This window comes from Thalassophryne amazonica, chromosome 17, assembly GCF_902500255.1.
Source record: "Thalassophryne amazonica chromosome 17, fThaAma1.1, whole genome shotgun sequence".
Taxonomy (NCBI): domain Eukaryota; kingdom Metazoa; phylum Chordata; class Actinopteri; order Batrachoidiformes; family Batrachoididae; genus Thalassophryne; species Thalassophryne amazonica.
Window position 1 is genome coordinate 8,527,663 of NC_047119.1, and position 288,358 is coordinate 8,816,020.

At 41.2% G+C, this 288,358-nt stretch overlaps 4 protein-coding genes and 1 long non-coding RNA gene across 11 annotated transcripts; 1 reads left to right on the forward strand and 4 right to left on the reverse strand.

Moving 5' to 3' along the window:
• Nucleotides 1-26,364: 26,364 nt before the first annotated feature.
• On the forward strand, nt 26,365-34,861 carry arid6 (AT-rich interaction domain 6). 2 transcript variants are annotated; one of them, XM_034192851.1, is made up of 6 exons: nt 26,365-26,509; nt 27,086-27,242; nt 27,781-27,833; nt 28,006-28,103; nt 32,532-32,685; nt 32,776-34,861. In XM_034192851.1, exons 2-6 carry the CDS (start codon nt 27,098-27,100, stop codon nt 34,255-34,257), a joined length of 1,932 nt encoding a protein of 643 aa, XP_034048742.1. In that variant the 5' UTR covers nt 26,365-26,509; nt 27,086-27,097; the 3' UTR covers nt 34,258-34,861. The 2 variants fall into 2 exon arrangements, with proteins under 2 accessions (XP_034048742.1, XP_034048743.1); XM_034192852.1 differs by having other exon boundaries at nt 32,779-34,861.
• A 43,754-nt stretch (nt 34,862-78,615) lies between these two features.
• Nucleotides 78,616-79,096, reverse strand: LOC117529274. Its single transcript, XR_004565968.1, has 2 exons — nt 79,029-79,096; nt 78,616-78,944 (listed from the first exon to the last, which is right to left on the reverse strand). It is a non-coding gene; the product is annotated as an uncharacterized LOC117529274 (long non-coding RNA).
• A 156-nt stretch (nt 79,097-79,252) lies between these two features.
• zgc:162472 (uncharacterized protein LOC553495 homolog) lies at nt 79,253-145,458 on the reverse strand. Its single transcript, XM_034192977.1, is given in 42 exon segments — nt 79,253-79,346; nt 83,954-84,263; nt 84,350-84,448; nt 84,536-84,569; nt 84,653-84,779; nt 84,865-84,979; nt 84,982-85,017; nt 85,121-85,184; nt 85,293-85,477; nt 85,568-85,692; nt 87,776-88,402; nt 88,441-89,430; nt 101,799-102,206; nt 104,102-104,169; nt 104,258-104,579; nt 109,213-109,522; nt 109,608-109,706; nt 109,794-109,827; nt 109,911-110,037; nt 110,124-110,277; nt 110,381-110,444; nt 110,553-110,737; nt 110,828-110,952; nt 113,042-114,785; nt 114,881-114,991; nt 115,077-115,113; nt 117,953-118,063; nt 118,281-118,632; nt 118,714-118,826; nt 124,131-124,320; nt 124,402-124,465; nt 124,621-124,854; nt 127,138-127,272; nt 127,410-127,464; nt 129,992-130,086; nt 137,046-137,179; nt 137,261-137,404; nt 140,548-140,613; nt 141,376-141,479; nt 141,608-142,232; nt 143,209-143,420; nt 145,293-145,458. Coding segments are annotated over 41 exon segments (9,222 nt in total). The 5' UTR covers nt 143,415-143,420; nt 145,293-145,458.
• A 2,567-nt stretch (nt 145,459-148,025) lies between these two features.
• Nucleotides 148,026-230,912, reverse strand: akna (AT-hook transcription factor). 2 transcript variants are annotated; one of them, XM_034192400.1, is made up of 24 exons: nt 230,850-230,912; nt 209,319-209,741; nt 206,318-206,921; nt 202,875-203,136; nt 202,625-202,699; nt 199,079-199,226; nt 194,443-194,549; nt 192,699-192,758; nt 192,500-192,618; nt 188,154-188,325; nt 173,843-174,018; nt 172,148-172,282; nt 170,722-170,935; nt 167,412-167,518; nt 163,682-163,908; nt 163,128-163,260; nt 161,694-161,816; nt 160,812-160,942; nt 160,413-160,532; nt 157,981-158,121; nt 155,372-155,485; nt 153,618-153,695; nt 151,685-151,760; nt 148,026-148,684 (listed from the first exon to the last, which is right to left on the reverse strand). In XM_034192400.1, exons 2-24 carry the CDS (start codon nt 209,515-209,517, stop codon nt 148,444-148,446), a joined length of 3,762 nt encoding a protein of 1,253 aa, XP_034048291.1. In that variant the 5' UTR covers nt 209,518-209,741; nt 230,850-230,912; the 3' UTR covers nt 148,026-148,443. The 2 variants fall into 2 exon arrangements, with proteins under 2 accessions (XP_034048291.1, XP_034048290.1); XM_034192399.1 differs by having other exon boundaries at nt 155,381-155,485; nt 188,145-188,325.
• Nucleotides 230,913-241,678: 10,766 nt separating this feature from the next.
• dab2 (DAB adaptor protein 2) lies at nt 241,679-257,459 on the reverse strand. 5 transcript variants are annotated; one of them, XM_034191978.1, is made up of 15 exons: nt 257,232-257,459; nt 247,638-247,888; nt 247,316-247,455; nt 246,540-246,638; nt 246,131-246,262; nt 245,777-245,860; nt 245,484-245,510; nt 245,373-245,408; nt 245,214-245,276; nt 244,012-244,602; nt 243,480-243,609; nt 242,749-243,393; nt 242,466-242,644; nt 242,043-242,132; nt 241,679-241,965 (listed from the first exon to the last, which is right to left on the reverse strand). In XM_034191978.1, the coding sequence occupies exons 2-14, from the start codon at nt 247,780-247,782 to the stop codon at nt 242,061-242,063; spliced, it is 2,343 nt and encodes a 780-aa protein (XP_034047869.1). In that variant the 5' UTR covers nt 247,783-247,888; nt 257,232-257,459; the 3' UTR covers nt 241,679-241,965; nt 242,043-242,060. The 5 variants fall into 5 exon arrangements, with proteins under 5 accessions (XP_034047869.1, XP_034047868.1, XP_034047867.1 ...); XM_034191977.1 differs by having other exon boundaries at nt 241,679-241,960; nt 257,190-257,459; XM_034191976.1 differs by having other exon boundaries at nt 257,190-257,459.
• Nucleotides 257,460-288,358: the final 30,899 nt, after the last annotated feature.

Sequence of the window (288,358 nt, forward strand, 5' to 3'; positions counted from 1 at the left end):
ATTTGCTGTGGCAACCCCGAGTGCAAACAAGGGAGCAGCCGAACGGTCTTACTTTTTTTGGTGTGTGTGTGTGTGTGTGTGTGTGTGTGTGTGTGTGTGTGTGTGTGTGTGTGTGTGTGTGTGTGTGTGTGTGTGTGTGTGTGTGTGTGTGTGAGATTTTCATGTAAAAAAGTTTTACATTTTTCACTGTTTTTCACTGTCATTTTTCAAACTTTCACTGTTCCATTAATTTGCAGTAACTATGTCAGGAGGGATGCTTACAGTGTAGGCTTCCTGACACCTCCTCCTTATCTGAGTTTAAATTCCTGTTAAAATGTCAGTGTTATGTGGCGGATCTGTACACATTTGCTAAGGCTAGAGAAAAGAACATGCAGTATGTGTACTTTTCATATAACTGTGTCTCACTCCAAATGAAAATATATGTAAATGATGAAGCTTATTTTACATCATAATGTAACTGGAGTCAAGCGAACCACCTCGCAACTTTACCTGGATGAGTCTGGCTTCAACCTGGCCAAAGGCAGAAAGTGTGGTCACAACGTAATCAGTCTGGTAGCATGCAGCGACAAGATGTGTCGCTGCATCCACCATATCACAGAACCACCGTGGGTCCTGGATGGCAACCACCCAAGCAGGCAGCTGATCCATCCCACTTCTCAAAAGTAATCATATATCTGCTGCAGCTTGGTGACCCGTGTGCATCTCCTTGGTGTTCTCCAGCCACTGGATCCTCAACACAAAGGTATCTACCTCCTGGATCATGCACAGAGAAACATGCCACATCACGGTGTGTGCTTCTTTTTCACAGCAAAGTGTGAAAACTCGTATTTCCATTTTATTTCCATTGTTGGGCTGTACAGCACATAGCATCTCCTCCTTTATTTAGACACCTTCTACAGGATTCTCATGTCTGATGATGACAGGAGTCTGACTCAAGATGACTGAGTAATGGATGGGGTAATTTGTGATAATGAGTTTCCTCCACTCAGTCCCCATTAGGCAAGAGTTTGCAGCCCACTATCTGATGCTGATGGACTTGCTCCCACCCTGCACATTCACCCAGCTGAGAGGTTCTACTCAACATGGAGATCAAAGGTTTATAAGAAATCAGCCACATGCTCACATCATCCTGTTGACTGCCATGGATACATCATGTGAGGATGCAGCTGCAGATTCTGGGTAAAACTTTCCATAGGGTTTTTTGTTGTTGTTTTTGTTTTTTTCCTGCACTGGTACGGTGCATCCAGAAAGTATTCACAGCGCTTCACTTTTTCCATTATTCCAAAATGGAGTAAATTCGTTTTTCCCCTCAAAATTCTACTCACAACACCCCATAATGACAATATGAAAAGAGTGTTTTGTTTTCAAATTAAAAATAAAAAACTAAGAAATTAAATGTTCATAAGTATTCACACCCTTTGCTCAATACTTTGTTGATGCACCTTTGGTAGCAATTACAACCTCAAGTCTTCTTGAATATGATGCCACAAGCTTGGTGCACCTGTCTTTGGGCAGTTTTGCTCATTCCTCTTTGCAGCACCTCTCAAACTCCATCAGGTTGGATGGGGAGCGTCGGTGCGCAGACATTTTCAGATCTCTCCAGAGCTGTTCAATCGGATTCAGGTCTGGGCTCTGACTGGGCCACTCAAGGACATTCACAGAGCTGTCCTGAAGCCACTCCTTTGATATCTTGGCTGTGTGCGTAGGCTCATTGTCTTGCTGAAAGATGAACCGTCGCCCCAGTCTGAGGTCAGAGCGCTCTGGAGCAGGTCTTCATCCAGGATGTCTCTGTACATTGCTGCATTCATCTTTCCCTCAATCCTGACTAGTCTCCCAGTTCCTGCTGCTGAAAACATCCCCACAGCATGATGCTGCCACCACCATGCTTCACTGTAGGGATGGCATTAGTTAAGTGATGATTGCTGCCTGGTTTCCTCCAAACATGATGCCTGGCACACTCTAAAAAATGAACTGCTGTCTCAACAAGAAAAATTGATGTAACAATTTGCATAGATTTTTTTAAAGTTATTTCAACTTAACTACAGAAGTCTTGTAGCATTAACTCAGTTGAAATATGTTTAAAAAAATCTGTGCAAATTGTTACATCTTTTTTCTTGTTGAGTCAGCAGTTCCTTTTTTACAGTGCATTCACACCAAAGAGTTCAATCTTCTTCTCATCAGTCCAGAGAATTTTGTTTCTCATGGTCTGAGAGTCTTTCAGGTGTCTTTTGTCAAACTCCAGGTGGGCTGCCATGTGCCTTTTACTAAGGAGTGGCTTCCTTCTGGCCACTCTACCATACAGGCCTGATTGGTGGATTGTTGCAGAGATGGTTGTCCTTCTGGAAGGTTCTCCTCTCTCCACAGAGGAATGCTGGAGCTCTGACAGAGTGACCATCAGGTTCTTGGTCACCTCCCTGACTAAAGCCCAGGTTACACATAGATGGTTTTGTCGGCGGGTAGTACGTAGACCGAAGTTTGCGGTAGTTCCGGCTGTTTTCGCGGTGGAAAGGGGCGGAGCATTTCGCCGGCATTTTGAGCGCCATACTAGCCGCAAAGACGTGGATAAAACGTCACTAAATCTGCCGAATAAAGCGGCGTTTTGACGCCGTAGCATCCGGCACACGTCAAGCAACGGGGGTTAATACCCAGTTCTATCCTTTACAATCACAGGTTAAGACGTGCGTGAGAACGGCGGTGTTCTGCTGCCACCGATAATGCCCTGTGTACCGCTGGATTTATCCAGGCAAATCCTGCGTTACTCCAGGAACGTTTGCATATAGGCACCGCCCCCAGAGTATAATAGGCTGAAGCAGCTATCACTGCAGGGGGAGGGAGCTCATCTCTCAGCCTTTTCTTTTCCTCTCCTTTTCCCCTCCTCAACGTGTTGCTTGTCTCCACCACAGGCCTCTCCTCTGCTTCTGAACCAGACCTCTTGGTAAGTCCTTGCCGCTGCCAGTTTTCTTTTAGGAGGCATACTGGAGCTTCTCTGCAAAAATATCTGGAGCTGGCCGCGAGTGAGAGGCCTGCATGCAGCGTGCTAGCGTTTTTATACAGACCTCCGCCTATCGGCCGTTTGGAACGCCGTTAACCGGGAGGTGGCGTTTAGAATGGCGTACTGTCCGCTAGCACTGCCGTTTTGTCTTCCTCTGTCGCCGGTTAAAATGCCTTTGAGGACGCCGATGTGGGCTCTATCGCCGTTTTACATGCCATTGGTTAGGGATACAACGCTGGCTGCCAATTACGGCGGTGTAAACTGCGGCACTATAGGAAGGGGCAGGATGAAACGGCAATTAAAAAGTATCAAACGCCGTTGTTCGCGTTGTCTCCATCGTCACGCGAATTCTCCGGGAGCGCTCCTGGAATTATTCGACATGTTGAATAATTTTTTCGACAATTCCCGGTAAAGCTGGAACTAAGCCACGCCCCTAGTGCCGGCGTTAACGGCGTGTGATCCTTAAGACGGCCAAAAACTCTTCTGGGACGCTTCCGGGAGCTCTTACCGTCTATGTGTAACGGGGCTTTACTCTTCCCAGATCCCTCAATTTAGACAGGCGGCCAGCTCTAGGAAGAGTCCTGGTGGAGCCGAACATCTTCCATTTACACATGATAGAGGTCACTCTGCTCATTAGAACCTTCAAAGCAGCAGAAATGTTTCTGTACCCTCCCCAGATTTGTGCCTTGAGACAATCCTGTCTCAGAGGTCTACAGACAATTCCTTTGACTTCATTCTTGGTTTGTGCTCTGACATGCACTGTCAACTGTGGGACCTTATATGGAGACATGTATATGGACATATCATGTCCAATCATGTCCAGTCAACTGAATCTCAAGGATGATCAGTGGAAACAGGATGCACCTGAGCTCAATTCTGACCTTCATGCCAACGGCTGTGAATACTTATGTACACATGATTTCTTTTTTTATTATTTAAATACATTTGCAAAAATCTAAAAAAAACAAACCTTTTTTATCATGGTCATTATGGGGTATTGTGTGCAGACGTTTGAGGGAAAATACATTTCATCCATTTTGATATAAGGATGTAACATAACAAAATGTGAAAAAAGTGAAGTGTTGTGAATACTTTCTGGATGCACCCTAAATAGGAGGCCCAAGCCTTGATTTTATCTATTTTCTTGAATAAAACATTTTACTGTCCGTTGTTGCAAAAGTCACAGGCAAGGTTCTGATTTCCTTGTATATACATACTTCTCTGTTTATTACATACATTGATACTTTGACTTGAGGTTTTTATTTGATAGTTAGTTGTACTTCTCTTTGAATATGGGAACTGTGTCCACAGGGTCAGTCAAAAGAATGAATGAGTGAATCCACACTGAGAAATTTGCACTGATACTCTTGTCCAATGCACTTACTAGTCAGCTTTGGAGTTGATTTGGGAATAGTAGCGTAAAACAAACATTTAAACATTAAGTGGTCTGCAAAGGTGACGTGTTGGTGTGTGACCAATCTGATTGTGGTCTGTCACCTAGGCCAAAAATGCCAGGCCCGATTTTTTTTGTTTTGTTTTGATTTTTGTCCCAGTTCAGCCCTGATTATGAGTTTTTAACCCACAACAAGGGATCAGACCAGAAGGGGAATATGCAACCTGGTCTCACAGCAAGTCGTGATTCAGCAGCACGAAATATACATTAATCTATTGGTTCATGATATTGTGATGAAAAGCGCCTCATTTTCATCACGGCAGCACAAATTCATTCTAATTCATTCCGTGATGGCTGCACGAAATTAAAAGTGAAGGGGGCGGGGGGTGGTTATGGTTAGGGTGGGGGGATATGAGAATTCACTCCATCTCTGCGTCAGTTCCTAACTTGAACAAAATTGACCTGATTTTAACCAAATTTGAACTGCACATCTTAAACAAATGTGTCTTGGATGAATTCATCAAGATCCTCGGAGGATCCCCAACTTTACGGGACAGCGTGTTGATTCTTGGTATTTATTGTCTTCTGGAAAATGAGACATAACAATAAATAATCCTTGATTAAACAAAATTGTGACCCAGTGCACCAGCCATGGACAGAATAGGCCAAATCTTTGTTATATTCTCTGAATTTGAAAAAAAGAAGTATTTTCTGTATTCTGTAATATCTAAATTTGACAATTTGGGAGATTCTTTAGCTTTATTTCTGTTGTATGAGTCATGTATCTCATGACAGTGTTCACTGATAACAGAGGTGTCTGTGTATCACATTACAAATGGTCATCCTCTCAGTCTTGTCTGAATTTCGAAGTGAGAAATAAAAGAACATCCAGTTTGTCAGTGTAGCAAAAAATACTTATGAATACTTATAAATATGAGTGACATTATTTGCATTAATGGGGATGTTAAGATGAATACCGTCAGCATAACAGCGAAAAGTAATTCAGTAACTTCACAGTATCTGTCCATGAGATGCAATATCAAGTGATTATAGCAAATAACCTGAAACAGACCCCTGAGGTACCCCAAGGATTTGGGAGCAAGATGCATTGTGATTGGTTGTATGATGTCTGTCATGAGAGAATAAGTAAGTTCTGTGTTGGTCTCAAGGCCCGTTGGTGCCTTTTATTTGTTTATTTGGATCCCCATTAGTTGTAGCAATGTACAAACACAATAAATCAAAAGTATACTCAAAAGTATCTAAGAAAAAAATGAAAAAAAAAATCAAGTCAAATAAAATTCATCATCACACATAGGCATAAAAAATTGTGTGTGTGTGTGTGTATATATATATATATATATATATATATATATATATATATATATATATATATATATATATGTTTAAAGGTTTGACCCAGATTGCTCATTATACCAACAGATGCAGTTTCAGAAGTTTTTTGAAAAGACATTCATTAGAAGTGAGTTTAATGTAATCTGGTAAGAAATTCCGTTCCTACATACCCCTGAATATGATAGTGTTCTTAATGGCATTAGTTCTAGCAACAGGCAGTGTAAAATTTCCCACCACATCATGTCTGGTTCTGTATCTATGATTTTCTGAACTGAAAGAAAAATTCCTAAACAAAATATAAAGGTAACTTAGTGACAATAATCTTTCTGGTAAAAATGATAAGTGAATACAAAAGTCTGTCTTTGACTAAAATCCAGTTGAAATTTTTGTGCATTGTGATGATATTTGTCCTATAAGTAAGGATTAAACAATGAGAAGCCGTGCATTATATGGTTTGAATGCATGACGCGGAGTCTAAAACACCACGACGTTTATACCATGGTCCCACACAGTGAGCTAACACACAAATATTTATTTACGTTAACTTTTTTCGTGTTATCTTCTTTCCTGTCTTCAGTCTTGTCCAGTTCGTCCGATGTTAAATCTTTATGCCGTTGCATTTGCTCTCCTCCTCTTTCCATTCCTCAAATGTTTTATTTTTGCCAAAAATATTAAAATGCACTTGGAAATCCATGTTTTATCGCGTTTCTGTCATTCACCTGTCAAAACACAGCTGATCTGCGCCAACTGATTTGCGCGTTGCTGTGGTGACGACCAGAGCGGAGTGATATTACATTGACTTAACTCGCCGAACTACGTGTGTGTATACACGAAAATAATGCACGCCAGTTAGACATGGAATTCTCACTGACCATATAACTGCACTTAAGTGCTATACGAGCAGCCCTATTTTGAATAATCTGTAATTTATTTATCATTTCTCCAGTGGCCGTAGCATGAAGCACATGAGAGTCTACAACTCCCAGTGGATAGGACACAAGTCCAACTCAGATTACTTCCCCAACCAAGGCTGAGATACCCATGTACAGCTGGGTGGACTGACACAATATAGAATAAGGGTCTTGCCCAAGGACACAAACAGGTAGTGGGAGCAGGATTCCAATCCAGGTCTATATAATGGCAGCTCAACTTCTTATCCACTCATCTATCATGACAGAACCTAATCAGAAATACCAAGACGTTTTTTTTTGTTTTTTTCAAGTTTATAGTAACAATATGCAACGATTTATAGTATCACCAGTCCTAACCAAATTTAAAATCACCTCATCTCATCCAAAGGCGCAATGTACCCGTCATCCTTGTTCAAAATTACTTTTTCTTGAGGTAATTTTCTAACATAGATACATATAGTATGTATAAAGAAGCATATAGATCTTCACAAGACTGTATGCCTCAGCATCACGTATGAAAACACAGCTAAAAGTTTCTACATAACTTAAAAAAATGACCATAACTATAGAACCACAAGTTAAAATTAAGAATTTTAATAGCCCCATTTGGCGCCTGGTGACTTAGTGGTTAGCACTGTTGCCTCACAGCAAGAAGGTTGTAGGATCACTTCCCCCCTGGTCCTTTCTGTGTGGAGTTTTCATGTTCTCCACGTGTTCGTGTCAGTTCACTCTGACCTCCTCCCACTTCCAAAGACATGCAGGTTTGGTGAACTGGTGACTCTGACCGTAGGTGTGTGAGTGAATATGTTTGTTTGTCTGTGGCCCTGAAATAGAATGGATCATTTTTAGTGTCTTTTCCCAAAGTACTTCTTTCTATCCTCACCTGTTTATTTTTTATTTATTTTATATATAGAGATTATTATTATTAATATTATTATGATTACTAATTTTTGTGTGTACTTTAAAGTACCATTTATATTTCCAAGAATGTTGCAGAAAAGCAAAAACAACTAAATAAATAAAGTGATCTTGCACAGTGAACACTTTGCTCTTTAACTTAGTGCATGTGAGGATTTAACTTTCCGGGAACAAAATCTGAAGGTTAAAAAACAAAAAAAAAAACCTCTTGATTTAACACATCTAATAAGGCAGTGGATATAAATTCTTTATTTATATTTAATCTGGCTTCTTGCGACTTTTGATTAAACTAACCCCAAGGCCTGAGAAATGAAAATGCAAGTTATACAGTGACGTTATGTAAGAAAGGTGAGGGTGTCACATGTGGGCTGTGGGTCATTTGATGATCTCTGGAATAAACTTTTATATAATCTTAGCCAATGGACATGATCTGCTTGCACATGAATGACCAGCAACATGTTTTCTTAAATATGATGTATGAGATATGAAATCTATAAAACTGTAGAATCTCAAACATATTTACTTGGTGTTGAAACTTACTGTCTCAAGTGTGTTTAAAGATGTAATACCCTCTGATTTTAAAGAAAGCTGACAAAATGTTCTTCACGTTAACATTTGTCTATTATACAATACCTTTATTTCTGTGTTCTATCACAAAATGACATCTTATTTTATTGGTGGTATATGGCAAATTTAGTGATTTCACTCTGTGGGATCTTACAAACAATATCAAGGAGGAAGAGCATGTCTGCATGTACAAATATGAAGTTTACATTCCATACTAAGTCATTTTAGAAGAAGAAGGGAAAAATGAGAAGGACCTTTATTGTCATTGTACATAGATGGATACATACATTGAAAACTGTCCTCTGCCTTTAACCCGTCCCAATTACAGTTAGACACACTGTCCAGCCACTAGGACTAGTGGGCAGCCACAGTCCAGCACCCTGGGACCAGCTCCAGACGTACAGACGCTACCTTGGTCAAGGGCAGGAAAAGCAGCAGACCCTAATGTGCATGATTTTATGATGGGCGGAAAGCAGAGTGCACAGAGGAAACCTATGCAGACACGAGGAGAACATGCAAACTTCACACAGAAAGGAAATGTGGGCATGAGTGAAATCAAACCTCACACCTTCTTGCTGTGAGGCAAGATAAGATCAAGAGTGCACACCAGTGAGAACAAACCGTGCGACAAAACAAGTGAAAATATTGTCCAGCAGATATTCAGCAAAAATCTTCACCTGAAATATTTTATCCTTCCCAACTGGCTCTCTACTAACTATCTCTGTCCATCACTTCTTCAGTTTTGCTTCAGTTTTCCCTTGTTTTTAGCACTTTAAGTCACATTAAGTCTATTGTGTTTCTCAGGCTCCTCGATGCTGACCCCAACCAACTCTGCCATCCTGGTTCAGCAAAGCCTTTGTCATGATGATTGCAAAGGTTGTTGAATGTTGGCATTGTTTTATTTGAATATGAAAGACTAAAATTACATCTTTAACAGAAAACTGGTTTCAACCATGAACGAGACTGTCATGTCACTTCCTCCAATGGACTGCTGGCTTATCCAGGGTGTAGAATAGAATAGAATCAGTGGCGGCGCCAAGGGGGCGCTTGGGGGACTTAAGCTCCCCCCAATAATGAGCCAGCGATTGACATTTGTGGATCTCAACTGCAGTTTTGTGCTGAGAATGTCTCAATATTGTGTAACTGAGCAAAGTGATGAATGCAGTCATTCTAAGTGATGTGTGTGTGCATTGATACCACATTTTATAGGAGCACGGGTGACTAAAACATATACCTTGGTATTTATAAAGCAATTTACTATATATTGTTCATTTCTACGACATTTTGTGGAGCACCTCCAACTTTTACTCCAGCTCCCCCTCAGCTCCCTCAACAAAAACTTCCTGGTGCTGCCACTGAATAGAATAGAGCCTTTATTGTCATTGTACGTACATACATACAGTGAAATTTGTCCTCTGCATTTCACCATCCTAATTACAGTTAAACACAATCCAACCACTAGGAGGGTGATTCTTAGACTACGGGCACTTTTATGTCCCTTGATCATATTTTATGAAAAACAGAAAAAAGGGGAAATTTCACACTTTTATAGTCATCTTTACAATGAAAGTGTTTGAAGAAATTTGTTCTAGTAGTCTATGATGACTTTTTCACCTTTTTTCAGCATCATTATATGCAAATATTGCCGTTTTGTGCTTGTCCCACACCCAGACTTATGATCTTCAATGATAAAAATGAATAGTGAACAAACGTTTTTTCTAATGTTTTAAAATATCTCTGAATAAAATATCAGTAAAATAATCAAAACATAACTGGGGTATTCAATGTCATACAACTGTTGTGATTTTTTTAAACAAAATGTAGCTGTCCCACACTATTGCCGTAATTTCCACCACAACAATAATGTCCCTTTAAAAAGTTTGTATAAAAGATTGTGTGGGTAGTTTCTATGGAGATAAACAGTAACATCAGAGCACATGTATATAGCGCCAAATCACAACAAACAGTTGCCCCAAGGCACTTTATATTGTAAGGCAATGGTGTGGTGGAAATTACATTTACAAGGCCAATAGTGCCCGTAGTTAAAGAATCACCCAGGAGCAGTGTGCAGCCACAGTCTGGCACCTGGGGACCAACTTCAGATGTAATGACTCTGCCTTGGTTGGGACAGAGAAAAGAGCAGACCCTAAACAAGCATATTTTTGATTTGGGGAGGAAACCGGAGTGCCCAGAGGAAAACGACACAGACGCGGGCAGAACATGCAAAGTCCAGACAAAAAGGGCAGGAAACGATCCCACAACCTTCTTGCTGTGAGGCTTCAGTGCTAACCACTAAGCCACTGACCACTGAGATAGGCACCAGGTCTCCCGTGACCCTTAACTGGAATTAGCAGGTACGTCACAGCAGGACCACTGAACATGGTAAGGGATGTGACAGACTCTTGGAATTGCCCCAAACCCTGACATTTACAATGTTATAAATGCTTCAAACTGATAATGTGGCCCTTCAGTGTGTGGAATCCAAGGGGGTTATCAGTGTTTGAAATTTTGTCTTGGATTAAAAGGACTCTAGGGCATTACACACAAAAGTACACAGCATGTGCACATCAGACGTCCATGCTGCTAAATCAGTGTCTACAACACACATCTAAATGTTCAATTAGCATTTTCTAACAAGCATCAAAATATCAGTAATGATGTTTTTGGGAGTGTGGAAGTGAATATCAATCAACCAGATCTGACACCGGTTTAAACTTCAGAGACGAGCGCTTGACATTTGCAGCTCCTCTTTGGCGTGACCTTTGCCACAGTTCACCAAACATATCAAGTGTCAATCTGACTGCTCACTTCTGAAATCACCCGCTTACCTTTGTGTTGACTCGCCGAAAAAAAAAGAAGCATGCGTTCCATTTCACTGGCTGCACCGCACAACAAAACGTTTAAGTAATCACAAAATAATCCGCTGCTCTACATGTACAATGTCTAAAAAACAAATATGCACTTCATTTCCTCTGTACTGGAATGAGTTTTCCAGAAACCAGTGGCAGAAATGAAAAATCTTATCTATGAGCAGAAATGAGTCAACAACAGGAACTGTAAGCGGAATAACAGCCCTGTTTATGGTTGACGTGTTTGTTTGTCGGCTCTGTCAGATCACCGGCAGCATAGAGGCGACAATATTTAACATCAGAATATGCACACACATGGATTACTGGTTTTCATTTAAGAATAAAGCTTGGAAAAATATATGTGGCAGTGCAGGCCAAGTGCATGCTGAAGCCACAGCTCCACCATGTGGCGAAATGCAATCAGGTATACCTGCATATAAGTGGTTTAAAATGAACATCATGTCAAGTAATTCTCGAGTATTTTTATTGCATATTGAGTTAAAACAACACAACTGTTTAATGATGTATTAAACATGTTTTTGCCTGTGTATTTGATATTGCTTTCCCTGTGTCTTAAAATGGCAAGGCCATCAAAAACTGGAAAGGTAGCAAGATTAGGCTCAGATTAAAGTCCATCTATCCATTTTTTATACCCGCTGGCTACAATTAAGGGTCACAGGGGGGCTGGATCCTATCCCAGCAGTCATGGACAGGATGCCAGTCTCTCGCTGGGCCACATATAGACAGACAAACCCATACACACACCTAAAGTTTCCAATTCAGCTTAATCATGTGTGGGATCACCCAGAGGGAACCCACACGCACACACACACAGGGAGAACATGCAAACTCCACACAGAAAGGCCACAGGTGGAAATCGACCCCATGGCCTTCTCGCTGTGAGGCAACAGTGCTAACTGCTAAGCCACACTTTTAAAAAATGAACTGCTGTCTCAACGAGAAAAAGTTACATAAGAATTTGCATAGATTTTTAAATTATTTCAACTTAATGAGAGAAGTCTTGTGGCATTAACTCAGTTGAGAATTGAAATAACTAAGTTGAAATAACTTGCAAATTGTTACATCAGTTTTTCTCATCAAGACAGCAGGTCTTTTTTTTTTTTAGAGTGCACCGTGCTGCCCAGTTTAAAGTCATAAACAGGTATAGTTGATCCATGATCACAGATGTTATCATGACTTTTATCACATTAGATTTTTGGGGATGATTTTTTTCTCCAAAAAGGTACAACACCAGTAACACACCATTAGGACCCTCACACACAGAAACAGGGATAACATTTCTGTACCCAAAGGTATATTTGACAGAAAAGTATGCAAGAAGGATACAAATGTACCTTACATTGATAACTGTGTTTTTTGTTTACTTTTAAAAGTGTAAAATCATTGCTGATTATGTTCAAAGGTACATTGTTCAGACCCTGCTAGAGTACCGTTAGAATGACAAATAATTACAGCCCTTTAGATCCATTCCTGTACCTTAATTTCTAAGTGTGTAAGGACTATTTCTCAATTCTGTAGTGGGACACCAGTCCATCACAGGTTAATCCCCCATCCAAGGTCAGCATCCCAGGTCTAATTTACAGCTGGGATGATGCATTGCAGATAAGGTGTCTTGTTCGAGTATATAGCTAGATATCGTGACAGGGAATCGAACCTAGGTCTACATATTGGTAACCCAACCCCTATCACATTAATATATCTAATATGCCGTACAGAGTAATAGAATCCAAATCTAAGAATCCAGAAGCATTTTAATTGAAATGGCTACAGGGAAAAGTTGTAAAAAAATGAAAATAATAATAACAAATCTAAAGGTGCGTAGCATAGGCTGATGCCTATTTATATATAAAATAATAAATCAAATTTCAAAATCAAATTTATTAATTCCTATAGTGCCAGTTCACAACAGGGTCACCTCAATGCACCTCACACACCACAATTCGAAACCAGAACAAAATGAATTCAAAGATCAAAAGGCACAATAAAAGAATAAATACATAACAGAGTAAAAAGAATTTTAAGAACACATAAAAACATAATACGAGGTCTGTCAATAAAGTAACGGCCCTTTTTATTTTTTTCAAAAACTATATGGATTTCATTCATATGTTTTTACGTCAGACAAGCTTGAACCCTCGTGCGCATGCGTGAGTTTTTCCATGCCTGTCGGTGACGTCATTCCCCTGTGAGCACGCCTTGGGAAGGAGTGGTCCCGCCCCCTCGTCAGATTTTCATTGTCTGGAAATGGCAGAATGAAAAGGACTTTTTTTCCATCAGAATTTTTTCAGAAGCTGTTAGAAACTGGCACCTGGAAACCATTTGAAAAATTTATCTGGCTTTCGGTGAAAATTTTACGGGCTTCACAGAGAATAAGGTCTGTTACTACAGCTTTAAGGATCCCTTTAAGGACGCTCGGCGCGGCGCGCCGCGCTCGGCACGCCGCGCTCCGAGCTGCGACGACGCGGCACAAGCCACCGGACCATTTCTAAACGGATGGCTCTGTGGATACGAGACCGTCGTGTACAATTTCTCTGGTTATCACAAGAGCTGGACATCAGCCATTTTCCAGCAGATTTCACTTTTAACAAGAGATTTTGTCATGGAAAGACGCGCGGAGGCTTCGCGCGTAAAGACCGATTCGCTTTGAAAGCGAGACAAAGGAACACCTACGTTTCGGCATGTCAGAGGACAAGTTTGGACATGTCTATCTCGGCTTTCAATGCTTACCCGTCCAGTAAGTATCAGTGAAATTGTGGAGAGCTGGACATGTCCAAACTTATGTTTTCATAACTCGAAAATGTGATGTGATTGGCAAAAACTAACACCAGATTCAGATTCAGCACCCCCAAATTACCCAAAATCTGTTAATAAAAACTCCATGCAAGAAAAATTGTGTTGACCAGTGTAATCCTTGTGTGCAACTGGATTAACTTTGTGTCAAGCAAAAGGTCACTTGGGGAGACTAAGATGAAGCAGTTATAGAGCTAATTTCATTTATTTTGGATTTGGAATGTTTAATGTGACTTTAGGTGAATGCAATTTTTTTATTGTAGAGTGCCCATTTAAAATATGACACATTCCATTTTGGTGTGACACTGGTACTACAGCACCGGTATTATGCACGTTAGCTCACATGAGCTGAGCTGCTCACTGATTCACTTAAGGAAAGTGGAGCCATTTTTTTTTTAAAGAAAAGAAACAAAAGTAAAAGCCTCTGTGAAGTATTCACCTAGTTTAAGATAAACACTGACAAAAATCAACTGAAACAGAACCTTTATATTCATGGTAAGAGTTAAATGCAGTCGAATATTAAAACCTGAATTTCCTGCTCAGTCAGTAAACACAAGCACTGTCAAATCTCATGAGAAGCAATATACGTACTTTGTGTCACTACAGTATGATCTGCAGTGTTAACAATGACTCAAAGGAAACTGTTTTTAAAATTGAAAATATTTGTAATAATAATAGAATTCCTCTGTGAGAATCTTTCAACAAATCTCACAGTGATGTAGTCCAAAAATGAATCCAAAATTTATTTCAAACAATTACTTCTGACACTGAGATTCATATAAACACAATGTTCACACTTGCGGAAAACAAATAATACAAAATTACACTGAAATGTTAAAGACGTTGTCAGTATGGACATTTCTTTGTTTTTTGTTGTTTTTTTTAATAAAACCATCAAAGACAAAGATGGCGTACAGACTGTTCTTTGTGCCCAATTAAAGCACAGTATGCACTGTGAAGTTTTTATGTGGTGTCACAAAGGTATCTTCATTCCATTATTGTTATGTTTATTCATGATGATTGACAACGAAAATGTTTCGTTCTGTTCCACTCAGGTTGTCCTCTCTAATAGGCCTCTGTTGTATCACATTAAAGCCGGTTTTCTCCTCTACAATCATGTGCATCATCTTGACCGTTGAGCATAGGCAGTTCCACATTAGCTCATAAACTTTCATCATTGTGGACCAAAACACTTGTGAAAATACTGAAAATAAATAGTTAGTATTATAGCACACCCTAAGTATTTCACGAATAACAATCAGACAGGTTCTACAATTCCTGTACTTGCTCTGCGAGAAAATCCTCAAATGGCTCCTTCAGTATTTTTTCTGGTTCAAGGCCATTACATTGGAGGAAGCTTCATTCCCGGAGCAGCACCAACATCTCAATGGTTTGGATGGCTGCATGTATGTCATCCATTAAAAATCCTCTGTGCCATTTGATTACCCAGAATTCTTTTTGCTGTATCGGCCAAAAGAGAGAATGTAGCATGCCAGGTAAACCCCCCAGCAAAGTACATAATATATAGTCTGGCCTAAATGAAAGAATGAAAGTCTAAGTCTTTTCGGTCAGTGCTTTGTGTCTTACAACATGGACTTAGTGACTTGATTACCTGACCAGCAATCTAGAGTGACGACCGGATGTCTGTAGTCTCTTTGGAGTACTGTTGGTATGACTTTGTGTCAAACGAGGGGTTACGTAGGGAGACTTGGATGAGGAGCATCGTGAGAAGGCGTTAGCTATGACAGTTTGGAACATGGACATTTTGTGATGCACTTCTTTAGGCATGATCAGGCACATTGATGTTTAGGTGTTAAGGGCCTAAGTCGATGAAGAACGCCAAGGGGACTCCAAGTTTCACCTGGCTGAGCCAGATAGATGGTTACTTTGAAGAGGTAGGGATGGAATGGTTGTCTGCCTGGGTGGTCACCATTCAAGATCTAGGTTGCTGTCATGAATGTGGTGACATGTGGCACCAGCACATGCTCCCAGAATTTGCTTGACCTGCTGCTATACATGAGTGTAAAATTCACCGTTGTGGTGAAATACTTTGATTTGGGAGTGCTGTTTAGCACGTCAACAAGTATCAATTGGAAGCAAGAATTAATAAAATTTATACTTATCATTAGCTTTGACTCAGCTCTCAAACGTAACAAAGTTTTCCTAATAATATGGACATTCCCCAAAACGTAGCAAAAAAAAATCACATTTTTATATCATTATTTGTGTACAAATAGCAAATTTTTAACATTTAAGCAAAATAAGTCATTTTCAGATGTGAAAAATTATCAAGTGCTCAAATATCTAATATAATAATAATAACTAATATAATATAAGTGATCATTCTCAGTAAAATAACATTAACAAACATGTCAGAGTTTTTCATCATGATTAACAACATGCATATTAGTCCACACAAATGTTAAAATGTGTCAGGTTTATGTGTTATAAATTCCACTGGAATGGAGATGTAAATTCTGCAAACCTGATAAATTGGTTGTTAGATGAAACTTGAATTTGAGAACAAATGGGAGTTTCTCACATCGTGCATCAACCTGTGGCACATGCAGTCAAATAATTTTTCAAATGCAATTCATCTTTATGGATACAGTCACATGTATTACAGTTTTTCTTGTTTGCTGGAGCATGTTTATCCATTCACAGGTCACATTTACTAAATAGTTCACACCCAGGATGGAACTGTCACTGGCCAAATTAAAGTTTTCTTTTCAAAATGCTCTAACCCTCACAAAGTAATTAAAACATGCAATAAAAGCAATTATTTCCATCAAACAATGTCACTTATGATGAATTAATTTGTGGTCAGATCCATTAATTATTGGACAGTGAATGTAATTTTGCATTTTTGAACAATCACAATGGAGTTGAATTGAAACAAGGTGTGCTTGTGGAGTAGACTTCCAGCTTTCATTCAAGGGGTTGACAGTTGTGCATGGTGCTATTCTGCATCTGGAAACTGTTGGTGGTCCACCAACCAACAGAAAAACCCATTTTAGTCATTGGTCGCAGCGCTGGTACTTGAGCCACCACAAAACATTTCACAAAGCTCAACAGTGAAAAGGAGGAACTCTTGATTTCATGAAATTATATTTAAGGTCATGCATACTTGTATTGACATATGCTGCATTGTGTTTCTACTTTGGGGCATGTCATTTTTCTGGTCAATATAATTTCATTTGTTCAGACACATCCGTATCTGCATTTCAGGCCTGTAACACATTCCAAAAAAAGTTTTGACACTCAAGTATTTGCCACTTTGTAATGTTGCCATTCCTTCTTCCAACACTTAAAAGATGTTTTGCACTCAGGATACCAGTGATGAAGCATTTCAGGTAAGACATGCAGGTTAGGTGAATTGGAAACTTTATAATTGTCCTGCAGGTCTTCATTGCAAAAGAGGTTTTGATCTCAGTGGGACTAACCAGGTTAAACAAAGGTTAAATAAATAAATAAATAAATAAATAAGTAAATAAAGGTGTTATTCTCTACCATTCTTTGTGCAAAAATGTCTTAGGATGTGCAGCAGTACAGGGTCATTGTTGCTGTTGCATTTTTCTTTTCAAAATTCTCCACATGTTGTCTGTTGGGGACAGATCAGGACTGTGGGCAGGCTAGTCTGGTACCCGTACCCTCACCTCTGCAGCCTTGCCTTTGTAATGTGTGCAGAATGTACTTTTGCAGTGTCTTGTTGAAAAATGCATGAATGTCGGTGGAAAACATGGCCTCTTAAAGGCACCATATGTTATTCTAAAATATCAGTGTACTTTTCTGCATAAACGCTGCCATCACAGTTGTGTAAACCTTTGCCAAGGGTACGCACACAACCCATAACATGACAGACCCTGGCGTTACGACTTGTTGTTGTTTACAGATGGGATGGTCCTTGTTGACTTTGGTCGAGCACACACCATCCATCCATTTCTCCCATCCCAACTCCAAAAAAGTACTGATTCCACAGTACATGTCTCCACTGTGCAATGCCCAGAGAAGTCGACGCCACTTCTGAATAAGGTTAATATGATGCTTCTTTTTATAGAGTAAAGATTTAAGTGTCATTTGTGAATGTAACTCTGTATTGTAGTGCTTGACAATGATTTCCCAAAGTAAACATTTGACCATGTAGTTATGTGAGCTATTGATGAATGACGGTTCTTTACGCAGTGCTGTCTGAGGAAATGGAGATCATGGATGTTCACCTTAGGCTTGTGCCCCTGCCCTTTATGCAATTCCCCCAGATCCCTTGAATGAGAAATATACAAATCTCTTCCAAACCTTCTGTAAGGAACATTCTTTTTAATCATTTTAATAAATTTTTCATGCATTTGTTGATGAACTGGAGGTCCTCTGCCCATATTTGCTCCTCAAATACTCTCCCTTTTGTGGATACTGTGTTTGTTCCAAATCATAATTTCACTCACGTATTGACATCACCTGTGTGAAATAACATCATATATTTTATTTTATTTCATTACATTATTAGCCCTGGGCAGTATGGTGGTTTAGTGGTTAGCACTGGTGCCTCACAGCAAGAAGGCTGTGGGATTGCTTCCCACCCACAACATGCTTATTTTTGGGTCTGCTCCTTTCTCTGCCCCTGACCAAGGCAGCGTCTTTACATCTGGAGTTGGTCCCCGGGTGCCAGACTGTGGCTGCCCACTGCCCCTAGTGGTTGGATTGTGTCTAACTGTAATTAGGATGCAGAGGACAAATCTCATTGTATGTATGTGTATATGTACAATGACAATCAAGGCTCTTCTTCTTCTTCTAAATTGCCCCATCCCAACTTGTTTTTGGATTGTGTTGCAGACTAGAAATGCAGGAATGTCTGTATATTAACAAATAAATTGAGGTTTTACACTGAAAACCTGAAATACGTTGGGTTCATACAGTCTGCAATTAAATCAAAATCAATGTAAGAATCATTGTTTTCGGTTGTTTTTTATGTGCGTTACCATACCAACTTTTTTTATGGGGTGGTGTTAAACACTAATATGAGCTCAAATATCTTCCTAAGAACCAAGGAAAAAACATCTTCCAATTTTAATTTTTTTGTGTCCACTACACTGAAAAAATTGGATATTTACTTGAAAAAACCTAGGAAAGTTTTTTTCACTCAGAAATTCCAAGTAAATTTTACAAGGAGAATTCTTCAATAAATTTTAATTGCATGTATTAATTTTTAGTTAATTGAATGCCCTTCCTGATGGACCTCCACATTACATGGAGAAATGCGGCAGGCATGGGGTTTGAACTGGGAACCACTTGGCCACACCTCTGGCCAAGTGGTTAGTGCACTTGGTTTCAGTGCAGACGGTTCCCAGTTCAAACCCCACCCCTGCTACATTTCTCCATATAATGTGGAGGTGCATCAGGAAGGGCATCCAGTGTAGAATTTGTGCCAAATCAACATGCAGATCCAAATTGCATCTGCTGTAGCAACCTTGAGTAAAAACAAGGGGAACAGCTGAAAAGTTTTACTTTTTATGAATAAAGAAAGAGTGAAATTCAATGAAAATATTCAATTGATAAATGCTAGTAAATGTTACTTGAGTTATTGTTTTAGAAAAACTAATATATGCAAGTAAAATTGTAAAATTTTATTGCCCTTGTAAAATTTACTTGAAATTTCTGAGTGAAAAAACCTTTCTAGGTTTTTCTTCAAGTAAATACCACTCCAAATTTTTTTCAGTGTACAGAGGTCATAATGAATGGGCTGGGTCTCAGGAGGATATGATATATTACTCATATAAGGTTGGGTGACGTTGAAATGTCAATCTAGAATGGCTATTTTAAAGAACTCGCATGCCTTTGGGTGGAGCATGTGGAACATATGCTGGCCTATTAACAAGGTCTGAAAAGTCAAGACCACACAGAACCGTATGATACAGTATTACTGACTCACAATTAATTTGCATGAATCCGTGTTGAAGGTGCGGTGTTGCCTCTTCTGGTACTTTATTCACGACAGTTTCCATGTTGTTATGATTAGATGATTTGAAGGTAAACAGAACTGGCAGCATTCTGTCATCACTGTAGAGCATTTCTTAACAGACATTTCAAACATCACTCCCATGGAGCTATGTGGAATTACGATTTAACAAATCGCCTTTTGTTCTAATATCCATGTCATTTATACATTTATGTATGTAGTACGATCTGAACTGAGTTTCACACATTGAATACATATACAGTGAGGAAAATAGGTATTTGAACACGCTGTGGTTTTGCAAGTTCTCCCACTTAGAAATCACAGAGGGGTCTGAAATTTTCATCTTAGGTGCACGTCCACTGTGAGAGACATAATCTAAAAAAAAAAATCCAGAAATCACAATGTATGATTTTTTAATAATTTATTTGTATGTTACTGCTGCAAATAAGTATTTGAACACTGACCAATCAGCAAGAATTCTGGCTCACACAGACCTGTTACTTTTTCTTTAAGTAGCCCTCTTATTCTGCACTCTTTACCTGTATTAATTGCACCTGTTTGAAGTTGTTAACTGTATAAAAGACACCTGTTCATACACTCAATCAATCACACTCCAACCTGTCCACCATAGCCAAGACCAAAGAGCTGTCTAAGGACACCAAGGACAAAACTGTAGACCTGCACAAGGCTGGGATGGACTACAGGACAACAGGCAAGCAGCTTGGTAGAAAACAACAACTGTTATGATTATTTATTAGAAAGTGGAAGAAACACAAGATGACTGTCAGTCTCCCTCAGTCCATGAAAGATCTCACTTTGTGGGGTAAGGATGATTCTGTGAAAGCTCAGAACTACACAGGAGGACCTGGTCAATGACCTGAAGAGAGCTGGGACCACAGTCACAAAGATTACATTAGTAACACATGATGCTGTCATGGTTTAAAATCCTGCAGGGCAGCAAGGTCCCCCTGCTCAAGCCATCACATGTCCAGGCCCATTTGAAGTTCACCAGTGACTATCTGGATGATCCAGAGGAAGCATGGGAGAAGGTCATGTGGTCGGATGAGACCAAATAGAGCTTTTTGGAATCAACTCCACTTACCATGTTTAGAGGATGAGAGCAACCTCAAGAAAACAATCCCAACTGTGAAGCATGGAGGTGGAAACATCATACTGTGGGGGTGCTCTTCTGCAAAGGTGACAGGACGACTGCACCGTACTGAAGGGAGGATGGATGGGGTCATGTATTGTGAGATTTTGGCAAACAACCTCCTTCCCTCAGTAAGAGCATTGAAGATGTGTCATGGCTGGGTCTTCCAGCATGACAATGACCCCAAACACACAGCCAGGGCAACTAAGGAGGGGCTCTGTAAGAAGCATTTCAAGGTCCTGGAGTGGCCTGGCCAGTCTCCAGACCTGAACTCAATAGGAAATCTTTGGAGGGAGCTGAAACTCCAAAAAGATATGGAGAAGATCTGTATGGAGGAGTGGACCAAAATCCCTGCTGCAGTGTGTGCAAACCTGGTGAAAAACTACAGGAAACGTTTGACCTCTATAATTGCAAACAAAGGCTACTGTACCAAATATTAACATTGATTTTCACAGGTGGTCAAATACTTATTTGCAGCAGTAACATACAAATAAATTATTTAAAAAAATCATACAGTGTGATTTCTGGATTTTTTTTTTTTTTTTTTTTTTTTTAGATTATGTCTCTCACAGTGGACATGCACCTAAGATGACAATTTCAGACCCCTCCATGATTTCTAAGTGGCAGAACTTGCAAAATCACAGGGTGTTCATATACTTATTTTCCTCACTGTACATATATTTACATTGGAGATTCTTCTAGGAATTCAGTCCTGCCACTTGCACAGACTGTGACCTCAAAGCATTTTTTTTAAGTGGTAATTCTCTGTGTACAGCACAATGGCTGCAACACAGGCAATACTATCCAGTGCTGATTATCAGTGTGGAAAGTGTAATCATCAGGCAGTTATAATTATCACAGAGCAGTTTGTGTTTCATTGTATTCTTTTCAGGCACCACCCTGAAAGGATTTTACAATATCAGTTACATGGAAACACCATCAGCAGTGAAGCCTCGGAGCGCTCACCTCACATTTGATGATTCCTTAATTTGTGAAAAATCCTTTTAGTAAGAAATTAGTTTAGGAAGTAAAACACAACAGTCAATGGTGTGACTTAAAAACTCACTGCACACTCAACTAAGCAATGACATAATGCCAGTGATGTAACTTTCTGGCAGGTTTTCATCTAGGATGTCTCTGTACATTGCTGCATTCATCGTTCCCTCAATCCTGACTAGTCTCCCAGTTCCTGCTGCTGAAAAACATCTCCACAGCATGATGCTGCCACCACCATGCTTCACTGTAGGGATGGTGTCTGGTTTCCTCCAAACATGATGCCTGGCATTCACACCAAAGAGTTCAATCTTTGTCTCATCAGACCAGAGAATTTTGTTTCTCATGGTCTGAGAGTCCTTCAGGTGCCTTCTGGCAAACTCCAGGTGGAATGGCTTCCATCTGGCTACTGTACCATAGATGCCCGGTTGTTAGATTTAATGCAGAGATGGTTGTCCTTCTGGAAGGTTCTCCTCTGTCCACAGAGACATGCTGGAGCTCTGACGGAGTGACCATTGAATTCTTGGTCACCACCTTGATGAAGGCCCTTCTCTCCCTATCGCTCAGTTGTAGGAGACGTCCTGGTGGATCCAAACTTCTTCCACTTATGAATGATGGAGGACACTGTGCTCACTGGGACCATCAAAGCAGCAGAAATGTTTCTGTATGCTTCCCAAGATTTTTTTCCTCCAGACAATCCTGTCTCAGAGGTCTACAGACAATTCCTTTGACTTAATGCTTGGTTTGTGCTCTGACATGCACTGTCAACTGAAGGTGTGTGCCTTTCCAAATTATGTTGTCAACTGAATTTCCCCCAGCTGGACTCCAGTTAAGCTGTAGAAACCTCTCAAGGATGATCAGTAGAAACAGGATGCACCTGAGCTCAATTTTGAGCTTCATGGCAAAGGGCGTGACTACTTATGAGATGAGATATACTTTATTGATCTCACAGTGGAGAAATTATGTTTACACTCCCGTTACCTCAGACAGCAGTTAGTCTACAATTATATATATTATTATTATAAGACAGCACATACACAATTGACATTGTTTATGTGCACTAAGTTTGAAGAAGTCCGTTATCCGAATTGAGGCAAGTGGGTGAAGGCCACGCAGCAACCCTGAGATGCACCGCCATAGGCTTGGGGGGAGTAATGGGGGCTGCAGCTAAAACTGCACCGCCCCCGCAGAAGGGGAAAGGAGTGACGTGAGCAGGCGCTGGTGTGGGGGATGTTTGATGGGGGATAGGAGGGGTGTGGGGGGAGGGAATGGAGCATGCTTCAGTCTTATGAAAACAGTTTATTGTCTTTATGAGTTGAGATAAGAAACAGCCAAATGTTCCCCAGGCCGAAGAAATTCCTCTGGAGGGAAAACAGTCGGGCAATTTGACCTTCAGGCTTGATAAGCCTGTAATGTTGTGGTTTGAGCAGTGAAAAACACTTTTAACAGTTCCACTTGAACAACCAAATCCAAATTATGAATTAAGAATATTCACTGGCCTCTGAAATCTTCACTTCAACTGCAAGGCATGCATCTGCTCCAAGATGTCATCCGATTTGCGTCTGAGTTCAAGAGTCATCGCAGTCTGAGAATGCATTGCCTTGCCAACCTCATTAATCATGATGGACAAGCGAGGGGCCGTGGTTCTTGATGCCGCCATCTTGACAATTTTCTGGTAGATCAGGGCAGCACATAAGCCAAAAAGTACCAGCCCTGCTACCATAAGACCAAAAATGAATAAATCCTCAACGTCCTCAACAGAGAAAGGTGCAAAGCATGCCACACGCCAAGAACTCCAGGAGTCCAGAACATAGCCTGCAGGATGTGCTCCATCTGGGCAGGTAGGATCCCCCGGTCCTGACCTTCTTGTAGAAAAAATGGTGTCAATAGCGTTCAGAGATCAGCTGATCAATTCCATGGTTAATCCAATAGTAGTCCAATAGATCCAGAACCCAATATAATTTAAGGAATTCACAGTCTGGTGAAGTCGGGACTTGAAGGTTAAAGCAGAAAACAGAAATAAGGGAGAGTGGAGGAGATGCAACCACCCTCGTCGGAGTCCCGAGCTGTATGTACTAGGGATTTCTTAATTTTTTATTTTTAATAAATTTGGGTTAGATCTCAAAAAAAACTGTTTTTTACATTTTCATTAAGGGGTATTATGTGGAGAATTTTGAGGGGAAAAATTTAATCCATTTTGGAATAAGGCTGCAACAATACTTTCTGGATGCACTATATATATATATATATATATATATATATATATATATATATATATATATATATATATATATAAAGACATGTTCAAAATGTCAAATGTTACAAAATCTTTTGGGCCACATGTTGTTCTTGTTCCACTAATAAAATAAAAGATTTGTGCCAAATGTTATTGTACTTGTAATCAGACATTGTTTAGGGGTCCCCCACAAAGCAACAATTTTCCCCAAACAAGCAATGTAGTAATCCAGTAATTCCAGTAATGTTCTCCTTTGGGTGACCAATCAACCACCACTTTTTGCGATTAGAAGCCCTCACATGTACATATAAAAGAAAAAATAATGGCATCAGAGTCTACTCCCATTAGGGTGATGTTGCCTTGCCAGCAGATGGAGAGGAAAATGTATCACTCTGGGGGACCTCTAAATCTTATCTGATTGAGTTCAAATTTGGTCTGCACCTATAAAACCCCACGTAGAACAAAAACATGTGGCCTGAAGCTTCTCCTAACTTTTATTTTTTCACTATATAACATGAACAGCCCTAATATTATATATATATATATATATATATATATATATATATATATATATATATATATATATATATATATATACTCAACAAAAATATAAACGCAACACTTTTGGTTTTGCTCCCATTTTGTATGAGATGAACTCAAAGATCTAAAACTTTTTCCACATACACAATATCACCATTTCCCTCAAATATCCCCTCAAATATCTGAAAGGTGCAGTTTTATCACACAGCACATTGCATAGATGTTGCAAGATTTGAGGGAGTGTGCAATTGGCATGCTGACAGCAGGAATGTCAACCAGAGCTGTTGCTCGTGTATTGAATGTTCATGTCTCTACCATAAGCCGTCTCCAAAGGCGTTTCAGAGAATTTGGCAGTACATCCAACCAGCCTCACAACCGCAGACCACGTGTAACCACACCAGCCCAGGACCTCCACATCCAGCATGTTCACCTCCAAGATCGTCTGAGACCAGCCACTCGGACAGCTGCTGAAACAATCGGTTTGCATAACCAAAGAATGTCTGCACAAACTGTCAGAAACCGTCTCAGGAAAGCTCATCTGCATGCTCGTCGTCCTCATCGGGGTCTCGACCTGACTCCAGTTTGTCGTCGTAACCGACTTGAGTGGGCAAATGCTCACATTCGCTGGCATTTGGCACGTTGGAGAGGTGTTCTGTTCAACTCTATGCGAAGGAGATGTGTTGCACTGCATGAGGCAAATGGTGGTCACACCAGATACTGACTGGTATCCCCCCCAATAAAAACAAAACTGCACCTTTCAGAGTGGCCTTTTATTGTGGGCAGTCTAAGGCACACCTGTGCACTAATCATGGTGTCTAATCAGCATCTTGATATAGCACACCTGTGAGGTGGGATGGATTATCTCAGCAAAGGAGAAGTGCTCACTATCACAGATTTAAACTGGTTTGTGAACAATATTTGAGGGAAATGGTGAATGTGGAAAAGGTTTTAGATCTTTGAGTTCATCTCATACAAAATGGAAGCAAAACCAAAAGTGTTGCGTTTATATTTTTGTTGAGTGTATAGATAGATAGATAGATAGATAGATAGATAGATAGATAGATAGATAGATAGATAGATAGATAGATAGATAGATAGATAGATAGATAGATAGACAGATAGATAGACAGATAGATAGATAGATAGATAGATAGATAGATAGATAGATAGATAGATAGATAGATAGATAGATAGATAGATAGATAGATAGATAGATAGATAGATAGATAGATAGATAGATAGATAGATAGATAGATAGATAGATAGATAGATAGATAGATAGATAGATAGATAGATAGATGTGCATGCATTTTCCTGTCAAATGGTAAGATAATATGTTTAAAAAAAATCATTAAACAGTTTTAAAATTGAGATGTGATTTAACAATGGATTTTATGGGTTTTTTTTTTACAAATTTGAACACAAAATTGACATCCTCGTGATCTTTGCAGAATGTGACTCAGTTGACAGCCATGCTGAAAAGTCATCTGAGTAAAGAGGAGGGGAAGAAAAAGAAAACAGTACCTGTAAGTCAGTTACGACTGATACATTCTTCATTACCTTGCCAAATTATGCAGGATATTTACCACCCACACATACTTTTTTGGGCACAAGTCCAAGAGCCGGTCGAACCTGTTTGATGATAAAAATCTCAGCAAGGAGACATTAGACACACCCACTGTCACATGAAGCGTCACACAGACACGGAGGACAGCTGTGTGACTACATATTGGCACTGACAGCTTGCAAACTTTTTCATCCACCTCACAACGCTGCAGAAATCAAGACTCATGTCTGCAAAGCGATGAGATAAATGAAGTCAAGATTTTACTTGTGAAGGAAACAGGTGAGATTTTTAAATGAATTAAATGAAGAGTGCCAGATGTTCATCCCTCTCTGGTGGATATTCATTTATTTATTTGTTGTAATGGTGAGCAGGTTGATTGTTTCCTTTCAGTTAATCTTTGCAAAAAGCTATTTTAAAAAATGGTCACGACTTAGATGGAATGGCACTGTTCAATCTGTGTCAATTAAAATATAAAGTCTGATCTAATGCCTGCTCATAATCTGTTTCTGGCTTTAACACCGACGTCTTGGAAGGAATTAGGCCACAAAGTGGTGCCTTCATAAAGTACATGTTAGTGGTACACTTTCTGAGTTTATTTCAGGTTTATTCCACAGACATTAGTGCAAACATTTAAATCTTATTCATGGTGAAAAAGCTGCAGTTGTTTGACAACCATCAATCCACACCATGAATGTTAAAATGCGAGTCACTCTGTCCCTTTGTGTCTGAACTGCATTTACTATAGATTTCTCAGTCTTTTTTTTTTCAGCCTTCAGCACTGATGATTCCAACATTGCATTATTTGTTATAATTTTGAAAACACTGCTGACGCTCGTCTGTCATTTGTGTTCTCAGCTCTGCACGACGATGGCACACATACAGACCCAACAGGACAAGTCAAAAACGCTGTTGGAGGACCTCACAGAGGAAACATTCCTGAAAGAACTCCACACTTATATGAAGAAAAGAAACACGCCAATTGAGAAAGTTCCACATCTGGGCTTCAAACAAAGTACTTCATACAACATTTATTTTGCCCTGTGTTTGGACGTCTGAGAGCAATCATTTTGTTTTGTTTTTGTTTGGGTTTTTTTTTTACACTTTTTATTCAGTGCAGTAATCAGACTTCTGTGGTTCATATATTTGTTTAGTTTCTTTACTATAAATCTTGGTATTCTACTTAAAGTTGTTGCCTTAGATCTAGAAAAGTTCAAATCTAGTATGCGCACAACATGTAGCACATGTAGAACTACAACCTCCACAATGTATATTCAGAATTTATCTCTTTTTTGTTGTTGTTGTTGTTGTTGTTGTTAAAAAAAAGATCAATTCTACAATAATTCTAAGATAAGTTCTACATGTAGAACATGTGGAACTACAACCTCCACAATGTGTATTCAGAATGTATCTTGTTAAAAAAAAGATAAATTCTATGATAATTCTAAGATAAGTTCTACATGTAGAACTACAACCTCCACAATGTATATTCAGAATTTATCTTAAAAAAAATAGGGTATGTGATTTCATGATATTTTAACTTTCTTTTTCAGTTGATTTATATCTGATGTTCAGGGCTGTCAGAAAGCTGGGTGGCTACAAACAGGTAATGACATATTTTATTACTATTATTGTTATTAGTAGTAGTATTAGTATTGTGCTTGGTAGTAGTAACAACAACATGATTATTATATTTACTACTTTGTTGCTGATGCTGTTCATAATGCATTAAAGTACAATATACAATAACTACAACTATTTATTATACTCGGTTATAGGTGACTGGTCAGCAGTTATGGAAGCAAGTGTACAACACACTTGGAGGAAACCCTCGAAGCACAAGTGCTGCAACCTGCACTCGCAGACATTACGAAAAGTGAGTCTAAATATTACAAATGAGAGATGATATTTCAAATGCAAAGAATCAGAATCAAATTTATTGGCAAGTTCTCACATACAAGAAATTTGATCTGGTGTTATTGGTGCATAAACAACAATAAAAAGAAAAGGAAAAAAAATCTGTAAGGAGTAAAGGAGTCAAATAGGCAAAACTGTGTTCACTGTTAAATAAATAAAAATAACGTAGTGGGGTGGGACTGTGCAAAAGCATATGATGGATATGCAGATGTACAGTACCTTTCAGTGCAGGGATGACCAGTTTGTACTTTGTGGAAGTGGGTGGGGTGAAATGGGGTGTCTGGCATTATTTATTAGTCGAATCAGCAGGAAATTGTGAATGAATGGCCAAAGCACATGTAATAAATATAAGAACTAAACAGGGCCAGTCTGCAGAGAGCTTTTCAATTGGTGATTGTCAACGAGGGCATTGTTCTTCTCTTTACAACTACGAGACCCTCATCACCAATCAACTTCTATGGACCAAGTGGAGAACTGCTTTGAAAAATCTAATGTAAATTGTTGTCTGTATAATCAGTCATTTTTAAAAAAAATTCTTGTCATTCGTTGAGATAAACATGCACAAGTGTACCTCCATAATGTCATATAACATAACATATACACACAAATACACATGCACAATGCAATATTGTTAAATAGTTATAATAACGCTATTGCCTTAATACAGAAGAGGACATTTTATATATATTTGCTTTTTATTAATTGTTTTATTACTCTTTGGTCACATTAATCTGTGATTACCTGACACATAATTTATAATTCTCCCGTGTCTTTGAGACTCCTGAGCTCAGTGTCACGAGATTCAGTATTAGCAATAATGTAAAACCTTTGTGGAATAGTTTAGTGGCATATGTTAATTTCTCACCAGAAAATTAATTATGGCAATTACTGTAGCACCATAAGTTATTTGTCAGTGCTTTTATTTGATCACATTCATGTGTTGTACCTGATGCGTGCTTTTCTATGCACACTGCATGCTTTTTTGTATAAATAAATGAATTATGAATTATAACAGTTTGCATCATTTTCAAATATTTGTTAAAAATTTGAAGACATTACAAAAAACACTCAGGATTTTAATAGGTTACCTGGTTTGTTCAGGGCTTGCTAGATTAAGATCATAACAACACTGTAATATAAAGGCAAATACACCTGTTGTTTGCTATCTTTAATATTTGTCCAGATCCAGTTCTGCCTGTGGAACTGTTTTATTGTTTGGCAATAACCAGGCACTTTAACTCTTTGGTTGTTACAGTGTTGTTCTGTCTGTAGAAATCTTTCATTGATTGATAATAACCTAAGAACCAGGCATTTAACTGTTTGGCTGTTACAGTGTCATTCTGTCTGTGGAAGTCTTTTATTGATGATAATAACCTAATATCAAGTAGGCAATTTAACTCTTTGGTTGTTACAGTGTTGTTCTGTCTGTAGAAATCTTTTATTGATTGATAATAACCTAATAACCAGGCATTTAACTCTTTGGTTGTTACAGTGTTGTTCTGTCTGTGGAACTCTTTTATTGATTGATAATAACCTAACAACCAGGCATTTAACTCTTTGGTTGTTACAGTGTTGTTCTGTCTGTGGAACTCTTTTATTGATTGATAATAAGCAGGCAGTTTAACTCTTTGCTTATCACAGTGTAGTTCTGCATGTGGACTTCTTGTATTGATTTATCATAACCAGGGAATTTAACTCTGTGATTATTACAGTGTTGTTCCCTCTGTGGAACTGTTTTATTGATTGATAATAATCAGGCAGTGTAACTCTTTGGTTATTACAGTGTCATTCCCTCTGTGCAGCTCTTTTATTCATTGATAATATCCAGGCAATTTAACTCTTTGTTTATCACAGTGTAGTTCTGCCTGTGGAACTCTATTATTAAATTTATCATAACCAGACAGTTTCACTCTTTGGTTATTATAGAGTTGTTCTGCACGTGGAACTGTTTTATTGATTGATAATAACCAGGCAGTTTAACACTCTCTTTATTACAGTGTAGTTCTGCCTATGGAATGTGCTGCTCTGTGCTGTTATCAAAGAAGCACCAAAATATTACTTCTGGGCTATTTATAAAGCTAATTTCTTATCAGGGACTGACACTCAAAATGCTGTTGCATGACGTTATAATGATATTGTGATTAGCGATTTTTCTGAAGTTCGTGTTGCAAACCAAATATATATTCTGTTGAATCTGCATGATACTAAAATGGTCCAATGTATTTCACAATATTTTGCAGTGTTATTTGCAATAGTTACTGACTTTACTTTTAGGAGCTTACTTTTCTGTGCGGGTAGCCATCTTCGTTCTGAAACCGATTCTGTTCACAATGCATTCTTGTTTTTTCTGTTTTCCCCTTTGTTTTGAGTTTGCATCGAAAAACATTCATTTTCAAGGGAGAGCTGACCATTATGCCTCAGTCCCTCAAAGAAGTAGGGCACACTGCCCTTGTAAAGTGTAAAATGAAGGAAAAAAATATTCATCATATTCTACTCGATAGGCTGGAGAATCATTTTGGGATTACTGGGAGTGCCCTTGCATGGATGATGTCATACCTAACCAGTCGTTCTCACTGTGTTTTGTACAGTACCACTACCTCTAACCTTAGTGACAGAAAATTTGGGGTTCCACAGGGGTCCGTCTTAGGCCCCCTGCTCTTCTGCCTTTATATAGCACCCCTTTGGCACACATTGCAGCGTTTTGGGGTTACCTTGCACTGCTACGCTGATGATACTCAGTTATACATGCTGATAACTGCTGGTAATCTCATCCACACAAAATCCTTAGAAGATTGCCTTGTATCAGTGAGAAGCTGGATGTCTAGCAACTTTCTACTTTTAAACTCTGATAAGTCTGAAATGATGGTTCTTGGTCCAGTGAGACATCGGCATCAGTTTGACCAGCTAACGCTTAGCCTAGGCTTGTGTGTCATACATCACACTGACAAAGTGAGGAACCTTGGGGTAATTTTTGATCCTACGTTGTCCTTTGACCTCCACATTAGAGATACATACTACGAGGACTGCTTTCTTCCATCTGCGAAATATAGGGAACATTCGTCCCATCCTGTCTATGGCTGATGCTGAGACCCTGATTCATGCATTTGTCTCTTCTAGATTGAACTACTGCAATGTTCTATTTTCTGGTTTACTGCAGTCCAGCATTAGGGGTCTCCAACTGGTTCAAAATGATGCTGCCAGACTTTTGACACAAAGCAGAAAGTTTGACCACATTACACCTGTTTTGGCATCCCTTCACTGGCTTCCTGTCCCTGTGAGATCAGATTTTAAGGTTCTGCTACTGGCCTATAAAATTGTTCACGGACTGGCACCTCCCTACTTAGCTGACCTAATTAAACCCTACGTACCGGCCCGGGCTTTGCGTTCTCAAGGTGCAGGACTACTTAGTTTCCCCTAGGATGAATAAAAAATCTGCAGGCCACAGAGCTTTCTCTTATCGTGCCACTGTTCTGTGGAATGATCTCCCTGCATCAATAAAACAGTCAGATTCTGTAGAGACTTTCAAGTCCAGACTTAAGACGCACTTATTTTCCCTTTCATATGTCTAGCATACTGGCATAGTATGTTACTATGCTTTTTACAGTTTTAATTCATTTTATGAGGAAATAGAGCGGGCCGCGACCTCAACTTTATCTAAATTCAGGGTCTTATAAATGGACTGCATTTATATAGCACTTTTCCATCCTCATAAGACCACGATGTGAGGCTGCTGCCATACAGCATTCTGTCATCACTGCATTTCTTAACAGACATTTCAAACATTACTCCCATGGGCCTGATATATGAAATATATGTAAAAATGCATCACATCATAGTTGAATGTTTAGACACTCTGCAGTGTTTCATTTTCTGTAGAACATTTCCCAATATAAAATATATCTTAAACTCAAAACAATACCATTTAAGACTTTTACAACAAACCATAGTTTGTCATTTTCCATCAGGTTTGAGATTTAAAATATAAGTATTTACATTTGCAAAGAAACTAAATTTTAAACAAAGGATTTCGGAAAAAAAAAGATGGATGTGAGTGTCCCTGCATGCACATGGTCATTGCTAGACTTATGAATTAGTGACCAGTATGTGCGTTACCGCTGTTGATTTTGATTTACCATTCTCTTGTGTTAAAACGTTGGATAATATTTTGGCATGACTTACTCCTTAATTAATTACTGACGTGACCATTAAGTAAAAGAGATACTAGGATTTATGTTGAATGAGAGACAAAAAGCAAGGGGTACAGTGTGACTCCATAGTCTGGCTCCACCCGTGCAAGGTGGAGTTGTTGAAGGTGCTGACAGACATGTATTTTCCATCTCTTGTAACAGCAGTAACACCCTGTGGTTTTGTCTGATCCTTTCTGCAGGCTTCTTCTGCCACTTGAGTGCCACCTAACAGGACAAGTACTGAAACTCCCGCCACAAACTCACCTACACCACTTCCACTACACGGACTTCATCAAAGATGGTGACAAGCATAGATCAGCAAGACACCAGCTAATGCCAATGCTGCTGCACCATGTTGGTATCATTTTGTACTTCAGTCTCATTCAAGTTTTTTTGTTGTAGAGTGTTTTAAACATCATTGATGGCTGGCTTATTTCTTTTCAGCAGAACCCTCACAGCTTCTCATCAGAGTCACACAGTAGCTTCCATCTACCATACCAGTACAGCCCCTACTACAACCCTGGCCAAGCGGCTCTGCCCACCTACGTCCACACGCCTTCTTCAGAGCTGAACCCACATCATCCCCTTGCGCTTCAGCAACAATCCCATTACAGTTCATGCTATTCAAACCTGGACGAGAGGATTAGGGAGCCACTGGAGCACTTACGCTACCTGGCAGAACAGTACAAGTCCTCATCAGGACTGGCTGAACCTTTGAACCTGAGCTGTAAATCAACAAACAGAGATGTCACACCTGCATCATCGTTTGCCCTGCCTTCAACTAGCAAGAACCCAAAGTTTCTGAATAAACCCTCACCTCTGTATCCCAGCAAAAGAGTGTCGAGAAATGAAGGACACAAAACACAAGATAGTGACAGAAGTCTGGGAGTCACACCGTGTTCAAGTTCCCCGAAGATGATGGAGGAATTCAACAGCAATCACAATCCTACAACCTCTTCAAGTAACCTCACATACGACTCCATTCCAGCAACAGGACCAGACACTTTTGGGGCTGCCAAACGCATGAAAATGAATGAGGACATCACCACAGTGGCTCATGAATCCAGCCCTCCAAAAACAGATTCGACAATCCAGCCCATAGCTGAGAAAGATTGGAGTCCCATAATCACACAGAAGGAATGTGATCTCAGCCATTTACAGACTAAGTGTGCTCAAGAGAATGAAGACATCATGGAAATCGAGGTACCCTTAGGTGTCCTGCAAAAGTGGATCAGGATGTTTAAACCCCCGGTTACTTTGCATGAAGTTAAACAACAACAACCTGCTCCTACTCAGGAAGAACCAAAGAATTATTGCACCACAGAGATGCTCCCCACCAACCCATCATTTAACATTCATTCTCTGGCCCAGAAGAGTATAGCAACCAGTGAGGATCCAAGGCTGAGGCAGATGAATGAACCTAGCCCCCCATCAACCATCCAGCCAAACAACAGTCGTGACACAATGAACCCCTATGATTTCAGGAGCTACAGATCTTTGCCTCCAGGAAGTTTCATGGGAATTCCAACCAGCCATGATTTGTGTACATTTGATCAGCAGGCTATTAACACACCTTACAGCGCTAAACCCACCGGTTACTGGGATGCATACAACAGGAAGACTACTCTCCCCCAAGCTCCTCTCCAGACTCCTCTCACCCAAACTCCTCTCCAGACTCCTCTCACCCAAACTTCTCTTCAGACTCCTGTCACCCAAAGGATAACAGAGTCTAGTTCTGACTTGGCTAATCAAGACTTTGCAAGCACTAAATTCTCAGTCCATCCTGAAGCCACAGCCCAGCGAATAAAGAGAGTAGAAGTGAAGCCCTCAGCTGTGCTAATGTTAAATTCCATCTCTGGCTCTGTATTGCATCTTACCAGTGAAGAAGTGATGAAGCTGAAGAAAATCATCTCAAGCCCACCCTGAAGATCTATGTAGCTAAATTCACCAGCACATTGCAGTTTTGCATATACTGTATATTATTGTATTTATTTATTTGGTGTGTAATTACTTGATGACAAGTACACACCTTAATTTGATTTTCTCTGTGCTGGTAACAGTGTAGGCCCACATGAAAAGGAAGACATGACAATGCAGGCTGAAAGGAAAGCAAAAGTGGATATATGAATTGGATAGAATGTTTGCCTAGAGGTGATGCCAAAACCTGGCTACCTTGAAACACTTCTGACAGTTTGAAACCTATGAGCCATGCAAATTTTGAACATTGGTCTGGAGTGGACATGAACAAGAAGACATCGTGTGCTGTTTTGCCGCATGCTTGACAATGGCACCTACTGGACAATTCAGCATTGTGCATCCATATTAACTTATGGTTTTTCATATTTAAAAGAATATAATATCTTGTTTGCAACATAATAAAACAACTACATCAGGAAGACAGACTGATTTCAAGAGGTCAAGATTTGAATAGTGTGTGTGTGTGTGTGTGTGTGTGTGTGTGTGTGTGTGTGTGTGTGTGTGTGTGTGTGTGTGTGTGTGTGTGTGTGTGTGTGTGTGTGTGTGTGTGTGTGTGTGTGTGTGTGTGTGTGTGATTAGGGGAGGTGATGGTCTAGTGGTTAAAGCATTAGGCTTGAGACCAGAGGATCCTCGGTTCAAATCCCAGCCTGACTGGAAAATCACTAAGGGCCCTTGGGCAAGGTCCTTAATCCCCTAGTTGCTCCCGGTGTGTAGTGGGCGCCTTGCATGGCAGCAGCCTCACACTGGGGTGAATGTGAGGCATTGATGTGTAAAGCGCTTTGAGCGTCTGATGCAGATGGAAATGCGCTATATAAATGCAGTCCATTTATTTTTAAATAAAATTTTTATGTAAATAAAAGCGATCACCAAGACACTGCAAATTTTATATTGTTTATTGACTTATCTGTGCAACGATTATAGATGCCAAATCTAAATTGCAAGCACTTTTTAATTACAAACATTGTATGTATTTTATATAATCAAAAATAAAAGTACCCTTTTAAAGGATGCACTTGGTTTGCATGGGATTTCTTTACAACATCTGTCAGTTATTGTACAAGTTTCTCAACCTTATACATGATTTTTAGTAATCACAGAGAAACACTAATGTTCCTCCACATTTAAATGCTTCCTATGTTATGGAGTTTAACAGGAAAAAGAAGTGGACAAGCACACCGTCCAACATTACAGCTGCCTTTCCTTGCTGAAGGTGATGTTAACTGTAAGATTAGCATTTCAGCTCATGCTTTGTCATTTGTGACCACGTCACACCAGGTCATAGAGACTGATAGAAGAACTGCAGGGTGAACTTCCTGTACTGTGTATGTATCACAAGTGTGCCTAAATGTGTAGCCGTGGAGCATCACCAAATGGAGCTAGAAGCAAGCAAAAACAGAAGTTCAAACACTCACTTGCTTTTGGTTGATACTAGTGTGCCGTCATAGAGAGAGTGGCGACATGACGCTTCAAAAAAAATCGGTCACGTGACTCATGGTGCCATCTTTGTTCAAAATAGCGCTCGCTGTTAATCTACCTGCATGTAAATCCAGCTATTTTTTAAATTTATTTGCTGAAAATGACGAGTTGCTGTGCATTTGGAGGCACAATTGACACAACAAGGGCTTCAAGATGTACAGATTCCCTTCAGATCCAAACAGAAGAAAAATTTGGGAAAATAAAGTCAGCTGTGTGGGATGGAAGCGACTTCATTGTCAAAGCTTTGAGAGGAAAATTTATTGTTCAGTCCCATGTACAGTTAAACTCATCTAAACCGTCATCGCTTAAACCAGATATTCGCAGTCACCAAACAAAAAAAGTCCCAAAGTTTTTGTATTGTTTTCTATGTAGTAAGCACTGCATATAACGGATTTTGTACAGCGGATTTTTAACTCACATCAGATAAAATGTCCCGTCCAATCACAATGTATTTCCATTCAACCCCTCACATGTATGACCGGAGTCATTTCTGTGATTAAAAGCCCGACCGTTTATTTTTTTGATACCATGCTCAGACTTGGACCTGCAGTCTGATGTGCACCTGTTAATTCAAACACAAAAGGCTGTGATTTGACACTTTGCTGCTTTTACTGCTTCATCTGCCATCATATTATAACAGTTTTTACAGTGCACGCTGATTGCAAATGGATCGGAAAAGTCCCACTTACAGCACAAAGTCGGTAAAAGAGGAAATTGTACAGCTTGCCTTTGATTTGGAGGTGATGACTGTAGAAAGAAAAGCTTGTTGAGGGTCAAATTATTCCAGAAAAAAAGCATAATCCAAAACTGTCGTGCACGTCATTGCACGACACTGAGTTACAGAGCTGCAGCTGCATAAACCAGGCTTTAAATTAATTAAATAAATCATCATAAATTGTAAATTTATGTAAATTTGATAGTTTAACTATTTTTATATTGATTTTGATAGCACCTGTACCTGGATGAGTTGCTGTATGTTGGTTAAATGATTTTAAAAAATGTGGAAAACATTAAAAAGGTTCATTCAGTAGCTCAGCGCAGTTGGAACCAAAATGGCACCATGTTCTGCGTTTACGTCACTCTCTCCAATCAAGGCATACTAGCTGATACTATCCACTGCTATAAGGTGCAGAGGCTCACATATACCACAGAACCAAATAAATAGAGCAGTACAACAGTAATCAGGTAAAGAAATCAGATGAGTTAATTGCAGCATTGCAGAATATTGAACATTTGACGCATTCAGGGTTGGTGGCACTACCTGTTTGGTGGTACACAGCCATGTGATGAGTCTGTCCTGACCTTCTTCTGTCTGTCTCCATGTGTCAGGTACACCCACCCAGCAAATTTCCACACAACTATTTTGTAATGTCTATTGGGAATCAAGTGTCCCATTTTCAGACTAGCGAACTGACTCACGTCACGTTCCCACCACAAAAACAAAAACTGATTCGTCACAACACCAGCAATCTTTAATATGTTTCTTATAAAATTAATTTGAACTTGATATCAAAACCATACATACTAGATAAACCAACTGGCCAACTGGTCGCCAACTGGCGCCAAGCCCATATTCATGATTTTATTTACACTTAATACATTATTGACAAACATTCAACAAAATGACTGTGTCAAAGTCCAAATATTCATAAGTACAACTATATATTAAATTAAAGTGATTTTATTTATTTATTTTTTAATTAGATAAATTTTCCCGTCAACGGAAACTATGAATTATCATTGAAGCAATTATGACGTTAATGACCTATTGGCACCTGATCATCAGTCAGGAGAATTACATTCATAGGTGTGTCGCTTCTATTTCCATTTTGTCACAGTAGAAACATTCCACAGATCAGACGCTGAATACAGCAATAGCGATTAAAATAATAACAGCAGGGCGTTCACACTCCCTGCTACTGGCAATAAACAAACTTTTTAAGATCACAAACAAAACAGTTTAAGGTACTGCTTTTCTTGAGCTTTCCTTGGTGGAGCAACCAAGGAGAACCAGGAGAATTCCCAAATGTTGTGAAGACCCATTTCTTTTAAAAATTTTGATAAATCTTTTTAGTCAATAACAAAATTATAGCAAAGCCAACAAATATCCCATGAGGTCTGTTTCCTGTTTCCAAAATGGACTTCATGGGCGACAATGTATGAAAAAGGCATCCATCTTTAATTTCATTGTATGTGCAAGATAATACTGACAGTTTCCATATCTTTTTAAAAAATGTATTTAATCATCATACAAAAACAAATAAATCCACTTTTTCATACAGTTTGGCCATAAGAGGTCCTCTGGAAAGGGTCATTTAATTATCGGAACAATAATCATCTCGCACGCACAGGAAAATGACATCACCCCCTTTAGCACAAAAATTCTACAGAATGACATATCATATCCCACTAATATGTCAGCAGTGCTCCCTACACTTAACCTTACACTAGATTTTTAGTGGTCTATGTCCAGTCTAATGTTCTCGCCTGGTAAAACAGGCACAGACTGCAGATTGTAGAAACTGTTGCACATTGCGCTGTATTCATAAGTTTCTACTGCCTCACGATTACAATCCATCAGCACTGTGCCTGACCACACCTCCTTTTAAGAACAACAATTTAAGACCAATTTCAACAATGTTGGCACATGACATGAAAATCCCAACAGCATTAGAGGGAAATTCGAAAGTACACCCACCTTGTGCTGTGCTGTTAGCAGCTTTGCGTCCGGTGTGAGATCTGATACTAGGTGTGGCTAAACTGACTATTTGGTCTATTTTAAAATTGTAATTCTGATCTCTGGGACACCAAAGAACAACCACTGCTTCGAGAGTCAAAAAGTGAAAGACAAGATAAGAGATTAACATGATGAGAACATAATATGCAGCGAGGCATGAGGTGCCACCTCGCCGCAGTGTTAACATGGGCATGTATGTCTGCCAACCCAACTGGTTCTCTCATATTTATTACCTCGGCTAACAACAAAGGAATACGTAGGAAATGTGAAAACACAAAGCCTGCATACCACCACAGGAAAATGGCGGCGGTAAAGTGAACCTCTCCGGCTGTCTGATTACGCTTTATATTCTGCATATTTTAAGTTACGGGAAGGATTTCGACATTAATTTGAGGACAGATTCTTGGATGAGGAAATGGCTTTCAAAAAGGATATACGGGCACGTTTTGTGGATAGATGACTCTGACTGAACCTTTGGTGCCCGTTTGACACTGTGATAGTTTTTTTAAATGCTATTTTGAATGGGATAAAATGCATTCAGTGCAGAGTGAATTCAATTTTGGAAAATTTAGTGTATTTATAAATTCATTGTTTTATGTGAACCGTGTACTGTATCATCTTGCACAATGGGTGGTACAGTGGCTTAGTGGTTAGCAGGGGCGCCGCCAGGGATTTTGGGCCCCACAAAAAGAAATCTTACTGGGCCACCCACCCCATATTATTTTGGCAGTATTATAATTGTATTAGGGGCCTCTCTGGGCCCCTGTCAATCATGGGTCCCTAGAATCCTTCTTGTTGTTCTCCTCTTTTTGGCACCCCTGATGGTTTGCACTGATGCCTCACAGCAAGAAGGTTGTGGGATCGCTCCCCGCCCTTTCTATCTGGAGTTTACATGTTCTCCCTGTGTCTGCGTGGGTTCCCTCCAGGTGCTCCAGCTTCCCCCCCACTTCCAAAGATATGCAGGTGTACTGGAAACTTTAAATTGACCGTAGGAAGGAGTGTGAATGTTGGTCTGTCTATATGTGGCCCTGTGACAGACTGGCGTCCTGTCCAGGGTGTACCCTGCCTCACGCACTATAATTCCTCTATAATTCCTTTGATAGGCTCCACCCCCCCGAACCTTAGTTGGAGTAATAGGTATAGAAAATGGATGGATCTTGCACAATGCAAACATGTTATGGTCTGGTAAAAGAGACACGGACTGCAGATATTCATCATTCTTCAGTCAAAGTGGTCATTTTTCAGGATGGGGGCAGGGGGGCAACAACTACAAGTTGGAAGTGCAGCCTCCCATTTGCTCAATGTTGCTGCAAATCCAGAATCATTTATTCTCCCAGATTTACAATAATACCACCTAATGGTACAAATTCAGAATTTACATACACTTTTGGATCGCAAGCACAGTCTTTATAGTTTCTTTTTTGTTTTGTTTTTTCCTTCTTCTTCTCACCATTGGCGTTTTAGTAAACTGTAAGAATGCACCTGGGGGAAAAGTGGAAAAATGACAAATAGATAATGTTACAGGGTGTTTGGAGGTGCCCTCCACAGATTTTGAACTGGCACCATTTTTCTTGTCCATTTCCGCTTTCTCGGCCAGGTGTGGTAACAACATACGGAATAAGAACAGTTTACATCTCCAGTGCGAGTGTGGCAGGGTCATCAATAACCACAAAAAAAAAAAAAAAAAAAAGAAAATACAGAATGTTGTAATGCAAGGTTAAAAACATGTGACTGCACTTGAATAGCACCCTTTAAAGAGTCACCACGGTGAGTGTAGAATGTGTTGCTCTGCTCCATTCGTCACTTTCAGTCCATAAAATTACCTATGAAACACATTGTTCATGGAAATGTTTTCAATCCGGCACTTCCATAATTATCACTCTGAGCACCACACACACACCACAAACATAACTTTTGAAACTGTTCTAAATATCTGCCGAAACCTCAAGAGACACATAATGGTATGACGATATGATGAATCCTTTTCTTACAGGAACAAATGATGATTATAACCCACATCACATAAAAATGTTTCTGGCACAGCGAGTGTAAGCAGGAAGAAAGAATGGTTTTGTTACGCATGTGACAGAGCATGCAGTGGTACTGGTTTTTGATTTTGTGTGTCTGTGTGAACAAAATAACAGTTTTGATACAATTCGGATTAAATAGTGAAATGTCGTGAAAATTTCATATCACACTTACAGTAACCATTTGTCCTTGTCATCACTGTAATGTCAGAATATTCTGAAGATGTCCAAAAATTACTGATATTCTCAACATGAAATTACTGATCTGCCAACAACACAGAAAATAAGGCAACTAAGGCAATAAGGCAAATCAGTGTTGTAACGAAGTAACAATACTTCACTACTGTACTTAGGTACGTTTTTTTGCAGTTGCGCACTTGGTGGGTGTTTGTCAGGAAAATGATCATTTCTCTACATTGATTACAGACCTGCAGCGGGTCTGTAATCAACTTTGCGCAGCTTTGCTTTGAACCTTGAACCAATCGAAGCAGTAATTCGCAGTTCGAAGCAGTGCTTCAATCTATGATTTGTGGATTCATTGTTTAATTTCGCTTTATCCTAATTTTTCCCCGCTAAAACCCTGAAGAGCATATGTCTGTGAGCAATATTTAATATTTTATGTTAAACCGACCTGTTATGGTCTTCTGAAACAGTTGATAGATGTATTTTATAACTTAAAAATGGGACCAATGCTAATGCGTTAGCATGTCTATGACGTTTTCAATGTTAAAGTTAGCGTTACACTGTTCACATCAGCATGTTTGTGTTGATTTGTTTTCTGTGTAATTATTGGCTCAGTGTTCGTTGTCGTAAAAGAGTCAAATTGGAATTTTTTACATTTATTTTTATTCATATATTAATAATAGCAACAATAATAATAGTCTACATAATAGACAATAATAGTCAATAATAATAGACTAATAATGTTACAATACAATTTTAGAGAAAGAGACAAAAAGAACCTAATGAAACAAAACACAACAGAAAAGATAAAACCATGTAACAATGAAAATAAACAAATACATATAGAAATAAATAACTGTTTCCTGTGAACACCTAGTGAGTAGCCTACTCTCATTTAGGTTTTGCACCCTTGTTCCAAAGTGTTTTTGTGTGATATGCACAATTTTCAGTATTTTGACTAATACTACCAGTCATTTACAAGCCTAGATAAACTTTGTAATATAAAAAAAATCAGTCTGTTTTTGATTATTAACATTTACTTGTACTTTTACTTTCAATACTTAAGTACATTTAGTTGTATATTACTTGTCATACTTAAGTACAATAAATACTAGATATTTTAAGACTTTTACTTGAGTAGCATTTCAATCGGTGACTTGAATTTCTACCAAAGTCATTTTTTAATGGGTATCTGTACTTTTACTTAAGTGTGATTTTCCGGTACTTTATACAACACTGATTAAAATACCATATAACATACAATAACAATATAGTAAATGGATAACACAAGAAAGTGCAAGCACTTATTTCCATTGTGGTCCATAACTTAATAATATGAGCAACACAGAAATATGAATATAATTAACAAAATAATCAGAGACTGGATGGAAACATTATATTCACGTGACTTAAAGAGAAAAATAAAACTATAACTGTAAATAAAACTGAGGTGCAAAACAAAACCTAAACACCACAAAATAAAAGGCTGTAAAGTGGATTTAAAATGAATAATGCCAAAATGAAGTGTAGTATCTATAAAGTTCTAAAGGTGTAGTAACAGCGGTTACCTGCAGGAGCGCTAGGCACCATTATAAATGATTGTGACTGCCAGAGGCAGAGTGCAGAAGTAGAGGGCAGATGCATGCAGAACTACGCAAAAAGACCAGTAGGCTGTACAGTGTAATACAGTTCGCCGTGTGCAAATTCAGACTCGTTGCTTCTTGGTGGTAATTCGAACTAAACAGTCTGTGTCACCACAATGAGCAGTATAGGAATTGAGTAAAAAGTGCGACTAGGTAGACAGTTCCATAAGTACATATTACTGTTTTGCAAATGGAGGATTTCCTATGACATTTCACAGAGGATATCTGGAGAGACCTGTCACTTGATCTGGTTCTGATAAAATGCTGATTGCATGTAAGTTGAAAATGGGCCCATAGATAATCTGGTGCATTACCACTGACAATGCTATGGACAAATTGTAATTTGAGTGAATTAATACTTACCTGAACAGGCAACATTCTTACTGATTTTGACCCCTGAGCGTCAATATGAGTTCAGGGCGAGGTGCTTAATAGAAACTGACTTGTCTTATTTTGTGTGCACTGTAATCATTCATTTCTCTAGAATATGGCTAGGTATTGGCAAGAACCACATGATATATGTATCATGATCCATGGGCCAGGATTGTAATATGACACATATCGCAGGACACTGCAGTACTCTGCACAGTGGATTAATAGTTAGAAGGTCCCAGATTTGTTTCTGACCTGGTCTTTTCTGTGTGGAGTTTCCATGTTCTTTCAATGTTTGCGGGGCTTCCCTCTGGGTACTCCAGCTTCCTCCCAATTCCAAAAACATGCAGGTTAGGTGAGCTGGCAACTCTAAATTAGTTCACTTTTAAATAACACTTTCAATGCAGGACTTTAACTTTGTTACTTTGTAAGTCTGACTCTGCTGTTACACACAAGTATCGAGTTGGTGGCAATAAAGTACCAACAGGTTTTCAGGTTTTCCAACAACAGTTATGAGAAGAAGACAGCACTAATGGCATGCTAATTTAGCAGCGATAACTTGTGCAACAATATTGTCTGTTTGCTGTCATGGACTGATGAGTGGATAACTGCAATGGATGTTGTACTGTTAACGGTACTTCAAATTATATTCTCACAATGCTTTGATGCTCAATGCAGCAGTTGCAAGAACTTCATAAAAAAGTTTACATAGTTACACCAAGTCACAGTGACTCTGGGGTTTTGAACATGCCCAAAACTCCATGATGGAATTCCAACACCCCGATATCAGGTTGGGGAGACCTGCATTCTAACAACACATACTGAACATGACAGACTTAACCAGATTTCCTACCAAACTGACTGAATTTCATGTCAGGCTGTACTTTGTGATGCTGGCTTAACTATGAGTGATACTGGACAGTAGGATGCTCAATATGAGCTTTTCACATCACAGTTATCAACCTTTATTTTAATAATAATCAAAGATTAAAATGGTACTATTAACCACCAGGACGTTTATCAGGGGTTTTTGTGAACCCATAAGCATTTCAACTCTAATTTGGACCTGGCATGATGGATGGTGCTTTGATTTTGAGAAAAATCTATTAAAAATCAAGGTTACAAGCCAAAATTTGGTTTGAGTGCTTATCAGAGTTATTTGGGAATGTCAATGTTATGAAGTCATATATCACCTCTATATCTGTCATGGCCTTTGACATTTGGTGATCGTGTAGGTGAACCTAAATTAGTACATCATGTTTGAGCTTGGATAACCTTGAAAAGATCAAACTCTAGGTCATGACTGTTTAACACAAACACTTTAGAGAGATCAAGGATCCAGTGACTAATTTCATATTTATTGACTTTAAGACTCAATAAAATGTTGTTGACATAAAAAAACATGTAAAGCCTACACAGAAAATTCACAGGAGGTATTGATAATAAGGGAATCAATAAAGAATCAGATTGATAATGGCATCAATAGATAAAATCGTATCAATACCCATCCCTATCCAGAACCATAACAATGAACCCCAAAAATGTATTTGGTGTCAAACATTTGTGGAGTGGGTGTTGTTGAGTGGTGTGGCAGTTTTCTTGTAATTAAAATCCAAAAAAATAATCCAAATCAATCAACAAACAAAACATTTATTAAACCAAATTTAAACATTGATCAATAAGATGTATGCCTCCCTCTAGCATTTACACATTCATACCTGCTTTAATAAATGCGAGTACACATTTTCAAAACACTATAGGTCACTAATCAGATGTTAAAGGGGTCATATTTTGCAAAATCTGTTATAACTAACTTTTACATTTGGCTGACGTCTCATATGCAAAAATTCTCAAAGTGTGTAATGGTGTCACAAAGAGAGCTGACCATGTTCACAGTGTGTGTTTTTTTTTTTTTTTTTTTTTAATTAGGGATTCAAATTGGGAATGTAATCAAAGTGTAAAATAAATAGTGTGAGCCTAAATTTTGTTTATACCAGGGGAGTTCCTAAATGCAGTCATACAATTGTGAAACTTACATTTAAGCATGGAGACATGGTCAATTATATCTGATGAATTTCAAACCACTCATCAGAATCAATAATAAAAATGATTTAAGTGACTTTCAATGTGGCAAGGGTGTTGGTACCACATGGGCTGGTTTGAGTGTTCCACAAAACTTCTGAGGTACTGTTCTTGGCGCAAAGCCATCTTCAGGGCATCAAACCGTGACTTCACAGGAGGTCAGACTCAAACTGTGCAGAACATTTTCAGATTTAATTACAAAATGCTTTAGATCTGCATTACTGTGCAGAAAATCGTAGCAATGACTCCTTTAAGAACACGGTGTCTTTGTGTTATTAAGACATCCAACAGCATATCTGCATGACTTATTACTGGAATAGAGGAGGAAGGAGACAATTCCATCCAAGCAGAAACACAAACATGCAGAAAGTCCGCCTTGTACAAACTGGATCCAACTATTTTGAGATGTCCTACTTGTAAATAAACAGCCACACAAGGAACCAAGGCTGAAAGCATCATAAGTAAAATATTGGATGTAAATACAGTTCATTAAACCAAATGGTTCACCAAAAGGTTTTTGTCTCCTTCCTCTAACTGTTTAATGTCAATCATCTATGTATAAAATGTGGTGTCTGTGTACATGTATGCATGTGCGTACATGATTTTACTTAGTAAGTTCAATGTAAGTACAACCCCAATTCCAGTGAAGTTGAGACATTGTGTGAAATGTAAATAAAAACAGAATCCAATGATTTGCAAATCCTCTTCAACCTATATTCAATTGAATACACCACAAAGACTAGATATTTAATGTTCAAACTGATAAACTTTATTGTTTTGTGCAAATATTTGCTCATTTTGAAATAGATGCCTGCAACATGTTTCAAAAAAGCTGGGACAGTGGTATGTTTACCACTGTGTTACATCACCTTTTCTTCTAACACTCAATAAGTGTTTGGGAACTGAGGACATTAATTGTGAGTGTCATGATAGGTTACAAAAGGAGCATCCCCAAATGTTTCAGCCATTCACAAGCAAAGATGGGGTGAGGATCACCACTTTGTGAACAACTGCGTGAAAGCAGTCCAACAGTTTAAGAACAATGTTTCTCAATGTTTAATTGCAAGGAATTTAGGGTTTCCATCATCCATAATATAATCAGAAGATTCAGAGAATCTAGAAAACTTTCTATACGTAAGAGGCAAGGCCGAAAACCAACATTGAATGCCCGTGACCTTCGATCCCTCAGGCGGCACTGCATTAAAAACCAACATCATTGTGTGTGGGCTAAGGAACACTTCAGAAAACTATTGTCAGTTAACACAGTTCGTCACTACATCTACAAGTACAAGTTAAAACTCGACCATGCAAAGTGAAAGCCATTCATCAACAACATCCAGAAACACCGTCGCCTTCTCTGGGCCCGAGCTCATTTGAAATAGACAGACGCAAAGTGGGAAAGTGTGCTGTGGTCTGATGAGTCCACATTTCAAATTGTTTTTGGAAATCATGGACATCGTGTCCTCCGGACAAAAGAGGAAAAACACCATCCAGATTGTTACCAGTGCAAAGTTCAAAAGCCAGCATCTGTGATGGTATGGGGGTGTGTTAGTGCCCATGGCATGGACAACTTACACATCTGTGATGGCACCATCAATGCTGAAAGGTACATCCAGGTTTTGGAGCAACACATGCTGCCATCCAAGCAACGTCTTTTTCAGGGACGTCCCTGCTTATTTCATCAAGACAATGCCAAGCCACATTCTGCACATGTTACAACAGTGTGGTTTCGTAGTAAAAGAGTGCGGGTACTAGACTGGCCTGCCTGCAGTCCAGACCTGTCACCCATTGAAAATGTGTGGCGCATTATGAAGCGCAAAATACAACAACAGAGACCCCGGACTGTTGAACAACTGAAGTCGTACATCAAGCAAGAATGGGAAAGAATTCCACCTACAAAGCTTCAACCATTTTTGTGTGTGGACCACATTAGAGATATTACGAGGACTTCTTTCTTGCACCTGTGAAATATAGCAAAGATTTGTCCCATCCTCTCTATGGCTGATGCTGACACCCTGATCCATGCATTTATCTCTTCTAGATTGGACTACTGCAATGTTCTATTTTCTGGTTTACTGCAGTCTAGCATTAGGAGTCTGCAACTGGTTCAAAATGCTGGAGCCAGACTTTTGACACGAAGTAGAACGTTCGACCACATTACACCCATTTTGGCATCCATTCACTGGCTTCCTGTCCCAGTGAGATCAGATTTTAAGGTTTCTGCTACTAACCTATAAAATTATTTATGGACAGACACCTCCCTACCTAGCTGACCTAATTAAACCTTACGTACCGGCCAGGGCTTTATGTTCTCAGGGTGCAGGACTACTTTGTGTCCCTAAGGTGAATAAGAAGTCTGCGGGTCACAGAGCTTTCTCTTATCGTGCCCCTGTTCTGTGGAATGATCTCCCTGCATCAATAAAACAATCAGATTCTATGGAGACTTTCAAGTCCAGACTTAAGACGCACTTATTTTCCCTTTCATATGGCTAGCATACTGGTACAGTTTTGTTTTATGCTTTTTACTCTTTTAATTCTTGTTATTAGTAATTGGAGCGGGCTGCGGCCTCAACTTTACCTAAATTCTGGGTCTTTTAGTGAAGTTTAGGGCTCGTGGCCGGCGATCACCTTAGTATTTCTCTGTTTTTCTTGTTGTTTAATGCTGGCAAATTATACTGTATTTTTTGCCTTTCTGATGCCTGATTCTGTTTTTTCTCTGTTTAAGGTGCAGCTCCATCCAGAGATGGGAGTTGTATTTGTGTTGATGGCCCTCCTATCCTGTGCACCAACAGCATTTCCTGTATATTCGTTTTGTGAATTGTTCTGTAATTTATGTTTGTAGCATGGCCCAAGCAGAGGGTCACCCCTTTGAGTCTGGTCTGCTTGAGGTTTCTTCCTCAGAGGGAGTTTTTCCTTACCACTGTTGCTCTGGGGGTTGGTAAGGTTAGACCTTACCTGTGTGAAGCGCTTTGAGGAAAATCTGTTGTGATTTGGTGCTATATAAATGAAAATAAATTGAAAAATAAATTGAAACAATTAGTGTCCTCAGTTCCCAAACGCTTATTGAGTGTTATTAGAAGGAAAGGTGATGTAACATAGTGGTAAACATACCACTGTCCCAGCTTTTTCAAAGGATTCAAAGGATTCAAAAGAATTTTATTGTCATATGCACAAAAGAACATGTTCCCTGCACAATGAAATGTATCTACTGCATTTAACCCATCCTAATTGCCAGTAGGAGCAGAAGTCACCATTAGGCGCCCGGGGACCAGCTCCAGATGTACATCCCTGCCTTGGTCAACAGCGGGGCTGAGCAAACCAAGACTGACCCATAACAAACGACACACAACACACATAGGCCGGCCCGGTACATAAACACATATTAAAAAAGCACACACGAGGGAAAAAGGAGAAAAAAAACCCTCATAGCTGCTGCGTTACACAGCAGCAATGAGGGAAAAAAAACCCCATCAGCACAGAAAAACAATAATCACACAGACAAACAAAGACGCAGGACGACAACCGAGATTTGAAGGTCCAGTTTATCAGAACACTCCGGAGGCAGCCTATTAGGCGCCATCAACGGCCTTGTCCGACAATCCTGGAGGGGGAGGGGCTCAGCCTTGAGCAGTCCACTGTCCACAGTCAACGTCAGAGCTGGAGAAGCTGAGGGGAGGGGGATGACCAGGAAGCGAGGCTTAAGTGTTGATCTTCTTGAGGAGGTTTTTTATCACAGCGGCCTTGGAGTGCAGCTGTGTTTTGGGGAGGCCAAATAAATATCCAGATTAGCAGATGCCTGAAAGATTCCACAGTTCTGAGAACAGAGTGGCTCTCAATGCATCTGAATGTAGAATGAAGCATGAAGACAATACCAGCATTCATTTACTAGGCAGGCATAGAGTACCTATTTGAGCTGACTAATTCACCTGCCAAGGTTCACATACTTTCTTCGCTGAGTGAAGGGAGTGGTGGCAGCTCCAGCAGGTCTATTATTTTAAGAACTAAATGAACTTAATAAATGAGTTTCAACTAGTTGACTAATAAAAAATAGTTGACTCGTTGGATGTTTGCTAGTCGTAATCGACTATTATGACTAGTTGTCCCATCCCTAATTTATAATGTGCTGAGATTTACAATTTTGCTTTGAAAAATCTTACTGCACATCATAGACAGACTAACATATGACACACAGATTTGGCACGGATGGGTATTCTAACAATTTCATAAGAATATACCCATGATTATTATTAAACATTAACATGACGTCACATATCACTGTTCTATTGGTTGCATAATCTTTGATATTATGTAATCTTGAAAGATCAAACCCAAACTTGGGTAGTATGGCCCAAGCACAGGTTTCTAGTGAGTGCTGCTCTGCTTTCCACCTGTCCTGTGACACCTTGTCTGTGTAGTGCTTCTTAATTATTTCAACTTTCTATGAAGAGCACATTTGAACATTCCAATGACATACTGTGACATTCGGTGCTGACATGTGTTACTTCCACCTTTAGGTGTTGTTTGCATGCACCGATCCGCGTTTATTTCCTGTTTGGCATGTAATATATTTTTTGCTGATAGGTGTTGGAGATAATGCACCTATTCACTGACAGTGTCTGGGTTTTCTCGGATCATTGTCAGCTTTTAATCTTTTCATTGATAGAAACTCAAACTGGTTTGTCTGCTTTTAAGCCAGGTGCTGTGATTATAGAAGACAATGCGTGCATTTCATCTGTCGTTATTCAAACAGAATGTGTGGCATGAAGGTGAAGTCTAGTGACTGTAGATATGAGCTGCACTGAGCTGGGGTTTTTTTTTTTTAATAAACACAGGACACGATTGCTTTTTGTGCATACAGTGTTGTCAAACCTACCACGAAATTTATTGTTTCCATTTTAATTTGTATCACATAAATACCAAGTTGGTGCTAATGATGGGCAATTGAAGGTCAAAGTTGCATTTCATTCATAAAACCTGTGACAGCTTTATATTCAAAACTACTGATTCACAGAGTGTGCGTGTAACTTCCGCAGGGTCGGAGTCACAACAACCAACCGCAATTACCTCTGCAAACAACAGAGTCAGATTTATGACTTTTATCTCCAACTGATCTTTTTGCTGTCAAGAGAAAACTACAGACTGAGACATGTCAAAGACAAAGAAATTGATCAAGCAAAAAAATATCCAGGCTGATTCAGATTGTCATACTATAATCATACAAGAAGAATCCATTCATGCTCCACACCAAAACAGTAGGTGGCAGTAATGCACCGTGTTGGTTTGAAAAATGCCAATAAACTCGAAAGAAGAAGAAGACAAAGGGTAATTTTTGTTTTCGTGGCGGGCGTTGGATTTAGTCCGTGGTCTGTCTTTCGCGACGTTTGTAAAATTGTTTGGAAACGTCTCTGATGAGACGCCACAGTGGATATTAAGTCTCACATTTTCACATCCTGATCCAACATGACATAATGCGGCGCCACAGCAGCAAATGAGAGACAAAATGTTGTTCTGCTACAGGGAGACTAAAGCTCATCAGGAATAAATTCAAATGGGGCTGGCTCGACCAAAAGGACCAAAACGCTGACACGACTTTGGTTATGGTTAAGGTTGAGGGAAGGAGTAGGGTTAGGTTATGTTTAATGTTAGGGTTGGGGGTAGGAGTGGGGTTCATAATCTTGAGTTAAAAAAGACCCTGTCACGAAAATTTGAATCATTTCGTGAAGGGAGCACGAAAAAAAAAAAAAACGTGAGATTGGGCTGTGCAAACGTGATACATTAGCCTTCTAAATCTGCATTTTATGGTTTCTTCTGTGACTTGGGTGTGTGTGAAATAACCATGTAGAGGAAACTATGATAAATATTTAACACACTTATATAAGTCAGATATTGATGTGAAAAACGTTTGTGCATCGTTTTGTACAACACTTAAGTTTGGCATATCCCAGAAATGCTAACATCAACATCGCACGGAAAAATCCATTTTATTGCGTTTCCCATTTATATACAGTAAAATCACCAGTGTAAAACACTGACAGTGTACATATGGTCCTACTCTGGTCAGAGCGGGTCCATACGTTCACTGTCAGTGTTAATTTAACACTAGTGATTTTACTGTGTAGAAGTGAATAATAATCTAATTTAAACCCGAATCAGTGTTCCTGAGAGCTAAAAGTTATATTGGTGACTTAATGAACAGTAGGTGCAGCTTTACTTGTATCAAATTTTATTTTAAGTATCAGTTGTTATAAATGCAGAAATTGCTGAAGTCAGATGTTTAGATAAAAGTAGAGAGAGAACAGTAACAGAGCAATGTGAATATGTGGTTTTATCAACTAGTAATAACACTGTATTCTAATCCATGTGACAGACTATAGTTTTGTCATCTTGCCAATATGGGTAAATAGAGACTTTTCACACAACTTGTATCGTCGTGATACAAGTTGTGTGAAAAGACTCTTCTCTGGGATGGAAAAATTGACCTGACCCAACAAAAAACTGACTTTTTGGAGATTTTTTGGGTGGGTAAATAAACGTGAAAATGCATCAGAATGCATCTGAGAGCATCTGAGATTTCAGGGACTTCAGGCCTTTGGCCTTACCAAAAACTTTAAGGATGTTTTTTTTTTTTTTTTCTATGGCCTACTTTCATCACTTAACAATAAAGTTTCTGTCTTTGTTTGCACTGATGGTGCCAAACTGCCAACTTCAGCCTGGAGATAATATCATACTTGTCATTCCGCATACCGTGCAGTGCTACAATTATGGGTGCAGTATTACTTCAGTTTCAGTGCACTGGTGCATTTTAATGGCTTAAAAGATTATTTCCTTTAATTGGAAACTTTATACCTTATCAACAATATTGCCAACTTCAATCCCAGTTCACATATAACATAATTTAATGCTGTGATGCTCAGAAAATAATTAATTCATCTTAAGATATACTGTTACAGGAAACATGTTTATTGTGTTGCATTTCCTGCACTTCGAGCTTTGCACAAAGACCACAGAGGTAATTCCAACACAGAGAAACAACATACAAAAGAGGGCAGACAAGTCAGTGAATCCTAGGAGCGGCACAGAACAACAGTCACTTGTGTTCGTACAATACCCATGTTAGAACAGGACCAAACACGTATTTTAAAAAGACATTTTTGTCTGTGTGAGTTCTTAGAGCTTAGTGGACATCAATGTTTCTCAAAAAATCTGCAACATAGATGAGAGATCAGTCAGACAGCACTTTCCTCTGCCAAGGTTCAACAGTTCTACCCGTTTTTAACTCAGTGGAAATGTAGACAGGGGCGATGGTTGTCAAACTACAAATGTAAAGTAGAAGTAAGGTCCAATGGAGTCAGTGCACATGAGTCTACAACTCCCCCTGGATGGAACACCAGTCCAACAATGGTTACTTCCTCCAGGCAAAACTAGTACCTATCTACAGCTGTGAGACTGTACTGTGCCTCCGGAAAGTATTCACAGTGTTTCACTTTTTCCACATTTTGTGTTGTTACAGCCTAATTCCAAAATGGGTGAAATTAATTTTTCCCCTCAAAATTCTACACACAACACCCCATAATGACATTTTTCCCACAAATTTATTAAAAATCTAAAACTAAGAAATCACATGTACATAAGTATTCACACCCTTTGCCCAATACTTTGTTGATGCACCTTTGGCAGCAATTACAGCCTCAAGTATTTTTAATATGACGAGTGCAGTGCCCGTAGTAAGTTTGTATTCCTATAGAAAATTGGCAGCTTAAGGATTTTTCATGGATGGTCGTATGAGGCTGTGTTTGAAGGTGGGTTGTACAAATAACATAACCATTCCTGGAATATAAATAAAGTATAGAAACACATTATTTCTGCATCTTCAGCACCATACAGTCAGTGAAGCTGGCTGCAAAGCTGGCAGATCTCGGAGTCCCAAAACCTACTCAGATCTGGATCGTGGACTTCCTTACTGACAGGCCACAGGTGGTGACGGTCAGGAAACAAGGTCTCTGCTAAGATCACTGTCAGGACAGGTGTTCTCCAGGGATGTTGCCTCGGTCCCAAACTCTTTTCGTTGTTGTTTTGACTATTCTTGCAACACAAGCAATTAACAACTAAACTAACCACTTCTTGGGGAAGTGATTGTCTAGTGGTAATGCAGTGGGCTTGAGACCAGAGGATCCTTTGTTCAAACCCCCACCTGGCCAGAAAATCAGTAAAGGCCAATGGGCAAGGTCCTTAATCCTGAAGTTGCTCCCTTGCATGGCAGCACCTTGACATTGGTGTGTGTGAATGGGTGAGTGTAAGGCATTACTACTTGTATAAAGTGCTTTGAGCTTCTGATATAGATGGAAAAGTGCAATATAAATACAGTCCATTTACTCCTTGGTACTGTTGCCATTCCTTCTCACAACAGTTAAAAGACACCAATTAATGAAGTGTTTCAGGTGTTATTTTGTCCCATTCTTCCTGGAGACATGTTCAGGTGCGCAACAGTACAGGGTCTGCATATTTTGTTTCAAAGTTCTCCACACATTCTTGGCACTTTCAGCGTCTGTTGCAGAAGCAACTGGGTTACCAGCTGTGCCCATATCTGTGAGTCTTCCAGACAGATTGCATACAAATCCAAATCAAATCGATTTATTTGTTCTGAGGACCACCATGGAGATATGTTTAAGACTTTATTGTATTATTCTCTGCAATTCGCAGAGAAGTGGCCGTTCCAGCGTGTCAAGGAGTGCTTCGAGTGGATCCTGGAGCCCAACCAGTGGAGGATCATATACTGGTCATTCCCAAGAAGCAAGAAGGATATTTGTATCTACTCCTCCTTCCACACCGGAGGAGAGGAGAGCAGATCATGCAGGGCCAGTCCTGACGAGACACAGTGATCTGTCACTCTGGTGGACAATGTTTCTGCCATCAGCGAGTAAGCTGCCACCACGCAAAATGTCCACACTTACCTTCCTTTTCTTCTTGAAGAAAACGGCCCCCCTCTTCTTGGCCCTCAAACTGACGTATCTGGCCCACATTAAATAATGATTCAGATGCTGCGATAGATATAGCATCTTTATCATGATGGCTGGGAATGGGGGGAGTCAGCTTCTCCTCACTATATTCACAGGAAGGCGCTAAATGCTCTGTGAGAGGAACAGCAGAAGCCACAGGAGGCTGCAGACAAAGGAGCAATGACTTCATTTGAGCAAATTCAGAGCCTAGTGTGTCAACTTTATCAGACAAGATCAGGTCATGGCTACTCTTCTTTACTGTAGCAGTAAGGACCTCAGCATGCGGGTGCTTAAGTGATTTGGAGGCAGGTGTTGCAGAGGGAATCTAAGCTTCAAACCTGGCCAGTGTGGCCAATCTCTCAGCCAATGAGATGGAAACGCAATAGAAAAACACATCTTCTGTGAATGCTTGTTTCAAGTGTCCAGCCCAAAGACACGATAGACATGAATTATGGCTGTCCTCCGGGCTCAGAGGGGCCAAACAGCTACTGCAGGTGTACTTCAGACTGTGTTACGTGGTAAAATGGGGAGGGGGAAGTGCACTCCATCCACGAGCTACTTCACTCTGTGTTACACAGTAAAACAGACTTTGTGGACTAACACAAACACCAACGAGTTAAGCCACCAAAATGGTGATGTAGCAGGAAGCAGGATATACTCACACCACAGCAGGCAAAGTCAGCGTGACATGTCCCGGCTACGGTGCGGGAACGCACGCAACATGCAGCTCAATTCATAAAATACACCAACAGTCTGTGGACTGACACAAACATTAGTGCAAACAAGCTAAGCCACCAACGTGTACTCATAGTAAGCCAATTTATTCACCGCAAGTAGTAGTCTAGCTGAGAAGAAAAGAAAGGAAATAGTTGTCTTGTAGCCTCTGGATGACGCGTATGTGTAGCTCCAACCAAAATAATTGCGAGGCTCCGACAAGAAAATCAATCCAGAATAATGTGACCTTCAGCTCTCTTGTGAGAGATGGAGAAAGAACAGAATGCTGGGTGACACAGTTTTATATATTGTTGCTGATGTCACCCAAGTCACGCTCACTAACATGACTTTGTTGGTTGGTATAAGATCTCGACCTCTGCGCATGCACCTGTGGGATAATCCAGGTGTGCAGCGCTGCCCTCTGGCGGTCAGGAGGAATGAAATAGAACCAATATTTCTCAAGAATGTGTGAAGTTTTGATTCACTGGGTGCAATGTTGAGAAATGTTGGTTTCTCAGAATGCAAAAGATGGAGAACCACGCCCTACTTTTTGTGGGTCAGGCTCAAAACTTCTCAATCGCCACTTGTACTACCCTTAAGTCTGTGTGACATCACTTACTAAGAAATGTGTGTTGGGATTATAAGTATTTTTGAAGTAGGCTTTACAAGAATGTTCAGAAGAATGTTCATTCCGGAAAAACTAAACACACTGAAATGAAATTGCCTGACTGAAAATGTGAAGCCAGTATTTGATGTACGCCTGCTTATAATTTTAATGATCAAACCATCTTTATCTTTGTGTTCAAAAAAGATGGCACAGCCACTGCTGTGGAATGTTTGAATCATATTTGTCTAATAGATTACAATTTGTTCATGTAAATGGGGAATCTTCTTCACAGACTAAAGTTAATTATGGAGTTCCACAAGGTTCTGTGCTAGGACCAATTTTATTCACTTTATACATGCTTCCCTTAGGCAGTATATTAGACGGTATTGCTTAAATTTTCATTGTTACGCAGATGATACCCAGCTTTATCTATCCATGAAGCCAGAGGACACACACCAATTAGCTAAACTGCAGGATTGTCTTACAGACATAAAGACATGGATGACCTCTAATTTCCTGCTTTTAAACTCAGATAAAACTGAAGTTATTGTACTTGGCCCCACAAATCTTAGAAACATGGTGTCTAACCAGATCCTTACTCTGGATGGCATTACCCTGACCTCTAGTAATACTGTGAGAAATCTTGGAGTCATTTTTGATCAGGATATGTCATTCAAAGCGCATATTAAACAAATATGTAGGACTGCTTTTTTGCATTTACGCAATATCTCTAAAATTAGAAAGGTCTTGTCTCAGAGTGATGCTGAAAACTAATTCATGCATTTATTTCCTCTAGGCTGGACTATTGTAATTCATTATTATCAGGTTGTCCTAAAAGTTCCCTAAAAAGCCTTCAGTTAATTCAAAATGCTGCAGCTAGAGTACTAACGGGGACTAGAAGGAGAGAGCATATCTCACCCATATTGGCCTCTCTTCATTGGCTTCCTGTTAATTCTAGAATAGAATTTAAAATTCTTCTTCTTACTTATAAGGTTTTGAATAATCAGGTCCCATCTTATCTTAGGGACCTCGTAGTACCATATCACCCCAATAGAGCGCTTCGCTCTCAGACTGCAGGCTTACTTGTAGTTCCTAGGGTTTGTAAGAGTAGAATGGGAGGCAGAGCCTTCAGCTTTCAGGCTCCTCTCCTGTGGAACCAGCTCCCAATTCAGATCAGGGAGACAGACACCCTCTCTACTTTTAAGATTAGGCTTAAAACTTTCCTTTTTGCTAAAGCTTATAGTTAGGGCTGGATCAGGTGACCCTGGACCATCCCTTAGTTATGCTGCTATAGACTTAGACTGCTGGGGGGTCCCATGATGCACTGAGTGTTTCTTTCTCTTTTTGCTCTGTATGCACCACTCTGCATTTAATCATTAGTGATTGATCTCTGCTCCCCTCCACAGCATGTCTTTTTCCTGGTTCTCTCCCTCAGCCCCAACCAGTCCCAGCAGAAGACTGCCCCTCCCTGAGCCTGGTTCTGCTGGAGGTTTCTTCCTGTTAAAAGGGAGTTTTTCCTTCCCACTGTAGCCAAGTGCTTGCTCACAGGGGGTCGTTTTGACCGTTGGGGTTTTACATAATTATTGTATGGCCTTGCCTTACAATATAAAGCGCCTTGGGGCAACTGTTTGTTGTGATTTGGCGCTATATAAAAAAAAATTGATTGATTGATTGATTGATTGATGTGTGTATCATCCTTTACAATAAAAACTAATCACACACACAAGCCTTTTGATTTGGATCTCTTTGAGGAGTGACACATCTGGGATGTGAATGTCACTGTGACGTTGTCTACATGACTAAAACAGGTACATAATAGTAAAGGAAAATAATGGTGGAGCAAGCAAACATTTATTATTATTCTTATTCTAATTATATGCCGTACATACGTAGGTTGGTCCTATTTTTAGAGGTTCTGTAATTATAACTTGCTCAGTTTCGGAGCCAGCCTCAAGTGGCCATTCAAGAAATTGCAACTTTTTCTTCTTTCAGGAGGGCCTCATTTTAGATGTAGCTGGAGGATAGGGCTCGATTTTAGCCCACGTCATTGCAATATCAACACTCGCGTACATGTTGCTGCTTTTTCTTTCAGTGCTACACACAAACCCTTTTTATCTGTAAACAAGATCATGGTATGTGGGACAACTGGAAAACTGCAATGGATGTCACAGGACTGACCATGCCTCAGGGTGATGGCTAATGCCTGTGAACCTCCCTCCAAGCCTTAATCACACTGTCATTTGACCTTTATCTAAATTACATTGCACGCATTTTTGTGACACGTGACTTGTGTGTGACAGGTGATGTCTTGGAAATGATGAAATGATATGATTTTGACAAAACCAGTGCTTAATAACATATGTACATATTAGGCTGTCAACAACAAAGAAAGTGTAACTGATAGTTGGTGAAATATATGATTCATCAAATTACAACAAAATAAATGTATTATAGAATCTTAAAATCTATTTTAAATACCAAAAAAAAAAATCTATTTTTTTACCGTCGGTTTCCGTTTGGTTTCTCCCTTTAAACTTTACATGAACCTTTTTCTGCAGTGAATAAATGATGTTATGTAACGGCTGAGTGGATCCTTGTCATTTGATTGGTGCTTTGTATGTCACGTGACATGGATTATTCATTCCATTTACTGTGCAAATTAGGTTCCATATGTTTTGTACCATTGCACGCTGCGAACCCCGCCCACACACACACACACACACACTCACACACACACACACACACTAGTGGGGGCAGTGTTTAATTAAACATAGCAGAGTTTGTTTTGGTGATGGACGACGATTTGAACAAGCTAATTGATGGTGCAAATTCTTGTAACACACACACAAACACACACACACACACACACACACACAAAAACAAATCCACTACACCATAAGCCGCCTGGATACATAAAGAGCTGTCAGGAAAAAAACCTGAACAAATTTCTGACGCGATTTTTCGCTGAAGAACTACACAAAGTCTTTTGGGTAGGAAGTATCACATCGTCAGAATTATTTTTGAACTTTCTGTTTTTCCAAATTGACTGAGAACAATTATGGACTCCTATTTAAAGTTCGCGTTGGACTGTTGATGTCAAAGCACCAGTGACAAACACCAAAATCAAATCACCAAAGTCCCTTTTCTATTGTTTATAAATTAATATTATATTAAAATCACAAGGATCTATTTTAGCCATTATATAAAACAAATAATGAATGTTTTAACATTCATTATCCTCTATCCTGAGTATGAACTCCTACCGTCTGGTAGGCGATACAGAGTCCCTCAATGCAAATTGAATCGTTTTAAAAACTAATTTGTGCCCACATCAATTAGAGTCTTAAATATGGTTCCTGGGATAGGTAGTAGGATTGTGCGTTAATGACATGGTGGCATTGTTATTTTAGTGTTATTTATTCACTGTTAGTATTTTCCTTAACCATATGTGGGAGATGGCTGTGCAATAGGGGTATGTGTTTTTAGGGATATGTGCAATATGCATGAATTATTTATGTGAGACTGCTGTGTAATACGGGTATGTGCAATTTGGATATGTGTATTAGGGATGTGTAATATGTATGATTGATGTGTGTATTAAGTTATGTAATATGTATGAGTCATGTAATTATGTCATGGCAGTTTTACTTTTTACTTGTGCAGCTCTTGGAGTCCAAGACAAATTTCCCAGAAAGGACAATAAAGTGTATCGTATCGTATCGTATTCTTTCAATGGAACAAATATTTAATTTAGTTCGCCTTGTTGAATGGTACATTTCAGCTTTCACCTCATGATATATTTGTACCATTGAACTCATAAACATTCATTATTTGTATATTAATTGACCCTGGGATGAAACAAGCACTCTGACTGGTTACATTTACTGTATCGCTGTATCACATTTCTCCTGGTTGTCTATTTCACAACCAGGAGAAATGCCAAATAAGACATTTTCTGGAAATGCATCTGCTGACTCGCCGAGCGAGAGGTATAATTTGCAATAAAATACATCACTGACCACTAATTATTCCCGCATATGGAGGGATAGACTTACAATCATGAATACTTTGATGTTGTTGCTGACCAGAACGAATAACGTGCGACATGTCCTTTAAATTGACTGTAGCTGTGCGTGTGGGTGTGAATGGCCATCAGACTTCCATAAGTTTACTCGCCATTCATTCCAACATTGGGAAAGGCTGGTCTCTGGTGCGTGCTCACTTGCACGTACATTACCTCTCAAAGCAAACAATGTTTATGTGATGAATTAAGGTCCTTCTAGGTCTGTTATTACAGACATGAATACACAGTAATAACACTGGTCATTATTTTCTCTCTCAACATAGGGCACTGTGTGTGCTTCAGTTAGAACAGCACACAGAGCACACATACACTGTGTGCACAAACTAATCCAAACGCCAGAAGTCATTCATCAAATCATGTTAACAAAGTGCATGTTACTATACATGCAAGCAGTAGCATTTTAAGTTCTCAATGCACTCTCTGTCCTACCTATGACACTACCACTTGTTGTGAAGCTCCGGGGCCACCTTCTTTTGTTTCATGACCTGGACTACGATGGGGTCAAAAGCCAAAACATCTACTATTATTCTGTGATTTTGCTGCCATATGCTGCTGTGTTATATAGATATGTTTATGATGCAACAGTATCATATCATTGTGTACTGCATACTGGGCTTTTATAAAGTACTAGTGTGTTGCCTGTGGGGATCCACGGGCTCTAGATTGGGTAGTGTTTATAAAATAGGTAGCTTTTTCAAGGGTAGTAATAATGTGGTGTGTTTCAAGGGTAGTAATAAATTAAGCAAAGCAAGTATAATGAGTTGGAATGGTGTGTGAATCCAGAATGTTTTTAGAACCTTAGACCGCAACAGTTTTACAAGAGGAAGGTTTCTGTGTAGGCTCTCAGTTGTCCAGGTGGTTTCCATAGTAGAGAAGCTTGAATCTTCGACTGGACTGGGTTGCTTGATGTGAGGACGTTTTGCTTCAAATCACAGAAGCTTCCTCAGCTAAAATTCTTGCTCTGGTAGTCTGACGTCTGTCTTGACTCTTGATTCTAGAGAAGAATAAACCAGAAGCCAACAAAAGCTGGAGTTTTTAACCTAACCAAACTCCTCCTACTGAGAGGCCGACTGCTATAGGCTAGCTCTAATTAGCACCTATTGTGCTCTAGTTAGCACTCTCCTAATGATGGGATGGAAGCCTCCCCTGATGGCTCCCTTGACGACTCTCCTGATGACGTGAATGATTCATTACCATGAACAAAAGACTGAAACTGCTTTGACCTGAGTACTCCATTGTAAACAGGGGACAAAGCGTGTCTGAGACTCGCCCCCCGGTTAAGGCTGGGTTTCAACTGTTTTACAAAGAATGCTTCCTTGACACCTCTCTCTCAAACCATTTCTTCTCTCTGGCTAAGATTTTAACTTCCTTGTCCTCAAACGTGTGGTTAGTGTCTTTCAGGTGGAGATGAACTGCAGACTGAGGTCCACTGGCGACCTCTCTGCGGTGCTGGTATAGCCTCTTGTTTAAAGGTTGCTTAGTCTCACCTATGTAGTGTTCATTACAGTTTTCCTGACATCAGGTCAGTTGATGGACATTTCTTGGTCTTTTATATGTAAAATAGAGTATGTTTGCTTTACCTTCAGTTGAACTTTCAACATGCTTGTGGCAGTTGGAAAATCTGATTTTAAAAGTGGGAGGAGCAGCAAGCACTCCATCATATGTCTGTTCCCCCACCCCCACCCTCACCCCACTCCAGAGATTTTGAAATACACTCAACAAAAATATAAACACAACACTTTTGGTTTTGCTCCCATTTCGTATGAGATGAACTCAAAGATCCAAAACTTTTTCCACATACACAATATCACCATTTACCTCAAAATTTGTTCACAAACCAGTCTAAATCTGTGATAGTGAGCACTTCTCCTTTGCTGAGATAATCCATCCCACCTCACAGGTGTGCCATATCAAGATGCTGATTAGACACCATGATTAGTGCACAGGTGTGCCTTAGACTGCCCACAATAAAAGGCCACTCTGAAAGGTGCAGTTTTATCACACAGCACAATGCCACAGATGTCGCAAGATTTGAGGGAGCGTGGAATTGGCATGCTAACAGCAGGAATGTCAACCAGAGCTGTTGCTTGTGTATTGAATGTTCATTTCTCTACCATAAGCTGTCTCCAAAGGCGTTTCAGAGAATTTGGCAGTACATCCAACCAGCCTCACAACCGCAGACCACGTGTAACCACACCAGCCCAGGACCTCCACATCCAGCATGTTTACCTCCAAGATCGTCTGAGACCAGCCACTCGGACAGTTGCTGAAACAATCAGTTTGCATAACCAAAGAATTTCTGCACAAACTGTCAGAAACCGTCTCAGGGAAGCTCATCTGCATGCTCGTCGTCCTCATCGAGGGGTCTCGACCTGACTCCAGTTCGTCGTCGTAACTGACTTGAGTGGACAAATGCTCACATTCACTGGCGTTTGGCACGTTGGAGAGGTGTTCTCTTCATGGATGAATCCCGGTTCACACTGTCCAGGGCAGATGGCAGACAGCGTGTGTGGCGTCGTGTGGGTGAGCGGTTTTCTGATGTCAATGTTGTGGATCGAGTGGCCCATGGTGGCGGTGGGGTTATGGTATGGGTAGGCGTCTGTTATGGACGAAGAACACAAGTGCATTTTATTGATGGCATTTTGAATGCACAGAGATACCGTGACGAGATCCTGAGGCCCATTGTTGTGCCATACATCCAAGAACATCACCTCATGTTGCAGCAGGATAATGCACGGCCCCATGTTGCAAGGATCTGTACACAATTCTTGGAAGCTGAAAATGTCCCAGTTCTTGCATGGCCGGCATACTCACCGGACATGTCACCCATTGAGCATGTTTGGGATGCTCTGGACCGGCGTATACGACAGCGTGTACCAGTTTGCTACTTATGTGCATTACTTGTAGCGCATTCCTACCCTCCCTTGTCTAAAATAACATCAGGCAAATATGTCACACAGATATGCACGTAGCTGTACTTTGACATGTGCACTGTACAGTAGTGTTCAGAATAATAGTAGTGCTATGTGACTAAAAAGATTAATCCAGGTTTTGAGTATATTTCTTATTGTTACATGGGAAACAAGGTATCAGTAGATTCAGTAGATTCTCACAAATCCAACAAGACCAAGCATTGATGATATGCACACTCTTAAGGCTATGAAATTGGGCTATTAGTAAAAAAAAAAGTAGAAAAGGGGGTGTTCACAATAATAGTAGTGTGGCATTCAGTCAGTGAGTTCATCAGTTTTGTGGAACAAACAGGTGTGAATCAGGTGTCCCCTATTTAAGGATGAAGCCAGCACCTGTTGAACATGCTTTTCTCTTTGAAAGCCTGAGGAAAATGGGACATTCAAGACATTGTTCAGAAGAACAGCGTAGTTTGATTAAAAAGTTGGTTGGAGAGGGGAAAACCTATACGCAGGTGCAAAAAATTATAGGCTGTTCATCTACAATGCTCTCCAATGCTTTAAAATGGACAAATTTATTTGCAAGAATCCCCCGCAAAGTCCCTCTGTTAAATAAAAGACGTGCAGAAGAGGTTACAATTTGCCAAAGAACACATCAACTGGCCTAAAGAGAAATGGAGGAATATTTTGTGGACTGATGAGAGTAAAATTGTTCTTTTTGGGTCCAAGGGCCGTAGACAGTTTGTGAGACGACCCCCAAACTCTGAATTCAAGCCACAGTTCACAGTGAAGACAGTGAAGCATGGTGGTGCAAGCATCATGATATGGGCATGTTTCTCCTACTATGGTGTTGGGCCTATATATCGCATACCAGGTATCATGGATCAGTTTGGATATGTCAAAATACTTGAACACGTCATGTTGCCTTATGCTGAAGAGGACATGCCCTTGAAATGGGTGTTTCAACAAGACAATGACCCCAAGCACACTAGTAAATGAGCAAACTCTTGGTTCCAAACGAACAAAAGTAATGCCTCGCAGATGTGAAGAAATCATGTAAAACTGTGGTTATACAACTAAATACTAGTTTAGTGATTCACAGGATTGCTAAAAAAGCAGTTTGAACATAATAGTTTTGAGTTTGTAGCGTCAAGAGCAGATGCTACTATTATTGTGAACACCCCCTTTTGTACTTTTTTTTACTAATAGCCCAATTTCATAGCCTTAAGAGTGTGCATATCATCAATGCTTGGTCTTGTTGGATTTGTGAGAATCTACTGAATCTACTGGTACCTTGTTTCCCATGTAACAATAACAAATATACTGAAAACCTGGATTAATCTTTTTAGTCACATAGCACTACTATTATTCTGAACACTACTGTACGTACACCTCCGGGCAACATTCCAGCCATACTATAGATAGAGAGTTACTGAGTTTTCTACACTTATTCTCATGATCTATTTGGTCTAAATTATGGTACAGATCTATTTGGGGTGTGTCACTTTAATATTTAAGCAGTGGGAAATATCAGCACAAACTAGAGCCCTGGGTGCAAAGGAAGTATCAAGAGTGTGACCTGTCAATCCCTTTAAATTGGCATGCAAGATGCATCTTGTTTTGGTATTAAATGGACCCAAGTGAAAGTTGTGGAGAGGTGTTACGGTGAGGAAAAGGATCTGCAAAGTTGCACAGCCCTGCTACAGGACAGGAAGTGGAAGCAAAAAAAAAAAAAAAAAAAATGCAACAGTGAAGGTTGATGTGATACTAAGGGTTGTTTGGCATCTTAATGCTCTATTATCAGCATCTACATTTTCATTTCAAACCATTTATTAAATCTGGACCCACTGTAATTGGAATCCGCCCCTGTTCATCTGTCTTGAGCCTACTGTGCACAGAGTGCACATGTGTGGCAAACCTTATGTAATGTGCATCTGAGTGCTGTGTTCTACGGCGCTACACAGCGCTCGACTTTAGACCGTGGCCCAGTTTCATAAAGTGATCTAATCTTGATTAGTCGACTAGTTGTTGAACAAAGTTCTGACTCAGCTAAAGTGTTGCGTTAGCCAATGTAAGTTTTTAGTCTGCTAATCTTATTTTATCCAACAAAACTTCAGTGTCTTACCTCAAAAATGGCGGTGATCCTGTACCACCACTTCATGGAGCAGGAAGGAAGGGAGAGCCTTACAGCGGGAGCGGGTGTTTCAGGACCGGAATAATCCATTTGAGATATTTACAGACGGCAAGGTTCAACAGCGATACCACTTCCGTCCATCCACAATCCTCTTTATCGTGGACATGATAGCTCCAGACATCAACCACCAAACTGGTGCTGATTTGGAACAACGGCCTGCCAGCCCGTCTTCGGGTTTTGATTGGTCTGAGGTTTTACACCTGTGGGACCTTCAGCAGGTTATCGGGGACACCATCCACATCTCCAAGTTGACTGTGTGCCAAACTCGGCCATGATTGTAGCAGACGGCCAACCCAGAAGTAAACAAAACTCTTGTGCATTGGAGATGTTTCTTGGCAACAACACTCGCAAGGCCACTTGCACTGCTAGTGAAAATCATTGACTAACATTGGATAGCTAATCTACAAGTTTAGCCATCTACATGAAACAGAGATTAAATGGCTAATGTTGGCCGACCAGTGAAGACGGTAACATGTTACTTAGTTACACATTACTCTAATCTGACCCATTTTTTTCAGTAACGAGTAATCTAACGTGTTACTCTTTCCAAATCAGTAATCAGATTAAATTTACTTCTTCAAGTCACTGTGCATTATGATTATTTTCATATTGTGAGTTGATTGCAGAATTAAAACCAGCCTGTGAGCAGCCGTGTCTGCTGTGCAGCAGCTCCAAGTTGAAAAACAGTTGTCTCTCAAAGCACGGTGACATACATAAGTTGTGGCTGTCCTCTCTCTCTTCTGTTTGTGTTTTTGACTGCTCCCACTTGCTCCTCTTGGGGCGTAAACTCATTATCTCAGGCATGGGAGGCGGCTGCTCTGAACAGTATGCTAAAGACGGGGGCTCTGGTATGAGTGGCCAGAGTACAGTGCATCCAGAAAGTATTCACAACGCTTCACTTTAAACATTTTGTTATATTACAGCCTTTTCCGAATGGAGTTATTCATTTTTTCCCCTCAAAATTCTACTCACAACACCCCATAATGACAACATGGAAAAGGTTTTTGTTTTCTTTTCTTTTTATTTTTGCAAATTTATTTCAAAGGGAAAAAAACTAAGAAATCACACACCCATATGTATTCACACCCTTTGCTCAATACTCTGTTGATGCACCTTTGGCAGCAATTACAGCCTCAAGTCTTCTTGAATAAGATAACATGATTTGGAGCTGACTGGTGTAGCGAAGGCACTAAAGCCAATGTACTTTAGTAAAAAGGTAGATTACTGATCAAAAAAATACTTGAGTAAAATATAAATACAAGTTACAATAGGAACATGAAAATTGATTGTTCCTCTAAGAAATGACTTTGCTACTTATGTGTGTAACTTGTAGTGCGTTCGTTCCGTCCCCGATTAAACTAATGCAGGTAAACCTTGTTAACTCTCATTCACGCTTCACTGGTTGTTGATTTTTGGACCCTGAAAATGCAGACTATTGTACAAAAGTCCATTTTGATTTGACCATTTTTTGGAAGGCTCTTCAGTGCAGATGATTCTGCACAATGATTTTTTTTCTTCCTCCTCCAGCTGCTGCTTGTCAGCAATGACGGCGGACGATTCTGGGTGATTCAGTGTTTTTGGAAGTGACCTTCGTCTTTAGAGCCTTACTTGCATATGTGGCGGGTGTATGTGTAAATTCCGGCCCAATCTAAACCAGCAGCAAGGGTCTAAAGAGACACATCTAAAAACTTTGAATCATCTAGAATCGTCCGCACTGACAAAGCCCTCATCGCTGACCTACAGCAAACAGAGGAGGAAGACAAAGATCCTAAACCCACTCCAGATGAAGAAATCATCATCCAGATTCATCTGCACTGACAAAGCCCTCATTGGTGATGTGCAGAAGCCAGAGACGGAAGAAGATCCCGAACCCACTCCAGATGAAGAAATGATCACCATCCAGAAAAGAATCATGTTTCAAATGGTCAAAACTGACAAGGTAAGCTGATTTTAAGTTTTGGGGGGTTTTTTTGGCCATCCTCACTAACTCGCGGTTTCAGATAATTTTGTGGACCCCAACTTGCGCTGTCAGTCATACAGATATGTATACAGCTGTACTTTGACATCTGCACTGTATACAAACCTCCAGGGAACATTCCAGCCAAACTGTACATTCAGTACTTTAACGTTTCCCATAATCCCCCTGGCAGCCCCCTGCACTTCCCAGAATGCACCGCAGCGCCAGCAGAGTTCTGGCGTCTCACAGCACATGTAAACAATGGCTAATGAGGATGTGAATGGTGTTGATCCAGCGGGTTCACGGGCGATTACGATGATGACACGTTCTCCCAAGTTGAGAGGGTTATCTAGAGGAGGGGTAGCACCTGTGATGGACTTCTGTTGCCCTGATGTGTCTTCTTGTCCATACTTCATGAGGTGTATTTACATTGTGCCCTAAACCAGAACACTGCTGAAACTGACCTCTCACATGAGCCACGGTACTGAGTACTGAGTTATTGAGTTTCTACCCCAATCCTCATACATTTTGCATGGTCTAAAATGTGGCACATTCATTTCAAGCCATTTTTCAAATCTGGACCCACAGTGTATCCAGAAAGTATTCACAGCACTTCTATTTTTCCACATTTTGTTATGTTGCAGCCTTATTCCAAAATGGAGTTAATTAATTTTTTCCCCTCAAAATTATACTCACAACATCCCATAATGACAATATGGAAAACACTTTTTCTTTTTTAAATTTCTTCAATTTTATTAAAACTAAAAACTAAGAGATCACATGTATGTAAGTATTCACACCCTTTGCTCTGTTGATGCAACTTTGGCATCAATTACATCCGCGGGATGGGTCTCGCTCGGGCGGTCTCGTGGTCATGGGCTTTGGTGGCTGGGGTGGGATTCGGGGTGTGGGGTAAGTTGGGGGGCACTGCTGGCTGCAATGGGGGGCCTGGCTGTCGGGGGGCCTTGTGCTCTTCCTGGCCCCGGGGTTGGGCCTCGCCTCTTGTCTGGGGGCTGGGCCCAGCCATCGTGTGGCTCGGTGGTCCCTACCTTGTGCTTTGGACTCGGTTTTGGTGGCTCCTTTGCTCCCTGTCCTTGCCACTGCTCGCTCCCGCCCTCTGGGGCCATGGCCTGGGTGGCATGGTTCTCGGGCTCCCCCTCTTGGTGGGCCCATGCCTGCGCCCTGTGTGCTTCCCTCGGGTTTGGGGCGGCTCCCTGTGACCCCGTGGGGGGGGGGGGGGGGTGTTGTCGGGGGTGCATTCCGGCGCCTCGGGCCGCTCCCCTGTTGGTTTGCTGTGCTGTCCGGTGGTTACGGGGGCCGCCTTTAATGGCCCCCGTGCCCTTCCGCTGCCCCTTTTCTCCTGGTTCCCCCGGGGCCCTGCATCCTGGACCCACTTCCGTCGTCACTCGCGGCCGGCCGCATGGCTTCTGAAGTTCCGGAGTAGTTCATATCATACGGTAAGGTTCTGTACTCTTGTCTTGGCCCAACACACCAGCCACAGTAGTGATTGGATATTTAGCTGTGATCTGGGTCTCTGTGTGGGGATGGTCACATGTTTGTGGCCGTCACCACAATTCGGTTTTTGGGTGCTCTTAAGAGGATTAACACTAAAGTGTTCTGGATTAGAGTATGGATGCTCACTAATTAGACAACAGACTGTTGCTGTCACTGTTTGTTCATGTGTGGTTGTTTGTCATGGTATGTCGTATGGTTGGGGCCCCGTCTCCTCGGTGTCTCACGTCACAGTTATTGTCTTCACCACTTGTCTCTCGTTCTTGTCTGTCTTTGTGCTGTTTTGGTGGTCGGCCCTTCCTGATAGAAGCTGTCGGTTGGCTTTGAGTAGGATGTTGTAGGGTGATCGGAAAAGGCGGATGGGGGTCACACACACACACACACACACACCACATTCATTCATGCACTACATACCTTCTGTCTTGCAAGAATAAATTGCATATATGCGTATTAATGTTCATAAATGGTTCTGCCAATGTGGCATTTACCATTACTATATATGCAGATAGGGGGAGAAAAAAAAAGAATTTTGTTTCTCATGGTCTGAGAGTCCTTCAGGTGTCTTTTGCCAAACTCCAGGTGGGCTGCCATGTGCCTTTTACTAAGGAGTGGCTTCCATCTGACCACTCTACCATACAGGCCTGATTTGTGGATTGCTGCAGAGATGGTTATCCTTCTGGAAGGTTTTCTTCTCTCCACAGAGGAATGCTGGGGCTCTGACAGAGTGACCATCGGGCTTTTGGTCACCTCCCTGACTAAGGCTCTTCTCCCCCGATTGCTCAGTTTAGACAGGCGGCCAGCTCTAGGAAGAGTCCTGGTGGATCTGAACTTCTTCCTTTTATGGATGATGGAGGCCACTGTGCTCATTGGAACCTTCGAAACAGCAGAAATGTTTCTGTTCCCTTCCCCAGATTTGTGCCTCGAGACAATGCTGTCTCAGAGGTCTACAGACAATTCCTTAGACTTCATGCTTGGTTTGTTCTCTGACTGTCAACTGTGGGACCTTATATGTAGACAGGTGTGTCCTTTTCCAAATTATGTCCAATCAACTGAATTTACCCCAGGTGGACTCCAAGCAAGCTGTAGAAACATCAAGGATGATCTGTGGAAACAGGATACACCTGAGCTCAATGTTGAGCTTCATAGCAAAGGCTGTGAATACTTATGTACATGTGATTTCTTAGCTTTTTTTTTAATTTTTAACTAGCCTGTTGCCCAAGGGGATCTGCAGGCTCTAGATTGGGTAGTGTTTATGAAATAGGTAGCTGACATTTTTCAAGGGTAGTAATAAATTATGCAAAGTTTCTATAATGAGTTGGAATGGCATTTGGGTCCAGAATGTTTTCAGAGCTTTAGACTGCAACAGCTTTTCAACCCAATGCTTTTATTTCCTGTTAATTACATAATTTTTTCATTTTAATTTACCGTCTTAATGTATTTATAAATTGTTTAGGTTCTTGTTATCATATACACACTATTATTATTATCATTATCAGTGTTATTATTTTTACTTCTATTTGTCATTTGATTTTTAAATTGACCACAATTTAAAAATCTCATGAACGTTGTATTGTTCATGTATCTCATGAACGATACAACTGTTTTCACTTTCTTGTGTCATCCATGTATTTTTAACGTATTTCCAATTCTATCATGGACTTAGATTGAATTTACTGAATAAAATCACGCACCCACGCACACTTTTAATATAAAGATGATTTACCACTCCCTGCTGGAATGGTGTGTAAGTCCAGAATTTAATTATCAACATCCATTGGTCAGTGTTGTTTGCTAAAATATTCATCCTATCAATGTTCCCTTTTCTTTGCGTTCATCGTTGACCCAAAATACATAAGCATACCAAATGGCAAATGTTAGCTCTCCCCAGTTTGTCTGTGATTGAAGTTATATATACTCAACAAAAATATAAACGCAACACTTTTGGTTTTGCTCCCATTTTGTATGAGATGAACTCAAAGATCTAAAACTTTTTCCACATACACAATATCACCATTTCCCTCAAATATTGTTCACAAACCAGTTTAAATCTGTGATAGTGAGCACTTCTCCTTTGCTGAGATAATCCATCCCACCTCACAGGTGTGCCATATCAAGATGCTGATTAGACACCATGATTAGTGCACAGGTGTGCCTTAGACTGTCCACAATAAAAGGCCACTCTGAAAGGTGCAGTTTTATCACACAGCACAATGCCACAGATGTTGCAAGATTTGAGGGAGCGTGCAATTGGCATGCTGACAGCAGGAATGTCAACCAGAGCTGTTGCTCGTGTAATGAATGTTCATTTCTCTACCATAAGCCGTCTCCAAAGGCGTTTCAGAGAATTTAGCAGTACATCCAACCAGCCTCACAACCGCAGACCACATGTAACCACACCAGCCCAGGACCTCCACATCCAGCATGTTCACCTCCAAGATCGCCTGAGACCAGCCACTCGGACAGCTGCTGAAACAATCGGTTTGCATAACCAAAGAAATTCTGCACAAACTGTCAGAAACCGTCTCAGGGAAGCTCATCTGCATGCTCGTCGTCCTCATCGGGGTCTCGACCTGGCTCCAGTTCGTCGTCGTAACCGACTTGAGTGGGCAAATGCTCACATTCGCTGGCGTTTGGCACGTTGGAGAGGTGTTCTCTTCACGGATGATGCGAAGGAGATGTGTTGCACTGCATGAGGCAAATGGTGGTCACACCAGATACTGACTGGTATCCCCCCCCCCCCCCCCAATAAAACAAAACTGCACCTTCAGAGTGGCCTTTTATTGTGGGCAGTCTAAGGCACACCTGTGCACTAATCATGGTGTCTAATCAGCATCTTGATATGGCACACCTGTGAGGTGGGATGGATTATCTCAGCAAAGGAGAAGTGCTCACTATCACAGATTTTGACTGGTTTGTGAACAATATTTGAGGAAATGGTGATATTGTGTATGTGGAAAAAGTTTTAGATCTTTGAGTTCATCTCATACAAAATGGGAGCAAAACCAAAAGTGTTGCGTTTATATTTTTGTTGAGTATACATGCACACATGTATGCACAGCTTTTTGTCTTTTCTGCCTTCTCTGCCGCAAGCAGGCACTTTTAATTTACACAACCACAAACAGAGACCGTGGCTGGAAACATCAAACGTAGTATAGTTTTCACTCATGGTAACAGCAACATGACACTTAACTAAACTGACTAAACCAATGAACTACAAAAACACAATGAATCAGTAACACTAACAATGCTGTTAAATTAAAACTAACATTAAAAAAACATTCACTAACATTAAAAAACTAACATGAACCACAATAACAACATTTAAAACTCTAAAACCCAGAACTGCCATGTGCATTGCAGCACAATGTCTGTTCTTCACAGTTGTTACCTAATATCACTAATTTCTCCTACATTAGTCCTATCAACTTTCTGTTTTCGCAGCATTCATCCTTGACCCAAAATACATAAGGATACCAAAGGGCAAATGTCAGCTCTTCCCAGTTTTTCTGTGATCGAAGCCACACACACAGAGGCCACTTGGCTATTATAATATAAATAAATTCACAAAAAAAAACAAAACAAAAAAAAAACCTTTTTCACATTGTCATTATGGGGTATTGTGTGTACAATTTTGAGGAAAAAATAATTTAATCTATTTTGGAATAAGGCTGTAACATAAAAGTGTAACACTGTGAAAACTCTCTGGATGTACTGTGTCTTTTGGCTGCTGGGGAGTGAGGCTTACTTACCACATGCACAGTGACTCCTGCTGGCCTCCGTCACATGTAGATAAACAGATTGATAGTCTGTTCAAGCCCTTGCTGCTGGGTAAACATGCCATCAAAGAATGTGGCCATACAAGTGTCACTGAGTACATTGTCTTTTTATGATACACCTGAATAGACGTTCCCTTAAACTATCTCACAACAAAATCTAGTATAATAGCCCATATTGTCACATCGATATGATTACTTTCAATAGGATATTGTCAAATCACCTCACATGCTGTTTCTGTAAACTAAATCAGCACCGACTCACATTGTGTTCAGATCTCTCACTGATTTTCGAGTGCGTGTATACAAATAATAAATGTTTATGAGTGCAAAGGTAAGAATATTTCATGAGGTGAAAGAAGGAATGTTCCATTCAGTGCGGGTTACGCCTCGTTGAATGGAACATTCCACCTCTCACCAAATGAAATATTCTTTCGATTGCATGAAAAACTTTCATTATTTGTTTTATATAACACCTAACAATCCTAACGATGTAGCCCATACCTGATGCTGTGTATTGACTTCTTCGTGCACAGAATGCATTCTGCTTTCTTCAGTCCAGCGAAAAAACGTGACAGAAATGTGTAGAGCTCTTAATTCAAGAGCGCTTGTACTTCAGGTAGAGACATCCCAGCAAATACTGCAAATGCCTCCAGATGGCTTACGGCGTACTCTGTTTGTTTTTTGTGTTCCAAGCATGAGCACCGTTAATAAAACAAACCCTGCCATGTTTGTTTTAAAGGTAAGCGCTGTTGCCACTCGTGTGAGCGGGCGTAGTGATGGCACCATGGAATGGTACAAAACATATGGAACCAAAATTGCACAGTCAATGGAACGATCCATATCACATGACATACACCAATCAAATGACAAGAATCTATTTAGTCGTTATATAATTGGTGATAACTTGGTGCAACTGCATGGCCTTGCACTAAAGAAACATTCGTCTTTTACAGATGCTATGCCCACTGGCCACTTTATTAGGCACACCTTGCTTGTGCCATGCTGAACCTCTTTTGCTTTCAGAAATGTCTCAACTACATAAGGCTTATTTTTTGCAGTATTGATACAATAAGGTCTTGGAAATGACCACACATTCAAGATTTTGGCCAATGGTAAATGGACTGCATTTATATAGCGCTTTTCCATCTGTATCAGAAGCTCAAAGCGCTTTACAATTATGCCTCACATTCACCCCGATGTCAGGGTGCTGCCATACAAGGCGCTCACTACACACCGAGCAATACGGGATTAAAGGCCTTGCCCAAGGGCCCTTAGTGATTTTCCAGTCAGGCGGGGATTTGAACCCATGATCTTCTGGACTCAAGCCCAACACCTTAACCACTAGACCATCACCTCCCCCAATATTGACTTAACAGCATCAAGCAGTTGCTTAGCCACTACACCGCCACCAGTCTGAGTAGTTGATACGCCAGATGTATCCATGCATTCATGTTTACACTAATTGTGATCCCACCATGTAAATTTTGGGACAAATTTTGAGATTCATTACACCAGGAAATGTTGCTATGATCTTCCACTGTCCAGCTTTTAAGAGCAATTTTGGTCTTCTATTGCAGTACTTGAACACATCTACATGCCTAAACGTATTGAGTTACTGTGATGTGATTGGCTGATTCGATAGTGGCTTGAATGAACAGTTGTTTAGGTGGACATAATGACATGTCCATTGAGTGTTCTAGACGTGCTGCAGGAAGGCTGCTGTCCACCACTGGGTCATCATGTACAGTGGGAAAATAAGCATTTGACCCCCTGTCAGTTTTGCAGGTTTTCCCACCTACAAATAATGGAGAGGTCTGTAATTCTTATCGTAGGTACACTTCAACTGTGAGAGACAGAATCTAAAAAAAAAAAAAAAGAAAAATCCAGAAAAATCACATATGATTTTTAAATAATTCATTTGCATTTTATTGCATGAAATACGTATTTGACACCCTAGAAAAACAGAGCTTAACAATTGGTACAGAAACATTTGTCTGCCATTACAGAGATCAGACGTTTCCTGTAGTTTTTCACCAGGTTTTCACACATTGCAGCAGGGATTTTGGTCCACTCCTCCATACAGATCTTCTCCAAATCTTTCAGATTTCGAGTTTCAGCTCCCTCCAAAGATTTTCTATTGAGTTCAGGTCTGGAGACTGGCCAGGCCACTCCAGGACCTTGAAATGCTTCTTACGGAGCCCCTCCTTAGTTGCCCTGGCTGTGTGTTTGGGGTCATTGTCATGCTGGAAGACCCAGCCATGACCCACCTTCAATGCTCTTACTGAGGGAAGGAGGTTGTTTGCCAAAATCTCACAATACATGACCCCATCCATCCTCCCTTCAGTACAGTGCAGTCGTCCTGTCTCCTTTGCAGAAGAGCACCCCCAGAGTATGATGTTTCCACCTCCATGCTTCATGGTTGGGATGGTTTTCTTGGGGTTGTTCTCATCCTCTAAACATGGTAAGTAGTTGTAAGTTGATTCCAAAAAGCTCTATTCTGGTCTCATCTGACCACATGACCTTCTCCCATGCCTCCTCTGGATCATCCAGATGGTCACTGGTGAACTTAAAACGGGCCTGGACATGTGCTGGCTTGAGCAGGGGGACCTTGCTGCCCTGCAGGATTTTAAACCATGACAGCATCATGTGTTACTAATTAATCTTGTGACTGTGGTCCCAGCTTTCTTCAGGTCATTGACCAGGTCCTCCTTTGTATTCTGAGCTTTCTCAGGATCATCCTTATCCCACAAAGTGAGATCTTGCATGGAATCCCAGACCGAGGGAGATTGACAGTCATCTTGTGTTTCTTCCACTTCTAATAATAATAATAACAGTTTTGTCTTCTACCAAGCTGCTTGCCTGTTGTCCTGTAGTCCATCCCAGCCTTGTGCAGGTCTACAGTTTTGTCCTGGTTGTCCTTAGACAGCTCTTTGGTCTTGGCTATGGTGGACAGGTTGGAGTGTGATTGAGTGTGTGAACAGGTGTCTTTTATACAGGTAACAAGTTCAAACAGGTGCAATTAATACAGGTAAAGAGTGCAGAATAAGAGGGCTTCTTAAAGAAAAATTACAGGTCTGTGAGAGCCAGAATTCTTGCTGATTGGTAGGTGTTCAAATGCTTATTCATGCAATAAAATGCAAATTAATTATTTAAAATCATACAATGAGATTTTCTGGATTTTTTTTTAGATTCTGTCTCTCACAGTTGAAGTGCACCTACGAGAAAAATTACAGACCTCTACATTCTTTGTAAGTGGGAAAACCTGCAAAACTGACAGGGGGTCAAATACTTATTTTCCCCACTGTAGCTCACATCCAGTTCCAGACTTTGTGTGGTTATACGTATATCCTTGGAATCAACCAGATCTCCCATGAACACACAAACCACACAAGCTATTTGCTTTGATTTCAGTGTGTATTGAGATGCAGAAAGTGTTCTGTAACAGTTTCCAAATGTTTTCTTTACATGAAATGGCTGTTGTTGTCAGAACTAATGAGACGGTGCTGGACGATGCATGCATGCACATATTATTTTTGGTTCTATGTGACCTTTCACACTTTAATAAAAGGACTCAAAGACTTTTGATATGATTTAGACCAACCTTCCAGCCAAGGACAACAGAATCTGCAACCCCAGTGGGAGTCAGTGGGAGTGACGGCGAGCAGAGACCGTTTTTGGATTGCAACTTGATCATGGACTCTGTGTAAACGTGGTGTAAAGTCAAAGTCACAGGCCAACATCAAATTTTTTAGCCCTATCTGCTTTTATATTGGAGATTGAGGAATAAATAGTTAATGAACTTGTTAAAAATATTTCTTGTTAATAGATTTCTATTGAATACTAATATTATATACTAATACAGTCATCTATCACCTTACAATTGGTCACGCAACCTTTGACCTTTGGTGACCCCTAAAGGCCAAACTCAAGGTCAGACCTAGCTTGCAGCCAGTAATGATTAAACATGGTGGAATGATTGTGTGCTGGTCAAGGTTGAGATGTTTTTGTAGACTCTGTATAGTTAAGATTTTGCAGTTGTCAAACTGGCACTTAATTGGTTTAAATATTTTTTGCATTCTTAATTGCACAATAAACAAGAGCAATCTCAGATTTTTGATGTCTGCCCATCTGGATCCGGATCACCTCCAAACTTTAGTGGAGTTTTCCATGGCCTAATGTCTATCTGTGGTGCAAATCTGGTGAGAGTACGTGAAGTAGTTTTTTGGTGTAACCCTTCTAAGTGAAACCTTGTGAAAAGAAAAGAAAGATCTTGATCCAGAACCCAGATTTGGATAACCTCCAAAGTTTAATGGTCTCCCATGGGCTAATATCCATGTGTTGTGAAAATTTCGTCAAATCCGTGCCATAGTTTTGACGTAATCCTGCAGACAAATAAATCAGCGATAATTTTATTCCATCCTCTGTGGATGTAATATTGCATGCGATGAGCAACATTCCACATTTCTGTAAGTCAACAGAGCCTCCTAGTGGCTTCAGCTTGTTATTGTGGACAGAACACAGCACAGAGGTGAAGCTCTGGGGAAGAGGTGTGAAACTGATAATTGAGTTTAAGGATGTCATTATATCTTTGAAAGTGTAAAGAACAAAAATCACCATCATGCTTTTATAGGGAGGAAACTCAGCTGTGAGGTTAATTAGAAGTCAGTGTGAAACTCAAACTCTGCACTTTCATTATTTCCATTTATGTTCCAGGAATACCTCAGTACAGTCATTATTAGTGAATAATGTCCTGATCACACTATTCAAAACAAGATGAAGATACTTTCCTCCTTTGTTTCTGAAGTACTCTGAGTTTTTTCACAAGTGAGACTCACAGGTTGACAGAAATGAAAATCTAGTGTTTAAAATGTCATTAGCTCTTTATATAAACTAAATAAGAGTCTGTGCCGGCCCCAGTAAAACCCCTAACCAAGGCGACGGAGGGTTTTAGTGACGCACTGCTTGGAGCATGGTCTCTCGCAGCACCCTGGGCACCATCACCTGCCGGTGTCTCTTCCGTCGTTGGTCCTTCCAACCTCTCTGTACCCTTCATCAGAAAGGCGCAGTGCTTGAAACAGACGAGAGTCCTTTGGTACCACCACCCACGTGAGCACCGGCTTTATGTCAACATCCGCTTCTTGCCCACGCTGCCAATCGGCAGCGCCAACAGCTGTCAGTCCTACATCCGTTGGTGTGGCACCTGGAACCCACTGCAGCACAGTTCACATCAGGCTGTAGCTCATCACCTTCCCAAGCTCTCTTTTCTCAGAACAGCTGCAGCCATCGGTGCTGTAGGGGCAGCGCGAATGGTATTGGCGTTCCCGTGATGCGCCCCTGGCCTGTGAACCATGGTGAAGTTATACGCCTGTAGCTCCTCAATCCAGCATATCAGCTGACCTTCCGGTTCTCTGAAAGACATGAGCCACCGCAGGGCAGTGGTCAGTCCTGACTGTGGAGACCCCCGAGGTAGTATTTAAAGTGTGGAAGTGACCATGGTGAGCAGCTGCCGCCCTGTGGCACAGTCGTGGCTCTCAGCTTTGTTGAATTCTCTCCTGTGATGTGCAACCATTTTTTCTCCCCATCAAGAGTCACCTGATCCAACATTGCTGGCATCTATGTCCAGGATGAAGACAGGGTAGAGTCAGGTGGTGACAGGATCGCGCTTCCACCAAAGCTGTTGAGTTAAGTGAAAGCTGTTTGGCGCCTCATCATCCAATCAAACCCTGCTCCTTTTCTAGCAGGTGGAAAAGCCCTTCACAAACTTCCTTTAAGTAAGAATTCTGGCACAGGAAGCTCTTCAACTCCTGGACACTGCTGGGTGTGGGCCAGTCTTTCACAGTCATCCATGGTGCTGACCCCACCGTGCCAACCTTGTGCCCCAAAAATGTGACCTCTGGCTCTATAAAAGAGCATTCAGGGGGCGTAGCTTCAAGCCTGTTGCTGACACCCTTTCCAGCGCCCCACCCGAAGGCATTAAGAGCCATCTGGAATGACTCACCGTGCACGAAGATGTTGTCAACGTACACAACGCACTCCTGCCATGGAATGCCAGCAAGCACTTTGTCCATCAGTTCTCTCAAATGTGGCATGGACATTGCAGAGACCAAATGGAAGGACTCTGAACTGCCATAAGCCCCTTTTGGCTCTGAAGGCACTTTTGGTCAGGCTCATGTGCAAGAAGGACCTAATATCCACTCCACAGGTCCAGAGAGAACCAGGACGACCCTGCTACTATGTGGAGACCTCATCAACGTGGGTGAGGGGGTAGGGGTCTTTTTGGTCACATCATTGAGAGATCTGAAGTCCACGCAAAAATGCCATTCCTCTTTGTGCTTTCTGGGGACCATGACAACCTGGGAGGCCCAGGGGCTGGTGGATGAATCAGTGAAGCGCCTTATCTGCCACAGTCTGCCGGACAAGTGGGAGGCGACGGGGTCGCATCCTAATTGGCTCAGCTTCTCCTCATGACTCTGTGTCCAGACACGTCTTTAGCTCTCGCTGCAGTAACAAACTCCAGGCCTGCATCAGAGCAGTCCAGGTCCACCTCCGTGGTCGTTCTCTTATACGCGTCTCACTTTGTTCCGTGTGCTGCTGTCTTCCACACACCAGCTGCATCATCGACTTCTTGCTCATCACTCTCCTCCTCCACCTTTAGCTTGAATAGGTTTCCCCGACCACATGTTGCTCACCGAGCATTAGCCACTTAGCTTCTCTGGCAGCAGACGTGAAGTTTATACTTCTGACACTGAATGTAGCAATCCAACAGCAGGCTCAGAGACTCGTTCCACTTTGTGCGCTTTATTAAGAGTGATGACAAGGCTACTGTGGGCCGTAGGCACCCCCAACCAAAACACAGCCGTCTATACCCATCACTTACCGTGCCATGCACCCCATCAGAAAAACAAGAGCTCCCAAAACGTGCTCCCTCTCAAGGCGTTCGCAGACCCCTCCCATGTGTCGGAATTTACACCATCAACTCGAAAACTCTGAACATAACAAATCTGTGAAATTCAGAACATGTCTGTTAGAGTATATTTAGGAGTGACATCCAAAGACTTGATGTATTTCAACTGTACATTAAAGTCCATTATTTTTTCCAGTCCTTTTCTGTTTAAAATGGTAAGTTTACAAGGTACTGCTTCAGTCCAACGTAAAATACAAAACTGTGAAAAATACATTATAAAATTAATATTTGCAGTGATATCTTAACAAAACTTTAAAAAAGTCTAATTTATTAGTCCACTAATGTACAATGTTCATCCTTCGACCACATCTGTAAAAATGTCACTTAAGAAGTACTGAGACACATTGATGGACTCTCCTTCTGGTGAGCTGCCCTCTGTGCCGTCATTCTGGGCAGGTGGAACCTACAACACAAACAAACGTACAGCTGTTACTGATGTGTAATCGGAACTCGGTGAGGATGCGTGAACACCCGTCCACCCGTTGACCTGAGGTGCACACAGAGAGGTGCTGGCTGTCGGGCTTGATCTTGATTGTGGTCTGGCCTTAGCGGTCTGCCACATCCGTGTTTGGTTGTGTCGGGGTAGTGGTCGATGTCAGCCGGGTTTCCTCTGATTTGTCTGCCCCACTGCAGGTGGCAGCATCTGCGTGTGAAGCTGAAGCTGGCAGTGCTGGGGTGGACAGCTTTCTTCTTCTGCATAGAGCTTTACCCTTATGGTCCAAGGACGCTGCCATCTCCTGCAGACGGACATCTGATGGGCCTGCTGGTCTTCTTGGACAGGAAGGGAAGGAATTCTTTGGGTTTTCTGCAGGGATTGAAATAATGTGATTTACCCTTGTGTGGTGTTCGTGTTTTTGTTAGTCAGCCGATGTTCGTGGTTCTGGTGGAACCTGCTGCATTAGTGGGGATTTAAATCAATTCAAACAATTTTAAGTAAAAATACTCAGCAGATGTTTACTTGATTCTAGTTGAAAGCAATACTGACTTTCAACATTCATGGTTAACACTTGCCCTTTAACGTTGTAATGCTACATTTGTGTATAAGTGCTTTCTGTGATAAAAACAAAAAATCTAACAATGGAAAAACAAATAATTAACAAGATATGAATAGAAAAAAAAAAACGTTTAGTTTGAACAAATTTGTAAATGGGGAAAAGTTTTAATCATGACTCAATGTTAATTTCCTTCATCGGCATTAAATATTTAATATTAATTTGTATCAAACGAGCAGTTCTAAGGAGACTAGGATGAAGAGTATCACTTGCATTGTGAGGGAGTGTCAAATATGACATTTTGCCATGTGGCCTGAATGCTGAAGACCCCAGTAGCTGAAGAAAGCCAACGGGATGCCCACGATTCACCTGGCTGCGGTTATCTTAGAGATGTGGGAATGCCAGTGTCTGCCTGAGCGGTTGCCATCCAGCACCCAAGGCAGTAACATGGTGCTGTGGATGCGGCAAAGTGCCTACACAGGACATGGGGGCAGAGTTTCAGTGTGTGTGTTGCCTATGAACTATATTTTCCAGAGTGTAAGTGGCAGGTTTTTGTTTATTTATTTAATTTTACTAGTTTGGTGCAAAAACTCAGATGAGATCAGATTTATTGTCATTGTCATTACACGAGTGCAACAACAACGAAATAACATTTACACTCCAATTACCTCAGATAAAATACAGCAATTAATCCACAATTATTACTAGTTGAATGTAATAATAGCACACATCAGAATTAAAGACAACACATATATATTTGACATTGTTTTCAGTGCACTACACTTGAAGCAGTCCGTCATCCGAATTGAGGCAAAGTGGGTGAAGGCCGAAGCAGGAGGGGCCTAAAAAAAACAGCTGCAAAAGCTACAATTACTCACCTGGGGGTCTGATATCCTAATTCAAAGTAGACTCCTTTGGACTGCACACACTAATTGTTTTGTCAAATTACAGATTTTTTTATTAAAATATAAAACAAACAAATAAATAAATTCCTTGTAACGCAACATGAAAGGTATCGTTATTACAGCACTGTCCCATTTACATACTCGTATCTCTTTTTAAAAATATATCAATATAACTCTCAGTGTCGATATACCGCCCAGCCCTAAAAGAGTCACACTATGAAGTCCATGTCTGATTTAGTACTTTACTGTGTGAAAACAGTCACTGTATGGCAGAGACGTTCACTGCGTACCTTTGTCTTTCTACAAAATCTTTCTGCTGGGCCCTGTGGAGGTGCGACTGTGTTGTTTTAGAACATACCACAGTGTGTGTGTGTGTGTGAGGTGTCAAAAAGTAATTGTTTCCATCTTTGATTTATTATATTTCTGTCTGAAATTTGTCTCTCTCACTGATGACCATGCCCGCTCCTACTCCATCATCAATCCAGCACAGGGTTCCTGCCAGCACAGTTGAGCACAGGGGGACCCTATGTTGTGATTTAACCAGAATAGGGGGAGCTTTTTGTTTTTGTCCCCCTTTTTTTCCAAGGACATGTGGCATTTAAACATCCCAGTTAGCAACACAAAGTGGTCCTCAAAAAATGAAGGTAATACTGTTTCAAAGGGTTATAAATTTCAAAGTTTTCTGGGGCGAGGGTATGTCCCTGGACCCTTCTCCAATACGTGCGCCTGCAACGCTCATTGCACGGCTAGGCCTCACTAAGTTCCCCCCTATGCTGTGAAATAATCCGATCAGAACTCTTCAGCACCCGCTAACCATCCAGCACTGTCTACACAATATTACATGAAGCTGAATTTTCAGTTGATTTGGTTCATCAAAGTTCATCTAACCACAGATGTCCATACCACTGTCTCCAACCTATTTGACAAATGATGTGATATACTTTGGAGAATGAGCCATTCCTTTCCTTCTCTATATTTGTCTCTTCCCACCTTGTTTCAGTTCATCTGAAGCATTTTGTTACAGAACTGGGCAGTTTTTTTTTTCTTTTTAACGATGTGTTGTTGACTTGCTTAGATGTTGTGATGAAGTTTTTCTTCACCAATGAAATAATTCTTTCATAGTCTCTCACACATTTTGGTATTTCTAAGCTCACCCGTGCACTTCTTTTAAAGAATAATACCAAATTGTAGATTTGGCCACTCTAAAGCTTTGCTTGCTGTCTGATGACTTTTTTTCAGCCTAATTATGGCTTCCTTCACTTGCATCAACACCTAATTCTAATTCCTAAATAGTTAACACAATATTTTCTTAAAACCCTTAAAATGTGCTACAAGCACATCTTCATTGCTTCATTTGCCTACATTGTGGTGGCGTAAAAACAACTGCAGAAATTGACCAAATACCGTACCTATATGCCTGAATTTACAGGCCTGGGCTTTTCCAAAGCCTAGAGAAACTGCTGCCATAGGGCTGAAACCATGAAAATATCAGACTGCTATGTTCACTCAACGAAAATATAAACGCAACACTTTTGGTTTTGCTCCCATTTTGTATGAGATGAACTCAAAGATCTAAAACTTTTCCACATACACAATATCACCATTTCCCTCAAATATTGTTCACAAACCAGTCTAAATCTGTGATAGTGAGCACTTCTCCTTTGCTGAGATAATCCATCCCACCTCACAGGTGTGCCATATCAAGATGCTGATTAGACACCATGATTAGTGCACAGGTGTGCCTTAGACTGTCCACAATAAAAGGCCACTCTGAAAGGTGCAGTTTTATCACACAGCACAATGCCACAGATGTCGCAAGATTTGAGGGAGCGTGCAATTGGCATGCTGACAGCAGGAATGTCAACCAGAGCTGTTGCTCGTGTATTGAATGTTCATTTCTCTACCATAAGCCGTCTCCAAAGGCGTTTCAGAGAATTTGGCAGTACATCCAACCAGCCTCACAACCGCAGACCACGTGTAACCACACCAGCCCAGGACCTCCACATCCAGCATGTTCACCTCCAAGATCGTCTGAGACCAGCCACTCGGACAGCTGCTGAAACAATCGGTTTGCATAACCAAAGAATTTCTGCACAAACTGTCAGAAACTGTCTCAAGGAAGCTCATCTGCATGCTCGTCGTCCTCAACGGGGTCTCGACCTGACTCCAGTTTGTCGTCGTAACCGACTTGAGTGGGCAAATGCTCACATTCGCTGGTGTTTGGCACGTTGGAGAGGTGTTCTCTTCACGGATGAATCCCGGTTCACACTGTTCAGGGCAGATGGCAGACAGCGTGTGTGGCGTCGTGTGGGTGAGCGGTTTTCTGATGTCAATGTTGTGGATCGAGTGGCCCATGGTGGCGGTGGGGTTATGGTATGGGCAGGCGTCTGTTATGGACGAAGAACACAGGTGCATTTTATTGATGGCATTTTGAATGCACAGAGATACTGTGACGAGATCCTGAGGCCCATTGTTGTGCCATACATCCAAGAACATCACCTCATGTTGCAGCAGGATAATGCACGGCCCCATGTTGCAAGGATCTGTACACAATTCTTGGAAGCTGAAAATGTCCCAGTTCTTGCATGGCCGGCATACTCACCGGACATGTCACCCATTGAGCATGTTTGGGATGCTCTGGACCGGCGTATACGACAGCGTGTACCAGTTCCTGCCAATATCCAGAAACTTCGCACAGCCATTGAAGAGGAGTGGACCAACATTCCACAGGCCACAATTGACAACCTGATCAACTCTATGCAAAGGAGATGTGTTGCACTGCATGAGGCAAATGGTGGTCACACCAGATACTGACTGGTATCCCCCCCAATAAAACAAAACTGCACCTTTCAGAGTGGCCTTTTATTGTGGGCAGTCTAAGGCACACCTGTGCACTAATCATGGTGTCTAATCAGCATCTTGATATGGCACACCTGTGAGGTGGGATGGATTATCGCAGCAAAGGAGAAGTGCTCACTATCACAGATTTAGACTGATTTGTGAACAATATTTGAGGGAAATGGTGATATTGTGTATGTGGAAAAAGTTTTAGATCTTTGAGTTCATCTCATACAAAATGGGAGCAAAACCAAAAGTGTTGCATTTATTTTTGTTGAGTGTATGTACACCATATTTTCCTAAGTTTTTTCATTTTTTTTAACTAATTTGAGAAATCTTGCAACTTACATTCAGGTAAGAATTATAAACACTACAAAATCATGCAATTGTTACTACTACTATTAGTACTACTACCAATAAGAACAACAACAACAACAACTATTATATTGGGCTTTCCCACGAATCAAAGCAATGAACAAAATAACCTCAACAATAAATGAATGGAGGCCAATAATAAAAGTACACTACAACAATGTACAAAAATCCCAACTAAAAGAGTGGCTAGTACAGAAAGAAGGGGTGGTGTTTAAGGTTTTTTCCTTTTCAAGAGGCATTTTTTGACAGATGCACCTTAAACCCCAGAAAATGCACTTTATGCAGAAGTTGCTTTTCCTCACCTGTTAATGTTTCGTGTTTTCAGAGTCTGATGAGTCTGTGTCCGTTTTCCTATACTGGTGTCTTCATTGTCCTCTGCTGCCTTAACAGCCTCCTTTTCAATGTCATGATCAGTGCTTCCTTTCTGTGGATCAATATGAACCTCATGGCTTGCTGCTAATGCTTCAAAGGATTCTGGTGGCACAGCGGGGCAGAAACACGCTGATCCTCCGGTTGTGTTTGTTTGCATGCGGCTCAGTTCTACTTCTTTATGAGCAACGGGCTCACTGGCTTGTTTCTTTCTTGTACTGATGTGCTTCATCTCCAAATGGACTATTTCAAAGAAAGACAGGCACATGAAGAAAAAAACAAGAAGTCAAACTGGTCATCGTGCATGTATGTGTTTATCTTCTTCCCACCTCTTTTCCTGGTGCTTCTTAGGCTGTGACTTGTTGAATCAAGCTGATCGCTGTTGTCTGCAGTCTCTGGCAAGTTGGGTTGCGGCGCCGTGCTGCTCTCTGTTCCATGAAGATGCACAATGAACCCTAAGCAATGCTGATATCAAATTAAGCACTAGTCAAGAAAAAGGAAACGCAAACAAGTACCTTCTGGATCAACTAGCTCCTCTGCAGCTGCACCCTGATGTCAAAAAGAAAATATATGACAAATACTGACATTATACCACATTACAGCCACAGACGGTTTCTTCCAAGCTCACTTACTGAAGTTACGTCTTGCCTCGTATCATTCACACTGGTGAAGCGTGTCTCACCACGCTCCTCCTTTGGCATAAGATCAGAACAGATGGTCTTGTCTTCTCTTGCTGCCAAACTCTCTCCAGGAACAAGACTGAATGGTGCAAAAAATAAATAAAATCGACTCAAACCAATGTTCATGCACATCAACCTGTTAGGACTCTTTAAAAGTCATGAACCTCTTTTGCTCCGTCGGTGTATCTGCTGCACAGAGATAAGGGACAGGTTCCAGCCCACTCTCCAGCACCTCCGCTGCACTGCTAACTGGAACCTCAGTCAGCGACAGAATGAAAATGGTTCATCTGGGTCTGAAGGGAGGGGCTTTGGCAGCACTGAGCCACACACAACGGAGAGACTATCCATTATGCAACATCAACTGAGGTATTAAAAAAACAAACAAAACTGCAAATGCATTGTTAGCTATGATCGACTTACTGTCTGAAAATATTGCCAGACTTGGAAAACTCTGGGTCACTTCTTCATTTGATGTAGTTGCATACTGTGACCGACAGAGAACAGGACAACCAACTGAGGATCAAACTGGACACCAATACATTAGAAAGATCAGATGACACAAAGACCTTCACATGGTGGTCACTCCTCTTACCAGACTACAATCTGCTGATACCTGGGTCTCACAGCCCAAAAGAGACCCAGCACTACTTGTAAGGGGGCCTTTATTGCTGAGCTGTGCGCTTGTGCCTTCTTTTGGTCCTTCAATGTTACGAACGAGTTCAGGTATGTGTTTTTGGGAAACTGCATCCTGCCTGACTTCTTCACAAGCAGCAGAATCTATAAGAATGAAGACAACAGGTCCCAAATATTCAGACAGCATTCACTTGAAATCCCCCCCCCCCACTTCCCATTACAGGATTGCCAAACCTGCTACTACTTTTTTAAGTTGTGGAGGTCTAGCCCTGGATGCCAGGTTGGGTTTGGGTTTCAGAAGTCGGCCCCTACAAGGTTTTCTTGATGACCCAGCGACCTCTGGCTGAACATTATTTCTGCTTATTGGGAAAGAAAACGGCACAGTCACTACCTGCACTTCTGTTCATAAATGTCTCATGGTACAATCATGTGTCAACATTAGGGCTGCCACAATTAGACGACTAGTCACAATTACATCAACTGTCAAAATAGTCGGCGACTAATTTAATAATCAACGTAATCTTTTATTTTTCTAAGATTTGTTTTTCTCTCAAAACTGCTGCTGTACCTTCCGCTGCCTTTCTGTCCTTGATGCACATGCACAGTAGTGAAAATCCGGGACAGCCGTGACATCAGCGGAAAAGTTATACCCAAGCAATATCATGGCTAGCCGGCAACGGAGCTCAAAAGTTTGAGAGCATTTTAACCAAATTAAAGAGAAGAAACAATGCAAAATCTGCAAGGCAGAACTTGCCTTCCACAGCAGTACAACAGAGATGCAGGAGCATCTAAGAAGGAAACAGGTAATTTGTAATTTGTGTCTGTATCATGACCCAAGCAGAGGGTCACCCCTTTGAGTCTGGTCTGCTTGAGTTTTCTTCCTCAGAGGGAGTTTTTCCTTACCGCTGTTGTTCTAGGGGTTGGTAAGGTTAGACCTTACTTGTGTGAAGCGCCTTGAGGCAACCTTGTTGTGATTTGGCGCTATATAAATAAATGAAAATGAAACACGTTGTGGCTGATTCAGAAGACGTGAGAGTCATCTCTGTAAGCTAACTGCCTCATTAACTGCTAACATTAACGTCTATAGTGAGGTACTTACTTAGCCGTAAATGGTAACATTAACGATGACAATTTCATAAGTTCATTAGCCTTAGCATATATGTTAGCTGTAATGTTATAACTGCAATGTCATGTTTGAATAGGAAATGTGATAATGCTAATGTTTTATAAATCAAATCAAATCAAATCAATTTTATTTATATAGCGCCAAATCACAACAAACAGTTGCCCCAAGGTGCTTTATATTGCAAGGCAAAAGCCATACAATAATTACAGAAAAACCCCAACGGTCAAAACGACCCCCTGTGAGCAAGCACTTGGCGACAGTGGGAAGGAAAAACTCCCTTTTAACAGGAAGAAACCTCCAGCAGAACCAGGCTCAGGGAAGGGCAGTCTTCTGCTGGGACTGGTTGGGGCTGAGGGGAGAGATCAGGAAAAAGACATGCTGTGGAAGAGAGATCAATCACTAATGATTAAAAGCAGAGTGGTGCATACAGAGCAAAAAGAGGTGAATAAAAAGAAACACTCAGTGCATCATGGGAACCCCCCAGCAGTCTAAGTCTATAGCAGCATAACTAAGGGATGGTTCAGGGTCACCTGATCCAGCCCTAACTATAAGCTTTTTCAAAAAGGAAAGTTTTAAGTTTAATCTTAAAAGTAGAGAGGGTGTCTGTCTCCCTGATCTGAATTGGGAGCTGGTTCCACAGAGAGGAGCCTGAAAGCTGAAGGCTCTGCCTCCCATTCAACTCTTACAAACCCCAGGAACTACAAGTAAGCCTGCAGTCTGAGAGTGAAGCGCTCTATTGGGGTGATATGGTACTAAGAGGTCCCTAAGATAAGATGGGACCTGATTATTCAAAACCTTATAAGTAAGAAGAAGAATTTTAAATTCTATTTTGGAATTAACAGGGAGCCAATGAAGAGAAGCCAATATGGGTGAAATATGCTCTCTCCTAGTCCCCGTCAGTACTCCAGCTGCAGCATTTTGAATCAACTGAAGGCTTTTCAGGGAAGAAAAGCCTTCAGTTATGTATAATGCTACATGCTTCAGTTTCAGTTCAGTTGCTACATGCTATAATGCTTCAGTTAATGTATAATGCTACATTACAGTGCTAAAAACATGTTCCTCTTCAATGGGCGATGTTACCAAGTAAAAGTTGAATGAACCATCACCTAAATTGTCTTGATTTTTAGTTACTTCAAGTTTGAAGCTAATGTTGGTTATATAAGAGCAGCTGCACGCTGGCGCAATAAGCCACAATTTATGTATGATCTGATTAGTTGACTAATCGCAAAAATAATCGGTGACTAGTCGATTATCAAAATAATCGTTTGTGGCAGCCCTAGTCAACATTAATAGGAACAGCATCATTTCTGACTTACAGTCTGTCCTCAGAACGGTCTGAGGTGCTTTGATTAGTTCCACTAGCTTCAGGACAATGTTGGGCTGGATCTTGACTTTTCACCTCTGTAGATCTCTGTTGGGTGTTTTTTGGTGCAGCGTGAACATCAGCAATAAGTGCAGACTTGACATTTGACTCGATGGTGCTATGTTCTGAAGGCTGTGAGACTGTAGGAAGATTGTCTGTTGGTTCATTAGTTGACACTGTACTTCTGATGGATGTTTGCCCCTTGCTGTCCTCTTGTGAAGCAGGTCCAGCATCTACATTGTGTGGACTTGACATGTCCCCTGTGGATCTTATTACTGACATTTCATCGCCGCTCTTATTTTCAGGAATAGAGTCAAGATCTACAAACTGACTGTCGGTGATTTCAGATGTTGGCAGTTTACCAATATCCTTTTTTAGCTGTGTCGTTCTGGAGGATAATCCAAGGTTGGGTTTGGGTTTGAGCCTTGAAAAGCGTTGTCGTTTCTGAGGTATAATTTTTTCAGCTGCTGCTGAAGTTGAGTCTGTGTAATCAACAAGTACAACATCTGTTGTTTCACCATCAGCCTTAGCTAATTCCTCTGCCATATGAGCAGATCCTATTTCCATGGTGGGATCAACACTGAAGCAGAAGCAGAACTCTGACATGGCTGTTCATGCATGGCGACATCAGGGACAGTTACTTCCTCTATTTTGACAGCATGTTCAGGGTTTGATAATGGGCTTGAGGATTTTGTCAAAGATTCCGTAAGTGCAACAGTATCCATTGTGGTTTGAGGTTTGGAATGTACAGCTCTTGGTTTCAATGCCAAGTTGGGTTTGGGTTTAACCTTATGGAAACGTGTTTTCTTGGTCTGGCACGGGGATCCAACTTCATTCTCTTCTTTCTGACTCTGGAACACCCTAACTGGGACTGAAATGGCATCTGACACTTGTCCAATGTCTGATTGTGTAAAAGATGAATTAGATGTTCCAGCTGCACTGGCATGGAAGATCAGGTTTTCATCCACTGTTTCTGAATTTGCATCTGAATTTCTGGAAACCGGCTTCAAATCTGGTTCACACTGTCCTTCAGAAAGGGTGACACAATGCTTTTCTAATAAACCCTGATCTAAGCAGGATTCTAACTGAAAAAGATCCACAGCATCAGCCACCGATGACTCTTTTGTAAGGCTAAGTTCAGTGCAAGGAATGTCCTCTTCTAAGGACACTGAACTACAATCTCCTGCCTTTGAAATTATTTTCTCAGTACCTGTTTGAGATGCAGTGATTTCAAGTGCAATGGTGGTACTGTGGTCTTCTGGGGTTATAGTGGAAGTAGATGGTTGCAACTTTGATTGTGCAACCCTTGAGCGTGCGTCAAGGTTAGGTTTTGGTTTCACTCTGAACAAACGTCCTCTCGTGGTGTTCTGACTGGATATTTTTTCTGAGGACCCTCTATTTGACTCTGCTTGAGGCTTAGCATCAACATCAGAAACAGTCTTCTGCTCACTACATGTCAGATCAGGAGCTTCAACAACAGACATATCCTGAAACTGAGATATTAAATCATTGCTGGTTGGGGCAGTTTCCATTTCCATTGCGTCGGTAGACTGTGGTGTTTCCATGACTCTCGAACCACAGCCTACAATCTCAGCAGGACTGTTGTTTCTTGGGAAGGACAAGTTTTAGTCTGCTAATCTTATTTTATCCAACAAAACTTCAGTGTCTTACCTCAAAAATGGCGGTGATCCTGTACCACCACTTCATGGAGCAGGAAGGAAGGGAGAGCCTTACAGCGGGAGCGGGTGTTTCAGGACCGGAATAATCCATTTGAGATATTTACAGACGGCAAGGTTCAACAGCGATACCACTTCCGTCCATCCACAATCCTCTTTATCGTGGACATGATAGCTCCAGACATCAACCACCAAACTGGTGCTGATTTGGAACAACGGCCTGCCAGCCCGTCTTCGGGTTTTGATTGGTCTGAGGTTTTACACCTGTGGGACCTTCAGCAGGTTATCGGGGACACCATCCACATCTCCAAGTTGACTGTGTGCCAAACTCGGCCATGATTGTAGCAGACGGCCAACCCAGAAGTAAACAAAACTCTTGTGCATTGGAGATGTTTCTTGGCAACACACTCGCAAGGCCACTTGCACTGCTAGTGAAAATCATTGACTAACATGGATAGCTAATCTACAAGTTTAGCCATCTACATGAAACAGAGATTAAATGGCTAATGTTGGCCGACCAGTGAAGACGGTAACATGTTACTTAGTTACACATTACTCTAATCTGACCCATTTTTTTCAGTAACGAGTAATCTAACGTGTTACTCTTTCCAAATCAGTAATCAGATTAAATTACTTCTTCAAGTCACTGTGCATTATGATTATTTTCATATTGTGAGTTGATTGCAGAATTAAAACCAGCCTGTGAGCAGCCGTGTCTGCTGTGCAGCAGCTCCAAGTTGAAAAACAGTTGTCTCTCAAAGCACGGTGACATACATAAGTTGTGGCTGTCCTCTCTCTCTTCTGTTTGTGTTTTTGACTGCTCCCACTTGCTCCTCTTGGGGCGTAAACTCATTATCTCAGGCATGGGAGGCGGCTGCTCTGAACAGTATGCTAAAGACGGGGGCTCTGGTATGAGTGGCCAGAGTACAGTGCATCCAGAAAGTATTCACAACGCTTCACTTTAAACATTTTGTTATATTACAGCCTTTTTCCGAAATGGAGTTATTCATTTTTTCCCCTCAAAATTCTACTCACAACACCCCATAATGACAACATGGAAAAGGTTTTTGTTTTCTTTTCTTTTTATTTTTGCAAATTTATTTCAAAGGGAAAAAAACTAAGAAATCACACACCCATATGTATTCACACCCTTTGCTCAATACTCTGTTGATGCACCTTTGGCAGCAATTACAGCCTCAAGTCTTCTTGAATAAGATAACATGATTTGGAGCTGACTGGTGTAGCGAAGGCACTAAAGCCAATGTACTTTAGTAAAAAGGTAGATTACTGATCAAAAAAATACTTGAGTAAAAATATAAATACAAGTTTACAATAGGAACATGAAAATTGATTGTTCCTCTAAGAAATGACTTTGCTACTTATGTGTGTAACTTGTAGTGCGTTCGTTCCGTCCCCGATTAAACTAATGCAGGTAAACCTTGTTAACTCTCATTCACGCTTCACTGGTTGTTGATTTTTGGACCCTGAAAATGCAGACTATTGTACAAAAGTCCATTTTGATTTGACCATTTTTTGGAAGGCTCTTCAGTGCAGATGATTCTGCACAATGATTTTTTTTCTTCCTCCTCCAGCTGCTGCTTGTCAGCAATGACGGCGGACGATTCTGGGTGATTCAGTGTTTTTGGAAGTGACCTTCGTCTTTAGAGCCTTACTTGCATATGTGGCGGGTGTATGTGTAAATTCCGGCCCAATCTAAACCAGCAGCAAGGGTCTAAAGAGACACATCTAAAAACTTTGAATCATCTAGAATCGTCCGCACTGACAAAGCCCTCATCGCTGACCTACAGCAAACAGAGAGGAAGACAAAGATCCTAACCCACTCCAGATGAAGAAATCATCATCCAGATTCATCTGCACTGACAAAGCCCTCATTGGTGATGTGCAGAAGCCAGAGACGGAAGAAGATCCCGAACCCACTCCAGATGAAGAAATGATCACCATCCAGAAAAGAATCATGTTTCAAATGGTCAAAACTGACAAGGTAAGCTGATTTTAAGTTTTGGGGGTTTTTTTTGGCCATCCTCACTAACTCGCGGTTTCAGATAATTTTGTGGACCCCAACTTGCGCTGTCAGTCATACAGATATGTATACAGCTGTACTTTGACATCTGCACTGTATACAAACCTCCAGGGAACATTCCAGCCAAACTGTACATTCAGTACTTTAACGTTTCCCATAATCCCCCTGGCAGCCCCCTGCACTTCCCAGAATGCACCGCAGCGCCAGCAGAGTTCTGGCGTCTCACAGCACATGTAAACAATGGCTAATGAGGATGAATGGTGTTGATCCAGCGGGTTCACGGGCGATTACGATGATGACACGTTCTCCCAAGTTGAGAGGGTTATCTAGAGGAGGGGTAGCACCTGTGATGGACTTCTGTTGCCCTGATGTGTCTTCTTGTCCATACTTCATGAGGTGTATTTACATTGTGCCCTAAACCAGAACACTGCTGAAACTGACCTCTCACATGAGCCACGGTACTGAGTACTGAGTTATTGAGTTTCTACCCCAATCCTCATACATTTTGCATGGTCTAAAATGTGGCACATTCATTTCAAGCCATTTTTCAAATCTGGACCCACAGTGTATCCAGAAAGTATTCACAGCACTTCTATTTTTCCACATTTTGTTATGTTGCAGCCTTATTCCAAAATGGAGTTAATTAATTTTTTCCCCTCAAAATTATACTCAACATCCCATAATGACAATATGGAAACACTTTTTCTTTTTTAAATTTCTTCAATTTTATTAAAACTAAAAACTAAGAGATCACATGTATGTAAGTATTCACACCCTTTGCTCTGTTGATGCAACTTTGGCATCAATTACATCCGCGGGATGGGTCTCGCTCGGGCGGTCTCGTGGTCATGGGCTTTGGTGGCTGGGGTGGGATTCGGGGTGTGGGGTAAGTTGGGGGGCACTGCTGGCTGCAATGGGGGGCCTGGCTGTCGGGGGGCCTTGTGCTCTTCCTGGCCCCGGGGTTGGGCCTCGCCTCTTCTCTGGGGGCTGGGCCCAGCCATCGTGCGGCTCGTGGTCCCTACCTTGTGCTTTGGACTCGGTTTTGGTGGCTCCTTTGCTCCCTGTCCTTGCCACTGCTCGCTCCCCCCTCTGGGGCCATGGCCTGGGTGGCATGGTTCTCGGGCTCCCCCTCTTGGTGGGCCCATGCCTGCGCCCTGTGTGCTTCCCTCGGGTTTGGGGCGGCTCCCTGTGACCCCGTGGGGGGGGGGGGGGGTGTTGTCGGGGGTGCATTCCGGCGCCTCGGGCCGCTCCCCTGTTGGTTTGCTGTGCTGCCGGTGGTTACGGGGGCCGCCTTTAATGGCCCCCGTGCCCTTCCGCTGCCCCTTTTCTCCTGGTTCCCCCGGGGCCCTGCATCCTGGACCCCTTCCGTCGTCACTCGCGGCCGGCCGCATGGCTTCTGAAGTTCCGGAGTAGTTCATATCATACGGTAAGGTTCTGTACTCTTGTCTTGGCCCCACACCAGCCACAGTAGTGATTGGATATTTAGCTGTGATCTGGGTCTCTGTGTGGGGATGGTCACATGTTTGTGGCCGTCACCACAATTCGGTTTTTGGGTGCTCTTAAGAGGATTAACACTAAAGTGTTCTGGATTAGAGTATGGATGCTCACTAATTAGACAACAGACTGTTGCTGTCACTGTTTGTTCATGTGTGGTTGTTTGTCATGGTATGTCGTATGGTTGGGGCCCCGTCTCCTCGGTGTCTCACGTCACAGTTATTGTCTTCACCACTTGTCTCTCGTTCTTGTCTGTCTTTGTGCTGTTTTGGTGGTCGGCCCTTCCTGATAGAAGCTGTCGGTTGGCTTTGAGTAGGATGTTGTAGGGTGATCGGAAAAGGCGGATGGGGGTCACACACACACACACACACACACCACATTCATTCATGCACTACATACCTTCTGTCTTGCAAGAATAAATTGCATATATGCGTATTAATGTTCATAAATGGTTCTGCCAATGTGGCATTTACCATTACTATATATGCAGATAGGGGGAGAAAAAAAAAATTTTGTTTCTCATGGTCTGAGAGTCCTTCAGGTGTCTTTTGCCAAACTCCAGGTGGGCTGCCATGTGCCTTTTACTAAGGAGTGGCTTCCATCTGACCACTCTACCATACAGGCCTGATTTGTGGATTGCTGCAGAGATGGTTATCCTTCTGGAAGGTTTTCTTCTCTCCACAGAGGAATGCTGGGGCTCTGACAGAGTGACCATCGGGCTTTTGGTCACCTCCCTGACTAAGGCTCTTCTCCCCCTTGCTCAGTTTAGACAGGCGGCCAGCTCTAGGAAGAGTCCTGGTGGATCTGAACTTCTTCCTTTTATGGATGATGGAGGCCACTGTGCTCATTGGAACCTTCGAAACAGCAGAAATGTTTCTGTTCCCTTCCCCAGATTTGTGCCTCGAGACAATGCTGTCTCAGAGGTCTACAGACAATTCCTTAGACTTCATGCTTGGTTTGTTCTCTGACTGTCAACTGTGGGACCTTATATGTAGACAGGTGTGTCCTTTTCCAAATTATGTCCAATCAACTGAATTTACCCCAGGTGGACTCCAAGCAAGCTGTAGAAACATCAAGGATGATCTGTGGAAACAGGATACACCTGAGCTCAATGTTGAGCTTCATAGCAAAGGCTGTGAATACTTATGTACATGTGATTTCTTAGCTTTTTTTTTAATTTTTAACTAGCCTGTTGCCCAAGGGGATCTGCAGGCTCTAGATTGGGTAGTGTTTATGAAATAGGTAGCTGACATTTTTCAAGGGTAGTAATAAATTATGCAAAGTTTCTATAATGAGTTGGAATGGCATTTGGGTCCAGAATGTTTTCAGAGCTTTAGACTGCAACAGCTTTTCAACCCAATGCTTTTATTTCCTGTTAATTACATAATTTTTCATTTTAATTTACCGTCTTAATGTATTTATAAATTGTTTAGGTTCTTGTTATCATATACACACTATTATTATTATCATTATCAGTGTTATTATTTTTACTTCTATTTGTCATTTGATTTTTAAATTGACCACAATTTAAAAATCTCATGAACGTTGTATTGTTCATGTATCTCATGAACGATACAACTGTTTTCACTTTCTTGTGTCATCCATGTATTTTTAACGTATTTCAATTCTATCATGGACTTAGATTGAATTTACTGAATAAAATCACGCACCCACGCACACTTTTAATATAAAGATGATTTACCACTCCCTGCTGGAATGGTGTGTAAGTCCAGAATTTAATTATCAACATCCATTGGTCAGTGTTGTTTGCTAAAATATTCATCCTATCAATGTTCCCTTTTCTTTGCGTTCATCGTTGACCCAAAATACATAAGCATACCAAATGGCAAATGTTAGCTCTCCCCAGTTTGTCTGTGATTGAAGTTATATATACTCAACAAAAATATAAACGCAACACTTTTGGTTTTGCTCCCATTTTGTATGAGAAACTCAAAGATCTAAAACTTTTTCCACATACACAATATCACCATTTCCCTCAAATATTGTTCACAAACCAGTTTAACTCTGTGATAGTGAGCACTTCTCCTTTGCTGAGATAATCCATCCCACCTCACAGGTGTGCCATATCAAGATGCTGATTAGACACCATGATTAGTGCACAGGTGTGCCTTAGACTGTCCACAATAAAAGGCCACTCTGAAAGGTGCAGTTTTATCACACAGCACAATGCCACAGATGTTGCAAGATTTGAGGGAGCGTGCAATTGGCATGCTGACAGCAGGAATGTCAACCAGAGCTGTTGCTCGTGTATGAATGTTCATTTCTCTACCATAAGCCGTCTCCAAAGGCGTTTCAGAGAATTTGGCAGTACATCCAACCAGCCTCACAACCGCAGACCACATGTAACCACACCAGCCCAGGACCTCCACATCCAGCATGTTCACCTCCAAGATCGCCTGAGACCAGCCACTCGGACAGCTGCTGAAACAATCGGTTTGCATAACCAAAGAAATTCTGCACAAACTGTCAGAAACCGTCTCAGGGAAGCTCATCTGCATGCTCGTCGTCCTCATCGGGGTCTCGACCTGGCTCCAGTTCGTCGTCGTAACCGACTTGAGTGGGCAAATGCTCACATTCGCTGGCGTTTGGCACGTTGGAGAGGTGTTCTCTTCACGGATGATGCGAAGGAGATGTGTTGCACTGCATGAGGCAAATGGTGGTCACACCAGATACTGACTGGTATCCCCCCCCCCCCCCCAATAAAACAAAACTGCACCTTTCAGAGTGGCCTTTTATTGTGGGCAGTCTAAGGCACACCTGTGCACTAATCATGGTGTCTAATCAGCATCTTGATATGGCACACCTGTGAGGTGGGATGGATTATCTCAGCAAAGGAGAAGTGCTCACTATCACAGATTTTGACTGGTTTGTGAACAATATTTGAGGGAAATGGTGATATTGTGTATGTGGAAAAAGTTTTAGATCTTTGAGTTCATCTCATACAAAATGGGAGCAAAACCAAAAGTGTTGCGTTTATATTTTTGTTGAGTATACATGCACACATGTATGCACAGCTTTTTGTCTTTTCTGCCTTCTGCCGCAAGCAGGCACTTTTAATTTTACACAACCACAAACAGAGGACCGTGGCTGGAAACATCAAACGTAGTATAGTTTTTCCACTCATGGTAACAGCAACATGACACTTAACTAAACTGACTAAACCAAATGAACTACAAAAAACACCAATGAATCAGTAACACTAACAATGCTGTTAAATTAAAACTAACATTAAAAAACATTCACTAACATTAAAAAACTAACATGAACCACAATAACAACATTTAAAAACTCTAAAACCCAGAACTGCCATGTGCATTGCAGCACAATGTCTGTCTTCACAGTTGTTACCTAATATCACTAATTTCTCCTACATTAGTCCTATCAACTTTCTGTTTTTCGCAGCATTCATCCTTGACCCAAAATACATAAGGATACCAAAGGGCAAAATGTCAGCTCTTCCCAGTTTTTCTGTGATCGAAGCCACACAACAGAGGCCACTTGGCTATTATAATATAAATAAATTCACAAAAAAAACAAAACAAAAAAAAAAACCTTTTTCACATTGTCATTATGGGGTATTGTGTGTACAATTTTGAGGAAAAAATAATTTAATCTATTTTGGAATAAGGCCTGTAACATAAAAGTGTAACACTGTGAAAACTCTCTGGATGTACTGTGTCTTTTGGCTGCTGGGGAGTGGAGGCTTACTTACCACATGCACAGTGACTCCTGCTGGCCTCCGTCACATGTAGCTAAACAGATTGATAGTCTGTTCAAGCCCTTGCTGCTGGGTAAACATGCCATCAAAGAATGTGGCCATACAAGTGTCACTGAGTACATTGTCTTTTATGATACACCTGAATAGACGTTCCCTTAAACTATCTCACAACAAAATCTAGTATAATAGCCCATATTGTCACATCGATATGATACTTCAATAGGATATTGTCAAATCACCTCACATGCTGTTTCTGTAAACTAAATCAGCACCGACTCACATTGTGTTCAGATCTCTCACTGATTTTCGAGTGCGTGTATACAAATAATAAATGTTTATGAGTGCAAAGGTAAGAATATTTCATGAGGTGAAAGAAGGAATGTTCCATTCAGTGCGGGTTACGCCTCGTTGAATGGAAACATTCCACCCTCCACCAAATGAAATATTCTTTCGATTGCATGAAAAACTTTTCATTATTGTTTTATATAACACCTAACAATCCTAACGATGTAGCCCATACCTGATGCTGTGTATTGACTTCTTCGTGCACAGAATGCATTCTGCTTTCTTCAGTCCAGCGAAAAAAACGTGACAGAAATGTGTAGAGCTCTTAATTCAAGAGCGCTTTGTACTTCGGTAGAGACATCCCAGCAAATACTGCAAATGCCTCCAGATGGCTTACGGCGTACTCTGTTGTTTTTTGTGTTCCAAGCATGAGCACCGTTAATAAAACAAACCCTGCCATGTTTGTTTTAAAGGTAAGCGCTGTTGCCACTCGTGTGAGCGGGCGTAGTGATGGCACCATGGAATGGTACAAAACATATGGAACCAAAATTGCACAGTCAATGGAACGATCCCTATCACATGACATACACCAATCAAATGACAAGAATCTATTTAGTCGTTATTAAATTGGTGATAACTTGGTGCAACTGCATGGCCTTGCACTAAAGAAACATTCGTCTTTTACAGATGCTATGCCCACTGGCCACTTTATTAGGCACAACCTTGCTTGTGCCATGCTGAACCTCTTTGCTTTCAGAAATGTCTCAACTACATAAGGCTTATTTTTTGCAGTATTGATACATAAGGTCTTGGAAATGACCACACATTCAAGATTTTGGCCAATGGTAAATGGACTGCATTTATATAGCGCTTTTCCATCTGTATCAGAAGCTCAAAGCGCTTTACAATTGTGCCTCACATTCACCCCGATGTCAGGGTGCTGCCATACAAGGCGCTCACTACACACCGAGCAATACGGGATTAAAGGCCTTGCCCAAGGGCCCTAGTGATTTTCCAGTCAGGCGGGGATTTGAAACCCATGATCTTCTGGACTCAAGCCCAACACCTTAACCACTAGACCATCACCTCCCCAATATTGACTTAACAGCATCAAGCAGTTGCTTAGCCACTACACCGCCACCAGTCTGAGTAGTTGATAACGCCAGATGTATCCATGCATTCATGTTTCACTAATTGTGATCCCACCATGTAAATTTTGGGACAAATTTTTGAGATTCATTACCCAGGAAATGTTGCTATGATCTTCCACTGTCCAGCTTTTAAGAGCAATTTTGGTCTTCTATTGCAGTACTTGAACACATCTACATGCCTAAACGTATTGAGTTACTGTGATGTGATTGGCTGATTCGATAGTGGCTTGAATGAACAGTTGTTTAGGTGGACCTAATGACATGTCCAATTGAGTGTTCTAGCGTTGCTGCAGGAAGGCTGCTGTCCACCACTGGGTCATCCTGTACAGTGGGGAAATAAGCATTTGACCCCCTGTCAGTTTTGCAGGTTTTCCCACCTACAAATAATGGAGAGGTCTGTAAGTCTTATCGTAGGTACACTTCAACTGTGAGAGACAGAATCTAAAAAAAAAAAAAAGAAAAATCCAGAAAAATCACATTATGATTTTAAATAATTCATTTGCATTTTATTGCATGAAATACGTATTTGACACCCTAGAAAACAGAGCTTAACAATTGGTACAGAAACATTTGTCTGCCATACAGAGATCAGACGTTTCCTGTAGTTTTTCACCAGGTTTTCACACATTGCAGCAGGGATTTTGGTCCACTCCTCCATACAGATCTTCTCCAAATCTTTCAGATTTCGAGTTTCAGCTCCCTCCAAAGATTTTCTATTGAGTTCAGGTCTGGAGGACTGGCCAGGCCACTCCAGGACCTTGAAATGCTTCTACGGAGCCCCTCCTTAGTTTGCCCTGGCTGTGTGTTTGGGGTCATTGTCATGCTGGAAGGACCCAGCATGACCCACCTCAATGCTCTTACTGAGGGAAGGAGGTTGTTTGCCCAAAATCTCACAATACATGACCCCATCCATCCTCCCTTCAGTACAGTGCAGTCGTCCTGTCTCCTTTGCAGAAGAGCACCCCCAGAGTATGATGTTTCCACCTCCATGCTTCATGGTTGGGATGGTTTTCTTGGGGTTGTTCTCATCCTCTAAACATGGTAAGTAGTTGTAAGTTGATTCCAAAAAGCTCTATTCTGGTCTCATCTGACCACATGACCTTCTCCCATGCCTCCTCTGGATCATCCAGATGGTCACTGGTGAACTTAAAACGGGCCTGGACATGTGCTGGCTTGAGCAGGAGGACCTTGCTGCCCTGCAGGATTTTAAACCATGACAGCATCATGTGTTACTAATGTAATCTTTGTGACTGTGGTCCCAGCTTTCTTCAGGTCATTGACCAGGTCCTCCTTTGTAGTTCTGAGCTTTCTCAGGATCATCCTTATCCCACAAAGTGAGATCTTGCATGGAATCCCAGACCGAGGGAGATTGACAGTCATCTTGTGTTTCTTCCACTTTCTAATAAATAATAATAACAGTTTTTGTCTTCTACCAAGCTGCTTGCCTGTTGTCCTGTAGTCCATCCCCAGCCTTGTGCAGGTCTACAGTTTTGTCCCTTGTGTCCTTAGACCAGCTCTTTGGTCTTGGCTATGGTGGACAGGTTGGAGTGTGATTGAGTGTGTGAACAGGTGTCTTTTATACAGGTAACAAGTTTCAAACAGGTGCAATTAATACAGGTAAAGAGTGCAGAATAAGAGGGCTTCTTAAAGAAAAATTAACAGGTCTGTGAGAGCCAGAATTCTTGCTGATTGGTAGGTGTTCAAATGCTTATTTCATGCAATAAAATGCAAATTAATTATTTAAAAATCATACAATGAGATTTTCTGGATTTTTTTTTAGATTCTGTCTCTCACAGTTGAAGTGCACCTACGAGAAAAATTACAGACCTCTACATTCTTTGTAAGTGGGAAAACCTGCAAAACTGACAGGGGGTCAAATACTTATTTTCCCCACTGTAGCTCACATCCAGTTCCAGACTTTGTGTGGTTATACGTATATCCTTGGAATCAACCAGATCTCCCATGAACACACAAACCACACAAGCTATTTGCTTTGATTTCAGTGTGTATTGAGATGCAGAAAGTGTTCTGTAACAGTTTCCAAATGTTTTCTTTACATGAAATGGCTGTTGTTGTCAGAACTAATGAGACGGTGCTGGACGATGCATGCATGCACATATTATTTTTGGTTCTATGTGACCTTTCACACTTTAATAAAAGGACTCAAAGACTTTTGATATGATTTAGACCAACCTTCCAGCCAAGGACAACAGAATCTGCAACCCCAGTGGGAGTCAGTGGGAGTGACGGCGAGCAGAGACCGTTTTTGGATTGCAACTTGATCATGGACTCTGTGTAAACGTGGTGTAAAGTCAAAGTCACAGGCCAACATCAAATTTTTTAGCCCTATCTGCTTTTATATTGGAGATTGAGGAATAAATAGTTAATGAACTTGTTAAAATATTTCTGTTAATAGATTTCTATTGAATACTAATATTATATACTAATACAGTCATCTATCACCTTACAATTGGTCACGCAACCTTTGACCTTTGGTGACCCCTAAAGGCCAAACTCAAGGTCAGACCTAGCTTGCAGCCAGTAATGATTAAACATGGTGGAATGATTGTGTGCTGGTCAAGGTTGAGATGTTTTTGTAGACTCTGTATAGTTAAGATTTTGCAGTTGTCAAACTGGCACTTAATTGGTTTAAATATTTTTTGCATTCTTAATTGCACAATAAACAAGAGCAATCTCAGATTTTTGATGTCTGCCCATCTGGATCCGGATCACCTCCAAACTTTAGTGGAGTTTTCCATGGCCTAATGTCTATCTGTGGTGCAAATCTGGTGAGAGTACGTGAAGTAGTTTTTGGTGTAACCCTTCTAAGTGAAACCTTGTGAAAAGAAAAGAAAGATCTTGATCCAGAACCCAGATTTGGATAACCTCCAAAGTTTAATGGTCTCCCATGGGCTAATATCCATGTGTTGTGAAAATTTCGTCAAATCCGTGCCATAGTTTTGACGTAATCCTGCAGACAAATAAATCAGCGATAATTTTATTCCATCCTCTGTGGATGTAATATTGCATGCGATGAGCAACATTCCACATTTCTGTAAGTCAACAGAGCCTCCTAGTGGCTTCAGCTTGTTATTGTGGACAGAACACAGCACAGAGGTGAAGCTCTGGGGAAGAGGTGTGAAACTGATAATTGAGTTTAAGGATGTCATTATATCTTTGAAAGTGTAAAGAACAAAAATCACCATCATGCTTTTATAGGGAGGAAACTCAGCTGTGAGGTTAATTAGAAGTCAGTGTGAAACTCAAACTCTGCACTTTCATTATTTCCATTTATGTTCCAGGAATACCTCAGTACAGTCATTATTAGTGAATAATGTCCTGATCACACTATTCAAAACAAGATGAAGATACTTTCCTCCTTTGTTTCTGAAGTACTCTGAGTTTTTTCACAAGTGAGACTCACAGGTTGACAGAAATGAAAATCTAGTGTTTAAAATGTCATTAGCTCTTTATATAAACTAAATAAGAGTCTGTGCCGGCCCCAGTAAAACCCCTAACCAAGGCGACGGAGGGTTTTAGTGACGCACTGCTTGGAGCATGGTCTCTCGCAGCACCCTGGGCACCATCACCTGCCGGTGTCTCTTCCGTCGTTGGTCCTTCCAACCTCTCTGTACCCTTCATCAGAAAGGCGCAGTGCTTGAAACAGACGAGAGTCCTTTGGTACCACCACCCACGTGAGCACCGGCTTTATGTCAACATCCGCTTCTTGCCCACGCTGCCAATCGGCAGCGCCAACAGCTGTCAGTCCTACATCCGTTGGTGTGGCACCTGGACCCACTGCAGCACAGTTCACATCAGGCTGTAGCTCATCACCTTCCCAAGCCTCTCTTTTCTCAGAACAGCTGCAGCCATCGGTGCTGTAGGGGCAGCGCGAATGGGTATTGGCGTTCCCGTGATGCGCCCCTGGCCTGTGAACCATGGTGAAGTTATACGCCTGTAGCTCCTCAATCCAGCATATCAGCTGACCTTCCGGTTCTCTGAAAGACATGAGCCACCGCAGGGCAGTGGTCAGTCCTGACTGTGGAGACCCCCGAGGTAGTATTTAAAGTGTGGAAGTGACCATGGTGAGCAGCTGCCGCCCTGTGGCACAGTCGTGGCTCTCAGCTTTGTTGAATTCTCTCCTGTGATGTGCAACCATTTTTCTCCCCATCAAGAGTCACCTGATCCAACATTGCTGGCATCTATGTCCAGGATGAAAGACAGGGTAGAGTCAGGTGGTGACAGGATCGGCGCTTCCACCAAAGCTGTTGAGTTAAGTGAAAGCTGTTTGGCGCTCATCATCCAATCAAACCCTGCTCCTTTTTCTAGCAGGTGGAAAAGCCCTTCACAAACTTCCTTTAAGTAAGAATTCTGGCACAGGAAGCTCTTCAACTCCTGGACACTGCTGGGTGTGGGCCAGTCTTTCACAGTCATCCATGGTGCTGACCCCACCGTTGCCAACCTTGTGCCCCAAAAATGTGACCTCTGGCTCTATAAAAGAGCATTTCAGGGGGCGTAGCTTCAAGCCTGTTGCTGACACCCTTTCCAGCGCCCACCCGAAGGCATTAAGAGCCATCTGGAATGACTCACCGTGCACGAAGATGTTGTCAACGTACACAACGCACTCCTGCCATGGAATGCCAGCAAGCACTTTGTCCATCAGTCTCTCAAATGTGGCATGGACATTGCAGAGACCAAATGGAAGGACTCTGAACTGCCATAAGCCCCTTTTGGCTCTGAAGGCACTTTTTGGTCAGGCTTCATGTGCAAGAAGGACCTAATATCCACTCCACAGGTCCAGAGAGAACCAGGACGACCCTGCTACTATGTGGAGCACCTCATCAACGTGGGTGAGGGGGTAGGGGTCTTTTTGGTCACATCATTGAGAGATCTGAAGTCCACGCAAAAATGCCATTCCTCTTTGTGCTTTCTGGGGACCATGACAACCTGGGAGGCCCAGGGGCTGGTGGATGAATCAGTGAAGCGCCTTATCTGCCACAGTCTGCCGGACAAGTGGGAGGCGACGGGGTCGCATCCTAATTGGCTCAGCTTCTCCTCATGACTCTGTGTCCAGACACGTCTTTAGCTCTCGCTGCAGTAACAAACTCCAGGCCTGCATCAGAGCAGTCCTGGTCCACCTCCGTGGTCGTTCTCTTATACGCGTCTCACTTTGTTCCGTGTGCTGCTGTCTTCCACACACCAGCTGCATCATCGACTTCTTGCTCATCACTCTCCTCCTCCACCTTAGCTTGAATAGGTTTCCCCGACCACATGTTGCTCACCGAGCATTAGCCACTTAGCTTCTCTGGCAGCAGACGTGAAGTTATACTTCTGACACTGAATGTAGCAATCCAACAGCAGGCTCAGAGACTCGTTCCACTTTGTGCGCTTTATTAAGAGTGATGACAAGGCTACTGTGGGCCGTAGGCACCCCCAACCAAAACACAGCCGTCTATACCCATCACTTACCGTGCCATGCACCCCATCAGAAAAACAAGAGCTCCCAAAACGTGCTCCCTCTCAAGGCGTTCGCAGACCCCTCCCATGTGTCGGAATTTACACCATCAACTCGAAAACTCTGAACATAACAAATCTGTGAAATTCAGAAACATGTCTGTTAGAGTATATTTAGGAGTGACATCCAAAGACTTGATGTATTTCAACTGTACATTAAAGTCCATTATTTTTTCCAGTCCTTTTCTGTTTAAAATGGTAAGTTTACAAGGTACTGCTTCAGTCCAACGTAAAATACAAAACTGTGAAAAATACATTATAAAATTAATATTTGCAGTGATATCTTAACAAAACTTTAAAAAAAGTCTAATTTATTAGTCCACTAATGTACAATGTTCATCCTTCGACCACATCTGTAAAAATGTCACTTAAGAAGTACTGAGACACATTGATGGACTCTCCTTCTGGTGAGCTGCCCTCTGTGCCGTCATTCTGGGCAGGTGGAACCTACAACACAAACAAACGTACAGCTGTTACTGATGTGTAATCGGAACTCGGTGAGGATGCGTGAACATTCCCCGTCCACCCCGTTGACCTGAGGTGCACACAGAGAGGTGCTGGCTGTCGGGCTTGATCTTGATTGTGGTCTGGCCTTAGCGGTCTGCTCCACATCCGTGTTTGGTTGTGTCGGGGTAGTGGTCGATGTCAGCCGGGTTTCCTCTGATTTGTCTGCCCCACTGCAGGTGGCAGCATCTGCGTGTGAAGCTGAAGCTGGCAGTGCTGGGGTGGACAGCTTTCTTCTTCTGCATAGAGCTTTACCCTTATGGTCCAAGGACGCTGCCATCTCCTGCAGACGGACATCTGATGTGGGCCTGCTGGTCTTCTTGGACAGGAAGGGAAGGAATTCTTTGGGTTTTCTGCAGGGATTGAAATAATGTGATTTACCCTTGTGTGGTGTTCGTGTTTTTGTTAGTCAGCCGATGTTCGTGGTTCTGGTGGAACCTGCTGCATTAGTGGGGATTTAAATCAATTCAAACAATTTTAAGTAAAAATACTCAGCAGATGTTTACTTGATTCTAGTTGAAAGCAATACTGACTTTCAACATTCATGGTTAACACTTGCCCTTTAACGTTGTAATGCTACATTTGTGTATAAGTGCTTTCTGTGATAAAAACAAAAAATCTAACAATGGAAAAACAAATAATTAACAAGATATGAATAGAAAAAAAAAAACGTTTAGTTTGAACAAATTTGTAAATGGGGAAAAGTTTTTAATCATGACTCAATGTTAATTTCCTTCATCGGCATTAAATATTTAATATTAATTTGTATCAAACGAGCAGTTTCTAAGAGAGACTAGGATGAAGAGTATCACTTGCATTGTGAGGGAGTGTCAAATATGACATTTTTGCCATGTGGCCTGAATGCTGAAGACCCCAGTAGCTGAAGAAAGCCAACGGGATGCCCACGATTCACCTGGCTGCGGTTATCTTAGAGATGTGGGAATGCCAGTTGTCTGCCTGAGCGGTTGCCATCCAGCACCCAAGGCAGTAACATGGTGCTGTGGATGCGGCAAAGTGCCTACACAGGACATGGGGGCAGAGTTTCAGTGTGTGTGTTGCCTATGAACTATATTTTCCAGAGTGTAAGTGGCAGGTTTTTGTTTATTTATTTAATTTTACTAGTTTGGTGCAAAAACTCAGATGAGATCAGATTTATTGTCATTGTCATTACACGAGTGCAACAACAACGAAATAACATTTACACTCCAATTACCTCAGATAAAATACAGCAATTAATCCACAATTATTACTAGTTGAATGTAATAATAGCACACATCAGAATTAAAGACAACACATATATATTTGACATTGTTTTCAGTGCACTACACTTGAAGCAGTCCGTCATCCGAATTGAGGCAAAGTGGGTGAAGGCCGAAGCAGGAGGGGCCTAAAAAAAACAGCTGCAAAAGCTACAATTACTCACCTGGGGGTCTGATATCCTAATTCAAAGTAGACTCCTTTGGACTGCACACACTAATTGTTTTGTCAAATTACAGATTTTTTTTTATTAAAATATAAAACAAACAAATAAATAAATTCCTTGTAACGCAACATGAAAGGTATCGTTATTACAGCACTGTCCCATTTACATACTCGTATCTCTTTTTAAAAATATATCAATATAACTCTCAGTGTCGATATACCGCCCAGCCCTAAAAGAGTCACACTATGAAGTCCATGTCTGATTTAGTACTTTACTGTGTGAAAACAGTCACTGTATGGCAGAGACGTTCACTGCGTACCTTTGTCTTTCTACAAAATCTTTCTGCTGGGCCCTGTGGAGGTGCGACTGTGTTGTTTTAGAACATAACCACAGTGTGTGTGTGTGTGTGTGAGGTGTCAAAAAGTAATTGTTTCCATCTTTGATTTATTATATTTCTGTCTGAAATTTGTCTCTCTCACTGATGACCATGCCCGCTCCTACTCCATCATCAATCCAGCACAGGGTTCCTGCCAGCACAGTTGAGCACAGGGGGACCCTATGTTGTGATTTAACCAGAATAGGGGGAGCTTTTTTGTTTTTGTCCCCCCTTTTTTTCCAAGGACATGTTGCATGTTTAACATCCCAGTTAGCAACACAAAGTGGTCCTCAAAAAATGAAGGTAATACTGTTTCAAAGGGTTATAAATTTCAAAGTTTTCTGGGGCGAGGGTATGTCCCTGGACCCTTCTCCAATACGTGCGCCTGCAACGCTCATTGCACGGCTAGGCCTCACTAAGTTCCCCCCTATGCTGTGAAATAATCCCGATCAGAACTCTTCAGCACCCGCTAACCATCCAGCACTGTCTACACAATATTACATGAAGCTGAATTTTCAGTTGATTTGGTTCATCAAAGTTCATCTAACCACAGATGTCCATACCACTGTCTCCAACCTATTTGACAAATGATGTGATATACTTTGGAGAATGAGCCATTCCTTTCCTTCTCTATATTTGTCTCTTCCCACCTTGTTTCAGTTCATCTGAAGCATTTTGTTACAGAACTGGGCAGTTTTTTTTTTCTTTTTAACGATGTGTTGTTGACTTGCTTAGATGTTGTGATGAAGTTTTTCTTCACCAATGAAATAATTCTTTCATAGTCTCTCACACATTTTGGTATTTCTAAGCTCACCCGTGCACTCCTTCTTTTAAAGAATAATACCAAATTGTAGATTTGGCCACTCTAAAGCTTTGCTTGCTGTCTGATGACTTTTTTTCAGCCTAATTATGGCTTCCTTCACTTGCATCAACACCTAATTCTAATTCCTAAATAGTTAACACAATATTTTTCTTAAAACCCTTAAAATGTGCTACAAGCACATCTTCATTGCTTCATTTGCCTACATTGTGGTGGCGTAAAAACAACTGCAGAAATTGACCAAATACCGTACCTATATGCCTGAATTTACAGGCCTGGGCTTTTCCAAAGCCTAGAGAAACTGCTGCCATAGGGCTGAAACCATGAAAATATCAGACTGCTATGTTCACTCAACGAAAATATAAACGCAACACTTTTGGTTTTGCTCCCATTTTGTATGAGATGAACTCAAAGATCTAAAACTTTTTCCACATACACAATATCACCATTTCCCTCAAATATTGTTCACAAACCAGTCTAAATCTGTGATAGTGAGCACTTCTCCTTTGCTGAGATAATCCATCCCACCTCACAGGTGTGCCATATCAAGATGCTGATTAGACACCATGATTAGTGCACAGGTGTGCCTTAGACTGTCCACAATAAAAGGCCACTCTGAAAGGTGCAGTTTTATCACACAGCACAATGCCACAGATGTCGCAAGATTTGAGGGAGCGTGCAATTGGCATGCTGACAGCAGGAATGTCAACCAGAGCTGTTGCTCGTGTATTGAATGTTCATTTCTCTACCATAAGCCGTCTCCAAAGGCGTTTCAGAGAATTTGGCAGTACATCCAACCAGCCTCACAACCGCAGACCACGTGTAACCACACCAGCCCAGGACCTCCACATCCAGCATGTTCACCTCCAAGATCGTCTGAGACCAGCCACTCGGACAGCTGCTGAAACAATCGGTTTGCATAACCAAAGAATTTCTGCACAAACTGTCAGAAACTGTCTCAAGGAAGCTCATCTGCATGCTCGTCGTCCTCAACGGGGTCTCGACCTGACTCCAGTTTGTCAGTCGTAACCGACTTGAGTGGGCAAATGCTCACATTCGCTGGTGTTTGGCACGTTGGAGAGGTGTTCTCTTCACGGATGAATCCCGGTTCACACTGTTCAGGGCAGATGGCAGACAGCGTGTGTGGCGTCGTGTGGGTGAGCGGTTTTCTGATGTCAATGTTGTGGATCGAGTGGCCCATGGTGGCGGTGGGGTTATGGTATGGGCAGGCGTCTGTTATGGACGAAGAACACAGGTGCATTTTATTGATGGCATTTTGAATGCACAGAGATACTGTGACGAGATCCTGAGGCCCATTGTTGTGCCATACATCCAAGAACATCACCTCATGTTGCAGCAGGATAATGCACGGCCCCATGTTGCAAGGATCTGTACACAATTCTTGGAAGCTGAAAATGTCCCAGTTCTTGCATGGCCGGCATACTCACCGGACATGTCACCCATTGAGCATGTTTGGGATGCTCTGGACCGGCGTATACGACAGCGTGTACCAGTTCCTGCCAATATCCAGAAACTTCGCACAGCCATTGAAGAGGAGTGGACCAACATTCCACAGGCCACAATTGACAACCTGATCAACTCTATGCAAAGGAGATGTGTTGCACTGCATGAGGCAAATGGTGGTCACACCAGATACTGACTGGTATCCCCCCCAATAAAACAAAACTGCACCTTTCAGAGTGGCCTTTTATTGTGGGCAGTCTAAGGCACACCTGTGCACTAATCATGGTGTCTAATCAGCATCTTGATATGGCACACCTGTGAGGTGGGATGGATTATCGCAGCAAAGGAGAAGTGCTCACTATCACAGATTTAGACTGATTTGTGAACAATATTTGAGGGAAATGGTGATATTGTGTATGTGGAAAAAGTTTTAGATCTTTGAGTTCATCTCATACAAAATGGGAGCAAAACCAAAAGTGTTGCATTTATATTTTTGTTGAGTGTATGTACACCATATTTTCCTAAGTATTTTTTCATTTTTTTTAACTAATTTGAGAAATCTTGCAACTTACATTCAGGTAAGAATTATAAACACTACAAAATCATGCAATTGTTACTACTACTATTAGTACTACTACCAATAAGAACAACAACAACAACAACTATTTATATTGGGCTTTCCCACGAATCAAAGCAATGAACAAAATAACCTCAACAATAAATGAATGGAGGCCAATAATAAAAGTACACTACAACAATGTACAAAAATCCCAACTAAAAGAGTGGCTAGTACAGAAAGAAGGGGTGGTGTTTAAGGTTTTTTTCCTTTTCAAGAGGCATTTTTTGACAGATGCACCTTAAACCCCAGAAAATGCACTTTATGCAGAAGTTGCTTTTCCTCACCTGTTAATGTTTCGTGTTTTCAGAGTCTGATGAGTCTGTGTCCGTTTTCCTATACTGGTGTCTTCATTGTCCTCTGCTGCCTTAACAGCCTCCTTTTCAATGTCATGATCAGTGCTTCCTTTCTGTGGATCAATATGAACCTCATGGCTTGCTGCTAATGCTTCAAAGGATTCTGGTGGCACAGCGGGGCAGAAACACGCTGATCCTCCGGTTGTGTTTGTTTGCATGCGGCTCAGTTCTACTTCTTTATGAGCAACGGGCTCACTGGCTTGTTTCTTTCTTGTACTGATGTGCTTCATCTCCAAATGGACTATTTCAAAGAAAGACAGGCACATGAAGAAAAAACAAGAAGTCAAACTGGTCATCGTGCATGTATGTGTTTATCTTCTTCCCACCTCTTTTCCTGGTGCTTCTTAGGCTGTGACTTGTTGAATCAAGCTGATCGCTGTTGTCTGCAGTCTCTGGCAAGTTGGGTTGCGGCGCCGTGCTGCTCTCTGTTCCATGAAGATGCACAATGAACCCTAAGCAATGCTGATATCAAATTAAGCACTAGTCAAGAAAAAGGAAACGCAAACAAGTACCTTCTGGATCAACTAGCTCCTCTGCAGCTGCACCCTGATGTCAAAAAGAAAATATATGACAAATACTGACATTATACCACATTACAGCCACAGACGGTTTCTTCCAAGCTCACTTACTGAAGTTACGTCTTGCCTCGTATCATTCACACTGGTGAAGCGTGTCTCACCACGCTCCTCCTTTGGCATAAGATCAGAACAGATGGTCTTGTCTTCTCTTGCTGCCAAACTCTCTCCAGGAACAAGACTGAATGGTGCAAAAAAATAAATAAAATCGACTCAAACCAATGTTCATGCACATCAACCTGTTAGGACTCTTTAAAAGTCATGAACCTCTTTTGCTCCGTCGGTGTATCTGCTGCACAGAGATAAGGGACAGGTTCCAGCCCACTCTCCAGCACCTCCGCTGCACTGCTAACTGGAACCTCAGTCAGCGACAGAATGAAAAATGGTTCATCTGGGTCTGAAGGGAGGGGCTTTGGCAGCACTGAGCCACACACAACGGAGAGACTATCCATTATGCAACATCAACTGAGGTATTAAAAAAACAAACAAAACTGCAAATGCATTGTTAGCTATGATCGACTTACTGTCTGAAAATATTGCCAGACTTGGAAAACTCTGGGTCACTTCTTCATTTGATGTAGTTGCATACTGTGACCGACAGAGAACAGGACAACCAACTGAGGATCAAACTGGACACCAATACATTAGAAAGATCAGATGACACAAAGACCTTCACATGGTGGTCACTCCTCTTACCAGACTACAATCTGCTGATACCTGGGTCTCACAGCCCAAAAGAGACCCAGCACTACTTGTAAGGGGGCCTTTATTGCTGAGCTGTGCGCTTGTGCCTTCTTTTGGTCCTTCAATGTTACGAACGAGTTCAGGTATGTGTTTTTGGGAAACTGCATCCTGCCTGACTTCTTCACAAGCAGCAGAATCTATAAGAATGAAGACAACAGGTCCCAAATATTCAGACAGCATTCACTTGAAATCCCCCCCCCCCACTTCCCATTACAGGATTGCCAAACCTGCTACTACTTTTTTAAGTTGTGGAGGTCTAGCCCTGGATGCCAGGTTGGGTTTGGGTTTCAGAAGTCGGCCCCTACAAGGTTTTCTTGATGACCCAGCGACCTCTGGCTGAACATTATTTCTGCTTATATTGGGAAAGAAAACGGCACAGTCACTACCTGCACTTCTGTTCATAAATGTCTCATGGTACAATCATGTGTCAACATTAGGGCTGCCACAATTAGACGACTAGTCACAATTACATCAACTGTCAAAATAGTCGGCGACTAATTTAATAATCAACGTAATCTTTTATTTTTCTAAGATTTGTTTTTCTCTCAAAACTGCTGCTGTACCTTCCGCTGCCTTTCTGTCCTTGATGCACATGCACAGTAGTGAAAATCCGGGACAGCCGTGACATCAGCGGAAAAGTTATACCCAAGCAATATCATGGCTAGCCGGCAACGGAGCTCAAAAGTTTGAGAGCATTTTAACCAAATTAAAGAGAAGAAACAATGCAAAATCTGCAAGGCAGAACTTGCCTTCCACAGCAGTACAACAGAGATGCAGGAGCATCTAAGAAGGAAACAGGTAATTTGTAATTTGTGTCTGTATCATGACCCAAGCAGAGGGTCACCCCTTTGAGTCTGGTCTGCTTGAGTTTTCTTCCTCAGAGGGAGTTTTTCCTTACCGCTGTTGTTCTAGGGGTTGGTAAGGTTAGACCTTACTTGTGTGAAGCGCCTTGAGGCAACCTTGTTGTGATTTGGCGCTATATAAATAAATGAAAATGAAACACGTTGTGGCTGATTCAGAAGACGTGAGAGTCATCTCTGTAAGCTAACTGCCTCATTAACTGCTAACATTAACGTCTATAGTGAGGTACTTACTTAGCCGTAAATGGTAACATTAACGATGACAATTTCATAAGTTCATTAGCCTTAGCACATATATGTTAGCTGTAATGTTATAACTGCAATGTCATGTTTGAATAGGAAATGTGATAATGCTAATGTTTTATAAATCAAATCAAATCAAATCAATTTTATTTATATAGCGCCAAATCACAACAAACAGTTGCCCCAAGGTGCTTTATATTGCAAGGCAAAAGCCATACAATAATTACAGAAAAACCCCAACGGTCAAAACGACCCCCTGTGAGCAAGCACTTGGCGACAGTGGGAAGGAAAAACTCCCTTTTAACAGGAAGAAACCTCCAGCAGAACCAGGCTCAGGGAAGGGCAGTCTTCTGCTGGGACTGGTTGGGGCTGAGGGGAGAGAATCAGGAAAAAGACATGCTGTGGAAGAGAGATCAATCACTAATGATTAAAAGCAGAGTGGTGCATACAGAGCAAAAAGAGGTGAATAAAAAGAAACACTCAGTGCATCATGGGAACCCCCCAGCAGTCTAAGTCTATAGCAGCATAACTAAGGGATGGTTCAGGGTCACCTGATCCAGCCCTAACTATAAGCTTTTTCAAAAAGGAAAGTTTTAAGTTTAATCTTAAAAGTAGAGAGGGTGTCTGTCTCCCTGATCTGAATTGGGAGCTGGTTCCACAGGAGAGGAGCCTGAAAGCTGAAGGCTCTGCCTCCCATTCAACTCTTACAAACCCCAGGAACTACAAGTAAGCCTGCAGTCTGAGAGCGAAGCGCTCTATTGGGGTGATATGGTACTAAGAGGTCCCTAAGATAAGATGGGACCTGATTATTCAAAACCTTATAAGTAAGAAGAAGAATTTTAAATTCTATTTTGGAATTAACAGGGAGCCAATGAAGAGAAGCCAATATGGGTGAAATATGCTCTCTCCTAGTCCCCGTCAGTACTCCAGCTGCAGCATTTTGAATCAACTGAAGGCTTTTCAGGGAAGAAAAGCCTTCAGTTATGTATAATGCTACATGCTTCAGTTTCAGTTCAGTTGCTACATGCTATAATGCTTCAGTTAATGTATAATGCTACATTACAGTGCTAAAAACATGTTCCTCTTCAATGGGCGATGTTACCAAGTAAAAGTTGAATGAACCATCACCTAAATTGTCTTGATTTTTAGTTACTTCAAGTTTGAAGCTAATGTTGGTTATATAAGAGCAGCTGCACGCTGGCGCAATAAGCCACAATTTATGTATGATCTGATTAGTTGACTAATCGCAAAAATAATCGGTGACTAGTCGATTATCAAAATAATCGTTTGTGGCAGCCCTAGTCAACATTAATAGGAACAGCATCATTTCTGACTTACAGTCTGTCCTCAGAACGGTCTGAGGTGCTTTGATTAGTTCCACTAGCTTCAGGACAATGTTGGGCTGGATCTTGACTTTTCACCTCTGTAGATCTCTGTTGGGTGTTTTTTGGTGCAGCGTGAACATCAGCAATAAGTGCAGACTTGACATTTGACTCGATGGTGCTATGTTCTGAAGGCTGTGAGACTGTAGGAAGATTGTCTGTTGGTTCATTAGTTGACACTGTACTTCTGATGGATGTTTGCCCCTTGCTGTCCTCTTGTGAAGCAGGTCCAGCATCTACATTGTGTGGACTTGACATGTCCCCTGTGGATCTTATTACTGACATTTCATCGCCGCTCTTATTTTCAGGAATAGAGTCAAGATCTACAAACTGACTGTCGGTGATTTCAGATGTTGGCAGTTTACCAATATCCTTTTTTAGCTGTGTCGTTCTGGAGGATAATCCAAGGTTGGGTTTGGGTTTGAGCCTTGAAAAGCGTTGTCGTTTCTGAGGTATAATTTTTTCAGCTGCTGCTGAAGTTGAGTCTGTGTAATCGACAAGTACAACATCTGTTGTTTCACCATCAGCCTTAGCTAATTCCTCTGCCATATGAGCAGATCCTATTTCCACTGGTGGGATCAACACTGAAGCAGAAGCAGAACTCTGACATGGCTGTTCATGCATGGCGACATCAGGGACAGTTACTTCCTCTATTGTTTTGACAGCATGTTCAGGGTTTGATAATGGGCTTGAGGATTTTGTCAAAGATTCCGTAAGTGCAACAGTATCCATTGTGGTTTGAGGTTTGGAATGTACAGCTCTTGGTTTCAATGCCAAGTTGGGTTTGGGTTTAACCTTATGGAAACGTGTTTTCTTGGTCTGGCACGGGGATCCAACTTCATTCTCTTCTTTCTGACTCTGGAACACCCTAACTGGGACTGAAATGGCATCTGACACTTGTCCAATGTCTGATTGTGTAAAAGATGAATTAGATGTTCCAGCTGCACTGGCATGGAAGATCAGGTTTTCATCCACTGTTTCTGAATTTGCATCTGAATTTCTGGAAACCGGCTTCAAATCTGGTTCACACTGTCCTTCAGAAAGGGTGACACAATGCTTTTCTAATAAACCCTGATCTAAGCAGGATTCTAACTGAAAAAGATCCACAGCATCAGCCACCGATGACTCTTTTGTAAGGCTAAGTTCAGTGCAAGGAATGTCCTCTTCTAAGGACACTGAACTACAATCTCCTGCCTTTGAAATTATTTTCTCAGTACCTGTTTGAGATGCAGTGATTTCAAGTGCAATGGTGGTACTGTGGTCTTCTGGGGTTATAGTGGAAGTAGATGGTTGCAACTTTGATTGTGCAACCCTTGAGCGTGCGTCAAGGTTAGGTTTTGGTTTCACTCTGAACAAACGTCCTCTCGTGGTGTTCTGACTGGATATTTTTTCTGAGGACCCTCTATTTGACTCTGCTTGAGGCTTAGCATCAACATCAGAAACAGTCTTCTGCTCACTACATGTCAGATCAGGAGCTTCAACAACAGACATATCCTGAAACTGAGATATTAAATCATTGCTGGTTGGGGCAGTTTCCATTTCCATTGCGTCGGTAGACTGTGGTGTTTCCATGACTCTCGAACCACAGCCTACAATCTCAGCAGGACTGTTGTGTTCTTGGGAAGGACAGCGTGACACAATCTCTTTGCTACAATGATTTTTAAGTTGGATGGTTTTATTCATAATTACTGCAGATGGCCCTGCAAGCAGAATGTCACATATACATTTTGTTTAAATTCAGCTGACAAAGACTGAATAGAAATTCCACTGAGAGCTTCATGGCTTCTATCAGTACCTGCTGGATGATCTTGTGAGGTTATCTGAGTTTGTTGAGAAGTTAAATGAGCAGGATTGCCAATCGTCAACAAAGTTTGAGCAGCATCATTGTAACTTTCTTGCTCAGATACTAAAAAGCAAAGACAGAAAAGAATAATAAATACTTTTCTTTTCTTTTTTAAATTGTATTACTAAAGAAAAAAAATCCAACATACCATCTGTATTTTCTGAAGACATGAACTCTACAACATCCTGAAAGGCAAACAAATAATACCACACTGAGCTATATATTTTTAATTTTAAAAAGTAAATAATAACACCCTTTTAAAAGCTAATCCTTTCCCAAATTTTGAAAGGGTAAAATCAAAACATTATCATGAATGCTTACTGTATTTTCCAGAGTATAAGTCGCACCTGTCAAAAAATGCCTCTTGAAGAGGAAAAAACCATATATAAATCACACCAGAGTATAAGTCGCACCTTCATCTGTTCTTTAATTTGGGATTTTTGTGCATTGTTGTAATGTACATTTTATTACTGGCATTTATTTTTATTACTGGAGTTTATTTTGTTTAGTGCTTTGATTCTTGGGAAAGTTTTATATAAATAGCTATTATAATTATTATTATTAATAATAAACGTGAATTTTCGGTATATAAGTCTTACCGGAGCATAAATCACAGGACCTCCCAAACTACTAAAACAAAAAATAAATAAATAAATAAATTGTGACTTATATAAGTTTTGAAAATCACCTTGTCCCTAGGCTTATTTTGTTAGACTACCCATAAACATTACAGCACAAATTTCAGAAAAGAATTGTTAATATACATTTTTCTTATTGTTAATATTGTCTACACAATACTTAGAACTGTGTGTAAATATACACACTATCTGGTGGTACAACAGGGATATTGCAACAAGGAAGCATTGTTGCTGTCACATGTAACCTCATGCGTATATGTTCTTTATTTCCTCAAACTGATAAGCCTCAGTGTAGCCTCATCGGTGTCGAAATCCACAAAAGACACCTATGTGAACTAAAAAACACCTTTACACCTCATCATTTAAACATAAATAAATAAAAGACATTTATCATCAACAAGCACCTCAATCTCCACCTGGTGTTACAAGGCACAAATCAAATAGTTTCCCTCTGGCAATTTTATACAAAAAAAAAAAAAAAATTAATCAGTTATTTTCACTGCTCAAATTTCATGAAGAGATTTTATCTTAATAAAGACATTATTAACTGTCTACTTATTAATTCGAAAGTTTTATGCTAGTTGTTGTAGTGAGTGTGTTAAAGCTTCTTAAAATAATGTGCAAAAGCAATGTTGGTGTCTAAATTATGAAACAACATGATAATAGTCAGTGAACGGTTATTACAAATAGGTTCAACAACTACTGGTGGATGAGTCGTCGCCATCTAGTGGCACATTTACTTTATTTATTTTTGTCTCACTGCTGTGACCTTGCTCCCCATTTCAGAAAAGTAGTTTTTCTTCGCTTTTAAAGCCGGGTCACACGGCACAATGTGATCACTGAACGAATAAAAAAATCCCAGAATCACAAATTGTTGAGAAAAAGTGGACAAATGAGCCTGGACCTCTCCCATCACCGAAAAGCCTGTGAGTGCAGAGTGCACAAAAGACTGAAACAAAACCGAAACTAACAAAAGAAAAACGAAGCAAATGGCAACCTTGACGCTTTAAAACAAAATCAAAACAAAGTGCCAGCTTGTGATTATTTCTGCAGCGAGTCTGTGCTGTCCACAGCCACAAGCAGCTGCGTTGTCTTGACAACATGTACGCACACATGCACGTTGAAGTCAGAGACGTTGAGAAGCTGGAGAGAGAGAGAGAGAGAGAGAGAGATGAGAGAGAGAGAGAGAGAGAGAGAGAGAGAGAGAGAGAGAGAGAGAGAGAGAGAGAGAGAGAGAGAGAGAGAGAGAGAGAGAGAGAGAGAGAGAGAGAGAGAGAGAGAGAGAGAGAGGCTGGAGAATGGACGACAATCAAACAGAACACTGACGGTACGGGAACTACGCAAACGATGAGGAACCGTCAACACAAAGCAAAACAGAATTGAGGTCGTCATCAGGATTCATTCACATTTTTCAACAGTTTGAAAATTCTGGCAAAATGCCAGCTACAGGAACGAAACTGGACGATGGTTAAATGATGTCTCCGAAATTCAACGTAAGTCCAGATTTCTTGTTTTGTTTTGGCATCCTTCTTTAGTGCCGTGTAACCGGGACTTAAGCAGTTATTCTGCTGAGAAACACAAGCAACAGAATTATGTTTTATTACCATATATGGATCTTTGAGGGTGTTTCTGAGTGCAAATGGTGATGAAAATGCACAATCATGTACTTTAGTATATGTGGGATTTATAAATAGCTGATACTATGTGCATACGACTGCAGAGTTTGTTTGATGAATGTGAATTTTTTTTTTTTTTTTTTTTTTTTACTTACACACCTGCAACATTTACAACCTTTTCTATGCACAGTTTGATAACTAAAGGCCCTGGAGATTTCATGTTTTGCAGTTTATCATAAATTCATTCATTTCTTGGCACAAAAGACAATCTGTCCATACTATGCTCATAATTCTGAAATACTTTAAAACTTTGCTCTGACATATATCAATAAACAACTATGTCAGTTACTCTTTTTATTCAAATTCAAAAGAACTATATTTTCCCGATATATATACTAAAACCATAAAAAGATATCTTAATACTCACAGATTATCATACAACAAAGGATTTTAATTTTATCTCAATTAGCATTCAAATGACTCATGAGTTAATACAGTTTTTCTATGAAGTGGAAATTAACTAACTGCCAAAACCCTATTTGAGTGGATTAGTTATAGGTCCCAGAGTGCAGGGTTAGCAGAAATATTTAACCATTTTATCAGTAAAAAAGCAATTTTTAATTAATTTAAAAGTAATTTAACATATTTGAGAGACACAAAAACAGACTTATCATTTCAGTGCAACTTGTATCTCCCCAAATGCATTGTGTGTGTGTGAGTGGCAGTTATATTTTAATCATGAACACTACATTTAGACATGGAACACTTACAACTTGGAGGTCCAAATGATGCTCACATGGCTCTGCTGTGCCCGTCGCATCAGGGCACAGAGCATCTTGGGCAAAGCTCAACATATCAGCCATACTGGACAAGATATCAAGCTAAGCATGGAATGGGAGGGCAGAGTGGAGGGGTATAGGTTATGAAGTGTAAATCCATGCAGAAAAGAAAGAGAAATGGAAAATCTAGCTCATCTCCAAACACAAAATACGGACTTGAGTAACTCAAACATGCTTGCAGAAGTGAGGAAAAGAATAAACTCTTACAAAACAAAAACAAAAGGAATAAGGTGACATGACAGAGTAGATTGTCTCGTACCTCCTCCACGGTCTCCTCCACCTCTGCAAACACTGGCAGTGGCGAGCGTAGAGTGGCAGGGACAAATGCAGGAGCACTGCTGTCCCTGATGAAGCACGACGCCGACTGCGGATCCTCATCAAAATCTTCTTCCTCCTCATCACTGTATTCTGTCTGGGAAGCTCTGAGTGTGACAAGTTTGGGTTTTTTGGGCTCACGAGCAGGTGGTTGCGCTGATTGTCTCGCCCTCTTGGCAGAGCGAGAGGGAAATATTGGAAAGGAAGCGCCAGGGGTGCTTTCAGATGCAGAGGAGTGTGCATCCTCCTTGGCAGGGTAATTTAAGTGCTCAACAGGTTTAGGCACTCTCCCCGATCTTAAAGAAAAAAAAAAACATTACAAAACAGGACTTGGAGTCATTTTTCTGGATGATAGTTTAGATTTAAAAGAATTGTACCTGGTAGGTCTCTGGGGCTGAACAGAACAGTCTTCATCTTCAGAGGAGACGTCTTTGCTGCTTGTCTTCAGGTCATTTTCTGGCCTAAAAGGTGACGGGTCTTTATCAACCTGAAGGTGAGAGAAACCATGAACTGTGACAAAGTAACTGTACACAGTAGGACCTGATACGAGTTAGAAGGGCACTTTTTGTTGTCCATGTTTGAACTGAGTAATGAGTAGTAACACACACCGACACTTTTTCTGCCTCTTTAGCTGCTCACACAAAAACACAGTGCACTTGCAAAATTGTATTCTCATAGTCATGGTCTTGTTAGGAGAGACGGCATCCATCCCACTTTGGATGGAGCAGCTCTCATTTCTAGAAATCTGGCCAATTTTCTTAAATCCTCCAAACCGTGACTATCCAGGGTTGGGACCAGGAAGCAGAGTTGTAGTCTTACACACCTCTCTGCAGCTTCTCTCCCCCTGCCATCCCCTCATTACCCCATCCCCGTAGAGACGGTACCTGCTCCCAGACCACCAATAACCAGCAAAAATCTATTTAAGCATAAAAATTCAAAAAGAAAAAATAATATAGCACCTTCAACTGCACCACAGACTAAAACAGTTAAATGTGGTCTATTAAACATTAGGTCTCTCTCTTCTAAGTCCCTGTTAGTAAATGATATAATAATTGATCAACATATTGATTTATTCTGCCTTACAGAAACCTGGTTACAGCAGGATGAATATGTTAGTTTAAATGAGTCAACACCCCCGAGTCACACTAACTGCCAGAATGCTCGTAGCACGGGCCGAGGCGGAGGATTAGCAGCAATCTTCCATTCCAGCTTATTAATTAATCAAAAACCCAGACAGAGCTTTAATTCATTTGAAAGCTTGACTCTTAGTCTTGTCCATCCAAATTGGAAGTCCCAAAAACCAGTTTTATTTGTTATTATCTATCGTCCACCTGGTCGTTACTGTGAGTTTCTCTGTGAATTTTCAGACCTTTTGTCTGACTTAGTGCTTAGCTCAGATAAGATAATTATAGTGGGCGATTTTAACATCCACACAGATGCTGAGAATGACAGCCTCAACACTGCATTTAATCTATTATTAGACTCAATTGGCTTTGCTCAAAATGTAAATGAGTCCACCCACCACTTTAATTATATCTTAGATCTTGTTCTGACTTATGGTATGGAAATTGAAGACTTAACAGTATTCCCTGAAAACTCCCTTCTGTCTGATCATTTCTTAATAACATTTGCATTTACTCTGATGGACTACCCAGCAGTGGGGAATAAGTTTCATTACACTTGAAGTCTTTCAGAAAGCGCTGTAACTAGGTTTAAGGATATGATTCCTTCTTTATGTTCTCTAATGCCATATACCAACACAGTGCAGAGTAGCTACCTAAACTCTGTAAGTGAGATAGAGTATCTCGTCAATAGTTTTACATCCTCATTGAAGACAACTTTGGATGCTGTAGCTCCTCTGAAAAAGAGAGCTTTAAATCAGAAGTGCCTGACTCCGTGGTATAACTCACAAACTCGCAACTTAAAGCAGATAACCCGTAAGTTGGAGAGGAAATGGCGTCTCACTAATTTAGAAGATCTTCACTTAGCCTGGAAAAAGAGTCTGTTGCTCTATAAAAAAAGCCCTCCGTAAAGCTAGGACATCTTACTACTCATCACATCTTACTACCCCAGGTTTCTTTTCAGCACTGTAGCCAGGCTGACAAAGAGTCAGAGCTCTATTGAGCCGAGTATTCCTTTAACTTTAACTAGTAATGACTTCATGACTTTCTCTGCTAATAAAATTTTAACTATTAGAGAAAAAATTACTCATAACCATCCCAAAGACGTATCGTTATCTTTGGCTGCTTTCAGTGATGCCGGTATTTGATTAGACTCTTTCTCTCAGATTGTTCTGAGTTATTTTCATTAGTTACTTCATCCAAACCATCAACATGTCTATTAGACCCCATTCCTACCAGGCTGTTCAAGGAAGCCCTACCATTATTTAATGCTTCGATCTTAAATATGATCAATCTATCTTTATTAGTTGGCTATGTACCACAGGCTTTTAAGGTGGCAGTAATTAAACCATTACTTAAAAAGCCATCACTTGACCCAGCTATCTTAGCTAATTATAGGCCAATCTCCAACCTTCCTTTTCTCTCAAAAATTCTTGAAAGGGTAGTTGTAAAACAGCTAACTGATCATCTGCAGAGGAATGGTCTATTTGAAGAGTTTCAGTCAGGTTTTAGAATTCATCATAGTACAGAAACAGCATTAGTGAAGGTTACAAATGGTCTTCTTATGGCCTCAGACAGTGGACTCATCTCTGTGCTTGTTCTGTTAGACCTCAGTGCTGCTTTTGATACTGTTGACCATAAAATTTTATTACAGAGATTAGAGCATGCCATAGGTATTAAAGGCACTGCGCTGCGGTGGTTTGAATCATACTACGCAGATGATACCCAGCTTTATCTATCCATGAAGCCAGAGGACACACACCAATTAGCTAAACTGCAGGATTGTCTTACAGACATAAAGACATGGATGACCTCTAATTTCCTGCTTTTAAACTCAGATAAAACTGAAGTTATTGTACTTGGCCCCACAAATCGTAGAAACATGGTGTCTAACCAGATCCTTACTCTGGATGGCATTACCCTGACCTCTAGTAATACTGTGAGAAATCTTGGAGTCATTTTTGATCAGGATATGTCCTTCAATGCGCATATTAAGCAAATATGTAGGACTGCTTTTTTTGCATTTGCGCAATATTTCTAAAATTAGAAAGGTCCTGTCTCAGAGTGATGCTGAAAAACTAATTCATGCATTTATTTCCTCTAGGCTGGACTATTGTAATTCATTATTATCAGGTTGTCCTAAAAGCTCCCTGAAAAGCCTTCAGTTAATTCAAAATGCTGAGTACTAATGGGGACTAGAAGGAGAGAGCATATCTCACCCATATTGACCTCTCTTCATTGGCTTCCTGTTAATTCTAGAATACAACCCCTGGCAAAAATTATGGAATCACCGGCCTCGGAGGATGTTCATTCAGTTGTTAAATTTTGTAGAAAAAAAGCAGATCACAGACATGACACAAAACTAAAGTCTTTTCAAATGGCAACTTTCTGGCTTTAAGAAACACTATAAGAAATCAAGAAAAGAAGATTGTGTCAGTCAGTAACGGTTACTTTTTTAGACCAAGCAGAGGAAAAAAATATGGAATCACTCAATTCTGAGGAAAGAATTATGGAATCACCCTGTACATTTTCATCCCCAAAACTAACACCTGCATCATATCAGATCTGCTCGTTAGTCTGCATCTAAAAAGGAGTGAACACACCTTGGAGAGCTGTTGCACCAAGTGGACTGACATGAATCATGGCTCCAACACGAGAGATGTCAATTGAAACAAAGGAGAGGATTATCAAACTCTTAAAAGAGAGTAAATCATCACGCAATGTTGCAAAAGATGTTGGTTGCTCACAGTCAGCTGTGTCTAAACTCTGGACCAAATACAAACAACATGGGAAGGTCGTTAAAGGCAAACATACTGGTAGACCAAGGAAGACATCAAAGCGTCAAGACAGAAAACTTAAAGCAATATGTCTCAAAAATCGAAAAATGTACAACAAAACAAATGAGGAACGAATGGGAGGAAACTGGAGTCAACGTCTGTGACCGAACTGTAAGAAACCGCCTAAAGGAAATGGGATTTACATACAGAAAAGCTAAACGAAAGGCATCATTAACACCTAAACAGAAAAAAACAAGGTTACAATGGGCTAAGGAAAAGCAATTGTGGACTGTGGATGACTGGATGAAAGTAATATTCAGTGATGAATCTCGAATCTGCATTGGGCAAGGTGATGATGCGGGAACTTTTGTTTGGTGCCGTTCCAATGAGATTTATAAAGATGACTGCCTGAAGAGAACATGTAAATTTCCACAGTCATTGATGATATGGGGCTGCATGTCAGGTAAAGGCACTGGGGAGATGGCTGTCATTACATCATCAATAAATGCACAAGTTTATGTTGATATTTTGGACAATTGAAAGGATGTTTGGGGATGATGAAATCATTTTTCAAGATGATAATGCATCTTGCCATAGAGCAAAAACTGCAAAAACATTCCTTGCAAAAAGACACATAGGGTCAATGTCATGGCATAGGGTCAATGTCAATGAGCAGATCTGATTTGATGCAGGTGTTAATTTGGGGGATGAAAATTTACAGGGTGATTCCATAATTTTTTCCTCAGAATTGAGTGATTCCATATTTTTTTTCCTCTGCTTGGTCTAAAAAAGTAACCGTTACTGACTGCCACAATCTTTTTTTCTTGATTTCTTATAGTGTTTCTTAAAGCCAGAAAGTTGCCATTTGAAATGACTTTAGTTTTGTGTCATGTCTGTGATCTGCTTTTTTTCTACAAAATTAAACAACTGAATGAACATCCTCCGAGGCCGGCGATTCCATAATTTTTGCCAGGGGTTGTGGAATTTAAAATTCTTCTTCTTACTTATAAGGTTTTGAATAATCAGGTCCCATCTTATCTTAGGGACCTCAAAGTACCATATCACCCCCAATAGAGCGCTTTGCTCTCAGACTGCAGGCTTACTTGTAGTTCCTAGGGTTTGTAAGAGTAGAATGGGAGGCAGAGCCTTCAGCTTTCAGGCTCCTCTCCTGTGGAACCAGCTCCCAATTCAGATCAGGGAGACAGACACCCTCTCTACTTTTAAGATTAGGCTTAAAACTTTCCTTTTTGCTAAAGCTTATAGTTAGGGCTGGATCAGGTGACCCTGGACCATCCCTTAGTTATGCTGCTATAGACTTAGACTGCATTTAATCATTAGTGATTGATCTCTGCTCCCCTCCACAGCATGTCTTTTTCCTGGTTCTCTCCCTCAGCCCCAACCAGTCCCAGCAGAAGACTGCCCCTCCCTGAGCCTGGTTCTGCTGGAGGTTTCTTCCTGTTAAAAGGGAGTTTTTCCTTCCCACTGTCACCAAGTGCTTGCTCACAGGGGGTCGTTTTGACTGTTGGGGTTTTTACGTAATTATTGTATGGCTTTGCCTTACAATATAAAGCACCTTGGGGAAACTGTTTGTTGTGATTTGGCGCTATATAAATAAAATTGATTGACTGATTGATAGTTTAGCCGTTGTGAAAAGAGAATCCCAGTGTTTGTGTAAGTCCGGGACTAATCACACGTTGAATTTTTTTTTATTTCTTAGTCTGACCCAGAAGACAGGCTTCTCTCCATCTGCAGCTTAAGCTCTCTTGCAAATCACAGCACCAAAACCACACACATGCTCTCACTGTTTCATAGAAAACATGATGTGGGGTTCCAAATGATTTTGATAATAATTAGTGCCATTATGAAAGAGTAAACCAGAACTTGTATCCCAACCATCTCTTTAGAGGTTCCAGCGATCACGCCGTCTTCCTTTTCACCACCTTTGGGCTTTATGGACGGCTGTAGAGATTTTCTGCCCAGTTTCCTGCTCAGCGGCAGCTGCACTTTTGTTGTTCTGCTTCGTGAGAGCTTAGCTGGCTTGATTGCAGCATCCTGCTCTGGATTCTCACCACTGCAATTTTCAGGCCTGAATGTTAAGAAAAAACAAACAAAAATTAAAGCATTTTTCCACAAAAAACAACATGAAATACTGGGATCTGAATATTACCTATCTGAAACTGTACTGTCCTCAGGAAGAGCTGCTTCAGTGTCTTCAGGAATGCAGGCCTCCCCTGAGAGCAGAAGTGGAAAAAAATGTTCATAACTACTCAAATTCATTTTATCTGTAGAAAATTTGGAATTTCACTTGTCAATTATGGAATGCATTTTCAAACAAGATAACTCGAGTCGCACTGTGCTGGATATTGTGTGGTGAACTCCTCCTTACCTTCAGAATGACAATTGTCACCCATTTTCTTGTTCTTGCTGTTTGTCTTTTCATTTGTGGCCTCCTTCTTTTTCTTCCTTTTATGTTTTTCCTTGGGCACAGAAATTGAGGTTCCTTCCTCATCACCGACGTCTCCATTCTCTTTTTCTCCTTCCTCCTTTTCCAAGTCAAGGACTTCATTCTCTTTTTCATCTTCCTCCTCCACATCACTCAGGTTTCGTGCAGCTTTTTTGCCTGAGTGCATGAAAAAAAGACAATGATGGAATCTGCAAGAATCATTAAAGTACTCACATTGGCGCCAGTCAAGGCAGGTCTGGGAACATGTGCTGGTGCTGCGCTTCATCACAGCCACACAACCAGTCCATCCCCAATTGTTGAAAAAAGCATGCATGTGCCACAGCCAGGTGAGGTGTGGACGTCCCCTCGGTCTTATTGAGCCTCTGACAGCAGGATGTGGTAATGGTAGAATTTTTTTTTTTTTTTCAAATATGCTTACATTCACTTCCGAGATTGTGCACTGTGTAATTTGGGAGATATTTCATATAGGAAGTGGGTGACCATGACAAAAAAAACCCACCCCATGCAAAAAAGAAAACTGCAATATATACTGTAATTTTAACATCTTTCGAAATTTTAGAATGTAATTGTTTTGACTTCATGATTAGTTTTGATGAACCCTGCATTGAACACAACATTCAAGTTTATGATATTTAATGCTCCTGAATTGGTAGTACTTGTTTTAGAGCAGTCACAAAAGCTACATAAGTACTGATATTATTACAGCGATCATGCAATTACACATGTAATTTCAAGTCACAGCACTGCAAGTTGTAGTAAATCAAGTGTCATGGCCAAGCCAAAAACAAGATGTCAGGCTAAAGAATTTGATAAAACCTTTGACAATGGTTTATGTTTTTAAAGTTTTTGAAGAGAATGGCCTCCTCCTAAGTTCTGTTATTCACACAGTGTGACTGAAATAAAACCTTTGTGAAAGAATTGTGTTTATAAATTTTTTGAAGAGCATGGCCTCCTCCTAAGTTCAGTTATTCACACAGTGTGACTGAAATAAAACCTTTGATAATGGTTTGTGTTTTTAAAGTTTTTGAAGAGCATGGCCTCCTCCTAAGTTCTGTTATTCACACTGAATATTTACTGAAATAAAACCTTTGTGAAAGAATGGTGTTTATAAAGTTTTTGAAGAACATGGACAAACTTTACACACAGCGGAATAGCCAGATAATTGAAAATAGACCATACTTTGTTACATTCAAGGGGTGGAGGGTCATTTTCAAGATATAGAATTTTGATGCCAAAATGCTGGTATTAATATTGTGAATCATTTCCCAAGTGGATGTATTGAAATACTGACTTGTGATTTTACCACCCCCTGCTACCTCTGAGGTCCTCAACTCTCAAGCAGATGCACACTTGAGAAAAATGCTACATGCCCAAAATATCAAGGCTGATGCTTTCCACAGCACCAGTCATACTCCTCATCTAAGTCTCTCTAAGTAGGTGCTTGTTTGATACAAAGTCATTCCAACAATGTGCAAGGATCCTTTGAAGAGACCTAGTAGCAAAGACATCCAGTCGTTGCTTTAGGTCACTGGTTAGCTTCCAAGTCTCACAATAGACAGGTAGCACCTGGACCCAAAGACTAGGACCTTTGTTCTCCTGCAAAGACATCATCACCAAACACCTCTTTCCAACAACCTCATGACTCCATAAGCTCTTGCCAGGTGTTTCTTGAAGACTGAGGATTCAGAGACATGTATGTCACTGCCAAGATAAGCCACTCATTCTACAAGTTCAACACTTTCACCACATACAGATACACTTCTGATGGCTAAGTCCAGAAGTCATTAAAAGCCTGGTGCTTTGTCTTGATCAAAGACCATCACAAACCCAGACACTCTGATTCCTCAACTTCTCAGGTGCTGCAATCAAGAGTATCCATCGATTCCACAAATATCACAGCATCATCCACGAAGTCAAGGTCAGCAAACCTTTCCTCAACAGCAAAAGCACCCACGTTGCTGGATTCCGCAGCCCTACCCAACTCCCAGACTGAACAGTGTGGGAATCAGAACACACCCCTGACCAACACAGCTTTCACTGGGAAAAACTCAGAGTCTCTGCCTCCACTCCAGACAGCACTCACAGTGTCTGTGGACAGGCTGGCTATGACGTACAGCTACTTCTTGAGGATCCCACAAATTCTCAGGATGTCCCAGAGAGCAGTCCGGTCAACTCAATCGAATACTTTGCAAAAACCAATACAGGCCACAAGGAAGCACTACTGATATTCACCGTTGTGCAAATGGATCTTATTCAGGTGTGCTCAGTCTATCAGGAGATAACAAAAAACTGAATGAGCTAATCAGCTTCCAGCATAGCATTGAAAGATGGAAAATGTGCAGATTCGGGAGTCATTGATGACACATTAGTGTAGTGTAAAGATGGCTTCAGACTTAGACAAATGAGTTACAAACACAATAAGCACTGACAAACAGTTACCAGTCGCTTTTTTCTTGGGTTTTGTTGAGGATTTTTTCACAGACAATGATTTCAGCTTCTTCTTATTCTTCTGAACTTCCAAAATCTTCTCTAGCAGCTTTGAAAAGTAATGAATGTCCAGACTGCGCTTCTCTCCTAAAGTAAGCAAAGACATAAAATTGAGGGAAAAGTATCTACAATCACTGATGAATGGATCAGGAATATCAATAACCCAATGTTTAACCATGTATTTTCATAGAAATCTAAAATGAACGACAGGGATGTTTACTTACTGAAAGCTTTATCAACCCTCCAAACATTTTCTCGCTCTTCTTTTTTGAACTTGTTCTGAAAGATTGACATAATAATGATAATTGTATTTATATACTGCACTCTCAGGACAGGCTATTCAAAGTGCATGACAACAATTCAAATTACAAAGTAATTCAACACATAAAACCTCAACAAAAATTACAAAGAAGTACAGAAATAAAAAGCAAATAAACTTACGCACAAAAATATGTTAAAAATATACTCAACAAAAATATAAACGCAACACTTTTGGTTTTGCTCCCATTTTGTATGAGATGAACTCAAAGATCTAAAACTTTTTCCACATACACAATATCACCATTTCCCTCAAATATTGTTCACAAACCAGTCGAAATCTGCGATAGTGAGCACTTCTCCTTTGCTGAGATAATCCATCCCACCTCACAGGTGTGCCATATCAAGATGCTGATTAGACACCATGATTAGTGCACAGGTGTGCCTTAGACTGCCCACAATAAAAGGCCACTCTGAAAGGTGCAGTTTTATCACACAGCACAATGCCACAGATGTCGCAAGATTTGAGGGCGCGTGCAATTGGCATGCTGACAGCAGGAATGTCAACCAGAGCTGTTGCTCGTGTATTGAATGTTCATTTCTCTACCATAGGCCTTCTCCAAAGTCGTTTCAGAGAATTTGGCAGTACATCCAACCAGCCTCACAACCGCAGACCACGTGTAACCACACCAGCCCAGGACCTCCACATCCAGCATGTTCACCTCCAAGATCGTCTGAGACCAGCCACTCAGACAGCTGCTGAAATAATCGGTTTGCATAACCAAAGAATTTCTGCACAAACTGTCAGAAACCGTCTCTGGGAAGCTCATCTGCATGCTCGGCGTCCTCATCGGTGTCTCGACCTGACTCCAGTTCGTCGTCGTAACCGACTTGAGTGGGCAAATGCTCACATTCACTGGCGTTTGGCACATTAGAGAGGTGTTCTCTTCACGGATGATGCGAAGGAGATGTGTTGCACTGCATGAGGCAAATGGTGGTCACACCAGATACTGACTGGTATCCCCCCCCAATAAAACAAAACTGCACCTTTCAGAGTGGCCTTTTATTGTGGGCAGTCTAAGGCACACCTGTGCACTAATCATGGTGTCTAATCAGCATCTTGATATGGCACACCTGTGAGGTGGGATGGATTATCTCAGCAAAGGAGAAGTGCTCACTATCACAGATTTAGACTGGTTTGTGAACAATATTTGAGGGAAATGGTGATATTGTGTATGTGGAAAAAGTTTTAGATCTTTGAGTTCATCTCATACAAAATGGGAGCAAAACCAAAAGTGTTGCGTTTATATTTTTGTTGAGTGTATAAGCCCCAGCAATTTATGCATAATTACAGCAGGGTTAGAGAAATATTTTTTGACCTTACTGATCAGGACCAGTAGCACTAATTTTGTTACTGATCCTCCTGGTCCAAGGTAGTGGCCCTGGGTAAGCTCAGAACATTTCCTTTTGTGTTGAATGTATATAAAGGTAGAAACATTTTTTTTCATGATCCTCTGCTTTTATGTGAATGTACTGTGCACATTATACTTCACTATTCTGTTATTCTGGCCTTGTGCTTGTCTTCTGCAGCCCAAACAACCTTTACTCTTGTTACTTAATTCACTTGTCTGTTCTTGCTGTGTGAGCTCTCTAATATCTCAGATTTTTGGGGGGGCAACAATTATATCTATTGCTTCTCAGACTACTATGATGAAAATTTTATGAATGGCTCAGGGGTCTGCAACCTTTTCTGTCAAAAGAGCCACTTTTGTCCCGTCTTCCACAAATAAAATTCTTCTAGTGCCACAAAACATATTTGACCTTTAAAATAATGAATAAAGATAACACAGCTAATAATGTTTTTCTATATACAGTTCAACTATATGTTTTGAATTGTTCTTCTGAATTGACGTTTTAGGCCTGACCCAGAACAAGAACGGCGCCGTTCTCCATCTTTTGTATTCTGAGAAACCAGCTTTTCTCAAGAAAGTGTGAAATTTTGACTCACTGTTGAGAAACGATGGTTTCTCAGAATGACGCAATATATTTTTTTTTTTTTGAGCAGGGTTCAAAACATCTCAATCGCTCCTTGTACCTTCCCCAAATAAGTGGGCACACAACCACTCAGTATTTTATCTGACAGCCTACTTCAAATCAATGAAGAGTGGCTAATACGGGGTAACACGACAGAGGTTCTTAGGTCAATTTAAAACTATCACGGTGCTTTTGATTCAACTATGAACGTTTGTGTTTGACCAAGATAAAGCATTACAGAAAACACAAAGCAGGAATGTGCATCTCAGCATCAACACAACAGGAGAGGCTGAGTTACTGCAGTGTTGCATAAATGAAAAAAGGGACTCTTAGTTAGTTCTCTCATATGCAGGTCAGATGATGATTTTGAAGACAGAGAAAAGAAAAAAAAATGTAACTATGTGCTCACATTGATAAATCATACAATAAATACATTTATATAAATAATTAGAGAGTGTGTGTGTGTGTGTGTGTGTATATATATATATATATATATATGCATATGAACACTTACCTTGATCTCTGATCTTTTTCTGTGAGGCAACAGTTGAGAAATCATGGAAAAGTCTGTCCCCACCATGCTAATGGCCAGAAAAAACATGTCTGTCTCTAAAGAATGGAGTATAAGGAGAAAAAAATTAGAATTCAAAACAAACTGAAGACTGAGCAATTTGTAATATTGCAGGCCTCATCTCCACCATCCATGACAGATGGTCTTCAACACAAAAACAACTGAGTTTGGGCTGTGTCCAACTCCACACTGCTATGTACAAGGGACAGAATTTGAGAGCAAAGGAGGCTGTATGGTCCAAAGGAGTTGTATTTAGTCACATAATTAGTCATTGGTGTATTTTTAGCATAGTATGAAATAAACAAGTGTGACAGTTTCTGCACCACTTATAACCGTTGCGCACGGCCAAAACAAAACCTAAAAGAGGTGCATGACAACTTTAACATATACGGTAAAATATGACTGGCAGTATTCCACATATAATGATGCTTGGTGCGTGTGCAATTAATTCCACTTAAATAACACACATCACATATCCATGTACTTTAACAAAAACTTCAAAAATAACTGTGTTATTAGATGTGATAATTTAATTCTTAAATACATAAGCAGACTCGGCTCATAAAACAACACATTTATTTAGAATAGAATAGAAATTTATTGTCATTGTGTACACAATGAAACTTCGTTTTAGCAGCATCTCTTCAGCACATCATAAAAACAATATATCATAAAAGAGCAACATATCACATTTATTTATCAGCACACCACAGCTGCTGAAATGTAGATATTCGTGGTGGACATGACCAGATTATCACCATTATTTGGACAAGGTGTAATGTCCGGCCTGCTGCTGCTAGCATGAAATATAACACTCATCTTTTACTAACTGCAATTTTGTATTAAAAATGAGCCCACGTCTTTTTCACTGCTCAAAATTTATTAGGAGTGATTTTATTTTAATAAAGACCATAAAGACAGCAGGGCAATTCCACCGTAACTGGGAGGAATCAACAACATTAATTTAGCAAAAGAAGAACTGTTAAAACAGCATTATTTTCCAAATTGAACTCAATGGCACACTGCATGTAAACAGAAATTTCATTCCATTTTTCACTTTGAATTTTCAGCATATTTGTACAGTAGTGTTCAGAGTAATAGTAGTGCTATGTGACTGTAAAGATTAATCCACGTTTTGAGTATATTTCTTATTGTTACATGGGAAACAAGGTACCAGTAGATTCAGTAGATTCTCACAAATCCAACAAGACCAAGCATTCATGATATGCACACTCTTAAGGCTATGAAATTGGGCTATTAGTAAAAAAAAACAGTAGAAAAGGGGGTGTTCACAATAATAGTAGCATCTGCTGTTGACGCTACAAACTCAAAACTATTATGTTAGGTATAGGTGTTAGATAGGTGTTTTTTTTTATTTACAGAAAGCGTTTGACACAATTAACCATGGAATACTATTAAGTAAACTGCAGAAATATGGAATCAGAGGTCTGGCATATGAATGGATAGCTAGTTATTTACAAAGCAGATTTCAGTATGTTCAATTCAATAATACAAATTCTGAACTCAGGGATGTCACATGTGGGGTGCCGCAGAGCTCAGTGCTGGGTCCTTTGTTGTTTATAATCTATATAAATGATATAAGTTGGGTGTCGAGTTCACTGAGATGTGTCCTTTTTGCGGATGATACAACTGTGTTCTGTAGCGGTGAAAATCTTGAACAGCTTCTGGACATAGTGGAGAAAGAACTGGAAAAATTTAAGGTTTGGTTTGACGCTAATAAGTTGTCACTCAACCTTGGGAAAACTAAATGTATTATATTTGGAAATAAACAGGCACCCAAATTTAAAAATTTAACTATAAACAATAAGGAAATTGAGTTAGTAACAGAGAATAATTTTTTAAGTGTTATAATTGATAATAAACTTAGCTGGAAACCACATATAAATTATGTGAAATCAAAATTGTCAAAAACTATAGCCATTTTGTATAAAGCCAAAGACCTACTGCCGCAAGAAGGGTTACTTACTTTATATCATTCTCTGATGGTATGGAACAAATGTTCAAGAGGTTAGAATGAGTAGTACCTTAGTGAGATTTAAGAAACTACTCAAAAAGAACATTATGTCTAAGTATCATAAAGAAGCAAATATAAATTGATTTATATGGAATGTTCAATTTATAAGTGGGACTTATTGTATATTTGAATGTGTGGGTATGTATATGCGTATGTAGATATATAGATATGGGTAGGTGTATATGTATATAAGTGACTGTGTATATGTATGTATATATTTATGTTTGTAAAGTATATACGTATGTATATAGGTATATGTGGCACAGCCCAAGCAGAGGGTCACCCCCAAGAGCCTGGTCTGCTTGAGGTTTCTTCCTTATAGGGAGTTTTTCCTCACCACAGTTGCCTAGTGCTTGCTCTGGGGGTTGGTAAGGTTAGTCCTTACTGGCGTAAAGTGCCTTGATTCGACTTTCTTATGATCTGGTACTATATAAATATAAGTGAATAGTATATTGATGTGTATGTCTGTGTGTCGACGTAGTAGTGAATTTATATTTATGTAAATATGACTGATTAGAATTGTTGGACTTGTACTAGCAGGGGTGGGCGCTAATAAGCTTTGCTTCAGCCCACACCCTTTCGGACTCAATAGTTTTGTCTGTGTTTGTTTGTGGAATTGTTCATTTTTTTCTATTTGAATATTTTGTGTGCCGAATTAAAAAACTTTGTCACTTTGAAAAACTTTGTCATGTTCAGACTGCTTTTTTAGCAATCCTGTGAATCACTAAACTAGTATTTAGTTGTATAACCACAGTTTTTCACGATTTCTTCACATCTGCGAGGCATTAATTTTGTTGGTTTGGAACCAAGATTTTGCCCATTTACTAGTGTGCTTGGGGTCATTGTCTTGTTGAAACACCCATTTCAAGGGCATGTCCTCTTCAGCATAAGGTAACATGACCTCTTCAAGTATTCTGACATATCCAAACTGATCCATGATACCTGGTATGCGATATATAGGCCCAACACCATAGTAGGAGGAACATGCCCATATCATGATGCTTGCACCACCATGCTTCACTGTCTTCACTGTGAACTGTGGCTTGAATTCAGAGTTTGGGGGTCATCTCACAAACTGTCTACGGCCCTTGGACACAAAAAGAACAGTTTTACTCTCATCAGTCCACAAAAAATTCCTTCATTTCTCTTTAGGCCAGCTGATATGTTCTTTGGCAAATTGTAACCTCTTCTGCACGTCTTTTATTTAACAGAGGGACTTTGCGAGGGATTCTTGCAAATAAATTAGCTTCACACAGGCGTCTTCTAACTGTCACAGCACTTACAGGCAACTCCAGACTGTCTTTGATCATCCTGGAGCTGATCAATGGGTGAGCCTTTGCCATTCTGGTTATTCTTCTGTCCATTTTGATGGTTGTTTTCTGTTTTCTTCCACGCGTCTGTTTTTTTTTGTCCATTTTAAAGCATTGGAGATCATTGTAGATGAACAGCCTGTAATTTTTTGCACCTGCAAATAAGTTTTCCCCTCTCCAATCAACTTTTCAATCAAACTATGCTGTTCTTCTGAACAATGTCTTGAACATCCCATTTTCGTCAGGCTTTCAAAGAGAAAAGCATGTTCAACAGGTGCTGGCTTCATCCTTAAATAGGGGACACCTGATTCACACCTGTTTGTTCCACAAAATTGACTGACTGAATGCCACACTACTATTATTGTGAACACCCCCTTTTCTACTATTTTTTACAAATAGCCCAATTTCATAGCCTTAAGAGTGTGCATATCATGAATGCTTGGTCTTGTTGGATTTGTGAGAATCTACTGGTACCTTGTTTCTCATGTAACAATAAGAAATATACTCAAAACCTGGATTAATCTTTTTAGTCACATAGCACTACTATTATTCTGAACACTACTGTATATGAATCACAATCTATGCAATTGAATGGTTGCAACGCAAAATGGATGTGAAACTTCACATGTTGTTTTACAAGTCATATATCTCTGAAAGTAAAATACCTAGCCGTTTCATATTTATAGAAATAGTAAGACAACCTGTGATAGAATAGTAATGCAATCAAAGACCTTGTCATCACAAAATTTTTATTAATTCAAAAACAGAGTAACTGATGCAACATATAATGTAACTGATGCAACAGTGGTTTTAGCTTAACCCAACATTCACTCATTAACTGTTTGCTTATCCCAGTTTTTACATCTCCTGTTAAGTCTATCCAGTCATTCAAATGCCTTCTGCATAAAGCATTTATAAAGTACGAGTAATGAAATAAATACACTGTTAACAGACTAGCATTCACATTTATACAATTACTAGTTATCTTCCCAACTGTCAGATAAACATAAAATCATTGAAGCATGATCTCTAGACCTATAGACAGTAGGCAATAATTGTTCATTCTTAAAAAGGAAAATCGGCTCTGAGGTAACATTTTCCGTGGAATTGCCCAGCAGCCCAGTGACGTCACAGCACCTCAAAGGATTGTGGGACAAGCTCAATGATCAGTAACTGTCTTAGTTTCATGCTGATTCTTGTGGTGGGATTTTTTAATGTTTTTTAAAGCTTGTTAAAATTATGTCCAGAAGTAAGTGTGCTGTCAAAATTAAGACAAACCATGCAGCGTCATAAGTGAATCTGTCATGGTCTGCCTGCCTCTCTCCTTCCCTTTTTTAACCTCTTGTGTGTAGTTTGTTTTCCTTCCAGGTGGCGTGCTGCAGAGCCGAGGAACACCTGCAGCTCATCTTCTCCTCGCAGCTGACTCACATGAGGGCTTGATCAGGAGCCGGCTACTTAAACCCCGGCTCTGAGCTCAGTGTCTGCCAGAGTCTTTGTTCCACAACCCTGACCAGCCAGATTCGACTCTTCCGTGAGCCTTCCATGATGAATCTGTGTCCTTGACCACACCAGATTCTACATGTCGGCATTCCTGCCACTTCCATGCGCTCTGACGTCTGAGCTTCCCGTAGCTCATCTCCAGGTAACCTGGCCATCTCTAATTCCCATATTAGAGCTCACTGATCCTTTTGTGTTTCCAGACACTTTCCTGCGCAGCTCCCACGCTGCTCTCTGCACGACATCACTTCGGAACTCATCTGCTCTCTGCCTCTGAAGCGCACAGCTCTGCCCACGTTCAGTTAAGTTCCTGCATGGCTGTGAGATCCCGTTCTCACACTGCTCCTCTTTGTGACTGTGCATGACTAAGACCTGTTTCCAAGAACTGGTTCCAAGAACTGTATGAGCTCTGATGCAGAACAGCTAAGAACTTTCCAAGTTGTTCATAAAGTCAAGTTCTGCTTAACTGGAACTGGGACAAGACGTGCAGCATCTGACCTTTGACCTCTAAAGATAATTCATGAACTGTGAACAATTCCTGAATAGAGAACCTTATTTCCAAGACAGTGAACTTTATTCCTGGACCTGAGAACATTCCTGTCCAAGCCTTCAGTGAACTGCTGTGGTTCTTGCTCCCAGTGTTTGAGTCCAGCACTTTGTAACGGTAAGGTTCCATCCGGACCACTAACCACAACAGAACCATCATTAGAAATGTTGCGGTTCAAAAAGCACTTGTGGGTACTTTCAAAGATGGTGTTTGTTTATTTATTTTTATTTGTTTGTTTATTTATTTTATTTAGTGTTTTTGGTCATGCCACAGCTGCGATCCCACACACACACACTTTCTGTTTTTTCCTGTTCTTCCTCTCTCTTGCCATGATAAGTTCACATTTCAAGCTGACAATTTGTGGCTGAATGTGGGCTTGCAGAGAGCGAGATATGAGGCAGAGCCACCTGTGAATAGGGATGGGACAATCCGATCCCGACGTAATTCATGTAATGGAAAATACCGATCCAACCCGCGACATTTTCCGATACCAGAGAAGAGCCGCTGTGAATCCTCTCAACTGCTGTTGTTCGCTCTCTGGTTGTTTTTTGAAGCAGGGCTGTTTGAGAGAGCTCTCTTCCACAGTGTTCTAGCTGCGGTTAGCGGCAAATTTGTGCCCAGCTCTCGGGTTCAAATTGTCTATTTGTTGAGCATGGATTTTCCAAAAAATTAACTGAATTGTTGTTGAAAATGTGTGCAAAAAAAGTTAGCCACTTCACTGTCCTGAGGCTGTAAAACACCATGAAAAGCCAGCTCAGCATGCAGCCAAGGAGGACAGTGAAAGGGAAAAAGTCTCCATTAAAATCCTGCACGTGAGCGTCTGTGATGATGCATTTATTTTACAGTTGGAAGGCTTCGTGTTTCCCAAAAGTTTGAAGTTTGCGCAGCACAAAAACAGCAAGACAGAAAAAGAGAGAGAGAGAGAGAGAGAGAGAGAGAGAGAGTGCTGTCTTTCCTGTTTAATTCTATAAAAATAAGGCTATAAAAAATAAAAGTACTTAATTCTTTCACCAAAACATCAAATCTAGGCTTTCAACTTAGATACACCTTCTGGCAAATTGTAGCTCAACTTTCAGGTCTCCTTTTTAAGAAAATCCTCATATAAAATCAATAATAATAATATTAAAGCAAACACAGCTTTGGTATCGGACTGGAAAAGTGTCAGTATCTGCAGATATCCAAATTCGGGTATCGGGATCGTGCATCCCTACCTGTGAACAACTCAACGTAGCGTGCGAATAATAGTTGTGCGTACAAAGGTTTTATGTCAGATTTCGTTTGTTTTGGTATTTTGGTTTTACATGCACATTTGGACCTATCAGTATGAATCCTAAGCAATGCTTGGGTCATGCAGCCGTGGGTTACAGAGTGACTGAGATTTTGTTTTTCTGTTACGGCTGGACTGTCTGTTGATTGTGCGAAACTTGTTTTTATTTCAACCACACCTATTAATGATGCATTATTAGTGGTCTGTTTTTGCTATTCAAGTCTAGACCCCTAAAATTGAATGATCACTAGCTAGCATAAAAATATGGCACCGCATTATGTGCTGCTTTGTGCCAGTTAGAACACAAGTCTCTATAATTCTAAAATTAATAAAATTTCTACCTTCACTGGACCAGGGTTTGCAGTAGTTTGATTCCCTATAGCTTGAGTAAGTTGTAGTAGAGCCTCGCTCAAAGACTGGTTCTTTATCCTGTGCTGGGTTTGGACCTTTAGCTCTCTGGACCTCCACCATCAAACTGAGACACAAAGAGAAGATGACTTCAGGGTGTGTTGTTCCCAAAATGTAAATTTCAAAATTCAGTTGCCTCATCAATGACCTCTGTTCATCGATCACCAGTGAGCCATCTTCTGCAACTCTGACCCTTGGAACCATGAGAGGCTCCTCCTGTTCTTCCTCTTCCTCCTCCCTCTGGCTGGATGTTTTAGGTAAAACATCAGGTTCCTGAGCTCTCTCTGGTGACCTGTAAGTTGTTACACAAAGTGTATAAGCCTTCAATAAGTGGTTTTTACAAAGGATAGTATTATTCACCCTTATATAATTTGCAGATCCACTAGGTATAAATGTTGAAAACATCTGGCATTTACTCAGAAGAACTAGTAGTTTAGATTCAGGGGGAATTATTTTTAAAATGCTAATACAAGTAGGGCTCTATATCATTTTTCAAAACCTGATAACACACATATCGTTGGAACACCACTACTCGATATGCATCACATTATCAATACATTTAAGTAGTTAATATTGCATATATAAATTTGTGTAATGCAGCTATTTAGCAGTTTAATTGTACTGCTTAATGTGTGTTCTATTAGGATTTTCCTTTGCACATTTGCATCTTTTCTTTTCTTGACCCCATCCCAAACTGATTTCACAACTTAAACATCTCTTTGATAAGATTACTAACCACAATAACCTTAATTATGTTCAGATTCATGGCTTCCAAACGGACCTGATTTTAAAAATAGAAAACCAGGCAGAAACAGTTATGCTCAAGCTGAGATATTGGTTCACATCCCACCTCAGATAACGTGACATGTAGATGTCCTCTTGGCATTTCCCAGTCGTGGGGGTTGTCATCGCTGACACACCCACTTGTTGGCTCATACCCAGAGAAGTGCACCTCATGGCCAAGATATCATCACATATAGTTGATGGTCTCTCACAATTCAATCAGCATGCCTCTCCCAAGTCTTTCAAAGTAATGGTTAATTTGACAATGTCATGACACTGATATGGCTCCTCTAAAGACACCTTGTGTCAATCAATCTCCTTCTAAGCTTTGCATCACCAAAAACTTGTATCTAGGGACCTCAGTCTCATAAGGTCTCCATCTCAAAGGCCAATGAACCAGAGACATGAAAGTTACTGCCAAGATAAGTGAAATTCTTTACAGCTTCAACACTTTCAATACATGTAGATATACTGCAAGAACTCAATGAAAGTGTGAATCAATGTGTAAAATGAAGGGAAACATTGAATTGGTAGGGGGAGGAGACAGTATTGGGACTGGGACTTAGTCCTGATCCCGAATAATCACAAACCCAGACTTCTCATGTGCAGCCATTGGCACCCAAGATGCTGGTCTCCACAACCCTATCCAATGCTCAGTCCATGCAAGAATGGAACACAGTAGGAGGCAGAACACATTCCCGATGAACTTCAGAACTGAATGGGAAGACGTCAGAAACTAAAGGGCTAGCTGCCGGCAATCACAATAGCATCTTATTTGTAACTCTTACTTTGTTGCTGAGAAATTTACATTATATACTATATTTATATATAAGCGGCCGAGATGAGCTTCCTCCGCAGGGTGGCTGGGCGCTCCCTTAGAGATAGGGTGAGGAGTTGGTCACTCGGGAGGAGCTCGGAGTTGAGCCGCTGCTCCTCCACGTCAAAAGGAGTCAGTTGAGGTGGCTCGGGCATCTTTTCCGGATGCCCCCTGGACGCCTCGCTGGAGAGGTGTTCCGGGCACGTCCCACTGGAAGGAGGCCCTGGGGAAGACCCAGGACACGCTGGAGGGACTACATCTCTCGGCTGGCTTAGGAACGCCTTGGGGTTCCCCCGGAGGAGCTGGGGGAGGTGTGTGTGGATCGGGAGGTCTGGGCGGCTTTGCTTGAGCTGCTTTCGCCGCGACCCGACTCCGGATAAAGCGGAAGAAAATGGATGGATGGATATTATATTTATATTTGCAAATTGGTTTTTACTTTCACTTTTGACACTCTGTGTGCTTCTGTCAGAGAGGTGACCAAGAACCTGATGGTCACTCTGTCAGAGCTCCAGCATTCCTCTGTGGAGAGAGGAGAACCTTCCAGAACGACAATCATCTCTGCAGCAATCCACGAATCAGGCCTGTATGGTAGAGTGGCCAAACGGAAGCCAGGCACATGGCAGCCCACCTGGAGTTTGCCAAAAAGCACATGAAGGACTCTCAGACCATGAGAAACAAAATTCTCTGGTCTGATGAGACAAAGACTGAACTCTTTGGTGTGAATGCCAGGCATCATGTTTGGAGGAAACCAGACACCATCCCTACATTGAAGCATGGTGGTGGCAGTATCATGCTGTGGGGATATTTTTCAGCAGCAGGAACTGGGAGACTAGTCAGGATTGAGGGACAGATGAATGCAACAACGTACAGAGACATCCTGGATGAAAACCTGCTCCAGAGCGCTCTTGACCTCAGAATGGGATGACGGTTCATCTTTCAGCAGGACAATGACCCTAAGCACACAGCCAAGATATCAAAGGAGTGGCTTCAGGACAACTCGGTGAATGTCCTTGAGTGGCCCAGCCAGAGCCCAGACCTGAATCAGACTGAACATTTCTGGAGAGGTCTGAAAATGTCTGTGCACTGACGCTCCCTATCCAACCTGATGGAGCTTGAGAGGTGCTGCAAAGAGGAATGGACAGAACTGCCCAAAGACAGGTGCACCAAGCTTGTGATATCATATTCAAGAAGACATGAGGCTCTAATTGCTGCCAAAGGTGCATCAACAAAATACAGAGCAAAGGGCATGAATACTTATGTACGTGTAATTTTATTTTTAATAAATTTGCAAAAAAAAAAAAAAAAAAAACTTCTTCCATGTTGCCATTTTGAGGGAAAATGTGAATTACTCCATTTTGGAATAAGACTGTAACACAACAAAATGTGGAAGAAGTGAAGTGCTGTGAATACTTTCTGGATGCACCGTACTTTGTTGCCTTGGCTTTTATTAGTTTTAGTATGGCCAAGGCAGTTGGTCACCCCTAAGGTGACCAACTCAGAGGAGGTCTATGGTGGACTTGGTGGACAAATGGGACTAAATCCTGTTAAGAATGATCTTTCAGGTGTCTTATCTGGCATAGAGCGCTGTTTAAAACCACTTTAGTTGCTGCAGTCCAGGTGTTGACCCTTTTCATTATTATAACACTCCTTCCAGTTTGTTGAGATGATGGTTTGCAACACCAATAAAACAGCACCTCCACCTGGAGTTCAGCTCCAATACCATAGAGGCCTGCTGTATTCCAAGGCCTCAGTTGTTCCACAGAGTTCAACAATTTACAAAGGGGATTTTAAATAATAATAATAATAATAATAATAATAATAATAAATGAACTTACTCCTCCCTTCCTGGGGAAGGTGGAACCACAGTCTCATTCTCTGGCACCAAATCCTCTAAAGCAGACCTGCAAAATTTGGTCATATGACGGAAGAAAAGACAAACATTCAAACAAGAACTGAACCAGCAAGGTTGACTTTACACTCAAGCAGTGCAGTAAAACTGAACTTCAGTCAGATGGTAAAACAACAATTACAATTTGACATAGTGCTGTGCACTGTATATCCACCACATAAATATCAGGATTGTTGTTCAGACACCTCCAGCCTTGTAATCTACCTCATAAGATTTAATTGCTATACCCTAGTGGAGGTGATTTGGATTCAAAAAGACAGATGTCGCTCAAAGATGGTAATGTCCAAAATATGTCGGAGATCTGTTACTGTTGAAACCAGCTTGATAGTGAACGTATTTCACCACCTGCAAATGAACCACGGCAACAAATACAAAGAATATGAAGAGCTTCAAGACTCAGAAAAGCCAAAATCAATGAAGGTGCCTGCACAACACACTAGGTAACCTTTATCTGAGCCAAGTAATATTTGCACTTGTGATCATTTTTACTTTAATGTTTAGGTTTTAAGGAAACAAGAACCATTTTCCTTAAACATTGTATCCACTAATGCCATTAGTAAGAAAAAAATGAATGACTACTCGTACTATAATTTTTCCTAACACATTTTGAAGACTATCATCTCACTGTTGTTTTCATCAAAGTCACAAAAATAAAGCAATATTATGTTATGTCCATATCATGCACCCCTACTTGGATGTTAAACAAAGCCTGCAGTTATACAAATGTCAACAACTGTGCGGAAAAGGTACTTACGTCATGGGGTTAGACAATGGCAGATAATGGATAAGGTCTCCCATGGTCATTTTGGTCGGATCCACATCCCAAATCTTTCCATGAGAATGAACTTTCTTGAGTTTCTGAAAATAAAGTGGTTCAAAATTAATACAATTTCACTAGTTTTAAAATGTGCATCAATAAATAGATTTTCTGAAACAAAGACAGTGGTGAGGACAAAGAGAAGGCTGTCTGGAGATTCCGGGCCTACCTTGTCTTTGTCCAGCTCACGTTTGAGCAACTTTTTGATCTTATGGGCTTTTATCATCTTCTGAACATCTGATGGGTCATTCAGGAGTCTACTTAAGGAGAGCTCCGGCAATGACACTGAAAGTCTGCTCTTAGAAGACACTATAGTTCTGGCTTTCTCTGATATTTCAGTAGCTCCTTTGTCTGGTAGAACCAGTGGGACTGTGTCTACTGGTCTGGAAGGAATAACTTTAATTTGACGACTGTCCAGTTTTTTGTTTGTGTCCTCAAGTTGATGGGCTGGTTTGAGTAAGTTCTCAGGTAGAGAAACAGCTGAAGATGCTGAACTGGCAGCAGAAGTGGTGGTAGGTTGAGGTTTGGTGTTATCTTCTGAAAGACCACAGTGGCTTGGGGATGGGAGACCCTGTGGGGCTGTGATTCCACCCTGGCTGGAAGTAGATGGCTCATCATGGTCTGAACTATGAACTTCCAATGCAGATTCAGAGACTGTCTTGACAGGAGACTTTGGCGTCCTAGCGAGTGCGGGTGTACGACCTGTGGCCACTTTGGGCTTGATGCTAAGCCGTTTCCTTCTCTGCACGACAGCTGAGGTGCTGGTGCCTTCACCATTTTGATCACTTTCATCCCTGAGCACAGAGATGAACGAGTCAATGGAACAAATATCAACCGCACAGACGCTTGTATTCAGCTTTAAAATGACTGCATATATTTTCATGCCACATTTAACTGTTCCACTTAACAAGCTATCAGCGTTGCTTGTTCATATTATCAATCTGTCTTTTACAAAGGTGGGCCTTTTGTAAAGTAGCTAATAGCAGTGTTCAGAGTTGATTTACACTATTGACAGGTTTTACCTGAAATTTCAGCCATGTGCAAATGAAAAAGATGATTATTTCAGTTCACGGTTAAACGGCATACAATCACCAATGATATGGATGCTCAAAGAGCAAATACCCACTTTTTGAGTTAGACAACATGGGCTTCTTTTCTTTATATATTTTATAACACAAGGTTTTGTCTAAGCTGGGGCGCAGGGGTGCTGCGCCCCATACTCTCGGAGTGTGCGCTCTAACCAAATGTCGATTAAGCCCCAAGTGCCAAGCACTTACACTATTAAGTGTTGGGAAAAAAAAAATCGATTATATCAGAATCGGAATTCTTATTCTTAAAAAAAATGTCAAAATGGAAAAAAGACAACAACAAAAAAAAGACAGAAAAGCAAAGTTGTTGATAGGATTGGAGTTAAGTTTGCTGAATTCAATGTATTCATCATGGCAGGAGGACACGGATGTGTTCTTGTCATGTGGCAAAGAAATCATTGGCAACTGAAAACTCTCCAGACACGTAGCAGCCACAGCCTTCACAAATCGTAAAAAAATAAATTAATGAATGAAGTATAACTGATTTGTTTGATTTGTAGATCAAATGTGTGAAACAATGTAAATGACACTACTGATTCAAACAGATGACAAAAAACATTATGTTAAACAAAAAGAAAAGAAAAACAAAAAGACTTGTTAGTTTTGTTTATCCCCAGTAAATAAATAAATAAATAAAAAAATCAAAATCAAAAATTAAAGATATTTTATGCTAACTACTCACCTGGATGCCAGAGTTTTTTCTGAGGGGTCAACAACAGGTTCGTCTGTCACCACGACAGCAGCGGTGGTGCCTTCACTGACCTCTCTGGGCGTCTCGGTGGTCTCATGATTAACTTTTGTACTGCTTTCCTGAAGGGTTGTTGCAGTTCTTCCTGCTGCAGGTCGACTGACATTTGGCCGAATACTTATTCTTGACCGGCGAATCATTTTGACCTGCTCAAACACAATGGCGAAGGTGCATCACTACTGTATCAGTACAACCTACTGAATAGTTGAAAATGAAACAAGCCGAGACAGTTGATGTCTGTGATTAAAAAAATGTGCATCATTTTTTCACCAAAACTGGAGCAACTTTAACTTTTGACCCCTGTACAAACTGAAACTGACCTTCGTCACCATTTTTTGCCATTTTACCCCATAACTCCATGGAATTTAGTCATAGCTGGTCCAAACTATACCTTTTTGTAATCACAATGATCAGACAAATAATGTGGTATATTTTTCAACATGACTGGAGCATTTTTTTTTCTGATGAGAAAAAGATTGAACTCTTTGGTGTGAACACCGGGCATCATGTTTGGAGTAAACCAGGCACCATCCCTACAGTGAAGCATGGTGGTGGCAGCATCATGCTGTGGGGATGTTTTTCAGCAGCAGGAACTGGGAGCTTAGATATCAAAGGAGTGGCTTCAGGACAAATCTGTGAATGTCCTTGAGTGGCCCAGCCAGAGTCCAGACCTGGAGAGATCTGAAAATGGCTGTGCACCGACACTCCCCATCCAACCTGATGGGAGGTGCTGCAAAGAGGAATGGACAAAACTGCCCAAAGATAGGTGCACCAAGCTTGTGGCATCATATTCAAGAACACCTGAGGCTGTAATTGCTGCCAAAGGTACATCAACAAAATATTGAGCAAAATGAAACATGTTTAATTTTTTTTGCGTCCATTTCATGGACCCCTTTTTCTAAAGTTTAGAAAAACTTCTCAAACTGAAATTAAGATAATACATATTAAGTCATTAATAAACAATGCGCTTTATACTCATATTACGTTATATTCATTTACCAGATTTCAAAATTTTGAATAAATAGGGCTGCAACAATTATTTTTAAAACTGATTAAATAACTGATTGTTGTGTTGTTTAAGCCGTAGTAAGACAGATAATTATAAACTCAATGTTTTCCAGAGGCCAGGATGATGCCTTCATGCGTCTTGTTTTGTCCACAGCCCAAAGATTTTCAGTTTACTACCAGAGAGCAGAAATGACACTAGCAAACTAAACCAGAAAATATTCACATTTAAGAATCTAATTATGCCTCACATCAGGGTGAATGTGAGGCATTATTGTAAAGCACTTTGAGCGTCTGATGCAGATGACAAAGCGCTATACAAATGCAGTCCATTTACCATTTAAGAATCTTGAATCAGATCATCTGGATTTTTTTTAATTCCTCAAAACAATCAAATATGAAAATACATAGTTTTTGATTAATAATTGTAGCTCTTGCGGATGAAGATTTTATCTAGGATTGGGACAAGATGCTTTAAAAGTCGACTAGTTATCTTCTAGTCAAAGAGTCTAACTCACATTTTACTGCCCAGTTATCAAAAACTGGAAACAGAGAGTGTGTTACCGTGCAAAGATTGTTGTCAGTGGCTATTCGTGAAATTCTGTTAGCATGTATTGTCTCTCTTACTGGTCAATATTGGTCACGTGACCATAAAGCTGCATATTTGCTATTGATATACATAGATTAATTAAAAAGAAAAGAAAAACGTTAACTGCAACCGCTAACCATAACCATAATTATCACGGTGTACACACGATAGCCTCCCGTACCAACACCGGCCATTCGTTAGTCGTACCAACCTTGATTTTGAACAAAGCCACTCAAGTCGGGAAAATCACTTCAGTTTGACTTCAACACAAGACAGATGCCACTATGTATTACTATAAAATGTGTAAAAACGCCTGTTATTTAAACACGGACCCAAGTTTTCAAAGCTCAGATACCCTCTACGGAAGTGTACACGATTCTCACTGTTACGGCTACAAAATGCAGTTTTCCATATATCGACGCACCTGTTCAGAAATATTCCGTTTGCTGAGATGATCGGATGATAATTAAAAAGCTTTTATTAATCGACAAGAAGCTCATACGTCCACAAACCCGCCATGTTCTTCTGGGCGAAAGGGTTTGTGGGAAATGTAGTCATTTGGTCAGAAATGACGTAAACGAATGGCAATTCTTCTTCTTCGCTGTCAATATTGGTGGTGTGGGAATCAGCGTTTTGGTGACATACCGCCTCCTTTTGGACCGTCATCATGGGATATCTTTTTACGTCAGTGATTCTCAATTGTCGTCCGGTGACGGACTGCGAGAGATGATTAAAATAAATAAATAAATAAATAAATAAACAAACAAAACAATGTTTTGTTTTGTTTTCAATTTTGTAATAAAGTTGCAAATCACGTCAAAAATATTTGACTGTCTTAAAATGTAAGTAGTGAAAGAAATCTGACCCCTCACACCCTGGACACACAGCGTTTAAACTCCTCCCCTTTGGTCGATGGTACTCAAAACAACCAGACATAGGAACAGTTTCTTTCCACGGGCCATCACACTGAAGAACAACTTAACCTGCCAAAAAAAACCTCACTAATTCATATACCTCATGTACAACTTCAATCTGTCTGTTTCTCCATTGCACACTATATTTCAAATTTTATTTGCACATTTTTACTGTGAATTATTCAGTGTTTAGTGTATACATGCCCGTACTGGGAGTGCAGCACAAACAGGAGTTAAATTCCTTGTATTTTGTAGATAATCTGCAAATAAAGGCTGTTCTGATTCTGATTTACAGTGGGGAAAATAAGTATTTGACCCCCTGTCAGTTTTGCAGGTTTTCCCACCTACAAAGAATGGAGAGGTCTGTAATTTTTGTCATAGGTACACTTCAACTGTGAGAGACAGAATCTAAAAAAATCCAGAAAATCACATTGTATGATTTTTAAATAATTAATTTGCATTTTGTTGCATAAGTATTGGATCACCTACCAACCAGCAAGAATTCTGGCTCACACAGACCTGTTAATTTTTCTTTAAGAAGCCCTCTTATTCTGCACTCTTTACCTGTATTAATTGCACCTGTTTGAACTTGTTACCTGTATAAAAGACACCTGTTCACACACTCAATCAATCACACTCCAACCTGTCCACCATAGCCAAGACCAAAGAGCTGTCTAAGACACAGGGACAAAACTGTAGACCTGCACAAGGCTGGGATGGACTACAGGACAACAGGCAAGCAGCTTGGTAGAAGACAACTGTTATTATTTATTAGAATGTGGAAGAAACACAAGATGACTGTAAATCTCCCTCGATCTGGGATTCCATGCAAGATCTCACTTTGTGGGGTAAGGATGATTCTGAGAAAGCTCAGAACTACACAGGAGGACCTGGTCAATAACCTGAAGAGAGCTGAGACCACAGTCGCAAAGATTACATTAGTAACACATGATGCTGTCATTGTTTAAAATCCTGCAGGGAAGGTCCCCCTGCTCAAGCCAGCACATGTCCAAGCCCGTTTGAAGTTCACCAGTGACCATCTGGATGATCCAGAGGAGGCATGGGAGAAGGTCATGTGGTCAGATGAGACCAGAATAGAGCTTTTTGGAATCAACTCCTCTTACCATGTTTAGAGGATGAGAACAACCCCAAGAAAACCATCCCAACCGTGAAGCATGGGGGTGGAAACATCATACTCTGGGGGTGCTCTTCTGCAAAGGGGACAGGACGACTGCACTGTATTGAAGGGAGGATGGATGGGGTCATGTATTGCAAGATTTTGGCAAACAACCTCCTTCCCTCAGTAAGAGCACTGAAGATGGGTCATGGCTGGGTCTTCCATCATGACAATGACCCCAAACACACAGCCAGGGCAACTAAGGAGGGGTTCCATAAGAAGCATTTCAAGGTCCTGGAGTGGCCTGGCCAGTCTCCAGACTTGAACTCAATAGAAAATCTTTGGAGGGAGCTGAAACTCCAAACCTGAAAGATTTGGAGAAGATCTGTATGGAGGAGTGGACCAAAATCCCTGCTGCAGTGTGTGCAAACCTGGTGAAAAACTACAGGAAACGTTTGACCTCTATAATTGCAAACAAAGGCTACTGTACCAAATATTAACATTGATTTTCACAGGTGGTCAAATACTTATTTGCAGCAGTAACATACAAATAAATTATAAAAAAAATCATACAGTGTGATTTCTGGATTTTTTTTTTTAGATTATGTCTCTCACAGTGGACATGCACCTAAGATGAAAATTTCAGACCCCTCCATGATTTCTAAGTGGGAGAACTTGCAAAATCGCAGGGTGTTTTCTTCACTGTACATTGCATTATTCGCCATATGTCTGTCATACATGCTATATATCGAAATATGTCATTTTAGTCTTGTGTTGAACAGAATTGGGATTAAAGGTCTGAGTGGACCTCAGAAGATTTTCACATTTCAAAGTGGCCATTCTTAAATTTGGAAAAGGCTGCTTTACATAGTAAATTATGTGTTGTTGTCAATTCACAACCCAAAGATACTACAATTTAAATAGCAAAAAGACCAAATCATCACTTGAAAAAATGAATTCAAATAACTGATTATGGAAATTCCTGCTTATCGACTAAATGGTGTCAACTCTGAATTCCATATTTCAAATCCAAGCGTGCATTTTATTTGTAGATTAATGCAGCCCTCTGGAGTTCCTGACAATTAAATAGTACTGAAAACATTAATTCACATCAACATTTCCATGGAAAAAAAATAAAAAGCCACAGCCGAGCAAACAACAAATAAAAGCTTAAAATACTCATCGCCGGCTTAAAACATTACATACAAATTTTAAAGTACTATAATTTACAGGTAGTCTCTATATAACAAATACTGACTTGAAATAAATGCATTATTGTCGACGTCCTGCTTGAGTATTTTCTCACATCAGTGTAGATCACTGTGTCTATGAAAACTCCAAAATTAATAAATCAATATCTGTTTCGGTCCTGGTTATGTAGACCTGAGATAAATGTTGATGAAACATCTACAGCTGTGACTGAATACTTTTAGCACACAGATGGGACTTCATCAGATAACGCTGGCAAAATAAAGCGGAACAGAAGCTTTTTGTAACAGTCTTTAATACTTTTTTTTTTTTTGACACTCAGTCCATTAGTTAGTTTAGTAGATCTGAGGCTGAAACAACAACTCTCTGTAGCGCAGTCCTGAAGCCAGGTATCGAACCATGTGACTGGAGCTGCTTTTCATGCGCCGAGCAGCTCTGATGGCTCGATCCAAAGAGGTGCTCATGGAGCTGCTCGGCATCATTTGACCTCCAAACTCAAACAAAGTGCCCTTGTTGGCACTTGGAGACACAACAGGAGGCTGTGGGTGAGAGTCCCTCATATGACCACAGTAGAACCTAAAGACAAGGTGGAGTCATTAAATGATGATAAAGATTACCACATCATCATTTCAATTAATTTAGTCTGGATTATCAAACAAACTATCATAAGTAGCAGTGACGCCTTCAACTGTTTCTTCTCACAGTCACCAGGTGACACATAGCGAGACACGTCACGTATGTACAGTTTATAACATTCTACTCATACAAAATATTAAAAAAGGTTTAATCAGTTATTAAACTTCACTGGATAATAACAATGGTCCTTTCAAATATCTGTTTAGCAGCCAAGGTAGCATCCTTTAGCACGCAGCTAGCTTGGAGAAGCTTGTATGAGACATTTTGCATTCAGGGGTTTAAAAATGCATTTTTGATCCAAAAAAAATTGTTCTGCAATTGGAAGCACTTGTGGTTAAAGGGTTAAGCCGCGTGCCACATACCACAAAATGTGGTTTACAGCATCCTTCCCCACACTCAAATCCTGGGCTGAATCACCTTCCTGTGTGTCTTTCCCCCGTTTCTTACAGACTTTGTAATAAAGGCTGCAAAATGCTCAAAATATATTTTAATAAAAACAATAGTTGATCTTTAAAAAGAAAACCACATCATTCAGCAGTATGTCCTGCACAACTTTATTATAAGTACCTACTTTCATAAGGGGCAAATTGGAATCATGTGGAAACAGATGTAGGGGAAACCGGGGCACAGTGAATCGGTACCTATATCTGCAAAACTACATATATATTTGCAGCAGTTATGCCATATTTTTATGCATAAAGACGTCCCCCTTATAAATTAGTGTTTTGTTTTTGGATACACTAAGGGTAAAACTAACTGGCAAGTGAGGTCAGTTTTTCCTATTAAAAGTAAATTTTGTGGATGTCAGTGTCTTTGTCTTTATTTCTCACAACAGAGGAAAGGTGGCCCAAAAAATTGTTATTAGCTAGAAGACTCCCCCGTCCAACTGATGAGTATGTATTATGTCTTCTCCAGACTATCAGCTATTTGATAACATGACTCATGTGTGTCACATGCACCCGCGCACAGTGAATCAGGACACAGTGAATCAGTCTAGAAAGCGATTTACTAAGCCCCAGTATCAAGTGGATGACAAATATTACTTGCTGAAGCTTATACGTTTATTTTTCCATGAATTATTTCTATAATTTGTGTATGTAAACAACTGTTTTCACATTTGAACAGAAATTATGACAGTTGTATTTATAATAGTTTCTAAAGGACTGATATCACTATATAAGACACTCTCACATTACATAGCTGGTTTTCTGGATTTTAGTTCTAATATTAAAATCAATTTTAAACACCTGTAAATTACACTTGGGGAGACATAAATAACACAGCCTTATAAACAATAACCTGCTGTGTTAAATCCACAATAGAATGACCTAAAACTATGCATAATGTGTTTATGCAGCCACAAAACAACATTTCTGATCCACTGTTTCCCGACTTCCCCTATTATGTTCGGTAGGAGTTCAGTGGTTAAGTGTCGGATCCAGGTTTTGCACTGATTTGGTCAGTAGAAGGCATCATCACCTATTTCTTGTTAGAAAGATTTGCCAGAATGAAATGAAGTTCAGCATTTGTGAGGCTGAGCAAAGGTGACAATCTTTTATCTGTTTGATGAGATGCAAGCAGAGATCCTTCCTTTTTTGAGAACTTTATAGTTGTGGTCATAGTTGCTGCTTGCACTTCCACTTGCTGCCTTATTTATACTCTCAAATACAGATCAGTAAAAAGTAGAGCCTGACTGATATGGATTTTTTTTAGGCTGATGCCGATAATGATATTTGGATGAAAAAAATGCAGATAATCGATAAATCGGCTGATTTGCCGATAGCCGATAAATCAGCCAATATTATTATTTTTTTAAATGAAAAATAATGTTCTTTTTTGGACCCTTAACAAAAAAGGTATGAGCTAAAAGCTGAAGCTTTGTCCTCATATTGATTAACTTTATAACAGAGAAGAATTTTCAAGTTCAAAAAATGCAAAAAATGCAATTGGAGCAGTTAGGGGGCTATTCAAATGGGCCAACTAGTAAGATATCACTCCTGAAAACAATCTTTGCCATATCACGTGAGGTAAATCTGCCCTACGATTGGATTTTGGAAAACCATGTGACGGAGAACCAATTCCGATTGGACACTCACATTGCGCACGTCATCACACATCTTCTATGAGGAGTACCAAGATGGCCGACGGTGGATCGAAAGTCTGTGGTGTTATCAGCAAAAAAAAAGTAAGTTTCTATCTCATATCATTAAAACGTTATTTACAATTTAGTAAAGGCTGGTCCCAGCTGTCTTATACGATGACATCAGCCCCAGAGGGTTAAGGGCGAATGGCAGTAATTCCCAGAACCCTTCCGGACGACCAGTGAATCTGAATGTTTCAACCTCTTAGCAGTAAACAAAAGTCTTTCATGCTAGAAATAAGGTCTACACAACGTAGGCTTAATAAAAAGCGTGACCGACGCAATGAAGCACATTTGACACATTACTACATAAACTGAGTTAATCAAACTGAGTTGAACTGAAACAGGAGAAATGTGGGGTGAATGTAATCGCAAAGTTATTACAAACAGCATCCTTATAAACTTACTTGTATGCTTTTGTCAGCCGATCAGTGCACTGTGACGGCAAACTACGGGGGCCGGTGATGAACACATTTAAACAGGGGTATAAGCAGCTCTCAGTTGAATGGAGTCAGAGCTCCATCTACTGGACAAATGGTGTAAGGACCTTTTACATTGCCAACACAAACATTATTTCAGTAACTGTTCTGTTTATGAGAAATTATCGGCGTTCTATCGGCAAAATTTCGGCCGATAGTGAGTAGTTTGAAAAGGGCTTATATCGGCCGATAATATCAGCAGGCCGATATATCGGTCAGGCTCTAGTAAAAAGTGATATGTCCTCACTTTAGGGGAGATGGTGACAGACAATATGCTGGAAGACAGACCAGTCAAGGGCTGATGTGTTGGAGATTACTCACAGATATGGCGATGTGTATGCTGGCACACAGTGCAGCAGTACAGGAGCGGATCGAACAGCTGGTTGGCAGTTTGTGTCTGACAATCAGAGCAGAAAATCACATAAGTCTCATCTCTAACATCATGAAATAAAATGCTGGGAAACACAAATAAACCAAGTGTTCACAAAAGATGCAACATAAGCCAGCAGCTGTAATAAATATGAATATTAAATTTTGGAGCCAAGATATCACAAAAACACTGAGGCAATGCTTCCTAAAAGGCACGTAGCTAACCACTAATCCATTGTACTGCCCAGGTCTTTCTTGCATCCATCATTAAACATTTGCTCAAACCTTTTAAATAAAAGGAGAAGAATAATCAAATAAGTTAATACCTTTATTTTTGTGAATACAGTTTCAAACTTAAGAAGAAGTTGGAATTTCCATGTGGTCATTATAAACTATTAATTTATCAAATTTACAGATAGATGGATGGATGGATGGATGGATGGATGGATGGATGGATGGATGGATGGATGGATGGATAGATAGATTTTTGTCATATTGCATAACCCTAGCCTGTTGCTATGAATGGAAAGGTGCTTTTTGACACGCTCCTTTTTCCATAGACTATGTGGCTGTGGTGAAGAATCTGAATTCTGTATTTTGGACAGATGTCTCAGACATCTCCACTATAAGAACAGCTGACACTAATTTGTACACGTCTGACAGCGTTCAAAGTGTTTTTTCCATCTGTCCCTGTTCAACCCACATCAGATTAACTGGATCAGGTGTGTTCGCACAGGATTATCTGATTAAGCTGTGGACAGAACAGTGGACGGGTAAAAACTGTCTTGCGGTGTGTAAAGCCCAGGTTACACATAGACGGTTTTGTCGGCGGGTAGTACGTAGACCGAAGTTCGTGGTAGTTCCGGCTGTTTTCGCGGTGGAAAGGGGCGGAGCATTTCACCAGCGTTTTGAGCGCCATACTTGCCGCAAATATGCGGATAAAACGCCGCTAAATCCGTCAATAAAGCGGCGTTTTGACGCCGTAGCATCCGGCACACGTCAGGCAACGGGGGTTAATACCCAGTTCTATCCTTTACAATCGCAGGTTAAGACGCGTGTGAGAATGGCGGTGTTCTGCTGCCGCCGATAATGCCCTGTGTACCGCTAGATTTATCCAGGCAAATCCTGCGTTACTCCAGGACCTTTTGCATATAGGGACCGCCCCCAGAGTATAATAGGCTGAAGCAGCTGTCACTGCTGGGGGAGGGAGCTCATCTCTCAGCCTTTTCTTCCCGTTTCCTTTTCCCCTCCTCAACGTGTTGCTCGTCTCCACCACAGGCCTCTCCTCTGCTTCTGAACCAGACCTCTTGGTAAGCCAGTTTTCTTTTAGGAGGCATACTGGAGCTTCTCTGCAAAAATATCTGGAGCTGGCTGCGAGTGAGAGGCCTGCATGCAGCGCGCTAGCATTTTTATACTGACCGCCGCCTATCGGCCGTTTGGAACGCCGTTAACCGGGAGGTGGTGTTTAGAACGGCATACTGTCCACTAGCACCGCCGTTTTGTCTGCCTCTGTCGCCGGTTAAAACACCTTTGAGGACGCCGATGTGGGCTCTATCGCCGTTTTACACACCGTTGATTAGGGCTACAACACCGGCCGCCAATTACGGCAGTGTAAACTGCGCCACTACAGGAAGGGGCAGGATGAAACAGCGATTAAAAAGTATTAAATGCTGTTGTTCGCATTGTCTCCATCATCACACGAATTCTCCGGGAGCACTCCCGGAATTATTCGACATGTTGAATAATTTTTTTGACGATTCCCGGTAAAGCCGGAACTAAGTCATGCCCCCTAGTGCCGGCGTTGACAACGGCGTTTGATCCTTGAGACGGTCAAAAACTCTTCCGGGACGCGTCTATGTGTAAACGGGGCTTAAGAGTCTCTTACTTGTTTTCGTTGACCCGCAGACTGGACAGTGACAGGTGCAAGAAAACAGTGTCAGTTCTTTGTCGCCACCAGCTGGCCCTGATTGCAATTGACAGGAAAAAAAGGAAAAAGAGGAAATAAATTTCTGAACATGTTCAAGGTGAGCCAGAGTCACAGCAAGAAATTTGACAAAATTATCCACAGAACTTTCATTCTCATCTTTGCTGTACCTCCAAATATTCAGCCTGTTTCACAAGAGATTTTCAAAGACACTGCAGCCCTGACAGAATAGAGTAGCGCAGTCTTGCGCGATATCGTGGGATTTGACCACTTATGGAGACCTCCACTCCCGTTATGCAATATATACACAGCATAACTTCACACGGACAAATAGTGTGCTGTTTTGTTTTCAACTGCAATTATCGAAGCAGTCGTGAAAAGTGTTTTTTTTTCCAGTTCCCAGTGGAGAAAGGAAGATAAGGCGAGTGGGAGACGTCATGTCGGTAAGTGTTAGCCTACACAGCTAATCAGAGTAGCTCCTTTCTCTCGCCTGCAAAACTGCCTCAACACATTTGCACTCCGGGTTATAAACAAACAACAACACATGTCCACTTCCCACCACATCGTCACCTTTTCTTTGAATTTTCACTCTACTTGCATGTAATTTCCCCAAAAACTCAGAGAAAATGCCATGTTTTTTCCCTGGAAGTAGAGAAATTATGTCATATGTGTCATATTTTACCCATTTCACATGCGCCCTCAAACGAGACTGCGGTGCACAATTAACAGGCTTTGCAATTCTGCCCTACAAGTGGCACGTACACTTTCTCCAATCGGAGCTGCAGAAGCATATAACTCCTTCAGAGGTGTCTTGGTGGCTTCGCTCACGAGTCTCCTTCTTGTACCGTCACTCAGCATTTGAGAACTGCTTACTCCAAACAGTTCACCATACAGCAGCATAAATACTTATGTAAATAAAATCCAAGACACGTTCTGTGATATGGAAATGTTCATGTATCCATCAATCAATCAATCAATCAATTTTTTTATATAGCGCCAAATCACAACAAACAGTTGCCCCAAGGCGCTTTATATTGTAAGGCAAGGCCATACAATAATTATGTAAAACCCCAACGGTCAAAACGACCCCCTGTGAGCAAGCACTTGGCTACAGTGGGAAGGAAAAACTCCCTTTTAACAGGAAGAAACCTCCAGCAGAACCAGGCTCAGGGAGGGGCAGTCTTCTGCTGGGACTGGTTGGGGCTGAGGGAGAAAACCAGGAAAAAGACATGCTGTGGAGGGGAGCAGAGATCGACCACTAATGATTAAATGCAGAGTGGTGCATACAGAGCAAAAAGAGAAAGAAACAGTGCATCATGGGAACCCCCCAGCAGTCTACGTCTATAGCAGCATAACTAAGGGATGGTTCAGGGTCACCTGATCCAGCCCTAACTATAAGCTTTAGCAAAAAGGAAAGTTTTAAGCCTAATCTTAAAATCCCCTGACTTGTCTGAAGAAAACTGGCTGTAAAAGCGATGATTTGTATTAACAGCAATCTTTATATTTGCTTTGTCCAACTTACTTATGAAAATAAATAGTTATAAAAAAAAAACAATTTTGCTAGACCCCTTGAATTAAACCTAAAAGTTTACACTACAAGCATATTTGACTGTTTCATTTCAGGTCCACGGTGATGGTGTACAGAGCCAAAATTACAAACACATATGGAGCTGATCAGGTTGAAACTGTAAAAAAAGTACTATGGATGGACGTACATATCTTACATTTAGACTGCGTGAATGAACACTCAGAACAAACTGCAGCTCGATCTTTGCTGTCGGGTTCATCAGCTGCCTTACACACTTGTTCAGACGGACCAGCATGCCGTGCTGCAACATAAACATACACAGAGAAAGATTTGTTTTTTAATATTGGCCTTGAACCTCTGGGTCTATAATATACATAACAGCATCGACCTATTTCTCAGCTCACAATCTAATTCCTTATTTTATGTCTCACAATAATTTTGCACTTGTTTGTGTCTGACCAGCCAACAATCGTTAAGTTTTATACAGTATGTTGAACAGTTCCTGTACAATTAAAACTTGCTGATTCTGGAGCACCGACTAAAACTGTTAAAGTAAATTTGAGAACCTATATATAATATAATATTATAAAGGTCTGCCCATTGTTTTGCATGAATTTGCATATTGATTTGCAGATGTGCTAGCCTTCTCCTTGACTTCACATGTTTTATTAAAACATGGTCAGGTGTGTGAATTTGTTTTTCACCATACTTAATGCAGCAACTGCAGCAACACTGTGAGCATATGATTTCTGAATTTGTGATACATAGCACAGGATTTACAGTAGTGTTCAGAATAATAGTAGTGCTATGTGACTAAAAAGATTAATCCAGGTTTTGAGTATATTTCTTATTGTTACATGGGAAACAAGGTATCAGTAGATTCAGTAGATTCTCACAAATCCAACAAGACCAAGCATTCATGATATGCACACTCTTAAGGCTATGAAATTGGGCTATTCGTAAAAAAAAAAAAGTAGAAAAGGGGGTGTTCACAATAATAGTAGTGTGGCATTCAGTCAGTGAGTTTGTCAATTTTGTGGAACAAACAGGTGTGAATCAGGTGTCCCCTATTTAAGGATGAAGCCAGCACCTGTTGAACATGCTTTTCTCTTTGAAAGCCTGAGGAAAATGGGACGTTCAAGACACTGTTCAGAAGAACAGCGTAGTTTGATTAAAACGTTGATTGGAGAGGGGAAAACGTATACGCAGGTGCAAAGAATTATAGGCTGTTCATCTACAATGATCTCCAATGCTTTAAAATGGACAAAAAAAAAAACAAAGACGCGTGGAAGAAAATGGAAAACAACCATCAAAATGGATAGAAGAATAACTAGAATGGCAAAGGCTCACCCATTGATCAGCTCCAGGATGATCAAAGACAGTCTGGAGTTACCTATAAGTGCTGTGACAGTTAGAAGACGCCTGTGTGAAGCTAATTTATTTGCAAGAATCCCCCGCAAAGTCCCTCTGTTAAATAAAAGACATGTGCAGAAGAGGTTACAATTTGCCAAAGAACACATCAACTGGCCTAAAGAGAAATGGAGGAATATTTTGTGGACTGATGAGAGTAAAATTGTTCTTTTTGGGTCCAAGGGCCGCAGACACTTTGTGAGACAACCCCCAAACTCTGAATTCAAGCCATAGTTCACAGTGAAGACAGTGAAGCATGGTGGTGCAAGCATCATGATATGGGCATATTTCTCCTACTATGGTGTTGGGCCTATATATTGCATACCAGGTATCATGGATCAGTTTGGATATGTCAAAATACTTGAAGAGGTCATGTTTCCTTATGCTGAAGAGAACATGCCCTTGAAACGGGTGTTTTAACAAGACAATGACCCCAAGCACACTAGTAAACCAGCAAAATCTTGGTTCCAAACCAATAAAATTAATGCCTCGCAGATGTGAAGAAATCATTAAAAACTGTGGTTATACGAGGTCTGTGAGAAAAGTAACGTACCTTTTTATTTTTTTCAAAAACTATATGGATTTGAATCATGTGCGATTACATCAGCCAACCTTGAACCCTCGTGCGCATGCATGAGTTTTTTCACGCCTGTCGGTTACGTCATTCACCTGTGGGCAGGCTTTGAGTGAGGAGTGGTCCACCCCTTCCGTCGGAATTCCTTTGTCTAACAACTTGCTGAGAGACTGGTGCTTTGCTTTATCAAAATTTTTTCAGAACCTGTGAGGCAGATCGAAGTGGACACCATTCGAGAAATTCAGCTGGTTTTCGGTGAAAATTTTAACGGCTGATGAGAGATTATGGAGTGTTACTGTCGCTTTAAGGACTTCCCACAGAGCGGGACGTCGCGCTGCGCTCTGAGGTGCCGTCGTCAGCCTGTTTCGAGCTGAAAACCTCCAAATTTAAGCCTCTGTTGACCCAGGACGTCGTGAGAGAACAGAGAACTTTCAGAAGAGGTCGGGATCAGCAGTTTATCTGGACATTCTACTGTTTAAAGGAGATTTTGTAATGAAAGACGTGCGGACGGATTGGCACGGTGGCAGGCAGCCGGCGAGGTGCGCGCGAGAGAGAGAGAGAGAGAGCAAAAAATCCTCATTTCTAATTTACTGACATACACAAGACTTTTAACCCCTTAATTCAGAGAGTTCAGGTGTTGGAACTGCAGTGTTCAGGCTCGTCACACAAACCATTTGCATTTGATGTTTCTTTCCCTTCTGGCATGTGTTTAATAACTTTATCTCACGTCATTCATCAACTTTCTCATTGCCCAGTTTGATTAAAAGATGTTCCCGCATGAAGCCTAAGGTTGGGAATCTGAATGTATTTACCACGTGGACGTGTCTTCTTACTGTTCAGCTTTCTTCTGCTCTGGACTGTATTTGCATCTGACAAGTTGCTGTGAGGTGCTGCACATGTTTGGGTCCATCTGGAAATGCGAGGCCAAGTGGTGCAGGGCAAATATTCTGAATCTGTTAGTGCAAACACAAAAACATTATCTCATTTATTTATCAGTATGCGATAAAATGCAAAATTAATAAATCAACTTATATACATTCTTATGATCCTGTCCTATTAGCCTTCATATATACAGATGAGGGTGCAGTACTCCATTACTTTCCCATTAACCAGTTTCATTAATTGATGGCCCTATGTGGGGTCATAAACCTATGGTTGAGAACCTAAGTCTAAGGTCTTGTCCACACGGATACAAAATGATCTTTTTGTCTTTGATGTTTTCAAATAGTGTTCCATAAACACGACAATGTTTCACGATCTATCTGCATCCACACTAAAATGCTCAAGTTGACCAAAGAAGCTTCAGTACATATTCCAGGCCTGTATGTGGCACTACATGTTGCGTGAGTGTGCCCGCATGCATTTTTCCATCAATCAGTGGACTTTCTATGGCTGGAAAACAACAAAGATAGAGATAGAGAGAGAGAGAGAGAGAGAGAGAGAGAGAGAGAGAGAGAGAGAGAGAGAGAGAGAGAGAGAGAGAGAGGGAAGCTATGAGCTAAAAACAAGCTAAATATGAAATGATTAATTTTTCACACTTAAGTGTTTGGATCTATCTTGTATGCATGCACACGCACAAAACCGTGCATTTCTCCATCATTCAAGCCAACAGCATCAACTGAAGCAGTAGAAAAATAACATCACTGGATCATTAGCACCTTTCAGTGGACTTTCTATGGCTGAAAAACAACACAGACATGAAAAATACAGGGTGTTTTTTTTTTAACATTACAGGGACTGAAAGAAGTCAAGTGACTGTTGTCTGGTCCATAAAACTCACTTGTCCTCTTCCGACCGGACCGGAGCACCACACGGAAAAATCTCTGGATTTTACAAAAACCAGAGCACCACGTGGAAAAAATCTCTGGATTTTACAAAGACTGGAGCACCACATGGGAAAAAAAAAACTTTGGATTACACAAAGACCGGAGGGCCACACAGACAAAATTTTGGATTATACAAAAAACTGGAGGGCCACATGGAAAAAACTTTAGATTACACACAGACTGGATGGCCACACGGAAAAAAAACTTTGGATTATACAAAGACTGGATGGCCACACGGAAAAAAACTTTGGATTATACAAAAACTGGATGGCCACACGGAAAAAACTTTGGATTATACAAAAACCAGAGCACCACACAGGAAAATACTTTGGATTATACAAAAACCGGAGGGCCACATGGAAAAAAATTTGGATTATACAAAGACCAGAGGGCCACACAGACAAAATTTTGGATTATACAAAAAACTGGAGGGCCACACGGAAAAAAAACTTTGGATTATACAAAAACCAGAGTACCACACAGGAAAAAAACTTTGGATTATACAAAGACCAGAGGGCCACATGGAAAAAACTTTGGGTTATACAAAGACCAGAGGGCCACATGGAAAAAACTTTGGGTTATACAAAGACCGGAGGGCCACACGGAAAAAAAATTTGGATTATACAAAGACTGGAGCACCACACGGAAAAAACTTTGAATTATATAAAGTCCGGAGCATCACACAAAAAACTCTGGATTTTACAAATCATGGATGGTGAGTCCACATAAACTTTAAAGTATCTATTAATATATTAACATGTTCCATGTGAGGTGTTTCCGTGCAGGTGCTGTCAGGCTCACAGCAGTTTAAAAAAAATGCACACACACATGATAAATCAAAATTGAATGCACTGGACAGAATTGTGGGAAAAGGATTCATTTAATATTTAGCTTGTTTTGACTGCTGTGATGACAGTTTATTAGTTTATGTTGCAGGCTGTCATCCTAACAGTATCCAGGGCCCACATTAATCAGCAGCTTTCAACCACAGCCATCATGGCTTCAGCTTTCTGCTGGCTGGGAAAAAAAGCCAGCAGACTCCATTTAATGACCCACCAAAAGAAAAAAGTAGTTACAGTATCAACAACAACATTAAGTGATTACGTATGAGCTGCTGCAGTTAGACAGGTGGTGCTGTGATGTAATCGTTTCAGAAACATTCCGTATTGCTTGTGCACACAGAGACGTAAATTCAGCGTTTTCAGATTTATCTACTCTGGGACCGTTTTTAAATACTATCGCTTTCAGCTGCAGAAAACGCTGTTTACGTGTGGCTGAAATCCCAAAACGATAAAAAAAAAATTAATGCAGATACACCTGCATAAGTTGTATATTGTTTTGGCATTTCATCCAAACATAAATCTGCTCTCGTGTGGACGGAGCCTGAATGTCTTGATCATGTGGACTTGTCTTCTTACTGGGCAGCCTTCTTCTGCTGTGGACTGTGCTTCTGTCTGAAAAGTCGCTGTGTGATGCTGCAGATGTCTGGGTACATCTGGAAATGTGAGGCCGCGTGGTGCAGGGCAAAGAGTCTGAATCTGACAGTGCACACACAAACGCATTATGCCACAGACATGAGAGGATACATTAAACTCACAAAAAAGGAGAGCCATGCCTATAAAATCTATGTACAGGTGAGGATACATGTGTTTCATTTCATCAAGCTTACATGTATTGTTGAGCTCTAATAAATAACTTACATGTACGGTATGTTACAATTCCAGCTGTTGTTTATAATGAAATATGGGACTAATTTAATAATAAGTTCTGAGTTAAGGATCACATTCTGTTATATTATTTATTTATTTTAAACATACAGATGGGTGGCTGGTGTTTGTGTCTGCATATAGACGCTGATCTGTTCCCGGCTGCAGGCCTCAGCGTGGACTCCTCAGCCACGTGTCTCACTCTTCTTGCTCTGCTCATATCACTCATCATCTCTTCAGTTCTGTGCAAAGACATACAGAGATTAAGTACAAGAAAAGTCACAAAAGTTACTGAGGACTAAAAGGAAACTAAAACCAAAGATCTGTGAATAAACGCATGAAATGATGTTATATTGGTGGTAGTGAATGTGATGTTTCATTAAGTACATAAGCTGACTAAAATCTTATATCTGCTGTGAGTTCACATTTAAATAAACTGTGTTCAGGAGGTGGGATGTTGATTTGCTGTTTCAAATATTCTAAATGTTCTGTTTAATTTTGTCTGACTCTCTTCTAATAACCTATTTAACAGGAATCCTTTTATTCTAATATACCTGATAATAAAACTGATATTTTAAAACAATATGAAATGCTATATTCAAATAATAATATAAGTACACATTTTTGTACATCCCACCTTCAAACACAGCCTCATACGACCATCCATGAGAAATCTACTTAAGCTCCTAATTTTCTACAGGAATACAAACATCCTACAGGCACTGAACTATCAATAGCAGTCTGCAAAGTTAAATCTACAGTATAACTGTTTGTCTTTGATCACGTGATTCTCACAACCTGCTCTTGTACTTTATCCATGGGACCTTTTGTCTTGTGGTATAACTCCCCTCAAACTTCATATGCAATGTTCTGCCTTTATATACACCTTAACAGTTTGTTTAAAAGGTCATGAAGCTATTGCATTAAATGTTGCTTCAACAGAAAAATTGTGTTGCTGTAGTGTTAATGTGACCACCTCTGAGACAAACTCACCCGGTGCACGGTGTGAATGTGTTTCCCTGATCTGAAGCAGCCGCTCTGACAGACTTTCTCAAACTGCTTTCTAATCTGCGCTTCAGTCTGCTGACTTCGGCCTGAAGGTCTTGGAGGATTACCCTAAAAAGCAAAGACACAACAGATATTCGAAACAGCACTCTCCACACTGTCTTGGTTTGGAGCCTGTCATGATCTTTTGCAAACCAAATGTGTTGTACAAACAAAGTTTGGACGATGTGCCTGATGTGAGAATAAACACAATTCACTGCACTCTTTGAAAAATCAAATCGTATTAATGTGTGGATCTGAGTCATGCAACACAACACTACACCATGCAGGAAACAAAACAGAGTACCTGCTAATACGCAACCTCATTCACTACTGACCGCTTCTGGAATCAAGTACATAAGGGTACAAACATCAACAGCAGTATAGTTTTTGAAAATCACAGTAAATTATACAGTTTTCATGATGCTGTAAGTTGACCATAAATATGTTGAAATCATGCCCGTGTACTCAACTCAAACCTCAGTTTTAATCTCATTTAGTGACTTTTTATGCAATGTCACCATCACTCAGTCATCCTCCAACATCCACATTTTTACAGTTTTTTTCCTTCCCACTCAAAACACAATGTTCAAGTACATGTTCCCATATTTTGTCTCAAATGTGCAGATTATTCATCTAGATTTGCTAGGCAGAATGATTCCTGCCCCCCAGACCCGCAAAGCTCTCACAACTGAACTATTGTTAAATTATGGCTTGATCACTTTGATAAATAAATTAGTAGATATTCACTGAAACATGTCTTTTGTCTTCTGGATAAAACTTGTGTTGCTGACCTAACCGTGCCACCACACTGGGATTTTGGTTAAGTACAATATGTCCAAAGTTAGGGAGGGAGGGTTCATAATTTACTAGCAGTGCACTTCAATTTATTCCATTTATATAGAGTCAAATCACAATAAAGCTGCCTCAAGGTGCTTCATGCAAGCAAAGTCAAACCTTACCAACCCCTAGAGCAAGCACACAAGCGGCAGTGGTCTAAGTATCTAAATTTACTCTTCTGCAGGAGGCTGGTACAACAGTGAAGGTCAGGGAGGTGTGGGTGGTTTCCACTTCTGAATAAATCCACTCAGTGACTGCTGACGGTTTTCCCTGTGGAAATATCTACTTTAATTCAGAAAAATGGTACACCGTAAAGGGAAAGACGTGCTTTGAATCTGTTACACTGAGCAGCGTGATAACTAAATTCCAGTGTCTTCAGAAATCACTGACGGTACTGCATATACAGGAGGTTTGTTCTTCACTCACAATGGATTCACTGGAACATTCTCCCCTCATGGTAACGCAGCTCTTTCACTGCTGCAGAAATCCTGACCACGTTTGCTCAGTGATCGCCATGGTAGCTGCTGCCATGCATGCACTCACCCGTAATTTGCTTTCTGTTTGGAGAGAGACTCATCATGGTGACACGAGGAATCAGGGGAGGGACTTGAGCTGTAAGTGGAAAGTGAACTTGAGGAGCCGCAGAGATGGTCATTCTGCTCCCATTCAGAAGAAGCTGCAGAAAGAGCAGGACAGCAGGTTCAACGATCAGTGGCAAAATGTAACAATGTGAAATAAGAAGTCTTGAATGAGGAAGAAAAATCAGTGACAATTACAGGCCATTTTATTTTTTCCATTTGTTTGTTACCTTACCTGCTAAAGATAATCACTGACCAAGTTCACATGAGCTCAACGTCCTCAGTTGTTGAATTATGTTAAATGTAATCAATCATTTCCCACAATGTGTATTATCTCCTGCTATTAGTTCATTTTGGCTTAATACAAAAGTTTCCCAGTGAAACCTTATGTATAGTATGTTAAAGTCACTATATTATGTGTTCATAACAGATTATTCAGCACTTCAAAGCATCATGTTTTTGTGGAAACACTGACTGCTACTCTAGGTTGTAAATGAGGTCTGCTAATAGCACGCTCACTGGTTTGGTTTGCAGGTCTCCTGGATTTTGTTTGGCTGATGTGGGGCTTTGTAACACAGCATTCTGAGGTACTTCTCTTGTCCGGGTGTTGGGTTGTCCTCAGCTTGTCAGAGCCACTGAGCTCCAGTGATGTCTTTCTGAGTGATGACAAGGAGGCAGGTGGTGGTAGAGCTGACACCGAATCTATCTGATGCATCACTGTGTTCATCTCCTGGTGGACCAAAACACTGACACAGCAATGAAGAATATTTAGACACAAGAGACAAATCGCAAACAATTACCAATATAAAATTTGTCAAAACATTTATAAAGTTCTTTACAGAACTGTAACATGAAAAGTGACATTAAATTAAATTTCAGTTTGTATAAAATTTATTCTCAAAAGTTGGCTTTTATAAGCAAGTAAAAAATATATACATAGTAAATGTGTATATATACACAGTATATATGGATTTAGTCTGGCATGACCTGCTGCTCCTCCATCTCCTCAAGGTGATACTTTCCTTTATAGAATGTGTCAGTTTCACTTGCTGGATTAGCAGGGGCGTAGCACCAAATTCTGGGCCCTAGGTACTAGCCATAATGAAGACCCCCCCCCCCCCCCCCACACACACACACACACACAGTTATGTTCTTTTTTATTAACGCAAACACCACATTTTTAATGCGTAGTCAAACCAGGTCTACATCATGTATACCTTAGATCACACCTGGGAGTCAGAACGCTTTTCAAAGTTGGGGGAGCAATACTGAGTTGGGGGGGGGGGGGGTCTGGGGAACCAAACTGCACTATTTTTAGAAAAATGGTGCAATTTGGTGCATTCCCGTCTGTTAAAATGCACAGGAATGCACCAAATTGCACCATTTTTCTTAGATCACACCTGGGAGTCAGAACGCTTTTCAAAGTTGGGGGAGCAATATTGAGTTGGGGGGGGGGGGGGTCTGGGGGACCAAATTGCACCATTTTTCTAGAAAATGGTGCAATTTGGTCCCCCAGGCCCCCAACTCAATATAGCTAGCTTTCAAGCTCACCTCTCTTATTAAAGAATTTGGTTAGCAGCTGCTTTCCCTCATTTAGTTTTCTTTCCTGTCCTTTTTTTCTCTTCTTTTTTGAAATCCGGACTTTGATTTTTTAGGAAAGACATATTTTATTTCAGCCTGAAAACTAGGGCTGCAACTAACGATTATTTTAGTAATCAATTCATCAGTCGATTATTTTTTTGATTAATTGTTTTGGTTTTTTTTTTTTTACTTACATGTGAGTTTTGCCATTATTTCTTTAAGTGAGTTATTATTAAAAGGCCTTTATCACGCATTATCAACGTTTGACCTTGTAACAAAGTTATGTTATATTCTCGTCAAAAACATACCAGGAGTAGTCTTTTGTATTATTTTGCACATACATACATCACCGACACACCACAAAGAGATTTCTATCAGGTTTCACCTGATTATGAGCATTTTTAGATGCCTACAGCAACTATCTCAAACACTGACAACATATTACCTCAAGAGTCCACAAAACTACTTTAAAGGCCTGACTAAAGTGTAATATGTGATCTTTAAACCATATTTTCATGAAAAAAGACACAAATGTGCAGTTAACTGCATTTTATTTTTTCATGTGTAAAAAAACAGCTTAGATGTCATTTGACCGAAACAAATTGTCATTAAACTTAAAACAGGGGTGAAGTGGAGGATTAAGACTCACTAGGTGTTCACAGGAAACAGTTATTTATTTCTATATTTATTTATTTATGTTCATTGTTAGTTGGATTTATCTTTTCTGTTGTGTTTAATCAGGTTCTTTTGTTTCTTTCTCTAAAATTGTATTGTAGCATTACTGGTTATTACTATTATTGTTGTTGCTATTATTACTAATATATAAATAAAAACATTTATTCAAAAATATTACAATTTGTAATACATCTGACTCTTTTACAACAAAAAACGCTGAGCCATGAATTATTATACAGAAAACAAATGCACACAAATGTGCTGACAGCTGCAACAGCTTAATGCTAACTTTAACATTGAAAACGCCATAAACATGCTAAGGCGTTAGCATCGGTCCCGTTTTTAAGTTATAAAATACATCTATCAACTGTTTCTGAACACCATAACAGGTCAGATTAACATAAAAAGGTAAATATTATTCACAGATATATGCTCTTTGGGGTTTTAGTGGGGAAAAATTAAGATAAAGCGAAATAAAACAATGAATCAACAAAGCAGCAGATTGAAGCACTGCTTCGATCTGCGAATCATTGCTTTGACTGGATCAAGGTTCAAAGCAAAGCCGCGCTCCAGAAATAGTTGATTTACATGGAAGAAACGAAACATTTGCAGTCAAACAAAGTTATTTAACAAGTAATCGACGACTAAATTAGTTGACAACTATTTTAATAATCGATTAACTCGATTAGTTGTTTCAGCTCTACTAAACACGTCCTCTTTCTGTCAGATCCCGTTTGGGATGTGTGTGTGTGTGTGTGTGTGTGTGTGTGTGTGTGTGTGTGTGTGTGTGTGTGTGTGTGTGTGTGTGTGTGTGTGTGTGTGTGTGTGTGTGTGTGTGTGTGTGTGTGTGTGTGTGTGTGTGTGTGTGTGGCAGTGTGCCACCTGTGTGCCTGGACTATCCATTGTACAACTGTGCAGGGGTGGAAGGGCCCTCAGAGAGCTTTCAATATTATTGTAAGAGCAGAATTATGTTTCACAATATTTATACATTCATTCTAATTATACTATTTTACAACATGAATTGTATGGACATTAATAACATGCAACACAAAAATGTATTTAACGCCAGTTTTTTGTGCCCCCCCCCCCATTTTCTGGGCCCTGGGTACATAGTACCCTTTACCCCCCCAGTCCGACGCCCCTGTGGATTAGTCTATGAGCTCCAACAGGAACATATATATACAATCTTAGGGTTTACAAACATTTTTGACTGTTAAAATGCTTTTTAAAAAATGTTAGTACACTTAAAGTTTGAGGAACTAAATTTAGTCAAAGTTAATTGTCTGCTAATGCTTTTAGAAATGATCTGAAAATGCATCTGTGACCAAAGAAGCTAGCTTGTGTCCACCATGGACTCAGACACCTGACAATGTGCACTCCCAGAACCACGTTTTAGCTATATAATGGGACACGCACATTATACTGTATAATGGGACATGTACTGGAATTCTCTCAGCTATCAAAAGCTAAACAAACAAACAAACAAACAAAAAACAATGAAACAAACAAACCAAAGTAAACAAAAACCTTTGTCTGGTGTTCAAAGTTTAATATCTGCTATGACTTTTTACTGCAGTTTTTTCCATCAAACAGTATTTCCAGATCTACTGTGTTGACATGAAGAATTTGAATCCTCCATTTAACAAACTGTTCACAGCACAAGAGATGTTTGATTCAGAAATTGGCAAAAATATCTTTTAAAGACTGGCAAAGCAGCATTTCTCAAACATGAGTTGTTCACAGGACATATTCAAAGTTGAAATGCAGATTTCAAAACGATATGGATTCTAAGTAGAACCCAGCAATCAGATGACAAGAAAGTAGTAACTGGTTTAATGAAAAATAGCAGTAAAACGGGTCGTCTGGGAGTTGAGAGAAATGTGATCACAATGCTTTTGTGTCTGTGTTGGGGTGGGGGATGGAACACAGGGCGAGATGTATGGTGCAATAAATATCGGAGAAGGGGGAGAGGAGCAATGTTGGATGTCTTCACCTCATTGGCGTGGTCTGGTGGAGAGGACTACAACCTGTTGCACAAGCCAGGCGGCTGCTTTCTGAGCCAACAAATCCACTGTCCATCTCTGGAGAACCTATCTCATCCTGTTTAACAGAAACCAGTAGATTTGAAAAAGTAGTCTTTAAATCATCTGTATGTAAACATGTCAGTGTTTCTTCTGCTGCACAGCCACATTTTAAATACCACAGTGCTTACAGGTAGGCATGGGGCCGATCTAATCCAATTTCAGTATCTGGTTCCTGTATCAATGTAATTCACAGATCAGAAATTTCCAGTACAACCTGCGGAGTTTTTTGATCTGGTGTCTAACCAGATCCCTACTCTGGATGGCATTACCCTGACCTCTAGTAATACTGTGAGAAATCTTGGATCATTTTTGATCAGGATATGTCATTCAATGCGCATATTAAACAAATATGTAGGACTGCTTTTTTGCATTTGCGCAATATCTCTAAAATTAGAAAGGTCTTGTCTCAGAGTGATGCTGAAAAACTCATTCATGCATTTATTTCCTCTAGGCTGGACTATTGTAATTCATTATTATCAGGTTGTCCTAAAAGTTCCCTGAAAAGCCTTCAGTTAATTCAAAATGCTGCAGCTAAAGTACTGACAGGGACTAGAAGGAGAGAGCATATCTCACCCATATTGGCCTCTCTTCATTGGCTTCCTGTTAATTCTAGAATAGAATTTAAAATTCTTCTTCTTACTTATAAGGTTTTGAATAATCAGGTCCCATCTTATCTTAGGGACCTCATAGTACCATATCACCCCAATAGAGCGCTTCGCTCTCAGACTGCAGGCTTACTTGTAGTTCCTAGGGTTTGTAAGAGTAGAATGGGAGGCAGAGCCTTCAGCTTTCAGGCTCCTCTCCTGTGGAACCAGCTCCCAATTCGGATCAGGGAGACAGACACCCTCTCTACTTTTAAGATTAGGCTTAAAACTTTCCTTTTTGCTAAAGCTTATAGTTAGGGCTGAATCAGGTGACCCTGAACCATCCCTTAGTTATGCTGCTATAGACTTAGACTGCTGGGGGGTTCCCATGATGCACTGAGTGTTTCTTTCTCTTTTTGCTCTGTATGCACCACTCTGCATTTAATCATTAGTGATTGATCTCTGCTCCCCTCCACAGCATGTCTTTTTCCTGGTTCTCTCCCTCAGTCCCAACCAGTCCCAGCAGAAGACTGCCCCTCCCTGAGCCTGGTTCTGCTGGAGGTTTCTTCCTGTTAAAAGGGAGTTTTTCCTTCCCACTGTCGCCAAGTGCTTGCTCACAGAGGGTCGTTTTGACCATTGGGGTTTTTCTGTAATTATTGTATGGCCTTGCCTTACAATATAAAGCGCCTTGGGGCAACTGTTTGTTGTGATTTGGCGCTATATAAATAAAATTGATTGATTGCTTGATTGATCCAGGAGCCACGTCTGTTTTTGTTTTTTTTTTCCTGACGAAACATCTCCAGAAAGGAGTCCTTGCTGGCTGCTGCTGGCTGCAAATGTACCACCTGAACAGAGGCATCCCCAATCAGACACGGAGTAATGATGCATGCCTCCATTCAGGAAATTCCCCTCCCTCACAGCCTGCAGCTAGACAGCAAGCGAGCATTAATATAGGCACCCCTGGAGCTGGCCAACTTTTTATTACATGTCCTCAGTGTCCGCAAAGCAAGACAGCAACATGCAACGTTTGCAAAGCTGTTGTACCGAGAGGAAGAAACTCTGTCGCAACCTACAATACAGCCAACTTCGGCAAACATTCGAAAAAGCACCACAGTAAAGGGCACAAGGCTTATTTAGCTGGGGGACAGAAAGACAAAAGGAGCAGACAGGAAGTGTTGTGTGTTGGGGGGTTTGGCTGGACTTTTGGTGCTGCTTTTATTTTGTTTTTCTCTCCAGGTGGTTTTGAACTGATTCCTGAAAGGAATGTGCTGTACAGAAGAATCCTTCACCCTCATTAAGCCTATCTGCTGCATCTGTGGATGACGCTCACGTGCACCCTCATTAAGCCTATCTGCTGCACCTGTGGATGACGCTCACGTGCGGACCTAAGGACTTTCAGCTGGGACCAATTACGAGATGAAGTACTGCATTTAAGCCCTGAGTGACCAGGGCTGAATTGCCGGAGAATACAACCTTGTGACGACCTTTTGTGTGACGCTGAGGGCCGCTCCAGGTTCTGACACATCGTGCCTGTGAAGCAGGTCGGGGGTGTGGGATACACGCTGTCAGCAAACTTCAGAGGTGACTACTGCTTGAGTAATTAATGATTGTAATTTGGCGTCTAACGCAGCTTTATTGGAACAGTGGTGAACATTGTGTGGTTTGCTCCTCACTGCTGTGGCGTGCGGATTAATGATCCTCCACTTGCCGTGAGAAGCTTCCCTTTTAAATTAAGCCTGAATTCAAAGCTGAATGTGTTGCTGATGATGTGTGCCTCTGAATGGTGTTTTGTGTTACAGTGTTAACTTACCTCACCTTGTCCGTCCTTCACAGAGTAAGTTCGTGTCCTAACCACCTGGGAGGTGTCGGCGGGGTTTCTTGGGTCCAGAACCGCCGGGCTCCGATCCGTTTTGGCGCTGTGAGAGCGCGCCTTCGTTCACCTCGCCAGGCCATTATATGTCTTTTGTTTGCACTTGTATTATTATATACAGGAGGGAAATAAATTTTGTTCTTTGGAACTGCTCTCTGATTATTTAGTGCTGGGTTCAGTCAGACGCTGGTTCGGTTCTCTAACCCGCGTCCTACACATAACAGGAAGGGTACAACACTTTACCCAGACTGACTCCAAACATGAGCAAATTAAGTACTTTTATTTATTTTTTGGTGGTTTCTTGTTGCATTTTGGAAATGCCGCCTGTCTTTAAAATGGCACATGTACTTTTGCCATCTGGTGTTCAAGAGATAAAACTTCAGCCACTGACCCAACAGTAAATAAAAGTACTTAGTTATTTCACCAAAACATCAAATCTCTGCTTGCATCTTCGATGTACCTTCTGGCAAATTGTAGCTGAACTTTCAGGTTTTCTTTTTAAGAAAATCCTCCTCTATACCACTTCATCATGAAGCTGTATAACTGGGGTTTACAAAATATCCTCATACAAAATCAACAATAATGATAATAAAAATACTAAAGCAAACAGAGCTCTGGAATCGGAATAGTATCGGTAACGGCAGATATCCAAATTCAGGTATCGGATCGGAAGTAAAAAAAAAAAAATGTGGATCTGAGCATCCCTACTTACAGGTTGTGTCAAACTATTTTTTTTTTTTTCTGACAGCATTCAGTGTGACTGACCTGTGAAAACACTTTACCAGATTGGTGCTTTAACTGTTTCCTTCGCTCAGAGGGGCCACTGTCTTCCAGACTGCTCAGACTGCTGCTCTGAGGCATCCTCGTCTTAAACTTCCTGCTTCCAGCCGGGCGATAAGCAGAGCGAATGGTGGAGTGGCTGGACACTTGGCGTGAAGGAGGCCTGGATTCTTTGCTGACGGAGTCCTGATGATCTGATCTGGTTTGATGACCAACATACAAGTGCAAAAAGAACTGAAATCTTCAGTGTGTTCCATGTTCGGTGACACTGTGTCTCCTTCACTCATAGACATTGAAGAGGTCTCAAAAATGAATTCCACCATATTCGTTAAAACACTACAGGCATGATTTACTAAACGTTTGTGTGTGTATTAAAATGTGCATAAACACCATAACATTTGCAAAAAACATGCATGCTGATTTACCTGCAGTGCACACTGAGGACTGTATCTTTCAAATGAGCAAAACAGTGTGCACTGTTCATTTAGCATGTTTACATTCATGAATATGGAATTTACGGTTTGTCCACCGGAGTGCACAAAATTGTAGGAGGAAACATGCTAATAGTTTAATTTTGCACAACTACATGATTTATCATGGTCAAAATGAAATTTAGCTGATAGCATTTGTGTTTTGCATATCTGAAAACCTGACATTTACTTATTGCGTTTGACAGAGTGCTTTTACAGCAGCAGAGAGGCTGCTGTCTCCTCTTACAAAGAATTATAACAACAATGATTCATGGTAAACATCAGTGATATTTAAATACCGGTTTGTTTTGGGCTTGGTTAAGAATAATTGTCTCTACGCTTAACAGGTGGATCATAGTTCTGTGCAATTCTGTACACAGTCCAAAGTACATTCTGGTGTGACACCTGATCATTACAGTCACTGATGTGTCACGCTTTGCCCACAAAACACACAGATAGACATACCAGAGTCTGTGGGATCTTAGAAAAGCAGGTCCTTAATGTTCAACAGAAATGAAACACTAAACTCTGAATGCACTTTGAAAGCGCAATACACTACATTAGCCATATGATGTGAAATAAAAATTAAACAGCTTTCAGTTGCAGTTTATTTATTTTCATTCTGTGCTGAAGCAGCTGGTGTGACAATGATCAGACATGTTAATGTGAATAAAACAAATGGAAATTAAACCAAATCACAGCCAATTTTTCACAAGTTCTGACTATGAATCATTAGTCAAAATAGTTTTTAAAATAATATTCTTTTAACACCCTCCTTGGCGGAGGCATTTATGCAACATTATGTTGTCATTGTGGGTGATGTGAAAAATTTTAAAAGTCAGAAACGTATCTGTGGTATTGAACTGCTATCAGCTGATAACCACAACATCCGGTATCTGCACTGGAAAAGAACACGAGATCAATGTATTGGCACAACTCACCTTTGTGGGAAACTTTTCCTGACTTTTCTTGTTCCACTTCCTTTAACCTCAACCCCTTGTTGTACTTTATTTCTTAGAAGGTGTTCCCCCTGACCAAAACTCAGGACTTTGGGAAGCTCCTGGTAGCTTTGGTAACTAAACAAAAAGGAAAAGTCATTGAGACTAACGTGAAGGATGCTTTTCGAACATGTGTGACAAAAATGATGCAATACCAGTTTATGTGTAACACAAATATTATTACTGTCAGTATTACCGCTGCAGGAATCGATGATGGTTTTGCAGTTTGTGAGTGCAGTTGAGAGTTAAACCATGATTACAAATGCTACATCACACTTCTGCTGTTGGGTTTTGACAGAATTCCTTTCTTGTTTCTTGGCAGAAGAACCACATACAAGTGATAATTACAATTCGTTCCTTGTGGAAAAGTAGGGCAGCACACCAGGTTGTGGTCCCATGACTGACTGAGGCGGAGACCAACTTGGGATACCCTGGACACCCTCATGCCTGAACTGGCATTATTATTATTAGTCATTACTATTTATAACTGTTTTATATTACTGCTGTTTTTAGTTTCTGTGGTTCCATTTAATTTCTTCACTGTAAAGCACTTTGTGATTTTATCATGAAAGGTGTTATACAAATAAACTTTACTTGCTTACTAGAGGAGGATACACAAGGACAACAATCCTTACAGAGGGCACACCTATGTATTTTCTTTCTTTCTGGCTTCATTTGTCTCTGCTGCTCCCGTTTGGAGTCTGAAGAGTTCATCAACGGTAACGTTCCAAGTGCTTCCTGTGACCATGAGGCAGTCGGAGCCCGTGGACATTTTTAAATTACGACTTAAAACCTATTTTTATTCTCTTTCTTATGATTAGTTTTTATTTTTATCTGTTTTATTCTTTTACTTCTGTTTTAATTATGTATTTGAATATTTTGTAAGTTTTATTTATGTATTTAAATTTTATGTTGAAATGTTCTGTGAGGTGCCTTGAGACAGCTTTTGTTGTGATTTGGAAATTTATAAGCTGATTAAAAATTGATTAAATCAACAATTTCCACCTTACCAGAATGTTGTGGAAGGATGATATGTATTATCTGCACACTAAGAAAATGTACTTACAAACTGCAGTATTTGGTGACGAGCGAGTGTGTCATGCATACAGGTCATTATCGTGTGTGTGTGTGTTTGCTGGTGTATATGCATTGTGTGTGCTTATGTGTCTGTATACAACACCTCATCATACACCTCACCATACACCACAGATCACATCCCACACGTTACACCTTACCAAAGCACAGGATGCTATTGCAGTTAAAACATACATACTGCTATATGCCGTACTTTTTTACACATTCTTAATGTAACACATATACCTATTAGGCACAGACTTTGTGATAACCCTGCACCCGTTACTTCTTCATAGCGATGTACATGGTCACCAGCCATACGCAACTTTATGATTATTTGCAGTAAGTTTATTACAAATAAATTCAGGCTTTTTGCCATAAAAGACAAACTAGAAGCAGAGATCAGTATTTCCAAATAATTTTCTGCCGATCAACAAAATATATCAGTTTTGTTAAGACTATCTGTTAAGACAAAGCAAAGGTCTTTTATTATAAAGATGCTGATGATGGCCGCTTTCTGACTTTTACTGACACATGATCGTGTACATTTAATAAGAAAATCACCGCTCATCCAGCTCCATGTTGAAGTCTTGGCTCTGTTCGTCTTTCAGGGTATTGAGGTAAGAAGAGGACACAGTTTCTTCATCCTCAGTCCCTTCAACCTCTTGATCGCACTCTTTATTGGCTGATCTCATGTCCACATGTGCAATGGCCACTGAATCCAGTGGCAACCATGGCTTCTGTAAGAAAGATTAAGCTTTACATTAGAATAAAAACACACAGTATGTCAAACTAATAAAACAGGCAAAAGACTGAATAGAAAGCAAAAAAGAAATAAAGCAGTATTTTTTATGAATTCTACAAATCTGCCTCTCCGAGAACCATCACATTATCATTGTGGAGAGGGCTGTGTGTCCCTATGAAGCTGAGAGCTGTGCTGTCTGGAGCCTTTGTGCTCCTGGTAGGGTCTCCCATGGCAAATTGGTCTCAGGCGAGGGGCCAGACTAAAGGCCCTGTCCCACTGGCGTTTAGGAGGATTTGCGTATGGATTGCGCACAAAATTGGCCCATATTCGCCAAACATCCGCAATATCCATGTAACATGCCGGTAGGAGTCGGCCGTCATCCGAACACGTCCGTGATCATCCACAGAGGCACACATGTCTGCAGACAGGATTTTTGAGCTGTTCAAAAATCTAGATGCGGATAACATCCGCCTTACATACTCCATACATACTCAATTCATACACAATACATACTCACTCTATGCACTGTATATCTGCCGTTAACCGCTGATATCCGCAACTGATGGGGATTTGTGGCTTGGCAGCGGACAGGGACAGTGTGTAAAACAGATATATTGCATGCCCATCATGTCCACATCACAAACTAAAATATGTTGTAGCAAATGCATACAAACTGGCCACGAATAAAGCGTTTTTATTACATCTGCTTTGCGGACAATCTGTGAATGCATAACAAACATGTCATGTAAACCCAAAGTGTGGCAGAAAGCGACATACCTGCCAGTCAGTGCTGGTCCGGCTGTGTAGATCCACAAAGACGTAACAGCTGCTGCAATCCAGGACTTTTATTTAACACCAACAAAAGGAAGAGTTGCTGTTTACCCACAACTCAAGCTGAAGTCTGTTTTCTGTGACACTCTCAAAAAAAAAAAAAAAAAACACTGTCTCACACCCCAAGTGGCTTCCCCCCTCCCGCTCCCCAAACTTGTGAACAGTTAACCCTCGCATGACAACACTCTGTGATCAACTTGTCCAAGTCCAGCACTATTGTTGGTGTGAATAGTGATGCCAAAAGGCCCGAGTGAGCTTATTTTATGACCGCAATGCAGATGCCGTGCACGCGCAACACGTGCGCGATGCATTCATAATACACCCGTAACACTGCCGTGATAATCTCAATGTGTCGGATCAGTTTCCTCACTACATGCGTTATATAACGCATGTAATATAATAAATTTTATTACAGAGATTAGAGCATGCCATAGGTATTAAAGGCACTGCGCTGCGGTGGTTTGAATCATATTTATCTAATAGATTACAATTTGTTCATGTAAATGGGGAATCTTCTTCACAGACTAAGGTTAATTATGGAGTTCCACAAGGTTCTGTGCTAGGACCAATTTTATTCACTTTATACATGCTTCCCTTAGGCAGTATTATTAGACGGCATTGCTTAAATTTTCATTGTTACGCAGATGATACCCAGCTTTATCTATCCATAAAGCCAGAGGACACACACCAATTAGCTAAACTGCAGGATTGTCTTACAGACATAAAGACATGGATGACCTCTAATTTCCTGCTTTTAAACTCAGATAAAACTGAAGTTATTGTACTTGGCCCCACAAATCTTAGAAACATGGTGTCTAACCAGATCCTTACTCTGGATGGCATTACCCTGACCTCTAATAATACTGTGAGAAATCTTGGAGTCATTTTTGAATCAGGATATGTCATTCAAAGCGCATATTAAACAAATATGTAGGACTGCTTTTTTGCATTTACGCAATATCTCTAAAATTAGAATGGTCTTGTCTCAGAGTGATGCTGAAAAACTAATTCATGCATTTATTTCCTCTAGGCTGGACTATTGTAATTCATTATTATCAGGTTGTCCTAAAAGTTCCCTGAAACGCCTTCAGTTAATTCAAAATGCTGCAGCTAGAGTACTAACGGGGACTAGAAGGAGAGAGCATATCTCACCCATATTGGCCTCTCTTCATTGGCTTCCTGTTAATTCTAGAATAGAATTTAAAATTCTTCTTCTTACTTATAAGGTTTTGAATAATCAGGTCCCATCTAATCTTAGGGACCTCATAGTACCATATCACCCCAATAGAGCGCTTCGCTCTCAGACTGCAGGCTTACTTGTAGTTCCTAGGGTTTGTAAGAGTAGAATGGGAGGCAGAGCCTTCAGCTTTCAGGCTCCTCTCCTGTGGAACCAGCTCCCAATTCGGATCAGGGAGACAGACACCCTCTCTACTTTTAAGATTAGGCTTAAAACTTTCCTTTTTGCTAAAGCTTATAGTTAGGGCTGGATCAGGTGACCCTGAACCATCCCTTAGTTATGCTGCTATAGACTTAGACTGCTGGGGGGTTCCCATGATGCACTGAGTGTTTCTTTCTCTTTTGCTCTGTATGCACCACTCTGCATTTAATCATTAATGATTGATCTCTGCTCCCCTCCACAGCATGTCTTTTTCCTGGTTCTCTCCCTCAGCCCCAACCAGTCCCAGCAGAAGACTGCCCCTCCCTGAGCCTGGTTCTGCTGGAGGTTTCTTCCTGTTAAAAGGGAGTTTTTCCTTCCCACTGTCGCCAAGTGCTTGCTCACAGGGGGTCGTTTTGACCGTTGGGGTTTTTACGTAATTATTGTATGGCCTTGCCTTACAATATAAAGCGCCTTGGGGCAACTGTTTGTTGTGATTTGGCGCTATATAAATAAAATTGATTGATTGATTGATATAACCATGATTGTTCATCATATATTCGCTATATATTACACTCAACAAAAATATAAACGCAACACTTTTGGTTTTGCTCCCATTTTGTATGACATGAACTCAAAGATCTAAAACTTTTTCCACATACACAATATCACCATTTCCCTCAAATATTGTTCACAAACCAGTCTAAATCTGTGATAGTGAGCACTTCTCCTTTGCTGAGATAATCCATCCCACCTCACAGGTGTGCCATACCAAGATGCTGATTAGACACCATGATTAGTGCACAGATGTGCCTTAGACTGCCCACAATAAAAGGCCACTCTGAAAGGTGCAGTTTTATCACACAGCACAATGCCACAGATGTCGCAAGATTTGAGGGAGCGTGCAATTGGCATGCTGACAGCAGGAATGTCAACCAGAGCTGTTGCTCGTGTATTGAATGTTCATTTCTCTACCATAAGCCGTCTCCAAAGGCGTTTCAGAGAATTTGGCAGTACATCCAACCAGCCTCACAACCGCAGACCACGTGTAACCACACCAGCCCAGGACCTCCACATCCAGCATGTTCACCTCCAAGATCGTCTGAGAGCAGCCACTCGGACAGCTGCTGAAACAATTGGTTTGCATAACCAAAGAATTTCTGCACAAACTGTCAGAAACCGTCTCAGGGAAGCTCATCTGCATGCTCGTCGTCCTCATTGGGGTCTCGACCTGACTCCAGTTCGTTGTCGTAACTGACTTGAGTGGGCAAATGCTCACATTCGCTGGTGTGGTGAATGTGAGCATTTGGCACGTTGGAGAGGTGTTCTCTTCACGGATGAATCCCGATTCACACTGTTCAGGGCAGATGGCAGACAGCGTGTGTGGCGTCGTGTGGGTGAGCGGTTTTCTGATGTCAATGTTGTGGATCGAGTGGCCCATAGTGGCGGTGGGGTTATGGTATGGGCAGGCGTCTGTTATGGACGAAGAACACAGGTGCATTTTATTGATGGCATTTTGAATGCACAGAGATACCGTGACGAGATCCTGAGGCCCATTGTTGTGCCATACATCCAAGAACATCACCTCATGTTGCAGCAGGATAATGCACGGCCCCATGTTGCAAGGATCTGTACACAATTCTTGGAAGCTGAAAATGTCCCAGTTCTTGCATGGCCGGCATACTCACCGGACATGTCACCCATTGAGCATGTTTGGGATGCTCTGGACCGGCGTATACGACAGCGTGTACCAGTTCCTGCCAATATCCAGCAACTTCACACAGCCATTGAAGAGGAGTGGACCAACATTCCAAGGCCACAATTGTAGATAAGCTTGAATCTTCGACTGGACTGGGTTGCTTGACGCGAGGACGTTTCGCTTCAAATCGCAGAAGCTTCCACAGCTAAAATTCTTGCTCTGGTGGTCTGACTTCTGTCTTGACTCTTGTAGAGAAGAATAATCAAGAAGTCACAAAAGCTGGAGTTTTAAACCTAACCAGACCCCTCCTACCGAGAGGCAGACTGCTATAGGCTGGTGACTAAACAATAGCTCTAATTAGCACCTATTGTGCTCTAGTTAACACCCTCCTAATGACAGGGCAGCTGTCCCTCTCCTGATGGCTCCCTTGACGACTCTGCTGATGACGTGAATGACTCATTACCATGAACAAAAGACTGAAATTGCTTTGATCTGAGTACCCCATTGTAAACAGGGGATAAAGCGTGTCTCAGACCCCCTCCCCGGTTAAGGCTAGGTTTCAAACGTTTCACAAAGAATGCCTCCTTGACCCCTCTCTCAAACCATTTCTTCTCTCTGGCTAATATTTTAACTTCCTTGTCCTCAAACGTGTGGTTAGTGTCTTTAAGGTGGAGATGAACTGCAGACTGAGGTCCGCTGGCACCCTCTCTGCGGTGCTGGTATAGCCTTTTGTGTAAAGGTTGCTTAGTCTTTGTGAAATGGGATACATACAAAATGGGAGCAAAACCAAAAGTGTTGCGTTTATATTTTTGTTGAGTGTATTAATATATCCGTAATTCATACTGGGACATTTGTCATTTTTGGCCATTTTTGTTGCAGACGACAACGAATGCCTGTAATTTGTATACTCAATTCATGCGCAATTGATCCTCTCCCCAGTGGGACAGGGCCCAAAGAATGGTTCGAAAGTCCCCACAAACAAACGAGGCAGAGGCTACGTGACCTGGCCCGAAGGAAGGCCAGGGTCCCCATCTGGAGCCAGGCCTAGATGGAGGGCCCATCAGCGAGTGCTTGGTGGTCGGGCTAGCCACTGCTGGGGTCAGGTGTGCTTTCCCATGGGTGACAGTGAAATTTCAAGAGGATACTGCAAAACATCATATCATTTTTTTTTTTTTTTTGGAGTTCTAATTTTTTGTGCATTCTGTTAAAGATTTTGTATATATGTTATCACTGTTAAACGTTTGTACATTTGTCTTCTTTCTCATGAGAACGGAGATGTGCTGTTTTGCACCTGTCATAATGCAATCCTGAGAATTCAATTTTGTTTTAGCACTCTGGGGTCAATCTGAGCTGGGAATGAAGGACTGGATGTACTTATTGTTATAACATAACTTTGTTTTCGCAGCCTCTAACGACTGGGAGCAAGAGAACGTTTTGACTATTGTGATGTGGTGTTTAGTGTGAAGGAGTGTGGAAGACAGGACACTTCAGGCAGATGCAGAACAGCTGATACCTGCAACAGACGAACGAGATGTGCTGACCTGAAGTGTTCTTCCTTACAGCTGCACTTGACGTATGCGTTTATGTTATGGGAAGAAACTTGTCTTGCGTCATTACCCCCACCCTTAGGACAAGTTTCTTGTTTATGTGATGAGGGCGTCTCTTAATAAAAAGAGCGGAAAAGCAGGCCAGACTTTAGTGTAGCTTTGGTGTACAGCCTGGCCGCACTCCGCGCGTAATATTTGATTTTCTGTCTCACTGGTGTTTCTTGACTCTGTTTGTCTTGTTAAAGGTTTTAAAAATGTTTGGAGGAGAAAATACCCAACATTGACTGGGGGCTACGTCCGGGATCTCAACAACACCGGAGGTGTCCAGCGGAGGTCGTCAAGTCCAGACGTAAATCCTTGGCCAAGGTCTGATCGATCGATTGATCGTGTCTGCAATTGTCGACCACCGTTGGCATCGTCTGGTTGACGAGATTTTCCCGAAGAAGACAGACAGGAAGTCGAGTCAGTGAGTAGAATTTCTTTGTAAATAGTACTGAGTGAGTGGTGATCAGATCACATAAACAGTTAAATTCCGCAAGCGATGATACAGAATCGTCTGTTAATGCAAAGCAGTTAAACTCTGTAAGGAGGGTGCGGACTCCTCTGTTTATATACGCGTACCGGTAGGGGATAAAAGTGATCACATAAAACAGTTAAACTCCGTAAGCGATGATACAGAATCGTCTGTTAATGCAAAGCAGTTAAACTCTGTAAGGAGGGCGGACTCCTCTACGGTTGCGAGGGACGCAAGTAGTTAAATTCCGGAAGGAGGATACGGACTCCTCTGTTTTAATACGTAAAGGAAATCCCGGGTAGAAATACGTGCACTGTAAAAAGTAGTTAAATTTGGCAGGGACGGCGGAGTCCCCTAAGGCAGGACATTAGTTAAATTTCACAGGAGGGTGAGCTCCCCTGACATAAGAATGCGCGTACAATTATTAGGAGTGTTTCTATGTGTAAATAGTGTTTTGCGCAAGTGTAAATAACTGTGTGAAAACTGTGTGAAAACTGTGTGTGTGTAATACTTTGGACAACGTTAGTGACAACCGTGCGTGTGGAAGCAGAGGCAAGTGATTCCGCTTCCTACGGGGAGGTGAAAGGAATCAACCACACGACGGCAAATTAATTGTCACGTCCAAAGAAAGTGTGAAAACTTCAGATTTAGAACACCCTAGGTGTGCCCCCGTCTGAAGTCCAAATTATAACAAGGGATAATAAAAATGGGGGGTAAGACGTCTAAAAATAAGGAAAATTTATCAACTGACGACTGGAAATTTATGGAGGCAAAAAATCCAAAAGCAACAAAGAAATTGGAGACCTGGATAAATAAACATGACTTTGACGGACGACTGAACCTGATCAGCATACAAAAGCTGAAGAAGGAGTTAGAACGGGAACATAAAGGTGATGAGAAAAAGATGCAGAGAGTAGGGGCAGATTTAGTGGCATTTTGGGAGGAGGAAGCAGAGAACAGACAGAAAGGAGCAGAGAAGCGACGATTAGAGAAAGCAAGAAAAAAGAAAGCTGTGGGTAAGGCAGAAGAAGATGTGATAATTCAGCACAGAGAGCCAGAACAGCCTCAACAACCACCGCCGGCTGGACCGTCGGTGGCAAAGAGACCTTTATCTCCTCTACCAGAGGATGACGATGTACCGCCACCACAGTATGATTTGGCAGTAAAACCTAAGGTAAAAAGAGAAAAACCAGAAAAACCACAAACACGCAGTCAAGCAAAAGTGCCTACAGCCCCTCCCATGGTGGAACATAGTGATCAGGGAGGTGCCTATCCTATGATAGAAGTACCAAATCCTCGTGCAGAAACAGCAGGACAGCTACCAACCATGCTCGTTTATCGGACATGGAATGCTGATGATATCAAAGCAGCAGTCGACATGATACCATCGCCACATGTCGATATTGAGGGATTTATGCAGGATATAGAAAACATTAGAACATCTTACCACCTTAATGGACCTGAAGTCCAACAGGTGTGGATGAAAGCATGTGGCCCTAAATGGAGTCAGGTACGCGGAGACTGGAATCCTGCAGATCAACAAGGCGTACCACTGACACATGATGATCTAGTCTTGAAAACAAGAGTGGAAGCTATGATTACACGTGCAAAAGGAGTGTTAGGACCAAAGATAAATTATACTGAAATTACCAGGACAACTCAGAAAGAAGGAGAGCCATGGACAGAGTTTAGGTGCAGATTTGAGAATGTGTTTAGGGTCCATAGTGGCATATTGCCAGAAACACCTGACTATGAAACTAAATTGAAAAATGTTTCACCTGTGAAACTGACAATGACCGATTTGATTCATGATGGCAACTCAATAGCCGTCATAACAGTAACAGGCGCCACTGAAGATGTATCAAAATTGAAATTCACAGGTATGCCATTACATATGTCACTTTGTAAGCCATATTTGACAGAATGGCAAGAATTGGGACTGACAGTCATAACAGCTTTGTCAGCCTCTGATTGGAGCAGAGTTGGACCACGAACGGAGTTCAGTCCATCAACTAAATTGTATAAAGTGCCAGTTAATGTCTCATTGGTGCTGACAGCTGGAACACACATTGATGTGTCCACTTCACAATCCTGAGTGTTTCAGTTGAGTCCTGAAGAAGATGATCTTCTCTCTTCAGTACCGTCAGGATTGTGGACAACAGGTCCTTCAGACGTAGGACTGATTAAAAATGCACAACCTGTAGTTATAAGGCCAAAAACAGAATACAGACCATGTGTAAGACAGTATCCATTGAAACCTGATGCAATTGAAGGAATCAGGCCAGTAATAGAGGATTTATTAACAGCAGGAGTAATAGTGCCATGTCCAGATTCACCATGTAACACACCCATATTTCCTGTGAAAAAGGCTCCGCCCTCAGTGGGGTGGAGAATGATTCAAGATCTGCAGGCAGTAAATGCTGCTGTGATTAAAAGAGCACCATGTGTCCCGGATCCACACACCTTGTTAAATTCGCTGAGACCAAATTCTAATAGTTTCTCAGTAATTGACATAAGTAATGCATTTTTCTCTGTGCCAGTACATCCAGATAGTCAATTCTGGTTTGCTTTTACCTTTAAAGGACAACGATATACATTCACCAGATTACCGCAGGGTTACGCAGAAAGTCCAACTATTTATTCTCAAGTCATGTCAGCATGTTTAGCCAATTTCGTTCCACCGGCAGATAGCCAACTATTAGTGTATGTTGATGACATTTTGATTGCCTCTGACACACGAGAAAACTGCATAACTGACACAGTAGCATTATTATGTTTCTTATTTGACAATGGCCACAGAGTGAGTAGAAACAAAGTTCAGTTGTGTAGGGATAAAGTAAAATATTTAGGACATGAGTTATCAGCCACAGGGCGCACGATCCTGTCTGATAGGAAGGAAGCAATTTTGCACGCTCCAAAACCACAAACCAAAAAGCAGATGATGTCATTTCTTGGATTAACAAATTACTGCAGGGCATGGATTCCTTGCTATGCAGAGTTGACTAGTCCACTTTCTGATTTGATGTACAAAGATGATATTTCAATGTCAACCGTGTTGGAATGGAACAAAGAAGCTGAGGAAGCCTTTGTAAAAGTAAAACAAACATTAGTGTCATCCACAGTTTTGGCACTACCAGATTATAGTAAACCATTTACTCAAACAGTTGATTGTAAGAATAAGTTCATGACTAGTGTTTTGGTTCAAGTGTATGGCTCAAAATTGAGGCCAGTTGCCTACTACTCATCTAAATTGGATGCAGTAGCAAGTGCTTTACCACCATGCGTACAGGCTGTTGTTGCGGCCTCTATGGCTGTTCAAAGTAGCAGTAATGTTGTTCTATTCCATCAGTTGACATTGAAAGTTCCACATGCAGTCTCTGCACTTTTGTTGCAGACAAACATGAGCCTTTTGTCCCCAGCAAGACATCTTTCGTGCATGTCCTTGCTATTATCACAACCACACCTTACGATAGAGCGATGTACAACATTGAATCCCTCCACATTGATACCTTTACCTGAGGATGGTGAGCCGCACAATTGTCTTGATGTAGCAACAGTTTGTACAAAAGCACGCCCAGACCTCCGGGACACACCCATCCCAAACAGTACAATCGTGTATGTGGATGGTTCTTCCACCAAAAATGCTTATGGACAAACACAATCTGGATATGCTGTCGTCACAAATTCAGAAGTATTAGATTCTGCTTCATTGCCATCGTCATTTTCAGCACAAGCAGCTGAATTAGTTGCTTTAACTGCAGCTTGCTATCTGTTTCAAGGTACGGCCGTATCAATTTATACAGACAGCCAGTACGCTTTCAGCACAGTGCATGTGTTTGCAAAACTGTGGGAAGAGCGTGGAATGGTGACATCATCTGGAAAGCCAGTGACTCATGCCACTCTCCTAACTGCCCTACTGCAAGCTGTGAAGTTGCCTCAACAAATTGCTATATGCAAATGTGCGGCTCACACTAAAGGCTCTGACAGTGTTTCAAAAGGAAATGATTTTGCTGACAGAGTAGCAAAAGAGGCAGCAGCAGCTTCTTCTATTTTTGTTATACAGGAAACAACTCCAGATTTGTATATAGGTCGTACACTGCTTGCTGACATGCAACAGCAGGCAACAGACAGAGAAAAACAAATGTGGATAGCTAAAGGCGCTACGTATGCAAATGACTTGTACGTATGACCACAAAAGAAACCCATATTGCCAAAAAATATGTTTAAATGGGCAGCTATTATGAGCCATGGCGTGACGCATGTCTCATCAGGGGGTATGATATCGCAATTGCAATCTATTTTTTGTCTTTATGGGTTCGATGCATATGCAAAACAGCATTGTAGAGCATGCATGATATGTGCAAAACACAACTCACAAGGCAATTTGAGACCCCAAAGAGGTAAATTTCCAACACCACAATATCCCTTTCAAGTGATTCATATGGATTATATACAGCTGAGTAAACATGAAGGGAAGGAATTTTGTTTAGTCATAATTGATGCCTTCTCAAAATGGGTAGAATTGTTCCCTACAAAACATGCAGATTCACTTACAGTGGCTAAAGCATTATGCAAAGACATCATCCCACGATTTGGAATACCAGAAACAGTCTATTCAGATAACGGAGCGCATTTTGTTAATGCAATAGTGCAATACGTAGGAGAAGCACTACAGGTTAATCTCAAAAATCATTGTGCTTATCATCCACAAAGCGCCGGATTAGTGGAAAGGATGAATGGAACAGTAAAAAACAGACTTAGAAAGACAATGGAGGAAACAGGCAGACCATGGACACATTGTGTAGATTTGGTAAAAATGTATATAAACATAACTAGTACCATGGGGTTGACACCGTATGAAACATTGTTTGGCAGAAAATATCGATTGCCATATTATGGACAAATTTGGGATGTACCTGAGGAAGCCAATTTGGCGGATTACATGAGAAAAATGTTAGAAGGACAACAAGGGAGAGTTCCAAACACTGATGATCCCATTTCTCCACAGGAGGACCCTAAAGTGGTACCTGGAGACTGGGTGTTGATAAGAAGCATCAAGAGAAAACACTGGCATTCACCTAAATGGGAAGGGCCCTATCAAGTACTACTCACAACACCCACAGCTTTGAAAATTGGGGAAAGAAGTACATGGATTCATTTAACTCACTGTAAGAAAGTCATTTCTGCAGACACAGACAAACAGTAAGAACAGTAGGACAAGACTAGTAATAGTGTGTGAGCTTGGTGTTAAGATCCAGGTTAGACACGAAAGCTAGCAGAAGACATTAAGAAGCCACTGTTCTGAACATAGGTGTGCTGTAGTGTGCAGAAATGGCGAAAGAAAAAGATAAAAAGAAAGGGGGTTTCTGGACCCCACGGACAGTCCTTGTTATGCTACTTTTCTTTTTTTGAATTGGTATTATTATTAAAAGCCATGAGCACGGGACATGATAATACGGATCACATCCGCAGATTGCAGAGACCAAAAAGAAGTAACAAAGACCCCAGTCCGATAATCAATGCCACAGTACATAGCTGTGATGGGAATAATGCATACCGATTTGGTGTACAGGCCTGCATTCCTAGAAATACTTCTGTGATCATCTCTGTACCATATAGTGCTCTTATCCATGGAATGCCGGATGGTGACAGAGGGACTAATTACGGAAATAGTTTCTCATGGTATATGACCAACGATCAACAAGATAGGAGATGGGAAACGTTGGTAGCCGATGAATGGAGTAGATGGACACCAAGATGGGCACAAACCGAGTGGGCTAAGTACCAGAGTCAAAGTCTCAAAATGTATCAAACAGATGATAAGCTGTCTATAGTGGTGAATACCACAGAAAAAGGAACCATATTTCCACCTGATATAGAGGGAGACTGTTGGTTGTTCCTCCTTTGGGTATACAAACAAGGAAAAGATCCGTATTTCCATTTCTTCCTCTGTGAAACAGATAGAGTACAGCAACCAATATTGACCGACTTAAGTACGTCAAAGGGGGTGCCCATACAAGCAAAGGGGGTGTCTGTACAAGGCACAAAAGACATGAAGGCAGATGACTGGTTCCTAGTAACTACAGGAATTAGTGGACAAAATAACAATTGGCTTTTAATGGCAGAACAAGCAGGACTAGCAGCAAAGAAGGACTGTGTTGTGTGTATGGGACCCAGACCTATATTACAGGTAATACCGGCAGCATTACCCAAAGACTGTCTACTGACTGCTATGACACAGACATACATTGCGGCAAACAACAAATGTTTTAAGTGGGACAAGATCTATCCAGTGACCAAATTGACTAAGATTAAACCTTTATTCTCAAGCAAAGTTGGGCATGCTAACCATACATGTGTACACTTGACAGGGACAAGTAAGACTTTGGGTAGCTTAAACCACACCGCCTGGTGTAAGAATGTGGTCCATAGTACTCCCACATTCAAACCTGTCGGGAGGAGTGACGTATGGTGGTGGTGTGGGGATAACAGAATCTTTGACAGACTGCCACGAAATGTGTCAGGTTATTGTGCATTAATATCATTATTGTTACCAGTTGAAGCCATACCCATGACCCCTGAAGACGTTACGACATATGCAGCCTCTCTTATTCCTGAAGATTGGCAGAAAGACGTAGCCAGACATAGAGTGAAAAGAGATTGGAAAGGAGTGGGAAATCCAACATATATTGACGCAATAGGAGTCCCCAGGGGAGTGCCTGACGAGTATAAACTGGTTAATCAAATAGCAGCTGGATTCGAATCTTCCATCTGTTGGTGGTGCTCAATTAATAAAAACGTGGACAGAATAAACTACATCCACTACAATGTACAGAAATTAGGAAATTGGACTGAGGAAGGATTTAAGGCTGTCCATTCACAGTTAGAAGCCACGTCCCTTATGGCCTTCCAGAATCGCATTGCTCTGGATATGTTGTTGGCAGAGAAAGGAGGTGTTTGTGCCATGTTCGGAGAACAATGCTGCACATTCATTCCCAACAACACGGCTGCAGACGGCAGTCTCACTCAAGCCATTGACGGGCTGAGGACGTTGAACAGGAAGATGAAAGAGCACAGTGGAGTAAACACCGAAGGCTGGGATTGGTGGCTGGAAGGGATGGGAAAATGGAGGTCTTTGATTTCTTCACTATTAGTGTCTATAGCAGTATTTGCTGCAATTCTAACATTGTGTGGATGTTGTTGTATTCCATGTCTCCGAGGCCTTGTAAATAGAATGATAACCACAGCAATAAGTCCAGGACCAGGAGGGGGTCCAGCATCATATCCACTTCTGGGGACAGATGACGACAAGGAGGACGATGGCTCTCCTGACCTGTACCCAGACCAATGGAAGTATGATGACCCAGACACCGATGATGGTGACAATGATGACATCACCTCTGGGGTGTAAGCCTATAGAGAAAACATACCATGATGAACCTCTTAGTGAAAATCTCAAAAAGAAGTGCTAAGCTGAGTGATGCCTACTGTATGTTTAACAGGCGATAAACAGGAGGGGAATGTTAAAGATTTTGTATATATGTTATCACTGTTAAACGTTTGTACATTTGTCTTCTTTCTCATGAGAACGGAGATGTGCTGTTTTGCACCTGTCATAATTCAATCCTGAGAATTCAATTTTGTTTTAGCACTCTGGGGTCAATCTGAGCTGGGAATGAAGGACTGGATGTACTTATTGTTATAACATAACTTTGTTTTCGCAGCCTCTAACGACTGGGAGCAAGAGAACGTTTTGACTATTGTGATGTGGTGTTTAGTGTGAAGGAGTGTGGAAGACAGGACACTTCAGGCAGATGCAGAACAGCTGATACCTGCAACAGACGAACGAGATGTGCTGACCTGAAGTGTTCTTCCTTACAGCTGCACTTGACGTATGCGTTTATGTTATGGGAAGAAACTTGTCTTGCGTCATTACCCCCACCCTTAGGACAAGTTTCTTGTTTATGTGATGAGGGCGTCTCTTAATAAAAAGAGCGGAAAAGCAGGCCAGACTTTAGTGTAGCTTTGGTGTACAGCCTGGCCGCACTCCGCGCGTAATATTTGATTTTCTGTCTCACTGGTGTTTCTTGACTCTGTTTGTCTTGTTAAAGGTTTTAAAAATGTTTGGAGGAGAAAATACCCAACACATTCGTACTGATAACACCTGTGGATGAGGCAGGAGTTCTCCCACGCTGGTGGAGACTGAAACCGGAGAGAGGACAGGAGGTGGCGAGGAAGACACTGCACAAGTGGGGTGGTCCTGTGTAATCTGCCCCAACGGATCCTTCAGCTCATCCAAATGAACTTGATACTGAACGAGGAGACTCTCCAGCTCCCTGACACAGACATATACCAAAACAGAAAATGTATACAATATTGTGCTGCCTATAAGTCATGTTCCACCACCTCCTTTTTTTACTAGTTTGAGGGGTTTGATGCTTATATTCCGAAGCAATTTATAAAATAAGTTATGCATTATCTTCTATGGCCACAGGATGGCACCTTCTACATTTGTGACAAGCTGCTCCTGTATACGAAATGAGTTGCTGTGATTCACACTCTGAAGCAGCAGGTGGCAGTAATGCACCATTAGGCTTGATGCCAGTTACTGTACAAGAAAAAGATTTGAATGCAAAAGATGCGCTGTGTCTTAGAGAATGAGTGAATTTAATAAATCAGGCTCTTAAAATGCAAGACCACGTTCTTGAACGTGGTCCTGCATTTTAAGAGCCTGCTGTGCAACAATAGCATTTCTTGTATATTTGTCCGTGAATTGTTCTGTGAATTGTTCTGTAATTTATGTTTGTATCATGGCCCAAGCAGAGGGTTACCCCTTTGAGTTTGGTCTGCTTGAGGTTTCTTCCTCAGAGGGAGCTTTTCCTTACCACTGTTGCTCTGGGGGTTGGTAAGGTTAGACCTTACCTGTGTGAAGCACTTTGAGGCAACTCTGTTGTGATTTGGCACTATATAAATGAAAAAAAAAATGAAACTGAAAAATTGAACAAAAACAAGGAATATAACTTTCATACTACTCACAACTCCACTTGTGTGGAATGTGTGAGATAACAAGAGCAGCAATTAGCAGGACAGTCTTTATGAAGGCATTTGTACAACATAATAGACTCGTTAGCAGACTTTTAATGAACCTTTCATTGGATTCAGGTGTGTTGGAGCAGGGAGACAACTAAGAATGTCAGGAAGGTGGCTCTTGAGGACCGAACTTGGCCACCCCTGGTCTAAACTGAGTTAAGACTATTATGTTGTATAAATGCCTTCATAAAGAGTCACTAAACAGTTATTTTCATCTGTTCAGTGGCCACAAGAGACAGTTTAGTCTGATTTTTTTGTGCCTGGTACAATAACTTTGATTAGCCTGCGAGCTTCTGCTCACTAATGTGGTGTTTGCATTAGGAATACATCATGTTCAAATGTTTAATTACACTGCATGTTTATCTCAACTATGATCATCTGTTCAATGGGTACAAGTAGGAATTTACTCTGAGACTTCTGTGCCTCTACAATAACAGTAAATAGCCTGCTAGCTTCTGCTGACTTATATGGTGTTTGCATTATAAAAAAATAATGTGCCAATTAAATTCATTTTTCTTCTTGTTGCATGAAGTAGTACCACCATGTTTCAAAAATAAATGCTACTTATATATGATTTTTTCCTCTTTATGATACATTTGAGGACAGGTGTGAATACTCTGGTGCAATTTATCTGGAATATATGGTCCGCAGGCACAAAATGCAACACATACTACTTGTTACAATTATCTTTGTAAGTATCAAGAATGGCTATTAACCCCTCTGATCTACTTTTTCCATTCAAAGTCAACTTAGTCGAGAGTTGATTTATAAATTCTGCTACAGGGGTTTTTTTTGTTTGTTTCTTTGCTTCTTTCTTTCGCTTTCAAATGACCGCTAGTTGCTCAGGGTCACTACAGCGGTTAGCATTGGGATTTGGCATTAGCATTGGGATATGCTGGATGCTCTTCCTGAGACAACTTCCAAGAGGTCTCCCAGTAAACTACACCCCCTGGCAAAAATTATGGAATCACCGGCCTCGGAGGATGTTCATTCAGTTGTTTAATTTTGTAGAAAAAAAGCAGATCACAGACAAGACACAAAACTGAAGTCATTTCAAATGTCAACTTTCTGGCTTTAAGAAACACTATAAGAAATCAGGAAAAAAAATTGTGGCAGTCAGTAACGGTTACTTTTTTAGACCAAGCAGAGGGAAAAAATATGGAATCACTCAATTCTGAGGAAAAAATTATGGAATCATGAAAAACAAAAGAACACTCCAACACATCACTAGTATTTTGTTGCACCACCTCTGGCTTTTATAACAGCTTGCAGTCTCTGAGGCATGGACTTAATGAGTGACAAACAGTACTCTTCATCAATCTGGCTCCAACTTTCTCTGATTGCTGTTGCCAGATCAGCTTTGTAGGTTGGAGCCTTGTCATGGACCATTTTCTTCAACTTCCACCAAAGATTTTCAATTGGATTAAGATCTGGACTATTTGCAGGCCATGACATAGACCCTATGTGTCTTTTTGCAAGGAATGTTTTCACAGTTTTTGCTCTATGGCAAGATGCATTATCATCTTGAAAAATGATTTCATCATCCCCAAACATCCTTTCAATTGATGGGATAAGAAAAGTGTCCAAAATATCAACGTAAACTTGTGCATTTATTGATGATGTAATGACAGCCATCTCCCCAGTGCCTTTACCTGACATGCAGCCGCAGATCATCAATGACTGTGGAAATTTACATGTTCTCTTCAGGCAGTCATCTTTATAAATCTCATTGGAACGGCACCAAACAAAAGTTCCAGCATCATCACCTTGCCCAATGCAGATTCAAGATTCATCACTGAATATGACTTTCATCCAGTCATCCACAGTCCACGATTGCTTTTCCTTAGCCCATTGTAACCTTGTTTTTTTCTGTTTAGGTGTTAATGATGGCTTTCGTTTAGCTTTTCTGTATGTAAATCCCATTTCCTTTAGGCGGTTTCTTACAGTTCGGTCACAGACATTGACTCCAGTTTCCTCCCATTCGTTCCTCATTTGTTTTGTTGTGCATTTTCGATTTTTGAGACATATTGCTTTAAGTTTTCTGTCTTGACGCTTTGATGTCTTCCTTGGTCTACCAGTATGTTTGCCTTTAACAACCTTCCCATGTTGTTTGTATTTGGTCCAGAGTTTAGACACAGCTGACTGTGAACAACAACATCTTTTGCAACATTGCGTGATGATTTACCCTCTGTTAAGAGTTTGATAATCCTCTCCTTTGTTTCAATTGACATCTCTCGTGTTGGAGCCATGATTCATGTCAGTCCACTTGGTGCAACAGCTCTCCAAGGTGTGATCACTCCTTTTTAGATGCAGACTAACGAGCAGATCTGATTTGATGCAGGTGTTAGTTTTGCAAAAAGACACATAGGGTCAATGTCATGGCCTGCAAATAGTCCGGATCTTAATCCAATTGAAAATCTTTGGTGGAAGTTGAAGAAAATGGTCCATGACAAGGCTCCAACCTGCAAAGCTGTTCTGGCAACAGCAATCAGAGAAAGTTGGAGCCAGATTGATGAAGAGTACTATTTGTCACTCATTAAGTCCATGCCTCAGAGACTGCAAGCTGTTATAAAAGCCAGAGGTGGTGCAACAAAATACTAGTGATGTGTTGGAGCATTCTTTTGTTTTTCATGATTCCATCATTTTTTTCCTCAGAATTGAGTGATTCCATATTTTTTTCCCTCTGGTTGGTCTAAAAAAGTAACCGTTACTGACTGCCACAATTTTTTTTCCTGATTTCTTATAGTGTTTCTTAAAGCCAGGAAGTTGCCATTTGAAATGACTTTAGTTTTGTGTCATGTCTGTGATCTGCTTTTTTCTACAAAATTAAACAACTGAATGAACATCCTCCGAGGCCGGTGATTCCACAATTATTGCCAGGGGTTGTACTAATCAAGACCTACTCTGCTTCACGTCTGAGATCTGATGGGATCAGGTGTGCTCAGAGTGGTGTGGCTGCAAAGAGAAACCAAAAGTGGATGAAACCCTCTACAAAGAGCCATGCAGAGAATGATATTTATTTCTACAAGAGCAGAACTTTTCTCCTGAACGGAAAATGCCTTCAACTGTACTCAAGTAATATATTATCTATGAGCAACAACACCAAGTTGCAGTAACTGACCTTGTGACCTATTTAATAAGCAACTACTGCTGCTACTGTGACTGTTTTTCTTATTGGAGCCACCCATGTGCCAAATTTGGTTCACTTTGTCCAACAGGACTTGGAGATACAGTGGAAAGTGTTTGGACAGTTGGCGTTCTCGCCAAACAGCTGAAACGGAGGCTCATACTGCATAACAAAAGCTACAAATATGTACAAAGAAAGGAGAACAATTTGTGGAGTTTAAGCATCAACTTTACACTGTTCAACTGCAAATTACATTTCATCAAAAAATTAGCAGTTTTACTAATGACACTTACCGGTTGGGGTCAAACTGGCTGATTTGTCCTCCTCGTTGCTGGAAGTATCTGTGCTCATTCCTGGTTGACAGGTATTTGTTCTTTAAAGAGTCCAGCTTCTGCTCGAGCTGTGTCAAACACTGGAGGAGAACATTGGGTCTTTAATGAAGTAATTGTGTTAACAGATTAAAGACTTAAACTGTCAGTTTGTGGTTGTTACCTCCAACTGTTCCGAAGCTTTAAGTTTCCCGCTTTGTATGAGGTTATCAAAATCCTGCAGCTAGATGGAAAAAGAGGAGCAGTTCAACACTATAATAAACTTGAATCACAGATTTAAAATGGTTTATCTTTGAAAGCCTGGAAAAAACAAATAAAAACATGTTAACTCAATCCTGTATGTATTTAAATCCAAACAACAGAGAGTCACTCAACAAACACCAATTTGGCACCAATTTGTAGACACAAACCCAGCAAGAGAATCATTTTAATTTTACCCTCCAAGGTGGTAATGTTCTTGCCAGAGGCTTTTGTGTGCTTTGATCATTTACTAACAGAGTGTCTCAAGAACTAATGAACTAATGTACACTAAACATGGTTTGAAAGTTAAACAAAAACGAGTAAGAAATATTTATAATAATAAATGTAAAATGCTTTTTTCAAAATTGGGAGCTAGGTCTAAGTTTTCCAGAATGAAAACACTGGACTTATCCCAGACTAGATTTCTTTAAATTTTGAAGTATATTTGGACAACGGTGAGGGGACGTGTTGGTGGAACAATGGAATAAGATCTACAGATAGATTGGTATAGTATCCCAAAAGAATGTAAACTTCATCATGTATCACATGATCATAATCCAAAAATTATTAAAGAATAGCCACGTCCGACTGGTAACAGAAAAAGTAAGAAATCTAATGTGTATAATAAACATTTGCTCAATTTACATGATTTAAAAACAATAATAATCAAAACTAGACCTGCCAGCAGGTATACACAGCGGACAAGCCCCGTACGCGGACCCCCACCCGAGCCCCTGCAAGGCCCACGTGACTCATAACGATGCAGCTGCAAGATGATAGTCGATGGCACTGTCATGCCATCTTTGCCATCAAGAGGACTAAATGTAACTAAGAGGTCCATTCTTTTCCCATATGTACACTGAATCACAGCCTTTTCTCCCACCATGCACATGAAGTTTTGTGCATGCAGATAACTGTGCTGTAATGCAGTCTGCCAGTCTATATTTAATCAACATTCAAAATCTAATTTTCCTTTATATCTGGTCAACTAAGTGCTCTAACAAATAACTACAACACTGATAGAAATATTGTCTTTATGGTGCACATAAAGGTCAGAGGTGATTGGGCTGAATATTTTTTTTTAATATGACAACCATGCTCACTTTTGTAATTAAAAAGCCAATAAGCCACAACCTTTTCAACAATCATCATGAACTTATATATTTCAAGTAAGACCTGTCCCAAGATTATCCAATTAGCCTATTTTTTAATATAAACTTTTGAGATTGATGGCGGCCCCTAGTGTTCAGTGAATCTAATTTATTCAGGCTCCCTCTCTGTACTATTCTGCATCAGCCACATGAGTTTAGTGCAGATCGGAGTTACCATTATGAAAAGAAGTCCAACTTCCTGTGTCCCGTGTTTCTAACAAGAAGTTCCTCCTTTATTTCTCAGGTAGATTAAGGTCCATCATTTTAATAAGCTAAGCTTCTGAGGTGCAGCAGACTGTGTGAAAAGTTTGGTGTTGATCAGAGCAACGGTCTGGGATGCATCTTAAAAAGTCAGTTCTACAAATTTGTGAAAAAACTATCTTGGAGCAAATGGGCGTCCCCTTAACAGCGTTGCTTTGCAACCACTGTCCCCCTCCCCGATGGGCTTGGACCCCTAATGATGACAAAGAAAACTGCAAAACTAGCCTTGTGTTTTAAGAATTATAAATCAGTTACCTGCAAGACAAATGTGGTGATCTGTTTGCACAGATTCTGTCCCATGTGTTCATCCAAACATCTGGAATGGATGGACGCAGATGAAGGAGGATAAGATGGGGAGTTTCCTGTTGATTTGACAGACAGCCACAGAGAAATATAAAATCATCATAAAAAAAAATACTTTGCCTTATAAAACACTGAGACTGCAATATCCTGTGCTACATTATACTGCTGTAGTCATTAGTGTAATGATGCCACATTCTGTATATCGGTTTACAGTGTCGACCGAGTAGCAGCCACCCACAGCTGTGATGACTTAATATGAGCTTCAGCAGCTACAAAACAACGGAACATGAGACTGGACACAGTATTAAAAAAATTTCAGATTACAGTTTTGATGTCCATCAACAAACAGAAGATGTGACCATCATAACAATGATCTTTTTATGTATTTTGGTCACAGCAAGAGTGCCTTGTGAGATCTTAAAAAGAAGAGTTGAAATTTCAGCTACAGTCTGCCAGAAGGCACATGGGAGACTTTATTCTAGATTTGATCTTTTTTCTTGTTTTAAAATCTTTCTCTGCTCTACTCTTTCCTGAAGCTATGACTGGTGATGCAACAGCCAAATGTTTACCATTCCCTGGCTGCCTGGGTAACTTGCCTGACTAGTCTTCTTGCATAGTAACTGTTTTTGAGCGCTCCCTACTCCAGACAGATTTACCATGTTTGTATTTCTTAATAATTGACGTAAATGAACCCTAGTGTTGTGTGGGCCGCTGAAGAGGAGGTACTGCTGGCCCACCACCACCAGATGGCGCCCTGCATGGAGTGTGGGCTTCAAGCACAAGAGGGCGTTGGAACTACTGGGAGTGACAGCTGTCACACATCATCAACACCAGCTGTCACTCATCAACCACATCCTCCATAAAAGCCGGACTGCAACTCCACCTCCCCGCCGAGAAATCAGCTACTATTCAGGTAACTTCTCTGCTGCATCGTTGACAAACAAAAGTCTGATCTCATTTACAGCCGTTTTCCTGCGATGTATCCTTATCTGCTGCATTGGCATTTGGTGTGGACTGCGACGGCTTCGCCTCACACTCCAACCAGATAAGCGGTTTTCCAGGAGCTGTACGAGTGTGTTACTGGAGGTGGAGGTTTTCCCTCCTGGAGGAATTAAGCACTGAAAGATTGCTGGGTGTGTATTCACACACCCACCATTAACTGTTACTGTTTCTGCCAGCAGTACCGGGTCTGACTGCTGAAGACAGTGGCCACCTGGGGCGCAGGGCTTGGCGGCTCCGGTGTTCTTCAGATCCGTTGGCGGTGGAAGCTGTGTGGGATCCGGCTCTTCTCTTGCCAGACGTCTTCTATCTTCGAGCCTGCCCAGACGTCACCTTGTGTATGATTGACGATCCACATTCTCTGTCATTGTCTGTATTTCGTTGTGCGATTCACAACATTGTTACTTTTTGGCTTATCCATTGTCCATTCATTAACGCCCCCTGTTGTGGGTCCGTGTCACGACACCTTCCCAACACCTAGGACATATTCAGTAATTTGGAAATGTTCATTTATCCCCGACTCATCTAAAGAAAACTAGATGTATAAGTGATGATTTGTATTTGGAATACTTTTTATAATTCTCATGTCCAATTACTTGCATGCTCTAAAAATGAAGGAACTATGCATACGAATACTTCCTCAAATGGTTAATGCAATATTTTTCTAAAAACACCTTGAATTAAAGCTAACAACCTATACTGCAAGCACATATTGACTGTTTTATTTAAAATCCATTGTGATGGTACATACAGACAAAATTACACAAAAACTCTGTCATTGTCTAAATACCAACTTATTTACTAATAGATATAAGCTTATATAGTCTCTCGAACCCCACTCCAGAGTAAGAGATATTTAAACTCCTCCACTTGGGGCAATAACTCTCCCCTGACCCAAAGGGGACAATCCATCATTTTCGGCCTCAAACCTGCTCAGTGCGCATCGGAGGTCACATCCTGATGAAGCCAACAGAAGGCAAAGGCAAAGGCAAATTTATTTATATAGCACCTTTCATGCACAAAGCAACTCAAAGTGCTTCACAAGATTAAAAACAAAAACACCTTAACATTACAGGATTAAGAACATTAAAAACAAGACATTTGAATTACAATAAAAGGAAATGTGTATATATATATATATATATATATATATAAATAATACAATATTTAATAAGTTATAGAAAGGCAGCATGGAATAACAATGTCTTAAGCCCAGATTTAAATAGACTAACTGTTTGGGCAGACCTCAGATGTTCAGGTAGTTTGTTCCATAAATGAGGACCATAAAAACTAAAGGCTGCCTCACTGTGTATAGTTCGAATTCTAGGGACACACAGTAAACCTGTCCCAGATGACCTGAGGACTCTGGGCGTCGCACAAGGAATCAACATATCTAGTATATACTTTGGTGCGAGACCATTTAACGCTTTATATACCAATAATATTTTAAAATCTTTCCTATGACTCACAGGAAGCCAGTGCAAATTTTTGAGGACTGGTGAAATGTGATCGAATTTTCTGGTATTTGTAAGAACTCTTGCTGCAGCGTTTTGAATTTGCTGAAGCTGTCCCAATGATTTTTTACTAAGGCCTGTGAAAACACCATTACAATAATCAAGCCTGCTAAAAATGAAAGCATGAATAAGTTTTCTGATATCTTGTTGAGACAGTAGATGTTTAATTCGTGCTATATTTTTTAGATGGTAATAAGCAGACTTAGTGATAGCTTTTAAGTGATTGTCAAATGTTAGGTCAGAATCAATAATGACACCAAGATTTCTGGCTTGGTTTGTGGCAGTTAGTGAGATAGAGTCAAGGTAAGTCATAACCTTTGACCTTTCATTTTTGGGGCCAGAGCCTATCACTTCAGTCTTATTTGAATTAAGCTGAAGAAAATTCTGACACATCCACTCATTGATATGACTTATACATTAATTTAATGATTGTAGGGGACTTAGGTCTTGGGATGATACTGAAATATAAAGTTGAGTATCATCTGCATATGTATGATACAAAATATTGTAATCTTCCATAATTTTAGCTATGGGCAACATATAGACATTAAACAAAAGTGGCTCAAGAATGGACCCTTGAGGAACCCCACACGTTATCCTTGTTTTATCTGATTTATAATCACCAATTGAGACATAATACTCCCTGTCTTGAAGGTAGGATTTGAACCAATTTAAAACAGTACCAGTGAGTCCTACCCACTTTTCTAATCTGTCAAGCAATATGCTATGATCTACAGTATCAAAGGCTGCGCTGAGGTCTAACAAAAACAAAACAGTGATTTTGGACGCATCATTATTTAGGTGAATGTTGTTGAGAACTTTGATAAGTACCACAGTACCACAGAACCACATCAACCACAAAAAGAAGAGATGCAACTCTGAGGTCAACAACTGGACACACTCCTATCCTCACCTGTGGTCATGAACTCTGTGTAATGACTGAAAGAAAAAGGTAGCGGATTCAAGCAGGGGAAATAAGATTCCCCCATCTGGAATCTGGGCTTTCACTCCCAAACAAGGTGGACGCTTGACTATCTGGGAGGGACTCAGAATTGACCTGCTGTTTCTTTGCATCAAAAGGAGCCAGCTGAGGTGGTTCGGGCATCTGGGGAGGGTGCCCCTGGTCATCTCCATAGAGACGTCTTCCAGGCATGTCCAACTGGGAAGAAGGTCCAGGGAAGATCCATGGCATACTGGAGAGATTATATTTCCCAGCTGGTTTGGGAACGACTCAGGATCCCACAGGAAGAGTTACAGGACTTGACCAAGAATAGGGAAGTGTGGGATGAGCTGCCACCACAACCCGGTGTCGCCGACTGAACGGTCCCCCATAAAAAAATTGGTCTGCCTTCACTGTGCATGCGTCATGAACCGCGGTTCACAGATTATCACCTCGTTTCTGCTTCAAACTGCGCTCCAGTCATCATCTGTCTCAGCGACAGATATCTGAAGCTTTTGTACAACAACCATTTCCACATACATTCAGCATTATTTCATCATAAAAGACGGATGAAGCGATCAGTGCCACGACTACATTGAGCTGCTAGCTGATGCATTCACTGTTTGTCAGTCATTTCAAAGCATCACGGGGTTTCTGCTTAAAACGGCCTCGTTTCTGCATAAAACTGACTTTAGAATGATTTATCAGGTTTTACCTTGTCATTTGATGGTTAATATGCCATTAACCCATTTGATTACTTTGGGTGAAGAGCTGCAGTGGCCCAAAATGACGCATGCACAGTGGAGGCAGGGCGGACCAATTTTTAGGGGGGTACCATTCAGTCTGTGACACCGGCCCAGATAAGCAGCAGAAAATGAATGCATGTATAGGCTCTCTAGCCCTACTAGTTGCAGACATATTATAGAATATCCATTTTTGGGACAATATTTATTAGGACCTTAATCTTCAACTGAACTCACCTGTGGAACCTTCTTATAAAGTTGGTGAAATTCTGCTCACACATTTCTGAGTTATTCTGTACACAGACAGAGATACAATTTGAGCGATAACAATAACCTGTCCTACTGTTGGGGTGCAGGGTAAAAACTGATCAAAAATCAAAACAAATAAATACCATGTCCATTTGAATGAAGAGAACTTGAACAGTTGACATCTGCCCTCTGTGACTGAGGAAAATCCAGTGTCATGACTTTTGATCCCTGCTGGGTCAGTGCTAATTGCACGGAGAAGTTGGGTACTGGAGGGTTTGAGTGCAGGTTCACCTGTAAAAACATCAAAAATAAACACGTGTATCATCTATATTATAATAGCCAAGTGGCTTCTGTGTGCGTGTATGCGTGTGCGCGTGTGTATGGCTTTGATCATGGAGAAACTAGGGAGAGCTGACATTTGCAATTTGGTATGCTTATGTAGGTTCATGTTAGTTTAACAGTGTTGTTAGTGTTATTGATTTATTGTGTTTTTGTAGTTCAATTGGTTTAGTCAGTTTAGTTAAGTGTCATGTTGCCGTTACCATGAGTGAGAAGTGTAATGCGATTGATGTCTTCCACTACCGTCTCTGTTTCTGGGTGTGTAAAAATAAAAGCACCTGCTTGCGGCAGAATGCAGAAAAGACAAAAAGCTCTGCATCCCTGCATGCATGCAACTTCAATCACTGGCAAACTGGGGACAGCTGACTTTTGACGTTTGGTATGCTTATGTATTTTGGGTCAAGGACGAACGCCGCCAAAATGGAACATTCACAGGACTAATCTTTTTGGAGAACTACCAAACAGGAGACCAATGAGAAGGCACCGAACCCACCCATAACAAAGAGGTCAAGGACCAGGTGGCCATATAGCCATCAAAGGGAAAAAACACCGTCAGAAGGGCAATCGTGTGACCCAGCAGGATCCACAGCGGAGACAGAGCAGGAACTGTGTGGCTGACAAAAGTTGGTAAGCGGGTCAAAACGTTTACAGTGTGTCCAAGTAAAAACCAGAAAAATGTCCGGAGGAAGGTCAGGAGGCCTGTAAAATGACCACCGTGGAATCAGGGGGTTGGCCGTGAGACCCATCAAAGTCTAGGGGTGAGTCGAAAGGGGACATAACCATAACAGGAACCATAACAGGGCAGAAACATGAAACATACAGGATAACCCTATCATCTATAAAATACTGGAACACTCCTGAAAAGATGACATTTGCAAATGACTGGAAGGCATCAATACACTCCAAAAAATTAATGCAATATTTATTTAATGTAATATCCACAAAATGTGTTTGTTTAAATGGGGAAAATAATATACAGTTAATTGTAACAAATTGTTACAATGCAGAGAATGCAGTCACAGCTCCTATTCTGGTCATGTAGACACCAGATCACACACTGCAGTGAATCCGGCAACCCATACTCCCGCAATACCCCACACAGGATACCCCAAGGGACCTGGTCATATGCCTTCTGATGGGAGTTGGACTCCACCAGGGTTGCCCCTTGTCACCAATCCTGTTTGTGATGTTCATGAACAGGATTTTAAAGTGCAGTCAGCAATTGCAGGGTGTCCAGTTTTCATCTCTGATTTTTAAAGATGATGTGATTCTGTTGGCTTCATCAGGCGGTGGCCACCGATGCACACTGAGCAGGTTTGAGGCCAAGTATGAAGTGGTTGGGATGAGAAACAGCACCTCCAAATCTGAGACCATGATTCTCTGTTGGAAAACGGTGGATTGTGCTCTCTGAGTCAGGGGAGAGTTACTGCCCCAAGTGGAGAAGACCCTGAGAAGTTCATGAGTGGGGGTAAATTGGAGATCAATAGACAGATTGGGGTGGTGTCTGACATTGTACCGGACTATCGTGGTATCGATGTAAAGAAGGAGTTGAGCTGGAAGTTGAGACTCTCAATTTACTAGTCGATTTACACTCCTGTCCTCACCTATGGTCATGACCTTTGGGTAATAACTGAAAGAATAAGACTGTGGATACAAGCAACAGAAATGAGATCCCCCTGTCTGGTATCTGGGCTTACACTCCTGGACAGGGTGAAAAGCTTGATTATCCGGGAAGGACTAAGAGTAGAGCTGCTACTTCTTCACATTTAAAGGAGCCAATTGAGGTGGCTCAGGCATATGGTGAGGATGCTCCCTGGCCGTCTCCCTAAGGAGGTTTTCTAGGCACATCCAACTGGAAGGAGGCCCCAGAGAAGACCCAGCACATGCTGGAGAGATTATGTTTCCCAGCTGGCTTGGGGATGCCTTGGGATTCCCTGGGAAGAGTTATAGGAGTTGGCTGTGGATAGGGAAGTGTGGGATGAGCTGTTTGCTCTGCTGCCACCATGACCCAGATCTGGATAAGTGGAAATTGTGAAACTGTTACAATTTTTTTACCATTTAAACAACTACGTTTTGTAGGCCCAGTTGATTTAACTAGATGAAGTAAATATGGCATTTCAGTACTTCGAGTGTAAAACCTCTTGTGTTATATCAACTGTTAAAAAGAAAATTTAACACTGACTTTTTGATATACAGTCTGGTCCGTAAGTAATTGGACAATGAGAGTTTTTAGAATTTTGCCTCTATATGCCACGATGGAGTCTAAATTAAACAACCATGATATGGAAGTAGGGTAGACAGTTAACTTTTAAGGGGTTTAATAAAAACATCACATTGATAATTAAGAAATTGCAGACATTTTTACACACCATTTTCAGAGCCCATAACTGGACAAACTACTTATAAAGTATACATTATAAAGTAAACATTTGGGTGGGCCTCAAAGGATTTTCAGATTCAAAGTGGGCCCTCACATTCTGACGTTTTGGGTATGACTGCTATATGCCATCAAAAGTGTTCTTTACCATATAAACTACCTTATTAAGATATAATCATAAGATGAACATGCTATGTGCATTCATGAATAGTGCTCTTTTTCCACTCTCATCTTTTGCAAATGTTAAATATTAAGTAATAATCTGCAAATCACTTAATTAAAAAAAAAGAACTAAGCTATAATCACATACAGTAGTGTTCAGAATAATAGTAGTGCTATGTGACCAAAAAGATTAATCCAGGTTTTGAGTATATTTCTTATTGCTACATGGGAAACAAGGTACCAGTAGATTCTCACAGGCGATTCACACCTGTTTGTTCCACAAAATTGACGAACTCACTGACTGAATGCCACACTATTGTGAACACCCCCTTTTCTACTTTTTTTTTCTAATAGCCCAATTTCATAGCCTTAAGAGTGTGCATATCATGAATGCTTGGTCTTGTTGGATTTGTGAGAATCTACTGAATCTACTGGTACCTTGTTTCCCATGTAACAATAAGAAATATACTCAAAACCTGGATTAATCTTTTTAGTCACATAGCACTACTATTATTCTGAACACTACTGTACAAATATGCTGAAAATTCAAAGTGAAAAATGGAATGAAATTTCTGTTTACATGCAGTGTGACATTGAGTTCAATTTGGAAAATAATGCTGTTTTAACAGTTCTTCTTTTGTTAATGTTATTGTTGATTCCTCCTAGCTGGATGATGCTATAGTGACCTAGTATAGGTGAGAACCAACAAAGAGCCTGTCATCCGTCTATTTTTAAAACCTCAGCAGCACTACTACACACTAAGAAACAGTGAATAATAATTACAATCTGACGTCCAGATTTAAAACTGCACCTTGGCTTCGAGTCGCAGCTGATCAATGATGTTCTCTGCCTCTGCATGCTTAATCAGCAGCGCGTTGTAGTTCTCCTACAGAGAGAAAAATACCAGCTCATACTTCCAGACCTGATTCACAAATCTGAGAAAAGATCTCAGTATATTTATTTAACAATCACATATCAGTTGTAGCAGTGTAAAATGCTCTCTGCTGGGGTCTGTAGAGTCTGAGGTTCAGTGAAAGGTCAGGATGTGTGTGCATCAGTACCTGTAGGAGCAGCGTGTCCTCATCCTGGCGCAAGATGAGCTCATTAGATACTGTGGGACCAGAATCTGCTGGAGTCTGAGGTCCATCAGCATCGCTCAGTGCTTCCTCTGTCACACTGTCAGTACAGTTTAAGGCCAAGGGTGGGTTAGACCGCTTCCTCCAACAAAATCTGCTCTTTGGGGGTGTGTAAATATTTTTTGGGAGGCGAACTCTGGGTTCCACTTGAGAGTAGTCGGGTGTGCAGTAATTCAAAGATTGTTTTCTGTGAAGTCAATGAAATTAATACATTAGTCTGTTTTAATGCAAACCTATAAAACTAAACTACTGATTAGAAAAGACATATTTCATTTAACTTGAATTTTTTGTAGAATTTTTTGTGCATGTGAAACTGAAACAAACCTGTTATCAAAAAAATTGTTCCTAACTTCAATAAGGACTTGATTTTCCATTTGCAAATAAAAACTAAACACAATACCTTTTTTCTCAGTTTGAACTCATAAGAGTATCTTCTTCTGTCAAACAAAACAACAAGAACAACATTACTGTGATACTGTTGTTGTTCTTTCAGCTACTCCGGTTTGTCCAGGTTCACCGCAGCGGCCACAGCCAGATGCACACTGGTATTTTCACACACGTTTTACACCAGATTCCCTTCCTGACACAACTCCAGTTTTACCTGAAGAAACACACACAGCCCCTGGTGTTCTGCAGAGGTCTCCCATCCAAGTACTAACCAGGCCCTGCACTGCTTAGCTTATGAGATCTGACAAGATCAGGCTTGTAGTGCAGCAGATAACAGAATATTTACACAGGAAACCTTCAAATGGTGATACAAGCACCAAATTCAGCACAAATACTCCTTAGACATTACTCTTTTGGAAAAATGGATTAGCCATTTGACTTTTCAATAGGCAGCAAGGTAGGGGACAAATGAAGAATTAATTAAATTCATTACAAATGCTCCCATGATATCGAAAACTATACCGCATAATTTGTCTGAACATAAAGATTCCAAAAAGGTATAGTTTGGACTACGAGGGCTGTCAATAAAGTATAGGTCCTTTTTATTTTTTTCAAAAACTATATGGATTTCATTCATATATTTTTACGTCAGACATGCTTGAACCCGCGTGTGCATGTGTGAGTTTTTCTACGCCTGTCGGTGACGTCATTCGTCTGTGAGCACTCCTTGTGGGAGGAGTCGTCCAGCCCCTCGTCGGAATTCCTTTGTCTGAGAAGTTGTTGAGAGACTGGCGCTTTGTTTGATCAAAATTTTTTCTAAACCTGTGAGACACATCGAAGTGGACATGGTTCGAAAAATTAAGCTGATTTTCCGTGAAAATTTTAACGGCTGATGAGAGATTTTGAGGTGATACTGTCGCTTTAAGGACTTCCCACGGAGCGAGACGTCGCGCAGCGGTCCCAGGCGCCGTCGTCAGTCTGTTTCAAGCTGAAAACCTCCACATTTCAGGCTCTATTGATCCAGGACGTCGTGAGAGAACAGAGAAGTTTCAGAAGAAGTCGGTTTCAGCATTTTATCCGGATATTCCGCTGTTAAAGGAGATTTTTTTAATGAAAGACGTGCGGACGGGTCAGGACGCAGCCGGCGCGGTGCGGCGGCACAGGAAAAACACCTCCGTGTTGATAACCATTTGTAAAATCCAGGCGGCTTTTGATGGCTTTCAGTGGAGTGAGTATATGAGAAATTGTTTAACAGCTGGACATGTTCCAACTTGTCCTTAAGGCTTCCAACAGAGGTGTTTTTCCTGTGGCGGAGGCGAATGACGTCACCGACAGGCGTGGAAAAACTCACGCATGCGCACGAGGGTTCAAGCATGTCTGATGTAAAAACATATGAATGAAATCCATATAGTTTTTGAAAAAAATAAAAAAGACCTATACTTTATTGACAGACCTCGTATCTATGAATGAATGTTATGGAGTTATAAAAAAAAAAAAGACAACAAAGGTCAATTTCAGTTTGTAAAGGGTCAAAACTTAAAGTTGCTCAATTTTGGTAAAAAGTTATGCAAATTATTGGTTGAGTTAACGGGGTTTAAAAAGGAATACTTTGCACCATGTGTCATGCTTAGTTATGGGTAATATATGTCACACAGAATCCAATGGACATCATTGTTTGACCTTTACTTTGGAGACCAAACATTCAACACAGTCAAAATTCCATTTATTAATTTAACTGATTAATGAATTACTATTAAATTAAATGTGATATAGTGTTCAATATGACTGAAAATTCCGATTGAAAATTCAAGTGGCCAGTCAGTTATTTCAAAAGACTAATGTCTAAGGAGCATTTGTGCCGAATTTGGTGCTTGTATCACCATTTGAAGGATTGTTTCAGTTATCTGCTGCACTAATACACAGAGCAAACTGCCTGCAATATTCTGACTGATACTAATATCAATTTTCCTAAAATGGCTCTTTGTCCCTTTTCTTAAATTCTATGGACATGCAAATTAGACTGCACTGGTAACATGGCTTATACAGCTAATAGAGCGAGTGGGTTAAACCATGCTAGTTAGCTTGTGGAGACAAGAAAGCAAAAATGAAATAAATAAATAAAATAAAATAAATGCCATCATCTTGAACATCTCCAACTTAAAGCAGCATATAATAAGAAGAAACCAATTCAAATTTGAATGAACTGATACAACAGATCACATGAAAAGCAACTTTCTTTAAACTATATAATATCCCACAGACACATATGCCACCTGCTGGCGAGATGCCCACCTTCACATTAGCTAACAGCACAAGCTTTCAACTGTCAAGAAAAATATGATGGCCATTACGCTGCCAAATAAAATACGCAAAATACAACAGAAGGGTGAATGGGAAGACTGGAATTAAGTGATGGGTGGAACATATAAATGGGGATAACGACAAAACCTTTGACCAGTACCAGAAACTGCTCACAGCAAACTCAAAACACTGTTCTACAACCTTTTAAAACCTTTCAAATGTTGGTCCAGAATCCATAAGGAAAGGACACCACAGTGCTGTGCTGCCACCTGCCGAACACTGGCACCTGCTGGATGGTTCAGGAATGTGCATCCAAGCTCATCAGTAAGTTGTATAAATGCATTAATTGTAGGTTGAAAAACAGACACTTTATTGTTTTTTATTTTAAAGACAGGTTTTATTCAGGTAAAACCCTAAAATGAGCTTCTAACCTAAAAAATAAAAGCACTATTAAAAGCTATGTCTTGTTTATTGCACTGTTATAATGCATGACTGTGGATGAATAATGGGTTGGCAATAGATGTTGGACTTAATATAGGATAACATTCAAAATTGCTTGTTGGTGACACTTCTAATTGGAGTGGCACTACTAATTGAGGTGGTAATGGGGTGCAACCACAAGTAGATGAAGGTTACACACAAAAGGTACCAAACTATTCATTCAGGGGAAATGCTCTGACCTGGACTCATCCATAGCAAGAGTTTTGGCTCTGGCTTTGCACAAGCTTGGCGGACTTTGTAGACTTGCAGTCTGACAGGTAGATTTTGAAGATTCTGTACGGACGTTGCCAAGGGACTGAGTTTGTGAATGTTTGGCTTTAAGAGAGCCCTGCTTCATTCTGCTTTGACAAGGACTGTCTTGCTCATGACAAGTATTTCTTGTTCCAACAAGCAGCTCTTCTGAAAATGTATCTTGTGGCTCAGGACCAGGAGAGGAACCGGGACTTCTCTTGTCCCTTTTGACTGTGCTGGACAAGTCACTTATTTGGCTGCTGCTTGACCCGGTAAAGCTTTCTGTGCAATCTAAGACCAAAGATGATTCAGACAAAATCCCTGGTGCTTCAGCAAGCTCCTCAGCAGTGAAATGACGGAGGTGCGGAAAAAGGGTGGAGCTGATAACTTCACATTTCTTTTCTCTGCAATTACTCCTCTCCCATTGTTCCTCTTCAGATTCACTGTCCTCCGTTATGTTACAATATCTTTCTACCGTAGTGAGGAGGTCTTTGTCCTGCTCTTCCATGGTCTGCTTCACATCTTCTTCTGTCTGAAACATCACGTCATCATCTGCAAAAGAACAATTCAGTGATTAATAAATGGGACAAACATGCATCAATGGTGAGTATAAGTCTAAGTATAGACTACTGGTAAGCAACTTTGGCATGTTGTGTGGGATTAACCACTTTCTACTGGAAGTGGTGAAGACTATGGAAATGGTGGAAGACTTCAGAAAAAGGAGAACAGCAACACTTTCAGTGTCCATATTTGGTGAGCAGGTTGAGATGGTGTATGACTAAAAGCATCTGTGTCTAATTCAACACCAGACTAGTTCAATAGTTAAGGGGAGCATGCATTGGTGCTGCACTTTGCAGCATCCACAACACCATGGAACTGCCTTGGGTGTTGGATGGCAACAACTCAGCAGACAACTGATTTATTCCAACATCTACAAAATAACCATCTATCTGCCAAAGCCAGGTGAAACATGGGTGTTCACTTGATCTTATCCAGTTACTGAGGTCCTCAACTCTCAAGCACCTGAATGCTGAATCATGTACATATGAATATGTGGCCACATGGCCAAATTGTCAAGGCTGGTGCTCCCTCACAATGCAAGTTATTCTTTCATTCCAGTGGTACCCAAGGAATCTCTGAAGAGACCTAGTACTAAAGACATTCAGTCACTGCCTTAGGCACTGGTTAACATCTGAGTCTTGCAACCATACATACTAGCTTATGTAATCAATGAATAAAAAAATCTACCATTGTTCACTCACTCACTCATCTTCAATTATCTTATCCGGGATCGGGTCACAGGGGCAACAGCTCTAGCAGGGGACCCTAGACTTCCCTTTTCCGGGCCACATTGACCCCCTCTGACTGGAGGATCCCGAGTCGTTCCCAAGCCAGTGTGGAGATATAATCTCTCCATCTAGTCCTGGATCTTCCCCAGGATCTCCTCCCAGATGGACGTGCCTGGAACACCTCCCTAGGAAGGCGCCCAGGGGGCATCCTCACCGATGCCTGAACCACCTCAGCTGGCTCTTTTAAACATCAAGGAGCAGCGGCTCTACTCCAAGCTCCCCACGGATGACTGAGCTTCTCACCCTATCTCTAAGTAAGACACCAGCCACCCATTTCATTCCATTTCAGCCACTTGTACCCGTGATCTAGTTCTTTCAGTCATGACCCAACCCTCGTGACCATAGGTGAAGGTAGGAACGAAGACTGACCAGTAGATCGAGAGCTTTGCCTTTTGGCTCAGCTCCCACTTTGTTACAACAATATGGTAGAGCGAATGCAATACCTCCCCTGCTGCACCAATTCTCCAGCCTATCTCACGCTCTATTGTTCCCTCACTCATAGACAAGTCCATGAGGAACTTGGGGCAAGACCGCATTCCCTACCTGGAGTAGGCAATCCATCGGTTTCCTGCTGAGAACCATGGCCTCAGATTTAGAGGTGCTGATCCTCATCCCAGCTGCTTCACACTCGGCTGCGAACCGATCCAGTGAGTGTTGGAAGTCACAGGCTGATGAAGCCAACAGAACCACATCATCTGCAAAAAGCAGTGATGAGACTCTGAGCCCACCAAACTGGAAACCCCCTCCACCCCCCAACTACACCTCGATATCCTGTCCATGAATATCACAAACAGGATTGTTGACAAGGTGCAGCCCTGGCGGAGGCCAACCCCCACCTGAAACGAGTCTGACTTACTGTCGAGCACCTGAACACAGCTCTCGCTTTGTGAGTACAGAGATTGGATGGCCCTGAGAAGGGACTCCCTCACTCCATACACCCACAGCACCTCCCACAGTATCTTCCGGGGTACCTGATCATACGCCTTCTCCAAGTCCACAAAACACATGTAGACTGGATGGGCATACTCCCAGGCACCCTCCAGGATCCTTGTGAGAGTGAAGAGCTGGTCAGTTGTTCCACAACCAGGACGGAATCCACATTGTTCCTCTTCAATCATAGGTTCGACTATCGGCTGAACCCTCCTTCCCAGCACCCATCGGCACTCCTTCGGCAGTGTCCCAGACCTCAATGCAATGTTGAAGAGATGTCTCATCCAAGACAGTCCCTCCACACCAGTGCAACAGCTAAATAGTCTTTTTATGGTCCATTTGAGCACTGTTGCATTGCTGCAAAATGCAATTTAACACTGGGGTTAATAAAGCATTCCTCTGATCTATCTATCCATCCATCCATCCATCCATCCACCCACCTACTGGGAGGTTGTACAAAAACTAAACTAACTAAAGCTATGAATGTACTTCTGCAAAACACAAAATTTATTCAAGAAACAAAAACTCACAGAACAAAGGCATTGTGTCATCGTGTGGCAATGTGTTGTGGTTTGAGCCCATAAATCAGGCACATCAAAGTCTCTACAGTATACCTCCCTCCTGGTGAGGGGACCAGAGTAGTAACCTGGATTACAATCTCCATACTCACAGGTTTCCTCAATTCCGACATTATCCACCGCCTCCGTTAGTCCAATGATGCCATTTTCATCCATCTGTCTGTGAAAATCATCCTCTTTCTCATCCTCAGTTTCATCCTCAGACGCTGCAGAACTGGTGTGTGATGCTCGGATTTGGGCAGGGGTCCAGAACAGAAACCCCACAGTGGTGCTGTTCTCCCGCTCCTCCATTCACTCTTAAGTTTCAGTAACTTTCTGTCTCTTTGTTGACCTCAGTCACTGTTTCACCCAGGGCCTGAAACACTGTCCATCGTTTGTCACTAATCCACGCCTGAATTTGGATCCAACTGTAAAGGCATGCCTGAAAATGTCTTACAGATAGCAGAGCTGATGGCGTCTCATTGATCACTCTTCAATGGAGTAAGTCCACCAGCCAGTTATCATTGATAAAGTTTCTGAAAGAGGAGAATAGAACCTCAGGCTACGATCTTAAAAATCAGACAAGAGGAATGGCACAGAAATAAAGAGTCAATATCAACTGTGTCTAGTAGGACCCAGAACAATTTCCCGTAATCCCATGACTCATTCTCAAATGATTTGTTTGAACTTAAAAAGATGTTTAAGATCTAATTTGCAAAAGCTTGGTTTAGTTTTAGAATCAGTTCAAAACATATGACATTTAAAACAAAGTTAATGCATAGGCTATTGAATACATTTTACAATCAATCTCAGTTTTAATCTACTTTGGGCACATTATACTTTTAACATATAATGCTGTTGGTTTAGAGTGAAAAAAGTCAAGTCTCACAACAAGAGGTTTAAAAGCAGTTTCAATCAGTTCATTGTCCAGACTGCAAAACACTGGAAAATGCATTACAGTAAATGCTGGTAATCATGTGAGAAACTGTAAAATGTCAGCTTTACTTTTTAGACATTGATACATAACCTAAAAAATAAATCAATACAATACAATAACAGAGCAAAAAAAGAAAAAAAAACTGTACAAACCAATTCATAGCTGAGGACAACAAAGGCATGTCCTAAGTTACAAGCAGGGAAGCTTTGTTCAAGTTGGTTTAGAGAAGCCACATCGCATTAAACACCCCTCCAAGCTCTCACACACCAGGACAACAAAACCGCAAACTGAGCTTTTCTGGTTCATACCAGACTGTCCAAATACAACCCATGTACTGTATTTATTTACTTAATCGTAGATTGTATTTTTATTGTCAATTATCTTGATGCAAAATCAATCATTTTCCATACCTGCTTATTCCAATTAAGGGCCATATGGGTGCTGGAGTCTATCCCAGCAGTCATTAATCATTACAGTCATTACTCTCTTTAACCGGGAATATTCCACCTTTATATCCTTTGACTAAGGTACTTATATCATGTTACCATATATTTCAACACGCTTTACTTTTTCTTGTTCCCCCCTTTTTAATATCATTATATTTATGGAAATACTGGAGGAGTGGGGTACAATCAGTTATACCTAACAGCCAACGTTAGCTTATCTAGCCGGCTGTAGCACCCTTTATCATAGCTTACAAAATAATTGGTTCTTTTCTGTTTGATAACCCCCATTAATTCATACTTTTCTCCACATTCAGCTTTATATGTATTCGTTAATACCGTTATTGTAGGTTTAACTATGCTATTGTATTTTATACACTAATTACTGTTTTTGTTTATCTTGTTAGCTTGCTAGGTACCATTGGCTCATTAACGGCTAATTTAGCTCTTCTAACTAGAACTAGCTTATTTTCGTTATTTACAATTTTATTTTACTTACTATTTTAGGGACTACATCTCTCGGCTGGCTTGGGAATGCCTTGGGGTTCCCCCAGAGGAGCTGGGGGATTTTTGTGTGGATCGGGAGGTCTGGGCGGCTTTGCTTGAGCTGTTGCCCCCGTGACCCGACTCCGGATAAAGCGGAAGAAAATGGATGGATGGATGGATGGATTTTACATGGTGTAGATTTTTAATGCTTCATCAGTTTATGTGTTCTTTTTAAATATATCAACATACAGTACCTTAGTTCTTAGGTTTCCATTTGATAGCATATATTATGCTTTTTTTTTATTTTCCTATAGTATGCTAGCAGAGTTACTTTAGATAGATAACAATACACATTACATGACAGCTTCTGTTTCTATAATAAAATACCATCACCATGACCAAATCTTCTCCTGTATTAATATTTATGTTTCAATACCTACTCCTGTATATTATATAGTACCATATTTATTGTATATGTTGTTTATTACCCTTAATATTTAAATATAGTTTTATATATACACTCAACAAAAATATAAACGCAACACTTTTGGTTTTGCTCCCATTTTGTATGAGATGAGCTCAAAGATCTAAAACTTTTTCCACATACACAATATCACCATTTCCCTCAAATATTGTTCACAAACCAGTTTAAATCTGATAGTGAGCGCTTCTCCTTTGCTGAGATAATCCATCCCACCTCACAGGTGTGCCATACCAAGATGCTGATTAGACACCATGATTAGTGCACAGGTGTGCCTTAGACTGTCCACAATAAAAGACCACTCTGAAAGGTGCAGTTTTGTTTTATTGGGGGGGGGGATACCAGTCAGTATCTGGTGTGACCACCATTTTCCTCATGCAGTGCAACACATCTTTTTGTGTACAGATCCTTGCAACATGGGGCCATGCATTATCCTGCTGCAACATGAGGTGATGTTCTTGGATGTATGGCACAACAATGGGCCTCAGGATCTCGTCACGGTATCTCTGTGCATTCAAAATGCCATCAATAAAATGCACCTGTGTTCTTCGTCCATCACAGATGCCTGCCCATACCATAACCTCACCGCCACCATGGGCCACTCGATCCACAACATTGACATCAGAAAACCGCTCACCCACACGACGCCACACACGCTGTCTGCCATCTGCCCTGGACAGTGTGAACCGGGATTCATCCGTGAAGAGAACACCTCTCCAACGTGCCAAATGCCAGCGAATGTGAGCATTTGCCCACTCAAGTCGGTTACGACGACGAACTGGAGTCAGGTCGAGACCCCGATGAGGACGACGAGCATGCAGATGAGCTTCCCTGAGACGGTTTCTGACAGTTTGTGCAGAAATTCTTTGGTTACGCAAACCGATTGTTTCAGCAGCTGTCCGAGTGGCTGGTCTCAGACGATCTTGGAGGTGAACATGCTGGATGTGGAGGTCCTGGGCTGGTGTGGTTACACGTGGTCTGCGGTTGTGAGGCTGGTTGGATGTACTGCCAAATTCTCTGAAACGCCTTTGGAGACGGCTTATGGTAGAGAAATGAACATTCAATACACGAGCAACAGCTCTGGTTGACATTCCTACTGTCAGTCAATCAATCAATCAATCAATTTTTTTTTTATATAGCGCCAAATCACAACAAACAGTTGCCCCAAGGCGCTTTATATTGTAAGGCAAGGCCATACAATAATGATGTAAAACCCCAACGGTCAAAACGACCCCCTGTGAGCAAGCACTTGGCTACAGTGGGAAGGAAAAACTCCCTTTTAACAGGAAGAAACCTCCAGCAGAACCAGGCTCAGGGAGGGGCAGTCTTCTGCTGGGACTGGTTGGGGCTGAGGGAGAGAACCAGGAAAAAGACATGCTGTGGAGGGGAGCAGAGATCGATCACTAATGATTAAATGCAGAGTGGTGCATACAGAGCAAAAAGAGAAAGAAACAGTGCATCATGGGAACCCCCCAGCAGTCTACGTCTATAGCAGCATAACTAAGGGATGGTTCAGGGTCACCTGATCCAGCCCTAACTATAAGCTTTAGCAAAAAGGAAAGTTTTAAGCCTAATCTTAAAAGTAGAGAGGGTGTCTGTCTCCCTGATCTGAATTGGGAGCTGGTTCCACAGGAGAGGAGCCTGAAAGCTGAAGGCTCTGCCTCCCATTCTACTCTTACAAACCCTAGGAACTACAAGTAAGCCTGCAGTCTGAGAGCGAAGCGCTCTATTGGGGTGATATGGTACTACGAGGTCCCTAAGATAAGATGGGACCTGATTATTCAAAACCTTATAAGTAAGAAGAAGAATTTTAAATTCTATTCTAGAATTAACAGGAAGCCAATGAAGAGAGGCCAATATGGGTGAGATATGCTCTCTCCTTCTAGTCCCCGTCAGCACTCTAGCTGCAGCATTTTGAATTAACTGAAGGCTTTTTAGGGAACTTTTAGGACAACCTGATAATAATGAATTACAATAGTCCAGCCTAGAGGAAATAAATGCATGAATTAGTTTTTCAGCATCACTCCGAGACAAGACCTTTCTGATTTTAGAGATATTGCGTAAATGCAAAAAAGCAGTCCTACATATTTGTTTAATATGCGCTTTGAATGACATATCCTGATCAAAAATGACTCCAAGATTTCTCACAGTATTACTAGAGGTCAGGGTAATGCCATCCAGAGTAAGGATCTGGTTAGACACCATGTTTCTAAGATTTGTGGGGCCAAGAACAATAACTTCAGTTTTATCTGAGTTTAAAAGCAGGAAATTAGAGGTCATCCATGTCTTTATGTCTGTAAGACAATCCTGCAGTTTAGCTAATTGGTGTGTGTCCTCTGGCTTCATGGATAGATAAAGCTGGGTATCATCTGCGTAACAATGAAAATTTAAGCAATACCGTCTAATAATACTGCCTAAGGGAAGCATATATAAAGTGAATAAAATTGGTCCTAGCACAGAACCTTGTGGAACTCCATAATTAACTTTAGTCTGTGAAGAAGATTCCCCATTTACATGAACAAATTGTAATCTATTAGACAAATATGATTCAAACCACCGCAGCGCAGTGCCTTTAATACCTATGGCATGCTCTAATCTCTGTAATAAAATTTTATGGTCAACAGTATCAAAAGCAGCACTGAGGTCTAACAGAACAAGCACAGAGATGAGTCCACTGTCCGAGGCCATAAGAAGATCATTTGTAACCTTCACTAATGCTGTTTCTGTACTATGATGAATTCTAAAACCTGACTGAAACTCTTCAAATAGACCATTCCTCTGCAGATGATCAGTTAGCTGTTTTACAACTACCCTTTCAAGAATTTTTGAGAGAAAAGGAAGGTTGGAGATTGGCCTATAATTAGCTAAGATAGCTGGGTCAAGTGATGGCTGTTTAAGTAATGGTTTAATTACTGCCACCTTAAAAGCCTGTGGTACATAGCCAACTAACAAAGATAGATTGATCATATTTAAGATCGAAGCATTAAATAATGGTAGGGCTTCCTTGAGCAGCCTGGTAGGAATGGGGTCTAATAAACATGTTGATGGTTTGGATGAAGTAACTAATGAAAATAACTCAGACAGAACAATCAGAGAGAAAGAGTCTAACCAAATACCGGCATCACTGAAAGCAGCCAAAGATAACGATACGTCTTTGGGATGGTTATGAGTAATTTTTTCTCTAATAGTTAAAATTTTGTTAGCAAAGAAAGTCATGAACTCATTACTAGTTAAAGATAATGGAATACTCAGCTCAATAGAGCTCTGACTCTTTGTCAGCCTGGCTACAGTGCTGAAAAGAAACCTGGGGTTGTTCTTATTTTCTTCAATTAGTGATGAGTAGAAAGATGTCCTAGCTTTACGGAGGGCTTTTTTATAGAGCAACAGACTCTTTTTCCAGGCTAAGTGAAGATCTTCTAAATTAGTGAGACGCCATTTCCTCTCCAACTTACGGGTTATCTGCTTTAAGCTACGAGTTTGAGAGTTATACCATGGAGTCAGACACTTCTGATTTAAAGCTCTCTTTTTCAGAGGAGCTACAGCATCCAAAGTTGTCTTCAATGAGGATGTAAAACTATTGACGAGATACTCTATCTCCCTTACAGAGTTTAGGTAGCTACTCTGCACTGTGTTGTTATATGGCATTAGAGAACATAAAGAAGGAATCATATCCTTAAACCTAGTTACAGCGCTTTCTGAAAGACTTCTAGTGTAATGAAACTTATTCCCTACTGCTGGGTAGTCCATCAGAGTAAATGTAAATGTTATTAAAAAATGATCAGACAGAAGGGAGTTTTCAGGGAATACTGTTAAGTCTTCTATTTCCATACCATAAGTCAGAACAAGATCTAAGATATGATTAAAGTGGTGGGTGGACTCATTTACTTTTTGAGCAAAGCCAATCGAGTCTAATAATAGATTAAATGCAGTGTTGAGGCTGTCATTCTCAGCATCTGTGTGGATGTTAAAATCGCCCACTATAATTATCTTATCTGAGCTAAGCACTAAGTCAGACAAAAGGTCTGAAAATTCACAGAGAAACTCACAGTAACGACCAGGTGGACGATAGATAATAACAAATAAAACTGGTTTTTGGGACTTCCAATTTGGATGGACAAGACTAAGAGACAAGCTTTCAAATGAATTAAAGCTCTGTCTGGGTTTTTGATTAATTAATAAGCTGGAATGGAAGATTGCTGCTAATCCACCGCCCCGGCCCGTGCTACGAGCATTCTGACAGTTAGTGTGACTCGGGGGTGTTGACTCATTTAAACTAACATATTCATCCTGCTGTAACCAGGTTTCTGTTAGGCAGAATAAATCAATATGTTGATCAATTATTATATCATTTACCAACAGGGACTTAGAAGAGAGAGACCTAATGTTTAATAGACCACATTTAACTGTTTTAGTCTGTGGTGCAGTAGAAGGTGCTATATTATTTTTTCTTTTTGAATTTTTATGCTTAAATAGATTTTTGCTGGTTGTTGGTGGTCTGGGAGCAGGCACCGTCTCTACGGGGATGGGGTAATGAGGGGATGGCAGGGGGAGAGAAGCTGCAGAGAGGTGTGTAAGACTACAACTCTGCTTCCTGGTCCCAACCCTGGATAGTCACGGTTTGGAGGATTTAAGAAAATTAGCCAGATTTCTAGAAATGAGAGCTGCTCCATCCAAAGTGGGATGGATGCCGTCTCTCCTAACAAGACCAGGTTTTCCCCAGAAGCTTTGCCAATTATCAATGAAGCCCACCTCATTTTTTGGACACCACTCAGACAGCCAGCAATTCAAGGAGAACATGCGGCTAAACATGTCACTCCCGGTCTGATTGGGGAGGGGCCCAGAGAAAACTACAGAGTCCGACATTGTTTTTGCAAAGTTACACACCGATTTAATGTTAATTTTAGTGACCTCCGATTGGCGTAACCGGGTGTCATTACTGCCGACGTGAATTACAATCTTACCAAATTTACGCTTAGCCTTAACCAGCAGTTTCAAATTTCCTTCAATGTCGCCTGCTCTGGCCCCCGGAAGACAATTGACTATGGTTGCTGGTGTCGCTAACTTCACATTTCTCAAAACAGAGTCGCCAATAACCAGAGTTTGATCCTCGGCGGGTGTGTCGTCGAGTGGGGAAAAACGGTTAGAAATGTGAACGGGTTGGCGGTGTACACGGGGCTTCTGTTTAGGGCTACGCTTCCTCCTCACAGTCACCCAGTCAGCCTGCTTTCCCGGCTGCTCGGGATCTGCCAGGGGGGAACTAACGGCGGCTAAGCTACCTTGGTCCGCACCGACTACAGGGGCCTGGCTAGCTGTAGAATTTTCCACGGTGCGGAGCCGAGTCTCCAATTCGCCCAGCCTGGCCTCCAAAGCTACGAATAAGCTACACTTATTACAAGTACCATTACTGCTAAAGGAGGCCGAGGAATAACTAAACATTTCACACCCAGAGCAGAAAAGTGCGGGAGAGACAGGAGAAGCCGCCATGCTAAATCGGCTAAGAGCTAGTAGCTACGCTAAGCTAGCGGATTCCTAAAAACACGCAAAGTGAATAATGTGTAAATAATTTAGAGGTGATTCAGCAGAATGAGTGCTTTAGTTAAGGCACGTAAAGATTACACTGGGAAACAAATCGTAATCTAGATAACTAGATCAATCTAACTGCGCAGATTAAACAGCTAACAGATACAGAAAAACACCGCTGTGCTCTGGAACAGGAAGTGATACAATACCGCAGTGATATACCGCAGCAATCAGCATGCCAATTGCACGCTCCCTCAAATCTTGCGACATCTATGCAATGTGCTGTGTGATAAAACTGCACCTTTCAGAGTGGCCTTTTATTGTGGGCAGTCTAAGGCACACCTGTGCACTAATCATGGTGTCTAATCAGCATCTTGATATGGCACACCTGTGAGGTGGGATGGATTATCTCAGCAAAGGAGAAGTGCTCACTATCACAGATTTAGACTGGTTTGTGAACAATATTTGAGGGAAATGGTGATATTGTGTATGTGGAAAAAGTTTTAGATCTTTGAGTTCATCTCATACAAAATGGGAACAAAACCAAAAGTGTTGCGTTTATATTTTTGTTGAGTGTCTTATCTTTCTTATGTCTTATCATTTATTATTATATATACTTTTTCTTGAGCCGCATGGGTGGGTAGGGAGAGTTCCCATGGGATAAAAAAGCTTTTCAACCTACCATCCCTGGTTCTCAAAACCAGGCTCCTAAGTGGCTCTACTCTACTCTTTTCTACTCTTCTATTTCACCCTTCCTTTTTAGCAATGTGTAGGCACTGTGCCACAGACTGCCAAGGTTAGGCCCCCCCATCTTAACACCAGCCTGGGAATCAGGTAATCAGATAATCAAATTAATTTCATGTCTTATACAGTATGTGAAATTAGTGTTGTGACTGATATGGCTTAAAATTAAAAGCAACTCTTAAGAGAGTGATAACAGGATCAAAATAAACTATTTTAAGTTGCAGAGAAACATGACACCAACAATCTGCATGAGGTTTTTTTTTTTTTTTTTGTAGTGTGAAGGAGAATATGTGGTTGTGTTTGCCACAGTACACATCTTGTTTGTTTCATCAGTACTGCAGATTACAAGAGGATTATTCCCACTGGATTTATCTGCCACACAAACGAGCAGAGCATGTGTGTGGTATCACATGGACATATCCAGAGAGTTTTAATGTTGATAAAGACTCAGCATGTATCGATCATAGACACGCTGTGCTCTTTCTAAAAGCCTTTCAAATACAAATGAGCTGTGAGCCATCAAGAATAACCAAGATGGATTTACTCACCGTGCATGTAAAGTAGAGCACAAGAACGGAGAACACACAATTCTCTAAACACAACCAACTACTTTTGCCAAGAAAACTGTTTAGAATTATGTAATGCCAAATTGCACTATACAACAGACCACTTTACACAATTATATGGTATAAAATATAATTATAATGGGCCAATCCATTTCTTTTCATTAAACACTTCTCACTGTTCAATCTCAGAACTGCATGAAAAAGGAAAATGCAAAACATTAGGTCTCAACTTCTTGGTTGTGAGCAGTCTGGCGTCACGGCCAAGAAGTTGAGACACCAGTCCATGCAACCACTGAACTAAAGAGAATGTAGTACCAACAGGCAACACACTGTTGTGGTCTGGAGAATTGGTCTGGCTCCTTTTTGTCGTTTCCTTCTCTTTTCCTGTGTTTTCTGCCAGTGCAGCTCATCATCATCTACACTGTGGTTGCAGCAGGACTGCATCAGCGGTGTCCTACCTAAGCCTCAGCTGAACAGGAGGAAGGTGCCACATTTTTCCATCTTCGGAGTGGTAATACTGGCCTCGAGTTTAGTCATATTTAACTTTCTTGCTCCTCATCTATGTTTTCCCCCTGTTTGGATTTATTTGGTTCTTCTAATATTTTTGTGTTTTTGTCTTTTGTGCAGTCTGCAGGCTCCACTGACCCATCCCAGCTTCCCGCACCTACAACCCATCTTCCAGTGTTTTCACCTCCGGGTTTCCACCATATCATATCATAGCATCAGCACTATTACAATACACTGTTAAATTAATAATTTAACATACTTTTTTGTCTTCATGGATGGACAAGCATGCAGTTTAATTATTAAACTGTTGTGAATGCTGATGTAATCATCAACAGTCCAAGATGGCGGCAGCGCTTCCATAGCGCCACCAGTGGCTATTGTCTAAAATGCATCGGAGTGTCATCTCTTTGCCTGAACATAGTGGTAGCTAAAACACATCCCTGACAAACACCAGTAAAGTCAGAGATTCTGCCCCCACTCTAGCAGCACAGTACCTGTGTAGACGCCAGCTATGATGTCCAGCAGCTTACTCACGATCATACAAGTATAACGGACGTCCAGCATGGTCAAACAAAATCAAACCCTTTGTAAAACTCAACACAAGCTGCAAAGAAGAACTGCCAATATATATGCATGCGCTCATTGAGCACTTGCAAGCTACAATGTCCTTAATGGTTTGCTTCTTGGGTCTAAAACCAGACTGCAAGTATGCAGAACTGAATCATGTTAAAAATATATGACAAATTAATCAATAATGAAACTAATCATAAAGTCCAAATATATTCAAAGTACAAACAGAAAATCAGCCTAAGCAATTAGAACACAAAAACATCGTAGAATAATGATTTGATTATCAATATTTTCACTGACTAATTTCTATTTATCAATAAAACACTATAGAAATCTATGATATGTTTGACAGAATTACTTGAGTTTGGAATAGTACTGCTTTATTTTTTTCTTCACTTGTACCATGACTATTGGGCCATCAGCCAGATTCAGACCACATCCAAAATACAAAAATAAAAAGAACAGAACATTTGAAAAACATTTTCAAATTCACAAATTTCACATAGCTAGTAGTGAAATCATGGACCTGTCTGTGGTAAGAATGCAATGACTTATAAAAAAAAACCTCACCTGTTGCTTTTCTTTTGCTGCCTTGGCGGTTCTGACAGAACTATGGCTTTAACCCAAGCTGACATATGGGGCGAATTACAGAGCTCTAAACCCCTTACAGGGGGCTTCACGGCTGCACATACGGGATTGTAATACACAACAGACAATCACCTAACTGTCTGGACACTGTCTGGTCATTTGTCATCTGGTCAAGATCAGAGTCATTTAATATAGAAGATGTGCTGATACTGCATCCCAAGACAAATACTCGTATTTTGCTATAAAATATATTTTTGTATACTGCAGACTCTGTCTCAATGCATATATTTGCATACTGCAAGTACATTACCAGTGTTGGGGAGTTGTTACGGCATATATTATGTGCCAGTATTCAAAGGCACTGGCACATAATGTCGCCAGCACATATTGTCCCAAGCAACAATATATACTGATAATCAAGGCACATACTGTGCTAGTCATCAGAGCAAGAAGTAAAACTTGATGTTTAACTATGAATTGTTTGTTAATAAAATCATTGGCATTCAGCGGGTGGTGTCATCTGATCTGAGGTTGTAGCCTAAAAGGTGTTGTTTTTTGCCAGCCCAGGGGGGAGGCTCGCGGTGATCTTGGGGGTAGGGGGAGGAGGAAGCCCGCGGGAGGCTGCAGGCAACCCCACTGCCAGAGACCGTCGTGTGTCAACTGCTAACCCACGACACGGGCAGCTGGCGTACGAAGGTCTAAAAAGTAGGCTTCTGGTGGTTGTGCATGGGGTTCGGCTTTGGCGTTTTATAGCTGTGAGCGCATGAAAAGTGCCACATTTATTTTTTTGCAAGCCTTCTCGACAGCGCCAGGACTTTTCGCAACCAGTGTGCACAGAACCGAAGAAGATGGTTTGATCCATCCTGTACTGACTGCAGATGCTTCTGCGCAGCAGACTGCAGAACGCCACATTGTTTCAGCATGACTTTTAGCACTCAGATGTTGGCCAATTATTCAAAGCGCTCGGGTGATACTGGCTCAGTAATAATAAAAATGATGAAGCCTCACGGGACATGTTCTGGCATGTCCAGCTCATGCACAATCACAATCGGATATTCACACGACTGCAAAGCAACCGGAATCCGTCTGAAATCCACCTGAAAGCTGTCCTGAGAGACCAACACCGAGGTGGTTTTGTCCCGCATAATGAACGGAGCCATGGCGCGTCCCTCCGCTTTTCTTTCCATGAAAAAAACTCCTGTAATGGTGGAATGCGCCGGAGAAAGTGCTGATGTCCACATCTTCTGCCTTTTTGTGAAAGTCAGACGAGGTCCCGGATCAACAAAGCTTTCACGTTGGAAATGATCTGGTTGTTCCAGTAGGGGTGTCAGCCTGTCGAAGGGGGCTGGGAGCGCGCCACGCTCTAAGCAGTTGTGGGCCGTCCTTAAAGCGGCAGTAACACCCCGTAATCTGTTTAATCCCCATAAAAGCGTCCCTGAAAGCCATATTAATTTTTCGAACGGTGTCCACCTGGAGGTCTCTCACAGTTTCTGGAAAAAAAATTGATGCAGCAAAGCTCCAAATCATTCAGACATTTTTTCGCAATAAAAAATAGACGAGAGGGGTGGACCACACCTCACTCAAAGCCTGCTCACAGGCGACTGACGCAACCGACAGGCATGAAAAAACTCACGCATGCGCACGAGGGTTCAAGCTTGTCTGACGCAATCACACGTGATTCAAATCCATATGTTTTTTTTTTTAAATAATAAGGTCGGATACTTTTCTAACAGACCTCGTATATACACACACACATACATACATATATATATATATATATATATATATATATATATATATATATATATATATATATATATATATATATATATATATATATATATATATAAGGTGTCCCAAAAAATATGCAACATTTTATCAGCAAAGAAAATGGTCAAAGCACATGTCTCGGAAATACATTTATGGCTGGATAGAAAGCTAAAAGGTTGAAGTTTTTCATACCAATGTCAATATTGGCCCTGCATTTTGTCAGTCTCTTAGACAACATGTTCAATGTAGGCCCCGCGTTGGCCAATTACGGCCTGCAAACGCTTTGGGGAAAGTGTCCTGTGGAATGTTTTGGATTTCTTGACAGATGTTTTCCTTCAATGCATCGATGCTTGGCATCAACATAAACTTCAGGATCTCTGCAAATAAAAAAGAAACATAAGTGATTAAGTTTGTAGCATTTAAGGGTCAAACCCGAGTGACACACGATATATATATATATATATATATATACACACACACACATATATATATACACACACACACACACACACAAACCTACCATCCCTGGTTCTGAAGACCAGGCACCTAAGTGGCTCTCCTCTACTCTTTTCTACTCTTCTATTTTACTCTACGAGTAGTATACTATGTATACTAGCATATTTCCACCTTAGAATTGGAAATGATATATAAGATATACCTTACTGAATTTTCATATACTTGCCGAGGATGGCACGAAAAAGCACAGACTTATTTCCATTGCGTTCCCCATGACAACACAGAAAAACAAACAACAAAGATAAAAAAACAAACAAACAGAAATAGTTAAAACAATGGACACAAAGCCATCTATATACATAAATTAATAAAATACAAACTTATTATGACTTTTCCATCTCTCACTCACTCACACACACACACACACAACTGTTGCGGCATGAAAATATGTACCAATGTTCACAGCACATATTGTCGCTGCTGCAGTGGATTGTATGTAGTAACACCCCTGGCACATATTGTCCCTGGTGCCAATATGTGCTGTAAAACCTGAACACATATTGTCTCTGGTGACAGTATGTGCCACAATGGGGCCACAAACGCCGGCATATATTGTCATGGTGCCAATATATGCACTGCGACAATATGTGCTGTAACAGGAGTAACTAGTCACATGTAATAGAGTTATGTACTTAAATTACAAAATAAATGTAACTAATCCATTAGAGTTACTGAGAAATACGTGTGATAAAATTAGTTACTAGTTAAAATATTGGTGATTACAAAGGGTTCATATTTAGATGTAATTTAAAAAATCTAATCATTAGGCCTGTGTTGTTTACAGTTATACTGAAAAATGTGTATCACAAAAAAGCCACTGACACAACTTTGATTGGTCCTTATTTTAAATGTGCACCACGACATCCTGTCTAGGCATCCTTTGTCTCAGCGTTGCCAATTTAAACACTTTGATACTAGATCTGGTGACCTTCTGACCTTCTTTAGCAACTAAAACTCCTACCTAGTGACTGGCAACAAATCTGGCAACTTTTATTCCACACAAACCGGTCAGTTTTGTAACAGTGGGATTGTTTAGAATGTCACTGCTCAGAGGACAGATAAGAGGGGAACACGAGAGATGCAGGAAAGGAGCAGATGTTCTCTGCAGGAGCCATGGAATCTTAATGCATGTTATTGAAGAACTTTTAATAAAGGTTTGACAGTAATCATTGATGTGAGGTCTACAGTGCCAGGTTTAAATTTATATTTTATGATATTATGTTTACTTTTATTGTCCAGTTTAAAACCTTTGGTAGAAAAGTAATAAAAAATACATTTACATGACTTTGATTAAGTCATTAAAATAGTTTTAAAAGTAGTCTTCCCACCAATGTCCACCGCAGTTTCTCCCAAGGATATACTTGACAACTGAACAGCTCCGTAAACAAAATAATCATTTATTTTATGGCTCTTGTTGCCACTTAGCTCTTATTGCCACCATTGTAGTAGTAATTACTTCAAAGAAAGGGGGATGTGATGGTTATTGTTTTACTTCTGACTACTAGGTGTCAGTAATGCTATTCAAATGTGTGTTAAGACAGAACAGAAAGTAGTATTCAACAGTACTGTCCACTTAGTGGTAGAAATGCGCCAACAGGTTGTCGATGTTTGTTTGTTAACAGTTGTTATGGACCACAATGGAAATAAGTGCTTGCACTTTCTTGTGTTATCCATTCATTACAGTGTTATTTTATGTTATATACTATGTCATCATAATAATAAATAAGTAAATAAATAAATACAAAACCCTCAATAATCACTACAGAAGAAGAAGCAAATGTAGTACAAGACTGGATAAACAGACGTACTGTGAGTTTGAAAATAACATTCAAAGCCAGATGTGGTATCCAACAAAAATATACTTGGTGCAAGTTTGAAGTGAAATAGAGTGTTGATGTGCTTTTGAAATGCTTCTTAAACATGCTGCTAGTGATCTAGCAAGCACTGAATGGACCAACTATATTTATTCAGAAGGAAATTATACAGAAACAGTAAACAATGATTAGATAAATACACAACTACAGAAAGTATTAGTATTAAATAGAAATCAATCTTTTTTTCTTTTTTTTTTACAATAAGTAAAACTAATTTATAAAAAATAACTGGAAGATATATTGCACAAAACTCTGAATAACTGTTATCTAGTCATCCTGCAAAAATGGGAGGAGTCATTCAGTCTGATTGCCACAGGTAGGAAAGACCTCAGGTGGTGGTCTGTGGTTCACCTTGGTGGTCTCAGTCTACGACTAAAGGTGCACTGACAGGACATTAGTGTGGCATGCAGGGAGTGGGAGGTGTTGTCCAGAATGCTGCGCAGCTTCCTCAGCATCCTCCTCTCTGACACCACAGACTCCAGCTCAACCCTGAGGATAGAGTGAGCTCTCCTGATGAACTTGTTGAATCTGTATCAGCTGCCTTCAGCCTGCTGCTCCAGCACACTGCCCCATTATATTAAGGTGCACATTATCTAAATATGCGTCTCATTTTCAAATATGAGAGTGATTGGGGCATGTTTGTGTTGTGAAAGTGTAGTGACACGGACCCACAACAGGGGGCGTAAATTAACGGACAATGAAAGAGTCAAATATGAACACTTTACTGTTGTGAAAAGCACAACCAAACACAGCAGATTACAGAATATGTACAATAGTCAATTAGCAAAGGTGACGTGTGGGCAGGCTCGAGGATAGAGGACGTCTGTCCTGAGAAGAACCGGAACCACACGATTTCCTCCGCCACCGAACCTGGAGAATACTAGAGCCGCCAAATCCCGAACACCCCAGGTGGCCACTGTCTCCGCGTGTCGGATCTGGTACTGCTGGCAAGGAGCAGAGACAATCAGATGTGGGTGTGTGAACACCCAGTAACAACAACGGTGGGAATTCCACCTCCACCTCTAACACACACTCGTGCAGTGTCTGAGTAACCACTTATCTGGATATGCAGGCTGAGAAGGTTACCTCCTAAGGTAGACAATATCTCGCCAACGAGGTGGAGATGACGTCCGGTCTTTATGGAGTGGGATGATGAAGTGTAGATGGGTGACAGCTGTCAAGAGATAATGAGTGACAGCTGTCACCCCCGGCTGTGTCCGTGGCGGCAGCGCCCTCTCGTGCCTGAAGCCCGCACTTCAGGCAGGGCGCCCTCTGGTGGTGGGCCAGCAGTACCTCCTCTTCTGGCAGCCCATACAACAGTTTGGTTAAGATATAATGTAAAATATATATTAAAATGGGGTTTTCAATGTTAAATTAAAATGGCCATACAATCTGTAATCTGGATCAGATCTGGGTCAAACTTTGTCAGTTGATAAAGGATGCCATCCTACATAACACTCTTGGATATGAAAGAAATTTGATCGTTTTTGTGTGAATTTGTTGTGATTTTGTTGTGAATTTTTGAATATTTGTTCAATGTTAAAGATAGGGATTTTTCCAGTTTTCCAAGATTTTTCCTGACTTTAACCTTGAAAATTGAATCAGTTCTTGCCTATCAGGATATGAAACTTCAGTAAAAAAAAAATTCATAACAATGAAAAATTGGGGGCTCAATGCAGAAACAGCACAAATGCAGACATGACTCCTGGATCGGAAAACACCGCAGGTTGTATCAAAAATTTCCAATCCATGAATTACATTGGTATCGGCACCCGATACCAATATTGGATCGGATTGGCCCCATCCCTGTGTTTTATGATTACACGGTACAGTTTCTATATTATAGCTGTTTAGCACATGATAGGTTTGGCAGTCAAACTAAATACTGGACCAATTACAGTCAATTTTGTCCCAAGTGAAACATTGACCTCAACAACATCTAAAAGTAGAGCCTAGTTTGTAAATCTCAGATTTCTTCTACAACCCCTGGCAAAAATTATGAAATCACCGGCCTCGGAGGATGTTCATTCAGTTGTTTAATTTTGTAGAAAAAAGCTGATCACAGACATGACACAAAACTAAAGTCATTTCAAATGGCAACTTTCTGGCTTTAAGAAACACTATACGAAATCAGGAAAAAAAATTGTGGCAGTCAGTAACGGTTACTTTTTTAGACCAAGCAGAGGGAAAAAAAATATGGAATCACTCAATTCTGAGGAAAGAATTATGGAATCATGAAAAACAAAAGAACGCTCCAACACATCACTAGTATTTTGTTGCACCACCTCTGGCTTTTATAACAGCTTGCAGTCTCTGAGGCATGGATTTTGTTATGTGTCGGACGCAGCTCGGAGAACCGACCAGCGTTTGAAGGACCCAGTATGAAATAAGCAGAGCACGGTACAAAGGCTAACTGAATTTAATACATAACAGTGATAATAACAAAAAGGTGCGGTCTGGCGTGGTGCGCTCCCAGCAGCGCTAACGGTCCGGAGCCAGAAGCTGTTTCGGACCCAAGGACCCCGCCGACACCCCCCAGGTGGCCGCAACAACCGAGTCTGTGAAAGAAGGAACCATTATGTGAGTCCACACTCTACACACAGAACACTTAAAGGTGTACAAACAGCAAACACTTCCTGGCTTGATTACTGATCAGCTTCCCAACCTGCAGGCATGGAACATCCAGTTCACAAAACTCCACTGCAGTGGAAGCTGATACATGACTAACAAACAGCTCAATACAATAAGGTGTGAGGGACACCACATTTACTGACTGTATAACTGTTAGTCACAAAATCTAACGTACCTCAAGAAGTGTGCTGACGAGCGTGAAACCTCACCCCCTCCTCTTTCACAGACTGTGCATCAAACCTGGACGTTCTCAGCATCCGCTGCTGATGAGATGGCTCCCGAGACGACGATCTCACCCGTCTGGTCACAAGGTCGAGTCTCTGGCAAATACACACTGTGCACTCCAGTCTTAAATGCCAACATGTTCCAATCCATCCAGATGCACCACAGCTGTGAGTCCTGACGAGTCGCAGGTGATCAGGGTGAGGTCCTGACAGCCTCAGCAACACAGCCACTCAGTCCCAAACGCACGCCACCTGGGAGGAAAACCAAAAAACAGAAACAAACCGGCAGCCAGGCCCCCCCAGCCATATAACAGATTTAATCAGTGACAAACAGTACTCTTCATCAATCTGGCTCCAACTTTCTCTGATTGCTGCTGCCAGATCAGCTTTGCAGGTTGGAGCCTTGTCATGGACCATTTTCTTCAACTTCCACCAAAGAATTTCAATTGGATTAAGATCTGGACTATTTGCAGGCCATGACATTGACCCTACGTGTCTTTTTGCAAGTAATGTTTTCACAGTTTTTGCTCTAAGGCAAGATGCATTATCATCTTGAAAAATGATTTCATCATCCCCAAACATCCTTTCAATTGATGGGATAAGAAAAGTGCCCAAAATATCAACGTAAACTTGTGCATTTATTGATGATGTAATGACAGTCATCTCCCCAGTGCCTTTACCTGACATGCAGCCCCATATCATCAATGACTGTGGAAATTTACATGTTCTCTTCAGGCAGTCATCTTTATAAATCTCATTGGAACAGCACCAAACAAAAGTTCCAGCATCATCACCTTGCCCAATGCAAATTTGAGATTCATCACTGAATATGACTTTCATCCAGTCATCCACAGTCCACGACTGCTTCTCCTTAGCCCATTGTAACCTTGTTTTTTTCTGTTTAGGTGTTAATGATGGCTTTCGTTTAGCTTTTCTGTATGTAAATCCCATTTCCTTTAGGTGGTTTCTTACAGTTCGGTCACAGACGTTGACTCCAGTTTCCTCCCATTCGTTCCTCATTTGTTTTGTTGTGCATTTTAGATTTTTGAGACATACTGCTTTAAGTTTTCTGTCTTGACGCTTTGATGTCTTCCATGGTCCACCAGTATGTTTGCCTTTAACAACCTTCCCATGTTGTTTGTATTTGTCTCCAGAGTTTAGACACAGCTGACTATGAACAACCAACATGTTTTGCAACAGTGCGTGAAGATTTACCCTCTTTTAAGAGTTTGATAATCCTCTCCTTTGTTTCAATTGAAATCTCTCGTGTTGGAGCCATGATTCATGTCAGTCCACTTGGTGCAACAGGTCTCCAAGGTGTGATCACTCCTTTTTAGATGCAGACTAACGAGCAGATCTGATTTGATGCAGGTGTTATTTTTGGGGATGAAAATTTACAGGGTGATTCCATAATTTATTCCTCAGAATTGAGTGAGTCCATATTTTTTTCCCTCTGCTTGGTCTAAAAAAGTAACCGTTACTGACTGCCACAATTATTTTTCCTGATTTCTTATAGTGTTTCTTAAAGCCAGAAAGTCGCCATTTGAAATGACTTTAGTTTTGTGTCATGTCTGTGATCTGCTTTTTTTTTTCTACAAAATTAAACATCCTCCGAGGCCGGTGATTCCATAATTATTGCCAGGGGTTGTACTACTAACATCGAAATCCTGAATGGCAAAATCTCATATGGAAACACCAAATCTTAGTAAATGTAAATTCTCTCAAGTAGAAAAGGGGCTAAACAAATGCCTGTTTCTGTGGCTGTCTTTTTAAAAGCAAAGGAGTTCCATCTTGTCATGCCCCCACCATTTTCAACAAGGGGACGTCTCTGTCCCTGCATCCGAACACTTACAGCAGTAGTTACCTAACATTGTAAAGGCAGACATTCTTAAATGGCCCTTCATGTATATTTGGACAATTTCACAGCTCCCTCATACATTGCTACCATTTTAGTATGGCTCCCATTGCAACATGGGATGCCGTCGGGCAGTCTTTGCACACTACAGGTCACAGATCATCCAGCATACTGCTATCTGCAAACTATGTAGTAAGCTGGAATGAATATTTGAATGTACCCCATGTCTCTTCCACAGACTCGTGTGGGTGTGGCTCACACAGAAGGTAGATGCCACATATGGACTTCTGTGACATATGCTAGGGAAGCCTCAAACAACCTTTTTCACACATACATTTAATTTATCATGTGGCAATTTCAAATTGTACCTTATGGAATTGTGGAAATGTCAGAATGTTTACAATGAGTTTCATTTTTAACCAATTCTGGCCAATTCTGTCTAACTCTGATTTGGAAGTTGTGATTCATGCTTTTATTTATTCTCGTTTAGATTATTGCAACTCGCTTTTTACTCGTTTTAATAAATCTGCCTTAAATCGTCTTCAAATGGTCCAAAATGCTGCAGCAAGACTTTTAACAAGATCTAGTAGACGGACTCACATTACCCCCATTCTATCCTCCCTGCACTGGCTTCCTATCAAATTTCGTATCGATTTTAAAATTTTGATTTTGACTTTTGAAGTGGCTAAGGATACGTACATCCATATCTTCTGCGGGACTGCTAAAGGTACGGACCGAGGAGAATAAGCGAAGTGCACAACGCATCTGCGCATGCGTGGGTCAAACGGGGGCAAAAATTCCAACTACCAAACTCACACCGCTCCACCATATCTTCTGCGGGACTGCTAAAGGTACGGACCGAGGAGAATAAGCGAAGTGCACAACGCATCTGCGCATGCGTGGGTCAAACGGGGGCAAAAATTCCAACTACCAAACTCACACCGCTCCCACTGAATTTTGTATACAGTAGCATTAGTGGACTGTGAAAGTTAAGGCTTACAGGGATTGTTTCAAAGGCTTTAGCCTTAAGCGACGCATATAATAATGACAGGTGCGCATTGTGCTGTTTTCAAATGCTCAAACAGAATTTATAGGCTTGAAAGTTGGCTGAAAACAAGTTTGCAAAGCTCCGCCGAGTCCACACAAAGACGGAAAGAAGAAATGTGGTACGGTACAGACATAGTTGCGCATTCTGATTGGTCGGTAAGACATGACGTCACCGGGGAATACCCTCCGTATCTTTAAAACGGTCTCTGTAGATCCGGGTCCGTACCACAGCCTTTGACTTTTAGAGCCTTGCATGGTCAGGCCCCCAAATATGTGTTGGATATGTTGAGCCCCTACATCTCTGGTCGCTCTCTTCGTTCCTAGGAGCAGAACCTCCTTACGGTTTCCTAGAACCCACTTTAAAACCAGAGGAGACTTATCCTTTCAAGTTGTTCCTAAACTTTAGAATAATCTCCCTCTGTTCCTTCGTGCAACAGTCTCTGTGGCTTCTTTTAAAAGGCAGCTGAAGACATTTTTGTTTGGTCAAGCCTTTAGTTGATTGTTCTCTTAATCACTGTGAAAGGTGTTATATAAATAAAGTTTCTTCTTCTTAACCTGGTTAAATAAAGCTATAAATAAAGATATAAATAAACATTCAAATTCAAAGATAAGATGTGATGTTGAATTAAAAAAAAAAATATTTCATTTCAGTTGTATTTAAGCGTGGCTTTTAAACACACTGTTGTTCAATATAATATATATTTCAGTCATTCAGCTGAAGAAAAAACTTACTCAACGACACTAAAGACCGTTTATCAAGTTTAACCAGAAACAACACAGCCGAGAAAAATAAATCAAGACCCAACATGTTAAACTCCACGCAAGACGTACAAAAACACAAAGAAAGCAACGCCACCGAGCAAGCTTTAAAGTTTACACACATACCTGTGTTTCAGCAAGCAAACTGGACTTATGTACTTCAAGCTTCGGTCAGCTAAAGCTGCAAAGCTAAAAAAAACAAAAAACAAAAAAAAAAATGTTACGTCTGATACCAAAGCTTCAACACTTGTGTCAAACCCGCGAAGCTGCTCGCTTCAAGTGTCCTCGGTTCGCAATCTGCTGAAGGTTGGTTCTGTTTCATTCACGGGCACAAGAACATGAGAAATAAAAAAAGAGCGTCTCGAAAGACCGCGTGAGAACAAGCGACTGTAAATCCGCCGAGAAGACGTTTGTTTCGGCACAAGCGAAGGCGTACGGCGCTTCCATCCACAGCAAGATAATATCGATCATTTTGGATTAAGCTGCTTCATTTAAATTACAAATAAATAATCACTTTTGCTGTTATTCCTTTCATTTCACTGCATTACATCTATTTCTCCAGCAGATGTCGCCCATAGAGGCTGTGAATGAAGCTTCGACTCGTGAAGCTTTTACCGACACAATGGTTCAGGAAGATTTAAAGCTTCACTTACCGTTCACAGAAGGGCCTCCCCGTGTCACCATGGAGACCGCACAACAACAAACCACTACCACCACAATGACTTTAATGGTCACAAATAAATCAGTTGAGAAACAGCTTTTTAAAATCATCATTAATCAAAAGGAGTAATGCTTGGACAAAAGTATTCCCATACCACATAAACACAAACAGTAGTAATTACCCTTTGCAAGCTGATCTTTTTTAAACCATAATTTAAATCTGAAGATTATAGGTCCACATATGAAAAATAATATTTCTTATTATTTTTAGCACATTATATTGGCGTCTACACTGTTCCTTAAATCTGTCTGAATTTGTTATCAGATTTGGGCTTGGTGTGTTTTTCATCTGAGATATTTGTTTTCACACGTTTATGATTTAGTTTGTCAGCAAAATTACAGCTATTTAAGTTTTTTTTTTTAAATACACATACTAAGATCAAAACAAAGGCAAGATGAAAGTGGTATGTATGTTGTCACAAAGCACCACCAAGGCAGGATGAAACTGGTATGTTGTCACAAAGCACCAAGTGCTAAAGTCACATGACTGATGATGCTTGAGCTACTACAACCCCTGGCAAAAATTATGGAATCACCGGCCTCGGAGGATGTTCATTCAGTTGTTTAATTTTGGAGAAAAAAAGCAGATCACAGACATGACACAAAACTAAAGTCATTTCAAATGGCAACTTTCTGGCTTTAAGAAACACTGTAAGAAATCAGGAAAAAAAATTGTGGCAGTCAGTAACGGTTACTTTTTTAGACAAAGCAGAGGGAAAAAATATGGAATCACTCAATTATGAGGAAAAAATTATGGAATCATGAAAAACAAAAGAACGCTCCAACACATCACTAGTATTTTGTTGCACCACCTCTGGCTTTTATAACAGCTTGCAGTCTCTGAGGCATGGACTTAATCAGTGACAAACAGTACTCTTCATCAATCTGGCTCCAACTTTCTCTGATTGCTGTTGTCAGATCAGCTTTGCAGGTTTGAGCCTTGTCATGGACCATTTTCTTCAACTTCCACCAAAGATTTTCAATTGGATTAAGATCCGGACTATTTGCAGGCCATGACATTGACCCTATGTGTCTTTTTGCAAGGAATGTTTTCACAGTTTTTGCTCTAAGGCAAGATGCATTATCATCTTGAAAAATGATTTCATCATCCCCAAACATCCTTTCAATTTATGGTATAAGAAAAGTGTCCAAAATATCAACGTAAAATTGTGCATTTATTGATGATGTAATGACAGTCATCTCCCCAGTGTCTTTACCTGACATACAGCCCCATATCATCAATGACTGTGGAAATTTACATGTTCTCTTCAGGCAGTCATCTTTATAAATCTCATTGGAACGGCACCAAACAAAAGTTCCAGCATCATCACCTTGCCCAATGCAGATTTGAGATTCATCACTGAATATGACTTTCATCCAGTCATCCACAGTCCACGATTGCTTTTCCTTAGCCTATTGTAACCTTGTTTTTTTCTGTTTAGGTGTTAATGATGGCTTTCGTTTAGCTTTTCTGTATGTAAATCCCATTTCCTTTAGGCGGTTTCTTACAGTTCGGTCACAGACGTTGACTCCAGGTTCCTCCCATTCGTTCCTCATTTGTTTTGTTGTGCATTTTCAATTTTTGAGACATATTGCTTTAAGTTTTCTGTCTTGACGCTTTGATGTCTTCCTTGGTCTACCAGTATGTTTGCCTTTAACAACCTTCCCATGTTGTTTGTATTTGGTCCAGAGTTTAGACACAGCTGACTGTGAACAACCAACATCTTTTGCAACATTGCGTGATGATTTACCCTCTTTTAAGAGTTTGATAATCCTCTGTTTCAATTGACATCTCTCGTGTTGGAGCCATGATTCATGTCAGTCCACTTGGTGCAACAGCTCTCCAAGGTGTGATCACTCCTTTTTAGATGCAGACTAACGAGCAGATCTGATTTGATGCAGGTGTTAGTTTTGCAAAAAGACACATAGGGTCAATGTCATGGCCTGCAAATAGTCCGGATCTTAATCCAATTGAAAATCTTTGGTGGAAGTTGAAGAAAATGGTCCATGACAAGGCTCCAACCTGCAAAGCTGTTCTGGCAACAGCAATCAGAGAAAGTTGGAGCCAGATTGATGAAGAGTACTGTTTGTTACTCATTAAGTCCATGACTCAGAGACTGCAAGCTGTTATAAAAGCCAGAGGTGGTGCAACAAAATACTAGTGATGTGTTGGAGCATTCTTTTGTTTTTCATGATTCCATCATTTTTTCCATTGTAACCTTGTTTTTTCTGTTTAGGTGTTAATGATGGCTTTCGTTTAGCTTTTCTGTATGTAAATCCCATTTCCTTTAGGCGGTTTCTTACAGTTCGGTCACAGACGTTGACTCCAGTTTCCTCCCATTCGTTCCTCATTTGTTTTGTTGTGCATTTTCGGTTTTTCAGAATCAGAATCAGAAGAAGTTTATTGCCATTGCCAGTGAATAGGATTCACAGACTAGGAATTTGCTTCGGTACAACATTAAGAAGAGATAAAATGCTAAGATAAAATATAACATATGTGTCAAAATAAGGTAAAATATATGATAAAAAAGAAATATGAAATATGAAAGGCTGTGTGCAACAGAAAAACAGAGAAACAGAAAAAACAGTGCAGTGGGAGGAGTGCAATTAAAAACCAAAGTACATTGTCTAAAGTGACCCGTGATAAAATGATAAAGTGACAGAGTTAAGCTTAAGGTGACTGAGTTATGAGGTGTTTATGAGTCTAACGGCAGAGGGGACGAAACTGTTCTTATGGTGGGAGGTTCTGGTCCGGATGGACCGTAGCCTCCTGCCCGAGGGGAGTGGTTTGAATAGACTGTGTGCAGGGTGAGAAGGGTCAGCTGTGATCCGACCTGCTTGGCCCAGAGTCCTGGAGACGTGCAGGTTGTGGAGAGATGGAAGGCTACAGCCGATCACCTTCTCAGCAGAGGCCACAATGCGCTGCAGTCTGTGTCTGTCCCTGGCTGTGGCCCCGGCGTACCACACCGTGAAGGAGGAGCAGAGGATGGACTCGATGATGACCGTGTAGAACTGCACCATCAGCTGGACAGGCAGCTTGGCCTTCTTCAACTGCCGCAGGAAGTACATCCTCTGCTGGGCCTTCTTGATGAAGGAGCTGATGGTTGACTCCCACTTGAGGTCCTGGGTGATGGTGGTGCCGAGGAAGCGGTGACAGACCACAGTGGTGATGGGGCTGTTGGTGAGGGCGAGGGAGGGCGGGGGGCTGTGGCTTTCCTGAAGTCCACAATCATTTCCACTGTTTTCTGGGCGTTGAGCGCCAAGTTGTTGCTGCTGCACCAGGTCACCAGCCGGTCCACCTCCCTCCTGTAGGCAGACTCATCCCCATCCGAAATGAGTCCGATGAGGGTGGTGTCGTCCGCAAACTTGATGAGCTTTACAGAGTCATGGTTGGAGGTGCAGCAGTTAGAGGGAGAAGAGCAGAGGGGAAAGGACACGACTTGAGACATATTGCTTTAAGTTTTCTGTCTTGACGCTTTGATGGCTTCCTTGGTCTACCAGTATGTTTGCCTTTAACAACCTTCCCGTGTTGTTTGTATTTGGTCCAGAGTTTAGACACAGCTGACTGTGAACAACCAACATCTTTTGCAACATTGCATGATGATTTACCCTCTTTTAAGAGTTTGATAATCCTCTCCTTTGTTTCAATTGACATCTCTCGTGTTGGAGCCATGATTCATGTCAGTCCACTTGGTGCAACAGCTCTCCAAGGTGTGATCACTCCTTTTTAGATGCAGACTAACAAGCAGATCTGATTTGATGCAGGTGTTAGTTTTGGGGATGAAAATTTACAGGGTGTTTCCATAATTTATTCCTCAGAATTGAGTGAGTCCATATTTTTTTTTCCCTCTGCTTGCTCTAAAAAAGTAACCGTTACTGACTGCCACAATTTTTTTTCTTGATTTCTTATAGTGTTTCTTAAAGCCAGAAAGTTGCCATTTGAAATGACTTTAGTTTTGTGTCATGACTGTGATCTGCTTTTTTTCTACAAAATTAAACAACTGAATGAACATCCTCTGAGGCTGGTGATTCCATAATTATTGCCAGGGGTTGTACAAACCTTGTTGTGACCTCTGGAGCCTGTGAGCTGAACACAGCAAGAGCCAGTTGTTGGAGAGCATCTTCCCACTACTTCTACGTTTTCTGAGGACCAGCATTCAGCACACCTCCACGGAGATCTTCCATAGTGTAGCAAAAACAAGAGAAGCTGTTGAAAGCTTATTAAAGGAAATGTACTTTCAAGAAACATCAACTCTCCAAACTTTGAAGTCCCACGTGGTGTCCATCTCAGAGCCTGTTTGAGTGAGCAGACAACTTGCACATGTCCAACTGATCTGCCTGCGAACCAGCAGTCAGAAGACACTGCTACGGAGATGTGCGATGACATAGCGGAAACAAAGGCTCCTGTTGATACCATATTAAAGGAAATGCAGCTTGAAGATGAGTTGACTCTCCAAACTGGTGTGTCCAACTGGATGATCGTCTCAGAAACTGTTTTGCAGAGCAAGCAGACGACTTGCACAGAGGCACTCCACCCACAGGAACTGGTTCCCTGCTGCCCGGTGGTCTTTGGACCTTCTGCAGGTCTCTGTGGTGGAGGCAATGGCACCAGTCCTGAAAACTCAACCGGAGACCAGAATCTACAACCTTCTGCACATCTGTGAGTATGACATGTGGTCTTAAAATCTCTCTGGTTTCCTCTCTGCATGTATCTAATGAAAGTCCACTGTCTGTGACTGCAGCAGGAGAGTTGATGCCCATTTATTCCTCACTTTATCCCACATCTGCTTCACCCTTGAGGTAAATGTGCTCCAGAAACCTGTCAATATCCATTTTTGTCAGTGACCACCAGGTGGCGTCAGAGAGACAAGCATAATGCTGTTCTCTGATCAACAGTGTTGGGTTCATTAGTGGAAATAAAAGGAAAGTACATAACCCATATGACCTCCTACTTTTAAAACTTATCAGAGGGGATATTGATCTATCATTATGCTCCATTTGAAATCATACATAAAAATATAAATGTATCCAAACATGCTCCCCATGCTCTGACAGTATACACACCTTTGTTTAGCATTTGACTCATCTGGAACTGCTTGGCTCAAGCTTCATTGGAGTATAGGTTCACCAGAATGAGGCTGGATGTGACCCTGACTGGGTCTCAAGATATAGCAATATGAGTGTCTGCCCCCAGACTGACTACTGTGAGGAAATGGACTCCATCAGAGGCCATGCAACAAGCGAAATTTGCTCTCCAGGATGGAGATGTGCTTGGATACGTTCAGCAGGGACGAGCAGGAATTGAATTTAGTGCAAGCTGATGAACATGGCATAAGGCTTCATCCACCCAATTAAGAAAGTTGGTGTTTGACTGGGTTCAGCACCAAGTGCAGGCAGAAAGTTGCACAAAGGCAGTCTTACAGTCCAGACAGGGCCAGTGGACCAGCTGGGAAAACCTGGAACATGGCAAGCTCAATTGGAAGGATTTCTGGGGGGATGTAAAGAAGCAGAAATAGCGTCATAATCAGAGCCACCTCTGATGTTCCTCCCACACCCCAAAACATATCAGTGGGTAGGAGAAGATCTCACATGTGCACTCTGCCAAACTCCATCAATGTACATCCTTACCAGCTACAAAACAAGCCTGTCCCAAGGGCACAACACCTGGAGGCACAACCAGGTCTTACAACCCTTGAAGGAAGGAGAATGCCCTCCCCTCCTTTACTGGCTGGACTACCAAACACCACTCCTTTTATGAGAGCAGGACATCTGGTAAAATAATTACAAAGAATGAACATAACCCTCCTTGATGCGGCCCATGACTGGAAAATACAGGTTGACTTTGATCACAAACTAGTCTTTCCAACAGAGCCAGACCTCATCTTTGCAGAAGTTATTATACATCCTAGAATTAACGGTACATTGGGAAGCTGCATTTGGAGAGACATAAGAGGGTGATTCTTAGACTACGGGCACTTATGTCCTTTGATCATATTGTATGAAAAACAGAAAAAAGGGGAAATTTCACACTTTTATAGTTATCTTTACAATGAAAGTGTGTTAAGAAATTTGTTCTAGTAGTCTATGATGACTTTTTTTCACCTTTTTCAGCATCATTATATGCAAATATTGCCGTTTTGTGCTTGTCCCACACCCAGACTTTTGATCTTCACTGATAAAAATGAATGGTAAAGAAACGTTTTCTAATGTTTTAAAATATCTCTGAATAAAATATCAGTAGAATAATCAAAACATAGTTGGGGTATTCAATGTCATACAACTGTTGTGATTTTTTTTAAAAACAAAATGTAGTTGTCCCACACTATTGCCGTAATTTCCACCACAACACTGTAATGTCCCTAAACAGTTTGTATGAAAGATTGTTTGGGTAGTTTCTACGGAGATAAACAGTGACAGAGCACATGTATATAGCGCCAAATCACAACAAACAGTTGCCCCAAGGCGCTTTATATTGTAAGGCAACGGTGTGGTGGAAATTACATTTACAAGGCCAATAGTGCCCGTAGTTAAAGAATCACCCAAGAGTGGAAAAGCTTAAACTACGCTGAAATAGCAGCCCAGCCAGAATAACAACTGGCATACCAAGATGTTCCCTGTGGAGGCTGGGTGTAGAGGGCTTGTTTGGCATGACTACAACTGAAGAGATGGGGGGTGCAAGGATAGGCCATCCTCAAGCAGTCAAGTCATTCAGACTGCTGAGCAAAGCAGCAGCTGGCTGTGGATTAAGAGGAAGGACTCCAACTGGGCTGTGAGATGACCATCAAGTGGTAAAAGCAGAGGAAGGCAATTCTGGGATGCTTGGTGTCGCTGTTCAGCTCTCTGGAGGTATCGTGGGCCTAAAATCAGTGAAACACTACGGAAGGAGGGTGTTCATCTGATGATCCCCAGTGAAGCGTTTATCCCTCTCCCACTCAAGCAGCAGTGCTGATTATTCAAGGGAATGTACTGTCAAGTCCTATAAGCTCTACCAAATTAAAACCATATGGTCCATAGGTTACAAAACGGGAAATGGTACCCATAATTACTTCTTGCATTATTTATGTCTTTTAACTTAAGACAAATTTGATGTTTGATATATTTCATTTGTAACTAACCACTAAAGAGCTTGATCTTTCTGTAACAAGATAGATGAAACTTGAGCCACAAATCAAGCACTTAATGGATCATGATGAAGCTTGCGCCTTCAGGTTTTAATTAAGATCTTGCACAGGTTCAGTGTTGGGCTCAGTGAAGCAGGTTAATGTCAGTGTTGCCCTTGTTTTGTCAATTTTATACAAGTGTGATGCATTTGCTGATCCAGTTTTTGTTGTATTCTTGTAGAACTCATCTTGAACCCCTGAAGAATTATCCTGATGCTGCTGTGATGCAGCCAACCAGGGGCTCCAAAAAGGTACAAAAGCAGCAACAAGAGGCCAAGCCTTCCATGAAGAGCTCGCCCAATGCTTTCACGCTGTAGCACAAAGAGCAGGAGTCTAGCATGACCACAGAGCACAAGGTGAACCAGAGCATTAGTATGTGATGGAACATAAATTTTTAACTTCAACATTGCAAATTATTTAAAACTGAATTATTACTGATCTCTCTGGCAGAGCAGTGAGTGAATTTTGGTCTTTTTGTCTGTTAAGACAGTGTATGTTGTCAGGTTATGAGATACAGACGACAAGAGGATGAACTCAGATTGGACACCAAAAAACAAGGTGAGGCCTGACTCCTACATGCGAACACAATCACAGTTAATAAAATACAGTCAGTGGTAAACGTGAGGTTTATGTCCTGTAAATAAAACTTTGGGGTACATAAGAATCATCCTGCCTGTCTGTCTGTCCGTCCACGAGTCTGCTAAACACAAAAACCAAGACCTCCAAGATCAGTTGGTGGTTTTCAGTGAAACTTCTCACAAAAGAGGGTGATTCTTTAACTACGGGCACTACTGGCCTTGTAAATGTAATTTCCACCACACCATTGCCTTACAATATAAAGCGCCTTGGGGCAACTGTTTGTTGTGATTTGGCACTATATACATGTGCTCTGATGTCACTGTTTATCTCCATAGAAACTACCCAAACAATCTTTCATACAAACACATTACAGTGTTGTGGTGGAAATTACGGCAATAGTGTGGGACAACTACATTTTGTTTAAAAAAAAATAACAGTTGTATGACACTGAATACCCCACTTATGTTTTGATTATTTTACTGATATTTTATTCAGAGATATTTTAAAACATTAGAAAAAACGTTTCTTTACCATTCATTATCATTGAAGATCAAAAGTCTGGGTGTGGGACAAGCACAAAACGGCAATATTTGCATATAATGATGCTGAAAAAAGGTGAAAAAAGTCATCATAGACTACTAGAACAAATTTCTTAACACTTTCATTGTAAAGATAACTATAAAAGTGTGAAATTTCCCCTTTTTTCTGTTTTTCATACAATATGATCAAAGGACATAAGTGCCCGTAGTCTAAGAATCACCCATGAAGGACGTGAAGGGAAATAATTCCTGTTCAATAGCAGGACGGTAAATCACAGAGTTCTAGTTTTTATTAGCCAATTTCATATTGAATGATTTGTTTTTCTGCAGAGGAGAAAAACGGATGTTCCAGGGCAGGCTGGTTCTGGGGTTAGAGGTAAGTCACGATTCCTCAAGTTTCTTTTCCTGTTCCTTCTGAGCTTTCTCTCTACTTCCTTCTGGTGCTGTACAACACACTGTCATCTGCTAATAAAATGCACCATTAACCCAAAAATGGAACTTTCCTGAGGTCACTCCGACATTCACCTTTTGTCATGATTACTAATCGTTCATTCTGATTATTGGACTTTAATCATTTCCAATGACCTTTGTTTTTATTCTTCATCTTTGATATTAATTTGAAAATGTTTTTTTGTTGCTGCTGCAGAATCTACAGAGGATGGATGCCCATGATGCTTTGCATCTCTGCAAGATGTCTTGAGATTTTACAGCATCCTCAGTTTGCACCATCACAACCGAGCCGCATGAGTGTTTCTCTGCTGCCGTGGATTTTCTTTGTTAAATGTCATAACTATGTAAATAAACAAGACTGACAAAACTTGTCATGTGAACCCATTTTAAAATTAAACAGCTGAGTATATATTTTTATTCTTAAAATGGAGTCTTCTCTATAGCTAAAACCTGCTTTTAATTTTGTGATGACTTTCTCCAAGCTTCAGAACCAAAAAAAAAAAACTTCAGTTTTTATCCTGGTTGACTGGAATGTTCTCCGCCATCCATGACCTACTAAAATACAGTTAAAAAGGGCATCAATAAGCTCTTGGTCAGCAGGAGACGTGTGTTATTTGCATTAACTGTGGAAACCATGTTTGATCAGGTTTCCACTTGGTAACGTGTTAAGGTTATAAAGTGTTGGACCAAAAATTGAACCCTAAGGAATGCCACAATCTATTTTATGACTCGTTACAGTTGTCCCAGAATCTTTGGCGTTCCTGTGACATAACCACACCGATGTCAGTTTTGAGCTTCATGGCAAAGGCTGTGAATATGTACATGTGATTTTAGTTTTGTTTTTAATAAATTAACTTCAAAAAGTATAGAAGTCAAACTAGTAAGTATGCACAAATCTGTGGTGTGGATTTGTGGAGCAGTTTGGAGCTGGAGCTCAAACAGAGCACCAGTATAAATCATTTTAAAAGAATGTATCAAAAAAAAAAATGTAGTTACAGGGTTCATTAAAATATTCGAAATGGTAAAAGAAATTGAAGTTTACCAGTGTTGGTGATTCACTGAGAGAGTTTTCATATTACTGTTTGTAGTCTGACAGAAATGTCTTGTTTTTAATATTGACATGGTATAAATGGGTTTGAGCATTTAAAAGATAGCTTCAGCCGTTTTTTTTTTCACTATTTTACTTGTATGCATTTTCCTTTTATCTATTCATTCATTTTCTGTTATTGCATGAGTTTGCTGACTGAAATCAAAATTAAATAAGTTTGTAAAAACCTTCATTGCCATTATGGGGTTCATTGTCGTTTATCTTAGAGCCCTAGTCCAAAAATGGAATAAGGCTGTAACATAAAATGTTGAAGTGATACACTAAGTGCACATCCCAAAGAGCCACAGTGTTTGAGCAGGCAGCCTGAATTGCCTTTTTACTGGAACCAAAGTCAGTGTTTTGCCAGCTGTTTATGCATAAATTGAGAATAAACCAGTAGGAAGTCAGAGTTGTTGACATCATGACTTAATTACTTTATTTTTTAAGACAACATCAGCAGATCACACCTTTGGGCATCCCCCCCCCGTCAAACACCACAGTTCTTACTTCAGCAGATCATGATGTTTCTTCTAAATCAGTGGTCTTCAAATATAAGTCAACTACTGATTGGACAGAACATTGTAAAAATAAAGGTGGATGAAAAACAAAAAAAAAACATCAGAAGAGTTCATGATTTGGATTGTCTTGCATAAGTTGTAGCAACTTGTCCAAATAATGTTATTTGATGGCAGCAAGTTCCATCCGCTCTGCAAGTATGAGGAAAAATTGCAAAATTAGCCTACGTCCAAAGGACATGGAGTCAGTTTTAAACATGAAAACTCACCTCTGAATAAAGTTATGTTCAAGCAAAAGGATTTCCAAATGGATCCTCAAAAGTGGCTGTTGACCCAGTTGTCTGACCACCGGAAGCACTCTGTCACAGGATGGAGACAAACACTAAGTTTCAGTGAGCTCAACTGTCGATTTCTGATTCAAAATGAGATTTTATTGCATCAAGAACTTTTACTGTTGTAATGAAACTGGCTTTGTATTCTAAACAGACTAAATTACAGCTCCTAACAATTATGTTCTTAAGGGCAGAGATTTAAGCCCTTAAACCCCAAAAACCAAAACAAGTTCCCTGTATGTCAGTAATTACAATTTTGAATGCTGCCCCTTTCCAGACAGCTTGTGTTTAAGGCATTGAAGCTTGATACACATGTTCACAATTCTGACTCTGGAACCTTTGTTGTCATAACATACTAACAGGTGGCAGGCCAAACTGATTAGATGTTGGCGTCCCAAAAGCTTCATCGAACATGTCCGGGCCTTTTCCCTGGGTTGGTGCGGAGGTGTTTGTCATGGGAGCAGGAAAGCAGGCAGCATTAACAAGGCCTGTGTTCACACTTTGAGGCGAGGCAGCAGCTTGAGCTGGTTTAACTACATCTGAAGAGACATTACAACACAAATAATCAGTTGTCCAAATGTTAGTCAGGCACACAGTTTGCAATAAATTCACTCTTACTAAAGCGCCCAAATACAAACTTTACCATTAAGACCAGCTGACAGTTGACTGATATCAAAATCATCATGGTCTGCAGCAACTTGAGCTACTCCAACTTTACTGGAAAAGTACTGCTCAAAGGCATCCCCTGTACTGCCAACTGCTGGAGCAGAGCCAGATGCTTGTTCCCCTTTCCTTGCAGGGATGGCAGGTGGCTTAGCCATCTGGAAGTCTTTGAACATGTCCTTCCCAAATTTCTTCTCTTTATCTCCAAGTGGGTCCAAAGCTGTGAAGGCACTGTTCTCCACCCTCAAAGGGGCTTCTGTTGCTGGTGGTCTAGGAGGGGGACGCGATGGGCCGGGCTGGTCACTGAGTGCAGAGAATGCACCAGGGTGGAAAGGGTTTGTTGAAGCAGGCTGACGCCAACTAGGAGACCCAATAGCTGGAGGGTGGCCCCAAGACAAGTGAGGTGGGGAGAGAGGCTGGCCTCCAAACTGAGGAGACATCGGCTGGCTCCAGGCAGCGGGAGCCACAGGAAGACCACCAAAGGCGGATGGCTGTGGAAAACTGGGGTTAGGACCAGGAGCAGTCATTCCCGACATGGGGTACATGGATGGCACGGTCGCAGGGGCTCCCCACATGCCTGCAGCGGGGACATTTGCTGTAGTTGGAGCGTGTAATTGAAGATTCCCTGTATCACAACAAAGAGGTGTTAAAGCCATGAAACTCAAATTTAATGCAAATATCTGTTAAAATGTTCCACTTTTTTCACTTTACCGAGAGCAGCTATGGCGGAAGGAGCCGTGTCGGCAGGTGCACCGCTGAAAAGCTCACCTGAAGCAGGTGACTGCTCAGGTTGACCCGCAGCAGAAAACAGGTCTGTTGCAAAAAGCTCATTTGCTGAAGACTACAGAAAACCAAAAATGCACATGCACACACGAAAAATCAAACAATAGTGACAACAAATGTTATGCATGTTTGAAATGTCTACTGCTCAAGTCAACATGCAATCATCCTCACTTACCAGCAATTTATTCATGGAAGCAAGAATGTTAGAAAAATAGAGAAAATTTAGAGCAGACTGCTCAGAAGGATAGTTTGAGTTATTCATTAAAGCCTTTTAGAAGCCTTGAGGTGCATGTGTATGGTTGTCAGTGCATGCAGTTCAGAATCCCCATTCACATCTGGCATGTTCCACAAGACACCAATGTATGTGCCAAATAAGAAACAACATGTCAAAAGGAAAGATGTGCATAAAACCCCACTTCAGGTGCTATACATGCAACTTGATCCATCTATGGAATTTCACCTTTGCGCTCCGTCGACCTCCTCCACTCTTAGCGCTCTGTGGCGGTGGGTTAATGAGAACTGAGTCCTTGCTATGGGTCACTTGGTGTTGCGGGTGGCGAGTTATGCCATTAGAGAGGGGCGGTGTCAAAGCAGTGTCAAAAAATGGATTGTTCGTTGATTGAAACAGCCCACAGTCATTGCTCTCCGTTATACTTACTGCACTGCCTTCAGTTATTTTGCCTCCTAGTGGCCACTGGCCGTTACTGAGAGCGAAGATCATGGTCTTACTGGAAAAACCATTCGTCTGCTGACTTGGGTGTTCAGGACTGCCGTTCAAACAGCTGCTTAGAATCTGCTTCGAAGTGCTGCCATTGGTGGCATTAAGGGAGACCTCCGATTTATAGGGGGGAGACAAGGAAAGGGGGTCATCTCTGAACGGGTCATTGTCTGGGGTTGGAAAGTAACCAAACGATGAGGAAAAGGGATTCATTGTCTGAGGAGATGGCAGGCCATTAGGGGTGCACGAAGTTACAAAGCAGTTTCCCTTTATGAAATTCTGATTGCTGTCAACTTCAGTGGACAAATCCAGCAAGAGAATATCATTAGAATCCTGGTTAACATGGGAGGGACAGTGAGAGAAATCAGAGTAAATCAGACCTGCAGGAGGTGATAAGAACTTGTTAACGATGAATCAGTGTGGGTGACATTTTAAAGCTGCCAATGGTGATAAAAAAAATTCAATTTGTTCAACAACAACTTAGCCTGTGTTTTTTGCCAATGAGAGATACACACGGTGAAATGAAATGACTTGATGTAAAGCACTTCCAGTATTAAACTCCAGAGGTCACCAAAGTTGTAGCAGCTTTAAAGATTTTTATTGTTATTAAATGAACAAAGCCAAAACTCAGTTCTGTCAAGACAATTTTGATTCAACTACAGTTTATAAATGCAACAACTCACTGAGAAACCTGCTGTTTGTCTTGAAAGAACAGAGTTCTTGCACATGTAATGATCTGGGTTATGCAACAGAAACAATCATACCATAGACAATACTGCACTCTGATCAGGGAAATTATAGAAATAGATATTAAAAAAAAATACTTCATATAACCTACAGTAAGAGATAACACTTTCTGAACTGAAAAGTAAAGTGGGTAAATAAACTTTAAAGGTACAGTTTATATGAAATACTGCAAGTCAAAGCTGTGGCACCACACTTACAGCTGGAGCCTGAACATCTGGAGGGGTTGACATGTCTCCGAAAAGGTCCAACTGCTCCACTGGCTGGACAACAGAGAGAACACTGCTAGTTTCAAGTTCACCAGCCAGCAGTGGGTTCATGTTAAATGTTATTGACAACTGAAAAGGAGGAGTCCTTACTTGAGTTGGTTTTGCTCCACTACTGTCACTTCCATTCTGTGAAGGGAGTTTTGATAATTACATGATTGAAAAACAGGCAAGAAAAAAAAAAAAAAAAAAAACTCCACCTACCTCAACCACTGCATTTCCATTTTCACCCTGCAAGCAAGAAAGCAGCTGATTACACTTTCTTTCCGAATTTAGTTATTTCACATCATGTCGGTGGAATGTCAGAAGCTGTGATTCACTGAAAGAGCACAAAGGGGCAGTGTCGATGTTCAGGCGGTGCATACAGCGTACCCTGTAACCCTGCCAGAAGGACACACCTGTTTCTCATTCCAACCCCCTCCTCGTTGGACAATTTGCGATAAAAATGTCCAACTTCATACAGGCAGCATTTTCCAGGATTAAGTCAAACACACTACCTTCTGTGAGGCCTCTGCTTCTTTCTTCCTCATGTTGAAGATGAGCTGAAAGAGGTCCTTTAGATCAAGGACCAGGGGCTCAGCCTGTGTGGGGACAGAAGAACACACCTGCTTAGTACAGTCTCCGATTTTCATGCACTTTTAGCACCAAATCACAACAGAGTTGCCTCAAGGTGCTTCACACAAGTAAGGTCTAACCTTACCAACCCCCAGAGCAACAGTGGTAAGGAAAAGCTCCCTCTGAGGAAGAAACCTCAAGCAGACCAGACTCAAAGGGGTGACCCTCTGCTTGGGCCATGCTACCGACACAAATTACAAAACAATTCACAAAGAATGCACGCAGACACCAGTTACCTGTTGTGCTGTCTTTATGGCAAAGAACTGATGCTGACCCTCTGCTCCACACACGTATCCAAACGCTCTGTTGTCCGTTATGTCTCTGGCGATGAAGGAGATCTTATTCACTGCATGCTCATGTTCAATCACCTGAAGGATGAAGTTTTAGTTAGTATACCAGGTTGATTAACACAAGTGGCATTGTTTAAACTGCTAATACTCCTATGAATGGGACACCACATCATTGCTCAAAAACCAAACCACCAAATATAAAACCCAGTTTTCAGTCCCACACACCCCATTGGTAGAACAACTAATGTTTGGCACCTGAATCCAACAGTAGTTTGCCTTTAAAAAAAACAAAAAAAAAAACATGAAATTGTAGACAGTGATTTGAAGATAAATGGGATGCAATGACAGAACTCACTCCAGATTTCTCATCAATAATCTTGATGCCTGACATTGAGATGTTTATCCAGATCCTCTGTTTGTGTTTCCCTTGGGACCGTGCAGCTACTGCCATACCCTGGAGGAACAGTAAGGAGACACACACACTAAGTGAAATAAGTAGACAGCCAAATTATATAAAGCTTAGACTCTGCATAAAATAAACATGTTTGGGCATTTAAGCCCCTTTCACACCGGGCAACAGAGTTGCGTAATATGGTGTACAGACTAGCTGAGCTTATACAGCCCTATGTGGCAATACACTGAGGGACGCAAAGGGGTTGCAGACATGTGCCGTAGAGCACTGCGTTCAGTGCTATGCAACACTCTGCTAATGCATGCAAGTTTACATAACACTGTGCTATTGTACACCCCATGCCACAGCAACTGCACGCTACCCTACACAAGTTGGGCGAAAAATCCTTTTAGATTTTTTTAATCAATACGTACCTGGATTGCTAGGTTTTATTCATCCTGCTAGAGACTGTGCTGAACTTTGCTGGCAGTGAAGCTTCAAAACCACAAGAAGAACAGACCGCCAATGTTCCTCACCTCCCCCCGCGTGTGCGCAACATACACGGCCATTCCTGCGTAATATATATGCAAGCACAACGCACCTCTACACAGGTCCGGTGTGAAACTGGCTTTAGATGTCATTGACAAATATTACAGACACTAAGTTTAAGATGCTATTCCCATCATAAAAGTCATCGCCATCATCATTAGCAAAGCACTTTATCATGTCTGACACAGCACCTTTAGTTTCATCATGGAGTCCTGGCACATCTTGTCACCTCGGGCTTCTGGGACATCATCAATGCCAATGAGCTTTGCCTTGTACCTCACACCATCTCCCTGAAACCTGCCCAGCAGGTACTCATCTGTCTTCTCAAGAACTGTTTAAAAGATGTATATGTTTTATTTTATGATTGTTTTTAACTGTGTGCAGCACTTTGATCAACTTTGGTTGTTGTAAAGCGCTTTAGAAATAAAACTTGATTGACTTGATTAAAAGAACAATATATGACTGAGTATTTGTTTCAAAACATAATTCCCCATTAGTCTTACATTTACCCACCTTTCTTCTTGTCTTTCTTGGACGGGGCCTTTGATGGGGCTGTTGCAGGGGAGGTGGGAGGCGTATTTGAGGTCAAGGCTGCAGACTGAGGCACTGTACTGGGATCAGCTGGGAGGGACACTGGATTCTCTACCTCTGCAGACATGGTGTAGAACAAGACTCACTGGAAAACGGACACAGCAGTAAAGTGTCGGGGGGAAGGGAGGTCAACTGAGCGGCTGATTCTCAGTATTCACACATCCTGGCAGTATCTGTCAGGAACCAAACACAGTAACATAACTCAACAGGGTGCAAGACAAAACAAGAGATTACAGAAGGCTATTATGCATTTAAGATCTGAATGAAGGCAAACATTCTGTGCCTTCAGGAAGGCTAAAAGCTTTCATGAGTTAACATTTACAACCACAAACAAGCTCAACAATGTGGAAGAAACAAGAAACCCAGAACATATTAACATCTTTACACAGGCTGTGGAAAACGAATCCTTGGACAAAAATAAAGTAAATGACTAGATCCTCCTGGAGATTACCTGTCTTGCATGTTTTCCATGTGGACCTGCAGCAACCACAGCTGATTAATCAAGCCTGGCATTTTCAAGCTCTTGATTGGCTGAGCACAGGTTTATTTAATTGGCAGTGAGTGGAGCAGGGATAATTATAAACATGCAGGAGAGGTGATCTCTAGGAATAGTTTGTAACCTCTAACCTAAACACAGTCAAGAAACATGCCTGGGCACTTTAGTATTTTGTCTTCATCTAGTCCCAGTTTTTTTCTAAACTGGGAGTGTCCCGTATTCTTAATGAGGCCAAATGGCATTAAAGAAATACATTACATACATCGCAAAATAAGAAAAGAAATCCTCAGACTCAAATAAATAAGACTACAAGAGCAATAACTTGAAAATGTAACCTCGTTGGTAATGTAATAAATTTGAACAGCATGGGAAACTTAATCTGTACCTTGGAGGCAACCCCTTTTTTCCCCCCTTAACGTTTATCATTTGTCAGCAGAACATACGAAAGGTTTCCCTGAAACGTGATGGCTGGGTGGGGTATTTAAAAAAAAAAAAAAAAAATCCATACTACAGTCTGGTGGCAATCCAGATCTCGCAAGTCATTTCTAAATGTCATCAAGACCCAGTCAGGATATTTGCTTTTTCATGCGTTTCTCATTAAATCTGTAAACTCAATTTAATGTAAACCAGACTTTGGCAGTAGAGCAAGTAGCTGAGTGGATAAGGAGCTGGCCTGCCAAATATGTAGACTTGGATTAGAATCACACTCATTTGTTATGAAAGAAATCTACATGTCTAAGCCCACCCAGGTGTAAATAGGTACTGGCTAGGGTGGCAGCCTGTACTGGACTGGTGTCACATCCATCCACCGGAGAGGGAAGGTCATCTCATCCACTTGACACTACAGAATCGACAGATAGGCCCCGGCAAAATATATAGTCAAAGGGTTAGAATACAAGTTACAGTTGACATGGTAGAAATACTGCTGAACCTTGTAAAAAGTACACCTATAGGAGGGGGACGTAAAACTTCACTTATCTTCAGTAAAACGCAACATGTACAATTATTATAGGGTATGGGATTTTGCCAACTTCTGATTGGCCCATTCGCCACTTTTTGAGTTGTACCACATGCCGAGTTGACCGCTGGTGGAGCTGAGTAGACTGCGCGTGCAGCGTAGCGCTAGCTAACCGAGCGACCCCTTCTATCGATAACGACCAATCAGATAACGCGATACAATGCCTACTTTGGCTGTCAGTTTGTTGACAAGATGGCAGAAGACAGGTTTGCATCTGTTAGTGATGCTGACTTGAAAGGAATTTTACACGATAAAGATGTGAAGAACACCCGCAGAAATACAGTCAGCAACCAACCTGTTTCACAAGTACGTCGCTGAAAAGGGGCATGCGCCCAACTTTGAAACTTATGACAGACGGATGCTTGACGGAGTACTCAGTCGATTTTACACAGAAGCTAGACAGGCGAATGGCGAACTTTATAAGAAAACGAAGCCTGATGACTCTTCGTCACAGACTTAACAAGTATCTCCAGTCTATCGATGGGATGTCAGTTGGCGCAGTATGACAGTAATAATAAAAAGTTGAAACCTGAGATTGATTTTTCAGTTTTAGTATGTTTGACAAATGCCCAATTTTCTTGTTTACCATATAATAAAGCAGTTATTGTATAGTATACCCTCTCTGCAATATCACTTTAATTACATCAATAGTTGTAATATGGGTTACAAGTTGACAATACAAGTAGAGCATTTCCTCTACATAAAAAACAAAGACACACACACACACAACATAAGCATGCCTCCCCCCCAAGGTACAAACTATGCAATAAGAGTAGTTAATATTGATGAAGGCCAACTTTGGAAAAAACTATTAGCAAATAATGCAGATGAGACCACTTCTGTGACGTGGAGGAGAAAGTGGGCAAAATGCAACTTGATTTTTACTTCAACTGCAGCTTTATGTAGCACAAAGGAAGACTAAAGCAGATAACATGAAAATTCAGATGCAGTTTGCTAGAAGGCACAGGGAAAACTCCAGACTAGATTTGACCTGGCTGTTTAACAAAAAAAGTGATTTACTATTCCCAGTGCCATCTGCAGAGTTCATCTTTCAAGCTTCAGTCTACTACATTTACTCTGACTAGGATTTTAATGCAAGACTTCTCTAAACAATATCCCCACTTTTTATTTTTTGCAATTATTTAGAGGCAATACAATTTTTAATCATTTGACAGTGACATTGTACTACCATTATCTGAAAAACTAGCTTTGAGGCGTTCCAATTTAATACTTATGCTCCATTATTCAGAACCATCCCAAAAGTTCATGTTTTTTTTTTTATTATTATTTTACAAGCTAGTGGAAAGAAAAACCTCTCTGGGGTAGAGATGAGACATTTTCTCTGCAGAGACATCACTCAACGCATTATGACATTAAGGTGAGGGTAGAAGGGTGCCACATGACGAAAAAAAAAAATTAACACTGTTACAGAAGGTGTGAGTCACACGTGCCTTTCCACAGACCTCGACTCTCAAACTTTATCCTACTGATCCATCCATGTAAGAAATATGTTACGTTCCTTGGGATATGAGTGGCTCCATTAACATCACATTTAGTCATATAGTCAGGTACAAAAGCTGCACTGCGCAGTTTCAGAAGCCCATAACTCCTTTGGAGTAATCGGGTGTGTTGGTGGCTTCCCTCACTCCAGTAACAGTTAGTACCATACAATGCTTTTTTTTGTAAATTAAGTCCAAAACAGTGACTGAAGTGTTCATGTATCCATCACCTGACATGTTTAAAGATGCCAACAGTGAGGAGTTCCTTTTGTTTGTCCAAATACTTATGGCTTCTGAAAATTGAGACTGTTTAAATGTGACCAGTTCTTAGATGGTTAATGTGATATCCTTGTTAAACCTTTCAAATTAAAGCTTAACATCTACATTATAAGTACATCTGGATTGTGTGTACAGACACAAAGACGCCAAAATTCCATTGGTGTTAATATACTATTGGACATGACTGTTACAGAAAGCACAAGATTACCTAGAACGCACATCTGGAACCCAAGCAACACTAAATATCACATTCTTCCTATTGACAGACCATCTCCCTGAGTTTTGTGGTGGGTAAGAAAGCATTTTATTGGAAAAATAAGAATTTATAGTAAGTAAAATTCTTACTCTCTCCCATCCACAACTATGTAGTTCCTGGAGGCATGAAACATTCAGCTGGAAGACACCAGCCTCTAAAATTCAGACAAAAACTACTTTACATTGAGAACTCTAGAGTCGAGTTAAGACAAGCATGGCTCTGGCTTGGACATACAAGAGCAGTGATTAGCACAATATGGTCAAAGGTTGACAGTCAGTAAAGGTTCAGCAATTACACAAGGTTAATCATCCACAAGGGAAGCAAAAGAGCTTGTGATGCTCAGCTAAACACCTATTAATGTGTATTCAGAAAGGCCATTTACCCAGAATGTTGTTACTTGCCAAGTCAAAACTTTAGTGCTTCACGTCCGGAATGTGGCTTCAATGGACCTCAGCAGAGGAATGTGGATTAAAGCCAGGCATAGATGTTTAAAAGGAGAATATTGAAAGTACAGTGGCCAGCCTTGTATAAAGTACTCACTCATCTTGACATTTATTTATTGGCATTATAATTTAAACTGGTTTGTATTTTATACACTGACACTATACAAACGTCCAAATTGATCAAGTGGAGGAGAAAACCCAGCACTCCCCTTAATTTTTATTCTCTTTCTTATGAATAGTTTTTAATTTTTATCTGTTTTATTCCTTTACTTCTGTTTTTATTTATGTATTTGATTTTTTTTATTCATTTTAAATTATTTAAATTTTATGTTGAATTGATTTATGTAAAGCGCCTTGAGACGGCCTTTGCTGTGATTTGGTGCATTATAAGCTAATTCAATTGAAATTGAAAAAAAAAAAAAAGCATTCACCTTTGTTATGAAGACACATTTACACAAACAAGTAAATCATGACTTTCAAAGCCAGTTTTTTTTATAAGTAGATGGATACATAAACATTTTCAAGTCAAATGTCTGCTTTCACATCAATTATTAAGAAATACAAAAAGCAGCATTGTATAGCAGCACATGGGGTAAGAAGCACACCATTACCCCAAGGGAATCTTCCCAAGGGATTAATAAAGTTCTATCTAATCTAAGTAGTGGTACTGTATAGCAAAGTGTGTGACGTAAGGAGGAGACGTGAAGGAAGACAGCAACTGTGAAGGAGTTATAGGCATCTGTGTGACTGAAGAAACTGTGGGTAGTGCCACTTTCCTATCAAGTCACCTTCTTGGTGGAGTGAAACCATTTTACAAGAGGGAAAAATAAACAAAGGTGTCCCATGTGTAATCTGGAACAATGTAGCTGAAAAGTGACTTTTATATAAAAACAAACATCCTCTGTTCAACTCCACCATGAAGCTGTATAACATGATGCAACATATTAAGATGTAATATGTACAATCTACCATCCAGCACCACAGGTGTTTTAGGGGCTTCCCCAACTCATCTCCATGCAATTACTCAGTTTTTGACTGCTGCCTACTCCAGACAGGTTTACCGTAGAGTATTATACTGTTTGTATATGATGTAAACAGACCAAGCTATACATATTAAATGACTGAGATGTTTATGTATCCATCCCCTGACTTGTCTTAAGAAAACATATATTCAATGACCTGGAAAGTAGATGTATTCATCCCCTGACTTGTCTGAAGAAAACTGTAAAAGTGATGATTCATGTTACTGCAGATACTGTTAGTTTTGTTGAAGGTCAAACTACAAACATGATTTTAATTCCTAGTCACTACTGAAGACCAGTGTTTGCTCTGATCCATATTCCTTTTAAGTTGTGGAAAACATGGGCAGAAAAACACACTCTTGTTGATGCACAGTTTACAACAAGACATGATTTTATTTGTCCAATAACCACAGTGGTATGAAAGTCCTGTAATTCCTTCATCCCCAGTAGTCACTGACATCAGGTGCTGAAAAGACTAATAAAAACTAAAATGTCAGCAGTCAGCACAAATTTGAGTTAAAGTGCATTTTAATAGCTAACTAGTCACAAGTGGACAGAATACTCAGGTGGAAACACTTATTGCTCATCTTCATGAGGAAAATATCCTAATAGTAGCTGGTTTAAGCTTCTTAAACATGAAGACTTCCAGCCTTCTTTAATGCCACTGCATACTTAATATCTTTGGGTTCTGGAACCACAAACACTCAAGTCCTTAGATGTTTGTATACAGAAGACAAAGCTGAAAGAAAATAATGAGCGTGAGCTCATAGCACAGAGTTGTCAGCTTTAATGTGATGGTAATTATATCCTAACTGACTGAAAAGTGGAGAAAATTGCAAGTTTTGGTGATGTTACCCCCATTTTTTAAATGGGACTGTAACACAAACTTGGCCAGCTAGCTGCTGAGCTTTAAGTGTCAGGTGTGTTAATCCAACTGTTTCTTTGACAAGCACACACACCAAGTCAAATCTGTGATTAAGAAATGAAGGATTGCAGAGGACCGCACAGCTGTTCAGAGCAGACCAGTCATATAGTCTCTTGTAACTTCAGCAGATGTTTGGAGTGTCTTCTTGACTTTACTCATCTCCTTACAGCACAGTCTGAGAACAGCCTTGTCTAAGAAAATGTATCTAAGACGATTGAAGTCTGTTCCATGAGATATTTAACATCTGAAACCATCTCCACTATACCTTTAACCCAATAACTAGTAAATAAAATTAAACCTGGTCAAGAAAGCTCAATAATCTTAAAAATGGCTAACCACACACAAAAAGTACCAAGATTATGGTGCCAGTCTCTAAACTTTGATGCCTTTACAATCAAATTAAAAGCAACTTCCTGCATCGTGAGATCCTCATTTGTGCTCAACTCCAAGATCATGTGTAAGCTAAAATGACGAGATCTCCAACCACACAAGATTACCAGTGCCCCACCACAACATTAAAAAAGTAGTAAATATTTAGTAATAAGATACCTGCATTAATAAATTTGTCAATCACTGAGAACTGATTTTAGGTCATTTTGGGGTGCTGAATCTGAACTCAGATTTCCTTTTTTGCAATCTGCATGTTCCATATTGATGGATTGCACAAAAGTTGCTTATTCACTCATGAGTTTGACACCACTAATTATGCACAAAAGCAGCATTTTTTAAACCATGTTCACAAAATATGAAAAACAGCCGTAATATCGTTTATGAGAAATATGTTTTAATATCTCAAAAAACGTAATGTGCAAAAAAACACCAGATTTGGATTCAGCGCCTCCAAATTAGTCAAAATCCATTGAAAAACTCCATGCACGAAATATGCATTAACCAGTGTAATTGATTGCTTATACGAGGTCTATTAGAAAAGTATCCGACCTTATTTTTTTCAAAAACCATATGGATTTCAATCACGTGTGATTACATCAGACATGCTTGAACCCTCGTGGGCATGCGAGACTTTTTTCACGCCTGTCGGTTACGTCATTCGCCTGTGGGCAGTCTTTGAGTGAGGAGTCGCCCACCCTCATCGTTTTTTCATTGTTTAGGAATGGCTCAGAGACTGCTGCTTTGTTTGATCAAATTTTTTTCAAAACTGTAAGGCACAACTGAGTGGACACCATTCGATAAATTCAGCTGGTTTTTGGTAAAAATTTTAACGGCTGATGAGAGATTTTGGTCTGGTAGTGTCGCTGTAAGGACGGCCCACGGCGCCTGACGGCAATCTGCACTTCGAGGCGGCAGCGTCTCGCCGTTTCAAGTTGAAAACTTCCACATTTCAGGCTCTGTTGACCCAGGAAGTCGTCAGAGAACAGAGAACTTTCAGAAGAAGTCGGCATGAGGAGTTTATTCGGACATTCCATTGTTAACGGACATTTTGTAATGAAAGAACGTGCGGGCAGAGTCGCATGTCGGGCCGGACCCGACCGCGGGGGGTCGCGACAGGAAAAACACCTCCGTGTTGGAAACCTTAACGGGCAAGTTGGAACATGCCCAAACTGTTAAATTTCTCAGTTATTCACTTGTTGAAAGCAAACAAAAGCCGCCTGAATTTTACAGATGGTTTTCAACACGGAGGTGTTTTTCCTGTCGCGGCGCACACCGATTTGCCGAGTCGTCACGGAAACGACTCGGCGAATTTGAGCGCACGTCTTTCATTACAAAATGTCCTTAAACAGTGGAATGTCCGCATAAAGTCCTCATGCCGGCCTCTTCTGAATCTTCTCTGTTCTCTCACGACGTCCTGGGTGAATTAAGCCTTAAATTAGGATGTTTTCAGGTCGAAACAGGCCGACGACGGCGCCTGGAAGCGCTGCACGATGTCCCGCTGCGTGGGAAGTCCTTACACCGACAGAAACACCCCATAATCTCTCATCAGCCGTTAAACTTTTCACCGAAAACCAGCTTAATTTCTCAAATAGTATCCACTCAGATATTCCTCACAGGTCCAGAAAAAATTTTGATAAAGCAACGCGCGCCGTCTCGAGCAGCATGTGAAACAAAGGAATTCAGCCGAGAGGGCGGGACCACATCTCACTCAAGGCCTGCCCCCAGGGAAATGACGTCACCGACACGCATGAAAAAACTCACGCATGCGCACGAGGGTTCAAGCATGATTGGTGTAATCGCACGTCATTCAAATCCATATAGTTAAAAAAAAAATAAAAGGGTCAGTTTATTATCTAAGAGACCTTGTATATAAAAAACAAACTCAAAACAGACAATCAAATTCTGATTTCAGCTTCTAAAATGTGAATACTTTCTCGTTTATTTAGTCCTCTTTGGCAAAAAAAAGGAAATTTTTATATATATATAGTGTAGTTCACTGAAATCAGTAAGACAGCTTGAGAGAATTTGCACTTAGAAGATTTATACAGGTACATCTAAAAATAATTGAGAATACAATGACAAAAAGTAAAAAGTTTAATAAGTTTAGTCATTTTTGAAAATGAAAGTTTAGATGAGAGATATACTTTATTGATCTCACAGTTGAGAAATTATGTTTACACTCCAGTTACCTCAGACAGCAATTAGTCCACAATTATTGTTTACTGTAATAATGGCACACATCAGAATTAAAGACAGCACATACACATTTGACATTGTTTATGTGCACTAAATTTGAAGAAATCCGTTATCAGGACTTGTTTTGTGAATCTCAACTCATTACTTATAAGCCATTTGATAAAACCGCCAACAAAACTGGAAGTACCACAATATTTCTTTTAAAAAGTTCACCATTCATGGAGTGTAAATTCAATGAATCTCAGTCTGGTTCAGGACACAAAACCACAAAGAAGAAGCCTGCTGACTTAAAACAAGGAGGGTCAACCACAGAAAATGGTTTTATGTTCAAATATAGATTGATCTAACCATACATCAGCTTTGGCTGGGACAGTTTTAATGTGACTTTATCTCACAAACAAACAAAGATGTACTTGATAACCCTGAGCCGGAGGACTAAACATAACCTACAACAACACAGCAATCAGAAAAACAAACTAAAGCAAGGCCAGAGAGAAGAAAAGCGATTTTACATCTGTCAGCAGAATAGCTGCAGTGAAAGGAAAGAAGTGTCACAATCCAGTGGTGTTAGGAAACTAAAGCGCTGCACATCTGGAGGAAATCAGGGAATGACTCAGTCAGTCTGCATGTCAATGAGATGGTGAAATACCACACAGGCCCACGGCGAACACTGAGAACAACGCTTCCAAACGCTATTAAAAAGTCACAAAAAAAAAAAAAAAAAAAATTATGTCGCACACATATTTTGCAACAGACCTTAAAAAAAGAGAAAAGTTAACACGCCACCAAACAGAGTTAACGTGAATGACTTCGCCACAATTCAAATTAAACAAGTTAATAAAAACCTCTTAAAACGTTGAACTAACCCCACAATTAAAGAGTTAAAAACATTAACCCGCAAAACTAATTTTATTTTTTTTTTTTAAGTCATTGTATTTTCCGTTACTTACCGAAGCACTACCTGGACACAGCGGTGAACAAAACGAGCGTACCTGCTGAAAAGCACACCGTGCTGCGGAGAGCCGCTGGCGGAGAGCCGTGCTTCGTTTGTGCTGCTGTGATGGCCGCCGGCTGAGGAGGTGTAAATGAGTAGAATCAAACCCAGCTTGGAGAGGAGAGTGGCGCAGCACTCGGAAGTTTTCCGGTGAGCTGTGGGCAGAAAGGAGAAACTTGTGCTGCAGTCTCCCTGCTTAACCCTTTACTGACAGCGCCGCCCGCCGCCGCCGCAGCTGCTACTTGACGCTGGAAGGGGGCGTAGTCTTAATTAAATCGCCAATCAGAGGCGCGCCTTTATGATGGAGCACGAGATTAAAACAAAATACAGTACGTTAAAAATGCAGGCGTGGGGAAAAAATACTAATAAAAATCCATCCGGTGGGTCTGCCGGTGAAACGCTCTGCACAAATAAATTAAATATTTTTCAAAGTTTGACCAAATTAACCAGTTGCTTCAAAACACTGAAAAGAGTGTAAAGGGGGATTATTGTGAAAATTAAACATCAGATTTGAATTTGATTGTTGCAAGTCTGAACAGTCAAAAAGGCACATAAAATCCATTTCATGCTTCATTTGTAGGTGGTTTGGAAAATTTGCTTTTGCAAATCTGTTTTGGTTTGAACGCTCAGATCGGATTTCAGATGTGTTTTGTTTTGTCTGACTTTTGATGCCACGTAAAGTTTGTCAGAACGTCACTTACAGCTACCACAGCCTGCCGGTCAATTTTCACCACGTTCCAATGAAATCGCTCACTGCTTGCTCCAAAAATGAAAACCCAGCAGGCACATGTACGTAAAATATACGTAGAAAGGACATATCATAAGCTAGTTACGTATCCCCACGTGAAATTCGCGGAAATTCTACATATAGAGTAAATCAAAAACACAACGCAAATTTTTTGTGTCAGTGTTCACGTGCTTTCAATGTAGATTCTGCAAGTGTGAAACACTCACCAGCCCGGTAGGTGGCGATAAATGCACCTTAAGATGGTGCCATCCACCACTGAATGTGGAAGAAGAAGAAGAAAATTATTTACTAGAGGTGGGCGATACTGGGAATTTTGGTATTGATCCGATACCAAGTAAATACAGGCCCAGTATCGCCGATATCAATACCAAGACTTTCATATTTAAGCTTCATAGATCCAAAAGACCTAGGATAGAATTTCACCAAACATTGTATGTGAAAACAAAATATCACAATCAACATTTTGTTTAAAAAAATATCACTCAACACAAAACAAAATCTCCTGAGGTCGAGGGCTGACAAACCACAATACAAGGGTGTGCTGCTCCATGTTGTGTGACACAGCACAGCGCTGCTTTTACAGACAGAGAGTAGACTTTGATGAATCTGTGTGTGGGAGAGAAAAAAACTTGAGTATCAATCTTTTTACATGAGGATCGTTCAATATCAATACCAGCGTTGGTATCGATATTATCGATATTAGGATCGATCCACCCACCTCTATTATTTACCCATAATTAATTACCCTGAAAAGAAATACGAGGTCTCTTAGATAATAAACCGACCCTTTTATTTTTTTTTTTAACTATATGGATTTGAATGACATGCGATTACACCAATCATGCTTGAACCCTCGTGCATGCGTGAGTTTTTTCACGCGTGTCGGTGACGTCATTTCCCTGTGGGCAGGCCTTGAGTGAGATGTGGTCCCGCCCTCTCGGCTGAATTCCTTTGTTTCACACGCTGCTCGAGATGGCGCGCGTTGCTTTATCAAAATTTTTTCTGGACCTGTGAGGAATATCCGAGTGGACACTATTCGAGAAATTAAGCTGGTTTTCTGTGAAAAGTTTAACGGCTGATGAGAGATTATGGGGTGTTTCTGTCGGTGTAAGGACTTCCCACGGAGCGGGACGTCGCGCAGCGCTTCCAGGCGACGTTGTCTGGCTGTTTCGAGCTGAAATCATCCTAATTTAAGGTTCTGTTGACCCAGGACGTCGTGAGAGAACAGAGAAGATTCAGAAGAGGCCGGCATGAGGAGTTTATGTGGACATTCCACTGTTAAAGGTCATTTTGTAATGAAAGAACGTGCGCGCAAATTCGCCGAGTCGTTTCCGTGACGACGACGCAAATCTGTGTGCGCCGCGACCAGAAAAACACCTCCGTGTTGAAAACCATTTGTAAAATTCAGGCGGCTTTTGATGGCTTTCAACAAGTGAGTAACTGAGAAATTGTTTAACAGCTTGGGCATGTTCCAACTTGCCCGTTAAGGTTTCCAACGGAGGTGTTTTTCCTGCCGCGACCCCCCGCGGTCGGGTCCGGCCCGACATGCGACTCTGCCCGCACGTTCTTTCATTACAAAATGACCGTTAACAATGGAATGTCCGAATAAACTCCTCATGCCGACTTCTTCTGAAAGTTCTCTGTTCTCTGACGACTTACTGCGTCAACAGAGCCTGAAATGTAGAAGTTTTCAACTTGAAACGGCGAGACGCTACCGCCTCGAAGCGCAGATCGCCGTCAGGCGCCATGGACCGTCCTTAAAGCGACACTACCAGACCAAAATCTCTCATCAGCCGTTAAAATTTTTACCGAAAACCAGCTGAATTTATTGAATGGTGTCCACTCAGTTGTGCCTTACAGTTTTGAAAAAATTTTTATCAAACAAAGCAACAGTCTCTGAGCCATTCATAAACAATGAAAAAAATCGACGAGCGTGTGGACGACTCCTCACTCAAAGACTGCCCACAGGCGAATGATGTAACCGACAGGCGTGAAAAAACTCTCGCATGCCCACGAGGGTTCAAGCATGTCTGATGTAATCACACGTGATTCAAATCCATATGGTTTTTGAAAAAATAATAAGGTCGGATACTTTTCTAATAGACCTCGTATGTTTAGAATAATCTTGTATTTCAAAAGTTAGAGCTGTAGTTCACTCAACACCTAATTTTTTGGCATGTGTATTTAACAGTAACTCATCGAGTGTATTTTTCAAAAAGCTGTACATACTTGTGTTAGGGATGTTTTCATTGACAATTCTTTACGTTTTGCAATTATTTGAAAATAAAATATATACTGCCATACTGTACTGCCATAGAGTTCAATTTTCAAAAATAAAATGAAATGATCAAATATACTTGGGGTTCATTTTATGTGAAAACTACATTTTTCAACACGTATATTCAACATACATAAAACACTTAAATATGACATCGCAATAAACATGTAAATTCAACAAACATATTCTATCACATATTTACGTAATTGACATGTACATGGGTTCCATGAATTTCACGTGAATAACAGTGTGCATGCTGGGAAACCATTCAACATGAGGTGTGCTTACAGGGACGTGCTGTCAGATAACAGCCATTGTTCAGTAAAATGAGCCAGTGCGGGGGATAAAGAAAAACTGCCTACATGCACACATACACACACACACAAAAGCCCAAAGTAACCTGTAAATTGACATCCAAAAAAAAAACTGTCACAGCATACACAATGTGGAATAAAATCATTATCAAAGACAAATAATGTGGAAAGACTGAGCCTAACACCGCGTTCACACCGGGTGCGACACAACGCCACAAATTCACATCCGTCGCCGCCCGGTGTGTCGCTTTGCTTTCGCTGCGAAAATTCGCCCCAGTGCGTCATTAAATAGGAGGAGCTTCCATTCCGCTCACCGGCTCCGGTTGTCAGTCAAGTTAACATGGTGGACCTTCATCACACGGAGCGAGTTGCTGTGCTCTTAATTGTTGTGGAAAGCTGACAACGTTGCCAGCGGTGCCGTTCCTGGGTTCACAACATCCTCATGGGGAGTTTCATTATTTGCTGCAGGAACTGCGTCTGGATGACGGCCGCTTTCAGCAGTCCTTCCGCCTCTGCAGGACCCAGTTTGAGGACCTCCTGTTCCGTTCACACACGCACATGTAAACAATTAAAAAAAAAAAACTGTCTGCTGCCACTTTTGTGGTGCTGCTGCTCGCTCTCTGTCATAATTGTGTTTATAAACCAGTCACCATTTGTTTTATTATACACCTGTGTAGTTAATAAGTAAAATAATCTTCACGGACGATTCGCTTGCGTGCACACGTGAAAAAAAAACTGTCCGTTGCCGCTGCTGCGGGCTGCTGCTTGTGCTTCCCCCAAAAACTCTGTCATAATTGTGAAATAAAGGACAAAAGGGACATAAGTCCTGCGCACAGGCTGGCTGCCATAGACAGGACATGTCCACATCAAGTATAAACTCCAGACATCTCCACGTCACTACATATCCAGTCCCTGATTGGTCATCGCAGCGCGACAAGACGAAAAAGTTCAGATTTTTCAACTTGGGGAGGAGGGGAACGCAACGCGATATTGCGCCACAAACACAGCAATCTCTCAAAATTGCTTCATTGGCGTTGCTTCATTCGTGTCCATCGCATCACGTTGCGTGGCTTGGTGCCACAACGCGTCCTTCCATAGAGAATACATGGCAACCTGCGCCCAGTGTGAACGCAGTTTAGGATTATTAATACCCTGATGCTTTCTGGGTCAGTCATGCTTCAGACACATGGGATGAGTCTGCTACCGCTCCAGTATGCGAAAGTCGAGTGAGCTGGAGTGAAAATTAAAAGGGGCATGCAGTAGGATTCAAAGACACATAGTGCTAAGGTTTTTACATAGCATCCAAACAATAACCAAAACTCACTCCTCCGTGTCAAAGTCTGCACACCAATGTAATTTATAAATGCCAATTGAAAATAATTCACCTACTATTCTCTGACTTTTGATGAAGTTGCCAAAGTTATCGATTTAAGAGATTATTTGCAACTCACAGTTGTGGTTGTCAGGAGAAATTCTATCCTCTCCTAAGTGTTGGGGAAAGTGAGGAACACGGACCCACAACAGGGGGCGCAAATGAACGGACAATGAAGAAAGTCAAATAACAAGGTTTTACTGTTGTGAACACGCACAACAAACACAACAGATCACAATTGTGAAATAAACCAATTCCAACGGTGTCGTGTGGGCAGGCTCGACGATAGGAGACGTCCGTCTGAGTCGAACCGGAACCACCTGATTTCCTCTGCCACCGAACCCCGGGAATACTGGAGCCGCCAAGTCCCGAACTCCCAGGTGGCCACTGCCTCCACTCGTCGGATCCGGTACTGCTGGCGAGGAACAGAAACAGTCAGATGTGGGTGCGGCTGCACCCAGTAACACGTAGGGTGGAAACACCACCTCCACCTCTCGTCAGGAAAATACTGATAAGTGCAGGAATGTGAGTACTTATCCAAAACAAGTCCAACACAGTCTCCAGCTGTAATATTCACTATCTGTACACAAGCAACAAGGGATTACTGTCAAGAAGACAACACAATTGGCTGAGTACGTTACCTTCCTAGTAGAACGATATCTCGGCAATGAGATGGAGATGCCGTCCAGCTGATATACCCCTCAGCTGATGGATGTCAGCTGTTTCAGTTGAGCAGTGACGGCTGTCACCTGGGCTGCTCCTGTAAGGCGGCAGCGCCCTCTGGTGCCTGGAGCCCGCACTCCAGGCGGGGCGCCCTCTGGTGGTGGTGGGCCAGCAGTACCTCCTCTTCAGCGGCCCACACAACACTAAGTCCTTCTGGCAGACATTTTTATCTTAGAACTCAAAAATCAAATCAATTTTATTTATATAGCGCCAAATCACAACAAACAGTTGCCCCAAGGCGCTTTATATTGTAAGGCAAAGCCATACAATAATTACGGAAAAACCCCAACGGTCAAAACGACCCCCTGTGAGCAAGCACTTGGCGACAGTGGGAAGGAAAAACTCCCTTTTAACAGGAAGAAACCTCCAGCAGAACCAGGCTCAGGGAGGGGCAGTCTTCTGCTGGGACTGGTTGGGGCTGAGGGAGAGAACCAGGAAAAAGACATGCTGTGGAAGAGAGCAGAGATCAATCACTAATGATTAAATGCAGAGTGGTGCATACAGAGCAAAAAGAGAAAGAAACACTCAGTGCATCATGGGAACCCCCCAGCAGTCTAAGTCTATAGCAGCATAACTAAGGGATGGTTCAGGGTCACCCGATCCAGCCCTAACTATAAGCTTTAGCAAAAAGGAAAGTTTTAAGCCTAGTCTTAAAAGTAGAGAGGGTGTTTGTCTCCCTGATCCGAATTGGGAGCTGGTTCCACAGGAGAGGAGCCTGAAAGCTGAAGGCTCTGCCTCCCATTCTACTCTTAAAAACCCTAGGAACTACAAGTAAGCCTGCAGTCTGACAGCGAAGCGCTCTATTAGGGTGATATGGTACTAAGAGGTCCCTAAGATAAGATGGGACCTGATTATTCAAAACCTTATAAGTAAGAAGAAGAATTTTAAATTCTATTCTAGAATTAACAGGAAGCCAATGAAGAGAGGCCAATATGGGTGAAATATGCTCTCTCCTTCTAGTCCCCGTCAGTACTCTAGCTGCAGCATTTTGAATTAACTGAAGGCTTTTCAGGGAACTTTTAGGACAACCTGATAATAATGAATTACAATAGTCCAGCCTAGAGGAAATAAATGCATGAATTAGTTTTTCAGCATCACGCTGAGACAAGACCTTTCTAATTTTAGAAATATTGCGCAAATGCAAAAAAAGCAGTCCTACATATTTGCTTATTATGCGCATTGAAGGACATATCCTGATCAAAAATGACTCCAAGATTTCTCACAGTATTACTAGAGGTCAGGGTAATGCCATCCAGAGTAAGGATCTAGTTAGACACCATGTTTCTAAGATTTGTGGGGCCAAGTACAATAACTTCAGTTTTATCTGAGTTTAAAAGCAGGAAATTAGAGGTCATCCATGTCTTTATGTCTGTAAGACAATCCTGCAGTTTAGCTAATTGGTGTGTGTCCTCTGGCTTCATGGATAGATAAAGCTGGGTATCATCTGCGTAACAATGAAAATTTAAGCAATGCTGTCTAATAATACTGCCTAAGGGAAGCATGTATAAAGTGAATAAAGTTGGTCCTAGCACAGAACCTTGTGGAACTCCATAATTAACCTTAAAATAAAACCGTAAAACTCTCAAGATTGACATATACATTAATACTGGGACGTCAAAGCTCTGCATGCCACAAAAAGGAAAAATAAATCATGAATTTCTGACATCTATGAATGCTTTCTTTTATTGAATTCTGGGTTTGAAGTAGGAAATGTACCAGAAGCCCTGCAATGCTCACATCACCTGCTTGATGGCGACAAAAGCTGCTCATATGTGCCACAAGGGCTCGACTGTTCATTCATTTGAGAAGTTAACATTTGATGAAAATTAGTTGGGTTGACAGCCAAAAATCAACTTACAGTTGTGTCTCTTGCCCTTATTTACTTGGCGCTCCTTGTTTGTTGGTGTTATCTGAGTTCATGTTGTTATCTGTATAAACCACATTTGCTCTGCTGTACAGAAAAAGGCAGTTGGAGGCTCAGGAGGGTGCATTTAATAATAATAATAATAATAATAATAATAATAATAATAAAAACATACTGTGAGCCCGCGTTCTTTGACATAATAACAGGATATTGTATGGGTTCAATATTAAAACCTTGCCACCAGATCAAATCCTCTTTCAGGTTACTTTATTGAATTGCTAGTAAGTTAAAATATTACATATTGTAACATCTTTAGCTCAGAGGCCACTCGAACGGGGCTGGATGTGGAGGCTGTGTTTGTTTATATTTTATGATAAACCTCTGGCTTGATGCGCGGTGAAACATTTTAATAGATCTACATAAGATGTCTCTGTTGCAGTATTTGCTCAGACTGAAATTCTCATCAGTTTTTATCTTTTATGCTAATGGTGTTAATTTTAGCAGCTGTTGGTAGCTTCACTGTTAGGTCCACTTTGTTGTGTGGGCCGCTGAAGAGGAGGTACTGCTGGCCCACCACCACCAGAGGGCACCCTGCCTGGAGTGCGGGTTCCAGGCACCAGAGGGCGCTGCCGCCTCACAGGAGCAGCCGGGGTGACAGCTGTCACTTATCACCTACGACAGCTGTCACCAATCATCTGATCTTCAGTGGTATATCAGCAAGACGACATCTCCACCTCTTTGCCGAGATATCGCTCTACCAAGGAGGTAACGTTCTCAGCTGACTGTGTTGACTTTCTGACAGGAATATCTGTTGCTTGTGTGTTGGACAGCAGATATTCTGTTTCTTTTTTCGACGAGAGGTGGAGGTGGTTTTCCCCACCATACGTTTTGCTGGGTGCACACGCACCCACATCTAACTGTTTTTGTTCCTCGCCAGCAGTACCAGAGCCGACAAGCGGAGGCAGTGGCCACCTGGGTGTTCGGGACTTGGCGGCTCCAGTATTCCCGGGGTTCGGTGGCGGAGGAAATCGTGTAGTTCCGGTTCTGCTTTGGACGGACGTCTCTTATCTTCGAGCCTGTCCACGTGACACATTTTTTGTGAATTGACTACTTGTCTACAATTGTAATTCGCCGTGTTGGTTGTGCTTCTTCACAACAGTAAAGTGTTGTTATTTGACTTCCTCCATTGTCCGTTCATTTGCGCCCCCTGTTGTGGGTCCGTGTTCCTACACTTTCACAACAGGATATCTCAGCCAACGTCATGGACCCCGAGGGGCGTCAACCGGCTGTTGAACGGCCAATGGAAGAACAGGGCGCACAGGCGTCTGCAGGAGGAATGATCGGTGAGTTGCAGCGAATCCTCACCGCCTTTACGGCTCGGTTGGCTCTAATGACCGAGCAGAACGTCCTCCTTAACCGCAGGGTGGAGGCTCTCGCTGCTCAGGTGGAAGCGCGCCCTCAGGGCGCTGCTGCGGCTCTCACTCCTGTCGATCCTGTGCGCAACGTTGACATTCCACAGGTCGTTCAACGACCCCTCCCACCTTCCCCTGAAGCATACATAAGCCCTCCAGAGCCGTACGGGGGTTGTGTGGAGACGTGCGCGGACTTTCTTATGCAGTGTTCGCTCATCTTCGCACAACGTCCCGTCATGTACGCGACTGATGCTAGCAAGATAGCTTATGTTATAACACTGCTTCGCGGTGAGGCACGCGCTTGGGCTACAGTGCTCTGGGAGCAAAATTCACGGCTCCTTCAGACATATGATGGGTTTGTGAGGGAGTTCAGAACAGTGTTCGATCACCCAAATAGAGGAGAGACCGCTTCAGCCGTGCTGCTGTCAATGAGACAGGGGCGCCGGAGCGCAGCTGCTTATGCAGTCGACTTCCGCATCGCGGCGGCGAGGTCCGGCTGGAATAGCACTGCCCTCCGTGCCGCCTTCGTAAACGGACTGTTGTTGGTCCTGAAGGAGCACCTGGTGGCTAAGGATGAACCGCGGGATTTAGACGGGCTTATTGATCTGGTTATACGATTAGACAATCGGTTAGAAGAACGCCGTCGGGAACGAGACGAAGGGCGTGGCTGGGCACGCGCCGTCCCTCTCCCTTCCGGTTCCAACCAAGCTCCGCCCTCCCCACGCTCCACGGCCTCTACGCTCCATGTGGTTACAGCTGCTCCTGCTGATGAAGCTATGGACACGAGCAGGGCCACATTCAGACCACCGGATAGACAGAGGAGGCTGGTCCGCGGAGCGTGCTTTGTTTGTGGCTCGATAGAGCATCAAGTGAGGGACTGCCCCGAGCGGTTAAACACCAACGCCCGCCCCTAGAAACTGGGCTAGGGGCGGGCCAAGACATTCACGTGGGACACACCCATATTGCCACACGACTCCCGGTTACAATCCTTTATGAGGATTTAACCCTTCAGGCCCCAGCACTGGTGGACACGTGCTCTGAAGGGAATTTGCTAGACAGCAAATGGGCCAGGGAGGCAGGGCTCCCTCTGGTGGCACTTACTTCACCTGTGCAAGTACGGGCACTAGATGGCTCCCTACTCCCTTTAATCACACATAAGACACCTCCAGTAACTCTGGTGGTGTCAGGGAACCACCGGGAGGAGATCGAGTTTTTTGTGACTCCTGCCACCTCCCGCGTGATTCTAGGGTTCCCCTGGATGTTAAAACACAATCCCCGGATCGATTGGCCATCCGGGGTAGTGGTTCAGTGGAGCGAGACCTGCCATCGGGTATGTTTAGGTTCCTCGGTTCCTCCCGGTTCCCAGGCTAAGGAGGAGGTCAGAGCCCCGCCCAATCTCGGGACAGTGCCGGTGGAGTACCATGACCTTGTGGACGTGTTCAGCAAGGATCTGGCGCTCACCCTTCCCCCGCACCGCCCGTACGATTGTGCCATTGATTTGGCTCCAGGCGTTGAGTTTCCGTCCAGCAGGCTGTACAACCTCTCACGACCTGAGCGCGAATCAATGGAGACCTACATCCGGGACTCTTTAGCTGCCGGGTTGATCCGGAATTCCACCTCCCCGATGGGTGCAGGTTTCTTTTTTGTGGGGAAAAAGGATGGCGGACTACGTCCATGCATTGATTACAGGGGGCTGAACGAAATCACGGTTCGTAACCGATACCCATTGCCCTTGTTGGATTCAGTGTTCACACCCCTGCATGGAGCCCAAATGTTCACTAAGCTGGATCTTAGAAATGCGTATCACCTGGTTCGGATCCGGAAGGGAGACGAGTGGAAGACGGCATTTAACACCCCCTTAGGTCACTTTGAGGACCTGGTCATGCCGTTCGGTCTTACAAACGCCCCCGCGACGTTCCAAGCATTGGTTAATGATGTCTTGCGGGATTTCCTGCACCGATTCGTCTTCGTATATCTGGATGATATACTCATCTTTTCTCCGGATCCTGAGACCCATGTCCGGCATGTACGTCAGGTCCTGCAGTGGTTGTTAGAGAACCGGCTGTTTGTGAAGGGCGAGAAGTGCGAGTTCCACCGCACTTCTTTGTCCTTCCTGGGGTTTATCATCTCCCCTAACTCCGTCGCTCCTGATCCGGCCAAGGTCGCGGCGGTGAGAGACTGGCCCCAACCCACCAGCCGTAGGAAGCTGCAACAGTTCCTCGGCTTTGCTAATTTCTACAGGAGGTTCATTAAGGGCTACAGTCAGGTAGTTAGCCCCCTGACAGCCCTGACCTCACCAAAAGTCCCCTTCACCTGGTCGGATCGTTGCGATGCCGCGTTCAAGGAGTTGAAACAGCGCTTCTCGTCTGCACCCGTTCTGGTGCAGCCCGATCCTAGTTGCCAGTTAGTGGTTGAAGTGGATGCCTCGGACTCAGGGATAGGAGCTGTGCTTTCCCAGAGCGGGAAGACCGATAAGGTCCTTCACCCGTGTGCCTATTTTTCCCGCAGGTTGACCCCGGCCGAACAGAACTATGACGTCGGCAATCGAGAACTCCTTGCGGTGAAAGAGGCTCTTGAAGAGTGGAGACATCTGTTGGAGGGAACGTCCGTGCCATTCACGGTTTTCACTGACCACCGGAACCTGGAGTATATCAGGACTGCCAAGCGGCTGAACCCCAGGCAAGCCCGCTGGTCACTGTTCTTCGGCCGTTTTGACTTCCGGATCACCTACCGTCCCGGGACCAAAAACCAGAGATCGGATGCCTTGTCCCGGGTACATGAAGATGAAGTCAAAGCGGAGTTGTCGGATCCACCGGAACCCATCATCCCGGAGTCCACTATCGTGGCCACCCTCACCTGGGACGTAGAGAGAACCGTCCGGGAGGCCCTGGCACGAAGCCCGGACCCCGGAACTGGGCCGAAGAACAGACTCTACGTCCCACCAGAGGCCAGGGCTGCAGTCCTGGACTTCTGTCACGGCTCCAAGCTCTCCTGTCATCCAGGGGTGCGAAGAACCGTGGCAGTTGTCCGGCAGCGCTTCTGGTGGGCGTCCCTAGAGGCCGACGTCCGGGATTATATCCAGGCCTGCACCACCTGCGCCAGGGGCAAGGCTGATCATCGCAGGGCTTCGGGACTGCTCCAGCCGCTACCCGTGCCTCATCGCCCCTGGTCCCACATCGGCCTGGATTTTGTCACGGGCCTCCCACCGTCCCAGGGCAACACCACCATCCTCACGATAGTGGACCGATTCTCCAAGGCGGCCCACTTCGTGGCCCTCCCGAAGCTCCGGACTGCCCAGGAGACAGCGGACCTCCTGGTCCACCACGTCGTCCGGCTGCATGGGATTCCAACAGACATCGTCTCCGATCGCGGTCCCCAGTTCTCCTCGCAAGTCTGGAGGAGCTTCTGCCGGGAACTGGGGGCCACGGTGAGTCTCTCATCCGGGTATCATCCCCAGACCAACGGGCAAGCAGAACTGGCCAATCAGGAGGTGGAACAGGCCCTGCGTTGCGTGACGGCCGCGCACCCGGCGGCCTGGAGTACCCATTTGGCCTGGATCGAGTATGCCCATAACAGCCAGGTGTCGTCAGCCACCGGCCTCTCCCCTTTTGAGGTGTGTCTGGGGTACCAGCCTCCTTTGTTTCCGGTGGTTGAGGGAGAGGTCGGTGTGCCCTCGGTCCAGGCCCACCTGCGGAAGTGCCGTCGGGTGTGGCGTGCCACCCGTTCTGCTTTGCTGAGGGCCCGGATGAGGACGAAAGCCCATGCAGACCGTCGGCGGACCCCGGCCCCTACGTATCGGCCAGGGCAGGAAGTGTGGTTGTCAACAAAGGACATTCCCCTCCAAGTGATCTCACCTAAACTGCAGGATCGGTACATCGGTCCACTTAAAATCCTCAAGGTCATCAGTCCAGCTGCGGTGAGGCTTCAGCTTCCGGCCTCACTGTGGATCCATCCCGTTTTCCATGTGTCCCGGATTAAGCCACATCACACCTCACCCCTCTGTACTCCGGGTCCGGCACCACCCCCTGCCCGGATCATCGATGGCGAGCCGGCTTGGACTGTGCGCCGGCTCTTGGATGTCCGAAGGATGGGCCGGGGCTTCCAGTATTTGGTGGACTGGGAGGGGTACGGCCCCGAAGAACGCTCCTGGGTGAAGAGGAGCTTCATCCTGGACCCGGCCCTCCTGGCCGATTTCTACTGCCGCCACCCGGACAAGCCTGGTCGGGCGCCAGGAGGCGCCCGTTGAGGGGGGGGTCCTGTTGTGTGGGCCGCTGAAGAGGAGGTACTGCTGGCCCACCACCACCAGAGGGCACCCTGCCTGGAGTGCGGGCTCCAGGCACCAGAGGGCGCTGCCGCCTCACAGGAGCAGCCGGGGTGACAGCTGTCACTTATCACCTACGACAGCTGTCACCAATCATCTGATCTTCAGTGGTATATCAGCAAGACGACATCTCCACCTCTTTGCCGAGATATCGCTCTACCAAGGAGGTAACGTTCTCAGCTGACTGTGTTGACTTTCTGACAGGAATATCTGTTGCTTGTGTGTGTTGGACAGCAGATATTCTGTTTCTTTTTTCGACGAGAGGTGGAGGTGGTTTTCCCCACCATACGTTTTGCTGGGTGCACACGCACCCACATCTAACTGTTTTTGTTCCTCGCCAGCAGTACCAGATCCGACAAGCGGAGGCAGTGGCCACCTGGGTGTTCGGGACTTGGCGGCTCCAGTATTCCCGGGGTTCGGTGGTGGAGGAAATCGTGTAGTTCCGGTTCTGCTTTGGACGGACGTCTCTTATCTTCGAGCCTGTCCACGTGACACATTTTTTGTGAATTGACTACTTGTCTACAATTGTAATTCACCGTGTTGGTTGTGCTTCTTCACAACAGTAAAGTGTTGTTATTTGACTTCCTCCATTGTCCGTTCATTTGCGCCCCCTGTTGTGGGTCCGTGTTCCTACACTTTCACAACACACTTAATGTGTGAGATTACTGAGAAAATAAGCGGCTCATAACTTTTAATGTCCACAACAAAGTAAACCGTTATGAGGACCACTACACAGTCCCCAAAAATATGATTTACTCAGACTCCAATAGAGACGTGTTCAGGCATCTTTCATCACACACAGAATGAAATCATCGTGGCATTAAACAGAACATGGCCCAGACACGGGCTTCATATCAGATGTTCAAGGTCTCTATAGATAACCTATGGGTGACATCATGCAGGCTTCTTCCAGGGTGTATATATACGGTCTATGGCACCACCAGTGGGTAAATAATGCCTGTAGAAATTTTATAATAGCACCAGCAGTACATGATATACAGGGTGACCCAAAAAAACAGAACCTATAAAAACTGTAATAAATCCAACACAGGTTAAATCCTACACTTAAACTTCAGTCTATGTGCAATTGTTCCCCAAAGTTTCTGTTATCTTGGTCATGTTCTTTCCAAATTGTGCTCCAAATGGTATGATTTGTTAGTGAACTAGGCCTCAAGGCAAGATGTCTTTTCCTTGGTTGACCAAGGCATATTGGGGAAGACGACTGGAACAATTGTTTTGCCCAACATGTCTTTGTAGGATTTATTACAACTTTTATGGGATCTGGGTTTTTATGCCCACGCGGTGCTTGCGCTGCGAGGTGGGGCATATACAACCCCTGGCAAAAATTATGGACTCGCCGGCCTCGGAGGATGTTCATTCAGTTGTTTAATTTTGTAGAAAAAAAGCAGATCACAAACATGACACAAAACTAAAGTCATTTCAAATGGCAACTTTCTGGCTTTAAGAAACACTATAAGAAATCAAGAAAAAAAGATTGTGGCAGTCAGTAACGGTTACTTTTTTAGACCAAGCAGAGGAAAAAATATGGAATCACTCAATTCTGAGGAAAAAATTATGGAATCACCCTGTAAATTTTCATCCCCAAAACTAACACCTGCATCATATCAGATCTGCCCGTTAGTCTGCATCTAAAGGAGTGATCACACCTTGGAGAGCTGTTGCACCAAGTGGACTGACATGAATCATGGCTCCAACACGAGAGATGTCAATTGAAACAAAGGAGAGGATTATCAAACTCTTAAAAGAGAGTAAATCATCACGCAATGTTGCAAAAGATGTTGGTTGTTCACAGTCAGCTGTGTCTAAACTCTGGACCAAATACAAACAACATGGGAAGGCTGTTAAAGGCAAACATACTGGTAGACCAAGGAAGACATCAAAGTGTCAAGACAGAAAACTTAAAGCAATATGTCTCAAAAATCGAAAAATGTACAACAAAACAAATGAGGAACGAATGGGAGGAAACTGGACTCAACGTCTGTGACCGAACTGTAAGAAACCACCTAAAGGAAATGGGATTTACATACAGAAAAGCTAAACGAAAGGCATCATTAACACCTAAACAGAAAAAAACAAGGTTACAATGGGCTAAGGAAAAGCAATTGTGGACTGTGGATGACTGGATGAAAGTCATATTCAGTGATGAATCTCGAATCTGCATTGGGCAAGGTGATGATGCTGGAACTTTTGTTTGGTGCCGTTCCAATGAGATTTATAAAGATGACTGCCTGAAGAGAACATGTAAATTTCCACAGTCATTGATGATATGGGGCTGCATGTCAGGTAAAGGCACTGGGGAGATGGCTGTCATTACATTATCAATAAATGCACAAGTTTATGTTGATATTTTGGACAATTGAAAGGATGTTTGGGGATGATGAAATCATTTTTCAAGATGATAATGCATCTTGCCATAGAGCAAAAACTGCAAAAACATTCCTTGCAAAAAGACACATAGGGTCAATGTCAATGAGCAGATCTGATTTGATGCAGGTGTTAATTTGGGGGATGACAATTTACAGGGTGATTCCATAATTTTTTCCTCAGAATTGAGTGATTCCATATTTTTTTCCTCTGCTTGGTCTAAAAAAGTAACCGTTACTGACTGCCACAATCTTTTTTTCTTGATTTCTTATAGTGTTTCTTAAAGCCAGAAAGTTGCCATTTGAAATGACTTTAGTTTTGTGTCATGTCTGTGATCTGCTTTTTTTCTACAAAATTAAACAACTGAATGAACATCTTCTGAGGCCGGTGATTCCATAATTTTTGCCAGGGGTTGTAGCATCCAGGTTGTCTGTCCATCCGTCCTTCTGTCCGTCATAAATATTATGCCAATCTCCAATTTTTTCATTGTATATCCCAGCTTACATCAAACACATAAGGCTTCAACCAAATACCCACCCAAGTACACGTTACTGCACTTTGCATGGAAAATAATACTGCACGCGGAAATTTCGTATGAATGTCCTAGTTTCTTCATGCAAACCAGAATCCACTTCCCACCTTCTTCTGCCACCAACACCACCACCACACTGTACATCCACAGCATTGGGTGAATTTTCAAATGAAAACTAATTCCTATCATCAAAGGGTGACAGTTAAACATTTTGTATACTTAACACCATGTCACCAAAAAGAAGAGCTCAAACAGAAGAGGAAACATCACTTTTGCAAACATAGCACAATTTTTCAAAAGCACGCACTATACATTTCCTTTACACTACACTGGTCTTATGTGAGTTACAATAAGCTGACAACTGAAAACAGCTCCTCTTTAAAATGTGTTTAGACTGTGGGCATTGGTTGATACCATATAGAAATTTAATGCTATAATGCCAGTTTATATATTTGCTGCTCTAAGCACTGAGATCCTGGTAGACTGTTTCCAGGAAGAAAATCCTCCTTCACACAGGAAACCTTCACAGTCCTGTTTACAGAAAAAGCAAGAGGTATTTGTTTGGGATAATTATGAGAAGAACCGGTTGTTAAAATGATCAGTAATACAAAAGATGACTCAAACATATCCCAAGAAACAGAAGGAAATGAATGTGAAAGAAAACTGTAAAAGACAGGCAGAGAGCATGAAAAATCTATATTTTATAAGCTCTTCTCACTGTGTATTATTTTGCCTAAACCTGGTCCATCCAAGACATTGTTCATTTTATAAATTTTCTCATCCATATCATACTTAAAGAGCTCATATTATGCACATTTTCAGTATACAATAAAACTTGCATATAATGGATTCAGGTGGACCAGTGCATTTTCAATCAATCAATCAATCAATTTTTTTATATAGCGCCAATCACAACAAACAGTTGCCCCAAGGCGCTTTATATTGTAAGGCAAGGCCATACAATAATTATGTAAAACCCCAACGGTCAAAACGACCCCCTGTGAGCAAGCACTTGGCTACAGTGGGAAGGAAAAACTCCCTTTTAACAGGAAGAAACCTCCAGCAGAACCAGGCTCAGGGAGGGGCAGTCTTCTGCTGGGACTGATTGGGGCTGAGGGAGAGAACCAGGAAAAAGACATGCTGTGGAGGGGAGCAGAGATCGATCACTAATGATTAAATGCAGAGTGGTGCATACAGAGCAAAAAGAGAAAGAAACAGTGCATCATGGGAACCCCCCAGCAGTCTAAGTCTATAGCAGCATAACTAAGGGATGGTTCAGGGTCACCTGATCCAGCCCTAACTATAAGCTTTAGCAAAAAGGAAAGTTTTAAGCCTAATCTTAAAAGTAGAGAGGGTGTCTGTCTCCCTGATCTGAATTGGGAGCTGGTTCCACAGGAGAGGAGCCTGAAAGGCATGTAGCGATACACTCTAAAACATACTGCTGTGTTTAGTTATGTCCACTTGCTACCTCTCTTTAACATAAAGAGCTCTTACAAGTTTTGGATGTTGAACTCAAGTTGTAAAGTTGAGTTCAACAGTTCAGCTTTTTATGTTAAAGAGAGGTAGCAAGTGGACATAACTAAACGCAGCAACATGTTTTAGAGTGCACTGGCTGTGTCAATACAGGAACACTGACATCAGAATGCGAGATGGCAGTGGTGAGCCTCCTTTTATACACAGTCCTGGCTTGCGTCACATGCTGTCAGGAGTGATTGGCGCGTGCTTACCACCTGTGGTAACTATAAGCTTTAGCAAAAAGGAAAGTTTTAAGCCTAATCTTAAAAGTAGAGAGGGTGTCTGTCTCCCTGATCTGAATTGGGAGCTGGTTCCACAGGAGAGGAGCCTGAAAGCTGAAGGCTCTGCCTCCCATTCTACTCTTACAAACCCTAGGAACTACAAGTAAGCCTGCAGTCTGAGAGCGAAGCGCTCTATTGGGGTGATATGGTACTACGAGGTCCCTAAGATAAGTTGGGACCTGATTATTCAAACCTTATAAGTAGAAGAAGAATTTTAAATTCTATTCTAGAATTAACAGGAAGCCAATGAAGAGAGGCCAATATGGGTGAGATATGCTCTCTCCTTCTAGTCCCCGTCAGTACTCTAGCTGCAGCATTTTGAATTAACTGAAGGCTTTTTAGGGAACTTTTAGGACAACCTGATAATAATGAATTACAATAGTCCAGCCTAGAGGAAATAAATGCATGAATTAGTTTTCAGCATCACTCTGAGACAAGACCTTTCTGATTTTAGAGATATTGCGTAAATGCAAAAAAGCAGTCCTACATATTGTTTAATATGCGCTTTGAATGACATATCCTGATCAAAATGACTCCAAGATTTCTCACAGTATTACTAGAGGTCAGGGTAATGCCATCCAGAGTAAGGATCTGGTTAGACACCATGTTTCTAAGATTTGTGGGGCCAAGTACAATAACTTCAGTTTTATCTGAGTTTAAAAAGCAGGAAATTAGAGGTCATCCATGTCTTTATGTCTGTAAGACAATCCTGCAGTTTAGCTAATTGGTGTGTGTCCTCTGGCTTCATGGATAGATAAAGCTGGGTATCATCTGCGTAACAATGAAAATTTAAGCAATACCGTCTAATAATACTGCCTAAGGGAAGCATGTATAAAGTGAATAAAATTGGTCCTAGCACAGAACCTTGTGGAACTCCATAATTAACTTTAGTCTGTGAAGAAGATTCCCCATTTACATGACAAATTGTAATCTATTAGACAAATATGATTCAAACCACCGCAGCGCAGTGCCTTTAATACCTATGGCATGCTCTAATCTCTGTAATAAAATTTTATGGTCAACAGTATCAAAAGCAGCACTGAGGTCTAACAGAACAAGCACAGAGATGAGTCCACTGTCCGAGGCCATAAGAAGATCATTGTAACCTTCACTAATGCTGTTTCTGTACTATGATGAATTCTAAAACCTGACTGAAACTCTTCAAATAGACCATTTCCTCTGCAGATGATCAGTTAGCTGTTTTACAACTACCCTTTCAAGAATTTTTGAGAGAAAAGGAAGGTTGGAGATTGGCCTATAATTAGCTAAGATAGCTGGGTCAAGTGATGGCTTTTTAAGTAATGGTTTAATTACTGCCACCTTAAAAGCCTGTGGTACATAGCCAACTAACAAAGATAGATTGATCATATTTAAGATCGAAGCATTAAATAATGGTAGGGCTTCCTGAGCAGCCTGGTAGGAATGGGGTCTAATAAACATGTTGATGGTTTGGATGAAGTAACTAATGAAAATAACTCAGACAGAACAATCGGAGAGAGAGAGTCTAACCAAATACCGGCATCACTGAAAGCAGCCAAAGATAACGATACGTCTTTGGGATGGTTATGAGTAATTTTTTTTCTAATAGTTAAAATTTTGTTAGCAAAGAAAGTCATGAAGTCATTACTAGTTAAAGTTAATGGAATACTCAGCTCAACAGAGCTCTGACTCTTTGTCAGCCTGGCTACAGTGCTGAAAAGAAACCTGGGGTTGTTCTTATTTTCTTCAATTAGTGATGAGTAGAAACATGTCCTAGCTTTACGGAGGGCTTTTTTTATAGAGCAACAGACTCTTTTTCCAGGCTAAGTGAAGATCTTCTAAATTAGTGAGACGCCATTTCCTCTCCAACTTACGGGTTATCTGCTTTAAGCTACGAGTTTGTGAGTTATACCACGGAGTCAGACACTTCTGATTTAAAGCTCTCTTTTTCAGAGGCAAGTTGTCTTCAATGAGGATGTAAAACTATTGACGAGAAACTCTATCTCCCTTACAGAGTTTAGGTAGCTACTCTGCATTGTGTTGGTATATGGCATTAGAGAACATAAAGAAGGAATCATATCCTTAAACCTAGTTACAGCGCTTTCTGAAAGACTTCTAGTGTAATGAAACTTATTCCCCACTGCTGGGTAGTCCATCAGAGTAAATGTAAATGTTATTAAGAAATGATCAGACAGAAGGGAGTTTTCAGGGAATACTGTTAAGTCTTCTATTTCCATACCATAAGTCAGAACAAGATCTAAGATATGATTAAAGTGGTGGGTGGACTCATTTACTTTTTGAGCAAAGCCAATAGAGTCTAATAATAGATTAAATGCAGTGTTGAGGCTGTCATTCTCAGCATCTGTGTGGATGTTAAAATCGCCCACTATAATTATCTTATCTGAGCTAAGCACTAAGTCAGACAAAAGGTCTGAAAATTCACAGAGAAACTCACAGTAACAACCAGGTGGACGATAGATAATAACAAATAAAACTGGTTTTTGGGACTTCCCATTTGGATGGACAAGACTAAGAGACAAGCTTTCAAATGAATTAAAGCTCTGTCTGGTTTTTGATTAATTAATAAGCTGGAATGGAAGATTGCTGCTAATTCCTCCGCCCCGGCCCGTGCTACGAGCATTCTGACAGTTAGTGTGACTTGGGGGTGTTGACTCATTTAAACTAACATATTCATCCTGCTGTAACCAGGTTTCTGTTAGGCAGAATAAATCAATATGTTGATCAATTATTATATCATTTACCAACAGGGACTTAGAAGAGAGAGACCTAATGTTTAATAGACCACATTTAACTGTTTAGTCTGTGGTGCAGTTGAAGGTGCTATATTATTTTTTCTTTTTGAATTTTTATGCTTAAATAGATTTTTGCTGGTTATTGGTAGTCTGGGAGCAGGCACCGTCTCTACAGGGATGGGGTAATGAGGGGATGGCAGGGGGAGAGAAGCTGCAGAGAGGTGTGTAAGACTACAGCTCTGCTTCCTGGTCCCAACCCTGGATAGTCACGGTTTGGAGGATTTAAGAAAATTGGCCAGATTTCTAGAAATGAGAGCTGCTCCATCCAAAGTGCGATGGATGCCGTCTCTCCTACAAGACCAGGTTTTCCCCAGAAGCTTTGCCAATTATCTATGAAGCCCACCTCATTTTTTGGACACCACTCAGACAGCCAGCAATTCAAGGAGAACATGCGGCTAAACATGTCACTCCCGGTCCGATTGGGAGGGGCCCAGAGAAAACTACAGAGTCCGACATTGTTTTTGCAAAGTTACCACACCGATTTAATGTTAATTTTAGTGACCTCCGATTGCGTAACCGGTGTCATTACTGCCGACGTGAATTACAATCTTACCAAATTTACGCTTAGCCTTAGCCAGCAGTTTCAAATTTCCTTCAATGTCGCCTGCTCTGGCCCCCGGAAGACAATTGACTATGGTTGCTGGTGTCGCTAACTTCACATTTCTCAAAACAGAGTCGCCAATAACCAGAGTTTGATCCTCTGCGGGTGTATCGTCGAGTGGGAAAAAACGGTTAGAGATGTGAACGGGTTGGCGGTGTACACGGGGCTTCTGTTTAGGGCTACGCTTCCTCCTCACCCAGTCAGCCTGCTTTCCCCGGCTGCTCGGGATCTGCCAGGGGGGAACTAATGGCGGCTAAGCTACCTTGGTCCGCACCGACTACAGGGGCCTGGCTAGCTGTAGAATTTTCCACGGTGCGGAGCCGAGTCTCCAATTCGCCCAGCCTGGCCTCCAAAGCTACGAATAAGCTACACTTATTACAAGTACCGTTACTGCTAAAGGAGGCCGAGGAATAACTAAACATTTCACACCCAGAGCAGAAAAGTGCGGGAGAGACAGGAGAAGCCGCCATGCTAAATCGGCTAAGAGCTAGTAGCTACGCTAAGCTAGCGGATTCCTAAAAACACGCAAAGTGAATAATGTGTAAATAATTTAGAGGTGATTCAGCAGAAGGAGTGCTTTAGTTAAGGCACGTAAAGATTACACTGGGAAACAAATCGTAATCTAGATAACTAGATCAATCTAACTGCGCAGATTAAACAGCTAACAGATACAGAAAAACACCGCTGTGCTCCGTAACAGGAAGTGATACAATACCGCAGTGAGAGCCAACCACCAGTAGAGGCAAGCAAGAGGATGTTGCAAGAAAAGTGCAAAAGTGCAAAATTGCCCGTTAAAATCTGTTATATGGGTAAAAACGACAAAATCCACTATTTGTATAATGGATTAAGGTGGACCAGCGCATTTTGCCCGTTAAAATTTGTTATATGGGTAAAAAGGACAAAATCCACTATTTGTATAAAATGGACAAAATCGGACAAAATCAACCATATGTATAAAATGGACAAAATCGTTTTTGTTCTAAGTTTGCTGCGGAGTGGACCTTAAAATCCAAAAGCCTGATTTATGCTCCACATGTATGCAATGACATTGATGTGCGTGTGATTCTTGTAAAGTTCTCTGTCATGTTATGTGTCGGACGCAGCTCGGAGAACCGACCAGCGTTTGAAGGACCCAGTATGAAATAAGCAGAGCACGGTACAAAGGCTAACTGAATTTAATACATAACAGTGATGTGATACAAAACAACAAAAGAGTGTGCGGTCTGGCGTGGTGGTGATACGGTGCGCTCCCAGCAGCGCTAACGGTCCGGAGCCAGAAGCCGTTCGGACCCAAGGACCCCGCCGACACCCCGCAGGTGGCCGCAACAAACCGAGTCTGTGAAAGAAGGAACCATTATGTGAGTCCACACTCTACACACAGAGAGACCACTCAAAGGTGTACATAAACAGCAAACACTTCCTGGCTTAATTACTAATCAGCTTCCCAACCTGCAGGCATGGAACATCCAGTTCACAAAACTCCACTGCAGTGGAAGCCGATACATGACTAACGTACTGCTCAATATAATAAGGTGTGAGGGACACCACATTTACTGACTGTATAAACGTTAGTCACAAAATCTAACGTACCTCAGGAAGTGTGCTGACGAGCGTGAGACCTCACCCCCTCCTCTTTCACAGACCGTGCATCAAACCCTGGACGTTCTCTGCATCCACTGATGATGAGATGGCTCCCGAGACGACGATCTCACCCGTCTGGTCACAAGGTCGAGTCTCTGGCGAATACACACTGTATACTCCAGTCTTAAATGCCACCATGTTCCAATCCATATAGATGCACCACAGCTGTGAGTCCTGACGAGCCGCAGGTGATCAGGGTGAGGTCCTGATAACCTCAGCAACACAGCCACTCAGTCCCAAATGCAAGCCACCTGGAAGGAAAAACAAAAGACAGAAACAAAAAGGCAGCCAGGCCCCCCAGCCATACAACATGTCACGTCTTTATGCAATTTGCCGCAGGAACAGCAGCTTCTTCTGGATTAATTTGTCCCTCAACGTGCTCCACTTCTTTATGCAATCATCAACTTCCAATCCAATGATATAGTACGTACAATTTTCCTCCATGAATTATGGGTCATTTGAGCATCTTTTTCTGACTCGTAAAGTTGGTCATATGGACTTTTCTGCCAAATGTATTTCATCCATGATCGGAATGTAATCGGCAGGTGCACTGCAAAAACTATTAAAATATGACGGGAGCGGAAGGAGTGAAAATATAAAAGGGACAAATCACAGCCCTTATGGTCTCAGTCATTTAGCAGGTGTGCGTCAGGCTCTGGGGAGGGTTCACAGCAGTTTGGTTCGCCACACCCAGGCATATGTGTGAAACTTAACACCATATGACAGGGCAGGCAACAAGCAGCATTTTGTTAATAATCGCCGGCCTTGAATTCCACCCTGCCTCAGTTAGGTGCTGTGTCTGAGCACAGTTTGAAAAAAATAAAACGGGGCGTTTTTTAATCAAGGAAATACAGTACCCACTTTCCTCGAATTCTCAAGTGTTGGTGTATTAACTTAATTTTGAAGGAGTTGGTTCAAGTATTTTCTTTATTCAGTGTACCTTCCTTTTCAACTTCTCATGGTGTTGCCATTTCTTGGACAATAACACTACCTCTAACCTTAGTGACATGAAATGAGGAGTTCCCCAGGGATCTGTTTTAGGGCCCCTGCTTTTCTCACTTGATGAAGCACCCCTTGGGCATGCACTGCGGTGTTTTGGAATTGCCTTTCATTGTTATGCTGATGATACATAACTGCTGGTAATTTCATTCACATAAAATCTTTAGAAAACTGCCTTGTAGCAGTGAGAAGCTGGATATCTAATAACTTCCTACTTTTAAACTCTAATAAGACTGAAATGATGGTTCTTGGTCCAGCAAGACATCAACATCAATTTCACCAGCTAACACTTAGCTTAGGTTCCTGTGTTATACATCATACAGACAAAGTGAGGAACCTTGGGGTAATTTTTGATCCGACGTTGTCCTTTGACCTCCACATTAGAGACATTACGAGGACTGCTTTCTTCCATCTGCAAATATAGTGAAGATTCGTCCCATCCTGTCTATGGCTGATGCTGAGACTCTGATACATGCATTTCTCTCTTCCAGATTGGACTATTGCAATGTTCTATTTTCTGGTTTACAGCAGACAGTCCAGCAATAGGGCTCTTCAACTGGTTCAAAATGCTGCTGCCAGACTTTTGACACGAAGCAGAAGGTTTGACCACATTACACCCATTCTGGCATCCCTTCATTGACTTTCTGTCTCTCTGAGATCGGACTTTAAGGTGTTACTGGCCTATGAAATTGTTCAGGGACTGGCACCTCCCTACCTGGCTGACCTGGTTGAGCCCTACGTACCGGCTCGGGCCTTGCGTTTGCAGGGTGTAGGATTGCTGGGTGTTCCAAGGGTGAATGAAGCCTGCAGATCACAGAGCTTTTTCTTATCGTGCCCCAGCTCTGTAGAACAATCTCCCTGTGCAGATACGGCAGTCGGACTCTGTGTCGATTTTTAAATCAAGATTGAAGACATCTTTTTTCACTGCTTTATCGCTAGTATTTTATGTTATTGCATGTTTTCTTTTATTCTTTTTACTTTTTATGTTTTTATTATTTTATTGTGCTTTTTCATTTTTTAATTCAGGTTGTTCTGCTTTTTCAAATTGTGTTGCGTGAAGCGCCTTGAAGCGCCTTCCACTCCAGAGCACAAAGACCAGTTCTATGAGGGTCCAGGTAAGGCAAAATCCAGGACCTTTTGTACTGAAAACCTGCAGCTGTGAGACTTCAATGCTAAGTGGAAGCAGAGAGTAGATCTTTGCCCACCTAGGCCATCAATTGGATTAATGACAATGGACAGAGGTCTGCTACCCCAGACTGTGTTTAACCAACACATATCTCCAAGGTGAGGAACCCCACAAAGTTAATTCATACACCCACATTCACACAACTGGCACCAGAAACATGAATGCCACTGCAGACATAAGTGTATCTCTCTTCATGTTCAACACTTTCACTCCATACAGAAACTTCAGATGGCCAAGTCCAGGAAGTCCGTGAAAGCCTGGACCTTTCATCCAACACACTCACAAACCCAGACACTCGGACTCTTTGCTCAGTGTCTCAATTGCTGTAATCAGGGTATCAATTGATCCAACAAAAACCACAACATCATCTGCAAAGTCAAAGTTGATAACCAAACTTCTTGGAATTATGTCATTTTCATATTAACATTTGTCATCATTCAAAATTTGAATTTCCTATGTACATTTATTTGTGAGTTCTCATATAAGCAACTTCTTTCTCTCACCCAAATCACATGAATATTTGGCAACTGACCCACATGATGAGTTCAAACACAGATGTGGAATTTTGTGGATGTTGATACCAACAATGACAATATCAGCACTCTTATCTTACATCTTATGGGCATTGCGGTGGCCAAGTCAGTGCACTTCCAAAACAGAAGGTTGACATTTCAAAACCGCCCATTCTCCATGTTGTATAGAGGACATCTGGTGTAAAACGTGTTTCAGATCTGCTGTGGTGACCCTGAGGGAAAAGCCTAAATGACCTCTAATGAACTGCATATGCATTATTCTCAAACTAGTAGATTATGTGTGTATGTTGAGCGCTTAAGAAACGTACAACACATTGTAGTTTGAAAGCTGAGCAGATGAGATATAGGAGAGAATGAGACAGAGGAAGGACGTCCTTCCTGCCTCTGTATCCTGTGTTCTGCTGACAGAGGCTGTTACTTTCAGTAAGAAACCCTCCCTTCAGAATCCAGATTACTGAAAAAAGAATCTGTTGCAGCATTTTGACCAACGACTGAGGTGTATAGATTTTTTCATACATTTGCAATTGTTTCTTGGTATCACTTTTTTTAAATAACAGGAGGTTGGGATAACATTCTAAATCCATTCTGAATCCATTTTAAACCATCACACTTGAAAGCAACATGCACATGTGCAACATAATGTTGGTTGATCCAGTAATGAGTAAATATGACTACACTGAAATTCCAGGTTGCCACTTAAGTACACGCTGCATGGTAAACATAGAAATGTTAAATTTTCATTTGTAGTGGAGCAGATAAGAATGACTTTTGGCCAGAATTGTTCACTGTGGTAATACAAGCATCAGATTTGGTATGAATGTTCTTCATAAATCAGTGCTTGAGGAAAAAGTGATGGCCACTTAAAAATCCAATATGGCAGCCAGGTAGGGGTCAATGAAGAATTACACTGGGGTCAAAATTTAAACATGCTCCAATCATATTGAAAAGTACAACACATTATTTGTCTGATCATAAATATTCCAAAAAGGTGTAGTTTGAACTATCTATGACTTAATATTATGGAGTTATGGGGTAAAAACAACAACAATGGTGACAAAGGTCAAATTCAGTTTGTACAGGGGTCAAAAATTAAAGTTGCTCCAATTTTTGTAAAATGTGATGCAAATTATTGATTGAGTTAATAGGGTTTTAAAAAGGAATAGTTCCCACCATGTGGCATGCTCAGTTGTCACGTTACGTGGTAACATATGTCGCATGCCATAGAATCCAGTGTACATCGACATTGTTTGACATTTAGTTTGCAAACCAAGCATTCAACACAGTCAAAACTATTCCATTTATTAATCCTATTAGCGTAATCAATAATTTGCACCACTTTTTACCGAAATTGGAGCAACTTTAACTTTTGACCCCTGTACAAACTGAAATTGACCTTTGTCACCATTCTTGCTGTTTTTACAGCATAACTCCTGATCATTCAGTCATAGATAGTCCAAACTATACCTTTTTGAAATCTTTGTGATCAGACACATAATGTGGTATAGCTTTCAATATGACTGGAGCATTTTTAAATTTTGACCCCTGTGTAATTCTTCATTGACCCTTACCTGGACGCCATATTGGATTTTCAAGTGGCCAGCACTTACTGCTTAAACACTGATTTATGAAGAACATTCATACCAAATCTGATGCTTGTATCACCATGTGAAGGATTGTTTCAGGTATCTGCTGCACTGCTATGACTGAATAAGCATATGCTTCTTCATATTCCCTTTCGGACATGTTTTTATGTTGATATTGTTCTTTTGTTTTGTCTTATTTTTAATGATTTGTTGCTTTTTATGTTATGTTTGTTGTTGTTCTTTATTTGTTTTGTTTTTTTATGTCTGAAATAAAACTTTCATTCATTCATTTTTCAGAGCAGATTCACTGAAATGATTCATGCATTTATTTGGCTTTTCAGTTGTTCACACTTTTGCATTATTTCTAGTGTGCCAACTGAAATGATGCACCTCATTTGTTCTTATTTCCTGGTTCTTTTTGGCTCATTCCATTCATTCTGTTCATTCTAACTTCTTGGTATCAGATCAGTTCCACTAAGATGCAAGCCTTTACGCATGCCTGCACTAAACCGCTACTCAAATACACTGTGGATGAAGTGAGAGTTAAATAAATCACTGTCAGAATATATATTAAACCCTATGTACTGGTGAAGTGGCGAAACAGGAAAGCCGGTGCCATTTTCACTGACATGTGTCTGTGTACAAGTAACTCAAAATTGGCTGGACAGATTTCCTTCAAACTTTGTGTGAATATTACTTGATTAAATATCTAGAGGTGATAAGATTTTGGAGTAGTTTGATCAAAAATCAAGGTAAAAGAAAACATGGTCTGGAAAACACTTTTTTGTATATCCCAACAACCAGAAACCTGAATGGATCAAAGTTGGAATATTACTTGGATAGATATCTATAGGTGATTATATTTTGGAACAGTTTTGCAAGAGGTCAAAGGACAAGGAAAATATGATATAAAAACACCTTTTCTTAACAACCAAGAAGCCTAGATGGATGATTAAAAACATATATTGATCAACAAAATATTTAATTGATCGGTATGAATGACTTCATGACTTTGTCAGAACAGTTTTGTCTGTTCAGTTGTCGGTAGTGTAAACAGACATCTGATTTTATTTTTTAGACTAATTTTGAACACCTGTATAGCGGTTTGGATTTCAAGTAAATCTCATGCCTGGTGATGAGAACTTCACCAGGTCAGAAAAAATGACTAATCCTTCCAACAACAACAACAAAAATCTGATTTTGTTTTCTTCAGCAGGTAATGTGAACATAGCTTCACTAATGTAAAGATAATATGACAAAAGTAAGTTCTTACATGCAAAGAATTTGATCTGGTGCCATTATGTCACATGTTCAAGCTCAGATTGGTGTCCCAAGCAGGCATAAAAATCCATTTCAGGCCACTTCGATCATCAATGTGAGTGTAACCAAACAAACTCACATAAGCCCTTTTTTTGTCATAACCAAAACTGAATCACCAGCGTGTAATTTCCAGTAAGATTAAGCAACCCTTAACCTTTTCCACTGAATAATGACGCATCTCTGTTGGTGAACATCTCTGTAATGACATTTTGCTTCCCTTTTCTTCTCAATGCAACTCAGCCTTTGTCTGAATCAGACACACTGAACACAACTGAAGAAGGAGAGGAGGACGTGTTGGATGTGTTTACTCCTGCAGAATAGTTGGAGGGATTTAGGGTAAATAACAGTATGGGGCATCGTATTAGAAAAAGCTGCATAATATCATCATATAATTTTTTTTTTTTTTAAATAAAGAAGTGCTAAGAGAGTAGAGAAGCTTGAATCTTCGACTGGACTGGGTTGTTGACGTGAGGACGTTTCGCTTCAAATCACAGAAGCTTCCTCAGTTAAAATTCTTGCTCTGGTAGTCTGACTTCTGTTTTGACTCTTGTAGAGAAGAATAAAACATTTTATTCTATTATTCTATATTATTCTAATATAAAAAGTTTTATTCTTCTCTACAAGAGTCAAGACAGAAGTCAGTATGTAACAAATTCCGATAAAGACGAGAGCAATGATGGGCACAGAAGGTGCCGAGTTTTTGAGTGACCTAAATTCTATTTTTTTCAGAACTAAATTAATTGATCTGAATTGAAGGAACATGGTTCATACAGGTGTTATGAATAAACAATTGGTTGAGACCCCAACGCAGAGAAAACACGAGCTGACATAAAAAACAATTTTATTTGCCAGAGCCAGGGACAGAGTAGAGGCTGGTAAACGGGAAAGCAGTCAGTAACAAGCAACAGTGTCCAGTAAGTGGCAGGAAGTCTCAAAAATGCACAAGGGGAAAAATAGGTTCGGTAACAAGAAGTCAAACATGAGGAAACAATAGAAATATCAATGAGAGAAAGCAACAAAGTACAAACATTCAAGAAACTGGCCAAGACACACAGAGGGGTTTAAATACACTGGGGGTAGATTGCAAACAGGCGACAGGTGAGAGCAATTAGATAAATGACATGCAGCTGGTTTAAGAGACAGAGGAAGAAAGCCACAAACATACAATAGAAACAAGGGTGTCAAGATAATACAGGAAGTGGGCCAAGGACACTGGGAGTAATAAAATACATAAAGGCAAAGCAAACAAGTAGTTGAGTGGGCACAGGGGAAATAATTCATAAATTACACACTTAAGGGGAGAAAACGGCAATAAATAATAAAACCAAACCCAGGATGGACACAAGATGGAAGCAGAGGACAAAGACAGACATGAAAGCTCACAGGAAACTCCAAATAATAGCACCAGAAACAGTCACAAGGGGGTGGCAGAGGATAAGGGCAGACAGACGGAGCTCATGACAACAGGTAATTTTTGTGCTGCTCCATTGTGCAGCAACTCATCTGAGAAGAACCAAATAAAGAACCAAAAAGATTACAACTTTCATGCAGGAAATTGTCCCTTGTGGATCTTGGACAAAATCACGCACCTCGAGAGTTTGCGATATTCTGAAATGTGAAGCCACTGGTTAGAGAATAAAACACTCAAACAAACAAACAAACAAACAAACAAAAAACATGGGGGTGGTTGGTTTTTACATAAACATAAGTCTATTATGTTTGTTTTTGTTTATTTAGTAATTTAATTATTCATTTTCGTTGAATCTGGCCTTATGACAGGACTGCCGCCCCGTTCTCTTGCCCCATGCTTTCTGGGATAGTCTCCAGCTGCCCTGTGACCCTAAATTGGAGTAAGCATGTATAGAAAATGGATGATGGATGGATTTTTCTAGAATCAAAGGCCGACTACACTCACTGGAGGCTTATTGGATCAACAGTACTTCTGAATTGGTGTTCATATTATCCAGTGAGAACATGACACAGTACAATCCAAAACAATGACACTTCTGGTTTGTTAAAATCTAGCAAGCAAATAAAACCATAGATCAAAAATTACCAAATTAACTTGCAAACTAAAATGTGCTGCATGAAACTTGATTATTTTTCTAAAAATTGCTTTATGTACCGTAACTGTCAAATTGCATGGAAATTATGTTTTATGCAGCTTGTAATCTGCAAGTAGCTGCGTAAAAGTTTGACTGTGCACAGCCAGCCTTAGTTATCATTGTAAACGGTGCCTTGGGGCTGACTTTTTGATGCCTTGGCCTTCGCCTCGGCACCCCTATGTAATGAGTCAACCTTGGCCTTGGGTCCAGTTTGAGACTGCTCACTTTTATTTATTTTTTTGCACAACAAAAATGCATCACTCATGGTAACTTCACGCATATGATGGTCTCATGTAACACCCATTCTGTCCTCTTTGCATTGGCTCCCAATTCAGTTCAGACTGCAATTTAAAATATCGGTGATAACTTTTAGAGCTCAGCACAGCCAAATGCCACTTTACATCAGCGAACCTTTGCACCCCTATGTGACAAGCAGGTCTCTGAGGTCATTGGACCAGAACCTGCTGGGTAAACCAAGGTCAAGGCTGAAGACCAAAGGAGACTGTGCATTTGAGGTTGTGGCACCCAAACTGTGGACTGCACAGCTACTACACCTACGTTCCATGGACTCTGTTGGAACTTTTAAGGAGAAGCTCAAGACCTATTTGTACAGACTTGCT

What these genes read in the sequence shown, in the direction of transcription:
- arid6 (XM_034192851.1), top strand. Translation starts at nt 27,098, where the DNA reads ATGGCACACATACAGACCCAACAGGACAAGTCAAAAACGCTGTTGGAG. An exon ending in ACATCTGGGCTTCAAACAAA is followed by an intron (nt 27,243 to 27,780) that starts GTACTTCATACA and finishes TTTCTTTTTCAG; the next exon opens with TTGATTTATATCTGATGTTC. An exon ending in AGCTGGGTGGCTACAAACAG is followed by an intron (nt 27,834 to 28,005) that starts GTAATGACATAT and finishes ACTCGGTTATAG; the next exon opens with GTGACTGGTCAGCAGTTATG.
- akna (XM_034192400.1), bottom strand. Translation starts at nt 209,517, where the DNA reads ATGGAGGAGCGGGAGAACAGCACCACTGTGGGGTTTCTGTTCTGGACC. An exon ending in AACTCCTGCCTCATCCACAG is followed by an intron (nt 174,019 to 188,153) that starts GTGTTATCAGTA and finishes TCTTTCTTACAG; the next exon opens with AAGCCATGGTTGCCACTGGA. An exon ending in AGGAAAAGTTTCCCACAAAG is followed by an intron (nt 170,936 to 172,147) that starts GTGAGTTGTGCC and finishes TCATCAAACCAG; the next exon opens with ATCAGATCATCAGGACTCCG.
- dab2 (XM_034191978.1), bottom strand. Translation starts at nt 247,782, where the DNA reads ATGTCTGCAGAGGTAGAGAATCCAGTGTCCCTCCCAGCTGATCCCAGT. An exon ending in ATGGAAATGCAGTGGTTGAG is followed by an intron (nt 245,409 to 245,483) that starts GTAGGTGGAGTT and finishes CTCCCTTCACAG; the next exon opens with AATGGAAGTGACAGTAGTGG. An exon ending in ACTGTCAGCTGGTCTTAATG is followed by an intron (nt 242,645 to 242,748) that starts GTAAAGTTTGTA and finishes ATGTCTCTTCAG; the next exon opens with ATGTAGTTAAACCAGCTCAA.